The 287,574-nt window shown below is 49.3% G+C and overlaps 7 protein-coding genes and 1 long non-coding RNA gene across 16 annotated transcripts; 5 read left to right on the top strand and 3 right to left on the bottom strand.

Annotated features, from left to right (window-relative positions):
• The first annotated feature begins 53,988 nt into the window (after positions 1-53,988).
• On the top strand, positions 53,989-85,059 carry LOC145714176 (CD99 antigen-like). Of its 3 annotated transcripts, XR_014136800.1 has the most exons (11): positions 53,989-54,139; positions 71,490-71,522; positions 71,774-71,818; positions 72,390-72,437; positions 73,100-73,168; positions 74,757-74,801; positions 76,989-77,045; positions 78,044-78,157; positions 81,686-81,747; positions 83,646-83,702; positions 84,597-85,059. XR_014136800.1 is itself a non-coding variant. In XM_081793373.1 (10 exons), exons 1-10 carry the CDS (start codon positions 54,073-54,075, stop codon positions 84,620-84,622), a joined length of 561 nt encoding a protein of 186 aa, XP_081649499.1. In that variant the 5' UTR covers positions 53,990-54,072; the 3' UTR covers positions 84,623-85,059. The 3 variants fall into 3 exon arrangements, 2 of the variants coding, with proteins under 2 accessions (XP_081649500.1, XP_081649499.1); XM_081793373.1 differs by lacking the exon at positions 81,686-81,747 and having other exon boundaries at positions 53,990-54,139; XM_081793374.1 differs by lacking the exons at positions 83,646-83,702; positions 84,597-85,059 and having other exon boundaries at positions 81,686-83,304.
• A 445-nt stretch (positions 85,060-85,504) lies between these two features.
• Positions 85,505-86,118, bottom strand: LOC145714177 (uncharacterized). The gene is made up of 3 exons (XR_014136801.1): positions 85,947-86,118; positions 85,715-85,810; positions 85,505-85,546 (listed from the first exon to the last, which is right to left on the bottom strand). It is a non-coding gene; the product is annotated as an uncharacterized LOC145714177 (long non-coding RNA).
• Positions 86,119-90,476: 4,358 nt separating this feature from the next.
• On the top strand, positions 90,477-124,857 carry LOC145714202 (glycoprotein Xg-like). 2 transcript variants are annotated; one of them, XM_081793415.1, is made up of 12 exons: positions 90,481-90,954; positions 100,442-100,483; positions 100,708-100,731; positions 103,209-103,271; positions 104,806-104,868; positions 107,378-107,440; positions 110,907-110,969; positions 111,828-111,890; positions 117,120-117,170; positions 119,025-119,066; positions 120,693-120,728; positions 121,842-124,857. In XM_081793415.1, the coding sequence occupies exons 1-12, from the start codon at positions 90,894-90,896 to the stop codon at positions 122,045-122,047; spliced, it is 777 nt and encodes a 258-aa protein (XP_081649541.1). In that variant the 5' UTR covers positions 90,481-90,893; the 3' UTR covers positions 122,048-124,857. The 2 variants fall into 2 exon arrangements, with proteins under 2 accessions (XP_081649542.1, XP_081649541.1); XM_081793416.1 differs by lacking the exon at positions 104,806-104,868 and having other exon boundaries at positions 90,477-90,954.
• A 13,186-nt stretch (positions 124,858-138,043) lies between these two features.
• LOC145714235 (glycogenin-2-like) lies at positions 138,044-170,266 on the top strand. 4 transcript variants are annotated; one of them, XM_081793491.1, is made up of 11 exons: positions 138,044-138,339; positions 139,673-139,828; positions 144,622-144,763; positions 152,049-152,223; positions 153,214-153,376; positions 154,043-154,169; positions 156,261-156,483; positions 157,677-157,805; positions 164,562-164,666; positions 165,811-165,918; positions 168,437-170,266. In XM_081793491.1, exons 2-11 carry the CDS (start codon positions 139,822-139,824, stop codon positions 168,596-168,598), a joined length of 1,341 nt encoding a protein of 446 aa, XP_081649617.1. In that variant the 5' UTR covers positions 138,044-138,339; positions 139,673-139,821; the 3' UTR covers positions 168,599-170,266. The 4 variants fall into 4 exon arrangements, with proteins under 4 accessions (XP_081649617.1, XP_081649616.1, XP_081649615.1 ...); XM_081793490.1 differs by lacking the exon at positions 138,044-138,339 and adding an exon at positions 138,660-138,765; XM_081793489.1 differs by lacking the exon at positions 138,044-138,339 and adding an exon at positions 138,870-138,956.
• Positions 170,267-173,528: 3,262 nt separating this feature from the next.
• Positions 173,529-198,692, bottom strand: LOC145714267 (arylsulfatase D-like). 3 transcript variants are annotated; one of them, XM_081793572.1, is made up of 10 exons: positions 198,534-198,692; positions 196,694-196,843; positions 189,854-189,975; positions 186,254-186,376; positions 183,870-184,293; positions 183,109-183,245; positions 181,664-181,798; positions 179,309-179,471; positions 177,595-177,716; positions 173,529-174,798 (listed from the first exon to the last, which is right to left on the bottom strand). In XM_081793572.1, the coding sequence occupies exons 1-10, from the start codon at positions 198,575-198,577 to the stop codon at positions 174,434-174,436; spliced, it is 1,785 nt and encodes a 594-aa protein (XP_081649698.1). In that variant the 5' UTR covers positions 198,578-198,692; the 3' UTR covers positions 173,529-174,433. The 3 variants fall into 3 exon arrangements, with proteins under 3 accessions (XP_081649698.1, XP_081649699.1, XP_081649700.1); XM_081793573.1 differs by lacking the exons at positions 196,694-196,843; positions 198,534-198,692 and adding an exon at positions 191,063-191,235; XM_081793574.1 differs by lacking the exons at positions 189,854-189,975; positions 198,534-198,692 and having other exon boundaries at positions 196,694-196,806.
• Positions 198,693-199,817: 1,125 nt separating this feature from the next.
• LOC145714342 (arylsulfatase L-like) lies at positions 199,818-217,687 on the bottom strand. Its single transcript, XM_081793804.1, has 10 exons — positions 217,622-217,687; positions 216,117-216,266; positions 215,226-215,347; positions 213,898-214,020; positions 210,666-211,089; positions 209,108-209,244; positions 205,903-206,037; positions 205,028-205,190; positions 202,800-202,921; positions 199,818-200,262 (listed from the first exon to the last, which is right to left on the bottom strand). Exons 1-10 carry the CDS (start codon positions 217,642-217,644, stop codon positions 199,904-199,906), a joined length of 1,758 nt encoding a protein of 585 aa, XP_081649930.1. The 5' UTR covers positions 217,645-217,687; the 3' UTR covers positions 199,818-199,903.
• Positions 217,688-232,002: 14,315 nt separating this feature from the next.
• LOC145713837 (arylsulfatase H-like) lies at positions 232,003-234,596 on the top strand. Its single transcript, XM_081792628.1, has 3 exons — positions 232,003-232,018; positions 232,837-233,260; positions 234,449-234,596. The coding sequence occupies exons 1-3, from the start codon at positions 232,003-232,005 to the stop codon at positions 234,594-234,596; spliced, it is 588 nt and encodes a 195-aa protein (XP_081648754.1).
• A 4,577-nt stretch (positions 234,597-239,173) lies between these two features.
• Positions 239,174-287,274, top strand: LOC145713836 (arylsulfatase F-like). Its single transcript, XM_081792627.1, has 13 exons — positions 239,174-239,366; positions 241,893-242,055; positions 242,972-243,093; positions 245,450-245,813; positions 266,374-266,523; positions 267,966-268,087; positions 269,342-269,464; positions 272,123-272,546; positions 276,604-276,740; positions 280,447-280,581; positions 282,489-282,651; positions 286,229-286,350; positions 286,742-287,274. Exons 1-13 carry the CDS (start codon positions 239,174-239,176, stop codon positions 287,107-287,109), a joined length of 2,586 nt encoding a protein of 861 aa, XP_081648753.1. The 3' UTR covers positions 287,110-287,274.
• Positions 287,275-287,574: the final 300 nt, after the last annotated feature.

The raw sequence follows: 287,574 nt of genomic DNA, 5'->3' as shown, positions 1-287,574 counted from the left end.
TAGTCTCCTGTTTGTTCATTTTGGCCACTCTGACTGGCGTGAGGTGATATATGAATGTGGTTTTGATTTGAATTTCCCTGATGAGGAGCGACGTGGAGCATCTTTTCATGTGCCTGTTGGCCATCCGGATGTCTTCTTTAGAGAAGTGTCTATTCATGTCTTCTGCCCATTTCTTCACTGGATTATTTGTTTTTCGGGTGTGGAGTTTGGTGAGTTCATTATAGATTTTGGATACTAGTCCTTTGTCCGATATGTCATTTGCAAATATCTTTTCCCATCCCGTCGGTTGCCTTTTAGTTTCGTTGGTTGTTTCCTTTGCTGTGCAGAAGCTCTTTATCTTCATGAGGTCCTAGTAGTTCATTTTTGCTTTTAATTCGCTTGCCTTTGGGGATGTGTCAAGGAAGAAATTGCTGCGGCTGAGGTCAGAGAGGTTTTTTCCTGCCTTCTCCTCTAGGGTTTTGATGGTTTCCTGTCTCACATTCAGGTCCTTTATCCATTTTGAGTTTGTTTTTGTGGATGGTGTGAGAAAGTGAAACCACAGTATTTCTTAAAGGGATCCTGGTGATACTGAAAACACCCAGCACCTCCGTTCTTGGGAGACATTAAGTTGGGAATGTATGACAAGCTCAGAAAACTGCAGGCTTCAGCCAGGAAAACCTCCAGTGATTATTTTCAAATCGGTTTTGCTGGTCCGGGTATCTCTACAATTTCCATTAATAGGGAACAGGGGCACACTGTCTCATGATTAAATGGTCCAGGTAATTTGGGAAAACGGGGAGGGTTTTCCAGGAACTGGACAGACCTGCCGGTGTCTGTGAATGAGTTTAGAGTCTACCATCGACGTTCTCCTGACGTGCCAGCTCTGCGAAACCCTGGGGATCTGGGGACGTCTTTCGAAGGATAAACACCATGCTGAATAGCACCATTGCCTGGCACCTGGTTAGAAACACAGTATCTTGGCCCCATCGGGACCTGCTAAAGCTGATGCTGTGGGTACTAAGACCCCTGGGTGATTTGCTTGCACCTTGTGACCTGAAAAGGGGACCTCTACAATGATATGTGTTCTGAGCTGGTATAGTTTAAGAGAAGTGTATTAGTGTCCTTGGCTGCTGTAACAAATGATCACCAATTTTGTGGCTTTTGTCAAAAGTTTGAGATCAGTATCATAGGACCATCACACAGGGACTGGGGTGTGGACATCTTTGGGGACATCGTTCCTTCTACCGGATGGGGACTGGGATGTGCACTCCTTTGGAGACATTACTCTGTTGGCCATTAGGGAATCAGGGCTTGGATGTCTTTGGGGACATTGATCTGTCCACCACATGGGGACCAGGACATGAACATCTTTGGGGACTATCATTCTTCCCACTACATAAGGAAAGAACATTGGGTTAACAATGAAGGGACACAGGACATCCGGGCCCTCAGAATTTGGGCTAGGTATTCCGGAAATTCAGAAATGTGTCCTGTACTCACCATGGTGGAGAACTCCTCCTCGCTCAGTGACTCCCTGGTCTTATATGAGGTACAGACTGCGAGGCACAATGCTTTCAGCTGGGAATGAGGACACTTCCTTGCCTAGAAAATAAGATTAATTGGGTACTCAAATGAAGAGCCCCATGTGGGAAGCTGTGAAGCGTCAGGCCAACAAAGCGTGTCCCAACCTAGCAAAATAACAAAAACAAAATAACCGACAAGAAAAGAAAATAGTTTGTGATGCAGCATCTTGCTCAAAGCCACATGGCACTGAGCTGCGTTGCAACCTGGATCTTTGGACGATCGTCCCATATTCTTTGCCTAAAACATATTGCTTTCTGGAAGAACCATTGCTCAGTCACTAAACCTTGCCTCATGGCATCTATACACTTCAGCAACAAGGGCCAGCTATTTCCGACTGAGCTGGAAATTCAGGGACAGAAAAGTCTGATGCATTCTTCACTGGTTCCCTGAAGCAAACGCTTTATTTTGATCTTTTCCCGTGGCAAGTCACATAATTAACTGTCTTTCACGACCCTGTGTATGTTAGTGGTTTATCGTGGCATGGGAAGGCATGTGGCGTTAATAGGAAAGGGTTGAGCCAGTGCGTAGGGGAACCGACATGTGAACTTGATACGGTTCCAATATTCTTTTCCAAAACCAGATGAAGCTCTTAAGCACACACATACCTCTGGAATATGGGAGGCAAACTTTGGGCATGGCATGAAATGCCTTTGAGAATAAGACTGTTGGCCAAGCAAAGGAGAATTCCCAAAGCTCCAGATCATATAAGCAAGCTCCAACCCATCCCACCGAGAGCTGACACGACAGATACACTCATTCATTACACCAATTATTTCCAAATTAGATTTTTTTTCTTCTAGGGGTTCAGTGACTCTCTCACCTACTTTCCAACCACAAAGGTAAGTCGTCGATCTCACCTATTTCTGTAACAGGTGCAAACCTTATTACAGATACAAGATGGTGCAGATGCACACAGTCTGCAGTGGAGCACTCGGGCTGTGTGTGGCAGGGAGAAGGGTGCAGTTCACCTGAGTCCTGAGGACAAGTGGACACCTCCACTGCGCTCAGAGTGCGTAACGTGCATGCACTTTTAAGCTGAGCCCTTGCCTAGTGCAGTGAGTCAAGGGCAGCAGAGCACCAAGCATTGAACAGATACATCCGCTTTCTGCAAGAGAGGGATGGATGGATAAATGGGTGGGTGGATGGATGGATGGATGGATGGACGGACAGATGGATGGATGGATGGATGGATGAAAGGATGGATGGAGGGATGGAGGGGTGGATAGGATGGATGGATGGATGGATGGATGGATGGATGGACAGATGGATGGATGGATGGGTGGATGGATGGGTGAAAGGATGGATGGAGGGATGGAGGGATGGATAGAAGGATGGATGGAGGGATGGAAGGATGGATGGATGGATGGATGGACAGATGGATGGATGGATGGATGGATGGATGGATGGATGAAAGGATGGATGGAGGGATGGAGGGATGGATAGAAGGATGGATGGAGGGATGGAAGGATGGATGGATGGATGGATGGATGGATAGATGGGTAGATAGATGAGTGGATGGATAGATGGGTGAATGGATGGGTGTATGGATAGATAGTCGAGTAGGTCTTATGATATACACTACTCAAATTTCTCCTAAGTTGACCCGGAATGGACTTCCTGTGACAATTCTTAGTCTAGGTCCTTTCACAGCCTTCTTCAGAGGTGATATGATGCTAATACATGCTTAGTCCTAGTTCAAAAACAGCTGGGGAGTGCAACTGGGCCATGAGTGTCCAAGGCTCATGTCTTGATATTCCAATGATACATGTTCTTTATCCTCGTTTCTACCCTTGCCTCTCTTTTCCCAGCTCCCCAAGGTGGACTGGGGCAGAAGAGCAGCATGCAGGCCTAGCTTCATAAAGAAGTAACATGTTTTTTACAATTTTTTTTTCTGTTTCTGGAACAATTTTTTTTTTCCTGTTTCTGGGTTCACAGTGATTCTTATGTGTAAATCTCCAGGGGATCTGCTAAAAGGCAGATTCTGGCTCAGGAGGTCTGAGTGGAGCCTGACATTCTGTAAGCATAAGTAAATTCTGGACAATGCTGGTGCTGCCCTGTGGACCATCCATAGAGTCTCGGGGTAGTTATGTGTGTAAACACACTGCAGATAGATCACTCAAATGTATCACCGTGACCAGAACCAACCCAGAGTATTGCCTCCCAAAAGCATGCGGGTGCAAATTCATCACTTTCTTCTGTGTGCTTGTGTGTGGCATGACCCTGACATAGACCAAGCCAGGGAAAATGGTTACAACTGGGGCTTAGTAAATAATGGAGGGGAAAGGAACTTTGACGAAATCTAAACACAAATCAGGGTGAAGTAGTCTGTTGTGTAGACAGCAAACAAAGATACAAAGAGAGTTTTGAAAATGTCATTACACTGTAAAAATTGAGTCTTGCTAGGTTGATGGTTTCTAGAACTCGTTGTTGAAAGAGGCAGAGCCTGTGTGGGGAGCTCCCTGTGGAGTCCTGTGGATTTCCAGAGCTGGATTCTGCACAGAGCAAAGTGTATTTTCCCAGAGGGCTCGGGGCTCTGCTTTAAAAAACTGGAAGTCTGGAGATGGTGTGCAATAATTAATTTAATTAATTTAATCCAAGACAATTGGTTATTTTAACTTATACAGCAAGCTTTGGTCAAAGATGCATTAAGGTGGAGATTCGAAAAACAAAGATGCTTTAATAGGAGGACATCTTTTATTCCAGAAAAGAGAAAATAAAAGACATGAGATCTTCCAGGCATCACGAAATGAGTGACGTTTTGAATATAAAATATCCCAGACTCCTTCAAATGTTTGTCGACAGGGGAGTATGAACAGACTTCCTGTGCTTTCCAGATTTCTAGAGTAGGATGTGCTCAGGACTAAGAATGTTACTCACTGATGAGACAGTGAGTAACATTCAGTATTGCAACCCGCCGTTTCCAATTTCCTGAACCATCAGGAGAATAGAATCCCTCTCTTTAGTGTTATTTATGAACCATAACTTTTGAACCAATTACACGTGGCCAGAATTTAATCTCTTGTGTATAAAGTCATGGAAACTCTTTGGAATCTAATGGTTTCAGGAACAAATAGCTAAGCAGACAGAACTGTAAAGGGATCGACACATACTGTGCAGAATACGTTTTGTGATTTCTTTGCATCATGAGCTTGGTTCTCGCTCCAGTGGAATATGATTCCCTCAATGAAACTGGGAACACAGACTTCTTACGACCAACTTGTTCTCTTCCTTTGGATTTATTCCTTGGTAGAAATATGAGTACACTCACAAATAGTCTGCAGAATGATCTAGACTAAGCTAATCCATTCACTCATGGGTGTGTTTATTACTGAAGGAGTACTGATTGGTTCCAGGTATTGAAGTAGGTCTGAGTACACATGGATATAAACATTTGATTTCAGAACGGTATGGATGGATGGGTAGGTGGATGGAGGGGTGGGTGTGTGGGTGGATTGATGGATAGATAAATAGGTGGGTAGATGGATAAATGGATAGAAAGAAGGAAGGAAGGAAGGGAGGAGGGAGGAAGGATTCATGGGTGGATGGATGATGGATGGATGGATGGATGGATGGACAGATGGTTGGGTGGATGGATGGATGGATGGACAGATGGATGAATTGGTGGGTGGATGGATGGACGGACAGATGCATGGATGGATGGAGGGATGGATGGATGGATGGATGAATGGATAGATGGATGGATTGGTGGTTAGATGGATGAATGATTGGGTGGATGGATGAATGAATGAATGGATAGATGGGTAAGTAGATGAGTGGGCAGATGGATAGATGATTCTCAACTTCCTGGCTTGTGGCCGACCCTTTCCATCCTTCAGGCTATTTTCTGATGTCACACACAGGTTATGAATAGGTATGCCTTTGCAGGAGCCCCAGGTACCAGCTACCTTATCCCGGGCATATAATTCAACTGCTCTCCTCCTGTGTTGTTATATCCTTAAAGCAGAGAGATCCTCAGTGTCTGTCTCACAGGATCGCCCTGGAGATTTTGTAAGAAAACTGGGGTGCAGATGGCATAGCGAGAGATCAGTGCATGATACCACAATGGAGAGAGTGGTCGTTCAATGCGTCCCCTCAAATGTACTCGAGAACATGGCTCTTGAGTGGCTCAAATCCAACAACAGTCATTTCCTAACAGAAAACTCTGCAAATTCACTTATAGTTTTAAACTAAAGGATCCCAACTTTAAATGTACGTCTCATCTGCTAAGAGACACTGCAGCCCACGGTTACCAGGAACGGTAAGACATGCCACAGAAAAACGTGGGCATGTCCATCAACACGGGGGAGAGGAATAACCCTGTGCAAAACACAAGAACAGCGAGCCTTTCCCACTCAGACTGATGAACAGAACCACCTTAAAATGCAAGTGAGGGGCGTCTGGGTGGCTCAGTCCATTGAGTGGTGGACTCTTGACTTGGGGTCCGGTCATCATCTCATGGTTTGTGGGATCGAGCCTCACATGGGGTTCTGTGCTGAGTGTGGAGTCTGCTTAAGATTGTCTGTCTGTCTCCCCCTCTGCTCCTCTCCCTTCTCTGTCTTTCAAAAAAAAAAAAAAAAAAAAAAAGCAAGAGAGGCTGTTGTGGGGGTTAACACATGGGTTTTGCAGTTGGACACACAAGAGTTTGCATTACTCTTGTGCTAACTGGGGCCAAACAACCTGCATTCCTCAGCTCCCCAGTCTAGAAAAGATCAAGAACCTCCCTCCCTCCCTCGCAGGGGTGGGAAGGATTAGATAAGGTTATGACCGTGCCACCAACACTGACTATTACAGTGTGTTGATGATCTATTTTTTATTTATCTTTGTGTTATAACAGAGCCTGTGCTGAGTGGAAATGCTTCCATCAGATTAATGTCTTGCTTTACTCTCTTAGAATCGATTCCAGAACGTGGATCCTTTCACCTTGTCATTTATAAAGAGAGGAACGTGTTAGCGTGTTTTCTCTTAGCTTTCTGGCAGAACGCTAAGCTTTTACAAAAACGAAGAGAGAGAGAGAAAAAAAAAACCTACCTTGGCCATTCATATTTTTAGACAAGATCTAAGATCCTTTTTTTTTTTTATTTTTTTTAACATTTATTTATTTTTGAGAGAGTAAGAGAGAGACAGAGTGTGAGCAGGGGATGGGTAGAGAGAGAGAGAGGGAGACACAGAATCCAAAGCAGGCTCCAGGCTCCGAGCCGTCAGCACAGAGCCCAATGCAGGGCTCGCACTCATGGACCATGAGATCATGACCTGAGCCGAAGTCGGATGCTTCACTGAATAAACCACCAAGGCACCCTGAACCTTTCTTTAAAAAAAAAAAAAATAAGGGTGCAGAGAGGAGTGTAAATTCTTATCTTGTTAGGGAGCATTCCTGCATAAATGTGACTTAATTAGACAATCTTGCCCTCGTAATTCAACAAGGCTCTCACGTAAGGTCACAAATGTCTATTTGTTTCTAACTTTGTTCCTTGGTGACCTGAAAGTGTTCAGAACGATGGTAACTGGCGTGTGTGGGGAACGTACACAGTCGTTGAAGACATCCTCTGTCTACTAATGGATTTAGTCATGTACGGTAGGCATCATGTTACTACTATCTTTGTGTTTTTAAATCGGGCACCCCAGGCTGCCCCAGCAATGAGATGTCCAAAGCTGGGTTTAAACCAGTGAACCCTCGGGACTCCTGGGGGGGCTCAGTCAGTTGAGCATGGGACTGTTGATTTCGGCTCAGGTCATGATCTCACGGTTCGTGAGTTTGGGTCCCGCATTGGGCTCTGTGCTGACAGTGTGGAGCCTGCTTGGGACTCTGTCTCTCCCTTTCTCTCTGCCCCTCCCCTGTTCACGCACACCCTCTTGCCCTCTCAACATAAACTGAACTTTTAAAAATTCAATAATAAATAAAATTGGTTTTGTTTTGTGCACCTTTCCAGGTCCACACCTTGACCCCCTCCACCGTGTTCTGGGTTGAGTTGAGAGCCCAGGGTGCAACTTATGGTAGGTTTGTCCCCTGGAGGGGCTGCTCAGAAATCGGACACACGCCCAGTGAAAACTGAGGACACTTGCCCTGGGACAGTTGTCTACTGCAGGGCTGGGGGGGGGGGGGATGTCCTGAATCCTCCTGAGGGGTGGGGAAACCAGACCCCATTCAGGAAAGGGACCTCAGAATAGCTCTGGTGTTAAAATCTCGATCAAGTTTTTGCCATTGCGTTGTTGTGTTGGTGGTTGTGGTTGTTTTCCTGGAGCCACTAACTTTAGCACCTATCAAAAGCATCCGAGAGGTGCCTCCTTCTGCAAAACACAGAGCCTAGACTATGCCAACCTCAGGTGATACCCACCTTCCCGTCCTGGCCCGTGTGCAGGGGCCCTGAATCCCCTCTGTCTGTCAAGCGCTCCCGTGCTACCAGCCCGGTCGCCGGGGTTCTGTTACCACGACGGGACAAAGCTCGGCACGGACGCCATGAGGTTTCAAAAATATTTTATTTTCTGGAATAGCCATAATGTCTCAGCTTTGTCTTTATTGCCTCTCTCCACGTGGGGAGGCGGAAGCTATAACAAAACAGCACGGAGGCGCCATTCATCACACCTGCGGAAGAGAAGGGTGGTCGCGTTGAGGGAGAGCGTGTCTGCTCACCGGGGTGCACACGGACGGGACGGGGCGGGTGGCTGTTGCTGGCTTGCACGCGGCCGCGGACATTCATGGAGACCCACGCGCGTTTTCATTGAAACACAGCGGAGGAAAGACCGCTCAACGTCCTTCGCGGTGGCCGGACTGCACGATGCAACTTCCCCCTCCTGACGCCCTGGAGAAACCGCCTGATGCGTTGTGCCGCGTGTCCGCGTGACTAACGCTAGATGGGTGTCTACGAGTTTGCGGAACCGTCTGATGGCCCGTGCAAAGTCTCTGGTCTGTATCTTAGAGGGTCGTTCGATCCTCCCAGAACATGCTGTCTTCTCCTTGCAGCAGAGGGATGAACACATTCGGGGTAAGTTGGCAACAAGGAGGAAAGGCGTTCTTTGCGTCTCTTCCTCGGAGCGTTTGCTCTGCACACACGAGGAGACCGGGGAGGCCCTGGGTGTGGTTCCTGTGCGTTTTACAGCATGGACTGCCTCTGAGATTAAGTCGGTCAGGCCCCCGTTGCACCTACCTTAACGACGGTATAACCTGAAGCTGATAGTCCTCTGAACTTGCCTAGCCAGGAATGAGTGGGAGAACCCTTCCGACGGGCGCCGGGACCCCTGGGAGTTGGGACTATGCACACGCGAAAGGCTGACGGAAACTTCACGACAGACTGGGCCAGGCGGGCGGGCAGGGATGGCTGGATGGGACCACAAGGGTGTATGGAGGTTACGGATGCCAGCATGGCCCCGGAGGAGACACCGCCCACGAGTCCTGGCCACCTGGTCATGGCTTGGCAACATGAGTGACGGGGGGATGGCCGTAATCCTCATGGGCGGTCACCCCACCCTTCACCCCCACGGTGTGGCTGGGATGTGGCATGCTCCTCGGCTGTCTCCAGAAAAGAGCCGAGCGCTGAGCTGCAGGGATCCACCCTGTTATGTTGGAGTCCTGGGCTGCCCGTGGTGGCCCGCGATGGAGATGTTCTCGTCACCTCTGGAGAACAGGTGAACAGAGGCCGCACGGCCACCAGAACTCTCCGTCCCTCCAGGGGCCCTACATAGGTAGAAAGAGAAGGAAAGAAAACACAAGTGTAAGGGAAAGAAAACGGTGAGTGTAGGGGCGCCTGGGTGGCTCAGTCGGTTCAGCGTCCGACTTCAACTCAGGTCACGATCTCGCGGTCCGTGAGTTCGAGCCCCGCGTCGGGCTCTGGGCTGATGGCTCGGAGCCTGGAGCCTGCTTCCGATTCTGTGTCTCCCTCTCTCTCTGCCCCTCCCCCGTTCATGCTCTGTCTCTCTCTGTCTCAAAAATAAATAAACGTTAAAAAAAATTTAAAAAAAAAAAGAAAGAAAAGAAAACGGTGAGTGGACAAAATCCAAGTCTCTTCAATGCTGCCGAGAAGTCGCTTCACCTAAGCATCCATATCTCGGTTCCTAACATGAATCGGAGACACGGGGGCTGCCTAGCAAACGGCTACTTCTGGGACGAGGGCTTGGTGCACACAGAATGTGGCCTGGAGCATCTTGTCATCTTACAAAGTAATGAGACGCTCAAAGCCCAAAACGTGTGGGGGTCAGGCCAAAGGGAAGCCAGACCGAAAGAGGTCCCGATGGCCAACGTTGGAACAGCTGGAGAAGGAAGGTGAAAGGCCACTGGGTTGTAACCTAAGATACAAAATAAATGTCCCCACGAGTCCATACACATATAAATACATGACTGGACGTATGAATAAATGAGGGAGAAGAGACAAATGTCCCCATGCAAAGAAATTCCAAATAATTTATGTAGCGACTCTACCCACAAGAGGATACAAGCTAAATTCCTATTCCTGGGGCGCCTGGGTGGCTCAGTCGGTTGAGTGACCGACTTCGGCTCAGGTCATGATCTCACGGTTTATGGGTTCGAGCCCCGCGTCCGGCTCTGTGCTGACAGCTCAGACCCTGGAGCCTGCTTCTGATTCTGTGTCTCCCTCTCTTTCTCTCTCTCTCTCTGCCCCTCCCCTGCTCACACTCTGTCTCTCTCTCGCTCCCAAAAATAAATAAACCAATACGACTTCAGTCAGGTCACCAAGACCAATATCCATAGTGATAAGGTGCGCTGGTCACAGGTACCTTTGGTGAAATGGTCTGAGAGGAGGACTCATCTGTCTAGGCTTCCTCTCGAAAACCAACCACCCCGGTCTGTCCGTGGCCGAAACGTGAGGCAAGACATGCCTCACGTTTTGGCCACGGACAGGCAAGTTCCCACAGAAGGCGACGAAAGTAAAGAAATATGGCGCCCTGGATGGGACCGTGGGATGGAACAAGGACATTAGGGGAGAACTGATTGACCTCCAAATACAGTCTGAAATTTACCTTGAGGAACAAGGCAGGAGAGGGCTGGACACATGCCTTCAAAAGGAGAATTTTCCATTCGTGCGTTATTCCTATGCTGCGTGGGACTAACCCAAGTGGAACCAAGACCTGACCATCTGGGGTGTCTGAAGCTGGAGGGGACATTCGGTGTAGCATAGTGGCAAATCCAGCTCTCTGCTTTTTTCAGACCACATTCCCCCCCCCCCAAAAAAAAAAAAAAACCAAAAAAACACAACCATCCATCAAAGAAGCAGATCCTTCGGTCGCGTGTCAACACGCTCAGGTTGTATGTGCCTGTTCCCCAGCCAGAAACAGGTTTGGCCAATATGCTACATTTAGAGGATGAGATTCTCTGAGGGCACCTGGCCAGGCAAGCACCTGCCCCCAATCTCACCTCCACCGAGCACCAACCTCCCCCCGCAACCTTTGGCAGAAAGCTTTTCCCAGATAGGATGCTCTGAACATCGGGGGCCACGGCAGACCCACTGGCCGGGGACACCCTCAATCACGTCTCGACCTGACCCTGAGGGCTTTGGAGAGCAAATTATGCCACAGACCCTCCTGTCCTGGCACAGGGACGTATCTACCTGGAACGCACTCTGGAGCACTGTTCTCTGCCGTTCAGGGCTCAGCCAAGGGTTAGGACCCCTGAGACACCTCCCCACTCTTCCCGACCCGGTCCGACTTGGGTCCTGCCTCCGTGTCTCCATGGCACAGAGACTGAGTGGTATGCCCACCAGATGTTCCCTGGCACCCTGCCCAGACTTCTGTTCCAACACGGATCAAATTGATAATAGACTCCCAGCCTCAGCCCTGCCTGGATCTCAGACTCCCAGCCTCAGCCCCTCCTGGATCTTAGACCCCCAGGCTCAGACCTGCCTGGATATCAGACCTCCAGCCTTGGCCCCGCCTGGATCTCAAACTCCCAGCCTCCAGCCCTACCTGGATCTAAGACCCCAGCCTCAGCCCTGCCTGGATCTCAGCCTCCCAGCCTCAGCCCTGCCTGGATCTCAGACCCCCAGGGGATGTACACTCAGGGAGTGTGACCCACATCTGGCCAATACTGCAGCTCCTGGAATATGGAAGGAGCTCGGGAAAGGTGAGTCACCGAATGCTGTAGGCTGAATGGGATTCCCCTCAAAACTCCCAAAACCCCAGGACCTCAGAATGGGACTGTCTCAGGATATGGAGTCTTTAAGGAGGGGATTAAGGTAAAATGAGGATGTTTCAGACAGATGCTAATCCCATAGGACTCGGTTCTTTTAAAAAGGGGATAAGAACACAGACACGCACAGAGGGACGGCCACGTAAGGACACAGGGAGAAGATGGCATCTGTAAGCCAAGGAGAGAGGCCTCAGGACAAACCAGCTTCAGCCTTGCCTGGATCTCAGACCCCCAGCCTCAGGCCTGCCTGGACCTCAGACTCCGTGCCCCAGCCCTGCTTAGACTTCAGACCCCCAGCCTCTGCCCTGCCTGGATCTCAGACTCCCAGCCTTGTTCCACCCCCCAGACCTCAGACTCCCAGTCTCAGCCCTGCCTGGACCTCAAAGTCCCAGCCTGGGCCCCACCTGGATATCAGAATCCCAGCCTCAGCCCTGCCTGGATCTCAGACTCCCCACCTCTAGGTCTTGGAACAATAAATGTTGTTTAAACCACCTGGTTGGCCCCTGCCACTTGAATTATGGCAGCTCTAACTGACTCCTACAATGAGTGAATCAAACAGCACAAAAATCAAAACTATGGCCCCATTATCCAATATGAGAGACACGAGCCTTGTGACTCTTGGTGTTTAAATCCAGTAAAAATCAATTCCGTGAAAAACCCAGTCCCATGAGTTGGCCGAGTGGTCAACTGACTCCACCAATTTAAGTGTCCCACTCTTGATTCCTACTCAGGTCATGATCTCACGGGTTCTGAGTTCAAACGCTGCATTGGACTCTGTGCTGATGGAGTGAAGCCTTCTAGGGGCTCTCTCTCTCTGTGCCCCTCCCCCACTTGTGCTATCTCTCTCTCTCGAAGTAAAGTTAAGAAAGAAAGAAAGAAAGAAAGAAAGAAAGAAAGAAAGAAAGAAGGAAAAAAAGAAAGAAAGAAAGAAAGAAAGAGAGAGAGAGAGAAAGAAAGAAAGAAAGACAAAGAAAGAAGAAAGAAGAGAAAGGAAAGAGAAAGACAAAGAAAGAAAGAAGAAAGAAGAAAAGAGAAGAGAAGAGAAGAGAAGAGAAGAGAAGAGAAGAGGAAAGAAAAGGAAAGAAAGGAAAGGAAGGGAAAGGAAAGGAAAGAAAAAAGAGAAGAGAAGAGAAGAGAAGAGAAGAAAAAAGAGAAGAGAAGAGAAGAGAAGAGAAGAAAAGAAAAGAAAAGAAAAGAAAAGAAAAGAAAAGAAAAGAAAAAAGAAAAGAAAATCCCAGGCCTTCAGTGAACGTGGCCACATTCAAGGGCTCGGTAGCCACAAGTGGCTAGTGGCTCCCGTCTTGGACAGACCAGGTCTACACTTTTCCCCCTGCTCACCCATCCTGTTGTGCATTGGATTCCTCCTTTCTGTCTCTGAAGACATAGTGCTCATGTTCCCTGCCCTTGTGAACAAAGGTGCCGCCATCTTGGATGGTGCCGCCATCTTGAAATGATGTTTGTCTTGTTCTTGCTGGGGTTACATAAGTGGGAACACACAGTTCTCCGCAGGTGGGAGGAAGATCCCACCCGTGAAGTCCCATCCACGTGCAGGCCACTACTCATAGCTCACAGGCCACCACTCGGGCTCTGCGAGGGCGGGACAAACACAAAGGTATTTCTTGCAAAGCCCAAGGAATCCCAAGGAGACAGACGCCAGGGCTGGTCAGCACTTCACTGCTAGAAACTTCATTTCTAGCTGCTATTCTGTTCTTTTTTTTCCTCATTGTGTCCCCCTTTCAAGTGACTACCTAGTTCTCTAGAACTTTTTCTGGTCAAAGGCTGACTCTTATGACACACAACAATTCAGAATCTGCCACTTTGCTGGAAACATCATTGTTACAGGATTAATTAGATAGAAGTCCTCAGAACAAAATGCTATGAATAATCAGTGTGACGATGAGGGAGGGGAGCAGCAGGCCTGAGAGAGAGAGAGAGAGAGAGAGAGAGAGAGGCAGAGAGATACACAGACAGAGACAGAGAGAGGGCATTTCATGCCGGGGCTCATGGGCCAATGATTAGCTGTGTTGCTACGGGCAGGTTGCAAAACTTCTCTGGGTATCTCCTTCCCCATGAGAAAGCGAGGCTCTGGGTCTCACAAAGACGCGGTTGGGTGAAAAATGGCGGCCACAGATAGGAGATCCTAATTCCTAGAACGTGTAGATGTTGCCTCATGTGGCAGATGGGACGCTGCAGATGTAGTGACGAATTTGAGTCGGGGAGGTGATCCTGGGTCATCCAGACGGTCCCAACGTCTCCGCCAGACTCCCTATCAGAGGGAGGCAGGAGTCTCCAAGGAAGGAGAGACGTGTGGTCATGGAGGCAGAGCTCAGACTGACATGGCCAGCAGCCAAGTAACTCAGTCACCTTCAGAGGCCGGGAGAGGCCAGGAGGGACCGTCTTTTAGAACTTCCATCAGGAACCAGCACGGCTCACATCTTGGTGTTATTCCCACAAGACTGTCTTTGCAACTCTGCTCTCCAGAAGTGCAAGAGAATAAAATCCTGGTGTTTTAGGATGCTACGCCGGTCGCGAGAGGTCACAACCGCCACAGGAAGCGAATGCACGTGCCCTGACGTGAGACCCCACCCGGTCATTGCTGCCGGTTCGTGGTGGACAATGCGAATGACCAAATCTGGTTCGTGCCCCTGTTTGCTAAGTCAGCTGCATGCTGGCTTCTTTGTCTCAACGCCAGAGATGCAGAATCGCAGCGACCTTTCAAACTGGGGTGAGATCGTCCTCCTGGGAACATCCGCGTTGCATATGGGCAGGGGGTCCCCCTCTGTGCCCGTGTGGATTCCAGCGTGGAAGTCCCGGACCGCAGCAATAACATGGCTCGACTTCCCATTGCCCCACACCGTAGAGCAGGTGGCCCCGCCTCCTAATTTCTGGTTCTACCGTTTCCTCCAAAGGGGTAGCGATTCATTGATCGACTGATGTATTTATTTGGTAAGATATCCCAATGCCTTTGTGCATAGGGACCCACAGTTGTCGGATCGCTACCCAACACAACTGGATTAAGAATGTTTAGAACGTTTCACAGCATAGCGATCGCTTTGGCTTACGTGTCAGTTTCGTCTTGTCTTTGTCCAAATGCTGGGTCCACCCACCCCCACACCTAAGTGAAAACCATCCGTATTCTTGCAGAGAATGAAGCTTCGGTCAACAACCGTCTTACTCCGGGAGCCCTCTAAGTCGCCAGCCCAAAATATAACCCGGGAAATGTCCAATGGGATCCACAGAAGCCATCATTCTGGGATCCAAGTAATTGACTAAACAGGGCATCCCAGATGATTTCTAGGTTAGTATCTGGACCTCCCTCGATTTCTTTCTTTTTTTCTTTTTTTTTTTTTTTTCTTGCTTTGTTCCGGAACAGACACACGGTTGGCTAGAAAATAGCTTGAGTGAAGTTCTCTCCACTGGGGATGTCGCCAGGAGTGGGAAAATGTAGGCCCCGAAACAGGTCACCCGGCTCCAAGAGAAATCAGCTTCTCTTTATAGCACACTGGACTAAATAAAACCCTCAGTGCTGAAGATACGGCCTAGGGGACTTTTTTTCTTCCAGGAGAAGAATAATTATTTCCTAAATATAAGTCCTTTGGTATAAGACAGCCCCTCCTCATGGCTCTGCACCCTAGAAACACAGACAAATAACAAGCAACAGAACCCCCACTCCCCCCCGCCCAGACAGAGGAAACCCTGGTAATTTATCTTTTCCACAAGGAGAGTGTAGCTTCCCTGGAGTATTAGGATCTGGGGCCCTGGCCAACCGACCTGCAGGAAAAGCACAAAATCGAAAGACAATAAATAGAACACAAGGAAAGTGTCTAACGACGGCCAATTCCGCAATAAAGCCCTAAGAGTTTATAGGAACACAGGGGCGCCCGGGTGGCTCAGTCGGTGAAGCGTCCGACTTGGGCTCAGCTCATGATCTCGCGGTCTGTGAGTTCGAGCCCCGCGTCGGGATCTGTGCTGATGGCTCAGAGCCCGGAGCCTGCTTTGGATTCTGTGTCTCCCTCTCTCTCTGCCCCTCCCCAACTCGTGCTCTGTGTCTCTCTGTCTAAAAAATAAATAAACATTAAAAAAAATTAAAAAAAATTTTACAGGAACACAGCGTTAGCATCACAACACCCGAGAACCTTGTCACTGACTTATCGAGAAGGGGAATAGCGATGCCAGCAAGGAACAGCACAGATCGCCAAGCACTCAGTGCGTGAGAGACGCACAAACACTACGGTGAATGTGGCCGTGAACCCGGGTATGCCTGTCTGTGGGGTCGGACATCCTTCGCTTTTCAGCTTGAACCTGTGAAGGGAGAAGGCAGGTGGTCCGGAATCCGCAAAAGTTGCGGCAACAGGCGCGGTGTGCCTGTGTGTGGTCTGCTCCGGTCAGCTGGGGGGCAGCCGTCGGGGTTCGCGCACTGTTCTCGAAGATGAACCACAGACAACAGATACAGACCCTTCGCCGCGCTCACCAGCACGTCCCTGACTTCTTGGAGGCAAAGTTGTGCATTTGTTATAATCCTTCTCCCCACAAGAAGTCTACACCACACACCATGTTGGAGGCATCTGCTTTGGGAAGGATCCCTTCCCTGTCCTTCTCTCCCCTGCCTTCCCTTCCCTTCCCTTCCCTTCCCTTCCCTTCCCTTCCCTTCCCTCCCAGTCCCATATTTTCCCTTCCTTTCCCTTCCCTTCCCTCCCTTCCCTTCCCTTCGAGTCCCATATTTTCCCTTCCCTTCCCTTCCCTTCCCTCCCGTTCTCTCCCCTCCCCTCCACTTCTGTTCCCTCCCCTGCTCTCCCCTCCCCTCCCCTTCCCTTCCCATCACTTCCCTTCCCTTCCCTTCCTTTCTCTTCCCTTCCATTCCCTTCCCTCCCCTTCTCTCCCCTCCCCTTCCCTTCCCTTCCCTCCCCTTCCCATCCCTTCCCTTCCCTTCTCTTCCATTCCCTCCCCTTCTCTCCCCTCCCCTCCCCTTCCCTTCCCTCCCCTTCTCTCCCCTCCCCTTCCCTTCCCTACCCTTCCTCCCCTTCCCTTCTCTTCCATTCCCTCCCCTTCTCTCCCCTCCCCTCCCCTTCCCTCCCCTTCTCTCCCCTTCCCTTCCCTTCCCATCACTTCCCTCCCCTTCCCTTCTCTTCCATTCCCTCCTCTTCTCTTCCCTCCCCTCCCCTTCCCTTCCCTCCCCTTCCCTTCCCATCACTTCCCTCCCCTTCCCTTCTCTTCTCTTCCATTCCCTCCCCTTCTCTCCCCTCCCCTCCCCTTCCCTCCCCTTCTCTCCCCTCCCCTTCCCTACCCTTCCTCCCCTTCCCTTCTCTTCCATTCCCTCCCCTTCTCTCCCCTCCCCTCCCCTTGCCTTCCCTTCCCATCACTTCCCTTCCCTTCCCTTCTCTTCCATTCCCTCCCCTTCTCTCCCCTCCCCTCCCCTTCCCTCCCCTTCTCTCCCCTCCCCTTCCCTTCCCTTCCCTTCCCTACCCTTCCTCCCCTTCTCTTCTCTTCCATTCCCTCCCCTTCTCTCCCCTCCCCTCCCCTTCCCTCCCCTTCTCTCCCCTACCCTTCCCTTCCCTTCCTTCCCCTCCCCTCCCTTCCCTCCCCTTCCCTTCCCATCCCATCTCATCTTCTGCCATCTTATTCACTCGACCCACTTGCTTTTTCTTCTTGTTGTGTCGTCTTCAGGTCTTTGGTTGACAGCCGGTGACGTCTTCCTTCCCCGTGACACCATCCCCATGAGACTCGCTCTATGGGTGTCAACACGTTAAAGGATGAGATCACGGGGGACAAACCATGCATCTGTCCCGGCGCTCGTATTCACGGGTCCCAAACACGACGATAATGTAGCGGGTCAGGGAGAGCGACGTGCCAGCCTGCCGTGCGTGGACCGTGATGCCTCGGTAGACGCCAAGGGTGGGTTTCGCGTGGACCGATGGCGTCTGTCCACTGCGTCTGACGGCCCTCCGTGACCAACGGCGGCGACGGTCTACCTACGGCCTCCGTGACTGTGGTTGGAGTGGACGGACCTCCGCGGGTGCGTGTGCTGGCGTCACGGGCCCCACTCGGGCGAGCGCGGACGGGACGGATGCCTGAGTCTGGCCAGCGAATCGCAAACGGCCGCCGCGGATGCCCCCTCAGCCTGGTGTCCACGCCCCTGGTCTCAGGCTGGTCACACCCCTAGGGCACCGCTCCTAACCATCCGCTGGGACCGGTGGTTCTGCCCCGCGGAGGAAATCCTACCAGCGCATCCCAGGGGCTGTATGAGAATCACGCGAAGCCATGTTACGCACACAGCAGGTGCTCAATCGGTGCACGGTCCTGGCTGCCAGGCCCTAAACGTCCGGCTTGCAAGGGCCGCGTGAATGGAGAAACGGGGAGACTTGGCAAACAAGAGGCAGCGCGCACCAATGTGTTTGACCTTTCCCTCCGGGGCCGCCCGCGGATTCAAAGCACGGCTTCCCCGTCCTTTTTGCAACCTTTCTGGAAGGGCCTGCGAGCACTGTGCAGCCCTTCTGTGACGCTCACACTATTTTGAGCTCAAAAGCCGCATTGATTACATTGGCTTCCCAAGCCCTTCCCCTCCCCGACTTGGCTGCGAAGGAAGCTTAGGTCTTTCCAGAGCTCCTGGCCTCCGCCTGGAAGGCACCGCGGGCGCGTGGGGACTCCCAGCCGGGCTGGCTCGCCTTGAAAGACACCCCTGCTGGGCCCAGAAAGGGGAGTCGTAGGCCTGCCAGAGAGCCAGGCGGGGGCGAGTGCCCGCGGGGGACAGATGGCCAACGCTCCCCAAGAGGCGTGCACAGAGGGTCAGCCCCGCCGCCCCCCGATGACAGGAATGGGATCTTGTGCCCCCCGGGTGCTGGCCGGCTCTGGGGGCCACGGGCATGGCGCAGACGGCCCGCCCGCCTTCGCCACCCCACGGCCCCCTGCAGGCCGGGATCCATGAGCACATTCAGACCCATCCCAAGCCTGCAGCTTTGGCCAGCGACTCTCCGACCGGCTCTGGCCCTGGGCCAGCACCTCCGAGCTCCGCACGACCTTTCTGCCCGCCCGCAGTTTCTAGAGGCATCTGCAATGCAGCCCGCTTTCGAGAGGCACGTCTGAGGCGTGGGGCTCGCCCGGCCAAGAAACAACAGGATGTCGCCACGGCAGACAGGTGTCGGGAGCGAGTGCCCGGCAGGCAGTGTGTGTCTTTTTTCTCTTTATTTAACCGGAAAGTGGGTTCGGAAGGCATTCTGTCCCTCCCTACCCACCCCTGCCCCACCAGCGTCGCTCATTTCTCTTTAATGTTACAATGTTCACTCGTGCCAAAGCGTGCCGGTTATCAGGCAGGTGCCGTGGACACACAGGGTCTAGTGCATCGGGCATTAGGACCTGTCCCCGACCCCCTGCGTCCTTCCTCAGCAAAGCCAAGTGCCCTACAGGCAAGGACCCCACACCCACACCCCCGGCCACCTGTGGGGCCGTCTGTTCCTCTCCTGTGTAATTAGAACCTTCAGGGAGTTCACTCTTCTGGGATGCAGAACCAGCCTCTTTGCAGAGGCTCTGGGTCCTGGGAGTTCTGCTTCCCTATCGGATGTTTCCAAGCAGACCGAATTCACTTATTTCTACTAATTATTCTCAGGAAAAAAAAAAGCTGGGGAATCACAGGAGCCCCTCTTTGCCCCATTCGGAGACCCCCCAGTTTGGGGAGGATGCAGGGGAGATATGAAGGGGCTGCTGGGAACAGTTGTCCACCGATACAGGATGCGACGTCCAATCCACTCAGCATTGGACACATATTCTCAGTTTCCAGGACAGAGAGTATGTCGTATGAACACGTAGGGTATGGACTAGGTAAGGATAAAGTACGCAATATACATAATGCATAAACAATGTTACAACATTCTTCCCAAATCAGCAATTTCCTTGCACCAGGAGCACGACCGACAGCTTCCAAGATAGGGGCACGCTCTGGATTTCGGTCTTTCAATTTGCAGGCTGCTTATCCATATTAATGAACAAATAGAACCACAGTTGGGTTTTGTTGTGGTGGTGCTTTCCACCAAAACAACTGTGTGCACTACCGAGAAATATATCATAAGTAGACGGGGCGCCTGGGTGGCTCGGTCGGTGGAATGTCCGACTTCGGCTCAGGTCATGATCTCACAGTACATGAGTTCGAGCCCCGCGTCGGGCTCTGTGCTGACAGCTCAGAGCCTGGAGCCTGCTTCGGATTCTGTGTCTCCCTCTCTGTCTGCCCCTTCCCTGCTCACGCTCTGTGTCTCTCTATCTCTCAAATATAAATAAACATTAAAAAAATTAAAGAAATATATCATAAGTAGATGTTTGGCAATGCATAAAAAAAAACTTAAAAGGTCAATGATATGCCTCAACCCCAAGGAGCAGCTGGAAATACATATACAACTTAAAACTTCGGGGAATAGAAAAGCGATCCCTCTGAGATTTTATTTACACACACACACCACACACACACACCACACGTGCGTGTGTGCAAGTCAACAGCTTGGAGACAATTGCCGATCGATTTTTCCTGCCATCTTGGGGAAGTTAATGTCACCTTTCTCTTGTGGTCTCCCGTTTCCACTCTGCATAATTGGGAGAATAATTATATCCACATTGCTGTCACGAGGGCGAAATGCAGTATAAATAATAATCATGTTAGCCTCCCGTGTTGTTCTTACTACCCCACCGTAATTGTTATTTATGAGGAATTGTTATTTCTTTCGCAGTGCTACAATCCGCTCTGTGTGGTTGCCCGTAGAAAATTCAGAAGGTGACACATAGGAGAGATGTTTCTCTGTTGACACACTATTGCCAGCTTTTTGGACATCGTCCTTCTACCTCGGTATGTGGTTCATCTCCCTGGACCCAAGAGTGATTTCTGAGCGACGGTCGTGGTTGGATACGGCTGAACTTTCCCTGTTGTTTAGGTCTCAGATACCCGAATGGTCGCCACGCTGTAGAGCGTCATGCGGCTAGCCGACGGATCTAAACGTCCCCTGATGGACACGAAAGGGATCCGGGCATTCCCTTGACAGGAGCAGACAAAGGTCTCACAGGTCAAAGAAATGTGCCCCATTTCCAGCCACAAGCTCCCAGTGTGAATGTGTCATTCACCAGCTACGACGCTGCCCTTCCCCAGCTGTGTGACCTTGAGTTTGTGTACCTGACGTGGGGACGTTTGCGATGATGCCCCCACCTCTTCCTGGGACAGTGAGACAGATCCAGAAGAACACCACTGGGGAAGCTCTTTTGCAGATCACCCAGGGCTATGGGAATGTGACTTATTGTGATCCACTTTGCCCACGGGGTTCTGGCTCTAACTTGGGCTACTTGGGGTCTGTCTGTTGGCGTTACTGCTCCAGACCCACAGCATCCATCATCTGTCGACTTACACGTGCTGTGCAAGTTCGATTCTGGAACCCTGTGTTTGGTTCTCATGTTGCGATGAACCTGCCATGCCATGTGCTCGTGACGATTAAGCGGGGACCTTTAACTGAATCGAATCGTTCCCACAACCCATAGGCGTGCGGCTCGCCTCTAATTGATGGGGAAGCATTCTCTGGGAAATCGAATAAACATTGCTCTATTGCAGCTGAAATTGCGTGTGAGAAAAAGTAATCCGGGGGAGGGAGAGAGTGTGCCGAGCAAAGAAGTCGCCGGAGTTAAACAGACCGTGAATTGCAGGGCGTGGGGTTCGAATAATGAGCGGTGTGGACCGACCCCCGGCCCCATGGAAAAATCCCGGATGGCGTCCGTTATATAATTGCTCGCTGTTTTAATTGCAACTGTGTTCTCGTGTCCCTGGCAGACATGCCCCAGTGGTGACCATGTGCCCCCCCCCTCCTCACCACAACGTCCCCCTCCCCGGAGGCTCCCCCGAGGAGCACACAGCTCTCGTGTGGGTGTCTTCCTCCTCCCGACTGACTAGCCCACAGCGTGTGTGTGTGTTTGGTATAATTTTGGATCCCGATTCACGTGCCGTGTGTGGGATGCAGACGTGTGAGGCTCGGTGGCCTTTCCTCCTGGGGAGGGGGGCGGGGGGGGGGGGTCATCCGGGGACCCCCATTCTGGAATGTGGTCATCCCGCTGATTTCACCCGCTCCTGCCTGGGGCGTGGTGGTGCTTCAGCAATTTGTTGGCAACGTCTGCCCACTGCGTTACCAAGGGGGTTGGTCCGTGTGTGTTTGTGTGCGGGCTGTGTCCCACCGGGGACACATGGGGCTCAGCGCAGGGCCTTGCACACTGACACACAGCATCTCGCAAGACTGTCTAGGTGCCCAGCTGCACCGCATGCCTTCCGGATGCACCGCTGACAGGGTGTAAGGCAGGCTCTGCAAACCTTTCTTCATTGTCTCCAACAGGGTTCCTTATCTTGAAAACGGGCCTCCTATACTCTTCCTCCCCCCCCCCCCCCACACACACACTCCTCCTCCCCTCCCTCCCCCCCTCCTCCTCCCCCTGCATTGGATGCTGGAAACATGCCAGTCTGGGTGTTGCAAGATCACTCCCAGCCTCAACGCCAGTTTTAAGTACAGGAGAGGAAAAAAAAAAAAACCACCACACTCTGGGCAACCCTAATCCTCCCCCAACCGCCCCAGAACACAGCGCATCAGACAGTCTGGCCCCCCTCGGGCTTCCAGAGGTTCCTGGGGACAAGGAGTCTGCGTTTTCCGATGCCTTAACCCTGAACTGTCTGGACGGGGTTGACTAGCACAGGGACAGACGGGAATGCGTTTCCACAAAGCAGGGGTTGGGCAAGCCCTGGGGTGGGAGGGGGGCGCGCGGCTCCGCGAGGCCAGCGGGACCCACATCCCCCTGCCTGCCCTGATTCCCAAGCACACATCCCAGTGCCCGCAGACGCATAAATTGCCAGCCTGTTTAATCTGGGTGTTTTTCCTCACACGTTCTTTTTGCGGACCAGCGTTGAAAGGGAGGCATTTTTTTTTTTTTTTTTCGCTCTCTCTCGCTAACAAGCTATTTATTTAAGTCACAAAGTTGTTCGGCGGCACGCCTGCTGGAGGGCTGAGCGCCATGTCCGTCCCATCCGTCGCTGTCCTGTGGGGCAGGGGCGCGGGGACTTGAAGGCAAGCCCCCTTCCTGCGCTTCGGAAGCCCTGGGAAGGCTGGGGAGCCGGCGGCGGAGGGGGGGGGGGCGGGGTGCAGGCAGGGCGAACAGGGCGCACCAACCTTGCGACCTGCTTTCAATTGTTTGCAGTCGCTCGTCGGAGGGGTTCCTCGGCGGTCCGTGGGGACGGGCCCCCCAGCAAGGCGCTCGGCGCTGCGCTCAGCCGCGCGGGGCTGCCCGGGGTCGGGGGTCGGGGGACGGGGGTGCTGCGCCCTGCGAGCAGGGCCGGGAACGGGGCACCGCGCGGCACTCCCCGGGCCCCCGCCAGCTCGCTCCCACGCGGCGCAGGTGCGTCCCCCCAAGGCTGGAGCGCCCCGCGCCCTCGGACCCCGGGGCGCGGGCGGGACCTGCGGGCGCCCCGCGGGGAGTCTGGGCGCAGCGCCCACCTCGCGGTGGGGGTGGGGCACCGTCCCGCGCCCCGCGCCCCGCGCCCGGCGCCCCGCGCCCCGGGAAGTTGAGGCTCCGCGCCCGCCCGCCCGCGCGCACTCACCGGCTCTCCGCGCTCCGTCCCTGAAGGTCACGGCCCGGCGGCGGGCGCGCGGCCCCCATGCCCGGGGCGGGGCGCCCTGGGCGCCGCGGGGCTCAGATGCCGTGGTCGCAGTCCACATCGCGGCAGATGTACCAGAGTATCACGTACAGGATGAGCAGGATTGCGAAGATGAACAGGGCCACCAGGATCGCCTTGGTCACCGGCGAGATAAGCGACTGCATGGCCCCGGCGGGGCGCGCGGGCGGGCGGGGGGCGCGCGGGGGCGCGGGGCGCGGCGCTCACGACCCCCGAGCGCGCCCGGAGCCCCGCGCCGGCCCCGCGCCGCATCCGCAGTGCTCCGTGCCGGGGGACGGGCGCCCGCGCTCGGCCGCGCTGCTGGCTCACCGGGCCCGGCGGCCGCGGGGCTGGGCGGGCGGCGCGGGGGGCGCGGGCGGCGGGCGGGCGGGGGCGGCGGCCATGGGCGAGGACGCGGGCGCGGGCGGGGAGGCGGCAGGCGGCGCGCCCGCCAAGTCCCCGCGAACTTGGGCGGCGGCGGCGGCGGCGAGGCGGCGGGCGCGCGGTGACAGGTGTAAGCCCGGCCCCGCGGGGCGCAGCGCGCGGCCGAACGCGGGCGGCGGGGGGCGCGGGGGCGAGCGCGGGGCGGGGACCGGGAGGGGGAGGAGGGAGGCGAGGCTGCGGCGCGGGGCTCCTGCGCCCGACCCCTGCGCCCCCCGCGCTGGCCTGGGGGGCCCCGGCGCCATGCCGCGCTTTGCTGGCTCCCGCGTCCCTCTCCCCGCGCCGCCCCTGCTCGTGGGCGGGGGAGGGGGGCGGGGGTCCCCCGCCTTCGTCTTTCCGGAGCCCCCTCCCCGCGCGCCGCGGCTGGCGCGCTGCGCTGTCATTACAGAGGAAGGGCCGGGTTGGGGAGGGGGGGTGCGGGTGGGCCGGCGCACCCCTCCTTTCTTCTCTTTCTTGGGGAGGGGGCTGCGCTGTTGCGTCCAAGTGCCTGCTGACGCCGGGCAGGAGGGGGTGCGAGGGTCTCGGGGCCCAGGAGGAGGCGGACTGCAGACCCAGACAGACGCAGGGCTTACATAAGGGGAAGGGGGCTCCCTGTTGTAGCGTAAACAGACGAGGAGCCCAGCAGGTGCACCTCCTGGCGCAGGGGTCCCTCCCGGGTCCTGCGGCTTCCCAGCGAGCCCCCTCCCCCCACCGTAAACAGGTGTCCCCCACCTTGCTTCCTGGGTCGTGGGGACGTGGGGAGGGACCTCGCCCCCGCCTGTCTCTCTCGCGCGCTCTGTCTCTGTCTCTGTCTCTGTCTCTGTCTCTCTCTCTCTCACACACACACACACACACACACACACACACACACCTGTCCTGCCGCCTGGGCTGCATTTACGACTGATGCCTGGTGGGCACTTGCCCAGGACAGTCAGTAAACAGAGGAGACTCGGGGAGCCCCCCAAAGGCTGATGCAGAATTCCTGGCCAAAGCGGAGGTTCCCACCCAGCTGGGCATCCGGAAGGCTCAGGGTCCCCAGATGCAGCGACTTGGGCGCACCCCCTGCGGCCTGGTCGGGGGAACCCGTGCCAGGCCAGCAGCAGAAGAACCCCACAGCCTTACCACCCAGACAGGGGGCCCAGCGGCCATTCTTGTCTCCAGCGCACCGGGCCCCCCACACCGGTGACCAGGGGCTGGGCCACCGGCTTTGAGCCAACTTGTCCTGTGCAACCAGTGAGCTGTGGCAGAAAGGCAGGCATGGACCCTGTCCCCGATTCCCCTCTGAGACCCCCAGGGGCTCCAGCATCCGGTGCGTGAGCCCGGGACTCCCTCCAGGTCCGCAGGCATCATCCTTGACCTTCAGAGCCGAGCTCCAAGAAGGCACGAGGCCTGGAGACAGCAGCCCCGCAGACGGGGGCCAAGTGAGGCTACGCGTGTCCTGATGTAGGGGCTGCGGCCCAGAGACTGCTCTCCTCTCCCCCGCACCCAGCGTGACGGGAAGGGGGGGTCCACGTTCCCAATGGGGGCACCAGCAGCTCCCCGCAGCCAGAAGGGCACCTGCAGGGGGCTTTTCTTTGTCTCTGCAGTCTGCGACGGGGGTCGCGTGCAGAAACGGGGCTGAAGGCAGGTCCTTGCGAGTTCAAGGAGCCAGCCCAGCCGCACGCGGAGTCAGGGGGGTTGCTTTGCCATAAATACATACACACGCATCCGCAGGGAGGGGTTGGGCTCGGCCACGAGCCGTCTGCTTGGGCCGCGATGCTCTGCCTTCTCCCAGAGTCCCAGCTTCTGATTTTGAGGGGAACCTCGATTACCAGCCGTACGTGTCCGCTGGTGGAAGGAAGAAGAGAAAAAAGGTGCACACAGACCCACACGCACACGCAGAGACCCACACGCACGGTTTCTACATGTCACGGGTTCGCTCGCTAGGGAGGACAGCCAGAGTTTCTGAGCTTGTGCATTAAACTGGGTGCCTTGTGCGGGATCTGCGAGGGGCCCCCGATGGAGACCAAGAAGGTCCAGACCAAGAAGGAATACGTCGGGGGGGGGGGGGAGGAAACCTTTCCTCCCAGGCGTCCCAGGAAGTGCATCAGAGTCCCTTGCTGGCCCAGTGGGATTGGATCCCCGGTGTCAGGGGATGAAGTCCAGGCACGCCCCCCCCCCATTTTGCAGAGGTGAGTCAGTGTGCCTGTTCTGGTCCCTGTGCTTCCTGTAAGCCCATCCTCCTCCCCCACCCCCGAGCAGCCTTGCCAGGGAAGGAGAGCCGTGACCGACGACCCCTCCCCGCCTTGAAATGCACGACCTAGCCCTGGGTCTGCCAGCCTCGGACCCAGCCGGCCCCGGGCCACCTGCTTCCAATGCTTCCATGCTCCCAGGCTCCTGGGTCAGACGCCTGGCTTCGTCCGAAAGCCTCCGTCGCTTGGGGGCTCCTTGGGAGCCCCCACTTTTCATGCCATTTCTAACCCGGTGCCTGTTGTCCCCGTGCTATGCAATCCTGCGCCGGGATACACATTTGGTCTTGATGTGTGTGCATCAGGGACTCCCTGACCCCCGTCCTGCACTCAGGTGGGATCTCAGGGCCGTGGCTTTGTCCGGGGTGCGTGGTTGGTCCTTCAAGCAGAACTCAGGAGCCACCAGGGTTCTGCCTGTGGCTCAACACTGCTCTGTGTGCCCTCGCTCGAGGCCTCCGGACGGGCATGAGGGAGGGGGTCTGTGGATCCCCTGGTCCCCTCGTGAGCCCGTGCACCTGTGGCCGCAGCCTTTGTGTGCAAAGCAACCTGCGAGTCCGGCTCAGATGCTGCGGGGCGCCTCAAAGTTTACAAAGTAGATTTGACGTGCCTTCACGGAAACGTTACCGAGAGTACAGATCACCGGCCAGCCGAGGATGGGAGAGGCGATTCGGGAGACACAGCCTGCAGGGAGAACCCCAGAGTGCGGCTGAGGCGTCGGGGGGTGCAGACGGTCAGGGACAGGGGCACGGGGGGCCGGGAGCTGGCCCGTGCACTTTCCTTCGTGTTGCAAGGGAAGAAATGAATGTTCTTGATCAAGGAAAGTGAGCAAAGATGGTCTGTTTACGGGAGACAAGAAGGCGCATGAGGCTGTCGGGTCGGTTTTCACGTTAGGGCACAGTTTCATTTAGAAACGTTTGGACGAGGGGGCCCTGGGGTTTGGGCCAGGCATGCGGGGGCAGGGGGGGGGGCAGGGAAGGTCCCCTAGGGACCAAAGTCTCCTACGTGACCCGTGAGAAGAGTCCAACGATGTCTCCGCGACCGATCCTCTTGGCCGAGCGCCTATCAGCCACGGGCCGGCCAGACCTTGGTGTGGACCCCCGGCCAATGACCACCGGCACGTGGGCGAACTGAAGAGAGTGTGGTTTCCTGAATGTATTTCGCGTCTCCGGGCGAATCCTAGAGCGAGTTGGGACAGGTCCAGACTTTTAGACAGCAGCCTGCACATCTCTCTGAGTGTTTTTGGACCGTATTCTCCCTGGCTTGCCTCGATGGCCTAATGTAAGCCAACAGCTTGCCTTTGAACGCTAAAACCTGTATGTATAAATACATATTTGATCATCGGAGGAAGCGTGCCCAAATCCTACACAATGCAGTCGACTGCCTTTGGAGAGAATGGTTGGATCTTGCAGACCTGGACCCCCCCAGTAGTGGGACAAGACGCGAATGTGCAGACAGGATTTAGTCTTGGCTGTTCCCGGCCCACGCGGGTCCCTTCCCTGTCTGGGCTTGAAGACATGTGCCTTCTTGTTGCCTACTCAGATCAGTTCCAACGCGACACGGGGCAACCCAGTGGTGATACCCAAGGTTTCATGGAGATGCTTTTGTTAATTTAACTTCCTGTTCCTGGGGCGCCCGGGTGGCTCAGTAGGTTAAGCGTCCGAGTTCAGCTCAGGTCATGATCTCACGGTCCGTGAGTTCGAGCCCCGCGTCGGGCTCTGGGCTGACAGCTCAGGGCCTGGAGCCTGCTTGGGATTCTGCGTCTTCCTCTGTGTCTACCCCTGCCCTGCTCGTGCTCTCTCCCTCCCTCTCTCTCTCTCTCTCAAAAATAAACACTGTGATGGTGGCCCCAGGACCCTGGTTGTATAGTCTATATTGTCTCTGTTGGCATGTGTCTTTTTTCATTTTATTTTGTTGCTTCAGATTCTGCGTCTTCCTCTGTCTCTACCCCTGCCCTGCTCGTGCTCTCTCCCTCTCTCTCTCTCTCTCTCTCTGTCTCTCTCAGAAATAAACACCGTGATGGTGGCCCCAGGACCCTGGTTGTATAGTCTATATTGTCTCTGTTGGCATGTGTCTTTTTTTTCATTTTATTTTGTTAAGTTTAATTATTTATTTTGAGAGAGACAGAGACAGGGTGAGCCGCGGAGGGACAGACGGAGAGGGAGAGAATCCCAAGCAGGCTCCACACCGTCAGCACAGAGCCCGACGCAGGGCTCGAACTCCTGAACCTCGAGATCATGACCGGAGCCGAAACCAAGAGTCTGGCGCGTCACCAACTGAGCCAGCCAGGCGCCCCTGGGCTACGTCTCTTTGCGGCTTTGGGAACCCAGTGCAAAAAGGGGGCGGTGGGGAACACGCAGGCCTGGGGAAGCACGGGCTCAGGCAGAAAATGCTGCCTCGATGACCCTCCTGGGGTGTTTCCTGTGTGTGAAAATAGTTGATGTGAAGCCAGCGCGTTTGACGTGCAGCGTCTTTCTCCCCCTTGTCCAAACGGAGAGCTGGCGGGGGGCGGGGGGTCCACAGGAAAGACTCACCTCTGGGCTTTGAACCCTGGGGCACAGTTCTGGAACCCATCCGGAGCCCCTAGATAATCATGTTCTAGTTCTGCAAAGGTGTGCATGTGGGTCAGACGGAGGTGGTCGCCTTCCACAGGAAATCTAGACTGGGGGCGGGGGTGCAAGCCAGACTCGGGGGGTCCCTCGAGGGGTGCGTTAGAAAACGCATCCTGGCAAGTGTGTGGTGTTCTGCATCGTGTCCAGGGTGCATCGATGGGCTCTTGGCGGGTCGTTTGGGGCTTTTTCTGTTTGTTTGCTTTTCTACGATGGCTGCCCCCCGGAGGGAGTCCCCGTCCGGCCGGTTGGCAGTGTCCCCCGTCCCTGGGTTTCCCGCGGGGCAGGGAAGGATGCTGGGGAGGGGCGCCGCGGTCATCAGCGGGAGGGGTGGGCCGGGACGCAGACCCGGGATGAGGGCCTCCCTGGACGCCGAGGCCCGGGGAGCGCTGAGCGCTTTGCGCCTGTCGCGCGGCTCCACCTGGTGGCCGCGCGGAGGACGTGGCCGCCCGCCCCTCAGGCCCGGGCCCCCGGGGCTGTCGGAGGCCCCTTGGAAGACCGCGCCCGTCGCCCGCGCACCTGCTCCGGGTGGCTGCGCCCGGAGCGCACCTGCAGAGGCGGGAAGCCACGGTGACAACAACAATAGTGCACGTCCTGACATGGCCACGAGGGAACTCGCACCCATCGCCATGGCTACGTTTGCCTTCTGCCTCCTTCCCTCCCTCCTTCCCTCCTTCCTTCCATCTGTCCTTTCTTTCTTCCTCCCTCCCTCCTTCCTTCCTTCCTTCTTTCCTCCCCTCCCTCCCTCCTTCCACCCGCCCTCTCTCCTTCCCTCTTTCCTTCCTTCCTTCCTTCCGTCCTTCTTTTTTTCCTTCCTTCCTTCCATCCTTCCCTCCTTCCTTCCATCCGTCCTTCCTTCCTCCCTTCCTCCCTCCCTCCTTCCTTCCTTCTTTCCTTCCCTCCCTCCCTGCTTCCTTCCCTCCCCTTCCTCCCCTGCTTCCTTCCTTCCTTCCTTCTTTCCTTCTGTCCATCCTTCCTTCCTTCTCTCTCTCCCTCCTTCCTTCCCCCCTCTCTCCTTCCCTCCTTCTTTCCTTCTTTTTTTCCTTCCTTCCTTCCATCCTTCCTTCCTTCCTCCCTCCCTCCCTCCTTCCTTCCCCCCTCCTTCCCTCCTTCCTTCCTTCTTTCCTTCCACCTTCCTTCCTTCCTTCCTTCCTTCCTTCTTTCCTTCTTTCCTTCCTTCCGTCCTTTTTTCTTCTTCCCTCCCTCCCTCCTTCCTTCCCCCCTCCTTCCCTCCTTCCTTCCTTCTTTCTTTCCTTCCTCCTTCCTTCCTTCCTTCCTTCCTTCCTTCCTTCCTTCTTTCCTTCCTTCCGTCCTTTTTTCCTTCCTTCCTTCCATCCTTCCTTCCTTCCCCCCTCCTTCCCTCCTTCCTTCCTTCTTTCTTTCCTTCCACCTTCCTTCCTTCCTTCCTTCCTTCCTTCCTTCCTTCCTTCCTTCGTTCCTTCCTTCCCTCCCTTCCTCATTGGCCCTCAAAGGACGTGCACTCACCCTCAGGACATCTCCAAATGGCTTGCTCTCTCGGAGGCTACACCCGCATGCACCTGTCCACTCTCTGGAACTCAGCTCCTGCCCTTGCTGTCCACACACCTTCTGTTTTCTGACACTCAGCGGGAATTTACGTCTTAGGACACTCACTTCCCAGACAGATGGGGACCCCGTGATGGGAGGTTTCCTGAAGGCTCGTGCTGTGATCCTCACCCAGCTTTCCCGGCCCCATGGCATCCTTCCCCACCCTGTGCTTCTGCTGGAGTGCGGCCCCCGCCCCTTGGGGGGCGCGGTCCTTCCTCTTTGCGCAGTTAGCCGGGGTGGGGGCGTGCTGTGTCCCCGCAGCGTCCCGTGCCCTCAGAACCCCCACTTTGCATTCTGCCCCTCGCCGTGCAAAGTCGGGCCCTTGTCCCCCGCTGGCCAGTCTGCTGGGGTCGCCTGCAGCCCGAGATACAGGCGTGTGCACGACTTTTCCGTGCGCTGTGCACTTGGGGAGGTGCACAGGGAAGGCGACCCCCGAGACGTCGGGTTTGCAGCAAGGAAGGGGTCGGGACGGATCACACAGATATGATGTCGATGGCAGGGGAACATAGGCCCGTCCACGGACACCAGAATGGGGCAAAACCCAGCCCCTGAGTCGGGAGGTTGTCCTAGGGCAAGGCCACCGGGCTGTGGGCTCACTTCCACAGCGGCTAGACTGGCCGGGGGCCTGGCAGCCAGTGGCTTTGTCCGTGGGGCCTGGAAAGACACAGACGGGAGGGACGCGGCCACAAGCCCAGGGCCGCCTGGAGGCCCAGAAGCTGGAAGAGGCAGGAAGGACCCTCCCCTGGAGCCTCTGGAGGGAGCACAGGCCCTGCCCCGCCTGGATCTCAGCAGTCCTGCCCCTCCCGGATCTCAGTGTTCCTGCCTCTCCCGGATCTCAGTGTTCCTGCCCCTCCTGGGTCTCAGCAGCCCTGTCCCTCCTGGATCTCAGTGCTCCTGCCCTGCTGGCTTCGTTTTAAAAACACTGGAAGGACACCTGTCTCTTGCTCAGTGCACAGCAAATGCTACCTTGCTCACATGCGAGGAATATTGACCTGAGAAAGTGAGAGCTCTCCAAGGGGCCCAGACACCTCGGGAAGCCAGCGAGAAAGTGTTGTTGGAAAATAGAAACCTGTTGGGGCGCCAGGGTGGGCTCAGTCGGTTGGGTGTCCAACTTCGGCTCAGGTCGTGCTCTCACCGTTCATGGGTTCGAGCCCCGCGTGGGGCTCTGGGCTGACAGCTCGGAGCCTGGAGCCTGCTTCGGATTCTGTGTTTCCCTCTCTCTCTGCCCCTGCCCCACTCATTCTCTCTCTCCTTCTCTCTCTCTCTCAAAAATAAACATTAAAAAAAATTAAAACAAAAGAACAGACTATTTAAGAACTACGTTTAAAAGAGAAAAAAAAACAGAGGCGCCTGGGTGTCTCAGTCAGTTAAGCGTCCGACTTCAGCTCGGGTCATGATCTCGCGGTTCGTGGGTTCGAGCCTCACGTTGGGCTCTGTGCTGACAGCTCGGAGCCTGGAGCTGCTTCGGATTCTGTGTCTCCTCCTCTCTCTGCCCCTCCCCCACTCATGCTCTGTCTGTCTCTCTCTCTCTCAAAGTAAACAAACATTAAAAAAAAAAAGAAGAAGAAAGTATACACCTGTCCAGCTGTGTATCTCCTCGTGGATGTTACCCGTGCCCACAGAACCCGCCAGATCAACGTACCTCCGACCGGAGCCGACCCCCCTCCTCTCTGGACCTGTGCAATGTAGCAACCTACCTCCATTTTCCCCAGCTGATCTGCAACAATTTAGGAAGATAACTCTCTCCAGGACGCCTTCTTTAAATATTTAATTGGTTTTCTGAACAAACGGGACAATCTGCTACTTGGAAGGAAAATAAAAAGGACAAGCTGATTTTTCACGCACTTATGTCTCTCATAAATACTTTCCCAGGGGCAGGTAATGTTCCCTTTTATATTAAACATATAAAGAAACCCTCGGCTTCCCATTAGCTTCTGGAAATTCTGTAGTGGTTTCCATTATATTAAAAACACAGACTTTGAAGAGACATGTTCAGGGATCAAGACAGGGATCCATGGTTTAGTTTGCAGTGGCCAGACTACATTGATTGAATTTTATTTTTATTTTATTCTTCTTCTTCTTCTTTTTTTTTTTTTTAATTTTAGAGAGTGTGTGTGAGCAGGGGAGGGGTAGGGGAGGGGGTCTTAAGGAGGCTTCATGCTCAGTATGGAGCCCAGCTCAGGACTCGAACCCACAAACCGTGAGCTCATGACCTGAGCTGAAATCAAGAGTTGGTCAGTCAACTGACTGAGACACCCAGATGCCCCGAATTTTATTTTCTTTTATTTTTAGTTTTTTAAATTTTATTTAATGTTTATTTATTTTTGAGAGAGAGAGAGAGAGAGAGAGAGAGAGCGCCAATGGGGGAGGGGCAGAGAGAGAGGGAGACCCAGAATCTAAGGCAGGCTCCAGGCTCTGAGCTGTCAGCACAGAGCCCGACGCTGGGGCTCGAACCCACACCCGCACACTGTGAGACAACCACCTGAACTAAAGTCAGATGCTTAACAGACCGAGCCACCCAGAAGTCCTTCCATATTTAGCTTTTTAAAAAATATTTTTGATGTTTATTTTTGAGAGAGAAAGAGAGACAGAGCACGAGCGGGGAAGGGGCAGAGAGAGGGGGAGACACAGAATCTGAAACAAGCTCCAGGCTCCGAGCCATCAGCACAGAGCCCAACGTGAGGCTCGAACCCACGAACCGCGAGATCATGACTTGAGCCGAGGTCGGACGCCCAACTGACTGAGCTAGTCAAGTGCCCCATGAATTTGATCTTTAAGGTAGTTAAGTAACATATTAAGTAAGTAGTGAAATCCGTATTCAGCACTGGCTTTGGGCCCTCGAGGGTGTAGCCTGCTGGGAAGGGAACACAGTTAAACAGGGCACCTGTCCCAGGGGCGGCTCACACACGGGAGACTTTGCAGAAGGCCCACGTGCCATCCGTCGGGAACGAGGTTGTGGCTGTGACCCTTCCAGGATAAGCACGTATGGAGGACACTGGACAGCAAGGAGCACACACCCGGTTGGACGATTTAAGGATCCGCTTGAGCCAATGCTGTGGCTGCCTGCATCCCCCTTGACCACCACGAGGGTCTCCTGCCCTCGGGCGCTTGTTGGCTGAGACTCTGTGCCCCACAAGGCAGGCTCTGAAAGGGAAGGAGTGCTTTCTCCCTCACTTGGGTTTCGGAGCCTCATTCTTTCTCTGACAGCCGCGTGCATAGGAACAACTTCAGATTTGCTCTCAGACAATTAGTGAGTTAATCTCACCCCTGTTATTTGTGGTCCATAAATTAATAAATACTGATAGATGTTTGGATAGATAGATACATAAAATTGATAGGTGGATAGATAGATAGATAGATAGATAGATAGATAGATATGATGGATGGACGGATAGATGGATAGATAGATAGATAGATAGATAGATATGATGGATGGACGAATAGATAGATAGATAGATATGATGGATGGACGGATAGATAGATAGATAGATAGATAGATACAATGGATGGATGGATGGATGGATGTTTGAGTAGATAAGTCTGTGGGTGGGTAGACGGGTAGATGGATGGATGTTTGAGTTGCTACATGTTTGAGTGGATGGATGGATGGATGTTTGAGACTGGCTGGAGAGCTGGGTGGGTTGGTGAATACATGGAGAGATGGATAGATAGATAGATAGATAGATAGATGATAGATATGATGGATGGATAGATAGATATAGGGATGGATGGGTAGATACAGAAATGGGTGATGCATACAGAGATAGATGATAGATAAATAGATCGATAGATAGAAAGAAAGATAGAAACAGATATATAAGATGGATAGATAGATAACAGATAGATATGATGGATGGATGGATAGATAGATATAGGGATGGATGGATAAAATCATAGATATGATGGATGGATGGATAAATAGATAGAAAGATGGAGACAGATATATAGGATGGATAGATAGATATGATGGATGGATGGATAGATAGATAGATAGAGACAGATACATAGGACAGATAGATAGATCGATCGTTGTTGGACTGCCATGGTTTGGGTTTCCCCACCAGTATCTTGTTGGACTCTCATGGTTATCAACGTTCTCTGGGTGCAGTGTTGTTACCCCACTAGCCATGCCTGGCTCATGAACAGCGTGGACACAGGCACCTGGAGGCCTGGCCCTAAGAAGGAAAGTTTTGTCTGTAGCCTCTCGTTTCGCCAATATTTCACCGTTGCTGTCCTGCCTGGCAATTAAGCCCCAGCGACAGTCTCCTCAGGACAGTGGTTGTAAACTGAGTCTCATTCCCAAATTTCACACATCCCACCCCCGGGGACTTGCCGAAGAATCCTGTAGCTGAAATGAGCCCCCCCGCCCCCACTGTATTCATTTCTAAGCATTCATCTATTTTTTTTTTACGTTTATTTATTTATTCTTAAGAGAGAGACGGACAGAGAGAAAGGGAGATACAGAATCCCAAGCAGGTTCCACACTGTCAGAGCCTGGCGTGGGGCTCGATCTCAGGAACCGTGAGATCATGAACTGAGCCAAAATCAAGAGTGGACACTGAACCGACTGAGCCACCCAGGCGCCCGGTCCCTTGGAAGCCTTTGAAGCGAACAATCACATCTTTGAGTTGGTCAAACGTCTCAGCTTCTGGAAAGGTGGGAGAGCCCAGGGGAAACACTGTTGGAAGGACGCCCTGGGGTATCTCAGGATGAAGGACTTGGTGAACTGAAGGAGTGAAACCAGAAACGGCTTCCATGAGGAGGTGTCTCCTGGGCGTGACCGGAAGAGTCCCCTCAAATTCACCACGTGTGCCCCTCGGGTCCCGATGAGACCGTGAGCACGCCCAGACCTGGGGGAGGCAACCTCCCTCCTGGCTGCTTGCAGAGTCTGGAGGTCAGACTTGGGGGCTCAACAGATAGGACAGTCAACTCCTGACCAGACGGAACCCCTCACAGCCCAGCCTTGGGGACGCGGCTTAAAACGCGTAAAACGATGGGAATGTATGATCTCGAATTTCCAGAGGCCAGAAGGACGGGCCGGATTTTACGAGGTTAAAATCCGCGTGTTGATGGCGCCATTGCTGGTGAAGACAGGGTTCGATGCCTTGTGCAGGGTCCAGAAGCCACCCTCCTCCCTTGGCTGGCGGATTCTTCTGCCGTCTTCACAGTGCCCTGGAGAGACTGGGGTGAGGACTGGGGGCCTCCTGTGCAGCAAGGGCACCGTCCGCATAGGAAGGGAAAGGCTCGCTCAGTATCTACAGTAGGACCCCAATGGAGAGGCTCCCCTTAGGATGCTGGGTGCCAGCGGTATCACGGGATTCCTCCCACGGGCAAATCAGAGCGGCATCTTCTTTTTCCATCCACCATTTTACTTGTTTGGTTTTCCTGGTTGTCTGCAGTGAGCAGAGACCGCTTTCGTGATGGGAAAGCGAACTTTGCACTTGAAGGCTACAGGAAAGCGTGTTACCAATGAGGATGTGACCAATGGGCTGCATCACAGCCCAAGCCAGGGGCAGGGAGATGGAGAGACGGGCATCTGGGGGCAGGAGGGAGCTCCCGGGGACTGCCAGTGGCCTTGCTCTGCTCACCTTTGACCCCCCTACACGGCACACTCTGGGGCCGTCCCCCGCGAAGATGCCTTTCCTCCCACCCCCCTTAATTAGGTTGAACAAGTTCTTTGCATTAACCTTAGCAGTTGTGTTATTGTGATAAAGATTTCACTTATTCAGTCTACCACAGGTGTCTGAAACTCTGTCCATGGATTCCTGCAAATCATCTCTGCCACCTCCTTGATGAGCTCTGCTCTGAATCAGCGTTCAGGACCCCCAGAGCAGGACCCCCAAAGGCTGGGGGACCAAGTAGGCGTGACAGGTGCCGACGAAGGATGATGTGATCAGATGAGGTCCAGCGGTGACCCGGAGAAGTGGCCCAGGTGTATTCCTTGAGGAGGGGACAGGGTTTCAGCTTCAGCAAATGGAACAGAAGCGACCTGGGGCGTGGATAGAAGCCGAGAGTCATCTGTGTGTGTTTGTCCAGCTGCTTCTCCGCCATGAGGGCATGACAGCAGGACCTGTCCTTGGGAATGCCAGCAGCATTCATCTCAGACCAGGAAATCATTCAAGACCTCGAATCGCCTGACAGGGTGTTGCGGGTGAACTGCGGGAGCCAAGCCTACCGAGACTTTCGTCCTGATTACGACTGTTTGAGGGTGTTTATCAGACACAGACAAGGACAAAGTGGGTGTCCCTCTCCAGGCAAGACACTCGTGGCATCTCAAACTGCATGATTGTTTTGAAGGCAGAAGCAGGATTCAGAGGTTTCCTTGGCGATGTTTCCAAAGTCTGTGCTTGCAACCAGGATACCCTGGTGGTGAGCCTGCCTCAGTTTACCTTCCTGACCCCCCTGCATGAATTTCACAGCCTTCAAGCACCTGCACCAACCTTCCTTTCTTGGGGGACTGGTTTCTGCTTGGTGCAATCTAAAGACTTCCCAGCGCCTCCTTTCCTAGGTCTGAAATGAAGGAGGCAGGCTTCCTCAGCCTCTCTGCTGTGTTGGGAGACAGCCCATCCTGGGTGTGAGGTGAGTGACCCACCTGCAGGCACCATTTCTCCCGAGTCCAGCTGGTCTGCTTCGGACTGTTGTGCTTTCTAAGTGACAGGAAAGAATACACAGCAACAAGCACAGGGATGGGTGGCTGGGTGGATGGATGGATGTTTGACTGGATGGATGGGGGAGGATGGATGGATAGATAGATAGATAGATAGATATGATGGGTGGGTGGATGGGTGGATGGGTGGATGGATGGATGGATGGATGGAAAGATGGATGGATAGATAGATACATAGATACATAGATACATAGATATGATGGATGGATGGATAGATAGATAGATAGATAGATAGATAGATAGATAGATATGATGGGTGGGTGGATGGGTGGATGGGTGGATGGGTGGATGGGTGGATGGGTGGATGGATGGATGGATGGATGGAAAGATGGATGGATGGGTAGATGGATGGATAGATAGATATGATGGGTGGATGGATAGATAGATAGATAGATAGATAGATAGATAGATAGACATGATGGATGGATGGATGTTTGAGTAGATAAGTCTGTGGGTGGGTAGACGGGTAGATGGATGGATGTTTGAGTTGCTACATGTTTGAGTGGATGGATGGATGGATGGATGGATGGGTGTTTGAGACTGGCTGGAGAGCTGGGTGGGTTGGTGAATACATGGAGAGATGGATGGATGGATAGATAGATAAATAGATATGATGAACGGATGGATAGATAGAGAGAGAGAGAGAGAGAGAGAGAGATAGATAGATAGATAGATAGACAGACATGATGGATGGGTAGATGGATGGATGGATAGATAGATAGATAGATAGATAGATAGATAGATAGATAGATATAATGGATGGATGGATGGAAAGATGCATGGATGGATGGAAAAATAGATAGACAGATAGATAGATAGATAGATAGATAGATAGATACATAGATACATAGATACATAGATACATAGATACATAGATATGATGGATGGATAGATAGATAGATAGATAGATAGATAGATAGATAGATAGACATGATGGATGGATGGATGTTTGAGTAGATAAGTCTGTGGGTGGGTAGACGGGTAGATGGATGGATGTTTGAGTTGCTACATGTTTGAGTGGATGGATGGATGGATGGATGGGTGTTTGAGACTGGCTGGAGAGCTGGGTGGGTTGGTGAATACATGGAGAGATGGATGGATGGCTAGATAGATAAATAGATATGATGAACGGATGGATAGATAGAGAGAGAGATAGATAGAGAGATAGATAGATAGATGACAGACATGATGGATGGGTAGATGGATGGATGGATGGATAGATAGATAGATAGATAGATAGATAGATATAATGGATGGATGGATGGAAAGATGCATGGATGGATGGAAAAATAGATAGACAGATAGATAGATAGATAGATAGATAGATAGATAGATAGATACATAGATACATAGATATGATGGATGGATAGATAGATAGATAGATAGATAGATAGATAGATAGATAGACAGACATGATGGATGGATGGGTACATGGATGGACAGGTGAATGGGTGGGTGGATAGATGGATGGATGGATGTTTGAGTGGATGCATGGATAGACACATAGAGAAAGGTACCGTTATGAAAAACACAGCTAAGACTTCCTGTCTGGATCAGAAAGGGAGAATTACATCCCCAGCCCTCTGTCATTTGAGTCAGTGGGCCCTCCTCCCAGTGTCCTAGAGTCCAGAGAAAATCCCAATGCAGACAAAGAGTTGCCCTGGGCATTGAGTGCAGCTGCCTCTTCTGCACCATGACCTTTCCCAAATCCTCACGCGGCCCTGGGTCTCCCCTCCCTCCTTTATCAACCAGCATCTCCAAAGCTTCTCCTTCACTGTGATGTGTGGTTCTCCACACCCAGCACCCAGCACCAAGCTTGTCAGGGCCATGCTGGACACCCCAGAACTGGCTCTGCTTCCTCTGTTGGGGCTGTTTGTGGGAACCCCCACTCCACAAATTCCTTCCCTGGTCATTCTGTCTTCTCCCTCCTGCCCAGTGAGCCGCCTGGTCAGCAGCGGCCCTCCCTGACACAGGAGCCCTTGTCTGGGGCCTGCTGAGTACGCGCTGTCTCCTGAGTGGGAGCCCAGCTGGGCACAGATGACTGCAGGGCATTCTTTCAAAAGTCACTCGAATTCCTGGTCCTTTTCATCCTGTCTGCAAGCATATTCACACATTCCCTCTGCCCCATTGCACACACCCCTTCTTGCCCTTATGACGGCCCTGGTGGGAAGGCTCTCTATCTGCCCACGGGGTAGCAGGAGACACGCCCCCCTCGAAAGCTGAGGTTGACCCAAGTCAGGAAGGACAGGACAGTCGGGGACTGGATGCGATGGTCCTGCCCCAGTAGGTGGCATCTTCATGGCCTGGTTCTCCTGGAGCACTCTGGTTCTTCTCCCTTTCTTGGTGGGCAACGGGATGTATTTGCCCCCAGCCGATCTCCAGGGCATCACCCCACACCACACTGAGAAAGACACTACATGGGGGCACCCGGGTGGCTCAGTTGGTTAAGCATCCAACTCTTGATGTGCAGTCAGTTCTTGATCTCAGGGTTGTGAGTTCAAAGCCCATGTTGGGCTTTGTGCTGGGCATGAAACCTAGTTAAAAAGGGAGAGAAGGAGAGGGAGGGAGAGAGAGAGAGAGAGAGAGAGAGAGAGAGAGAGGGAGACGCTACGTGGACCAAGAAGGAGACTCAGGAATTTGGGGCCTACGTGTGTTCTTTTCCCCAATGGTGGCCAACGTTGAAAGAAACATAATAAGACCAGTAGGGTTAATGGGCAGGAAGGACTTCCCTGCACAGCTGGTTGTAGAAATCATGACCCCGTTATTGGATTTGTCTCCTTTTCTGCCTTATAGTGTCACCCGTGATGATGCCTCATCTGTTGACCTGATTGTAAAAGTGTGGTAACACGTAAATTGCTAACCATGGGGCCTTTCCCGTTATGGTTTCCCGTTAAAGAAACCAGCCTTTCTTCAGGCTAACTGCAAACCTGGGGTGCCTGTCTCCACCTGCCCGTCAAGTACTTTGGGTTTGCACATTAGCGAGATCTATAAATTCTTCAAGAAAAATACACTGTACCATCTGTTGATGGTCCGATGTTTTCAGTCCTCATAATACAAACAAAAAAAAGGAAAGAAAGAAAGACTGAAAGAAAGAATGAGAAAGAAAGAAAGAGAAAGAAAGAAAGAAAGAAAGAAAGAGAAAGAAAGGAAGAAAGAAGGAAAGAAGGAAGGAAGAAGGGAAGGAATGAAGGAAAGAAGAAAGAAAGAAAGAAAGAAAGAAAGAGAAAGAAAGAAAGAAAGAGAAAGAAAGAAAGAAGGAAGGAAGAAGGGAAGGAAGGAAGGAAATAGAAAGAAAGAAAGAAAGAAAAGTAGGAAGGAAGGAAGGAAAGAAAGAAATAGAAAGAAAGAAAGAAAGAAAGAAAGAAAGAAAGAAAAGTAGGAAGGAAAGAAGGAAGGAAATAGAAATAAATAAATAAAGAAAGAAAGAAAGAAAGAAAGAAGTAGGAAGGATGGAAGGAAGGAAGGAAGGATGGAAGGAAAGAAAGAAAGAAATAGAAAGAAAGAAAGAAAGAAAGAAAGAAAGAAAGAAAGAAGTAGGAAGGATGGAAGGAAGGAAGGATGGAAGGAAGGAAGGAAGGAAGGAAAGAAATAGAAAGAAAGAAAGAAAGAAAGAAAGAAAGAAAGAAAGAAAAGTAGGAAGGATGGATGGAAGGAAGGAAGGAAGGAAGGAAAGAAATAGAAAGAAAGAAAGAAAGAAAGAAAGAAAGAAAGAAAGAAAAGTAAGAAGGATGGAAGGATGGAAGGAAGGAAGGAAGGGAGGGAGGGAGGAAGGAAAGAAAGAAATAGAAAGAAAAAAGAAAGAAAGAAAGAAAGAAAGAAAGAAAGAAAGAAAGAAAGAAAGAAAAGTAGGAAGGATGGATGGAAGGAAGGAAAGAAAAAGAAAGAAAGAAAGAAAGAAAGAAAGAAAGAAAGAAAGAGAAAGAAAAGTAGGAAGGATGGAAGGATGGAAGGAAGGAAGGAAGGAAAGAAAAAGAAAGAAAGAAAGAAAGAAAGAAAGAAAGAAAGAAAGAGAAAAGTAGGAAGGAAGGAAGGAAGGGAGGGAGGAAGGAAGCCGTCCATGGCTAGTCTCTGCCTCAGCTGGGCTCTTGCTTTCCACCTGCTGGACATCAGTCCCCATCCGTCTGCCCGAGGGTTTATTGGGGAAGTCGCGGGAGGTAGGGGGGGGAGGTTCCAAACTTGACCGCCCTGACATTCGTCCTGACCAGCCGTGGCCTCCTGGACCGTGTTTAGGTCCTGACTTTCTGGAGGTTTCCAGACACAGGAGCCCGTGGGATTGGGGAGACTGCCCTGAGGAATTCGAATCACTTCTCTCCGGGGCCGAGGGGTAAAGACCCATCCCGTGGCATCCACCAGGGTGTGTGGGCTCCAGCTAGACGCGCAGACGGCTTTCCTTTGCCCCGCGACCCTTGTCTCCGCCTGTTTAAAAAAAGATACATTGCAAAGAAAGCGGAGTTCAGAGTGTACGTTTGCTGCCCCCTGTAGAACGTTTCTCTCCCGTTGCCTTTTTCTTTAGCGCATCTGTGCACTTTGTTCCTTTAATTTTCCTTTTCTTTTCTTTTTTTTTTTTTGCAAGACCTGCTCTCCGGGAGAACAGCACCTCCCTGTGTGTGGTTAACGAGGCCGAGCTCAGGGGGACAGCCCACAACATCTCCATGGGGAAGGAGAAAACAAAAACAGCGGAAGCCGGGGCGGAGAGCTGAGCCAGAGGGGGGCCCAGCGGGGACACATCTGGGGCGTGACTTGGGTCACTTTGCTGCCTGACCTGTGCGTGGAGCTCACAAGCCCAAGCCTGCACCGCCCGCCCGCCCGTGTGGCTCCGACCCCCTAGAGGAGGAAGCTGGTCCTATAGCAATACGTCTGGCCTCCTCGTCACCCCTCCCCCCCCCCCCGCTCCCTCCCCCCCCCCCCCCCCCCCCGGGGCTGCTGGAGAAAAAGGGAAGAACACGGGTTTTCTCGGAAAAAACTGCTCAGAGATGTTAGGATTCGCACAAGGACTTCTGTGCCCACAGGAGGTGCCCGAGGCCGTGGGCAGGTGGGCCCCCACGGGGAGGTGGGGGGCTCAGCCCGACGAGACTGCCCTCTGCGACCGCACACGCCAACCCCGGACCCACCTGAGACTCCGATCCACCGGCTACAGGTGGGAGCGACCCGGGACAGGTTTCTGCAAAACCATTCAGGACTCTGTTGTCGTGTTGGAGAAACGTTGACGGATGGGGTGGGGACTCCTCGGAATGAGCGAAAGTTACACGGGACTGCTCCCGCCCGCCTGCACACCGTCCCGCACAAAAGGATCCAACACGGGAAGGAAAATACATGGGCGTGGTTTTTCCCTTGTATCTGGTGTCTGTTTGCCAGGACCACAAACTGGAGGGTGCGGGGGCGGAGGGATGCGATCTCAAGACAACAGAAACGTATTCCCGCTGAGCGCGGGTGATCAGAAGCGTGAAACCGAGAGCGTCTGCAGGGCTGATGCGCTCTGGAGATTCTTGGGGAGGGTATGTCCTCACTGCAGGCCCTGCTGTATTCGTGTGGCCTCAGAAGCCACCTGTGTTTTCCGTCATTTTCCTGGAGCACCTATGACCTCCGCCCCCTAAGTCAAGGCCCTGCTGCAGAGAAAACAGCACCCACAGGCGACACAAATACATAGGAGAGGGCACTTATTATAGGAATCGGCTCACGTGACTATGGAGGGACACAGGTGCTCCCACCTGCGCCTGTAACATGGACAATGGAGAAAGCCAAGGTGTTATCTGGCCTGAGTCCAAAGGCCTCAGAACCAGGACCTTCGCGCCCAAATGTGGGACAGGACAGAGGTCTCTGCTGCAGCAGAGAGAGGAGAGAGAGAGTGCAAGCAAGTCCCGGGTCCTCCATCGTTCTTAGGTTCTATGCTGGCACGCAACTGATTAGGCGTGGCCCACCCACGCCAAGGAGGGCCATGTGGTTGAGTCAGTGCACCATCCAGCGATGAAGGGATCCCCAGACCCTGGCTGAGGGGCAGGCAGGGCTGCGGGAGGCTCCCCGCAATCCCGGGCCCCGCCCTGGCCCTCAGTCAACATGGGCCTCTTTCTTTTGTCTTCTGGTCTCTTGAAGCGCCACAGCAAACCACCTGATATTAAACCCAAAGTGCCTTTCGGGACCCATTTTCCCCAAAGGAACACTTACGACATCAGTTCCACAGCTGTTTTACATCCAAGGTGTGCATTTTTTCATGTTTATTTATCGTTTTTATTATTTTTTTTATTTTAAATGCCTTATTTATTTTTGACACAGAGAGAGAGCACAAGCAGGAGATGGACGGAGACAGAGGGAGAGAGAGTGGGAGAGGGGCAGAGGCAGGGAGAGATCCCGAGCAGAGAATCCCGAGCAGGCTCTGAGCTGTCAGTGCAGAGCCTGATGCAGGGATCAAACCCACGAACCGTGAGATCAACCTGAGCTGAATTCAAGAGTCAGACACTTAGCCGACTGAGACACCCAGGTGCCCCTGACATTTGCTATTATTATTATTATTTTATCATTATTATTATTAAGGAATGAATTATCCTTGTATGTTAGGGGAAAACAAGCCAGAAACGGAGCTGTTTGAATGGTTTGCTTTTGCTTATGAGACCAAGGCTGTTGACCTTGATAAGCTCACGTGCGGCTGAAAAAAAGCACAATCCACGGAAACCGCGGGCGCCGAGGACTTGAGGAAGCTTTCACAAGTAATGGTTTTAGTTTGACTTTTTGGGGGGAAAACAGCAGCATTGTACGAATCACGACAAGAAATAACTGCTTTTTTCGTAATCGTCTATTTCCAAGAGTGACGTTTTCGTGATGCAACCAAGCTGAAGGCTCAGCCCCAGGAGAAGGGGTTTGCCACTGCTGTCCTGAGACATGTGTAACTTCTTTGCTCAGTCTCCGCCCTGGGCCCCCAGACTTTCTTCCAGCCGTCCACACCCCGCTGTCTACACTGCGTGCTGATTTTTACGGCTTGTGTCCGGAGATCCGGGCTGTGCTGGCTTCTGGGCTGCGTTGACCAGCCTGAGGGAGTGAGTCAGGGCAGAAGACGCTGCTGTGGGTTATACACAGTCTCCCCTGCTTTGGTCTCCAGCCGAACTCATAACGGGACCTTGTCTGGAAACAGGGTCTTTGCAGATGTGGGAAAGTGAAGGATCGGAGATGAGCCGACCCTGGTTGAGGGTGGGTCTGAACCCCATGACAGGGGTCCTTCTAAGAGACACAAGAGGAGACACAGACACAGACACGGAGGAGAAGCCACGTGAAGACAGAGGCACAGACAGAAGAGACGTGGCCACAAGCCCAGGGACGCCTGGAGCCCCAGAAGCTGGAAGAGGCAGGAAGGACCCTCCCCTGCAGCCTCTGGAGGGAGCACAGCCCTGCCCGGGTCTCAGGGGTCCTGTCCCTCCAGGATCTGAGTGGCCCTGCCCCCCCCTGGATCTCAGTGGCTCTGCCCTCCCTGGACCTCCGGGGTCCTTTCCTGCCTGGATCTCAGGGGTCCTGCCCCTCCTGGATCTCAGGGGCCCTGCCCTGTCTGGATCTCAGTGGCCCTGCCCCTTCTGGATCTCAGTGGTCCTGCTCTGCCTGGATCTCAGCAGCCTTTCCCTGCCTGGATCTCAGAGGTCCTGCCCTGCCTGGATCTAATTCGTCCTGCCCTGCCTGGGTCTCAGTGGTCCTGCCCCTCAGTGGCCCTGCCCCTCCTGGATCTCAGATGTCTGGTGTCCACGGCTGGGGGAACTTGAATTCCTGTTGGTCTAAGCCCCCAGTTTGGTGATATTTTGTCACGGCTGCTCAAGGAAGTTCATACACAATCCTGCTCTCTTCCCCGGGTCCTCAGGCTGCTGCAAATGCAGCCCAGCGTTGGCCACAGTCCCTGACCCCACGTGCCGTCCCCTGCAGCCCCTCCGTCCCAGGCTTCCCCAGCTCCAGGAAGCAGCCGGCCCCTCCTGTCATCTGGTGCTCTTGGCTGAGTTCCCTCAATCTCCGTCCCCGCCCTGGGGTGACTGATAGAACCACACCCTTCCTGCCACCTGGCCTGGCCCCTTCTCTCTCCCAGGGACCTCTTCTGGTTGTTCACGCATTCTCCGGTGTGGGGTGGTTTCGATGGGGACCGTAGAAACAGGCCAGAGATGACTCAAAGCCACGGACGCTTGTCTCCTTGCTCGAGAATTCCTGGAACGATAACACGGTGAGACGTACCCCGAGATACGAAGACTGTGTTTTAAATTTTTTAGTGTTTATTCACTTTTGAGAGAGAGAAGGAGAGAGAGAGAGCAAGTCAGGGAGGGGCAGAGACAGAGGGAGACACAGAATCCGAAGCAGGCTCCAGGCTCCGAGCTGTCAGCACAGAGCCCGACGCAGGGCTCGAACTCGCAAACACACACGCACAGCCCACAAGTCAACGGTCGTGGGTCAGTTTTCCTTACAATAAACATGCGAATTTCCTCCAAAGACCCAAAAAGCATCGTCACCCAAGTTGACTTTGTCACTGCAATAAAAATCAGGCACACGTGCTTACGTGTGAGTTAAACGTTTACCGAATCCTGTTGGAGTTTTTTTTTTCTCTGCCCATCAATGGCCACCATGAGCCAACTTGGGGAACGCTGCTGAAATCTGGGAAGAACCTCTGCACCCCAGACCAGCTCACTTGACCTCGACCTCCTGCCAGAAGTAAGTATAAGTCACGTGTAGAAGCAGCTCCCATGCAGACGGTGATCATCTTGTCTTTCTCCCTTCCCCCCCCACAAAACCAAAGGGATTGCCAACCCCTTGGGGACGTTATTGGGCGCCCTAGAGGTGATAAGAACACTGCGGGGGTCTTGGCAAATACTTACGAAGGTCAGTGTTTTGGGGCACAGAGATGATGCCCGAGGAACTCCTGTGTGGGCACGAGTCACGGCCGATGTGTGGCTCAGCCAGGACAGCTCAGCTGGGCTCCACGAACCCGCCCAGACGTGAGCATGTGGAGGCCAGGCAGGATGGCACGACAGGGAGCTCAGACAGTGAGAAGGGTCGGGGTCACTTCGGCTGCATTGCACTGACTCACGCGAGGGACGGCATGACCGCAGACGGGACCGCTGGCCTCCCGGACCCCCCGTGTCCATGGCAGAAGCTGCATTTGCATTTGTTTGCAAAGCACAGTGCTCTTTGGCTTTGTTCGTGCTCTGTTCTCTGTGGCTTGCCGAGTCCACGGAGGGCGCGGGGTGGTCTTGATATGACACGGAGAGACAGGACAAAACAGGCAGAGTGTCTGAGCACAGCAAACGCGCCCCCCTCCCCGTCCCCCCTGCCCAGGCTTAAGGTTCGTCTTAAGAATGGAACAGAGGCGACCTACGTCCCCGCCAGGATGCCCTCAGGGATTTGACAAGACCGGAGTAAAAACAAGTAGGAGAGGGGCCCCTGGGTGGCTCAGTCCGACTTCAGCTCACGTGATGATCTCACGGTTCGCGGGTTCGAGCCCCGCGTCGGGCTCTGGGCTGACGGCTCGGAGCCTGGAGCCTGCTTTGGATTCTGTGTCTCCCTCTCTCTCTCTGCCCCTCCCCTGCTCGTGCTCTCTGTCTCTGTGCCTCGCAAGGATATATAAAGATTAAGAAACAAAATCTTTTTTGAAATAAAAACAACAAAAATCACTAGCAGGCCATAAAACGTTAAGACCCACGAGGACCAGCGTGGACACAGATCAGCCCTCATGCGCTGGAAATGAGTCGATCAGGAATGTGCAACCCAGCACCCAGACTTCTCCAGCCAATAAGGCAGATAAGGGGGGAGGGGGGCACCCAAAACCTTATAAACAAGGAAGTTGCGGGCCGTCCTCGGGCATTCACTTTTGAGTGCCTCCTCTCTGTTAAGACAGCTTTCACATTTTCTTCCTTCCGGATGTTTTCTTCTCATCGATTTTTGCGTCCTGCTCACTTTGCATCAATCTTTTCATTCTCCAGCGCGGGGAGACAACAGATCCCGGGCGTTGAGGTAAAAACATCCTGCCACAATGGGATCTCCTCACCAGGATCCCCCGAGAGGAGGACCGTCAGAAGGACACAGGGGTTGTTTCAACCCGTGGGCCAGTGTCAAACGCTTCCTGCCCACAAGACAGATCACGGGAAACCACCTGAGCTCGTCAGTGATCGACGGCCACGCTGTGGCCGACAACGGTCTCCCGACCAACAACCCTTGGCTCCCGTCAGCCGTCAGCCCCAACCGGATGCACGTTTATTCCAGGCAGATGGCCTGGTGGGTTTTCAGCGAAACTGGCAGTTCAGCAAAGGGGATTTTATTTTCTGGGACAGGAAGTAAATGTTCCCAAAAGTTGAACATACGAGTGAAAAGAACCCTTGTGTCTTTACGTCCTTACATTTTTTTGTTTGTTTGCTTTTTTACTTGGTGCATAAATGACTCTGATCTGGACCAGAAATCATAAATTGCCCCCTTCCCGCGGTCTCTGGAAAGGACCCCCTTGTCTCCACCCTGCCTCCCACACTGCCCGTTAAGGCTCTCAGACTCGCTCTCTGCAGAGACGTGGGGGCATCGGTTCTAGGCCACCTTCCCAGCCTGAGCTTCCCACCCTCTCAGTACCTAGAACACGATCCTCAATGCACCATATGCTAAATAACTGTGTGCCGAAGAAATGCGTCTATTTTCACGTGGTCTTGCGTGAGACCCCCCCCCCCCCACCCATGACAGAACATGCTTCGTCCAGCTGGGCTGCTGTGACCCACATCCCGTAGATCTTTCTGGCCCGTGTTTCCTTCCAGAATCTTGCCATCCCCCATGTCTTGAAACTGGCCATGTGTTTGTGGCTGCATAAGCACATGACCCGGTTTCATCCCTCTGTCCTCCCGGAAGCTCGTGATGTGGTGTCCGTGGGACAGCCTCACCCGACATCTCAGCCAGAGCTGATTTCAGGAATGTGTGCAGTTGCATCTGGGGTCACAAGGGGGCTCCACACTTGGTGTGACGGTCTCCTGCCGCCATCTTGAAATTCTTAATCATGTTTGCACAAGCAGCCAAAGTTGGCCAAGCCCTCCCACACTGTAGGGTTTTCGGTTGGTTGGTTTGTTCGTAGCCAAATGCATGTGTGGGTGTCTTCAACCGCTAAGTTTTGGGGTACGATCTTACACATAACTGGAACCGTTATACATCTTAGAATTAAGACGGATGCAATTTTTGCCATGGACCACGTTCATGTAGATGTAAAAAAGGACCAGGAGTTTCGTTATCTCAATGCACAGCCTGTAGGGGTGAGTTGACTTTTGCGTTGATGCATTCAGTGGGGGTAACTTCACGTCTAAAGTGCAGGGTGTGCACGTGTTGGGCTTTTAGCCACGTACTGAGGTAGAAACAATGGTTAACACTGCTCACAGCCTATCGGGAGACTCAGATACATGCACATAAACAGATGTCAATTCAAATGGGTCTTATGCCACTTTCCGCGTTTTGGGAAACTCTAGGACAACTCTTTCCGGCCCGTGACCGTGACCGTCATGGCCAACGCATGTAGCAGGGAAGACGCCACTCTGGGATGCTGGCCACCCACACGGTGCAAAGACACAGGGTTGTTTCCTTATTGAAACACACGTAGAGGGGCACCTGGGTGGCTCAGTCGGCTGAGCAGCCAACTTCAGCTCAGGTCATGATCTCACCATTTGTGAGTTCAAGCCCCACGTTGGGCTCTGTGCTGACAGCTCAGAGCCTGGATCCTGCTTGGGATCCTTTCTCCTGCTCTCTCTGCCCCTCCCCCACTCACACTCTGTCTCTCAATACTGAATAAAAGTTAAAAAATAAAAATAAAAAAAAAAAGAAACACACGTAGAGACAAACAGCGTTCGTGTTCCAAATGCAGTTCGGGAGTGTCCCCTTATCTGTAGTTTGGGACCCAGATAATCCTCCTGAGAGATTGCCAGAAGGTCAACAACAGTAGCCTAACTCTACGTGGCAATGCCTACATCATTCACCCCAGTTCATCTCATCATGTCACATCTTACCGTTTCACGTCATCACAAGAAGGAGAAGGGGGAGTGCAGAAATATGAGATGTTTGAGGGAGACAGAGAAAGACCACGTTCCCGTAACTTTACAGGACTGAGTGTTGTTCTAACTCTCCTATTTTATGATTCGTTATTGTTCGTCTCAGACTGCACCTGGTTGATAAATTAAACGTTGCCAAAGGCATGTGTGTGTGGGGGAAAATATAGCCCATGTAGGATCGGGTCCTATCTGAAGTTTTCAGACACACACTTGGAGCTTTGGAACGTGTCCCCCGGGATAAGGGGGAGACTCGCGGACTCTGGGAAATAGATTTGTTCTTGATTCTGACCCAGACAAGCCACAACTTAGCCCCTTCAACAAAGTGGTTGTTTTTATATTATGTAGCTTGACTACATCTTTTGACTTCTGCAGTGGACCCAACCTACGTGACGTTTAAGAGGAGGGAAGATACACACACCTAAGGCTCACACATGACCTTTTCTGCTAAATTAATTAAAGTACTGTTTTTAAAATAGATTGGACCACTGACAGGCACACACCGTGAACTTTCTAATATAAGAACTCTAGCATAAAACATACTCTTTCTCTTAGTTGCTGTGGACACTCTGACGAAAATGCCAGTGGTTTGGAGGCAATCCAAAGGCAGTAAGGTACAAACAGCCTAGACTCAGAACCAGAAAGACTTGGTTCTCATCCCAGTTTGCCACTCATGAGCTCCATGGGCCCAGGGAGTTTCCTCATGAGCTGAAATAGGCTAATCACTCCCTACCTCATAGTTTCTCCCATGTGGAAATAGACTATAAAATGATACAACATTGTCTAGTATAAGGTTCTCTTGTTTGTCCATCCATCCATCCATCTATCCATCTTGTATCCATCCATCCATCCTCTATCCACTCACCCAGTCATCCAGCCAGCCACCCATCCATCCATCTAGCCATCCATCCATCCATCCATCCATCCATCCATCCACACATCCATCCATCCATCATCCATCCCTCCATCCAACTGTCCATCCAACCATCCATTCATCCTTCCATCCATCCACCCATCCATCCATCCATCGACTCATCCATCCATCTATCATCCATCCATCCATCATCTATCCATCCTTCTATCTGTCCATCCATCCATCCATCTACCCATCCATCCATCCATCCATCCATCATCCATCCCTCCATCCAACTGTCCATCCAACCATCCATTCATCCTTCCATCGACCCATCCATCCATCTATCATTCATCCATCCATCATCTATCCATCCTTCTATCTGTCCATCCATCCACCCATCTAACCATCCATCCATCCATCCACACATGCATCCATCCATCCATCCATCCATCCATCTATCCATCCATCCATCCATCCATCCATCCATCCACACATGCATCCATCCATCCATCCATCCATCCATCCATCCATCTATCCACCATCCATCCATCCATCCATCGACCTATCCATCCATCTATCATCCATCCATCCATCCATCATCTATCCATCCTTCTATCTGTCCATCCATCCATCCATCCATCCATCTACCCATTCATCCATCCATCTATCCATCCATCCATCCATCCATCCATCCATCCATCCATCTATCCACACATGCATCCATCCGTCCATCCATGCATCCATCCATGCATTCACCCAGTCATCCATCCAGGCACCCATCCATCCATTCACATACCCATCCATGCATCCATCCATTGGCCAATCCAAGCCACCTATCTTTCATTCACCATCCATCTACCCACTCATCCATTCACCCACCCACCCATCTATCCCAGTCAGGCTCTGTGCTGACAGCTGGGAGCCTAGAGCCTGCTTTGGATTCTGTGTATCCCTCTCTCTCTGCTCCTCCCCTGATCTCTCTCTCTCTCTCTCTCTCTCTCTCTCTCTCTCTCAGAAACAAACATTAAAAAAATTAAGAAAAAACACAAACTAATACAGATGCAGTGCAGAGAGGTTAGCAAATACAGATAACAAAGACATCCCTCGCCTTATAAGAAATCGTCCCGACTACAGGTTTGGACAGCCCAGAGAGCGTTTCTAGGCAATGTGCACGGGTTTGGGGTGTTCTTGGTGTATTTATGTGTATCCTCCTTGGAAACCGAACTCCCCAAAACCATTCTTCAGAAGGAGAGAAGGACCGGGAGAGGTCGAGGGGTTGACAGTGTTAGGGGTCCCCACCCCGCTTCCGGGGAAAGAAAGATAAGACAGAGTCTTTCTTACAGAAGGCACGTCCGTTTAGGTGCCCCCCAACTATTTTGTGCCCCTTCACCCTTCATGCACCGCTTGGTTGCAGGTGTCAGAACGACACAGAATTACAAGAACCTCAGTGGTTAACGATTTTATGGGAACCAAGGAATGGAAAAACCAGCGTCTACCCGGGCAGGAGATAACCCAACTGACTCAGAGACCGGAAACCTGGCGTTCAGCCCCGCGTGCCGTTTCCACAGTCCAGACTCACCTGGCTCGCGTTCCCAAGGAATTTCTGCAGGATTTTTAAGCGTCTTTGGACTCCCCCGGCAGGACACCTGCTGACCTTTGTGAGCTCCATCAGTCAGGACCTGGACCCTGTCACCTTAAGGTGACTTCCGCCCCTTCGTGAATACGTGTGCGGCCGTCACCTTCACCACCCACCCCAGTTTTTCCAGATAAATACACAAAGCACTGTGGTCAACAAAGGATCGTCCCTAGAAAGTGGGAGAAGGGCTACTGTGTGTGTGTGTGTGTGTGTGTGTGTGTGTGTGTGTGTGTTACACGGACGCAAACAGGCTCACACTGTCCCCATCCTGTCCCCAGGCTGAACCAGTATAACGCATGCAGACCAAGAAGCCTGTTCTGAGTCGAGCTCCCTCCCTCGTCCATCTGTCTGTCTCAGCCTATGCCCTTCAAAGATGTGTTCCCTGGTGTTTGGATACAACTCCGGAAGCTTCTCCAATTCATTTAATTTTGATGCTGGAACTCAGGGCTTCCTGATGTCAGAGCGTCCGGAAAATGTGATGGAAATTTTTTAGTTTGAGCCAAGGGAGGGAGCGCTTGAAAAAAACAAAAGCCCACTTAACGAATTACAAACAAAAGTCTTCAAAATGCCTGTGGGGATGAACATAAATTGAAAATAAAAGAAAACAACAATCCTCAAAGCCTGGCACTCGGTGCAAGTGACAGATGATGGAGACCTAGCCCCTTGGGGATAAAATGTGCGCCCTGCCTGCAGAACGTTCTGGAACATTCAGGGTGGTGTCAACAGAGGAGTTTGAGTCCTCGCGCAGCCCGTGATGAGGTTAAGGACTGGCCAGGCTGAGGTTTTCTTTTGAAGATGACAGGGCTGGACTGGAAACTTCCCCAGGGTTGGGGAGGGGTCTCTGGGTTTTGACTTTGGTACAAAGCAGGCGGTTTCTTTCATGCACGCATTATTCTGAGGCTGACTTACCTCAAGGTGCCAAAAGGGCTGCACCAGCTCCAGCGTCCCTTTGCTCCACGGGAAGAGCCTACTGTTTGCCCCGGCCCAGGGTCCACACCCTCCTCTGGCCCCAAGGCTGTGGCCAGGGAGAGGGGAATGAGGAGAGACAGATGCCTTGAGCGGGTCAGTGGGGGCTGGGGGCACACGTGGTCTCCGCTGGGCAGTCCACCCAGATTGACTCCCAAGGCAGATGACTGTTGTTTTGATGAGAAAGGATTCCGTGAAATTCATGCGTCTGAATCAACAATCTGACGTTTGACTTTCTGCCGGCCTAGAAGCCAGAAAACTTCCCTGCTGCAGTTGTCTAAGGGGGGGCCCTGGGGTGCAACGCAATGCCTCTGCCGTGCGTCCCCTCTGTCTGAGTCACGGAGGTGACAGAAGGTGGCAGCAGCTAGGCGGGTGACCCTGGAGGGGAAGGGTGTGCCGAGTGGGAGCCTGGCCAGCCGGTAGGAGGGTTTGCAGGGCCAAGGGATTTTTCTGCGGACGAGATGTTCTGCATCCTGAATACACACGGACAGAATATTAAGCTAACATCTCAATTAAATATATATATATGTATATATGTATGTATATATATGTATGTATATGTATGTATATATATATACATACATATACATACATATATATACATACATATATACATATATATATATATATATATATATATATATATATATATATATATTGATAGTCTGGGCGGGGGTCCAGCCCCAGCACTGCTGGCCTGTGACCTGCACAGTGACCCATCAGGGCCCCAGCACCTCCTGAGGGGAAGGGGAGGGGTTTCCTGCCTCTCTCTCTCTCCCCCTCCCCCTCCCCACACTTTCTTGGGCAGAGGAAGCCTCTCCCCCCTCCACACCCCCTCTCCCCGCCACAGGCCCCTCCCCCCCTGGGGCCGGGGAAGCCTCTCCCCCCTCCCCCCTCGGGCTGGAAAAGCCTCTCCCCCCCCCCCTCCCGCGTGGGCTGGGGAGAGGCTTCCGGAGGCTCCTGCAGGGGGAGTCCCCATTGAGACTGGGGAGTGGGGCCTGCCCTGCGCCCCCAAAGCCTGCACCCCGAGCTCCGGGCTGTGTCAGTTCAGACTGGACTTCGGGATGGGAGTGGGGTCTTCGCGGGGGACAGGGACCCAGCTCTCGCGGGAAAGGAAAGGATTTCACTTTGTTCCCCCCCCCCCCCCCCAAGGTGGCCCCAGGGTCCCATTAGGGGCAGGGCGGGGGCTCCCGCTACTTGCAATGGTTTGCTTCCTGTTCGTCGGGGGGGAGGGGCCAGTGAGGGGCTGGAGGAGTCTGTGGACACACGGAGGGGTCCCCACTGTCCGGGCTCGGAGTTGTGTGTGGGGGGGGGGGTCCCTCGCTTCTCCTCAGCGCTGGGGGTGTTAGGAGCGGGTGGGGGTCCCCACCTTCTGAGCACGGCGCTGGGGGATTCCTCGCTTCTCTTCAGGGCTGCCCTGGGGGTGTTAGGGGCGGGCGGGGGCCCCAGTTTCGGAGCAGGGACGGCAGTCGCTGGCTCCTTTCGGGACCGCCCCAGGTAACCGCTCCTCCCCCGCTAGCCCCTCCCCTGCGCCCCGCCCGCCCCGGGTGCTCTCCGGAGGCCGCGGGAGGGGCGAGCCGAGACCGGGGCGGGGCCAGAGCGCGGGCCCTCCCCTCCCCGTGCTCCCTCCCCCCCACTCCTCCCTGTCCTCCCTCCCCCCCCTACTCCCTCCCTCCGCGCGCCCCGCCCCGGGGGCACTCTCGCCGCCGCCGCCCGCGCGTGCCACTCCCGGGACGGTTCCTGCGCGGCGCCCGCCGGCCGCACCATGGCTCCCCGGGCCGCCGTCGCGCTGCTGCTGGTCGGCCTGCTCGGCACGCTGGTGCCCGCTCGGGGTGAGCCATCTGTGGGGGCCTGGGGGTGGGGCGCGGTGCAGGGGGCGCGGGCCAGCCGGGGGACAGGCGTGGGGACGCGCGTCCGGGCACCCCCCACCACCCCGGGGAGGGCCTCGGGGGCGCACAGTGGGGGGCGGGTGCAGGGGCGCAGCGGGGACCCCGGAACCCTCCTCCCCGCGGGACGAACGGGACGCGCTGTGCCAGCGGGTAGCCAACGCCCCGGGAGGCGGCACCACTGTGCAACTTTCTTTCTGGGCGGGTGTGGACTTGTCCCAGAGGCCCAGGGCGCTGAGTGTTTCCAAAATCAGAAACTCGGGCAGTTGGAGGTTCCCCGGGGGAGCCGGGGGGCCCTGGATGCCCGCAGGCGGGTGACTTCTTAGGTCCCGGTCTCCCCCCCCCCCCCCCCCCCCGTAGCGGTCCTGGTCCCCCCGGCGCTCTCCCGGGCCCCAGTCTTTGTTCCTGCGCGGGGAGCCACGCCCTGCACTCCGGGCCTAAATTTGGACTGGGCTGTGCAGCCGGCCCCAGCCGGGGGAGCGGGGGTGGGGGGACTTAGGGCGAACTTGGAGCTCCGGGCGCGCTCACCAGCCCTGTGTGCGCACGCTGCCCTGGGGACCTGGGCGCTGTGCTGCGCGCCCGCTGGAAACAGACGTGTGGCCTCAGCAGATTTGCGTGCGCTCCAGGAAATAATTCGGAAAACGCGGGGAAAGTGTCAGGACACCAGGAGACGGAAAGGGGCCGTGACCCCACCACCCTCGCTTTGCGCGCCGGCCCGGCGTGTTTCTGCTCCTTTGCCTGTGTTTTCGGGGCGTTCGCCTTTGCAAGCGGCATCTGGGATCATGTTTCTCTCTGTCTCTCTCTCTCCTTTCCAAAGGAGAGCTGGATTTTGCTGGACGTGGCGTTTTTAAAGCCCCCCCCCCCCCCCCCCCCACCGCTGGACGATTATTATGATTTTTTTTTTTTTTTTCCTCCTGTTAATATGGCTAGATTTTTAGGACACAGCCAGGCGGGGCAGAGTCTTGTCAGCACAGGTCTGATGATGAGAGGAGGACACATTTTGGGAACAGGGATCGCGACACGAGGTCTGGATTGTGCTGGGAAGGTTCCTTGTGTTAGTGACGCCTGGCTCCGCGCGGGGGCGGGGGCGTGGGGTTATGTTTTGCGTCCTTGGCCTCCTGCTTGGTTCAGGAAAGATCTGCGACGTGGGGAACGTTTGCGCTTTTGAAACGGGCTTCATGCCCGCCCTGCGCTGGCTTTACGGAAGATGAATTCTGGTCTGTGGGGGATGTGTTGGAACACTTTACAGCCTGCTGGGGAGGGCCTGGCATGCGTTTCCAAGTTGTGCCTCCTTCTTCCTTAAAGAAATGCGTTTCTTCATCTGCCCCTGGCTGCTGCTTGTGTCTCCCCGGGTGGTTGTATTTCTGCTGTTCAATTGCATGGCTCCTGTTCCAAGGAACTTTCCGAACGGGGTTCCGGGGTGGGGGGGGGGGGGGTTGCTGACTGGCGTCTGGCCCACGGAGCTCTTCCTGTGTGCGGGAAATGGAGAAGTGCCTTTGGTGGCTCTAGGATGTGCCATCTGCTGGGGTTGGAGGAACATGAAAACAGGCCCACAGGACACAGGGCTGCAAGAAAAGGGGACGGTCCCAGAGTCCAAGACCTGCGTGGGGTGAGGGGGAAAGTCTGGAGTAGCCATGGTGTTTGCTCACCGCTCTGGGGTTCTGGGTCTGGGTGGGGGGCAGCCTTAGATTCTTGGGGCCCCAAACTAGTCATTTTGTGATTTTTTTTTTTTTTTTTTTTTTTTTTTTTTAAGAAAAAACCATAGCCTGGTTAGCCCGGAGTCACCTGGTTTCCGTAGATTGTGCTGGGAAACTCCAAGATTGGTGATGATTTTACTAAAATCTCTGGCACCTCAGTGGCTCAGGTCATGTCGCGGTTTGTGGGTTCGAGCCCGCGTGGGCCCCGTGCTCACAGCTCAGTACTTGGAACCTGCCTCGGATTCTGTGTCTCCCTCTCTGTCTGCCCCTCCCCCGCTCACACTGTTTCTCTCTGTCTCTGTCTCAAAAACAAATAAACGTTAAAAAAAATAAGAAAAGAAAATTACTGGTGACCCCGTGGTGGGGGAGGCGATGGGAGCCAGCCTTGCCCCAAAAGAGCAGAGAAAGAATGGGGCTGTAGTACGCGTCCCGTCCGTCCATCGTCTTACCCGGGTCCTTCCGGCCACCTCCTTACCGGTGGGGTTGAGGGTAGGGCTGTGCTGCTCCAAACACACCAATGGGTTTTGAACGCGGAAGCGCTTTGGAGTTGGTGAAGGTCAGAAGACACTTTGCTACAGAAATACGTGTCTGGCTTGGGCTCCACGCTGGCTGCAAAAGCCCCTTGAGCCTGGGGAGGGACCTTTGTTTTTAATAGTACAGGGCGGGTTTCAGAGGCCTTGGGACCCGGGATCCCGGGTTCCTGGGTTTCTTCTGAAATTCCCGCTGGAGTGGAGACCCTCGGAAGGAAACAAGAGGCAGTTTCGACTCTCCCAGAGCAGGGATTTCACCATGAGGGGGAGGGGGGCCCCTGGTGTGTGGTGGGTGGAGACCACAGACCATTGGCTTCACCTACAGTGCCCAGGAGGCCCCATCCCAGGGAGAGTGTCAAAAGCGAGCCGTCGGCTTTTTTTGTGCACCTTTCTGGTGGCTCTCGTCTCGTCTCTGCCTTTCTTGCCAGAAGACAGGGCCTTGACGATCCCGCCTGTTTGACCGCCTGCCCTTTGGGCTCTGATAAAACTTAACTGCCCTTCACTGACCTCTGCCCTGTGGCTTTTGTTTTTTTCAGTCTTCAGTCGATGCTGCTAACACTTTCTGTGTGTGTGTGTGTGTGTGTGTGTGTGTGTGTGTGTGCATCTCGAGATAGGAAAACAGTTTTTGTAGATTTTTTTTTTTTTATCTTCATCCGGATTCTCTGTTGGCTGCCTGCTCTCATTTAGTAAAGAATGTGGCTCACGCACTACGTTTTAACCAAGCCCGCATCCAGGAGTCCGGGCGGGATGTCGAGCGGGATCTGTGGGGGTGGGGGGGGGGGCCTCTGGTTCGCACCCACGTGGGGATCCTGGTGTTTCCTCCCGCTGAGAGTTTCCAGTTCACGTGGCTTCCTGTAGGGGGAAAAGAGTCCTAGGTGGTTTGTGACTTACGCGGACGGGCGTTTGGAGGCTCAAAATTCCTCAGCTTTTTGGGTCTGCGTGGAATCATCCCGATGCTCACGAAGCGGACGAGCGTTTTACAGGGGGCGTGGGTGGGGGGGTCGGACAGACACACGGGGCGCAGGCCGCCTCCCTGGGTCCTCCTGTGCTTTGTTCTGACATCTGGGCGCCTGTCCCACGTGAATCAGAGATCCTTCAGGGCCGTCCTGACCCAGTTCTGGGGTTGACAACAGAGTGTGTTTATGGGGCTCCAGAAGTCCTTTCGGGGGCGGCGGGGGCAGGGGGGGAGTGTGGGAAACACATTCCACATACAGAGGGGCTTTTGCGAAACCCCAGAATGACACAGGGTTAACAAGGGCCAGCAGGCATTTTAATCCCCAGGGAACCTGCGGAAACAAGTCTTTCCTGCTGGTGTTACTTGTCCGGAGAAATGCAAAGGGACAGGAAGGGTGTTGTTGTGGGGTTGTGAGCACACACAAGGTCTCCTCCCCTTCCAGACAGCGTTTCCAGGGAAGGAGAGGGGCCAGAGAGCTGTGTGGTTATGCAGCAAGCTTGTGACCAAAACACCGTGCCTGCGTGTGTGTGCGTGCGTGCGCGTATGCATGTATTGTGTGTGCATGTGTACATGTGTGCGCGCGTGTGTATGCATGCACTGTGTGTGCGTGTGCGTGCATGTATGCGCGTACTGTGTGTGCACGTGTACGTGTGTGCATGCGTGTATGTACTCTGTGTGCACGTGTGTGCGTGCATGTATGCATGTATTGTGTGTGCACGTGTGTGAGTGTGCGTGTGTGTATGCATGCATTATGTGCGTTGTGTACGTGTGTGTGCATGTGTGTATGCATGTATTGTGTGCATCTGTGCATGTGCACATGTTTGGGTGTGTGTGTATGCAGGCATGTGCACACCTGTGTGCACGCACACGTGTTTGTGTATGCACGAGTGTGTTGGTACGTGTGCACATGCTGCATGTGTGTTTGTACATATGTGCATGTGTGAGTGCTTGTGCGTGTGCACACACATTGTGTGGATGCACATCTGTGCGCATATGCATGAATGTGGAGAGTGCACACGTGTATGTGCACACTTGTGTGTGCGCAGGTGAGCGTGTGTGTGTAGGCGTGTGTCCAAGTGCGCGCGTGTGTATGTGCATGCTTGTGTGTGCATGCGTGCATACGTGTGTGTGCAGGCGGGTGTGTGAGTGCACGCGTGTGTATGTGCACGCTTGTGTGTGCACAGGTGAGCGTGTGTGTGCAGGCGTGTGTGTCTGAGTGCGCGCGTGTGTATGTGCATGCTTGTGTGTGCGTGTGTGCGTACATGTGTGTGCAGGAGTGTGTCCGAGTGCACGCATGTGTACGTGCACGCTTGTGTGTGCACGGGTGAGCGTGTGTGTGTGTGCAGGCGTGTGTCTGAGTGCACGCGTGTGTATGTGCACGCTTGTGTGTGGGCGCGGGTGAGCGTGTGTGGGTACGCATGTGTGTGCAGGCATGTGTGTCCGAGTGCGCGCGTGTGTACGTGCACGCTTGTGTGTGCACGGGTGAGCGTGTGTGTGTGTGTGTGCAGGCGTGTGTCCGAGTGCACGTGTGTGTACGTGCACGCTTGTGTGTGCGCGGGTGAGCGTGTGTGTGCGCACAGGCGTGTGTACGAGCGCACGCGTGTGTGTGCGCGTGTGCATGCATGTGTGCGCACGCATGTGTGCTCCACAAGCAATCCGCCCACGTGGCAGACACAGAAAACCACCACTTGCCCGTGGCTCCGCTGAGACCGCCCACTGTGCACGTGAGCGGCTCGTTTAGACCCGCATTTCCTTGCGCTTGAGAAAGAACCAGATTCTGGAGTCAAGGAGAACGGTTCCCTCATGTGGTTCCCCCGTTTCCACCGGGGGACTCGTTTCCATTGACATCAGCCCTGACCCACACACCAGCCCCCCCCCCCGTGCGGGCCGGGTCATAGCGCCCCCCGAGGGCCGCGCGCTGAAGGCGGGTCGACCGTTGGTGTCCCCGTGCCGCCATATGGCTTGGGCGCGTTGGCTGATGCACCAGCCCCTCTGGGTGTTTCCCGCGTGCGCGTCGCGGGTGAACGGAGACTGAGCCCGGTTCCCATTTGGATGCAGCGCGTTCACAGGATCTTCCACCGCTCTGGACACGGAGGACGTCCCTTACTTGAGTCTTTTGCTCTTAGCTTGCCCAGTCGTTAGACTAGATTTGGGAGATGGCGGCACGGGTGCGTTTCAGCCGCGCCTGGGCGCGACTCAGCCTTGCCACTCTCCCTAGTGTGGCCCCGCTAGACGTATTATTAAAATCCCCTAAACAGGAAACCACATGCTTCCTTTCCCCTCCCCCCGCTCCGCGAGTCAGACCTCAAACCAGTGTGTTTCTCGAACGGCAGCTCGGGACCCGCTGACGGGCTGTGAGTTTCCCGTGCGGCCGGCGGCCTTGGAAAAGAAGAAAGTTCGCCAGAGGATAAACCGTCCCTATGTTCTTCACGAGCCCCGCTAAGTGCATGCCTGAGGCTTCCGTATTCGTGACCCCGGGTGGCAGGCACAAGTGTTTAAATGCACTCGCATGATCCAGACGCCTCTCAGTCACGTTCCTTTCTGGCCTCGGAAGTTTGGGATCGGATCCCTTCGTTTCCGAGAAGCGCGTGTGCCAACGTGCTCGTGGATCCTTCAGAGTACTTTTCGAAAAACAATAATTGTAATTCCTTCAGTGAACTGCCCTCCCTGGGAAGTCAGCCCAAGAGGCAGAGCGGCTGCGTTCGGCCCCTCGGGAAGTCATTACTCATCCCGAGATGACGAGGCCCGAGATTCCTGGCTTCTTCTGTTTGGTCCCCATCCCTGTGGTGGGATGGCTGGTCCGTGGCAAGGGCAAGGGCTGTGTAGCAGAACATATGCACCGTGGACCCGCGATATTGGCTCACAGAGAATAAGTAGACTATGTTGTCTTTGGGACACGGGGCCTCGCGGGCAAGTTGATTTTGTAGATTCTACAAGAACCCCGAAACGGCCGGTCTCCTTCTGTGGCTGTCACCTGCCTTCTCTTAAAGAGAGGGGCTGTGTTCTGTTCTCAGTGTGAACACAAACCGTGGTGTTTGCCCCAAGCTCCCCTCACGCTGGGCCCCAGCGCACCCCAGCAAAAGAAGGGAGGAGGTAAGGGGAACGATCCAAGGCAGGAAAGGAAGGAGACCATGGGGTCTCAGTGAGTGGGGCTGCAAGAGAGTTGAGGCCCCAGCCCCTTCCTGCTGGGAACTTACTTAAGGACCCATGGGCCGGCTGGAGTAAGGTAGCACCTGAAGCTTGGGATTGATGATTGATGGCTTGATGATTGATTGTAGATGATAAATGGTACATTTCACATGAAGGATGGATAGATTCACAGATTGATAATTAGTGGACAGATAGATAGATAGATAGATAATGACAATGGGTGGATGGATGGATGGATAGATAGATACGATGATGGATGGACTCATGGATGATGGATGGATGGATAGACAGAATGCATGGATGGATGGATGGATGGATAAATAAATGAATGCAAATGGATATATGGATATATGCATACATAGATACATAGATAATGATGATGAATATATAGGTAGATAGATAATGAAGGATAGATGGATAGATGGATACATATTATGATGGATGAATGCATGGATGATGGATGGATGGGTAGATAGATACATAATGATGAATGGATAGATGATGATGATGGACAGATATGATGGTGGATGAATGCATGGATGATGGATGGATAGACAGAATAGATACATCATGACAATGGATGGTTGGATGGATGGATAGATGGGTAGATAGATAGATAGGTATAATGCATGGGTGAATGGATGGATGGATGGATAGATAGAATAGATAATGATGATGGTTGGATTGATGGAGAGATAGATATGATGTATGAATGCATGGATGATAGATGGATGGGTAGATACATAATGATGAATGGATAGATGATGATGATGATAGATGGATAGATATGATGATGGATGAATGCATGGATGATGGATGGATAGATAGATAGATAGATATGATGGATAGATAGATATGATGGATAGATAGATAGATAGATAGATAGATAGATAGATATAATGGATGAGTGAATGGATGGATAGATAGATAGATAGATAGATATGATGGATGGGTGAATGGATGGATGGATAGATAGATAGATAGATAGATAGATAGATAGATAGATATGGATGGATAGATAGATAGATATGGATGGATAGATAGATAGATAGATATGATGGATGGGTGAATGGATGGATAGATAGATAGATAGATAGATATGGATGGATGGATGGATAGATAGATAGATATAATGGATGGGTGAATGGATGCATGGATGGATAGATAGATAGATAGATAGATAGATAGATAGATAGATATGATGGATGGGTAAATGGATGGATGGATAGATAGATAGATATGGATGGATAGATAGATAGATATGGATGGATAGATAGATAGATAGATAGATATGGATGGATAGATAGATAGATAGATATGGATGGATAGATAGATAGATAGATAGATAGATAGATATGATGGATGGGTGAATGGATGGATAGATAGATAGATAGATAGATAGATAGATAGATATAATGGATGGGTGAATGGATGCATGGATGGATGGATAGATAGATAGATAGATAGATAGATAGATAGATAGATATGATGGATGGGTGAATGGATGGATGGATAGATAGATAGATAGATAGATAGATAGATAGATAGATAGATATGGATGGATAGATAGATAGATATGGATGGATGGATAGATAGATATGATGAATGGGTGAATGGATGGATGGATAGATAGATAGATAGATATGATGGATAGATAGATAGATAGATGGATATGGATGGATAGATAGATAGATATGATGGATGGGTGAATGGATAGATAGATAGATAGATAGATAGATAGATAGATGGATATGGATGGATAGATAGATAGATAGATAGATATGATGGATGGGTGAATGGATAGATAGATAGATAGATAGATAGATAGATATGGATGGATAGATGGATAGATAGATAGATAGATATGATGGATGGATAGATGGATGGATGGGAGGATATATGGATGGATGGATGTTGAGGTGGATAGATAGGTAGGTAGATAGAATAGATGGGTTGGATGGATGAACAGATGGATGACGGATGGATGGGTGGGTGGACACAATGTAGAATCCATGAGGAGTTGGAGAGGCCTCGGTGACTGGTCTTGGATAAGTTCCCAACAGGATTCAGGGGAGTTAAGTTTCTCTAAATATAGGACAATGTCCTGTTTTTCCCTGTGAAGCCACATTACTGAGAAAGGCATCTCCCTCTGTGGTCTATGCAGCCACACCTGGAGATCTCAGTGCAGCTTCCAACACCTGAGCCCAGGTGGCCCCAAGGCTCTGGTCTTGCCATCCAGCATAAACCAGATTACACAGATGGGGCTGGGCAAGAGTGATTCCTCCAGACTCTCAGGGGACCCCGCTGTGGGGCCAGGCTTGAGAACCTCGGAGGTTCTCTGAGAACCTCAGGGTCACTGAGCCGGTCTGCAGGTGCAACCTTCGCTCAGGCATCAGGACAGAGAACTGGCTTAATGCAACTGGCTTCCTCTGCGACCCTGCGTGTATTTTCTCCTGTGCATTAAAACGTGAAGTATTCTGAGAAGGAGTGTCCAGCCCTCCTAAAAGGGCCTCACGAGTCAGGGCAGAGAGTAGTTAAGGGCTCTTGCATTTCTCTGAGAAAAATGTTAGGGGGACGGGTATGAGTCTCAAACAAACAAAAACAAGGCAGAAATGGAGAAAGGAGCATGAATCGAGAAAGATTCAGAAGATGAAATCAACAGGATTTGGTGACGGATGCAATATTTGAGGAAGGAGCTGGCAGGAGTGAAGGGGGGCTCTTCCATCTGAGAGTCTGGGCAAATGGCCATATCACAAAAGGTAAGAGTGAAGGAGGACACGTACGGCGAGGAGAAAATAAGGAGAGGTTCCAGATACAGAGAGCACTGGAGATACCACGCGTGCAACCAGAGGGAGCTGGTTTGGAAGCTGTTGTCTACGTACGCCTGACTTGGAGACAGGCTCGGGCGTGGCACCTTAGGGAAGGTGGTGCTGGCATCCCAAGAGGTACACACAGGAGCTTCCTGTCCAGCAGCAGGGCACAGGGTGCTCAGCTAAGGCTCGTGTTCCTGTCTGTATTCCCTGTCCCCGATCCCTTCCCCAGCCCCAGGCCGGCTCCCTGTGTTGTGACCCTCCTTTCCTGGTGGCTGATATATGCTCACGATTTGCGGTGATGAGTCCAGCTGCTTTCAGAGCAAGGAGACGTGTACACCTCCACCTGGGAGCCCCTGGAGACAGGCTGCTCTATGTCTCTTGGCCATGTGTCTACCACCCAGATAGCTATTTGTCCATCCGTCCTGTCTTTCTATCCATTCTGTCTGTCAATCTGTCCACCCATCCATCTATGTATGTATGTATGTATGTATGTATGTATGTATGTATCTATCTATCGTCCATCCATCCATCCATCCATCCATCCATCCATCCATCCATCAGTTCATCCACTCACTCATCCACCCATCTAACCATCCATCCATCCATCTACCCATCCAACCATCCACCTATCCATTCACCCATCCACTTATCTGCCCATACACCTGTCCATCCATCATCCATCCACTTATCCACCCACCCACTCACCCATCCATCCATCCAACCACCCATCCATCCATCCATCCGTCCATCATTTCTTTCATCTACATATTCATGTATCCATCCATCTGTCCAGCAGCCCACCCATTTATCCATCCATCCATCCATCCATCCATCCATCCATCCATCCATCTGTCTAACTCTTCTCCCATCCATCCATCCACCTGTCCACCTGTCCATCCATCCATCCATCCATCCATCCATCCACCCACCCACCCACCCATCTTTCCATCCACCCAGCCACCCATCCCTCCCCTCCATCCATCCACCCATTCAACCAACCATCCATGCATCCATCCATCCTTCCCCTATATTCATCCCTCCCCTCCATCCATCCATCCATCCACCCACCCACGCACCCATCCTTCCATCCACCCAGCCACCCATCCATTCAACCATCCATCCATCCATCCATCCATCCATCCACCCACCCACCCACCCATCTTTCCATCCACCCAGCCACCCATCCATTCAACCATCCATCCATCCATCCATCCATCCATCCATCCATCCATCTATCCATCCATCCATCCATCCATCCATCCCTCCCCTCCATCCACCCACCCATTCAACCAACCATCCATGCATCCATCCATCCTTCCCCTATATTCATCCCTCCCCTCCATCCATCCATCCATCCATCCATCCATCCACCCACTTATCCATCCAGCCAGCCAGCCAGCCAGCCAGCCAGCCAGCCACCTACCTGTTTATCCACGCACCTACCCACATACCTATCCATCTGTGCATCCATCCATCCATCCATCCATCCATCCATCCATACACCCATCTGTCTGTCCAGCTATGTGCCTGGCCATCCATTCATCAAAATACCCACCCATCCACTCGTCTACCCATCCATCCACCTACCTTTATGTATTTGTCTGACACATCCATCCGCTCACCCATCTACCCAGAAGCCCACTCACCCATCCATGTGTCCGCTTACCCACACAGCCAGCCACTGGCTCTCCCGCTTGCCTTCTGTCAGCACAGATCGAATGTCCAGTGGCATCTGTATTCTCTCCACACTGTTGGCTCGGGCGCCTGCAGAAGAAATCCCTGGTCCCCATCGTCTGTTCTCTGCCTGGCGAGTGGCGGGGAAGGTACCCCTTCTGGTGCGGTGTCCTGAGGGGAGCAGGGACCAGTGTCCCCCAGAGAGGCCAGAGAGAGCTCCTGGCAGGTGGAGACCACCCTGGGCGCCCTGCATAGACCATCATAGCAACAGAAGCCTGAAGGGGGGAGAGGGCTTTTCAGGCTGGGGCAGTGGCTTGAAAACAGCAAACGAAGGTATGGGAGCCGGTGGGGCCGTGGGGAGGTCTCAGGTAGCTTGTGTGCGGGCTGGGGAGACAGAATGCTGCAGGGACACAGCTTATTTCTGGCTGTGGAACCCCAGGGGTACGTGACGGGCGGCCTCGGTTGCCAGGACGTGTGTGTGAAACTCACCTGGACGGTTGCAAGGAGACAGGTGCACATTCGCACTTGGCTCTGCAAGATCCCCTCGGTGACGGGCGGCGTGCAGACCCAGCTGGAGGGACACGGGCTGTTGGCAGAGTCTGGACCAAGGGATCAGAGGCGAGGGACAAGGCATCTCAAGGAATTAAAAGCCTGCGATGCCGGTGGGCTTTCAGACACCGGCGCCTGGGTCCCGGCTCACAGAGTCTCTGATCTGATTGGCCTGGAGCATGGCCTGAGCGTCCGTGCTTAGGAAATCACCCGCAGCCCGAGTTGAGAATTCGCGAGGAAATGCGTCAGTCTACACCCAGGGGGAGTGACAGAGGGCTTCCTGGAGGAGGCAGCATTTTCTCGGGGCTTTGAGGTACGAATAGGAGTTCTCACGGTAATGCACGACAGGGTCGTGGATGGATGCTCTGGTGGACACATGACCCAAGGCGGGAGAAGGTAACCGCGCAAATCCCCTAGGAGCAACGATGGGGCGAGTACCCACTCATTCAGCGTTCCCCACATTTCGTGCGGTGTAACCTGCATGAATCATGTAATTAATAGGCAGAAACGTCCAGTCTGTTTTGGGACCTCGGGCCAGTTTCTGGAGCCGCAGACGGCTCCGTGAGCTGATAATGTCTGCGCTCGTTTAAGGGGTCATTTGGGGCCAGTCCAGGTGGGGGGGGGGGTGCAGGGAGCAGTGGGAGGGAGCACCCTTGGGGGCTGGGAGTCAGACAGGAGCTCGCCCTGTGGGGAGCCATGCCTCCCCTGCCCCGGGGGGAGGGAGCGGTGGAGATGGTCTGGAAGCAGCCACAGCGGGGAGAGAGTGGAGGGTCCAGGCCAGCAGGGCCAGCAAGCCGCGTGTGATTTGCGTGTTTTTTTAATGCTTATTTATTTTGCAGAGAGAGAGAGTGTGTGTGCATGTGAGCAGGGGAGGGACAGAGAGAAAGGGGTGGGACAGAGGATGTGAGGCTTGCTTTCCCGACTTGCTTTCTGTTCTAATTCTATACTTTTGTGGGGCGCCTGGGTGGCTCACTCAGTGGAGCGCCCGACTTCGGCTCAGGTCACGATCTTAGGGTTGGTGGGTTCGAGCCCCGCGTCGGGCTCTGTGCTGACAGCTCGGAGCCTGGAGCCTGCTTCCCATTCTGTGTCTCCCTCTCTCTCTGACCCTCCCCCGTTCATTCTCTGTCTCTCCGTGTCTCAATAAATAAATGCTACAAAACATTTTTTTAATTAATCCTATATATTTGCTTATATGATTTATAACTTCTCTGTATAATTATAAATCAGATAATTTGCAGTTTCTATAATACATTATAAATATCTTTTGTTCCTATTGTAATTTTCTTTGTGTAAGTGACTTCTAGTTTAGATATAATTTGTCTATAGGATTTGTAAGGTCTGTGTATAACCTATATAATTTACAATTGTTGTCATTTATTATTGTAAGTATATTTATATATATTGCTTTATGTAAATATAAATGCAATTTATTCTAAATTAATATCTATAATTCATTACATATTGTATATGGAATTCTATATTCTATATAGAAATATATATGAATATAGAACAGATATATTTAGAATATGTATTACGTATATAGAATCGTTACATATTAGATATAGTTAGAATATAATAGGATATATGTATTTCCATGTAAATATACATATAAAATTTATTCCAAATTATGTCTATAATTTATTCCATATTCCATATATAATTCTGTATTTTATATATGTGAATATAGCGAATTTTTTCCAAATATGTATATTATTCCAGATTCTACGTGTAATTCCATATTTATATATACGTGAGCATATACAATTTATTCTAAATATGTCTATAATCTATTTTGCATTCCATATACAATCTTGTTTTCTATACATATAGGTGTATATTTACAAATATACGTCTATAATCTATGTTCTATATAGAACCCATGTTCTATATAGAATTTTATATTCTGTATACATGTGAATATACATAACTTATTTCTTTTTTTTTTTAATTTTTTATTAACATTTATTTATTTTTGAGACAGAGAGAGACAGAGCATGAACAGGGGAGGGGCAGAGAGAGAGAGAGACACAGAATGTGAAACGGGCTCCAGGCTCTGAGCTGTCAGCACAGAGCCTGACACGGGGCTCGAACTCACGGACTGTGAGATCATGACCTGAGCCGAAGTCGAACGCCCAACCGACTGAGCCACCCAGGCGCCCCAATAACTTATTTCAAATATATGTCTGTAAATCTATATGCTATATATAATTCTATATCGTATGCGTATGTAAATATGTATAACGTTTTCCACGTATATGTCTATAATTTAAGTTCTACATAGAATCCTATGTTCTACGTATATGTACGTATGTATAAAACTTATTCCAAACGTATGTGTATAACTTACTCCATATTCCACCTGCCCGGGGGCGGGGGGCGGCTCGGGGACTGCGTGTGGCTGGGCTTGTGTCCCCATGTGACACCGATGTGAGTCGGGAGGGGCTGCAGGAGGGAGGTGCCGTGGGGGTGACTCATGCATGTGTCCTGCCAGGCGTGGCCTCGCCCCGTGTGAGTCACCCTGGGTCCCCCGAACATCTGCAGCTGTGAGGGGTGTTGGGCGTCTGGGGAGGCACAGGCTTTGTTCACAGCAGCCGGCTTCCTCCTGGACGGGGGACTCTGTGCCCGAGTGCGGGCCCCGGGGCCCAGGCTCCCTTCCGCGTGGTCGGGCCTGGCGGCCCCACGTGCTGCTGTTTCCTCCGGCTCCGTCGGCCCCGGGAGGCAGTCTGGGGAGCAGGCAGCACGGCGGGGGCTGTGTAGACGGATAGATTAAGTCAGGCTGGAAATACACTGGGCGGTGTTCCTGGCCGTCGAGTGCTGGCTGTTGAATCATTGCATTTCTTGCCGGTTCCTGTGGGGGTTTCAGCGGATCTCGATGTGTGTGCGTGACTTTTGCAGACATCTGCACAATCGTGCAACAGCTGGCAGCCAAGCTCTTGCTCTGGGGTTCGAGGGGGTTCTGCGTGCACAAGGGGGGTGGGGAGCAGGGTGGAAAGGGGGCATCGCTCCTTTGCCCGTGCGCCGTGAGACCTGCCCTTGGCTGACCTTGGGGTCCTGGGAGCAGCGGGCTCCAGACTTTGTTTTGGCGACAGTATGGGGACCTTCTGTGTGGTGTGCATTGCAGAGGGTTCTGGGGGAGAACCACGGCAGAGAGGGCAGCCTGGGGCTGTGGGGGGCTGGAGGGTGCTGGCTGGCAGGGTGCCCCCACCCCTGCTTCGTCTGCTCTTACAGGGTTTGTGTGGAGGCCACGTGGGGTCAGCAGCAGGGGCACCAAGGGGACCCACGAGCTCAAGGAGCTGCCCCGGCAGGTTGTGCAGGGTGAGGAGGCAGCATTTTATTAGCGAGTTCTGAGTCGATGGTTACAGTCAGCCTGCATGCACACACAGACCATGCACATGTATATATGCACACATATGCACACAGAGCATGCACGCGCATGTACACATGCATACACACATGTGCATGCACACAGACCGTGCACACATCTGTATATATCCACACATGCGCACACAGACCATGCACACATGTGTATGTAGGCACACACACATGCATGCACACAGAGGCTGTGCACACGTGTATACATGCACACGCAGAGACCATGTGCACATGTGTATATATCCACACACACATGCACACACAGGCCATGCACATGTATATATCCACACGTATGCACACAGACCATGCACGCACATGTACACACACATACACACATTTGCACGCCCACAGATCGTGCACACGTCTGTATATATCCACACATGCGCACACAGACCATGCACACGTATATATCCACACATATGCACACAGAGCATGCACATGCATGTACACATGCATACACACATATGCACGCCCACAGACCGTGCACACGTGTGGATATATCCACACATGCACACACAGACCATGCAGACATATATATGCACACGCATGTACACATGTATACACACATATGCACACGTCTGTATATATCCACACATGCGCACACAGACCATGCACACATGTGTATATAGGCACACACATGCACGTACACAGAGGCCGTGCACACGTGTACACATGTACACACATGCACACGCAGAGACCATGTGCATGTGTATATATATCTACACATACATGCACACACAGACCATGCACACGTATATATCCACACATATGCACACAGACCATGCACGCACATGTACACACACATACACACATTTGCACGCCCACAGATCGTGCACACGTCTGTATATATCCACACATGCGCACACAGACCATGCACGCGTATATATCCACACATATGCACACAGAGCATGCACATGCATGTACACATGCATACACACATATGCACGCCCACAGACCGTGCACACGTGTGGATATATCCACACATGCACACACAGACCATGCAGATATATATATGCACACGCATGTACACATGTATACACACATATGCACACGTCTGTATATATCCACACATGCGCACACAGACCATGCACACATGTGTATATAGGCACACACATGCACGTACACAGAGGCCGTGCACACGTGTACACATGTACACACATGCACACGCAGAGACCATGTGCATGTGTATATATATCTACACATACATGCACACACAGACCATGCACACGTATATATCCACACATATGCACACAGACCATGCACGCACATGTGCACATGCATACACACGTATGCACTCACACAGACTATGCACACGTGTGTATATATCCACACACAAGTGCACAGACCACGTACACGTATATATCCACACATATGCACACAGACCATGCACGTGCATGTACACATGCACACACACAAACCACACCTACACACGCCTGCACATGTGCGCACACACACGCACACACACACGCACACACACGCACACACACACACGACAGAGGGGACAATCACAGACCCCAGCCTGGGTCACATGTCGCATAGAAGCGAACACCTCCCCACCCTGACCTGGCTCGCGGGGATGTTCGTGCGGCCTGAAATGTCTAGCACTTCCTGAGCTGGGGCTGGTGTCCCTTAACATTCTGACCTCACAGGTACCGTCACTGGCCTTACAGCTGACCGGACAGCCCGATCAGGCTTCTCCAAGGCTCGTCCCCTTTCCTCTCCTGCAGCCCATCAGAAACGGCTTCTGAACAACAGCACTAAAATGGTTTCAATAAACGCGGTAGCAACCGGATCAAAGAACAAGGCACATCAGGGCACTTTCCCCCCTTCTCGGGGACCCGGGAGCTTAAGCAATATTTTTGTGTGTGTTCTGTGGGTTGTCTGCTGATTCTGCAGGAAGCATAGTTCGGCTGTGTGGTCACAGACGTGGGTCACATGAGGCGCGAGTTTTCCCTCTGTGTGTTTTCCATCATGTGGGAACTCGTTACTCATTTAATGCAAGGGGTCTGCTGTTCATGAATCAGGCTCGGACCAAATCAGCACGTTTTCTGACTCTCGTAACTGCAGCTACGTTTTAAGATCATTGCCGTTTTGAACATCCCCCGACATCTTACTTTTCGGGATGTGAACGTGGACATGGGGGCCAGATGAGAAGCCCCAGCTCGTCCTACGTTCTAAAAAGCTGCCAGGGGCGCCTGGGTGGCTCAGTCGGTTAAGCGTCCGACTTGGGCTCAGGTCACGATCTCGCGGTCCGTGAGTTCGAGCCCCACGTCGGGCTCTGTGCTGACGGCTCGGAGCCTGGAACCTGCCTCGGATTCTGTGTCTCCCTCTCTCTGACCCTCCCCTGTTCATGCTCTGTCTCTCCCCGTCTCAAAAATAAATAAAACATTAAAAAAAAAAAAAAATAAGTAAACGTTAAAAAAAAATTTTAAAGCTGCCACACGCCGGCAACCTCACAAAACCCATCAGCCCCTTTCTGTGTATTTCGTTAATTTTCACGTTTGTACGTTTCTTATACGTAATCAGACTTTTTTTTTTTTCTTTTTTGCCTCGTAGGCCAGGATTTCGATTTGTCGGATGCCCTCGACGGTGAGTGCTCTTAAAATTTCGTAGCTGTGACAAGTGGGAGGTAATGTTAAAATTTAGGCTCACACAGGACAGTGAGTTTTACCCGCACGTAGTTAAGTATAACACAGCCTGTACGGGGGTCAATGCCTTCGTATACACCGTATACATGCTCTTGGTCTCAGTGAAAACCTTGCTCGGCACCTGTTAATGGCGGGTCCTCAGCGGGCTCAGTTCCCGAGCAGTCTCGCTCACAGACTGTCTTTTCTCTTTAGACAGTAACAAGAAACCCACAGCGCCCCCCAAGAAGCCCGGCACAGGTAAGAGGCGGACGTCCCTGGCGGGCACGGGACAGATCCCCGCCGTCCCCCCCGCCCCGTCGGCCCCCAGAGCTGCTGGTGAACCCCGTGGGCCCCGTGGTTTCTCTGCAGAAACCGGGGCTGACGTCCTTGTGGGTTACCAGCTGGCAAAGGGTGTGGGACCAGAGAGCGTTGCAACCCCTAGACGTAGCTGCAGCTCGGAAAGGGTTCGGAACACGCAGGCCACCTCGGTCATCAGGGAGGCTCCCGTCGGGTGGTCCCGCACATCTGGGCCCGGAGACGCCCATCGCAGGTGCACGGCCGCCCACACACGGTGTCACATGTCTGTCCCCAGCGCTCCGAGCCTTGCCTCCCCCGAGGCTGTGGCCACTCTTGGGGGACTTGGGTTCGCCCGTGGCTCTTTTCATGTGACAGTCAGGAATGCAGCTCTGACGTTCTGACCTTGGTGAGACTGGGGCCAGGAAAAGCGTTTAGGGAGCTGGGGAAGCAGGGTCTTCTCTGTTTAGGGGTCTGTTTAGGGGTCTGAATTCCTCCCCGGAGCCTCGGGGCTGATGACACATTTCCCTTGCAGACAGTTCGGACTTGAACTTGGAAGACGCCCTCGGCGGGGGAGGAAGCCGTAAGTATGGTTTTCGGAAGTCTCCCGTGTGGCTGACGGTCCTTCCGATCGCCGCATGAGTATCATTCCCACGAGCGTCGTCTCTCGGAAGCAAGCGATGGCTGTCACCCCCCAAAACGCAGGCGACGGCCTGTCCTTGTTGGCCATTGCTGTTGGGTGTGTGGTTTGCCCCTGTGTGGACCTGCGTTTATTCTTCAACGGGGCTCACCGTCTTTGGGGTGACGGTGTGAGCTCAGGCATGTGACCCGTGCACACACTCACCAAGAGCCCAGCCTGGCTTGTGGCCGCCATATTGAAATGCTCAGTCCAGTTTGAACCGTGGACCCCGCGTTTTCCTTTGGGCTGGGTCCTGCGAATTCCGCAGCCAGTCCAGACATCTGCTTCGGTTTCTGTCGGAAACTTACAGAAGCGTGGGAAGGGCCCAGTTCTCTTGAGGGTGAGTACTGACACTGGGAAAGAAATGGGCAGGGGACTGTGTCCCGGGGTCCCCACCCTGAGAAAGGGCACACTCCAATTCGTAGCTGTTTGGGAAACCAGGCGGAGGTGAACTGATGCCTTTTCCTTGGTTTTCTTTTTTTTCGTGTGTGTGTGTGTGTGTGTGTGTGTGTGTGTTTGCTGACTGCAAAGTGCTCATAAATGCAACGCTTATCTTTTACAAACAGACGACCCAGTACCGCCTAAACCACCCAAACCGAAGCCTAACCCAGACCCCAAGCAGCCTGGATCTTCCGGTAAGACTCCCTCCCCTTCAGGGCCGCTGGGCGTTTCTCAGAGGATAGTGGGCTCCCTTTCAGAGAGGCGCTCATTTCACGGTGGCCTGGGCACCACGTGGGCTCCACGGGGCAAAGTCCTGTGGGGTTTCCAGGAGTGGAAAGCAGCTTTCGAAAAGATGTTTGCTTTTTCTTAATGTTTATTTATTTTTGAGACAGACAGTGTGAGCAGGGGAGGGGCAGAGAGAGAGAGAGGGGAACACAGAATCCGAAGCTGGCTCCGGGCTCCGAGCGGTCAGCACAGAGCCCAATGCAGGGCTCGCACTCATGGACCATGAGATCATGACCTGAGCCCGAGTCACATGCTCAACCGACTGAGCCCCCCAGGTGCCCCTCTGTAGACACATTTAATCTCCGCTATTTTGGGGCTCATTTCTGTAACCCAGAAATGAATTTTGTACATCGCTCCTCACTAGCCACTTAATGAAGAATCCTATTACCTGTTAATAATTTTGCCTTTGTTTTTTAGCTTTTATGAAAAGACTATCATATTACTGGCAAATGGTTTCTTGATCGCGTGTATATATTTATGTTTTTATACTTATATTTTCTCTTTCCTTTCTCTTGTATTGGAATCATTTTGCCTTGGGTAGAAAGCCCAGGACATATTCAGTTTTATCAGGGCCATGTGCTTGTCAATGCATGTGGTCATATATATATTTTTTTCTTTTAACCCATGAGTCTCACGTCGTACGCTGAAGGATGTCCTCCTACAAAGTATGTGGCTTTGTGGAATGACCCGCATTTCATCATGATAGGTTTCGTGAAACTGATGCATTAAATTTGATGTGTATCAGCTAGCTATTGACCCTTAACAAAGGATCCCCAAACCCAATGTGGCCGAAAATTTTTTTAATCGTTCCGTCTCGTGAGTCTGGGCGGGGCTGGGCTGGGCGGGGCTTGAGTCTGGGCGGGGCTTGGCTGGGCGGGGCTTGAGTATGGGCGGGGCTTGGCTGATCCGGGCGTGGCTGTCCTGTGTCTGTGGTCAGTGGGTGGGTCCTCTGGGGTTGGCTTGTCTGGATGACTGAGGTCACTGTGCCACGAGCTTCGGTGAGCCCCTCTCAATGGGCAAGACCACCCGGCCCAACGGAGGCTACTTTAAACTACTGGCTTGGCTTCCATTTTGACAACTTAACCTCTGAGTCTCGTGGCCGAGTCCAGAGTCGAGACGTGAACAAAATGTGTCACCAGTAATGGGGGGAGTGAACAGGTAGGGCTATTACTGAGGTTCCTTTGGGATCATTTCATGTATATTCATCCAAAAGATTGCTATATGTTTTCCTTTTTCTTTTTTTTGTTTTTTTGGAGTCTTTTTCAGGCTCTGTAGCAGAGTTTTTGGTGAGGCTAACTTCAGGAGCTTAAAATAGAATTGGGAATTAAATTGTCATTGCATACTGGAGACATTTCTTCCAGAAAGTATACTCCCTGCTGGATTGCGCCTGTCCCCGCTCTGCTTTTGATCCTGATGGTGTTTTCTTTCGTTCCGAGACATCGAGACCCTCTTGACAGTCCCAGGATAGCAGATAACACTTGTGTTTTTCTCTCCTAGGTGGCTTCTCAGATTCCGATCTCCTCGATGGAGCCTCAGATGCAGGTAGAACGATGACTTCTTCTCTTTCCTCCCTGTCACCCACCTGTTGTGCAGAATCACGGCGGGGTCTAGGCTCTTAGCGCTCAGTGATGCAGATGCATCAAGGCTGTGGACCGTAAGACGTGCTCCACGGGGGCTGGTCCCCAGGAGCTGTGTTGACCGCAGGCAGCTACCCGCCTACAGCTACACGGGCTGGAAGCCGGCCAGACAGGCCCTTCTTGACGTTTCCTGGATGCACCAATCACCTGTTTTGTCGGTGACTATTTGGTGCTGCGGATGAAGTAAGGTCTGAGCCACCCAGGCGCCCCACTTTTTCTTCTTTTGAGAGAGACAGCGTGAGTGAGCGAGGGGCAGAGAGGCAGAGACACAGAGAATCTCACAGGGGGCAGAGAGTGAATCCCGAAGCCGGGCTCGCGCTCACCTGACGCGGGCCTCCGACTCACAAACCGTAAGATGGTGACCTGAGCCGAAGTCGGATGCTTAACCGACTGAGCCACCCAGGGGCCCCTCTACCTCTTGCTTTAAAATCTTAGGTTGGAATAGGGTCCAAAACAGTCCTTAAATATACTACATATTACATAAATGAGTAAAAATGGTAATATAAAGTAAGTATAGTAATATATGTGTTTATAGTAAGTAGAATATATTTATATGTGTTTGTTATCATTTACCTTACATTTATGTGTATTTACATGTTGGTTACATTTACGTTATATTTACGTATATTTACATATGAATTTACACGTACTTTGTCTTAACATATACTTATAGTTGACCGTTGAACAACACGGGTTTGTCTCCACGGGTCCACTTACACGTGCCCTTATTTCAGTAAATACGGCACGGTCCTGCAAATGCATTTTCTTTCTTACGACTTTCTTAATTACATTTTGTTTTCCCTTGCTCCCTTTATTCTAAGAATACCGTGTCGACTGTTTATGTGTTCGGTAAACCTTCCTGTCAACAGTAGGGTATTCGTAGTTAAGTTTTTGGGAAATCGAAAATTGTACACCAATTTTTTCTTTCCTTCTTTCTTTCTTCCTTTCTTTCTTTCTTTCTTTCCTTCTTTTTCTTTCTCTTTCTTTCGTCCTTTCTTTCTTTCTTTCCTTCTTCCTTCCTTCCTTCCTTTCTTTCCTTCTTTCTTCCTTTCTTTGTTTCTTTCTTTCTTTCCTTCTTTCTTTCTTTCTTTCCTTCTTTCTTTCTTTCTTTCTCCCTTTCTTTGTTTCTTTCTTTCTTTCCTTCTTTCTCTTTCTTCCTTTCTTCCTTTCTTTCCTTCTTTTTTCCTTCTTTCTTTCTTTCTTCCTCTTCCTTCCTTCCTTCCTTCCTTTCTTTCTTTCTTTCTTCCTTTCTTTCTTTCTTTCTTTCTTTCTTTCTTTCTTTCTTTCTCTTTCTTCCTTTCTTCCTTCCTTTCTTTCTTTCTTCCTTTCTTTCTTTCTTTCCTTCTTTCTTTCTTTCTTTCCTTCTTTCTCTTTCTTTCTTTCTTTCTTTCTTTCTTTCTTTCTTTCTTTCTTTAGTTTTCCACCCATTTTGAGACAGAGAGAGACGGGGGCAGGGGTTTGAACAGGGGAGGGGCAGAAAGAGAGGGAGAGAGAGAGAGAATCCCAAGCAGGCTCCATGCTGTCAGCACAGAGCCCAACTCAGGACTCAGTCTCATGAGATCATGACTTGAGCTGCCATCGAGAGTCAGATGCTTAACCGACTGAGCCCCCCAGGAGCCCCACGTACACGGATTTTCAACCACACAGGGAGCAGACGCTGCTAATCCCCTTTCGTTGTTCAAGGGTCCCCTGTACGTATCCGGGAGTCAACAGGGATGTGCCTTTGACCTCCTCGTAGCCAGGGGCTGGGTCTCAGGTGGGCTCTGAGGCCCTGGCTGGGATCCTTGCTGAGCCCAGCGAGAGGGGCCAGAGGCCTGAGGCAGCCAGGACTCACTAGGTCTCCTGGAGTCCACCATGGGAGCGGTGGTCTCAGTCAGGTGCATGGGGGCAAGCCCGAAGTTCCCTTTAGCCAAGCGGGGACGTCCCCGCTCAACAACGGGAAAGGACAGGTGTGCCCGGCCTTGTCTCTGCAAGGTCATTCCCAAGTTCCCTTCGCAGCTCGAGGTCCCGGGAGTTGATCCTCAGTGGGAGTTTGTCTTTACCAAAAATCTGCCTGATGCAACTCATCTGCCAGCCTGTTTCTCCGTTGCAGGGGGCGGTGGCGATGGCCCCGGCGGTGGAGGCCCGAGGCCTGATGGGGAGGAGCAGGGTAGGTATCCCTGGTTTCTGATGCCTGGAGTTTCTCACACACGCTGTTGAGAGACAGCAGAACGGGCTGCTCAAGACCACACCTGTCGTGCTGGCTGTGTCGTTCTAAAGATGCCGGCACACGGGGCACCGAAGCTGGTGGTTGGTCCGAGCCACACATGCCCCAAGCGCTCAGCTGAAAAGCTGGCTGACCGCCCTTCGGGGACACAGCCCAGGGGTGCCGACGTGACCTGCATTTTAAGTTCGTTTTCCCAGAGTGCCCTAAGAAGGAATGCCAGCGGTCTTGCCCCGGGTTCCTTAGAGGAACAGAACCGTTGGGATCCATCTATCTACAGATATGGGTACAGATACACAGGAAGAGATTGATTCTAAGGAATCGCCCCACATGACTGGGGAGGCTGCCTTCTGCAAGCCGGGGGCTCAGGAGAGGCGTTGGGGTGGTTCAGTCCCAGTGCAAAGGACTGACAACCAGCAGAGCCGAGGGGGACGAGTCCCCGCGGAGTCTGAAATCCCGAGAAGCAGGAACGCCCATGTGCAAGGGCAGCAGACGATGCATGTCCCATCGCCCACTCTGGGAATGAACGGGAACACCGTCCTAATAAATCAGACGGAACATACAGAGGGGTTCAGCGGCTTTGATTTCCAGAAAATGCGTGGAGACGGTGATGCCACATGACCTCGGACTGGTCCCAGAGGGGCACCACGCACGGTCGGCCGTGTTGCCCCCCACTGAGAGTTTCCACGTTGAACTGTTGGGACCCGAGCACTGGCCTTAGTTAGGGCAGGAGAGGAGTCAGGGTGTCCCATCCAAAATGGTGCCCGTAGTCAAACAGATTCCAATTCCAGATGGGAGTTTTGGGGAGCAGTGTGGCTGGCCCTTCGTGTCATGCACGTGGATTGGAGGTGGGAGTTGGGCAAGGCTCAGGAGTGGGGTTTCCTCCACGGTCACCCTGTGGTCACGGGGTCCCCAGTAACGGTGCCTTGTGCTTCTTCCCACAGCTGACTCCCCTGGGGTGGTCCCTGGCATCGTGGGGGCCGTGGTGGTGGCCGTGGCTGGGGCAATTTCTAGCTTTATCGCCTACCAGAAGAAAAAATTGTGCTTCAAAGAAAACGGTAAGGTTTTCGCAATAGCTTCCTTTCTTTTGTGCCTTACTAACTGGAAATCTGTGCTTTCTTAAAACTAAAACAAACCAGAAGTCTGGTTGGCATGAGACATGTGCAAGGCTGCTGATAGTTCAGGAAATCTCTGTAAATTTGGAAGTCACTAACCACCCCTGTCGTTTTGGGTTTTCCGTCTGTGAAATGGGGAGGTGGTCATCTGCGCGCCAAGGGCCTTTTGTAAGGATTCGTAAGGCTGTGTGTCAAAGTCTTGACGGGTTGGTTGAAGAAATGTTAGGGTTTAGAAACATTTGTTCGTCGTTACTTACGATCGCGGCCACCTCATCATCCTTTGGACAAGAGCGATGGCTGGGGGGCCGCCATATTGTTTTCTCCACCCAAGGGAATTAAAATCGAAACACAGGGCAACTGATTCCTTTTCTGGTACAATCCCGTACCAACAGGTAGAGAGGGTTCTTGGATGGGATATAAAATTTATAGGTGACTGTAGACAGTGCCTCACTTACTGACATAGGGATTGGAATTGCACTGTTGGGTGTTTTGGGACCATATATGCAAGAGTCCCTGAATTACATAGGATTTGCTGTGGCGTCAGTAACTTCTGTTTTGAACGTAGCTCACGTTCATGCATCTCTGGGTCACTCTGCCCAGGTCACTTGCTTTCCCTCTTGCAAGAATAATGACGGGTAGGCTCTGATGTGGTTTCAAGGGTCCCATGGACTGTGGATGCTACTCCTCCTTGGAGGAGCCTCATGATGTCTGAACTCCCGACCTACTGGTGGCTTCAATTACATATTCATTCTTAGCTGTCGCCTTCCATCTTCAAGGACCACTGCCTAAGGACTCTGGGGAACTTCACAAAAGATGTCATTAGATGGTGACACACAGTTAGACTATAGGGTGGGAGTCTACCCTTAATCTCCCATCATTCCAGATTTTTAGATTCACAAACTCCATTTCTATATAGCCTGAAATTGAAAGTCCCCAACAGCACCCTTACTGTCTTCTTGCAGTGAAGGCTAAGAGTGCCTGATTATGTCTATTTACCACATATGACTGGGTGACTTCCATCAGGGGTGCTCAGGTCACTGTGCCTGGTTGCCTGAATGTTGAATGTCCAGGATGCCCAAATGGACAGGTGACCAAGGTCAAAGATGTGCCCAAGTGAACTGCTGGTCAAGGTCAAGGACGTGGCCAAATGGACGGATGGCCAAGGTCAAGGACATGCCCAAGTGGACCGCTGGCCAAGGTCAAGGACGTGCCCAAGTGGACCGCTGGCCAAGGTTAAGGATGTGCCCAAATGGAAGGATGGCCAAGGTCAAGAAAATGCTCTTGGAAGACATGCAACGAGGAACGAGAGAGGGGAAACCAATGAAAACACCTGTTGCTTCTCCTAGAAATAGCAGAGAGGCTAAATAGTTGGGGATTCAGGAGAAGTGCATCTCTGTTTCTGTTTCAACTTCATTTCTGTCACACTGTATGAAGACGCTCAGCCAGGAGAGGAGGAAGGCACCCTGCTAGGGAAGAATGCACAGGAAGTGCAGGCACAACGATTTCCTGAAAATCTGTAGGTGATCTTCAAATCCAAACTGGGTTTCCAAATCCCGTCAGATTCTGATGTCACAAAGCATTCTGTCACCTTGTCTTAGCAAGGGACGTGTCCTCCCTTGGATGCTGTGGTGCTATTTGACATCCATATGCCAAAGCACAGGGACTTGGGCAAGTACTCAGAGGAGTCCTCATGGAGATGACGTTGTCCAATATTTGGAATGGGATCAGGACCTTGGAAAACTAACTGTTCTCCATTCTCTCCGCACCTCATTCCTGGGTCTTGGAACATTCTGGTCATTGCATGGCATGAAAATCAAAATCTCCCCAGGTAGGAATAGTTGAATTTACAATTTTCAAAAATAAAAGCTGCCTTTCCTGAAGAATGGGCTGAGGGCAGTCCGTGACTCAACGTATGGGAGCGAGGACCTAGCTAAATTCATTTCCCCAGAATGTCATCCAGTCTTCCACTCTGCACGAGCCAAATTAGATTGCGGGTGACTTTACAATCTTTATTTGTTTTGTGGTTTTTATGGGGTTCATGATCTTAGCTGATGTAGATGTACAAAGAAAAAGTAAAAAAAAAAAAAAAAGAGCAAAGGAAGAGGCAAAACATAACAAGGAAAGGAAGCTGGGGGTTCTGGTTTCAGTTGTTAGGCATTTTTGTCTGTGGCCATAAAATGTCCAGTGTTATGACAAAGAAAATTAGGTTCTATTTTTCTATAAACCGTAAGATGTTAATGCAGAAGAGTATTTTTTCTGAGTGTGTGAATAGACATTTTGGTGTTTCGACCTGTGTTATGGGATCAAGTTCTGTGTTGGTCTCACCATCGGGCACACAAGTCCCTAGACCCTCCAGGGGTCTGTGCGGGGCCATTTATAGGTTTTGTTGCCAGGATAGTTGTTTAAAGAAGCACATACCCAGATGTCACTGTGGGCTTGGACATTTTGCAAGGAGGATGTGGCCCCAGTGCGTCCCAGTGGTTGAAGAGATGCCATGGTTTGGGGCTGTTTCTAAAGAATGTGATTTTCCAGGACTCTGTTATTGCATTGGAGTTTGTCATGTCTCTTGAGTCTGCATGCAGGTCAGTGTCAAACAAGGGGGTGCCAACTGAAGTTTTCTCTCAGCGTGGAGGTGTGTCGATCACATGCTAGCTGTCTTGATACGAATTTATTAAAAAAAATTTTAATGTTTACTTTTGAGAGAGACACAGATGGAACATGAACAAGGGAGGGGCAGAGAGAGAGTGAGGGAGACACTAAATCAGAAGCAGACTCCAGGCTCTGAGCTGTCAGCACAGAGCCCAACATGGGGCTCCAACTCAGGAACTGTGAGATCATGACCTGAGCCGAAGTTGGACGCTTGACCGAATCAGCCCCCCAGGCGCCCCGATAGCAATTTATTTAAATGCTTTTTGGTATCACGTTCCGAGCTGACGCCCAGAAAAGTATCCACGGCTGACGAAATTTGGTAGATGTGTCCTTTGGTCCTAATGATTTGGACATGTTCCTAAGGGTTGAGTGTGTTTTTCTAACAAATGGTGCACACTGGGCTGTTGAGAGCCGTTTTGGACGTGGGCCCGTGGTCGGTCCCACTTCAGCATCTTAGTAGCCCATGCTTGAGGCGTTGCTGGAGTGCGCAGCTGGGGCGTCCCTCCCCTGTCTTTCCCTCCCTCCCTGCTTGTCTCCCCACTCCTGCCCCCCTCTCCTCCTTGATGTTGGTTTCGTTTCGGATTCGGCTTCCTGTTGCACTTTGGTGTCTAATCATTGCTGCGAAAAAGAAAAAAAAGTCTCGAAAGCCTGCTGTATACTTCTGAGCCCCAACAGTGTCTTTGTCCGAGCTGGCGGCTGCTTTCGGGGGCTTTGCTGGACCCGCCTCAGACCTCTGCAAAGTTTACCTTTGCTGTTTTTATTTTATTTTTTTTGTTTTTTGTTTTTTGTTTTTTTCTTTCCTTTCCCGACCTTTCGTTTCAGACCAGCCGAGGATGTAGGCACGCACAGAACGCCCCGTGCAGGCCCGAAGACGTTCCCGTGTGGTCAGTGTTTGTCCGCTAAGCCTCAGAGCCGAGCACTTGCCCCTGTCCGTATGCCTAGTCGGTCGCCGCGGTGAGGGGGTCGTCCCCGGCCGGGGTGTGTGTTTCCTGCCTTCCAGATGGCACGGAGGCTCATAATGTTGTCTTAGGTCCCACGCGTAGGTAGCCTCACGACGTGCGGAAGAAGGCGCAGGTTTTCTTTTAAGCTTGAATTCACTGCCAGGGAAGAGTGGCGAGGGGTTGAGGGGTCGGCCGTACAACATCACCACGTTCCTGACCGTCGAGTTCCTGTTTGCTAGCCAACCGGGCAGGAGGGCAGGGAGCTGTCCCTGCGGTCCCTGGAGGGTCCCCAGACACGGCCGGCCCGGGTCACCGGGTTTCTACGTCCCCGTGCAACTTGGCATCTCTGATTTTGCGGCTTGTGGGGTTTTCTGGCGCATTGCCCCCACTCTGTGTCCGAGGAAGCAGTTTCCAGCTGTCTCTCTCACCAGGCTTCGTAAAACGGGTGAATGTCCCCCCCTTCCCTAAAAACCCCAGGATGTTACAATCGCGGAGTCAGTCGGCCGACGGTCTGAGTGGAGGGTCTGTGTGGCCCCAAGAGCAAAGCCCTCAGTGGGACCTACAATCAGGCGCTGCTGGGCCGTGCTCCTGAGTGCTCCCCCAGAGCCTCGATCGGGGTTCTGAGTGCTCGGTGTGTGTGATAGAAATAGTCCTGGGGCTTGGGGACCCCCCCCCTCCAGCCTGCCCCAAAGCTGCAGTGTCTCTAACGGCTTACACGGGGACACGTGGTCCCTTAACGTCCTGGAGGTGATGATGAACAGTGCCTGTGTGCAATCCGGGGTCCCCTCAGGGGCCTGCAGCATGGGGGGCCCGGGGACAGGTGCCCCGTGTTTCCAGGGTAGGTATGCGTCCCCCTGGAGACGGGGAATGTGGCCGTGCGTCCCTGCCCACAAGGCCTGGGCCTCCCTGCCCGGGGTTGGCCTCACCTCGGGCCACACTGACCTCTGGGGGTTTTGCAAGAGGCTAGAGCTGGATCTGGGAGAACCGCCCCGGGGCTTTGGGGTTTTGTCCCGCGGCCCCGCCCACCCGGGTGTGACAAAGTCCCGGCTGAATCACAGCCAACACCACCCACCCACCCACCCACGGGGCCTGGCTTCCTGCTCCCCCCCGGCCCCCCCCCCTTGTGCGTGCGGATTCTGGGGGTCAGGACGCACCCCTGCTCCCAAGACCGCAGACCCCGCCCTGTGCCACATGGCGTCCAGCCCACGCACCCCCCGACCGCGAGGCCTTCGGAACGTCCTGCAAAGCTGGCATCCCGTGACCACACGCGCCCGAGCCTCAGACGCCCTGTTACGTGTCGCCGACAACATTCGCCCCATGTGGACGTTCCCGCTACTGTGCCTTGTGGGCGTTTTCCAGGCACGCCCCCCCCCCCCCCCCAGCGTGAGCGGTTCGTCTGCCACCTGCCGTGGGTGTTGAGGCCCCCCTGTCGCCGAAAACGTGCCCCTTGCGCTCCTGAGCGAGGCCACCGTCAGGAAATAAACGCTTTTTGCACGCGAAGCTGGGACTTGTCTTGAATTCTGTCGATTCGGGCTGCGTATCCGCGGTGGGGTTTTGGGGGGCGGGGTGTCTGGGGGCAGGTCGAGTCTGCTTTCGTGCCTAGCAACGGAAATTTGGAAAGTGACAGAAACATGTCAAGGAGACCCAAGCGCAAGCCGAGGGGACCCCGTTAGCCATGGATTCCCCCCACCCCACCCTGTGGATGGGGCTGTGTTTGCACCTTTCCTGCTCCCTGTGGTGCTGGGGGGCAGGCGGGACGCTGGGGGGCTGATTCAGCCTCACGGATACAAGGGGCCTTCTCTGGATTCACCCCCGGGGGCATCTTTTCTGCTTCCTTTCAGCCGACCAAGGTGACGTGAGCTCCAAAAACCAGCAGAGCACCAACTCGGACCAACCCGGTGAGCACAAGGCCTTTCTGTCTTCTGTCCCGTCCGCCCGGCCCCGGCCCCCTGCCTCCGCCGTGCGTCCCCCGGTTGTCCCGGGACAATGCAGGACGTGGGATGTGGACCTTTACGCCCCCATGCTTGCCAGGGCGTTGGTTCCGGGACGCGGGATAAACCGGGCTGGGATCCAGGCTTCAGAGGGCACCCACTTTGGCCTCAGACGCTCTTTCAATGCCCGTTAGGATGCTTTCCCCGCGGTGCATAAGGAGCCGGGAACTCAGCCCCCTGATGCGCAGCAAAGGGTTAAAGGTTCCTTTTCGGAGACGCGTGGTTTGTTCCAGTTCCTTCTAAACAGTTGTCTCCACCTGGTGCAGAATGAGGTCAAGGGGACGGGTTCTTTTAATTGTTCAAATACTTATTTATTTTTGAGACAGAGAGAGAGAGAGAGACAGCAAGGGAGGGGCAGAGAGAGAGGGGGACACGGAATCGGAAGCAGGCTCCAGGCTCTGAGCCATCAGCCCAGAGCCCGACGCGGGGCTCGAACTCACGGACCGTGAGATCAGGACCTGAGCCGAAGTCGGACGCTCAACCGACTGAGCCCCCCTGGCGCCCCAAATTTAAGATATTGAAGTGCTACTTTTCTGGAAGGCTTGTTGTGTGTTTTTTTATGGGTTTTTTTTTTTTTGTAGCTTTTTTTTTTTTTTTTTGCTACACTTGATTGTTCTGTGAAATTTCTTGAAATTTCTTTCCGAAGCAGATCAGGGTCAGACTTTGCCGTTGATGGTGCATTTGGAGGTCACGTGTAGCCTCTAGTCCCGGAGGCACCTGCTTCTGGGGGTTTTAGGAAGCCGAGAGTCACGGGCGACTGGGACTGGCTTGCAAAGTCTTTTCTTTTTGGTCTGTTTGCAGTTCAGTGGACCCTTCTGGAGAAATAAAAGCTATGCAGCCGTCGAACGCGGCCCCCGTGTTTCCAGCAGGATCCAGCCCCGACCTGCCCACGCCTGTGCTCACGTTCAGACTGTCATGTACCGCTTGACATGTGTTTTTGCCTGTTTGCACCATGCTGGGTAGAGGAACGTCACTGACACCCCGTGTTCATTCGGAGGGGACGCGTGGTCAGCTTATCCGTGGCCGCTAGGGGTTTCCCCCGGGGGGCTGTGAAAGGCCGACCACGCATCACAAAGTCGTTTGAATCCCGACCCCACTGAAGTCCCCCCCACCCCCGCCCCCATCCCGGGAGCTCTGGGCCATTGACCCTGGGAGACAGCGAGACAAGCCTTCAATTAGTGTCCTCAGAATTTCCTTCATTTGGGAGGAGTTTTGTTTTTTTGTTTTTTTTTCAGATCAGACTAATAAAGAAAGAAATAAGGAACCAAGTACTTTTTCCTTAAATGCAATGCCATGGGGTGACTCCTAAAGGCTGTGGGACACCGTGGTAGGGCTGGGGTCCCTTTTCTGGGGCTGTGACACAAATGACCGACCTAAGGGTAGCCTTTCAGTTTTGGGATTTTCTTTCTCTCCCTGTTTCCTTCCACTGGTCTTGGTACATGGGGGACAAGGCCTTCTCAGTGTTCAGATACTCCCCTGCAGGGGATACTTCTTTGCATTCAGATACTCCCCTGCATTCAGATACTCCCGTGCATCCAGATAACCCTCTGCATCCAAATACTCCCCTCCATCAGATACTCCCCCATAGCAGATGCTTCATATTCAGATACTCCCCTGCATTTAGATACTCCCCAGCATTAGATATTTCATATTCAGATACTCCCTTGCATTCAGATACTCCCCTGCATTAGATACTTCATATTCAGATACTCCCCTGCATTAGATACTTCATACTCAGATTACCCCCCTGCCTTCAGATATTCCCCTTTCAGATACTCCCGTGCATCCAGATAACCCTCTGCATCCAAATACTCCCCTCCATCAGATACTCCCCCATAGCAGATGCTTCATATTCAGATACTCCCCTGCATTCAGATAGTCCCCAGCATTACACACTTCATATTCAGATACTCCCCTACATTCATATACTCCCCCGCATACAGATACTCCCCTGCATTAGATACTTCATACTCAGATTACCCCCCTGCCTTCAGATACTCCCCTGCATCCAGATACTCCCCTCCATCAGATACTCCCCTATAGCAGATGGTTCATATTCAGATACTCCCCTGCATTCAGATAGTCCCCAGCATTACACACTTGATATTCACATACTCCCCTACATTCAGATACTCCCCTGCACCCAGATACTCCCCTGCATTAGATACTTCATATTCAGATACTCCCCTGCATTAGATACTTCATACTCAGATTACCCCCCCTGCCTTCAGATACTCCCCTGCATCCAGATACTCCCTTGATTAGATATTTCCCATACTCCCCTGAATTAGATACTTCATAGATACTCCCCTGCATTCAGATACTCCCCTACATCAGATAGTCTCCTCATTCTTCCATGTGGGTTTTTGTTGTCGTTGTTGTTGGGAATTTGTTACCTATAATGTCTTTACAAAATGTTTTAACTGCTTTGATGTGAAAGCTCCCTTTAACTTTGGGGTAAGACTGCCTTGTGGCAGGGCATCTCCTGACATGTTTCCTAACAGCTTGAAATGAAGGGAAAGCATACTCTTCCTCCTCGAAATAAACAAGGACTTTTGTACATTGAGAAACACTGCCCCCCACCCCCACCCCCACCCCGTGTAGGGCTCTGCACGCACCGGAAGGCTGCTGACTTGCATGCTTGTATATACTCTTGGGAAGGCTTCATCGAGATGAGTCGCATCAAGTGCAGAAGTTCTGATGTTCTGTTTGTCCGTGGCTCAGGTATGTGCGGAAGTGAACATGGCCGTGTGGAGTCCAGAGGACCTAACACACATCTCAAGTGTTGGGGTAGACCAGTTGTCAGGGGGCTGAGGGCTGGGTTATCCAACACGGCTGGGTCCCAGTGCTACCTAACACACAACACCTAGGTTTACAAACGCAGCACGCAGGTATCCACATTCTTCCCGAACGAGCCTTCAGCATCAGACTGGGCACATAGACTCGCTTTACAGTAAGAAAAAAGTGCATAAAATTGTTTTGTGACTCTGTGAATAACATTGATGTTTTACAAGCATTGCAGTCCTACTATAAGCATAAATGTCTCCTTACAGGAGAGTAGAGGGGAGCTGTGGGTGACTCATTCATAAATAAATGTATACGTGTAAGAGAGATGTCCACGAGGCTTATTTTTTCCTGGAAGGTGGGTGCACATCTTTCCAGATTCAAGCTCACACCAGGTGCGTTTCATCATAGGTTCACGTCAAGGTCGCACGGACATAAAAAGAAATGTCTGTGGTTGGCGTTGTTAGAAGGCTGTGCGTGTGAAATTGTTGACGAGAGGTGCCTGATTGTCCTCCATATAGGCTGTGCCAATCCATGATATTCCCAGTGATGTCTCAGATATCTTCCGAAAACCCTCCTGGCTTTATGGGTCCTTGCCACTGTTAGTTGAAAATACGGTACGAAATCAAGGCTTTTACTTTGCAGTTCTCTTAACACAGGTGAGGTTGGGAATGTGTGTATGGAAAATTCACTTCTACGGCCATTTCTGGGGGACCCGTTTGAAATGCCCGTTGCCCGTTTTTATATGCATTATTGGCGCTGCTATTATTGATTCGTGGGAACACTTTACATATTAAAGATAGTGCCGTTTTTTGTTGTGAAGCTTTTTAAAAACTTACTTAAAAATTTTTTTTTCTAATGTTTATTTTTGAGAGAGACATAGAGCATGAGTGGAGGAGGGGCAGAGAGAGAGGGAGACAAAGAATCCCAAGCAGGCTTCAGGCTGTGAGCTGTCGGCACAGAGCCCGACCTGGGGCTCAAGCCTCTCTCAAAAATAAATAGACATTAAAAAGAAAACATGCCTCCATACAGATTTGAGCAAAGAATTTCCTTATAATTTGTTCAACATTCTCCAGGTCTGTGGGGAACTCTACATCCCATGATTTTGTATCCTCTCTGTGTCTCCTGTTTCGGTTCTGAAATAATGGTTGGATGATGATTATCTTTGCCATTTCTGTGTTTTTAATTCGTGGCCCTTGTCATTGGCTTTCTCTGGGTTTCCAGGTTCTTGCACACGGACACCCCTTGAGTCGAACTCTTAATTTCCCTGATTCCCCATCCTTTCTTATTGAATATTGTAAATATCCCAGGTCTATCATTTCCTCCGGGCTCAACTGTGGACCCGGAATCTTCTTATTTCTATTTTCCAGAGCGTCACCATTTCCCGTTTTTTTCTTTTTTTTTTCTTTCTTTTTTTTTTTTTTTTTTTTTTTTTTTTGGTCAACTCAAGGGTTTTTGAAGTGTTTTGCTTTTTAATGTCCCCGTGATATTTCTGTGTTCTCAGCTTTCCTGGACTCGGTGACCAGTCTCCCGTTCTGTTGCCGTGTGTCACCAGGGTGGTGTCTGTATCATTTCTGCTTTTTTTTTTTTTTTTTTTTTTCCAGCGAGCGGAAGCTTTTCTTTCTGAAAAAGCTCCCTGAACGTGGAAATGCGTGTGGATTCTCGGTGTTTCGGGTGCAGAGGACAGGAACCTGCCTTGCCAGCTGCGTCTGTGCAGGTACCCGTGTGTGTGCCCTCTGATCTCCAGCAGGTGGGGTGGGAGCGTCGTCCTGGGAGTGGGGCCACATTATGTGGTCACTCTGCGCCTCCGAAAAAGGGGGTTCAGAAGAGCACGTGCCTCCCAGGGCGCCCCAGTGTGACCGTCACCAGCCTGCAGCCCGGCGTCCAAATCCCACCTGCCATCTGAGAATGGCTTTCATAACCGCAGGTGGTTTGAAAATCTCTGAGAAGTGTACTATTTTATGGCGCGTGAGAATTCTGCCACATTGGAGTTTTAGGCTCCATAAGTAACATTGGGCGGGTGCACACGCCTCCTGTTTTCCTGCCGGTGGCTGCCTCCCCTCCCCCCCCACAGTGGCCAAATCGAGGGGTTTCTGCAGCAGCTTGCAGAGAGGCTCCAGTGACCCCCCCCCCCCCCTTAAGCACACTCACCGGGTTGACATGGGGTCGCGCTGGGAGGTCATCTTCCGCGAAGGACCCGCGCCGGAAGCAAAGACGCTCGGGCCTGCCTTGCACACACTGTGCTCATGATACTGGGACTGCAGATGCCTCTGTCTGCTGCCAAGATATTTTTGTCACCCCCAAAGGAAACCATCACGTACGGGTTTCCTGGGGCGGCCGTAACACAGCCCCACAGACGGGGCGGCTTAAACCACAGGAGCGCGTTGTCTCTGGGTGCTGGAGACCACAAGTCCGACATCCAGGCGGGGCAGAGGGTGGTTCCTCCCGGAGGCTCCAGGGGACAGCCTGTTCTGTGTCTGTGTCCCAGCTTCTGGGGGCTGTGGGCGATCCTGGGCGTCCCTTGGCATGTCCCGCCCCTGCCTCTGTGTCTACACGGCCTTCTCCCTGTGTGCCTGTCTGTGTGCGAGTTTCTCCCTTTTTATAGGGACCACCGGGCATATGGGGGTCGTGTCTCAGCTGGGCCCAGGGTGACCTCACGGGAAGACACCTGATTACATAGGCACCAACCCTATTTGCAAAGACGGTCACACTCTGCAGAGTTACAAGTTACGACTCCACGAGATGATTTGGGGGCGGTGCTTTGGGGGGAACCACAATGCACCTCTGCACACTTCCCATCCCTCTGCCCTAAACCCCCAGAAACCACCAATCTCCTTTCTGCCTATGGATTTGCCTGGAGTCTGGCTTCTGTGACTGAACATACAGTTTTATTATTTTATTTTATTTTATTTTATTTTATTTTATTTTTATTTTATTTTATTTTATTTTTTATTTTTATATTTATTTTATTATTTTCTTAAAGCATCTCTGTGTCTCTGTCTCCATCTCCCTCCCTCTCTACACACACCTGTGTGCACCCCCAAACGCATCTGTTTTATAAGGATGTTCCGCGGACACAGAAAAGGCGTTCCCGACACATGCAGACATTGCTAGATGCCAGGAAAAAAAAAATGCAAAATAGATCGAGGTTCATTTCCCCTTTTCCATGTCTTTGGCCCAAATTCAGTTTTTTTTTTTTGGGGGGGGGGGAGGGAAATACAAACAGCTTTCACAGCCAGGCTTTATGATGATGATGATGATGAGTTTCTTTTCCCGTGCACTCACGCCATTTAGGAGACGGGTTCAGAGCGTTTGGGAAATTGTAACTTTGTGTTGTTCCCGCCGAGACGGGGGGCCTGCAGGGGGGTGTGGCTAAGCGACACAGAAGAATCACACAGCCTCAGGGGAAACACGCTATCGACTCTGGGAAAATAGGGGAAAAAAATCACAGGAAAATAGGAAAAGAAAAACAAACAAAAAAAAAGTAGGACCCATCAGGAGAGCCGGGTTCTGGGCCCGGAGAACTGCTTTGAAGCCTGAGATCCAGGCACAGGCTGGGTTCTCCCGAGGCCTCTCTCCCCGTGGAAAGAGGTCATTTGCAGCCTGCCGCCCCCTTGCGAAGGCTCTTCGGATGCCCCTCTGCGTTCAGACCCTGCCCGCTCCCCCAGCGGCCCGGTGGGTGTCCCCGTGGCCTGCAATGCCACACCTCCCTCCTCTGGTTTCATTTCCTGAGTCCCCTTCGCTCTGTCATCCTCAGCCAGCACCTGGCAGCTCACGGGTGCCCGGCTCAGAACCCGTGTGCGTGCACGGCATTTGTGGAACGAATGCGCGAGCTCCTGTGATGCACCCCCCTCCCCCTCCCCCTCCCCGGAAGCAGAAAAAGCCTGGAATCCAACCGTCCTTGTGTAGGGAGCGTCCTCCCAGTGCCCGGGGTGCAGGCCTTTGATGTAGCTGAACCTCCCAGGCCTGGCGATGCCTGTTTCCAGCCCTGACGGAGGGCGGGAGGCTGGCTCCGGGTGTGTCCTCGGCGTGCGAGCCCTTGCTGGTCTCTCGGGCCCCGGGCTGCACACGGGCTCCGGGCTGCGGGGTCTCACGGGCTCCGGGCTGCAGGGTTCGGCGTCTGAGCTCGCGGCCCATTAGCTTCTGGCCGCGGGACTGCCGTTGGGTTCATACTTTCCGCTTGAAACATCGCCTCTGTGCCTTCCAAGCCGGGAGACAGGAAGTCGACACATCGAGGGTGGGGTCCGGGAGGCCGGATCTCACGAGCCGCCGGGCTGCGGCCTCCGAGGGGGCTCCTTCCGACTGGCGACAGCCATGGAGAGGCGCGGGGGACTGTTCTGGGTCGCGGTGCTGGGCTTTGTGCTGTGCGTCCAAGGTGAGACCCGGTTTGCCCCGAGGGAGAGGCGGGTGGGCGCCGGGCTGGAGGTCAGCTTGGTTTCCAAATCTGCTTCCCCAGGAGCTTGCAGGGAGTTAAGTGGCTTTAAGTTGCCGGGCTGGAAGGGAACGCACGGGAGTGAGTTCTTAGGAGAAGGCACACGGGACAGAGGGCCGGTTCGGAGCCCCGGGCTGACGGGGTTCTCTGCCTGGTTCTGTGTCACATTTCAAACACAGCCCTGTTTTGCGGGATGATTCCAGCTGGAAGGGGGGGGGGGGGGATGCCTGCAGCAAATGCCTGGTTCCTGATGCAAAGCATTTGTTCTGACCGTTTGCCTTGGGGTAAAAAACAGAGTTGGAAAAAACGGCTTGTTGGTGGGGGCATGGCGTTTCCAGGGCTTGGTTCTGTTTGTGGAAAACGCTGTGTTCCAGCTTTTGGATAAACGCCATCCTTTCTTGTTGTGCACGAAAAGTCATGTGAGTTGTTTACGCCCAAGGTCCCGTGTCCCAGATGCCCGGGCGTCCGGGTGGGGCTGGGCTGGGGGCTGTAGGGGCCTGTCTTGAACGCATGAGACGGGGGAGTGAAACAGCCCCCTCGGTCATGTACATAGTGGCATTCCCAGGAGGCAAGTCTGGGTGGGACATAAGTCTGGGAAATGCCGTGGGTTTGCAGCCGTGACTCAGGTGTCCCTGTTCTGGGGCGGCCCGTGTATCCTGCTCAAGCTGCGTTCGGGGACCAGGACTCGGTTGTCTGGGGGCCGACGTGATGTGGAGGGAGACGCCAGGGCGCCCAGCCCGGGACGCTGGGCGAGACCCTTCCGTTATCAGCGGGACCGGGCACAAGTCATTTTGGGAGCTGTAGGTTCAGCACAGAGAAGCCTAGCTGCACACACAGCCCCCCTCGGAGAAGCACGTCCCAGACTTTATTCCTAGCGGACTCTCACGCAGCCCGATGATGGTGCCCATTCTTATCGCCGTGTTGCAGATGGGAGCACTGAGGCACGGAGGGGGAGGGGGGACGAGGCACGGAGGGGGAGCCCCCCAGTGATCAGTGCGTTGGCGCTCGTCCGAAGCAGAAGCAGAAACGAAACTTGCCAAGGTCGGCTCGGCGGTTTGGGTCTGTTGAGCGAAAAGGAAACATACGCCTACGTGCCCGATGTGCTTCTGTTCTCCCTACGGCTGTGGTCTATCACCTTCCGGTATATAGATCCCTACTTCTCCCGCAAAAAGATACACCGACTCTCACTCGGACCGTGTCACGGGCTGCGTTCGGGTGCACCCTGCATTTTCTCTTTGCTTCTGGAAACATGGCGTGTGCCAAAGAGGCAGGCCGGCCACGCTGGGCCACACCCCAGAACCCATCCAGAGTCTGTCTGCTTTCTGCGCGTCTTTCTCCGTGGCCCCCTACGTACCTTTGATCTAGCCAATCTCTGGGTGTGCGGGCCCAGCCAGAAGTGGGTCATTTATTCAGGCTGGCTGCGGTCACCGCGCCCATCGGTGGGGCCCAACCGGCCCGGCTGTGCAGGGGGGTGGGTCTCAATGCTTGGTGTGCGAGTGACCTGGGAGGGAACTGGATGAAAGGCAGGAGGCCAGTGCCCGCCCCTGGAGGTGCTCATTTGGTGTGTGGGTGGGGCTCGGGCCCTGCTGCCCTGAGTCAGCACCGGGCCATCTGGTTTACCCTTGGGTGGAGCCCCGTGGATCCGTGGCACAAGGGGGCGGCGGCTCTGGGGTCCCCATTCAGAGACGCATCATCACCCAGCATGGCCGGCCCAGAGGTGACATCCCCTACGTAGAGAGGCCACAGCTGGCCATTCTCAGCGGGGGGCGACATTGACTGCAGGGGACACACAGAATATTGTCTGTGTCTCTTTCCATCTACAATCTGCCTAGCCGTCCATCCGTCTCTATCTACCTATCTATCTACCTGTCTATCCATCCGTCCATCCATCCATCCATCCATCCATCATATCTATCCATCCATCATCTCTATCTATCTGTCTATTATATGTCTCATCTCTAGCCATCTACCCATCTCTCATCATCATCATCATCAATGTATACATTCAGATTCATTTTAAGGAACTGCCCCACAACATGGTGGGGCTGGCAAGCCCTAAATCCATAGGGAAGGGTAGAAACCCTGCCGTGCTGTCTCCGAATCCCGTCTTCTCTGGGAAACCTCGCCTTCGACTGATCAGAGGCGGCCCACCCACGTTACCAAGGGTGATGCGCTTCTCCCTGCAGGAGATTGTAGATGTTAATCCCATCGACAGAGCACCTTCCCGGTGGCATCGAGACTAGTGTTTGACCAAACATCCGGGCACCGTAGCCCAGGCACGTTGACATAGAAAAATGGCCCATCCGGGATATTTTCATCTTTCCACTTCCACGGTCTGAGATGCCAATTGTGTATATGTTGTTTATTCCTTGTGGGTTGCGAGAAACGGTGATCTGGACAGAATGCTGACACTCGGGTGGGTGGTTGGGAAAGTCTAATGGGCGGTGGGCATCAGCATTGCTGAGGGACGGGGTCAAAGTGCAGAGTCCCCGGCCGGCCGAACCTCCTGTTGTGTGATTGAGCCCCACCCTGGATGCTTTTCTGGTTTCCCAGGTGGTCCTTCTGTCTCAGCAATGTGGGGACCCCCTGCCTCTTATCCAGAGGACATCCCTGGGGCTGCTTTCCATGGTGGTTGAACTTTCGTGTGTTTCAGTGTGTTATGGGCTCACTGTGGGCTCCATAAAATATAGCCCCAACCCCAGGATGGCAGCACGCGACGATATTTGGAGGTGGGGTTTGTACAGAGTGGATTAAGGCGAAATGAGATAGTATGGAGGACCCTGATCCCATAAGACTGTTGTCCTTATAAGAAAAGGGGAACAGGACACAGGTAAGCGAGGAGAGGGGCCTCGGCAACAACCAGCCTCAGCCCTGCCTGGATCTCAGACCCCCGGCCTCAGCCCTGCCTGGATCTCAGACCCCGGTCTCAGCCCTGCGTGGATCTCAGACTCCAGGCCTCAGCCCTGGCTGGATCTCAGACCTCCAGGTTCAGCCCTGCCTGGATCTCAGACCCCGGCCTCAGCCCTACCTGGATCTCAGACATCTGGCCTCTGCCCTGCCTGGATCTCAGACCTCCGGCCTCAGCCCTGCCTGGATCTCAGACCCCTGGGCTCAGCCCTGCCTGGATCTCAGACCCCTGGGCTCAGCCCTACCTGGATCTCAGACATCTGGCCTCGGCCCTGCCTGGACCTCAGACCCCCGGCCTCAGTCCTGCCTGGATCTCAGACCCCTAGTCTCAGCCATGCCTGGATCTCAGCCTCAGCCCCATCTGGATCTCAGACCCCCAGCCTCGACCCTGCCTGGATCTCAGCCTCCCAGCTTTGGCCCTGCCTGGACCTGACTCTCAGCCTCAGCCCTGCCTGGATCTCAGAGTCCCGGCTTCGGCCCTATCTGAATGTCAGAACCCCAGCCTCGGCCCCACCTGGGTCTCAGCCCCCCAGCCTCAGCCCTGCCTAGGTCTTAGACTCCCAGCCTCAGCCCTGCCTTGACCTCAGACTCCCGGCCTCAGCCCTGCTTGGATCTCAGACTCCCAGCCTCAGCTCTGCCTGGATCCCAGACCCCCAACCTCGGCCCTGCCTGTATCTCAGACTCCTGGCCTCAGCCCTGCCTGGACCTCAGACTCCCAGCCTCAGCTCTGCCTGGATCCCAGACCCCCAACCTCGGCCCTGTCTGTATCTCAGACCCCCCAGCCTCAGCCCTGCCTGGATCTCAACCTCCCAGCTTTGACTCCTCCTGGATCTCAGACTCCCAGCCTCAGCCCTGCCTGGACCTCAGACTCCCGGCCTCAGCTCTGCCTGGATCTCAGAGTCCCAGCCTTGGCCCTGCCTGGATCTCAGACCCCCAGCCTCAGCCCTGACTGGATCTCAGACTCCTGGCTTCGGCCCTGACTGGATCTCAGACTCCCAACCTCAGCTCTGCCTGGATCTCAGACTCCCAGCTTCAGTTCCTGCTGGACCGCACACTCCCAGCCTCGGCCTTGCCTGGATCTCAGATTCTAAGCCTCGGCCCTACCTGGACCTCAGACCCCCAGCCTCGGCCCTGTCTGCATCTCGGACCCAGCCTGCAGCACCAGGAGGGGATACATGTGTGTTGTTCAAGCCACATGGTCTGTGGGATTTTCTTCCTGCATATTACTGGAAACTAATCAAAGCCATTGCTCTGCAAAATGAAGTCCACAGCCCTCCAGCCTCAGTTTCCCCTAGGAGGTGGCGAGAGACGCAGCCTCTCGGGCACAGTCAGACCTGCCTGGCCAGAGTGTGTGAGTCACCGGGTCCTGAGGGACCCGTGTGCACGTGTCCTGCCAGGAAGGCTGGCTTAGGCCACACCGGCCGACAGGGCCTGGTCGGGCACTCTGCATTTCATGGCAGATGTCTTCCTTGTGTGACAAACGCCCAGCCCTTGGTGGAGTGTGACCAGATGCTTCTCCTCCAGGGACTGTGCACGTGGGAGCAAATGACTTTGATCAAAAAGGGAGCTTGGGACGCTAGGAACCGGGACAACTGGTTGACCTTGCCGGGCGCGGTTCAGCTGCAGGGCAGGGAGGAAGGGGTGGGGCTGGAGGAACAGGGGTTCCCCAGGACCACCTGCAGGGCTCCAGGGAGGGTCTGTCCTTCCGTCCCTGCGCGTTCACGCTCAGCTGTGTGCCGCGCGACTGGCAGCCCCGCCTTCCATTCCGTTTGCTGGAATCCAGACCCTGAGGAGCGACCACAGCCTGTGACCGGTTGATTCGCAGCTGCTCCACGGGCAGAATGTGGAGCCCGCCCGGGACGTGTCCCCCTGGGCTCGCCGCCTCCTTCCCCTCCTCGCTGTCCTTGCAAACGCGAACTGCCAGCCTCCGCAGATTGCGAAACAGCCCGGTAGTATGCTTTCTGTCCATATACATTTCTTTTTATGTGTCTTTATTTTGAGAGAGAGAGACACACACAGAGTGCAAGGGGGGAGGGGCAGAGAGAGAGAGGGAGACACAGAATGCAAAGCAGGCTCCAGGCTCTGAGCTGTCGGCACAGAGCCCGACACGGGGCTCGAGCCCACGAACGACGAGACCATGACCTGAACCAAAGTCAGACGCTTAACCGATGAAACCACCCAGGCGCCACCCCCATATATATATATATATATATATTTTTTTTTTTTTTTTTTTTTTTTGAAAGAACGACTGTGCAGAGAGTCAAAGGGGGGGACCTTCCAGTGCTGCCTGGAGGGCACCAAGATTTATTCCCTGGGTGTCCTTGCTCCATCAACGTCCCCCATGTGGGGTTCCTGGATGACAAGATCGGACCTTATAGATTGAAGGCTCCCAGAGTGGGTCCCTCGAGGGCAGGTGACCCAGAAGACTTGGTTTCCATTAACCCCGGTCCAGGGGCCATCAGTAAAACCCCTGTGCGAGGAAATGACAGAGGATGTTTATATGGGGGCACAGCTACGGGGACGTTGCATGGGAACAGCCTGGGCGAGGTCACAAGTGGGGGACGGGACACGTGACGGCCGCGCGGACGGTAATTACATTCCAGGGCGTTGTGAATCTGTTGCTAATGCTGTAATGGGTGCCAAAGCCTCAGATGTTAACCGTGGTTGCTTTTTATTTTTTCTTTATTGTTTTGTGCTTTTAAGAGATCGCCTGAGGCTGATTTTCTCCTTTAGAAAGCAGTTGGGGCACGGGAGCTGGGGTGCAGTGTTTGGGGGAGGGGAGCTCGGGTGCAGCGTTGGGGGAGGGGAGCTCGGGTGCAGGGGCTGGGGGAGGGGAGCTCGGGCGCAGACCTCGCTCCTGGTCTGCGTGGACCCTGCGCTGCAAAGCCACACCCTCTTCAGGATCTGAGTTGTTACTATTGTTGCGACCACAACCGTGCCGTGCGTCCTGTTCACTTGAGGGTCTGGATAGAAACTTAGGGATTCCGGGCGTCAAAAGTCCATGAGGACCCAGGTTGGAGTCTCGTAGGGGTAGAGCGGCCGCCTCCCCACGTTTACTTACTGGACACAATTCCTCCAAGAGCTACTCAACACCCCGCCCCCCCGAACATTGTGGGGTTTGTGTGTGTGTGTGTGTGTGTGTGTGTGTTTGCGGGGAGGAGAGTGGGGGTCTTGTGGATAAGGCTAACCGCGAGCCTCCCGCTAGCAGGGACCATGGTGAACGCGCGCGTCCCCAGGACGTCAGCTGGATCACCAACGTCCCCATCCCAGAATACAGGAGGCTACTTCGTCCCCCGGGGTCGCGGATCCAAAAACATGTGGGTTTGATTAAAAGTCCCCGAGGCAGATCAGAAACAGATCTTGGGACACGAGCCCGATCTCATGCTCTGAGTGGAGAATCATGCTGATGGAAACAACTGCCTCGGGAGCACCCTGCCCCCCCCCCCAACCCCTCTCAGGTGTCCCCAGAGAGCAGCCTCAGGATCACCCATCCTCATACGAGTGAGCGACCTTGCAGGCTGCCCCGTTCGCAGGACTGGATGGTCCCCATACGGGCGCCTGATGGTAGCCAGGGTCACCAGCTTACGCAAGAGGTCCCGGGGAGACCCCCTCCCACTCCCGGCTGCGTGAGTCACGCTCACACATGTGGAGCCCGGGGAAGTTTCCAAAGCTGGGAAGGGCGCACCCAGGCCCTGGGGTCAGGCAGAGGCGGCTGTCAGGGTTCCCACACCCAGTGCATAGAGCCCCGGGTTGGGAACAGGCATTTGAGACACGCCAGGCGGGTGGGGCACATAACACCCCTCGGCTTATCTGGGACGAGGGGCGTGGCCGGAGCAGGTTGGCGGAGATTCCTGGGCGCTGGAGTAATTGCGGGGCGCTTGCAGCATCCGGGGCGGGGCGCACAGAGTGCGGCGATGGCTATTGGTGAGCCGTCAGGGCCTTCGGGGGGGCGGGGGGGTGCAGGGGCTGTGCACCTGCCACGGCCCCGCGGAGCCCTGGGAGGGGGTATCTGCGTCCCTCCCCCCGCCTGCACAAGGGTGGACAGAGCATTCAGCATTCCAGGCTGTTCCCTGCACGCACGAGGAGCTCGCAGAGCCTGGCCAGGCAGAGGGGTGTCCGGAGGGACGCGGCACCTCCCAGACTTAAAGCGGCTCTCTGTGCGATTTGCTCGCGTCTGGACCGTGGGCCTGCTGATGGGTGCACCCCGGCCTCAGTTTGCCTTCCCCTCGGAGGCCTGTGGCTTGTCCTGGCTCAGGAGGCACCTGCCTGGGGACGTGCCGGCCCCCAGGGTCCTGGCTCCCTCAGCAAAGAGAGTACAGCCCATCACGTGGTATCGCAGTCGGGCGCTGACCCCAGGCGGGACCTGCAAACGGGCTCCAGTGCGGGTGCAACCCAGGCCCATGCGAGGAGGCCACCTGGTGTCGGGGGGAGGGGGGCACCTTCTTCGCCCACGCTCAGGCTCCCTCCGGGCACAGGGTCAAGGCTGACGCTGCCAGGGGGTCCAGTGCAAATGCTGAGTCCGCCCTCAGGCTCCTGGTCTGCACCCTGCGCATGGTAACTGACCCACATGCTGCCGTGTGCGGAAGGCCTGCCTCGTGCAAATGCAGGATCGCCCAGAGTCACGTGGGCCGAGCTCAGACACATGTGATTCCCTTCATGGAGGCATCTAGTCTCGGCCAGTCTGCCGACGCAGGAGCAAGCCGAGTCCTGGTCCCTTGGGTCGGGGCTGGTCTGGGTGTGCTTTGCAAACACTGGAATCTTCTGGAAACAGATAGAGGCGGTGGCTGCAGAGGGGTTCTTCGTGTGTCTCCTTTGCAAACACTGGAATCTTCTGGAAACAGATAGACGTGGCGAGTGCAGAGGGGATGCTCCTGGGTGTGCTTTGCAAACACTGGAATCTTCTGGAAACAGGAGGTGGCCGCACAGGGGATGCTCCTGGGTCCCCTTTGCAAACGGTGGAATCTTCTGGAAACAGGAGATGGCTGCACAGGGGATGCACCTGGGTCCCCTTTGCAAACACTGGAATCCTCTGGAAACAGAGGCGGTAGCTGCAGAGGGATGTTCCTGGGCCTCCTTTGCAAACACTGGAATCTTCTGGAAACAGGAGGTGGCCGCACAGGGGATGTCCTGGGTCCCTTTTGCAAACGGTGGAATCTCCTGGAAGCGGAGGTGGTAGTTGCACAGGCTGCGAACGGGCTGTCCTAGTGTGCGCCTGAAATGCACGGGTGGCGTGATTGGCAAATGGTACCTCAGTGAAGCTGTTTTAGAAAAAGCTCTTCCCCCAAAGAGTCGATGGAAAGTGGCCGGAATCCAAAAGGCTCTGCGACGTTGTGATTAGGAAGCAGCAAAGGGACGGGGGCTGTGCAAGCAACGAACTCGGGGCAGCCTGGCCTCCCTCAGCTCATTGAAACGATTTTTTTGTGTTTACGTGAAATGCACGCGGGCACGGGAAGGAGGGGGGAAGGGGCTAGTTTGCGCGGTTTGGGAAAGGGTTTGGGGACAGTAGTGGAGAGCGACAGGACCGTGGTGGCCGGGCCGCATTCCGCTTCTGTCTGTCCCAGAGGGAAGGGAAATGCCCACCCTTCTGGACAGATATTTCCCCGGAGCGTTTCCTAAGCTAGAAAACAGGGGAGAGGCTGGCTTCTCGGGGGGGGGGGGGGGGGGGGGGGCGCCTCCCCAAATTCGTGCAATGCGAGGACGAGCCGGAGGCCCGGGAAAGCCTTGGGGCCGAGCCCAGTTTGCAAGCGTCTGGCCACAAAGTGAAAGTAAGGCTCCCTTGGGAGGGGGAGGTTGGGGCTCCGGGTTCAGGAGGAGGAAACGAGCGCGTTCTGTGTCTTCTGGGAGGCGCTGTCTCGCGGGAGCTCAGCCGGGGGCCAGGCTGTGGCTTCAGGGGCAGAGGGGCAAGCCGCGACTCCTTGGTGGCACCCTGGGGCCCCGGCAGCCGATGGAGCGGCTCACGAGTAAAGCGGCGCCTTCCAAACGGCTCGCGGGCCACCTCCTCCGGGAAGCCCTCCGGGAGTGCTCGCACAGGTGCCTGTTTTGGGTCCGTCCCTGCGGCAGCCTGTCCCTCCCTGCAGGGCCGGTCACATGCCTGTGCCCCGTTGAAGAACCGGGAAGCGGGGCGCACGGGGTTCGTTGTCACACCCCCGGCTCCCAGCAGCGTTCGCGGAACGTGTGAATTCTTCAGGGGTTTCCAGAACATCCGTGTGTTGGTTCTGCTCCGCAGCTGGAGGCAGCTGAGATCCCAGAAGGATTTCTTCCTCCGTTCACACAGCCACGGAACGATAATCTGCTTTAAGATGTGTGTTGAGTCGAGAGCCACCGGTGCCGGGAGAGGCCAGATTCTCATCTGACAAACACATTGGCCCTCCGCGGGGCTCACCGGGGGCTGCCCTTTGCACTGAGGCCCCTGCGTGGCTTAGTAAGTGGGAGGATGGGGCAGACCGGAGCAGCCGAGGGTCAGGAGCCAGCCCCCTCCCCATTTCTCCTGTCTGTGTGACTCACACCCTCTATGCCCCCACAGGTCAACGTGACTTTGATTTGGCCGATGCCCTCGATGACCCCGGTGAGTGGCCGTATTTCTTGGGGGCGTTGGTTTGGGGTCTGGGGGGCCTCCCTGCTGGCGGGTTCGCGGGCACCTCCACCGACAGGGCTGCTAGCTGTCCCGTGGGGAAGGGGCACGAGATGGTGCCTTGAGATCTTTCGCTTTCTCTGAGGATGCGAACGATTCTTTGAGCTGTGGATAAATCCGTGATGCTCATTCAACTTGTTTTCTCTCTTTGTTCACAGAACCCACCAAGAAGCCAAGCTCAGGTGAGTGGCCATGAGGGTGGCCAGGAGTGAGCCCGCGCCTGGGAGTCCGGGGTGTTTATGGGGGGCTGCTGAGTGTGCAAAAGGGGTGCAGATAGCTCCAAGCAGTCATTGGGGAAATGCAAATCAGAGTCCCCGGGAGACATCACCGCGTCCCTACCAGGACAGCTAGAATCAAAATGTGCAACGTAGCAAGCGTGGGTGAGGTGGGGAGAAATCAGAACCCACACCCTCCCGACCTCGTGCATGTGCTGGTAAGAATGGAAAACGGTGAGGCTGTGTGGAAAACACTGTGGCCTCAAACCAAATAGCTAAGAACAGAATTTCTACGGGACCCAGCAGTGCCACGCCTACGTATAGACCAGCGAGAGTTGAAAACAGGGACTCCAGCAAATGTGGACATCCACGTTCACAGCACCGTGATTCACAATAGCAAAAAGGTGGTAATGACTTAATGTCCATGGAGGGAGGGAAAGATAGATGGGCGGATGGATGGATGGATGGGTGGTTGGATGGGTGGGTGGATAAGTGGATGGACGATGGATGGATGGGTATATGGGCAGATAACTGGATGGGTGAATGGATGGATGGATGGATGGATGGGTAAGTCGGTGGGTGTATAAATGGGTAGGTTGTTAGACAGATGGATGGATACATGAATGTGTAGATGAAAGAAATGATGGACGGATGGATGGATGTATGGGGGGACGGATGCATGGGTGGATGGGTTCGTGGATGGGTGGTTGGATGGATGGATAGGTGAGTGGGTGGGTGGATAAGTGGATGGATGATGGATGGACAGGTGTATGGGCAGATAAGTGGATGGGTGAATGGATAAGTGGATGGTTGGATGGATGGATGGATGGAAGGATAGATGACTGTGGGTGGGTGTATAAGTGGGTAGGCTGTTGGACAGATGGATGGATACATGAATGTGTACATGAAAGAAATGATGGACAGATGGATGGATGCATGGGTGGATGGATGCATGGGTGAGTGGGTGGGTGGATAAGTGGATGGATAATGGATGGATGGGTATATGGGCAGATAAGTGCATGGGTGAATGGATAGGTGGATGGTTGGATGGGTGGATGGATGGATGGATGGATGGATGGATGGATGGATGGATTAATGGATGGATGGGTGGTTGGGTGGATGGATAGATGGGTGGATGACTGGATGGGTGCATGGGCAGATGAGTGGATAGGTGAATGGATAGGGGGATGGTTGGATGAGTCGGTGGGTGGATGGATGGCAGGATGGTTGGATGGGTGGATGGATGATGGATGGGCAGGTGTATGGGCAGATAAGTGGATGGGTGAATAGGTAGGTGGATGGTTGGATGGGTGGATGGATGGATGGTTGAATGGGTGGGTGGGTGGATGGATACAGGGATGGATGGATGGATGGATGGATGGATGGATGGATGGGTGGATGGATAGATAGAATGGATGGGTGAATGGATGGATGGTTGCATGGATGCATGCATGCATGGATGCATGGATGGATGGGTGTATGGGAAGATGAGTGGATGGGTGAATGGATAGGTGGATGGTTGGATGGGTGGATGGATGGATGGATGGATGGATGGATGGATGGATGGATTAATGGATGGATGGGTGGTTGGGTGGATGGATAGATGGGTGGATGACTGGATGGGTGCATGGGCAGATGAGTGGATAGGTGAATGGATAGGGGGATGGTTGGATGAGTCAGTGGGTGGATGGATGGCAGGATGGTTGGATGGGTGGATGGATGATGGATGGGCAGGTGTATGGGCAGATAAGTGGATGGGTGAATAGGTAGGTGGATGGTTGGATGGGTGGATGGATGGATGGTTGAATGGGTGGGTGGGTGGATGGATACAGGGATGGATGGATGGATGGATGGATGGATGGATGGATGGATGGGTGGATGGATAGATAGAATGGATGGGTGAATGGATGGATGGTTGCATGGATGCATGCATGCATGGATGCATGGATGGATGGGTGTATGGGAAGATGAGTGGATGGGTGAATGGATAGGTGGATGGTTGGATGGGTGGTTGGATGGGTGAATGGATGGGTGGGTGGGTAAATGGATGGATGGATGCATGGATGCATGGATGCCTGGGTGGTTCGATGGGTCAATGGATGGATGGGTGGTTGGGTGGATGGATAGATGAATGGATGATTGGATGGGTGGATGGGCAGATGAGTGGATGGGTGAATGGATAGGTGTATGGGTGGTTGGGTGTGTGTGTGTGTGTGTGTGTGTGTGTGCACCCATGTGGGGTTTTTCTTGAAGTTCTAGTTTTGACATTTTTACACCCAGAGGCTCAGGGACGTTCTGTGGTCCATGATCATCTGTGACACCGTGGGCAGTAGATGTGAGTGCAATATCGAGGCGTCTGTCGCGGTGTTGACGGTGTTCTATAACCTGCTGCGAACAGAAGGCTACTTTTCTCTGCTAAGAGGGCACTGTCATTTTCCCCGCAGATATCTACCCCAGACCGAAGCCCCCGTATCACCCACAGCCAGGCATGCCCGACAACAGCGGAGGTAAGTCTTGTCCCTCTTCAGACTCCTCTCCACCCTGCTTGGATGAAGCCTGCCGTGTCTCCCCTGCGGGTTTTCCTCCAGCCGCCTTTGAAGTAGGGAACGGCTTAAAAAACTCACGGACTGCGAGATCATGAGCTGAGCTGAAGTCGGACACTTAACCAACTGAGCCACCCAGGCGCCCCGCGATGCATTTTTAATTAGGCTGAGGACTTTTCCTTTTTCACTTGTTTGCACGGTTCCAAAGTCTGTCCCCCCAAAAAGTCCACATGCATTGTGCTGTGTACTGTACATCATTTATCCTCAGTGTGTGCTTGGGTTCAAAGGCTTGGCAGACACTGTTCCCGTAGATTTCTTTAAAAAAGATTAAGTAAAAGGAAATATTGATGGTGGATGGATGGGTGGGTGGATGGATGGAGAGATAGAGATATGGATGGATGGATGGGTAGATAGATAGATAGATAGATAGATAGATAGATGGATAGGTGGATAGGTGGGTGGACAGATGGGTGGATGGGTTGGTGGATGGATGGATAGATAGGTGGATGGATGGATGGATAGAGAGAGAGAGAGAGATGGATAGGTGGATGGATGGGTGGGTGGGCAGATGGGCGGATGGGTGGGTGGGTGGATGGATGGGTGGGTGGGTGGATGGATGGATGGATGGACAGGTGGGTGGGTGGATGGACAGGTGGATGGGTAGGTGGGTGGATAGATAGATGGATGGATGGATGGATGGATGGATGGATGGATAGGTGGATGGATGGATGGATACATACATACATACATATATACATACGATGGATGGATGGTTGGATAGATGGACAGATAGGTGGGTGGATAGATGGATGGATGGGTAGGTGGATGGATGGATGGATGGATAGATAGATAGATGGATAGGTGGATGGATGGGTGGGTGGGCAGATGGGTGGGTGGGTGGATGGATGGACAGGTGGGTGGGTAGATGGACAGGTGGATGGGTACGTGGGTGGATGGATAGATGGATGGACGGACGCATGGATGGATGGATGGATGGATGGATGGATAGGTGGATGGATGGATAGATACATACATACATACATACATACATACATACATATGATGCATGGATGGTTGGATGGATGGATGGATGGATGGATGGATGGATGGATAGATGGATGGACAGACGGGTGGGTGGATAGATGGATGGATGGGTAGGTGGATGAATGGATGTATGGATGGATAGATAGATAGATAGATGATAGATAGATGGATGGATAGGTGGATGGATGGATGGGTGGATGAGCGGTTAGAGTGTGTGTGTGTCTGTGTGTGTGTGTGTGTGTGTGTGCGCGTGCACCCTTGTGGGGTTTTTCTTTAAGTTCTAGTTTTGAGATTTTTACATCCAGAGATTCAGGGACGTTCCATGGTCCATGGTCATCTGTGACACCACGGGCAGCAGATGTGAGTGCAGTAGAGCCTCTATCGTGATCTACAGGATGCTGTGAACAGAAGGCTACTTTTCTCTGCTAAGAGGGCACTGTCATTTTCCCCGCAGGCATCTACCCCAGACCGAAGCCCCCGTATCACCCACAGCCAGGCATGCCTGACAACAATGGAGGTAAGTCTTGTTCCCCTCCAGACTCCTCTCTACCCTGCTTGGATGAAGCCTGCCGTGTCTCCCCTGCGGGTCTTCCTCCAGCCGCCTTTGAAGTAGGGAACGGCTTTCCCTGCAGGAAACCGAGTCTCACCCGTAAGCAGGGGGAGCTGGCAGGGTGAACCCACAGCATGCATTTTATTTCCTGTTGCTCTGACCGCTGCAAAGTAGGGTGTGCTTGGCGGATAGTGAACGTTATTGCGATGCATTTTTTAAAAATCTGTTTAATGTTTTTTTAATTTATTTTTGAGACAGAGAGAGACAGAGAATGAGCAGGGAAGGGGAAGAGAGAGAGGGAAACACAGAATCCAAAGCAGGCTCCAGGCTCTGTTTGAGCTATCAGCACAGAGCCTGATGCGGGGCTCAAACTCACGGACTTCGAGATCATGAGCTGAGCTGAAGTCGGACGCTTAACCAACTGAGCCACCCAGGCACCCTCCGATGCATTTTTAATTAGGCTGAGGACTTTTCCTTTTTTGCTTGTTTGCACAGTTCCAAATTCTGTCCCCCCAAAAAGTCCACATGCATTGTGCTGTGTACTGTACATCATTTATCCTCAGTGTGTGCTTGGGTTCAAAGGCTTGGCAGACACTGTTCCTGTAGATTTCTTTGAAAAGATTAAGTAAAAGGAAATATTGATGGTGGATGGATGGGTGGGTGGGTGGGTGGGTGGATGGATGCATGGATGGACAGGTGGACGGGTGGACGGGTGGATGGATAGATGGATAGATAGATAGATAGATAGATAGATAGATAGATAGATGGGCGGATGAGTGGATGGGTGGATGGATGGGTGGACTGACGGGTGGGTGGGTGGATGGATGGACAGGTGGGTGGATAGATGGACAGGTGGATGGGTGGGTGGGTGGGTGGATGTGTGGATGGATGGGTGGGTGGGCAGATGAGTGGTTGGGTGGATGGGTGGGTGGATGGATGGATGGATGGATGGGTAGATGGATGGACAGGTGAATGGGTGGGTGGGTGGATGGATGGATGGATGGATGGATGGGTGGATGGATATATGGATGGATAGATGGGTAGGTGGATGGATGGGTGGGTGGGCAGATGAGTGGATGGGGGATGGGTGGATGGGTAGATGGATGGACAGGCAAATGTGTGGGTGGGTAGATGGATGCATAGATAGATAGATAGATAGATAGATAGATAGATAGATATGACGGATGGATGGATGGATGGATGGATGGATGGACGGACTGACAGACAGACAGGATTCATAGATCAATGGATGGATGGATGGATAGATAGATAGATAGATAGGCAGGCAGATGAGTGGATGGGTGGATGGGTGGGTGGGTGGGTGGATGATGGATGGATGGATGGATGGATGGATGGGCGGGTGGGTGGATGGAAGGATGGATGGTCGGTGGGTAGATGGATGGATGGGTGGGTGGATGGATGGATGGATGGATGGTTGGACTGATGGGTGTGTGGGTGGATTAATGGACAAGTGGATTGGTGGGTGGGTGTATGGATAGATGGATAGATGGATAGATGGATAGATAGATAGATAGATAGATGATAGATGGATAACTGGATAAGTGGATGGATAGGGGGGTGGGCAGATGAGTGGATGGCTGGATGGGTGGGTGGATGGATGGACAGGTGGATGGGTGGGTGAGTGGATGGATAGATGGATGGATGGATGGATGGATGGATGGATGGATGGATAGATAGGTGGATAAGTAGATGGATAGGTGGGTGGGCAGATGAGTGGATGGGTGGGTGGGTGGGTGGGTGGATGGGTGGATGGATAGACGGGTGGGTGGATTGATGGACAAGTGGATTAGTTGGTGGGTGCATGGATAGATGCATGGATGGATGGGTGGATGGATGGATGGATAGATAGATAGATAGATAGATAGATAGATAGATGGATAGGTAGATAGGTGGATGGATGGGTGGGTGGGCAGATGAGTAGATGGATGGGTGGGTGGGCGGATGAGTAGATGGTTGGGTGGGTGGGTGGATGGGTGGACGGGTGGATGGATGGACAGGTGGGTGGATGGATGGATCGATGGGCAGATGAGAGAATGATGGATGGATGGATAGATGGATAGGTGGATTGACGGGTGCATGGATGGGTGGATGGACGAGTGGATGGAGGGTGGGTGGGTGGATGGGTGGTTGGATAGATGGATAGGTGGATGGACGGGTGGACGGATGGACGGATGGATGGGTGGGTGGATGAGTGGTTAGAGTGTGTGTGTGTCTGTGTGTGTGTGTGTGTGTGAGTGCACACCCACGTGGGGTTTTTCTTGAAGTTCTAGTTTTGACATTTTTACACCCAGAGGCTCAGGGACGTTCTGTGGTCCATGATCATCTGTGACACCGCGGGCAGTAGATGTGAGTGCAATATCGAGGCGTCTGTCGCGGTGTTGACGGTGTTCTATAACCTGCTGCGAACAGAAGGCTACTTTTCTCTGCTAAGAGGGCACTGTCATTTTCCCCGCAGATATCTACCCCAGACCGAAGCCCCCGTATCACCCACAGCCAGGCATGCCCGACAACAGCGGAGGTAAGTCTTGTCCCTCTTCAGACTCCTCTCCACCCTGCTTGGATGAAGCCTGCCGTGTCTCCCCTGCGGGTCTTCCTCCAGCCGCCTTTGAAGTAGGGAATGGCTCTCCCTGCAGGAAACCGAGTCTCACCCGTAAGCAGGGGGAGCTGGCAGGGTGAACCCACAGCACGCATTTTATTTCCCGTTGCTCTGACCACTGCATAGTAGGGTCTGCTTGGCGGATAGTGAACGTTATTGAAATGCATCTTTAATGAGGCTGAGGACGTTTCCTTTTTCGCTTGTTTCCACGGTTCCCAATTCTGTCCGGTAAAAAAGCCCACCTGGGGTGTCCTGTGTACTGTACATCATTTATCCTCAGTGTGTGCTTGGGTTCAAAGGCTTGGCAGACACTGTTCCCATAGATTTCTTAAAAAAAAAAAAGTTAAAAAAAATTAAAACAAAACAAAACAAAAACAAAAAAAAAGTTAACTGAAAGGAAACATTGACGGACAAAGTCAGTAAAGTCCTTAGCAATTCAAAAGCGCTGAAAACGTAAAACCAGACCGGGTTAGGGCCGCGTGAAGCAGGGCTAAGTCAAAGGCTTCCAGAAGCGGTCCTGGAATCCCGTTCTGGCGCTGCCATGCGTGAAAATTCATCTCCTCGAGGAGGGGCCGCCCAGCATCAGGACCAGGGTCCAAGGAAGCCGATACCTAATTGAAAATCCACAGTAGCATCCACGGCCGCGGTTAACGGTGCTTTTGTCACCATGCACCCTCACCTTTTAAAACTTTCTGTCCGGCATTAACACCTCCAAGTGCCTGAGCCTTTCCTCTTCCTGGAAGTCACTTTTTTTTAATTTTTAAAAATGTTTTTATTTAGTTTTGAGAGATAGAGACAGAGCGTGAGCGGGGGAAGGGCAGAGAGAGAGGGAGACACAGAATCCGAAGCAGGTCCCGGGCTCTGAGCGGTCAGCACCGAGCCCGACACGGGGCTTGAACCCACAAACGGTGAGGTCATGACCTGAGCCGAAGTTGGACGCTGAACCGACTGAGCCACGCGGGCGCCCCGGAAATTACTTTTAAAGTCTTGTTCCACGAGGAATCCACGGGAGTCCCTCACAGGAAGTGTTTCTTGCTCCCGGTGTGGGGGAAATGGGGGGTTAAATGTATATGATGAATCAGCGGAACGGGGTGACTCAGTCCCCGGGGAAGTGAGGGGCGAGGCCCAGCGTGGGAGGGGACCCTCTGTGACTCAGGGCGCCAGCTGCCGATGCCATCTGGGAGCTGTTTGCACGCTTTGCTTAAACTCAGCGCACACACGAAACCGAGAGGGCGGGGGAGGTTGGTGAGAAGGTGATTAGGGCAACCGGCCCCCCGAAGTCCCTCGCTTGGCCCCTGGCTCGCCCTGGGGCTCCTGGATGTGTCCCTTGAGAAGGAAGACGCATCGTTGACAGCGGCCCTGAAAAGTCCCTTGGGTGTGGGGCGTTCCGGAACGTTCTGTTCCAAAAGGCAGATGGTCACAGATGAGCCACGTTGAGAAAGGGCCTCCAGATGGAACGCTGTGGCGTTTTCTGCCAGGGGCCACCTGCTGTGACGTGTGGCTGCTGGGCGATTTATCGGGGGGCCCCGATGCAGCGAGAATGAGTTCTGGATCCTTTAGGACGAATACGGGCCCCCCTGAGCTCGGTGGTGGGGTCTCTGACACACGGACGTAGGAGAACCTCAGATTCTCCCCTGCACACGCCTGCTCCCTGAGGACACTCCTTCTGGGCGTCCCCCTGAGCTCCTGCTGTTTACACCTGCCCCTTCCAGAACCTCCGGGTTCGCTCTCTGATTCTCTCATCTGACGCCAGCAGCGGGGTCCCCACACTGGCTTCCAAGCAACCAGGAGGGGGCCACGGAGGGATGTGCCCCCACCCCGTCCCCCCATTTGTGCGTTGAATCCCTAACCTTCAGGACCTCCCGATGGGACTCTAGTTACATATGGGGTCTTTGGGGAGGTAAGTGGGTCCAGATGAGGTTGTTAGGGTGGGTCCTGGGAACATAACACCCGTGTCCTTCGAAGAAGAGATCAGGACACGGACATGCACGGAGAGAAGACCACGCGAGGACACGGGGAGAACACGGCGTCTACATGCCAAGCAGGGAGGCCTCAGGAGGAACCAGCCTCTGCCCTGCCTGGATCTCAGACCCCCAGCCTCCACCCCTCCTGGATCTCAGACCCCCAGCCTCCACCCCTCCTGGATCTCAGACCCCCAGCCTCCACCCCTCCTGGATCTCAGACCCCCAGCCTCCACCCCTCCTGGATCTCAGACTCCCAGCCTCCAGTCCTGCCTGGATCTCAACCTCCCAGCCTCAGCCCTGCCTGGATCTCAGACCCCCCAGCCTCTGCCCTGCCTGGATCTCAGACCCCCAGCCTCGGCCCTGCCTGGATCTCAGGTTCTAGGCCTCAGCCCTACCTGGACCTCAGACTCCCAGACTCGGCCCTGCCTGGATCTCAGACCCCCAGCCTCGGCCCCTCTTGGATTTCAGACCCCAAGCTTTACCACATCCTGGATCTCAACCTCCCCGCCTCAGACCTGCCTGGATCTCAGACTCCCAGCCTCAGCCCTGCCTTGATCTCAGCCCCCCAGCTTCGGCCCTGCCTGGATCGCAGATCCCCCAGTCTTGGCCCTGCCTGGATCTCAGCCCCCTAGCCTCAGCCCTGCTTGGATCTCATACTCCCAGCCTCAGCCATGCCTGGATCTGAGACCCCCCCCCAGCCTCAGCCCCTCCTGGATCTCAGACCCCCCAGCCTCAGCACTGCCTGGACCTCAGCCTCCCAGTTTCAGCCCTGCCTGGGCCTCAGACTCCTGGCCTCGGCCCTGCCTGGATCTTACCCTCTCAGCTTGCAGGACCAGGAGGGGATCCATGTGTCTTCAGCCTCGTTTGTGGTGTTTGTTGTGGCCACGGTATGAAGTCGATACGGAAGCTTTGCCTTCAGGGAAATTGCTTCCAACCCTAAACAAGGCCGTCTCTACAGTTTTGCATCTCGAAGTTCCCCTTTCGAAAAACCTTGTGCTTAGGCGATCGGTTTCCCTGGGAGGCTGGGGGTGAAGTTCCGCACCCCGCGGAGGTCTCAGGGTCGGATGCCCCCCGGGGGCAGACCTGCATGATGTGGGGGAAATACACCGAATGGGCCCCACCCTGGGAGGGCGCCCCATTTGCAAGGCGGCTCCCAGAAGCGTTTTGTGCAGGCTCGTTCCCCAGATACGCGGGGTGGGCGGTCCCCCAGGAGGCGATGCGGGTAGTCGAGCTGGCCGGGAGCGAGGGACAGGTCACCCCGAGGAGGGCACGCGTCCCTGCTGCGGCCACTGGCTCTCCGGAGAGACCACTGAGGTCTCGGTGGCAGGCTCAGCGTGTGGGGCTGTGCTTCGTCAGTTGTGCGGCTGGCCGATGGCCGAAAGGCCTCATTACTTTCCTGAAATCGCGGCGTTGTGTTCCGACAGGCATCTACCCCCGGCCGAGGCCACCCCCGCGCCCCCAGCCCGGCAGTTCCGACAGCGGTGGAGGTAAGTGCACGGAGACGCGTTTGAGAAGCCCTCGGGGTGCACGGGGTGTGGCCTTTTCTCACGCCTGGAATTGTCCCCTTGGTGGTGCGATGTTAGTAAGGGCTCATGATGGAGGCTGTTCTCTGCTCACACGTATTTCGGGAGATGCCCCTTTAAGCAAAATCAGTGAGATGTCATGAGCCGTCCAGAGCGGGAAAGCCCTTTCCTGGGGTCCCCAGTGCTCGGGGCAGCGTCGCTGAGGGAGAAGTTCTTGCAGAGAGAAATCAGAGAAGCCTCTACAGGCCTTTTCCATGTCATAGTTTTATCAAATTGAGCACTTACTATGTGCCTGCAGGGAGGAAATGCCGAGCGTTTAATTAAGCACTTACTATGTGCTTTCATGGAGGACTTTGAACGCGGTTAATTGAGCACTCTGTATGGGCCAAGCCTGCTGCTGGGCATGGGGGTTCGGTCATCATCGACGGCATGTGGCCCCCTGCAGAGTGCTAGGGGGCAGAAACAAATGGATGGATATGTGTGGGAGGCGTGGGGCAGGAAGCGCAGCCTGTGTTGAGAGCAGAGGGCATGTGCAAAGGTCCTGGGGTTGGGTGTCGTCTTCTCCGTTTTGCATCTCCCTTGATCAGACGGGGTCCGTCCCACCAACTGCCCTTCCCGGGATGCTGGGTCCCCCCCCCCCCGCCCCCCGCGCTCTCCCCGCAGGAATGATGGCATCCCACCCACAGTTTGGTTCCGGCGCCCTGGCGTCCTGGAAAGGGTCCGCCCGGCCCTCCGTAAGCTGCCCGCGTCCGGTCACACGGGCTGGGTTTACAGGGGGGTGTCTGCGGGGGTTTGAGGAGTGCTCTGTGCTGCACCCTGCAGGTTACTTTGGGAACAGGGACCAGGATGACGGCCGCTACCCGCCCAGGCCCAGGCCGCCCGCAGGTACGCCCATGGCTTCTCTCACTTGACTGGGGGGAGGCCGCGGGTCCCGCCTGGGTGCAAGGTGCACCCCGCGAACATGGGGTGCAGGGCGTCCCCTCCGATGCCGCAGCGCAGTGGGCCTCACACCCCTGACGCTCTGGAGGCGCAGGTTGCGGGCGAGACTGGAAACGGGGCAGATTCCCCTGGAAGGTGGTGGTGGCGTGTGTACGCACGTGTGCGCGGCGTGTGCCCGAATGGACCTGTGTGTGCGCATACCTTTACGGCCTCTGCACGGACGTGTGCATACGGGCCTTTATGCATACACTGCCATACGTCCACGTATCCACGTACCGCTTTGTGTGCAGGGCTTTATGTACGCACGTCTCTCCAAATCTGCATGTATGCACACGTCCCTTTATGTAAATACACACCTCTGGATACATAAATCCCTGTACCTTTCTTTACGTATCCATCCCTTTACATATACACCTCTGGATACATAAGTCCCTGTATCTTTCCTTACATATCTATCCCTTTATGTATATTTACATACACACCTGTGTATACATAAGTCCCTGTATCTTTCCTTACGTATCTATCCCTTTATGTATATTTACATACACACCTCTGGATACATAAATCCCTGTATCTTTCCTTACGTATCTATCCCTTTATGTATATTTACATACACACCTGTGTATACATAAGTCCCTGTATCTTTCCTTACATATCTATCCCTTTATGTACATTTACATATACACCTCTGGATACATAAATCCCTGTATCTTTCTTTACTATCTATCCCTTTATGTATATTTACATACACACCTGTGTATACATAGGTCCCTGTATCTTTCTTTACGTATCTATCCCTTTATGCATATTTACATATACACCTCTGGATACATAAGTCCCTGTATCTTTCCTTACGTATCTATCCCTTTATGCATATTTACATATACACCTCTGGATACATAAATCCCTGTATCTTTCTTTACGTATCCATCCCTTTATGTATATTTACATATACACCTCTGGATACATAAGTCCCTGTATCTTTCTTTACTATCTATCCCTTTATGTATATTTACATACACACCTGTGTATACATAGGTCCCTGTATCTTTCTTTACGTATCTATCCCTTTATGCATATTTACATATACACCTCTGGATACATAAGTCCCTGTATCTTTCTTTACTATCTATCCCTTTATGTATATTTACATACACACCTGTGTATACATAGGTCCCTGTATCTTTCTTTACGTATCTATCCCTTTATGCATATTTACATATACACCTGTGTATACATAAGTCCCTGTATCTTTCCTTACATATCTATCCCTTTATGTATATTTACATATACACCTCTGGATACATAAGTCCCTGTATCTTTCTTTACTATCTATCCCTTTATGTATATTTACATACACACCTGTGTATACATAGGTCCCTGTATCTTTCTTTACGTATCTATCCCTTTATGCATATTTACATATACACCTCTGGATACATAAATCCCTGTATCTTTCTTTACTATCTATCCCTTTATGTATATTTACATACACACCTGTGTATACATAGGTCCCTGTATCTTTCTTTACGTATCTATCCCTTTATGCATATTTACATATACACCTCTGGATACATAAGTCCCTGTATCTTTCCTTACATATCTATCCCTTTATGTATATTTACATACACACCTGTGTATACATAAGTCCCTGTATCTTTCCTTACGTATCTATCCCTTTATGTATATTTACATACACACCTCTGGATACATAAGTCCCTGTATCTTTCCTTACGTATCTATCCCTTTATGTATATTTACATACACACCTGTGTATACATAAGTCCCTGTATCTTTCCTTACGTATCTATCCCTTTATGTATATTTACATACACACCTGTGTATACATAAGTCCCTGTATCTTTCCTTACATATCTATCCCTTTATGTATATTTACATATACACCTCTGGATACATAAATCCCTGTATCTTTCTTTATGTATCTATCCCTTTATGTACATTTACATATACACCTCTGGATACATAAGTCCCTGTATCTTTCTTTACTATCTATCCCTTTATGTATATTTACATACACACCTGTGTATACATAGGTCCCTGTATCTTTCTTTACGTATCTATCCCTTTATGCATATTTACATATACACCTCTGGATACATAAATCCCTGTATTTTTCTTTACGTATCTATCCCTTTATGTACATTTACATATACACCTCTGGATACATAAGTCTCTGTATCTTTCTTTACATATATACCCATTTATGTATATTTACATATACACCTCTGGATACATAAGTCCCTGTATCTTTCCTTACATATCTATCCCTTTATGCATATTTACATATACACCTCTGGATACATAAATCCCTGTATCTTTCTTTACGTATCTATCCCTTTATGTACATTTACATATACACCTCTGGATACATAAGTCCCTGTATCTTTCTTTACTATCTATCCCTTTATGTATATTTACATACACACCTGTGTATACATAGGTCCCTGTATCTTTCTTTACGTATCTATCCCTTTATGCATATTTACATACACACCTCTGGATACAGAAGTCCCTGTATCTTTCCTTACATATCTATCCCTTTATGTATATTTACATATACACCTCTGGATACATAAGTCCCTGTATCTTTCTTTACGTATCTATCCCTTTATGTATATTTACATAGACACCTCTGGAAACATAAATCCCTGTGTCTTTCTTTACATATATATCCCTTTACACATATTTACATATACACCTCTGGATACATAAATTTCTGTAACTTTGTTTACGTATATATCCCTTCATGTATATTTACATATACACCTCTGGATACATAAGTCCCTGTATCTTTCTTTACATATATATCAATTTATGTATATTTACATACACACCTGTGTATACATAAGTCCCTGTATCTTTCTTTACATATCTATCCCTTTATACATATTTACATATGCACCTCTGGATACATAAGTCCCTGTATCTTTCCTTACATATATATCCATTTATGTACATTTACATATACACCTCTGGATACATAAGTCCCTGTATCTTTCTTTATGTATCTATCCCTTTATGTATATTTACATATACACCTCTGGATACATAAGTCCCTCTATCTTTCTTTACGTATCTATCCCTTTATGTATATTTACATATACACCTCTGGATACATAAATTCCTGTATCTTTCCTTACATATCTATCCATTTATGTATATTTACATATACACCTCTGGATACATAAGTCCCTGTATCTTTCTTTATGTATATATTCCTTTATATATATTTACATGTACTTCTTTATATACATAAGATGTATGTACATATGTACACACATAAGATGTATGTACATATTTTGATATATTTATACTTATGTATATATCGTGTTACATATGTTTACATAAACACGTTTATATATGAATATATCTTTATATATCTTTTTGTATATGTACCTTTATATACATATGCACATATTTGTATGTCTTTATATTTATCATATATCCGTTTTTATATATTTATATATACACATTTATATGTGTATGTACATATTTATACATCTCTGCATATACACCTTTTATAAATACATACATGTTTATATACAGTGTGTATACATACTTTTATGTATGTGTTTCCATATATCTTTATATTTATGTATATATATTTGTATGTGCATGATTATAGATAGACTTTATATCACTACTTTTGTACATATCTTTATACATGTGTATAGATGCATTTTTATATATGTGTATACATACCTTTATATATGGACATGTACACAGCTTTATATATCTGTGTATGTATTTTGAGTGTATATATACTGTTATATATAGGTATATTTTTATATATAGTTATTTGTATATCTATGTATACTTATATACCTTTATCCATACATATGTATACTTCTATGTGTGTGTATCATTATATATGTAGTTTTAGATAAATAATATCTTTATTTGTGTATATGTATATTTATCTGTAGGTATATTTTTATATATAGTTATTTGTATATCTCTATGTATACTTATATACCTTTATACATACATATGTATATTTTTATATGTGTGTCATTATATAAGTAGTTTCAGATAAATAATATCTATATCTGTGTATGTGTATATCTACTTTTACATATGTAGATATGTATATTTGTGTGTATATCTATGTGTGTGTATTTATCCACACACACACCCTCACACACACACACATACACACGTGCATAGAAAGCTTTCATGCAGTGTTTTCTGTGTGACTGGAAAGTGACCCCCTTCATAGGCATTTTCATATGTAAATAAAAGCACATGCCCCCCGTGAGACAGATGGGTGCTGTGTCCGCCAGGGGGTAATGTATGAGGCTCTGGTGCACGGCTGTGAGGTTTCTGCTGGGTCGAGTTCTGCGTGTCCAGAAGAGGTACGTGAGGACTTCTCCCCGATACCTTGCGGAGGGGCCTCTTTGTCATCTGGACGACCAGGATGCACACACGCATCTTTTCTGCAATGTTGGAACGCCACCAACAAATAACTTTGACTCGTTATTGCAGTAATGATCACACGATAATAATGCGTAGCCTTTGGTACAGAGCACTGATGGTGGGGACCGCCTTCCCAGCCTTCCTTCTCAGAATGGTGACCCTGTGTCTGGGTCTCTGGTCCTGCTCAGATGTCTCTGCAGGACAGGGATGGATGCACCTGCATTTATCTGGTGCCATCAGGATACATACGTGCCCTCTGAAGGCACAAACCTTTTTCTTTTTTGTTAATTTTTCAAATGTTTATTTTTGAGAGAGAGAGAGAGTGTGTGAGCAGGGTAGGGACAGAGAGACAGGGAGACACAAAATCTGAACCACGCTCCAGGCTCCAGGCTCCGAGCTGTCAGCCCAGAGCCCGACGTGGGGCTTGAACCCATAAACCGGGAGATCATGACCTGAGCCGAAGTCCGATATTTAACCGCCTGAGCCCCGTCAGGCACCCCGCACAGAGCTTTCTGTGGGGGTGCCTGCCTGGGCATGAATTTTCCTACAGAAAGTTGTGACTTTGGGGGCACCCTGGAATGTGCCCTCATGGCCCCTGCCCTTGGCTGCCGTATGGGGCTCCCTTTGGGGTGACTCCTGGGCATGGCTTGGTGCCGTCACCAGCGACCCAAGCAGACGCCTGCTGCAACCCTGTGCGTCCCAGCAGAGCGCAGCTGAAATCTGCCTTCTGTCCCACAGCTGGCGGTGGTGGCTACTATCCCAACAATGATGGCCACGGAAACGCCTATGGTACGTCCAGCACTTGGGCCCCTCGGAGGGCGAGGGCGGCGGGAGGGGGTGTCGTATTTCCAGGGCTCCTGTTTGCATCCCCACAACAATTTCTTCCTGCGGTCTTGGGTGTTGGCTCTGTGCTGGTGTGAGGGGTTTGGAGCCCTGTCTGCACTGACCCTCTGGCTGGCCTGCCTCCTGCCCTCCAGGGACCCAGGTGTGCACGCAGGTAGTGAGAAACAGAGCAGCTCACACTAGGGGAACAGCAGCCGGTGAATCGGTGTGTGCGGGGATCTTTGTTACGCGGCTCAGCGGCTGACCATTGCAAACAGAAAACACTCTGGGCGGGCAGATCCTGGCAGGAAGGGAAGGAAGTGTCCACAGCAGGAAGTAACGGGGGTCTCGTCTACACTGAGTGTATCTCAAAGTAAGCGGGCGATCTTGAAACTCTCAGCCGTTGTCTGCTTCTGTAAGGGAAGACTGACGACAAAATGTCATGCTGGGAAAAGAAAACGCTACGGATTGTTTTTTTCCTTTTTTTTATTGGAGACACAATGCACGTAAACATTGTATTCATTCTATGTATATAAAGTAACAGTTCCCTATTGGTGACATGTTGCAAAATTATTGGGACTGTAAGTCCGCCGGTCCCGCATCGCATTGGGATGCATAGTTACAAATTTTATTTATTTTTTTTATTCCGAAATGAAAACCTTTAAGATTTACTTCCTTAGCAACTTAAATAATTTAATGCTTACTTATTTTTGAGAGACAGCATGAGTGGGAGAGAGGCAGCAAGGGACAGAGACAGGGGAACGGAAGCAGGGTCCTCGACACCAGAGAGCTGGATGCGGGGCTCGAGCCCACGAACCGTGAGATCACGACCTGAGCCCAAGTCGGAGGCTGAACCGACTGAGCCACCCAGGCGCCCCCTTCCCTTAGCAATTTTGAGATGCGATACATTCGCATTATGATATGATACAAGGTCGTTAATCAGGGTCCCCGTTCTGCCCATGACGTCCTGGGGCTTATAAATGCAGACTTGTCCCTCTGATTTGGTTCACCCGTCAATTTACCAGTCAAAGGCAAAGCATGAATTTACTTTTCTCTTTGTCATTGGTTACGGGCTTTCAGCATCAGAACTGAATGGAGTCACGGTCTGGTGGGTTGCGACTGATATGGGTGCATTTGCAAGGCGTCGGGGTCCTCTTGGAGATGTGGTCCGTGAATCTCCGCAGCCTTGGGATGAGGAAATAATAGTTTACAGCCCGTTTTACAAAGTAAAGGTGACAGGGACAGACATCCGTCACCCCGTAGATGGCCCTGTCCCCATAACACAATGGGAAATTGTCGGCCAAAAGCAGATGCCATTTTTAAGAAATTGTTTTCAATGTTTGTTTATTTTTGAGACAAAGAGACAGAGCATGAGCGGGGGCAGGGGCAGAAAGAGAGGGAGGCACAGAATCTGAAGCGGGTTCCAGGCTCCGAGCTGTCAGCCCAGAGCCTGACGTGGGGCTTGAACTCGCGAGCTGTGAGATCATGACCTGAGCCGAAGTCGGACGTCCAACCGACTGAGCCATCCAAGTGCCCGGAAAAGAGATTTTTTTCTTTGAAACTTGGCAATCATCATCACATGGGGCCCCTGATCCTCTGGGGTGAGGGGTTCCGAGCCCCGTGAGCCAAAGGCCGTGCAGTGTGGCCTCAGCTTCCAGTCCCCTGCGGTCAGAGGCCACGCCGTGGCCTCGGTCGCACGGGGAGGGCGGCCTCGCCATCTCCCCAGCCTCACGCGGCATCTTGGGTCGGGTGTGCTGCTGTTCTCGGTGCCGCCCCAGAAATTTCCGGGGTTCCAGTTCACGTGCTCTTTCTGTCCCGCAGGAGGAGGGCGTTCTAGACCCAACTCTTACGGAAATAATTATGGTAAAGGGATTGTTTCGTTCGCGCCGTGCGAGGACGGGCTGTCCTCGGGGAGAACTAACACCGACTGCACGCTGGCGGGGGGCGGGTCGCATTGTGTCCTGTGTGGACACCAGGTCACCAGCTGGGTCTAACTCGTGTGCTTTTCTCGTCAGCGAAGTTGTTTCCCTTTCTTGGAAGGAAGTGAGCCCTGCTTACAGTTCGTAATGTGTCTGTGTGTGTACGTGCATGTGCGTCTGCGTTAGTGTGCAGTGCGCGTGTGCAAGTGTTTCTTGCACATGTGTGGTTGTGTGCGTGTGTGTGTGGAGGTGTGTGTGCATGTGTCTAGTGTTCGTGTGGGCTTGTGCATGTGTGGTGTGCGTGTGTACGTGTGGGTGGGTATGTGCCCATGTGTGGAGGTGTGCGTGCACACGCGTGTAGATGGGCGTGTACATGTGTGGAGGCGTGTGTGGGTGTGCGTGTGCACTTGTGTGGTGCGCGTGTACGTGTGTGGAGGTGTGAGTGCACATGTGTGTAGATGGGTGTGTACATGTGTGGAGGCTTGTGTGTGCACATGTGGGTGTGGGTGTGCACGTATGTGGAGGTCTGCGTGTGCCCGTGTGTGATGTGTGTGCACGTGTATAGGCATGTGTGTGGGTGTGTACATGCATGTAGGTGTGCATGTGTGTGCATGTACATGTGTAGAGGTGTGCGTTGCACTGTGTGTAGATGGGCGCGTACATGTGTGGGAGCATGCACATGTGTGTGTGTACATGTGTGGAGGTGTGCGTGTGTACATGTGGGTGTGCGTGTGCCCGTGTGGAGGTATGTGCACGTGTGTAGGCATCTGTGTGGGTGTGTACATGTATGTAGTCGTGCACATGTGTGTGTACATGTGTGGAGGTGTGCGTGTGCACGTGTGTGGTGGGCGTGTACACGTGTGTAGGCCTGTGTGTGGGCGTGTACATGTGCCGAGGCATGTACGCATGTGTGTGTACATGTGTAGAGGTGTGTGTGTGTATCTGTGTGGTGTGCGTGTGCACGTGTATGGAGGTGTGTGTGTGGGCGTGTACATATGCGGAAGCGTGCACGTGTGTGCATGTGTATGTGTGGAGGTGTGCGTGTGCACGTGTGTGGAGGTGTGTGCACATGTGTAGGTGTGTGTGGGGGTATGTACCTATGTGGAGGAGTTCACGTGTGTATACATGTGTGGATGTGTGCACGTGCACGTGTGTAGGCATGTGTGTGGGTGTGTACATGTGTGTAGGCGTCCACGTGTGTGTCCATGTGTGGAGGTGGGCGTGTGCACGTGTGTGTGCTTGTGCGTGCATACATCGGTTCGTGTGTGCACATGCATGAATGTGAGTGGAAGCTCACATCTGTTGCATATGTGTGCATGGGCACGTACCCCGACCCCTGACACGGAACCTGCACCCCCGTGTGTCTCCACCGCGGCCTGCCCCCCCTCACCATGTCGTGTGGCGTGCACACCTGCTCCCCCTGTGGCTGTCCCCGCCTCCCTGGGAGCGGGAGGCTCCCCGCGATGGGGGCCTGTCGTGCGCTGCGCTTGGACCCGCGAGCCCAGCGCCCGGGGCCGGACGCGCCTCGGAACACACTCATGACTGTGTGCCCTTCCCCTTCCCCTTCCAGGCGGAGACGGATACTCCACGTATGGCAACCAGCAAGGTAACGGGTCGGGGCCACGCCCCGCATCTTTAATAAAAACACGCTCTCACGGGGCGCGCGAGGCCCACGTGGTCGCCGCTTCTGGTCTTTGACGGAGCACCTGCCGTCTTCACCTTGGGAAGGAAGGTCCTGAACAGCCCTGTGTGCCTTCGGGGGGCGGTCAGCGCCCCGGGGGCTCAGGGAAGGAGAAAGGAGGGCGCGTGCCAGGCCGCCGGATGCCTGGTGGCCGCGAGGGCACGGTGGGGATCGTGGGCCTGTGTCGGTGCCACCGAGGGCTGTCCTTTGCTGAACGCACAGCTCGGGAGGCCGAGAAGGAGAACAGGAAGGAGGCCACGGGCGCTGTGCCCTCGTGAAGCCCCCAGAGCGCACGGCCGGCCCCAGGGCAGGGGTGCGGTCCAGGGGACCGACGAACATCCGGCCCAGACACACGGCTGCACGGAATGTATGGGGTCCCGCGGCAAGAGGGGGGGACGATGGCAGGCTGGGGTGGGGTCCGGGCCCGCGAGGCTTCCCTCCGGTGATGATATCCAAGCCAAGGTGCCATGGGGGCCAAGGATCCCTGCCTACAACCCGCCAGGGGGTCGACCCGGCCTGACACAAGACGCAGGGGGTCGGTGTCCACACAGGCAACGACTTCTCTTTCCAAGTGTTGACTTTTGTCACGCGAGGTCCTGCATGGGAGAAACCAAAGCTGTGCGGTAACCTTCCCTTGAAGGCGTCAGCCTGTGGGGTGTGAATGAGTCCAGACCTGTGGCTGTCAGGACACGTTTTGGTTAAAGAAAAAAAAAAAAAATTTTCTTTGGCCTGAGTAAACATTCTACTTCGAAAACGGTACAAACCCGTCAAATTCAACAGGCAGACGAAAAACCAATCAAATGCCTCTCACAGGCACCGTTCTATCTTGAACGTCCTGCATGGGGAAGGCGTGCTTACTGATCTCCACGCGGGGTAGGCGCAGAACCCTTTCCTCTAGCTCCTCGTTCGGATTTGCTGTGTCTATGTATTTTTTTTCTCTGGAGTTGAGGGCAGGACGTGAGAATGTGGAGGCATTTAACACGAACGGCTTTCTCGCGGGGTGTTTTCTCAGAACCTCTCGGTCTCTCCACCCGGCAGGTAACACGATAGCGAAAATCGTGTCCCCCATCGTGTCCGTGTTGGTGGTCATGCTGGTGGGTGCTGCCACGGGGTGGTTCCAACGAAACAGGAGGAGAAATTGTTTCAGGACAAGAGGCAAGTGTCTCGAGCTGGAAAGCTCCTTCCGGAGCCTGTCACTCAGCAGGGCTGTTTCTCGTGACGGCCAGCCTAGCACCCTGGCATGAGGACACGGTTTTCACTGGGGGGTTTTGCGAGGGACACATGGGGACTTGGGAGAAGCCAGCACACGTGGTTTTCTGGTCCCACTTTGGGTACAGGCTCCTGGGTTTGGAGAATTACGCGCCCGGCTGGTGGCGGTTCTTGGGGAGCAGAGGTGGTCAGTGAATGGCCCTGAGGACATCTCTGCGGGGAGGGTCCTGGGACAGACACGGGGGCCTCTGTTGTGGAAACAGCAGCTCCGAGTTTAAGCGACAGTGTCTTGAGTTTGGGTCCCGAGAGCCCCCTGCGTCTGACGGGGTCTGGGATTTGCAGGGAGTGTCTGCCCTCCCCTCCTTCCTGTCCCTAAGGTCGCTGTGAAAACCAGCCTTCCAGAAGGGATGTCAAAACCCCAAAGCCTGCCCGGGGCCTCCCCCTGCTGGCGGATGCGGGCTATTGACCAAACGCAGGCTGGGACCAGCCAGCCTGCGTCTCCGCTGTCCCCGGGTCCCCCCAGAAAGTCCGGCGGGGGTGGCGGCGGGAGAGGGGGACCGAGTCCATGAACAACGTGTGGGCGTTGGAGAAGCAGGACTGTAAAGCCGAACTGGGTTTTATTTTATTTTATTTTCATTTTTTTAAATGTTTATTTATTTTTGAGAGAGAGAAAGAGAGACAGAGACAGAGTGTAAGTGGCCGAGGGGCAGAGAGAGAGGGAGACACAGAATCCCAAGCAGGCTCCAGGCTCCGAGCCATCAGCACAGAGCCCGACGCGGGGCTGGAACCCACGAACCGTGAGATCGTGACCTGAGCCCAAGTCGGACGCGTAACCTTCTGTTCACACTAGGGACCTCAGACAAGCAAGGGTGCACACGATGTGGTGAACTGGCCCTTCTAGGTGGGATGCGGTGCAGTGCACAACCTCGTGGACTGTATGTGTGCCGCAGCCCCACAGTTGGCCTAGCACAGCTTGTGGGGACATGGTTATCGGGTCGGGCTGCCACTTACAGGGTGACAGACACCCGTGCCTTTACAGTGGGTTGTTTGAGCACGATTCACATTTATTTTGTAAACTGAAAGGAATGAAAGCACCCGCATCAGAGACTTTGAAGGTTAAGAAAACCACATCCCTAAAAAAATATTAGCTGTGACCAAAAAGATAGAGTGGCTTGTTCGTTGAGGGTGTTCAAAGCCCTCAAGAGCGGAAAGCATAAAAAGGGTGGTAATACTTGAAAATCAAGCCACAGAGGAGTTTTCTTGTCCTTGGCGGTGACACTGTGTTCCCCGTCTTCCCTCACAGAACCAGAACATGTGTGACGGCTTCAGGATCCTGCGGTTGCTTTGAGAGAAGCTCAGTGTAGACGAGGTCCCCGAGTATTGCTCCCGTGACAGCTCCTTCCATTGCGAACGTCATCGCCACCCTAAAGCATCTCTGTCTGGAGGGGACCGACCGCCTGACAAAGAATTTCTGATCCGCCGGATGGGGGAGGGGGGTGTTTATAAAGATAAGTTAGCCAAGCCTTGGGTCCTAAGAAGACGGTCTGATCTGCACGTTCGATGACTCCTTTGGCCAGACTGCGAGGCTGTGGTGGGTTCCCCAGAACTACCTCACGGTGCAGGATGCACACATTGTCCCAAAGTACAACGGGGGTGCAAAGGCATAAGGGGTCTCGGGCTGTGGGGTGCTGTCTCCTTCTGGGGGTTTCGGGGGACCCTCCGAGGGTTTCCAGCGGGCTCTGGGGAGAAACCTGATCCATGGGAAGTCTTCCTCAAGGAGCCAGCACCCCCCCTTCCAGCTGGAACAGCAGGATTCCCGCTGCTCAGTGCTGGCCGTGACCATGTAACCCTTATTTGCACACAGTAAGGCTGGCATTTCCACTTGTTGGTGCATACACTCCCCGATGTGCAAGACATCGTGGGCAATCTGTGCAGACTTTTTCTCTTTTTTTCCTGCGAAATCTTATGATTTCGGTATTTTGGGAAGGGAGAAAAATTGGGGCCGGCAGTCATGATTTGTGCCTGTTGAGTCTTCCCGTATTATTTTTCATGTGATAGTCTGTAGGCAACTGTGTTGAAGGCGATGGCATCCTTTTCCTTGGTTTCTACTTTTTTCCGCCCCTTTTTACTGGAGTAGAAAATTTTAAGTCCTCAAGCATCTAAAAAGCATACTAGGTATTTGCTTCTATTTTAGTGACATTTTAGGGGAAGCTGGGGAAAAGGAAGGATTTGGGCTCATTGAGAGTTTCATCCAACTAACGTAAATGCTTATAGGACTTTCGGAGTTTGCCCTAAATATCAGCACTGAACATAAAGACAGTTACTGCAATCTGGAACTCATCAGGAGGGCCCAGGAAAGTCCTAAATTGTTGTATGCACCATGCTCATGGTTATGGACTGGGAGGTAGGTCTCCAGGGAGGACTTGAATGCAGAAAGACCTAGAAATAATTCCCCAAATAGAAAAGGGAATTTACAGCTAACGCTCCTGATGTGATGTGATTCATATGTGATGGGAGCACTTTCAAGATGGCCGTGGTTCCCGTCTGGTTGCTATCGGGATGGGAATGTCCTCCGACGTTTCTCCAGTGTCCCCATCGAGGGACAAAGCCTCGTGGCCCCAACACTCTTTCTGTACTCTTTTCTGCGGGTTTCTGTAGGAGTTTATTTTGAGTCTTGATAAAAAGTATGCGTGTGTGTGGACAGACAGACACATGCACACCGTCACAGACACTCCTGGACGGAATGGAAGCATTCGTGACGACAGAACGTCCATCGGTTTCCTGTAACTGCCATAAGTACATTTTTATCGTGTAAAAGAAATGTAAAAAAAAAAAAATAAATAAAGTAAATGTAAAAGGAGAAAAGAATCAACCCCAGGTTGATGGCTGTCTTCTTTGTTTCCCACCGACGTTGATGAAACAGCACTGGAAAATAAAAATCGTAAGGCAAGTAAATCCCGTCCTGGGCCTGGTGATGTGTCCATTGGGTGTGTGTTCTGTCTGAGATGGTCTCCGCTCCATCCCGGGGGACCTGGCAGGTATCTGAGGACTGGGTGGCCTTCCTTCACCCCTCCCCCCAGAAATGTTGAGGTTGGCACCATTTGGAATAAGACGGATTATGGGGCGCCTGGGTGGCTCAGTCGGTTAAGCATCCAACTTCCGCTCAGGACGTGATCTCGCGGTCCGTGGGTTGGGCTCTGTGCTGACAGCTCGCGGAGCCTGGAGCCTGCTTTACATTCTGTGTCTCCCCTCTCTCCACCCCCTCCCCTGCTCACGCTCTGTGTCTCTCTGTCTCTTAATAATAATAAAATAAATTAAATAATTTAAAAAAAAATAGATTAAAAAAATAAAAAATATATAAATTAATTTAAAAAATTAAAAATAAATTTAAAAACTTAAAAAAAAAAAAAAGGAAAAGAGGGGAACCGGAAGCTGGGGAGTCTGCAACAGCCCCTCCCGTACAGTGTTCACAGGGAGCGCGGCCCTGCCCCGCCTGGATCTCCGACTTCTTGCCTCCAGAGCTGAGCGAGAGCATCAACGTGTGTTGTTGTTTCAGCTGCTGGGTGTGTGGGACTCTGTTGTGGCGGCCCTGAGAAACTCACGCACAGGTCACGACATGTTGCATCCACATGTGTGACTTCCTGTGCACCTTGCAGGCAGCCTGCACGACCTCTCTGGGCTGCAGGAGCTGCACCTGAAGGGTGGGTATAATAACGGGGCTGTGCCTCGCCCGGATGCTGGGGGTGTAGGAGCTGAGGTGTCACAAGCAGTCCCAGCCGTGCCCGGTAGGGAGTGAGGTCTGCAGGTGCAGATGTGTGAAAAAAAAAAAAATACAAATAACCTTTTTTTCTTATTATAAATAGAATGAGGTTCAATGAAATATATAGGATATTTCTTAGAGTCAGATTAGAAGATGAGACCGTGAAATCAAATCTGCGGACACTAATGAAACACACAGAGTGTTCGAGAATAGAGGCTGTCCCCACCAAACCTGCTTTGTGCCTCTTCTGAATCAACGGCGCCCTAGCCAGGCTCCAGGCTTCCCAGGCGAACTACAATTCCCAGAACCCTTTGCACGCTACGATAGTCATGTGACAGCTCTGGCCAATGGCGTGCCACCTCTATTTCTAAGGCTGCAGGAGAGTTCTATGTGCCTGCAGATGATCCCCTTCTGCAATGAAGAGATCTGGGGTGTATTTGGGGGCGCGGCTGCTGTGCCAGGACCGGGGTGTCTCCACGGAGGGACCCTTCTCCTGTGGTCCTGACCCTCAGACCCCACTAATAAAAGGGTACAAGCTTCCAGTTGTGGACCCCGCGCGTCTTCGGCGTCCTCGCCACAAAACAGACGCGGCAACGTGGGAGTGTGTCCCGTGCCACCGTGCACACCTTACACGGGCACCATGTGGTAGGACAATTGTACAACACACCCGGGCGAGCTCTGATCTCTCTCCACAAGCGTGTTCGCTTGGAGTCTGCAGGCGTCCACCACTGGACACGCACAGATGATGTTTTCAGGGACTCTGGAAGATTCCCCTCTTCTTTCCACATAAGTTCACTATAAATGTAATCATGGTGATAATTCAATACAAGTTTGTAATGACATATAGGCATTATATAATATATATACACAACATATTTGTGCATATAAATTTATGTATCATTATATATAACATATTATTTATAAAATATATATTTATATATGTATACATATATATGAATACACTTAAGTATATAAGTGCTATAAAATATAAATATAAAATATATTATTTTTAAAATATATTTTTCTATTCATGTATATAACTATATATTAATATACTTATGTATATAAATACTATAAAATATAAATATAAAACACATACTATATAAGATAAATATATATACAATGTATACTATATAAGATATAAAAAAATATGTATCTATAAATATGTATATATATTTGATGGATCGATAGGATGGATAGATAGATAGATGATGGATAGATAGATAGGTGATACATAGGTAGATAGATATGATGGATGGATAGACAGATAAATGGATATGATGCATATATCTATAGATAAGATGGGTGGATGGATAGATAGATAGATAGATATGATGGATGGATACAAAGATGGGTAGATAGGTAAATAGATAGATAGATACATATGATGGATGGTTGGATAGATAGGTGGATGGATGGATAAGTGGATGGATAGATAGATAGATAGATAGATAGATAGATAGATAGATAGATATGATGGATGGATAGATAGGTAAGTAGGTAGGTAGGTAGGTAGATAGATAGATAGATAGATAGACAGATAGATATAACGGATGGGGATGGATGCATGGATGGATGGATAGATAGATAAATAGATAGATATGATGGATGGGTGAATGGATGGATAGATAGATAGATAGATAGATAGATAGATAGATAGATAGATAGATATGATGGATGGATAAATAGATATGATGGATAGATAGGTAGATAGATAGATATGATGGATGGATAGAAAGATGGGTAGATAGGTAAATAGATATACAGATACATATGATGGATGGTTGGATAGGTAGATGGGTGGATGGATGGATAGATAGATAGATAGATGTGGTTCAGTAATAGCTTTATGATTGGGCTGACATTACAGAATCTGACTTTCAAATTGCCTTTTTTTTTTCTGGCTACATGAAGCTTGCTTGTTGTGGAGACTTGTAAACAGGATCTGCATGTGCACTGGTATTTTATCCTCCATCAGACTATTCACTGTACCTTGGGTTGCTTTTTGTTCCAGAGAATTTGAGCATTGATGAGAGCACATTAATCATTTTCTTAAAATTTCTTCCTCATGATGCATCACCAGGGCTCTGCCTGGACTCGTGCATTTGTCCCCAATCCCAGGGACACCCCTACCTCCCGTCCCTACCACCATGACCTCTATCTTGAGCAAGTGTTTATTGACATTGTGTTTGTTTGCTCATTGAGTTTACTTCCTTTTTCTTTGCATCCTTGGGTGTCTTATCAGATTTATGTGTCCCTGAAGATGGGGACTTGCACCCAGACTGTCTGTTCTTGCTGCCTTGTGTGAGACGGTTGTCCTTAAAGCTCACCGATCTTTCTTTTTGATGGCTGAGAAATGTCATGTTGGAATGTGATACGGAGGGTGGGTGGATTTCAGAGCCCGTCAAACTTGCTCCGATCCGGTATTGAAAAGCAGTGATGACACATGGTCCCCAACCTGCACCAAGGGGGCTCTGCTCATTGGGACAGTTCTTCAGGATCCTTATTCTGTCCTCGAGCCGTGTAACGTGGGACTCTGAAAGCTAATTCTTGCTCTGAACCCATCAACTTTTCCAGGACATGTTAATTCACTTTCACACGGGCCTTGAATTTTTTGTTTGTTTGTCAGAATGTCAGAAACATGGCCAAACAAATTACTTGAAACAAATAAGTAACCTGGCTTTAGCTTTGTTTCAAAAAAAATATTATTTACTTCTTTTTGTTCATAAACTAGTGATGGGACCCTCGATTTGGAAAGTTTTATTACTATATCTATCTATCTAGATATATGTATATCTGTGTATGTCTAGAGATATATATGTATACGTACAATGGAATATAATTCAGCCATAAAAAAAGATGAAATCTTGCCATTTGCAACCACGTGAATGGATCTAGAGTGTATTATGCTAAGAGAAATAAGTCAGAGAAAGAAAGAAATACCATATGATTTCACGCATATGTCAAATTTAAGAAACAAAACCTATTATTTAAATAGAAGTCAGTTAATTCATGGCCAGTGCAAGTTCACTCAGACCCTCATCTGTCCCCTTGAAAGCAAGAAACAAGTTTCCTGTATGAAAAATACCTTCCCTTACTAACAAGTAACAAGACACCCTTATCACCAGAAACTGGGGCTTTAAAGCTGAAAAAGCTGTGTATGCAAACCTTCCTTTTTCTGATCTGCCTCGGCCCAAATTCTGTCCAGAATTCCTTACTAGTACAGCCCCTGAAATCTGGGTGTGTGTGTTTGTTTGTTTTTTATCTTGTCCATCTCTCACAAATGTATCATCTTCACCTAAAACGTATAAAAACTGCCTGCGTTGGTCATTTCTTTGGGTATCAATTTCATTGGCCTCTGTGCACACGTAACAAAACTTCGAAGTTTTTTGGTTTTTGGTTTTTGGTTTTTTTCCTCCTCTGGTTAGTCTGTCTCACGTTGATTTAGTTCCTGAACCAGCTGGAACGCCTTGAAGGGTAGAGGAGGAATTTTTCCTTCCCGACACTTTGAAGGACTTCTCTTCTGGAATTCTGACGGGATGGTCCTTGCATACAGGTGCCTTGTTGTGCCTGCATCGGACTTCTGGACGTGCCCAAAATACACCTGCTAAGAGCACTGTGCAAAAGTAACATCTTCCTCATCTCCTTGGCCTCTCTGCTGCGAACCACGGTGCGGACAGCTTCCCTGCGGGCTGTGAGGCGAGAGATTCTGCAGCTGTGTCAGGCATTTGGGTGCAGGTGATAATTGCTTTTCGAGACACCAAATGCTGCTGTCCCCAGGCTCCCCAGAGGGTTATGTTTTACATTATGCACTTGCAGACTCCTTAGAGAGTTCAGGGCTTTGTTCAGAGTGGAAGGGACGTTGTGCAGTGCAGAGCCACTGACTTTATGCCATGCGATCAAGTTCCCTCGCAAATGAGACCTTGGGGCTGAGGACAAAAGTTGGGGTGCAGAATTCCACGTGGAGATAAGGTAGGTTAGCGGATGATGGCTCCTGTGTTGTCTTGTGATTCTAATGAGCTTTGGTGAAGAGAAAAAGATACATATTTTATGTATATATAATTATATATGCATTATACATATACATTATTATATTTGTTAATAAATTAGTATAGGAAAATATACGGTATATATAATCTATAGATTATAAACACATCATATAAACATATAATTATTACATAATAAACATAATATAGACAGATATATATGTGATTTATAGTATATATTATTGATACATATCATATATAATATGTAATCATATATATCATATATAATTATATGTATTATGTTTATATATGTTTATATTATAAACATATATAAACACATATTATATTATAATTATTACATAATAAACATAATATAGACAGATATATATGTGATTTATAATATATTATTGATACATATATATAATATGTAATCATATAAATAATATATAATATATAATTATATATTATGTTTATATATGTTTATGTTATAAACATATATTATAATTATTATGTATTAAACATATAATATAGACAGATATATAGGCGATTTATAATATATATTGATACATATCATATATAATATGTAATCATATATATCATATATAATATACAATTATCTATATTACAATATGTGATATATAGATTTTATATGACATTATATATATCTTACATATATAAGATATACACACATGGGATATATAAGATATAGATATCTCCTATTTATATAATATATATAATATAGTAATATAATATAGATATACAGATATGGGATATATAATATAATGTATAGAATATATTTTATATTTATATATTTTTAATATATATGTATATGGCTTGTAAAAATATATTTAAGGAGAGCTAGGTCTTAGAGCTTCAGAAATTTCATTTTTTTCTGTATATTCTTCCTAGGTCTACAGTCTTAAAAACCTTTTAAAACAACGTGCACAACCATGTCAGGAAATCATCAATAAAAGAGGACGTGTTGGTTATTTGTGTTTGCTAAATTTAACAATAAAAATTCAGAAGGAGTCACAAAAGAGAGACAATGGTATGTATGATTCATGCACCCCCCCGAGAATCTTTTTTTTAATTTTTTAAATATTTATTTATTTTTGAGAGAGAGGGAGAGAGAGAGACAGACAGACCATGAACGGGGGAGGGGCAGAGAGAGGGAGACACAGGATCAGAAGCAGGTTCCAGGCTCCGAGCTGTCAGCACAGAGCCCAACGCGGGGCTCAAACTCATGAACTGTGTGATCATGTCCTGAGCTGAAGTCAGACGCCCAACTGAATGAGCCACCGAGGCACCCCCGACCAAGATTCTTTTAAAATGACGTTTTTTGCCACCACAAAGGCCCATCATCGTTTCTTTTATTAATGAATTCAGTTAAGTCCTGCTCTGTTTTATGTATTTTTACACATACACATTTTCCATTTAGAAAATGGGCAATGATAGATTATTTCATCCAGCCAGTGGTGAATCCGTTGGTCAACGGGTAGCCATTTAGAATTCATAAAATAAATGACGTTGTGATGGGGAACAGTGAACGCCAGGACCTATGTGTATTCTATTTCAGTAGGAAAGCGGGCAATGACAGATTATTTCAAAATGTAAGAGTATCAAGGAGTCTTGTGACCAGAAGGCTTGAGAACTTCTGCTAGATTGTATGAATTTGGATGCTTTTCTGTGGAAGCCACACAAAGCCATCTCGAAATGGATAAAACCATAAAGATATTATCACATAAGAAGACCTAGTGAGGTTTGAGCCTCTGGGGTGGGATAACTTGAGGGTTCAATAATTTCCTCCCGTGGCCCAGTTGTCTGTTTGGTGACCTCAGCTTTTGCAGCCCATTAGCCAGTTTTACTCATGGCACAATATGGCTGCTGTAGCTCCAGTTGTCACAGCCTGCCTCCCACCAATCTCTGGAGCCCTAATTAAGACCCATTTCTTATCTGCATTCCAGTTTTATCTTTTATCCCTTTATGCTTTTGACTCGGGGCAGGGATGGAGGTTGAAAGTCAACCAGTAGATATAAGTCCTTTGATTATTATTTCTTTTTGTATCCACCGGCTTGCAATTATAGTTCTTTAGATATGACCGTGTCCTACAATACGGATATACAATTACAGTCGTTTAATTTGCAATTGCAATCATCGTGTAATAGGCATATTTTTTCTCATCCTTTTGCTTGTTTTTCAAGTTAATTCATTTGGCCTTTGTCTCAAAAGCGCGTTGCACAATCACACTGGTTGGCGGGTTTTTGTTTTTGTTTTTGTAGCTTCTGGGTTAGAAATCTATCCCGACACATAGTGATTAATACAAAAGGAAACCAGAAGAAGAAAAAAGTAAGGTCCTTCACGTCTGCAATACTTTTTCTGGTGTAGGACGAAAGTCACATTCTCGGGGCGCCTGGGTGGCTCGGTCAGTTAAGCGGTTAAGCTTCAGAGTCTTGACCTCAGCTCAGGTCAGGGTCTCCAGGTTGGGGATAGGAGCCCCGCCTGGATTGGGATCTGATGCCTGGGACTCTCTGTCCCTCTCTCTCTGCCCCTCCCCTGCTCACCGGCTCTGCTTCTCTCTCAAGATAGATAAATAAATTAACTTAAAAAAAAAAAAGTTCCATTTTCTCCCCAGGGCTCCGTTGGGGAGAATACAGACTCCCTTGTGCAGTCAGCAACCCGCAGCAACCGCCTTATCACAGGAAAGCAGAGGACACCACACCTTCCGCTGGGGGGTTAAAAATGGACCCACCCTCTGGCCAGGAGCCCGGCAGCTCCCCTGGGGTCACTGCCTTTTGTCCTGGTTTCCAGGCCCAAATTCAGGACTGCAAGGGTCCCACGGGGCAGGCAGGGGAGTGGGGCAGGGGGTACTGGGTCTCAGGATACAGGACGGCTGCTGGGGTTCCTGAACCTTCTCCTAAACCTCTCGGGTGATTGGCCATTTCCCGCTGCCTTTCATCCTGGCCCACCCTCTCCTGCCCCCAGGGTCCAGTGGCCCCCTCCCCACCTTCCCCAGGGGTCAGAACAGACCCTGTCCTGGAGCCCCCTCCCACCTCCCCCAGGGATCAGAACAGACCCCTTTCCGGAACCCCTCCCACCTCCCCCGGGGGTCAGAACAGACCCTGTCCCGGAGCCCCCTCCCCACCTCCCCCAGGGATCAGAGCTGACCCCCTCCTGGAGCCCCCTCTCACCTCCCCCAGGGATCAGAAAAGGCTCTGTCCCGGAGCCCCCTCCCACCTCCCCCAGGGGTCAGAACAGACCCCATCCTGGAGCCCCCTCCCCACCTCTCCCAGGGGTCAGAACAGACCCCGTCCCGGAGCCCCCTCCCACCTCCCCCAGGGGTCACAGCTGACCCCCTCCTGGAGCCCCCTCCCACTTCCCCCAGGGATCAGAACAGACCCCGTCCCGGAGCCCCCTCCCACCCCCCCCCCCCCCAAGGGATCAAAGCTGACTCCGTCCTGCAGCCCCCTCCCCCCTCCCCCACAGATCAGAGCTGACCCTGTCCTGGAGCCCCCCATCCGCCTTCCCCAGGGGTCAGAAAAGGCCCCGTCCTGGAGCCCCCTCCCCACCTCTCCCAAGGGTCAGAACAGACCCAGTCCCGTAGCCCCCTCCCACCTCCCACCTCCCCCAGGGATCAGGGTGACCCCCTCCTGGAGCCCCCTCCCAGCCTCTCCCTGCAAGCAGAGCAGACCCCCTCCTAGATGATGCATCTGGAGGGCTTGTGCGCACACAGCACCCCCTGGCCCCCAGACTCAGTTTTCTCTTCCTCAGGGTTCCGGGCCGGGGGAAGCGCTGAGGGTGTGCATTCCTGAGATTTTCCCTGGGTGGGGGTGGGGAGTGCCAGGGGGGAGGGGCTGCTCTTGCTGTCTGGTGGGGGCAGAGCCAGGGCTCCCGTTTGGTGGATGGCTTGGGGGCGGGGTGAAGCCCACCCAGCCCCTGGCCCCGTTTCTGGTCCTCTGAGAGCTGGCTGACACAGCAGAATTCCAGCTTCCCTTTGGGAGCGCTTATCTGCGACTCAGCACAGGGAAAGGTTGGCGCAGGGAGGACAAGAAGCCATCTGCGCGCTCCAGCCGGACCTCCCTGCCCCTCAGGCTCCCAGGGAGAGGGCCCCCCCGGGCCCCCCCTCCCCCGCCCTTAGCTCCTGCCTCTGGCTTGGGAGGCCGGTGGGCGGGTGCCCCTGGCCTGTGGGGGTGGAGGCCAGGACGCAGGGTGGACCCTGCTGTGCGCAAGACGCCCCACCCCAGCGCACGCTGGGCACGTGGAGAAGCCACAGAGGCCCCTGGTAAGTGGCCCGGAGGTCCGTGACGTGCGTGTGAATGGAAAGCTAGAGGCTTGTGCTCCGCTTGGACGGGGATGTGCCTGGGCCGCAGGGGGGGACACTCAGGATAGGCGCCAGGTCAGACTCCACTGCGCACGCAGACCCCCACGGTGCCCACTGAGCCTTCGTTCCGCGCGCACGCACCCCTGGGACTAACGCCCACATGATGTGGCCTGACGCGGGGGCGGGGACGCCCCGGTTTCAGGGCCTGGCAGCCGGCTCTGCTTGGTGCGGCCCCAAGCTGGCGTCCACCCAGAAGGCTCTCTTGCCGCAGGACGGACATTCTCAGCCAGGCGTGATTTCGTTCCCGGAGGCCTCGGGGCAAAGTCTGGAGACATTTTCAGTTCTTACAACTGGGTGAGGGGGCTCCTGGCAGATGGTGGGTGGAGACCAGGGAGGGACGCTGGGCAACACGGTGCCCAGGACGCCCCGTGTCAAAGAGTCATCCAGCCCCAGACGTCAGCAGTGCTGATGGCAAGAAACCCTGCCTCGGGACAAGAGACTCCATTCGTCTACCCATCTAAATATCCAACCATCCATCATATCTACCTATGTATCTATCCATCCATCATATGTATGTATGCATGTATGTATGTATCTATCCATTATTTATCGATCAATGCATCGATCCGTCCACCCATCCATCCATCTGTCATCTATCCAACTATTCTCTATCTATCCATCCAACGTACGTATGTATGTCTGTATGTATGTCTGTATGTATCTATCATCTATCGATCAATCCATTCATCCATGCATCCATCCATCCATCATATATATTATCTATCTATGTATCCATCCATCCATCCATGCATACATCCATCCATCTGTCCAATCATCCATGCATCATATCAATGAATGAATGAATCAATCAATCTTATCCATACATCCATCCATCCATTTATCCATCTCTTCTATGTATCTATGTATGTATCTATCTATCCATCCATCCATCATATGTATGTATGTACCTATCTATTATCTATTGATCAATCCATTCATCCATGCATCATCCGTCATCTATCTATACAACTGTTATCTATCTATCTATCCATCCATCATATGTATGTATGTATCCATCTATCTATTATCTATCAATCAATCCATTCATCCATGCATCCATCCACCCACCCACTCATCCATCCATCCATCCATCCATCCATCCATCATATGTATGTATGTACCTATCTATTATCTATTGATCAATCCATTCATCCATGCATCATCCGTCATCTATCTATACAACTGTTATCTATCTATCTATCCATCATATGTATGTATGTATCCATCTATCTATTATCTATCAATCAATCCATTCATCCATGCATCCATCCACCCACCCACTCATCCATCCATCCATCCATCCATCCATCCATCCATCCATCATATGTATGTATGTACCTATCTATTATCTATTGATCAATCCATTCATCCATGCATCATCCATCATCTATCTATACAACTGTTATCTATCTATCTATCTATCTATCTATCTATCTATCCATCCATCATATGTATGTATGTATCCATCTATCTATTATCTATCAATCAATCCATTCATCCATGCATCCATCCATCCATCCACCCACCCACCCACTCATCCATCCATCGATCCATCCGTCCATCCATCCATCCATCCATCCAATCAATGAATGAATGAATCAATCAATCTTATTCATCCATCTGTCAATCCATCAATCCATTTATCCATTCATCTCTTCTATGTATGTATCTATCCATCTATCCATCATATATATATATATGTATGTCTATCTATTGTCTATCTATCGATCGACCCATCCATCCATCATATGTATTATCTATCCATCCATGCATCCCTCCCTCCTCTCCTCCCTCCCTATGGCTAACTACCTAGTGCTGATTCTGCCCCTCAGGGGACTGTTGGCCATGTGTGCAGTTGTTTGTGGTGATCACAACTGAGGGAGGGGAGGGAAGTGCCACTGGCACTTATGGGTGGAGACCAGAGAAGCTTCTGCACACCCTACAGTGCCCAAGATGCCGCACATCAGAGCATGCCCTGCCCCACACGTCACCGGTGCCGGGGGGGAAACCCTGCTGGTAGACAGCTTCCAACCCACAGAAAGGGGACAATTTGGGAACCTCACTGCCCCATGTAGTAAAGGAGGCAGGACCCGTCTGGGACATTTGCAAATGGATCTCTTACTGTTGGAGTCCCGTCCCAGGACCCCATGCCTCATAGGAGGGCCTTTGCACACAGCACTCCACACTTTGCTCACTGACAGGCCAGAATGAGGCCCAACAGAATGACCCCGTGGCTCGGATGTGTGGGGACACTCGGGAAATAATGGAGCCAGAAGCAAGACCACCACAGAGGCCAGGGAGCGTCCCCCTGCCCCTGGAAGCGAGGGGGGTGTGGGGGGCCGAGCAGGCCTCACACGGGAACTCTTCCCCATGCTGTCCACCTTCCTGAGAACGTTTCTCCTCTTCCCACTGCTAGTCTGGAGGCTGCGGAGATTTCAGAGAACCTTCTAGAGGCTCAGTGAGCCCTGCAGATACCTTTCCAGACCCCAGAAGTGGTCAAGCAGGTGCACACAGCCCGTGGTGGGGGCAGGGAGCTCCATAAGCCCCTCTCCAGTGGCGTCAGACCCACGATACCTTCGTGGCTCACTAGGTGTGCGTTCTGGAGACCGTGAGCATGATGAGGCGTGGCGCTGCCCCCGAGTGTTCCAGATGGCGTTGCCCACTTCCCCTCACCGGCTTGCAAGGTCTTAACAGCTCTGGGCCCCTCTGGGCCCTGGGGTGAATAACCCCACCAGCACCTGTGCCCTGAGGCGGATGGTTACCCATCAAGCTGCTGCCTCTGTGGACACGGGCTGCTGGAACCTGGGTCCCTTCCCTTCTCCGTCTCTGCCATTATTACGCCCAAGGTCCTTCTTTTCCAAGCCCCCTGAGGCCTGCGGCTTTTAAGGATGCAAAGCCCCTGTTCCCCATGCAGTCACTAGTGGGCCACTTATCACAATGGGGAATCATGAAATCCACCAAAGTCCTGTTGTGGGGAGGTGACCTCCTCTGTGACTCTTCTGTCCTCCTCCCTTACCCCAGGTGACTTCGCAAAGCGGGAAGCCCAGTTCTGTCCCTGAACAACAGGCATGTCAACTGCCCCTGCAGATATATGCCCCCTGGACCCCAGAGCCAGAAGGACAATGACAGCTCATTGGATCCAGGAAGGCCACAGAGAATGAAGAGTTCCAGAAGGAACTGCCTGCTCTCTCTGACCACTGGTCCTTAACGCTCTCCCATGGCCCCAGTCACGAGCTGTCTGGTCTCAGGAGTTCTTGGCCCATCTGGCTGCCATTTCCCTCCCTCTGCGACTCTCCATGGCTCACGTGTCTCCTGTCCTAACGCTAACTCCTACCCTGCGTTCGTCTGCTGACCCTTCAAGTTGTGCGTCCAAGACGTTCGTCTCTTCAGGGCAGCATTTCTGGGTACCCATGTTCCCCTTTCCCCATCCACCCAGTGATGGTGCAGGAACTCACGCCTTCATGGATACGGGCACCCCTCCCCCAGCTATGGTGCAGGAGCTCACTCATGCGTGGATACGGGCACCCCTCCCCCAGCGACGGTGCAGGAACTCACTCATGCGTGGATACGGGCACCCCGCCCCCAGCCACGGTGCAGGAACTCACTCATGCGTGGATACGGGCACCCCGCCCCCAGCGACGGTGCAGGAACTCACTCATGCGTGGATATGGGCACCCCGCCCCCATGGATGGTGCAGGAACTCACTCATGCGTGGATACGGGCACCCCTCCCCCAGCGAGGGTGCAGGAACTCACTCATGCGTGGATATGGGTAGCCTTTTCCCCAGCGACGGCGCAGGAGCTCACTCATGCATGCACTGCACGCACTCCTATACTCATTCATGGATTCCCTCCTCCTTTGACTGAAGCGTGTGTTCAGTTATTCCCTTCGCTCACTCACTCACCGGCCGATAGGCTCGCTCACTGTTGCATCCATGCCTGAGGCCGGTCACTTACATATCCAAGTCTTAGACCCACCCTCTGGTGCTTTGCGGGGTCACAGGCACACCCCTGCGTGCGCACGCGCGCCCACTCGCGCGCACACTCACAGGTGCCCTGGCCCAGGCGCGCACGGATTCAAGCGCTGAGGCGCCAAGACTTCATTAATCTTGTGGTCCTCTCCCGCCTTCCTGCGCGCGCCCGCTTCGCTCTTCCCTGCGCTCGCCCCGAATTCGGTTAAGATCCAGCGTCGCGGTCCCTGCGGGTAGGTCTCCAGCGTGGCCTCCGCAGGGCAGCTCGCTGGCCTTGAGCCCAGGCCGGCCAGGCCACTGCAAACATTTACTTTGGGGCGGGCTGGTTGAAGGTTAAATGTGCAAACCTCCAAACCTGGGGCTCCAGGATTTGGCAAGGAGGGGGCTTGGGGGTGGGGTGGGGTGGGGTGGGGTGGGGGCAGGGGCGGGGACGGAGGGCTGTCGCGGCTCAGTCTGGCGCTGGCCCGGGGCGGGGGGGGGGGGGGGCGGGGGGGGGCGGGGTCTGCGGCGGAGGTGGGGACCTGTGCCCCTGCGGCCGAGCGGGGGTGGGGCCTGGCTTCCGGCTAGCGGCCAATCGCGGGGCGCGGGCCGCGGGGCCTCTCAGCGCCTGCCCGGCCAGAGGCTGCCGGAGCGCAGGAGGTGTGGGGGGCGCCCGGAAGGTATGGGGGGGCGGGACTGAGGGGGCTGGGCGGGATCTGGGGAGGGGGCGCTGGGCTGCCGGAGTGCGCAGGAGGTGTGGGGGGCGCGCAGAAGGTATTGGGGGGCGCGCGGCTGCGGGGGCTGGGCAGGGATCTGGGGAGGGGGCGCCGGGCTGCCGGAGTGCGCAGGAGGTGTGGGGGGCGCGCAGAAGGCATGGGGGGGCGGGACTGAGGGGGCTGGGCGGGATCTGGGGAGGGGGCGCTGGGCTGCCGGAGTGCGCAGGAGGTGTGGGGGGCGCGGGGTTGCTGGGTCCTGGGCAGGAGTCCGGGGAGGGTGTCTCCCGGTTGCTGGTGAGCTCGGGACGTGCGGGGGCGTGGAGGCTGCTGGGGCGTGGCGGGGACCGGGCGGGGGACGCTGCGGGGGAGCCGAGGGACGAGGGGCGGGGTGGCGCACGCTGTGGGGGGACCCGCAGGGAAGGAGGCGACAGGGGCGCGGGGCCAGGGTGGGGCCGAGGCCTCCGGGCGCTAGTAGGAGGGGCGGGGCGCGGCGGGGCCGCAGGTGACTCGGGAGCTTCGAGGGGTCTAGGGGCCCCCCGGAGGGAGCGGGGGGCACGGTGGAGGCTGGAGGGCGGAGGCTGGAGGGAGTGCCGGGCACGGCGGGGACGCTTCTGCCACCCGGGCGGACGGGCTAGGGCCAGAGCAAGCCTGAGGGTGCCCCGGGGCGCAGAGGGGTCGCAGGTGACTCCGGGTCGGGGAAACAGGGTCGAGGGGAGCTTGGCTGGAGGACAGAGGCTGCCCACGAGCACGGACGAGGACGTGCAGGGTACGGGGGTCGTGGAGGGGGCTCGGGTTCAGCAGGGCCCAGGGTCGGGGCGCGCCGGGCTGGGGCTGCAGCTGTGGGTATCTGGAGTGCAGCTGTCGCCTGCAGGCCTGGAGCTCCGCGCGGGTCCCCTGGAGACGACGACGACGACGCCGCCGCCTCTGCTAGGCCCTGCTCCAGCCGGCGGAGTCCACCCGCGCGCCCAGGAGAGCCCAGACGGTCAGCCCCACTGTGCGCCAGGCGACGAGCGCGGAACCATGCCGGGTGAGTCGGAGAAGGCTTTGCGTTCATCCTCCCTGTTCCTTCTGGCACCTGTGAGATCCATCTGATCCGCAGAGACCCCCGCTGTGCCCCCACAGTCTCCCCAAGCCCCTCGCCTCCCCAGTGCCACCCGAGTGTTTCCAAGCTTTCGCAGAGCCTGGGGCTGCCAGGTGGGCGGAGTTGGGGTGAGTCTCACCAGCGGGGAGGGGCCATTTATAGCATGGGCAGGGGGCGTTCTCAGCAACCGGGCGACAGATAGCAGGTTCCGGATCATCTCCTCGCACGGCAGCAAGCTTAGGGTGGGCGCACACCTGGGACTTAAGGCTGGCCCTGACCCGGAAGGCTCAGATCCAGCCCTTTGCATGTGGCCTTGGGTTTTGTGGATGTCAAACGTGGACACTTCAGGGAGCCACACAATTAGGTGATTAGCGTGTGACGTTCGCCCCCGAGAAAGATGCCTGTCCTCCTGCTGGCACAAAGCCACCTCCCGTCTTGCACCAGACCAGACGTGACCGTGCACGAGCCCATTAGAGAAAGAAAAAAAAAAAACACGTTACTTTTTATTCAGAGGTTGGTAAATCTGTGTTTTCCTCTTCTCTGGCCTTAGAAAGGAGACTTGTTGAGCGGGGACGCAGGACCATGGTTCCCTGTGGTTCCCGCTGTTAAGAGTCTGTTCCCAGGAGGAGGAAAACAGGTCCTGTGTTGCAGGGAGAGGCCTGCGTTCCTGCACAGGGGAAACCACCTTCCCGAAGCCGCTGGGGCCTGTGGATAATGGCAGCATTCAGCGAGAGGCGTTGGGACACATCCCGGTCAGCCCTGCAACGTGCTCCAAGACCCCAACTGTGGATTCCACATTTTCCTTGGGTGGGGGCGGGGGGAACAGAAACCAGCTTTGAGTAAAAGCGGACGGGGCGGAGGAGGGAGCCAGCCGGCTGTGTTATTTCGGAGGGGGGCGGATGGAAGACAGGTCAAGTGGAGGACAGGCCAGGAAGAGACACGGGTAAAAATAAACGGGTTTCTTCCAGACCCATTGGGAAACTCTCAGCTGCCACGTTTGTCTGGCTGAACTCGCTTTTGCAGGAATATCTGTTTTTTTTTTTTTTCTTAAACCCGCATTGGCTGATGCCTTATGGAAACTTGGTCGGTGCTTAAAAGCAGGACTGTGTGGGTGGGTGAATTCTCATCCTTGTCAAGGTGGAGACCCATTGGTCTGCGTTGCTTCCTCTGATGGGGGTCCTCCCTGTGAGTGATTTTGTGCACTCCCGTTAGTGGGATCACGAAGCCGTCCATCCTGAGCAGAATCAGGCCCGGGTCCTTGTGTCCAACCCGCTCAGTGGTTTCAGCCCCGGCTGTGACTTCTGTAGGAAATCAGCGAACGAACTACCTGTCCGCAGAGCGTCATTTGGGATTCCCGGAGACCCCGTGCCTCACGAGGAAGCCGCTGATGTGTCCAATCCCGGTCGTTCTGAAACGTGAGATAGTTGGAAATCTAATTAATTGTTCTGGGCCTGACGGTTGCCTTAGGTACAGGGCAGCCGGGCTCCTGATCATCGAAAAGATCAATGAGTAAGAGTAACCTAGTTGGGTCTTTGTCGGGTCGTGCTGTTACCTTCTGCTCGGCCAGAATTTGATGTTCTTTTTTGGGTGCTATCCGAGCAAGCTTCGTTGGGGATTTTCTTTTTCTGTGAGGAAGGGTCGCTGGGTGATTTCTCTGCTGCGTTTCCCCCGGGCTGGGTGTGCCATTACCGGACTCCTGTGACAAATACTCTCGATGACGTGTCTCAGATAACATACGTGTCTTTTCTCCTGGTCCTGGAGGCTGGGAGTCAGATCCGGGCGGGGCTGAGACTGGTTCTTCCTGTGGCCTCTCTTTTTCGTGTGTAGACCGTCTTGTCCCCGTGTCCTCATATGGTCGTCCCTCTGTGCCTTTCTGTATCCTAAACTCCTCTTATAAGGACCTCAGTCCTGTGGGATCACGCCCACCCTACTGAGCTCATTTTACCTTAATCTCCTCTTCAAAGACCCCATCTCCAGATATATCCATATTCTGAGGTCCCGGGGGGAAGATTTTGTGTGAATTTGGCGGGGTGACGTAATTCAGCTCATAACACCCATCGATTACATCAGGTACATTTATGTCCCTACAAAACGCTGCAAAACCAGTGTGTGCTGTTACCAGTTTTTGGACTCTTTCGTGTTCTGTTCCACCCAGGACCTTATCTCGGGCCAGTTGAGCAACACTTGCCTCTTGTCTGCATGGCCATCCTGTCACAGGGTCATCCGTTCTGGTCCGGGGCTCTCTCTTGTCACCGTGAGGTCTCTGGGGGACCCCAGTCTTTGTTCCCATGTCTCAGGCATCGCAGGGGTGTCTCCTCGGCCTTCCAGCACCTCGTGGCAAAACTACCCTCCTTGCTTTTCCCACGACATTGTTTTTTGTTGTCCATATTTCTGTGAGTACTATCCCTGTCCCTGCAGACTGAACAGCATTCAAAGCCAGTTGTGTAAAAAACAAAACAAAACAAAACCAAAACAAACTAGATTGATAGGAAAAGAGATAACTAGATGATGGATGGATGGATGGATGGATGGGCGGATAGATAACAGACAGACAAACAGATATGATGGATGGATGAATGGATAGATAGGTGATTGTAATAAATGGTTGACAGATGACAGGTGGTGCATAATATGTGGTAAGTAAATGATAGATGATGGATATATAGATAGATGGTAGCTGATTGATATGTTGGCGATATAGATAGATAGATGATAGATAGATAAATAGATAACAGATAGAACGGATTGATGGATAGATAGATATAGATGGATAGATAGATATGATGGATCGATGGATGGATAGATGGATGGATTTATTGATGGATGGATGGATGAATGGATGGATGGATAAATAGATGGATAGATAGATATGATGGATAGATAGATAGATATGATGGATGGATTACATAGATAGATAGATAGATAGATAGATAGATAGATAGATAGATGATAGTTGGATGGATAGATACATAGGTATGATGGATGGATAGATAGATAGATAGATATGATGGATGGATGGACAGATAGATAGACACAGAAATAGATGGATAGTTAGAGGGATGGATGGGTGGATAAATATAGATAGATGATAGATAGATAGATAGATAGATAGATAGATAGATAGATATGATGGGTGGATAGATGGATGGATTTATTGATGGATGGATGGATAGATAGATAGATAGATAGATAGATAGATATGATGGATGGATGGACAGATAGATAGATAGACAGACAGACACAGAAATAGATGGATGGTTAGAGGGATGGATGGGTGGATAGATATAGATAGATGATAGATAGATAGATAGATAGATAAGATAGATAGATAGATATGATGGATGGGTGGATAGATGGATGGATTTATGGATGGATGGATGGATGGATAGATAGATAGACAGATAGATAGATAATGATGGATGGACAGATAGATAACAGGTAGGTAGATGGGTATTTCGTGCCTAGAAAGTTGAGTTCTCAAATGTGGGGTAAGACTCAAGCCACAGAGGAGACCATTCGCCCACTCCTCTTAACGCAGCAGCAGCAGCCACGTGCAGACGGGATCCTGTTGTGACAAATGCACCTTGGAATGTAGCCCTATGGCATGTAAAGGTCAGGGAGGCGCCCCAAGAAACAGGCCTCGCTCAGAAGCTTGCCTTTGTCACATTATATTTACTGTGAATGTGAGTCCTTCAGGCCCTCCTTTGGGAGCCGCCAGCCCTGCTGGGAGGGGAGGGGAGGGGAGGGCTCCGCTCGGCTCTCTGGCCTTCGAGAACCGAGGTCTGTGTGTTCGGGCCCCACGCTGCGTGCTGCGAATTTTAATTTCTGCAGACAGCACGGAGCCTGCCCAGGATTTCTTTACGCTGTTGTGTCTCTCCTGGCAACGCGCTCTGGGCGGACCAGGAACTAAGTCTGGAAGTCCCAGGAGACACGAACACCGGGAGAGACTATGCACTTGGATTGCAAATGGCCCTCAACGGGATCTGCTGTTACCGTTTCCTCCTGTCCTGTCCACGCGGTGGGAAACCAGGCGTAGCTTTTTTGTGGCGAGTCTCACGGGCATCTAGAATGTAGCTCAGATCATCGGACGGTGGCTGACTCGTTTCCATATGCTTGGGCTCAGGATCAGATATTTGGAGCATCAGTACCTTGTAATCATATTCTGCTGGGCTGTGCTTCACGGGTGGGGTCTCCTTACACTCCATGGGTGTCTGTGTGATTTTTTTTTTTAGTTTTGTTTTTAATATTTACTTATTTTTCAGAAACAGAGAGTGTGTGTGAGCAGGAGAGGGGCAGAGAGAGAGAGAGAGAGAAACACAGAATGGGAAGCAGGCTCCAGGCTCTGAGCTGTCAGCACAGAGCCCCACGCGGGGCTCGAACTCACGAACCGTGAGATCGTGACCTGAGCTAAAGTCGGACGCTCAACGACTGAGCCCCCCAGACGCCCCTGTGTGTGTTTTGCAATGAAAAGGGACGTCAGGGAGCCCGACTGGGAAGCGTGTGACTCTTGATCTCGGGGGCGTGAGTTCAAGGGCCACGTGGGATGTACAGGCTATTAAAAAAAAATAAAGGAAAACATAAAAAAAAGGAAGGATGTAAGGAAAGTGTTCCCAGGGAACGTTTGAGAAATATCGAGCAGTTTGCGATGATTCAGAGGCAGAGACAGGGCTGACCTCGAACCCGGCCACCTGGGGAGACGCCTCGGGACGTCACTCTGGTGTTTTTGTCCACGTCCACAGTGTTGGACCAGGCGTTTGTGACGCTGGCCACCAATGACACGTACTGCCAGGGCGCTCTGGTGCTGGGACAGTCGCTGAGGACGCAGCGGGCGACCCGGAAGCTGGTGGTTCTCATCACCTCACAGGTGTCCAGCCTGCTCAGGTAAGACGGGGAGATTCTCACGCGCTCGGCCGCTTCCTGCTGCCGTGCAGGGACGCGAGGCCGCCGATGCTCAGGGAGGTGCGGGGGGTCCGGAGCACGGGCCGTCACGGGGGGCGTGTGACTCTGGTACGCGCCAGTTGTGATCCACGTAGGCAGGTCCCCCAAAGGAAGATAGAGATGTCAGTTCGGGAGTCGGGGGATCCTCAGGCGGTTCTGCAGGAGCCTTGGGAGGGCGGAACGGGGCTCTGCTTCCCGATGAGTGCGTACGTGTCCCCGTGTTGCACGCAGATTTCCGGGCGTCTGTCTGTCGTGGTGGTGAGTGCGTGTCTGGGTACGGAGGAGAGCTCTGGGTTTCTCGTGGTGACTCTGGGAGAGAGAGGCTGGGGAGGGTTGGCCAGCAGGCCCAGGGATGTCACAACCAGGCGAGCCACGCGAGGGACGGCTGATCGAGAAGCCTCACGGTGCCTGATGGGTTGGCTGCCGTCGGTGCCCCTCTCTGGCCCCCTGTTAGCAGCACCCCTCGGGCGGGCGTACCAAGCTGGGATCCCAGCCTGCACATCCACGCTGTGCCTGCCACCTGCTCCCCGGGACGAGACACTGGGAGCGGTCGGGAGGTCGGCGGTACGCGAGGGTGGGGTTGAGGGTCCCATGAAGGAGAGCGGGGGTGGTGGGGTGGGGGCATTGCGGGCACACAGCACCAGCCCAGTAGAAACAGGACCCCCACTTGGCCCATGGTCAGCGGGCACAGTGTGTGTACAGGCAGGGACAAGGAAGCAGGTGCAGGAGGCGGGGACAAGGAAGCAGGTGCAGGAGGCGGGGACAAGGAAGCAGGTGCAGGAGGAAGGGACAAGGAAGCAGGTGCAGGTTCCTGCCTCGACGGGCCTCTGACATGTGTCCTGGGAACAGGGGGCGCCCCTGCAGCGATCTGAATTGAGGCGTTCCATAGTCCGGGACCTTGAGATCGCCACGCAAGGTTTGCCACGGGAGGTCGAGGACGATTCCAAGCTCAGATTGATCACGACGCCTTCACGGCCATGGGCGCATGCTCGCGAATGCAGACACATGAGCTCCTCAGACATCCTGGTTCTGTAGAGCGGGTTGTGCATTCGCACCTGAGCGTGGGGAGGCTCCCGTCTGTGCAGACGCGCGTAGGGGTGTCACCACACGGTCACGGATGGTGCTCGTTTGCGTGGGCAACCCCGCGTTCCTTCTGGGTGCTTTCCGGGTGACCCCGGTCATGACTCCAGGAGCAGATCCCATGACTGCCCGTTTTTCCTTTTCTACATTTACTTCTAATAAAGAGAATTCTCTTTTTTCTTCATCTTCCTACTAAAGAGAATTGTCTTGAAGGTGACTGTTGTAAGAACAGACTTGTGTGAATTCAGGGCTCCCGGAGGCACGGTCTGGATGTCTGCAGTTTGGAGGAGATGGTCATTGCGACATGGCGTTAGCATCTTGCATTTTTATCCTTGGCTGTGGGGGCCGTGGGGTGAGGTCAGAGGACGCCTTCCTGGAGGCAGGGGCTGGAGACGGGAGTCAGGCTCTGAGTGACGTTTATTTATTATTGAGAGACAGAGAGAGACAGAGTATGAGCAGGGGAGGGGTGGAGAGAGAGGGAGACACAATCGGAAGCAGGCTTCAGGCTCTGAGCTGTCAGCACAGAGCCTGACGCGGGCCTCGAACCCGTGAACCGTGAGATCATGACCTGGGGCGATAAAGAGAGTCGGACACTTAACTGAGCCACCCAGGTGCCCCTAGTTATCAGGTTTTATTTAAACCCCTGGATAGTTCATGTGTACTCTTATTTAGTTTCAGGTGTCTAATATAGTTGTTAAACATGTCCATACAGGATCTGGGGCTCATCGCAACAGGTGCCCTCCTTCGTCCTTGTCACCTGTTCCCCAACCCCCACCCCTCCTCCTCTATCTGATATATTTATTTGATAAAGGATGGACAGATGGATTGGATCACACGTACAAGGAAGGAAAAGCAGAGGCGATCAGAGGGTTCTTCCGAGTGTCAGGATCCAGACAAGAGACGCTATCTAATCAAGTGGAGAATTCACACGTTACATAATACCGCTCAAGACCGTGCACCAACGATCCCTATACAAAGCACGTAAAAATAAAACCTATCTGATACACAGGCAAACGGAAAGAACCGTAGAGGGAGAGTCTTTTCATAGCGTTTTGCTGGTTTTTAACTCACAAAGCAGACATGTAAGTTGATCTAATGAATAAAGCATAAGGTATCTCTTAAACGTTACGCGTTCTATAAACAATGGCCCTTTTTCTCATCTGCCACGGACCACTTAGAAAAATTGATTTTATACTCACGGCACAAGGAGGCATTTAATGTGTTACTTGGCGCAGGAATTGGATGTTATGTCCTTTGACTGTAATGTGACAAACGTAGACATTAAGAGCAAAACACATTTAAAAAACAGCATTACCCTCAGACATTTTAAATCAGAAATTCTCTGCTTGGGATTCTGCTTCCTCTCTCTCTCTCTCTCTCTCTCTGCCCCTCCCTGGTTGGCGCTCTCTCTGTCTTTTTCAAAATAAATAAATAAACTTAAAAAAAAAAACGGAATCTTAAAAAAGAATGCTAGAAGGCATAGAAAACATTGCTACCCAGTACCTGGGGGTGGGGAACAGAGACTTATCAGTTAGAAGGTCCTGAGACTGGGCACTTGATCAAGGACGTTCTGTTACGTTGGCCACAAGAAATTCATTTCCATGTGATAGGAACTATCTCAGAACCTAGGGGGGAAAATGAACGTGTTCATTTATTTTAACAAACCGTCCTAAGCTTGAGACCCCAACTTGATTTACAGAGAAAGGCAGTGATCCAGTCCTTTTAATATAAAGTTAAACGTGTACCAGGATAAAATCCAGATGAGGAAGTGTAACATTTTTTAAAGTGTACACAAATCTTAGAAGTCGGTAGATCAGGGTGCCTTGGCTCGGGCACTACTGCCATTTGGGGCTGGATGTCTGTCTGTTGTGGGGTGTCTTGTGCATTGTTGGGTGCTGACCAGCATCTCTGGTCTCCATTCGGGATATGCCGGTAGAGTCACCACCCACGACCCTCCCTGCGGTTGTCAGAAAGACACGTGTCTCCAGACACTGATATGATGGATGGGCCATTCATCCGAAAGCTGGGAAAACCATTCTAAATTAAATCAGAGGCTGAGAGCCAGACCTCTGTTGGTCAGAAATACCATGTGTAAACGTGAAAGATCAAATAAATAAACTAAGGGGCACATTAAGGAGATCTGCGGTGGGGACGAGGCTTGTTGTCTGTATCATGTTCAAGGAAGTCTTACAAACAGGACGCACAGACGGACAGGTGGACGTAACAGGGGTGGAGGGTGGGAAGCATCACTATATCTTTGGAGGATATTTGTAACCAGAGAGGTAGTCTTGGTTGGGATTAAGATGGAAAACGTGGGGTACTTCCTGGTTGCCTACTGTCCCATCAGTTGCCCCGGTGATTGGGGACAGTCATATTTTTTTAGAGAGAACAGTCCTCCAAGAGCCCAAAGCATTCCCATGACTCCCATGTGATTCCCTCCTCAGTTCCCGTCTCCTCGGGGTCGGTACAAGCTGTCCACACTGACTTTCTGGCAGTCTCTGGTCCACCGAAGACGAGCTGTAAAATATTCAGAAATGTTCAGTAACCCTGGGAAGGTCCAGTGTTGGAGAATCATGACACGGTTTGCAGGCGTCGGGAGAGCTGAGGAACGGTGCCCTGTGGTCCAGTAGAAGACAGACAGTGACAGGTGACCGCAAGTGACCAAGGGTGTGAGCATGGGGACCACCACTCTGCTTTTGTCCGCTGTAGGGTCCAAGTGCAGAGTGGAGTCATCTTTCTGCACAGAAACAAACCCAGGAGCACATGCTCGGAGCTTCAAACTAATTGTATTCGTGACACTCAACTCCAAGACCAGGGATTTATTCTGAGAAAACAAGCAGAACTGAACAAAAGAATTCAAAGACGTGACACCACCATCTATTTGTAGCAACGCTGAGTGATGCTTTTTTTGCCCTCCACCCTCCTGGCTCCCAGATCTTTACACAACCCTGAGGATGCCATAAATTCCATAAATAACTGGGTTAAAAGCAAAGGGAACTTGGCGTTGAAATAGTACTCTTTCAGACACGTAGGTACTTTCAATACTGTTCAGTGAAGCACACAAAAAAACGTAAGGCACGAGCGTAAAAGCTGGTATGGGATACAACGGATCGACTGGGAAATGCCAACACCTGCCTAATAATGGAAATTTCAAAAAGAGAAAAAGAACGGATTGTAGGGAGGAACTCATCTCCTATTTCCGCTTTGAGAAAGGATTTTAGGTTGCGAATGCCCCGTGAGCGTTGAGCACATGAATGAACCCAACAAAGAGCGGAGAAAGGCGCTAAGTGCACTTGAGCATCCGTCAGGTTGAGACAGTGGATGTCTCACATTCTCTGGAGCACAAAGTACTTGTGGAATGGGATTTCTCAGTTCGGCCACATTAATGCAGTTCGAAAGCAAAATAAAGATGTTCCAAATACGTAAAAGCTTAATAATTCTACCGCTCAAAGACCTTTTGGGAACATAATGACTTCAGGATGTACTCAACCAGAATGAACTATGAATCCAGGCAGGAACTTGTAATATAAGAAGCATTGCTAAACAAATAACTAAGTAGAACTCGGATTAAATTGTAAATGCATTGTGCATAATTACGAAAATAGTCTGGGATTTACACTCCACAACAAGGTGATTGTGGAGTGCAGTGGGGAGGGACAGAAGTGAACATCAGGTGATGTTCTTGCCTCTTCTGGGGTGAACATACAGATGCCGACTATCTTCACGTTTGGTAGAAAATATATTTTTAAAAGAATTTTAAATGTTTTATTTTTGAGAGAGAGAGAGAGAGACCGTGCACGAGCTGGGGAGGGGCAGAGAGGGGGAGACGCAGAATCTGAAGCAGGCTCCAGGCTCTGAGCTGTCAGCATAGAGTCTAACGTGGGGCTCAAACTCATGAACCATGAGATCATGACCTGAGCTGAAGTTGGATGCTCAACCAACTGAGCCACCAGGGTGCCCCAGAAAATATAAGTTCAAATATGTGTGTTGACAGTCTGAGGAAGACTATAACCACCAGAAGACTATAAAGGGTATGTATGCTTCCCAAGCATTAATGGAAAAATGCATGGAATGGAAAAAAAATCTAATCCATGCAGTGGAAGGCGGGAAAGGATTACAAAGAAGAAAGTATGATAAATGTAAAAAAAAAGGGAAAGAATAAAACTGCAGGACTCAGTAAGAATATGTCAATGATGATACTAAAGGTGAATGGGTTAAAAACCCCTTTTAAGGGAGAGAGACTACCGCCAGGGGAAAATAAACATAAAATCCAGCCATATCCTGGATGTGTACAGGAGGCACCTTCAATAGCAACACAAAATGTGGAAAAGAAAGGATGTGCTTGATATTAGATGATTCTGTTCTCATCCAGGACCCTGCATTAATTATCACGTCTGCCCTTGTGACTTCCCATCTATCACATTTTCTTTTTCTTTCCTTACGTGTCATGATCTTGACATTTTCAAATAGTACTGGTCAGTTATGTTATAGAATTCCTTTCAGCTTGGGTTTGTCCAATATTTTCTCGTTAGTAGAGGTTATGCATTTTTGGCAAAAAAAAGAAGTCTGCAGGAGTGATGTACCTCTTTTAGGGCATCCTATCAAGGAGTATGTGATGTGGCTGTGTCCTGTTAGGGTGATATTAACCTTGGTCACATGGGTAAGGTTCTGTCTGTGGGGTTATGATTTTTGTCTTTGTAATTGATAAATATCTTGGGGAGATACATTCAGACTATGAAAACATGCTGCTGCTTCTCAAAACCTTCACACATTGATTTTAGCATCCATCGGAGAACCTTGTCAACAGCAATTATTACTGCAGTGTTAGCCTAATGGTGATTTTCTTTTCTTTTCTTGTTTACAAATGTTATTTTATTTATTGTGAGAGAGAGGGAGAGAGGGTATGCATACAAGTAAGGGAGAGGCCAGAAAGAGAGGGAGAGAGAGAGAGAGGCTGAAGCAGGTTCCACGCTGTCAGCACAGACCTTGATGCGGGGCTCGATCTCACCATCTGTGAGCCAACATCAAGAGTAGGATGGGGGCGCCTGGGTGGCTCACTCGGTTAAGCCGCCGACTTCGGCTCAGGTCATGATCTCGCGGTCTGTGGGTTCGAGCCCCGTGTCGGGCTCTGTGCTGACAGCTCTGAGCCTGGAGCCTGTTTCAGATTCTGTGTCTCCCTCTCTCTGACCCTCCCCCGTTCATGCTCTGTCTCTCTCTGTCTCAAAAATAAATAAACGTTAAAAAAAATTTTTTTAATAAAAAAAAAGAGTAGGATGCTTACCTGAACCACCCAGCCACCCCCAATGGTGATTTTCTGTTTCCCTCATTCCTAATACATTTATTATTTGGAATTCTTCTGCTAGTCCTTCTTTCCCATTTACTTATTTATTAATTAGCATATTAATACTAATATTATGATATTAATGTATTTTTGATACTAATATTAATACTAATATTGACCCATGAAGATTCATTTTATACTTTGGGTTTCTTATTTGTTTTCCTGTTCAAAGTGCTTCCAGCTTGGGCATGGGTAACTCTCCTGATTGGCTCCCTGTATCCTTTTGACCTTCCCCCATCCTTTTTCTAGCTCTTCCTTAATTCTTTGCATCCCCAAACATTCTGGTCTATGATGGAGTAGAACGTAAGCAAAAAAATAAGTTAATGGAATAGAGGGAAATTTCATTTTGACAAAATGTCTTTCAACATTTGAGTGTTGAACTTGTATGCAACTAACAATGTAGGTTTTGAATACATAAAATACAAGCAAAAAGTAAATACATAAAATGAAAAAAATAAAAAATGATCATAAAACAAAAACTGATAGAGATGGTCTGTATCTGCTCAGCATTCATTCCCACAGCACACACATTTTTCTAAGAGAATTGCCTTCTTAAGGGATGACCAGAATCACTCTAAGACAATTTTGTATAGTTGTCAAACTTTTTAAGTTTGCGTAAGGCTTAAGCATGAGTGGGAAGTGTACAAAACTCCATGGCAAAAATAAAGCCTGAACACAAAGATTGCTTGGGGTTTTGGATCCGTGCTCCATTTTGTGAGTAGCAAAGGGGTGTCATCTTGAAGGGATAGCATCTCCTGTGTTGAATATTCCCTTGCTCTCCTAGTATTTGGTGTGGCTCTTTTCCAGGGTTATCCTGTCGAAGGTGTTTGATGAGGTGATCGAGGTGAACCTGATGGACAGTGCAGACTACATCCACCTGGCCTTTCTGAAGAGGCCTGAGCTTGGGGTCACCCTCACCAAGCTTCACTGTTGGACCCTCACCCATTACAGCAAGTGTGTCTTCCTGGATGCAGATACTCTGGTGAGCACTGGGAGGACAGCGAGGAACCCCTCAAAGACCCCTTTTAAGTAGCCTGCTGGTTCTTACTGCTGGGTCCCCACCTCCATCTCTGTCACCAGCATTGACATTCAGCGCATCGGAACCAGGTATAACACAGCACTTGCACTGCCGTAGTCCCCGTTCGGGACACTAAGGGACTTGAAGCCACGCTCCTTCCCTAGGAGGGATTTCTAATCACATCGTTTCATCTACACGAAATCGAATAATTAGAAAAAAGTATTTTGCCTTGATTGTGTATTGAAATGCATAGTCCCAATGGGACTGGAACAGCTGGCTTCTGAGGCTGCGGCTCCCTCCCTTTGTCATTTAGGGTAGTGACCCGAAGGGTGGGAGCCTATGTTGGCTGCCTTCAAAACCAGCCATTGGAAAGCTAAAGCGTGAGAGGGAGTTGGGATGTCGCCAGTCCATTGTAGGTCGTCTTGGTGGGGCAAAAGCATCTCTATGGGAAGACGGGGAGGTGCCAAGGAAAATAAGACCCGTAGCAGCATGGGAGTAATGTTTTCTTTTTCCAAGCAGAGCACAATTTAGAAAGGCAATGGGTGTTGGAGGGATTAATCTGGAATTAATAGTTAAGCTCTGGAAGGCAACATCACGTTGACTTGGAAACCTCTCCGTTCACGGGTTTGCAGAGTTTCGTTGGCCACCTTTGCTGGATTAAAGAGGATATTCAGGTGGGCAAGCTCTACGCAGGATTTTAAAAACCTTGAGAAAATAATGTCGTCTCAGAGATGGTGTTACTTCAGGCGCCTGAAATGAGCCGGAGAGCAGTCTTACTCATAACGCTCTCCTGTGTCTGTTGTAAGCCTAACAGAAGAGTCGGTCAAAAAACATGCACGGCTTTCCAGTCGCTGGACATAGTCTGCCCGTCCTTAAGTGTCTGTGGCGTTTTCACCCGCATCCCAGAGGTAAGAGACGTGTGGCCACACGGTTTCCCATGCTGTGCTTTGCCAGGTGCTGTCCAATATCGATGAGCTGTTTGACAGGGCGGAGTTTTCCGCAGCCCCGGATCCCGGGTGGCCGGACTGCTTCAACAGCGGCGTCTTTGTCTTCCAACCGTCTCTCGAGACGCACGGCCTCTTGCTGCGACATGCCGTGGACCACGGCAGCTTTGACGGTAAGCGAGGGAAGCCGGACGTGGGTGGAAGAGAACGGGGCTCTTCCCAGGAGCCATATCCCTGCCTCATGCTCACCTTCCCCCAGATATGTGAATGGCAAATCGAAGTGAGTTAAAGACGGGTGTGGAAGAATAGGGCCAGGCAGCGTGTTAGGAATTAGTGAAGTCAGTCAGTAAATACGCAACGTAGAAAAGCATTGAAAACATCCGCAGTGAGTAGGAAGGATGGGTCCCCAATCCTGATCATACAGGAGGTAAGCCTTGGTTGGCCAGCCCCTGGAGTAGAATAAAGTGACCCAACGAGAAGCCGATATTTGGCTGGAACAGGCTTTAATAGAGGGGGAGCGTGCTACGACTGTTGTCACGTAAAAGAAAACACGAGACTGATGGAGAGTTGCTACCAGATGGGGTTCATTGTGGGCAAGATGGAGAATTCTGGAGACAACGTGTGAGTTTATTATCAATGGTCTAGGTTATGGGTGGAGAATTTTGGAGACAATATGCGGTGTTACGATTAACGGTGTGGGCGACCACTCCCTTTTGAGACGAACGGTCGTGTTGTAGTGGGCAGAGAGGAGACACGTAATGGGACCTCGCGGGTGGGTGTGTATATTAAGCCCTTCAAGCGAGTCTTGAATTCTCTCCGAGCGCTGTTCCGTCATCTAGGGGCAGATCAAGGCTTACTGAACAGTTTCTTCAGTAGCTGGTCCACGGCAGACATCCACAAGCACTTACCGTTCATCTACAACTTGAGCAGTAACACGGCATACACCTACAGCCCTGCCTTCAAACGGTAAGTTCTCTGTGTTCTAGATCCTTCTAGAGCAGCTGCTTTCTGGCAACCCTGTCTCTAGAATCTTTATCAGCTTTTGGCATTTGGGTTAAAAAAAATCGGATCCTGGGGCGCCTGGGTGGCTCAGTCAGTTGAGCGTCCGACTTTGGCTCAGGTCATGATCTCGCGGTCCGTGAGTTCGAGCCCCGCGTCGGGCTCTGTGCTGACAGCTGGGAGCCTGGAGCCTGCTTCGGCTTCTGTGTCTCCTTCTCTCTCTGCCCCTCCCCAATTCATGCTTTGCCTCTCTCTGTCTGTCAAAAATGAATAAACATTAAAAAAAAATTTAAAAATATTAGATTGTCCCTCCATTTGCCTTTTGTAATTATAAATTATAGGAAGTCAAGGCAGGGAGTTTTAATGGTAGTGGTTCTCAGAGTGTGGTCCGAGGAACCCCCAAGGGGTTCCCCACAGTTCTTTTTAATGTCTGCAAAGTCAAAATGACTCGAAAAATAATTCTAAGATACATAAAAATAAAATTAAAAAAAATAATTCTAAGATGTTATTTTTTTCTTTTCTTCTCACTTTTTCATGAGTGTATAAGAGTTTTACACTCTATGATGTAATAAAAAATGCACTGAAAAACAAAAAAACCAAAAACAGTGTCCTGAATGCACACAGATATAAGAAGCTGGCTGTTTCCTCTTGGGATGGTCCATGAAAATACAGTTATTTTTCATGAAAAAAGTACGAAATGAACATCAACATCTCAGGGGGTGATTGATTTCTAATGAATTGATTAAATCTGTTTTCAGATTCCTCAGTTTTAATTTCCATTGCAATAAATACGTACAGATAGAATCCACGTGAACAAATCTAGGCTTGTGGTCCTCCGTGCACTTTAAGAATTTCAAAAAGTCCTGGGACGAAAATGTTTGAGATTTGCTGCTCTGGGTGATGCTGTTATAAAGAAAAGTGGAAAATCTGAGCAGAATTGTAGGGACAGAATAATTCTAGAGTGTGCATTTTTAACAGGGGCCAGACTGCCTTCAAGGGGCAGAAATTGGTCCTTGGGGAGTGCAAACATCCTATTCTTTTTAATGTATAAACCAGAGATGTGCATACGGAACACGCATTACAGTGCAAATATAGTATTAAAATTTCATGGGAAGACGGATATGGAAAAAAATGTTTTAAAATGTTGAGAGGAGATGGGGCGCCTGGGTGGCTCAGTCCGTTAAGCGTCCAACTCCGACTCAGGTCATGATCTCACCGTTTCCGAGTTCGAGCCCCATGTCGGGCTCTGTGCTGACAGCTCAGAGCCTGGAGCCTGCTTCGGATTCTGTGTCTCCCTCTCTCTCTGCCCCTCCCCCACTCGTGCTCTGTGTCTCTCTCTCTCAAAAATAAATAGACGTCAAAAAATTTTTTTTTATGGGGCGCCTGGGTGGCTCGGTCGGTTAAGCGTCCGACTTCGGCTCGGGTCATGATCTCACGGTCCATGAGTTCAAGCCCCACGTCAGGCTCTGTGCTGACCGCTCAGAGCCTGGAGCCTGTTTCAGATTCTGTGTCTCCCTCTCTCTGACCCTCCCCCGTTCATGCTCTGTCTCTCTGTCTCAAAAATAAATAAACGTTAAAAAAAAATTAAAAAAAAATTTTTTTTTTAAATAAAAAAAAGGTTGAGAGGAGAAAATCCACAATCTTGAGAGGAGAGAAGTCACTTTTCTCATCTGGATCCTGTGCCATCCGTTATAAAAGTGATTTTGGTTTTGATCCCTACTGGTTTAAGGAGCTGATGCTTTGGGCTACATCCCCCAGTATCCATGTTTATAAGGTTCTCGACTGATTCTTCTGCTTTGGGGGGAATACCCCAGTGGGTTATGATTATGTTCCTTGGTATGTAGAAAACCAGATACTGCAAATGTGGAGTGTTGAAACCGTTATCTTTAAGGAAACCTGAGTGTGGGTCCAATTAGTAGGGTTGAGACAGGTGTTTACTTGCTGCTGTCTTTGACGTGTCTCATGGCCGCGTGATGCTTTCCGTGTGTGTGTGTGTGTGTGTGTGTGTGTGTGGTCACTTCCAAGTGGAAAGTGGAATGCTGTGTGTTTCCTCCTCAGATTCGGCTCGAGTGCAAAGGTCGTGCACTTTCTGGGGCCCACAAAGCCATGGAACTATAAGTACAATCCGCAGACGGGCTCGGTGCTGGAGGACGGCTCCGGGTTGGGGACCCAGCACCAGACGTCCTTCCTCAACCTGTGGTGGACAGTCTACCAGCACAGCGTCCTGCCTCTTTACGAGAGCTTCCGGGATGCGGGAGAGCACGTGGCTCCGGGACACGCCGTAAGCGGGTGACGCCCTCTGGAAACAGGCGTTGGGCACGGGTAGATGCTGTGCGTGACCCAAATGCCCGGTGTACTTTCTGGAAGCTCAGGCTTCTGTTCCCACATGCTGTATTTCATAAAGGATGCTGAACAGACAGACACCCTGTGTGGTTATTGTCCCCCCCACCCCGCCTTCGGCTCAGAATCGTGAATGTTTAATGAGCCAGAGTGTTGCTGAGATTTACAGGATTCGTGCATAAATCATTCCAATTAGCTGCCTGCGTCAGGGAAAGAGCCACTGGGGGATGAGTGGCCGCGGGGGATTGATTACCATGTCTTGCGAGGACACACTTTCCATTTTACATCATCACTTGAAGCACGTGTTGCGACGCGTGGGTGAAGAGTATTTCTGAAACTGTAGATTGGCGCTGATCTGTTTTTTTTTTAATGTCACGGTGACTCTTAACGCACTACGTAACGATGTGTGTGCAGTCCGCCGACTAGGGGAACGGCAGGTGCCTCGCAAAAGAGTTTTTGGAATTCGGTCTCAGAGAACTTTCTTACCTGATCGTTGCTTACCGGGTCGTTTATTGCGTTGATGGGAAATCACAAAGAACCCGTCGTTCAGTCTTTGCTGCGGGTTCTGTCTGGTGGAACCAAGTGGTTCTTCTCTTTCTGAGGACTCGGGGTCTCGGGTCGTGTCACATGAGCGCATACAAGTTTATCTGCGTTCAGGTTGCCACCGTGCTCCCGCCGGGCGGTGAGCCAGGCGTCAGGTTGTGGGGGAAGGAAAATAAGACGTGGAGTCAGGTGCTTGTGGGAAATACGGCATCCAGAACAGTGAGGACACAGGTGGTTTTCACGAGAATGGGACAGCTTGCTTGAGAACCACCTGTCACCTGTTTGATCACAGCTGACCTTTGCAGGTGTCTCGTGGCCAGCAGCCCCTATGGCCCGAGGGGCTCTCTGTCGGCCAGGGTGTGTGGGGGTGCTGGGGTTTGTTTCCAGAGCAGTTGGCTGTCTGCACAGCTGACTCAAAACATTGGGGTCCTGGTTTCCCAGGTCTGTGTGCATTCCTTGGGCAAGGCTATGTTTACCGAGTTGGGGAGCACTGGCCTCACAGGGCATGGTATGAGTCTTGGGGTCCCCAGGGCAGCTGCAGAGTTGGAAACATAGGAGGAGGACTTAGCTACTGTGTTCATCTTTCTGCAGACTGGCGTCGGGGAGCCGTGTGCAGAATCAGCAGGGTCCAGCCAGCCTTGGCCAGCTGAGGGCCCTTCGGAGGAGACTGTGGTCACAGAGGACATCCCGCCTTCCCCCAAGGGATGCCGTTCGGAGGACGTGAGTACTCGACGTCCACACGGCTGTGATGGGAGAGTCAGACGCTGGTTCCCCAAGGACACAGAGCTGAGAGCCTGCTTCCAAGGCTCTGGCTTTGGCGTGGGGGGCGGGAGCTCCTGCGTTCATGTAGATCATTGCACAATTATACGTGGATCATTGCACAGTTTTGTGGGGGGGGGGGGTTCCTGCGTTCACGTGCATCATTGCACAGTTTTACGTGGGAGGGGCTTTCTGCATTCACGTGGATCATTGCACAGTTTTGTGGGGGGGGGTTCCTGCGTTCACGTGCATCATTGCACAGTTTTACGTGGGAGGGGCTTTCTGCATTCACGTGGATCATTGCAGTTTTATGTGGGGGGGCTCCCGCGTTCACGTGCATCATTGCACCCGTGGGTACATCAAATGATTCTCCCCGACCAACACGGGCACGTCCTGACTCTGGGAACCTGAAAATGCTACCTTATCCGGATGAGGACCTCGTGATCAGATGATTCTGAGCAAGGCAGAGACAGAAGACGTGAGCTCCGCTGGCTTTGGAGGAGCGTGGCCACAAGCCAAGGCCTCCGGTGTCTCTGGAAGCAGGAGAAAGCCAGGAAACAGACTCTGTGTGGGAGCCGCTGGAAGGAGCTCCAGGCTGCCCACACCTCGATCAGCCCGGAGATACTTGTGGGGGACCTAATCCCAAAGGATTATGGGTAATCCCAAAGGACACCGGTGTTCCTAGACCCCGTATCTCCAAGTGAATACATTGCGATAATATCCGGTGTTGAAAGATTTCTGGATTTAAGTCTTCACGTTGGAAGGCACTTTTATTCCCCTTAAATTTTCTGTGCTGCACACGGCTTTGGGGGAGCTGTTTCTCAGTGTGAAGAAGCAATGTGTAATTTTTTTTAGTGTGTATTTATTTTTGAGAGAGAGAGAGACAGAGCATGAGTGGGGGAGGGGCACAGAGAGAGGGAGACACAGAATCCGAAGTGGGCTCCGGGCTCCGAGCCGTCAGCACAGAGCCCGATGAGGGGCTCGAACCCACGAACCATGAGATCGTGACCTGAGTTGAAGTTGGACGCCTCTCCGACCGAGCCACCCCCAGGCGCCTCGGCGAAAAAGCGATGTCTAAAGTTTAGCGGACATTTTTGTGGAAGGCACTCTACAGTTTGTTGCACCTCCATGCCTCTGCGCCCCAGGCTTCCCAGACATCTCCAAACGGCGGGTGCCTGCCATGAGTAACCAGTGTGTGCAGATTGCCGAGGAAGGAGTCTAGAACCATCCACCTGGAGGTAGAACTTGGGTTCGCATTCAAGTGCTCAGGCAGAAGGGAGCCTCCAGACGTGCAGAGGCAGGAAGGGAAGACATCCGACTTGTCTGCTGAAATGTGTCATTATGGCCAGGGAGGGGTCACCTCTGAGGATCCCAGTGGCTCGATTCTCTGATGATGACCTTGTGTCTCTACAAGCGATGAAGTCCTCACACGTTTTTTTTAAAAAATTTTTTAACGTTTTTATTTATTTTTGAGACAGGGAGAGACAGAGCATGAACGGGGGAGGGTCAGAGAGAGGGAGACATAGAATCTGAAACAGGCTCCAGGCTCTGAGCTGTCAGCACAGAGCCCGACGCGGGGCTCGAACTCACAGACTGCGAGATCGTGACCTGAGCTGAAGTCGGATGCTCAACCGACTGAGCCACCCAGGCGTCCCCAGTCCTCACACTTTTAAAAGGACGGGACGCATCGGTAACTTCCAGTCCTGAAACCAGTATTATGCTCTATGTTAACCAACTAGAACTTAAAAGAAGAACTTGAAAGAAAAAACACCAAAGGAACGCGTGCCTTCGCTGTATCCAAAGTGCTTTATTTTGGAATTCATTACACAGCATCACTGCCACCTACCGGCCATGTATTGAATTGTTGACTCTGGGTCTTTGATCTGGGGAGCTGGAACCCAGTCGAAAAACAAAAAACTATTTTCATAAATTCCTATAAATGTACAAGAGCTGGGTCCTGACCTTGGGATCCCGATGGAAGACAGGAGCCTTTGTAAATATGGCAACCAGTACTGACAACTCGGTATCCGTTTCCAAAAGTTACAGCCGAAGGTCTAATTTTCTTCCCATGTACATTGATGTATTAGGCAAATATACTTGCCATTTATTATTTTCTCAGTCATGGTTTTGTCCTCCAGTATCTTGGGTGGGGAAATGTAGTGAGTGAAAAGACAAGGAATGCCGTTTATTTTTTTGAAGTTATCAGTTGTTTTTATTGTTTGTAGAACATCCTCCTCCCTCCCACCCTCCCTCCCTCCCTCCCTCCCTTCAAGCTGAGGGATAACATATGTGTAAAAAATGACACGTGATAAGTATATACCTTGATGCATTTTCAGAGTGAAAAAAATTCTAAATAGCCACAATCCGGACCTGAAAATTCACCCCAAAAGACCCCTTTCACCCTCCCGGTCACTAGAAAATGCTACCCTGACCTTGGCCCACCATTACCACTTACTTGTGAGTGCTCTTGAGCTCCTTATAAATGGGATCCTACAGTATGTTCTTTCTAGTCTGGTCTCCTTCACGCGACATATTTATGAGATCCTTCCATCTTGCAGAGTGAGTCAGTAGTTCATTTATTCTGTGGGTTGCATGGTGTCAAATTGTAGGAGGACACGATATATTGATTCTAGCGTTGATGGATACTACCGTTTGGGGCGATACAGATAACGCTGCTGGGGACAACGTTGTGCGTGCCTGGCGTTGCCCTTGCACACGCTTTTTTGGTGAGGTGATACTTAGGGGCGGGGTCGTTAGATCAAAGGGTAGGCTTTTATGTACCCTTTTGCGTTAGTAGATTCTGCCAAGGATTTGGCAAGTGGCGGCACCCCTAGTGGGAGTCCTGGTGGCTTCACCTCGTCAGCAACCTTCCAGAGGGCCAGTGAGCACGTGGGGCGTCTCCTTGTGGTTTTAGTGTGCATGTGTCAGATGAGGCTGAATTAACATGAGCCAATTTTTAGATGCTTATCAAGCTGTGACGCTTTTGGCAATGCTTGTTCAAATATTTTGAACATTTTTTTTCCTCCAGGGTCTCCTGTTTTAAAGTTAGTCTTAACAATGTGTATATATTCCAGATACAAGCTCTTTTCCAGTAGTACGGTAAATACTTTCTCCTACTCTGTTACCTTTTCAGTCCCCAAATGGCATCCTTTGATGCCCAGAAATTCCTAGTTTACCCAGGTTTTAGTATTTCCTTTATGTAGAGTCTGTTTTATTCACCGTTCAGGAAAATCTGTCCCAAAACTAAGGTGATGAAGACGTTGCATGTCTTACAGAATTTGTATTGTGTCTTCTTTTTATATGTAAGTGTATAATCCACCTGCAATGGATGTTGGGTAAGGAATGGGCTTGGGGTCAGCATTCATTACTATTACACGTGGATCTAGAATGAACTCAGCACAGGTTAACAACAAAGCTGTTATTTCCCCACTGCTTTGTCATGTTGCCTTTGCCATCATTCCTGTGCCCATTTGTGGATGGATCGGTTTTCAGATTCTATATTCTTTTGTGTTATCTTTTCCTTCCTTGCACTAGTAATATACTGCTGTGATGACCATGGCTTTAATTTTTGTTTTAACGTTTATTTATTTTTGAGACAGAGACAGAGCATGAACAGGGGAGGGTCAGAGAGAGAGGGAGACACAGAATCTGAAACAGGCTCCAGGCTCTGAGCAGTCAGCACAGAGCCCGACATGATGCTGGAACTCACGGACCATGAGATCATGACCTGAGCCAAAGTCGGACGCTTAACCAACCAAGCCACCCAGGCGCCTCCATGGCTTTAAAATAAGTCTTATTACTGGTCATACAAGTACCTCAACTTTTTTCTTCTTTCCCTGCCTCTTCTAAATTTGCCTGTGAATATTAGGATCAGCTTTACAGTGTCTTGGAAAACAAACAAAAAAGTCTTCTGGAATTTCAGCTGTGATTGCACTGAACCTACAGATCAGTTTTAGAAGGACTGATATCTCCAAAATGTTGAGCCCTCCATTCTGTGGACATAGTATATTTCTAGGTAGATCTTCTTTATTTTATGTCAATATGTTAAATTGTTTGGTAGGGATCTTGGATACATTTTACTAGACTTATTCCTCGTTTTTGGTGTGTTTTGAGGCTACTATAAATGGTATCATTGTAAAAACTAATTTTCTTACTACTTGATGTGGGTGTATAGAAATATGTTTGAGTTTTGAAATCCAGCTACCTTGCTAAATTTTTACACACGAACAGATTCTGCCTCGATTCTTTTGGTCAGTCGACATGCAAAATCACATCATCTGCAAGTGAAAAACTGTATAATAATTTCTTAAATTGTCATTCATACATGTACTATGTACCTTCATTTTAGGCCGTATTTTACTGGATGTGGAATTCTCCCCTGGCAGGTAGTTTCACAAGGGCACCCTAAAAATGTTGTTTCTTAGTCTTCTGACCTCCGTGATCTCTTAGCAAGTCCGTCTTCCAGGATCCTGTTTCTGCACTTGAGGGCAATTTGTCTCTTTGCTCTGGCTGCTTGTAAGATTTGTCTCTTGGGCTTTGGTTATCTGTTTCCTCACGATGGCTCTGGGTTGTTTATTCTTTGTGTTTGTCCTCCTTGGAGTTTGTAGCACTCCTTGACCCTGTGTTCCTTCTGAGCATTCTGTCTTTCTCTGTTCTCCCTCTTTCTCTCCTTCCTTCTCCCCACTCACCTACTCTCTTGTTATTGTAATTAGATCTTTAGTATGACTTTTTATGATGTTTCTTGTATCTGTGACTCACTTCTCTACACTTCCCTCCCATCTGGCTTTCCATGCTTCACTCTACTGGCCTGTTCTCCAGTTAACCGATCTTTTCTTTAGCTGTGTTTAATCAGTTGTTAAACCCATATCCTGGACACCTAACTGCAGTTACTGTGAGCTTGTTTTAAGTTTACTTATTTTGAGAGCGGGGGGGGGCTGCAGAAAGAGAGGGGGAGAAAGAGAATCCCAAGCAGGCTCCACGCGGTCAGTGCACAGCCTGACGCGGGGCTTGAACCACGACCCATGAGATCATGACCTGAGCTGAAGCTGCATACTTAACAGACCGAGCCACCCAAGCGCCCCAGTTACTGTGTTTTTAATTCCAGTAAACAGAAAATATTTAATAGGACAGTTTCTGGACTCCTTTGAAATTCTCTAATTTCCCCCTTTATTTCATTTGAAGTATTTTTTAGACTTGATTATTGATTATAGTTTGTGTCTGATAAGTCATATATGTGGATTTCATGTTCTTGTGTTTTTTTTAAAATTTTTTTTAACGTTTATTTATTTTTGAGACAAAGAGAAACAGAGCATGAACGGGGGAGGGGCAGAGAGAGAGGGAGACACAGAATCAGAAGCAGGCTCCAGGCTCTGAGCCATCAGCCCAGAGCCCAACGTGGGGCTCGAACTCACGGACTGCGAGATCATGACCTGAGCTGAAGTCGGACGCTCAACCGACTGAGCCACCCAGGCGCCCCATGTTCTTGTGGTTTGATTTTGTTCCCTCTTGCTTTTCATTCATTTGATCTTGTTTTGCTCTATGCTAGTTGATTTTGAATAGCCTTCAAGACATTCATTGTACATGGAAAAATTGCTGGGGTCATTGGAAGCTCTGAATCATATTATCCTCATCCAGAGAGCATTGTGTTTTGTTCTGTTTCATCTTTCCTGGCAGGAAGTCTTCATACAGGTGGTGTGCCCACACCCTATGAGGGGTTGAGCTGGTGTGAAATCGGGCTTCTGTGTTTGTAAGAGTCGCTGTTTCTGGCCCTCCTTTTAGTGTGGTCCCATGTGAAAGCCTGTGGCGTTCAGAGGGTCCCTTTTGGATGCCTCATCACTTATGGGGTCCTCAGCCTCATGACACTGCTAAAATGTCTGCCCAGATTCTTCTCGACAGCGTCTTGGTTGCCTCAAGGGGAAATAAAGTAACAGGTGTATTTATAATATCCATCTTACAAGCTCAGCCCAGTCCACCTGCATGATTTTCGCAGTGTTTTTGCACAGAGAGTTGGGCACATACTCGGCGTTCTCTAGTCGCTGTGGCTGACTGATTAGCTTAGTCTTGCAGAAGACTTCAGAGCATTTATGGCCCCCAGCCTGTGGGTGCAAGCTTGCTTCCCGATTGTGAATTGGTCAGGCTTGCCGTGTAACAAACATCCCCAAATGAGGAAAAATCCGTGCCCATGTCCTAGTCAACTGTGGTGACAAAGATATGTGTGGCTCCATGCAGTCATCGAGGGGTCCAGGATCCTCCTCTTATTCCGGTCCAGCGTCTTCTAGGACATCCCTTCTCTGCCGTGACTCCCTGAGGGACAATTAGGATCTCCTGTCGTAGCCAGCCATTGAACACAATGCGTTATGCTGTCTCTCGTGCACCTGGAATGATCTTGGCTGCACACCATCCTTGGAAGAAGTGAGAAAATAGTCACTCAAATCACTTTCGGTCGGGGTTTGTTTTCTGGTGGAACCCCAGTTGAAGTAGGCTTCACCTGACCTGGGAGTGGAGAGGTGGCTCCATGTAGGGGCAAGGAGGCTGGGACGAGTGAGCCCGAGACTGAGGAGTAGACACAGGCATCGGTGAGCCCGGCAGCGTCTGTCCCACACGTCTTCCTTAACGGGCTGCCCTTGTATCATGGATGCAGAAAAAAAGAGATTGGGTGTTTCCAGATACCTGCAGGAGGGCTGACCTAATTTGCTTTTCTTTCTTTCTTTATAACAGACGATAGGGTGGCCTGAACTTGAGACTTCCGCTGGAGTGAGGTGTGACCCATTATCACCACCCTCCCCCCAATGTGCAGACTCCACAGAGACCCAGACCACCTCGGTACACCTCATTTATACTCCTTACGCACATCTGTGTCTCCTAGTGTTGTTTTCTCAATGTGTCTGTGTCTGTCGATACCAAAGATTCCCCATGCTTTTCTTCTTCGTCCCATGACCTTTCTGAATGGTTTACCGCACCTCAAATACGTTGTGTGGTGACTAGTCTATAAAGGACCTGGTCATCTGTTCAGATTTTTTTTTTTTCTCCTCCATCTTTCTGTTTCCTGTCGGCCATTTGGTCACTCCATTTTCCTTTAGGAAGCATTAGAAACGACAAAGGTGTAACATCACCATGACATATATTCTCCCATATATATACTTTTTTTAAATAAAAAAATTTGGTACGATTTTGGACCCATGTTTAATATCAGTATTGAAGGATGAGGAGTCCTACCCCTGTTTTTTTCTAAATTTGCCCTCGTGAATCTGGGCTGTCATTTGCTTGCATCATCAGAAGATTGAACCCAGAGGCTGCTGTGCTGCCCGAGAGGCGAGCTTAGTAAAATGCTCCTGTGGGCATTTGGTATAACCTGTCGTCAACCCTTGGATGACACGGGGTTGAACTGCGTAGGTCCACTTGTACACGGATTTTTTCAGTAAATGCAGTACGGTACCATAAATGTATTTTCTCTTCCTGGAGGATTGTCTTAATCACATTTGCTTTTCTCCAGCTTACATTTTGTAAGAATACAGTATATAATACATAGAACATGCAAAAAAAAAACAAACGTGTTACTCGACTTTTTATATTATTGGTAAGGTTTTCGGTCACTGGTTAACTAGTTGTAGTTACCTTTTGGGGGAGTCCACAGGTATACGTGGATTTTCGACTGTGTGCGGGTCAATGCCCCTAGCCCCGTGTTGCTCGGGGGTGAACTATAATTGAATCCCTGTGTGAAAAATTAGCTTTGGCACATCCCATAAGAACTTGCAGCATCTTGTGTTGTGCGAGAAACGGTGGGTGTCAGGGGAGAAGGTGGGAGTGGTGGAGCCCACGTTTCTAGACTTTGCAGAAGAGGCCATTTAGCACAACGTGTGCCTTTGATTTTATTTTCCCCTGGCAAAGAGTTCTCTGTCCTCGTGGTTAAGGCTGTAGTTGTCCTGAAGCCGTCCGCAGACTAACGATGGCCTGGTTGTGTTTCTAGCGGCCTGCGGATAAAGCAGAAAGTGGCCCGTCTGTGGAAGCCGTGGAACCGAGCCAGGAGCCCCCTGTGGATGTCACCGGGGACCCCAGTCCTCAGGATGCTCTGGAGGTGGTACCCTAATTGTCTTGTCCGGCACTCCTGGTGGATGCCGTCCACCATGTCTGAGGCCAGCCGTATTCACGCACCAACCGCTACATCAATTTCCAGCCTGACTTTCTTGCAATAAGACTCCCCCAGCCTCTTTGGTGCTTTTGATCCGCGTCCTTGTCCTTTGCAGCACTTGCCTGGGTTGCTTGTGGTCACTTTCTTTTCCGTCCTTAATCACGATGGCCTTTCTCTCTTTTAAACGCCGTTCTGCAAAAGTTCACTGACCCATCGGGGGCTTTGCTGTTTTTCTGTATGGCGAGCGTGGAAATGAATGCTGAGGGAGGCATTGTCTCGAAGGAAGCAGATAAAAGCAGAAAATTCTGGGGGTGAGCCTTCTGATCCAAATGGCCCATGTACTGCTTTCCTTCCTCTTCCAGAACGTTCTGTTCTTAAATTTTCTTCTTTCTGTGCGTATAGTGAAAGCAATTGCTAATTTTTTTTTTTTCTAACAGCCATTGAATGACACCTTTTGGTCTTTAAGGAGTAGTTAACACAGCGGAAGGGACGAGGGAGCCCTCTGGGGTCCCCTTTATAAGGACACTCGTCGCATTCATGGGGACTCCACCCTTATGACCTGACCACCTCCCAAAGGCCCCGCGTCTTCATACCCTCCTATTGGGGGTTGGTAGGAATTTGGGGGAACAAAGATATCTAGTTTATAGCAATATTTGGATTCTGGCTGACCATATAATACAGAGGACAGTTGGCACAAAGCCTGTACTAGCCGTTAGCGCTGGAGAAAACGTGAACGCCCTGTCTCGCTCTCTGTGAAGGTAGTAAATGCCAAATACACTACTTTCAACCGCATTCTAGAGTGGTTGTTGATGGCGTCTCTTCAGTTCTGCTGGGCAGGATGTGGAATGTGAGCCTATTCAGCTCCGGGAGTACGGCTTTGAAGCTCTGTGACTCAGACGAATAGTGTTTAGAGGGGAACGTGGTTCGGGAGCGCTGCTCGGAGGACCTTATGTAACAGCTCAGCCGGGTGGTGGGTTTGGGACCGTAGGTGAGTCCACTGCCTTCTCTGAGCAGGGAATGGGGGTGGAAATTAGACCTAGGAGTGTTCTGCAAGAGTCCGTGATTAGTGCCTGGCTTCACTGGGGCGCATTCACTTTCTCGGACGATGCTCAGTATCTTGTATCCTTCCGTGTGTCACAGAATCAGGGGACTTTCTGGTTTTCTCAGATACGCACCTTCTCTGGTTATCACGGGTGATGCAGTCAGCACACCGTTTTGTGCTGGCATAGTGTGACATGTGTGCTATGGGTCCTGTTATTTCCAGAAAGCTTTAGTTCCCAGAGATGCGCCGGGACCAAATCCAAGGGCTCACAGAGAAAAGAAGGTATTCTGGAAAAGACCTTTTTTTTTCTTTCCCACTCTTGCTGTTTCCTTGACCAGTAGGATGGCCTGAACACGACACACGGGGACAAGGGCAGAAAACAGAACGTTTTCCGTACAAACTCTTTAAAAACACGGTTGCAAATGGAGTACAGAGTACCATAGCCCACTGACATCGACATCCTCTTTTTTAATAAAATATTTATTTATTTTGAGAGAGACAGAGACAGTGCAAGCAGGAGAGGGGCGGGGAGAGAATCCCAAGCAGCCTCTGCGCTGTCAGCCTAGAGCCTGACTTGGGAGCTCAAACTCACGACCGATGAGATCATGACTTGAGCTGAGATCAACAGTTGGACACTTAACAGACCGAACCACCCAGGCCCCCCCAGTGGCATCTAAATTCTAACTTAGCCATCTGGCATCTAATATCATCCCGTTGACACATAGTGTCTGGTGAATACCCGAGTCACGTTTAGCGTCTGTGTGTGTGTGTGTGTGTGTGTGTGTGTGTGTGTGTGTGTATTATTACCACATGCATATTTGTAGACATCTTTTCTAATTCTTGGTAAGAAATTTTCAAAGCAAACATATTTGCTAGTTTTGTTGACCCATTTGAGTGCCACACAAAAGGGGTGTGTGCGTATGTGTTTGCACACGTGTGTATCTATATGTTGTCTCAGTTTTTTGCTTTAAGAAGGTAGAAACCCTACCGTTTGCGAGCAGAAAACCACTGGGATTATTATTTCGATGGCTTTGCCAGGCCGTCCAAACTACTATAGGCTTTATTCACATATGGTGAACATCCTCTTGATTTCACGTAGTTTGATTATATACAAGTGATTCAAAACATTGAGGTTTGGGGCGGGTAGAAGCCTTAAATCAGTACAGGTGTGTGTCTCAAAAGGTTCAGTGGCTAGAAATTGAAACACCTCTTACGAAAAAGTGAACCCAAGTACAGTGATACTTTATAAGACTTCACAAAACGTGGCCAGCAAAACCATCTTCTAAGAGTATGGTGTGAAACGCAGCACGTATTTGGTCCCAGAGAGCGGAGATTCATTCGTAGAACCCGTCGCTGAAGCGGATGGCATGTTGTGCCGCTGATGGCTCCAAAGACCGCCTCCTGTCTCTTTGTCTTCCCCAGGTTGACCTGGCCGTCTCCGTTTTCGAGATTTCCATCGAAGAGAAGGTCAAGGCCCCGAGTCCCGAGGAGGAAAGGAGACACTGGGAGGAGGGACGCATCGATTACATGGGGAAGGACGCGTTCGCCCGCATCCAGGAGAAGCTGGACCGGTTTCTGCAGTAACCTGACCGGTTGTGTTGCTCCTTGTGTGGTTATAGACGGTGCTGTTGCATGGTCCCGTTGCGTGGACGTCTCCTTCCGGCCCTTCAGAGGGAACAGGTGTTCAACTATGTGCCTCTGTTTAGGGCCGACCAGCCTGAGTGCCTCAAAAAAATAACGTAGACCATCCAAAACCCAGCTTGAAGCCCTCCCCGCCCTCCCCGCCACCCCCGCCGACCCAAGCTCTCCACGCCCTCTTGGCTGCCCCCCACTTTCAGCAGATGGGAGCAGCAAGAAACTTCTGGTAGACCCTTATCCGTGCTCCCTGGTCTTGCCCCGAGGAGCTCCGAGATGCCGCCTTGGGCAGGTGCTACCGTATCTATCCCACGTAGCGTTAGACGTCACTGCGCGTTGCCTTCTGCCCCGAAGCTAATGACACCGGTATACCCGTTCAGGAACCCTCGAGGGTGGAAAGTCCTTTCCTTGAGGATTAGGTAGACGTTCAGACATCTTGAGGGTGAGTCTCACGTAGACTTTGCAGAGCGCGTCTGAGAAACACTACAGCTGTTTCTCTTCTGCAAAACCCAACTGGACCGCCACGTGCCATTGACTGACGCCCAATTTGGGAGACGCTGGAGACGATGCGGAAGGAAGATTCTAGCTGGCTTGCGGCAGGGGAGCGTCGTCTCAGTTTGGAAGAACCAAGGGTTTAGTCCAGGTGGTTCTGGCGACACCTTGCTCACGCTAAGAGAATCTCCAGAGGTTCTTTTCCTTGTTTAGAGGCAGATCCATTTGTGGTGTGTCCCGCGTGACTGCTCGTTGCCGGATATCACTACCTCAGCCTGAATAACGGGTCAGGTCAGCACGTTCCCAAACCATTTGAACACCGCTGTTTTGGGGACAGTTGTCAGTTTTTTTGAGACTGGAAGTTTCTTCCAGGAGAAATCCTCATCTTCAGAAGTGTCCTAATTTTGTGAATTCATGCCGCGTGTTGGAACAGCTCACAGGGTCGCTGCTTGTGGCCGCCACGATCATAATGAACGACGGGCATCGCTGAGCTAAAGAGAGGTAAATGTGACGTTTTAAAAGTTAGAATGGTTTGTCTTGCACGTACTGTGGAGCATCGAAGGGTCTGGTAGACCAGTTTGAACCACGTGGTGATGGTTAGTTATGTCATAACCCGGTGGGTGTGTTTGACCAGAGTTTCCATCCTGTCAAGCAGGTGAGCCCTTGGCTAGGGGAATCTGGGCACGTCCGTGACATCAGTTGTGGTGACAGCTTTTGCACGATGTGAGTGACGGAGGGTTTGCTTCCTTCAGCTCTGGGAGGCAGTCTTGGCCGACATCACACACAGGATGCCCCCGGGTCTAATTGAAGATAGCCATTGGGATATAGCCTTAGAGGGACTGGGTTGGGACGGTACTCAGCCGTCAGAGTAACACGGGACAGTTATTCTGGGGAAAGACTGGTGCTCTGTGCTGTGGTGTTGGGTTACAGAGAACAGGAGCCCAAGTCTGACACACTTCAGGAGGAGCCCAGGTGATGAATATTTGAGTCTGGCGTAGCCTCTGTGGGGAAGAGAACTCCTGTTTCTGGACAGTGGTGCATTGGCTTAAGACACACGCTCGACGAAGACTTCTGTTACGCATTCTGGTCTGCTCACGCATTTCAATTAAAAATTTAAAACAGCAATATGGTGTCCCTTCTGGTGTGTGTGTGCGCGTGTTGTGAGCAGCAGAATCATATTTTATATGTAACAGCGGGAAGGGATGTGGTTGCCTTTGTGTTGTACCAATTTAAATCACCAATTTTGGTTTTTTTTTTTTTTTTTTTTTTTTTTCAGAATTGCTAGTAGCGGTAAAATGCATATAACTATTTACTTCTCAGTGTGTGAAATTCCCTAAGGTCTCTCTATGGAAGCTGCCCATTTTCCTAGCATTGCTTCTCAATGTCACATATTCATTAATTTATTCAATTTATCCATCCGTCCATCCACAGACCCATGCATCCACCCACCCATTCACCTACCAATCCATCCATCCATCCATCCATCCATCCATCCATCCATCCACTCATCTGCCCATCGATCCATCCACCCATCCATCCATCCATCCACCCACCCATCCATCCATCTACCCACCTATCCATCCATCCATCCATCCATCTGCCCATCGATCCATCCATCCATCCATCCATCTGCCCATCGATCCATCCACCCACCCATCCATCCATCCATCCATCTATCCATCCATCCATCCATCCACCCACCCATCCATCCATCTACCCACCTACCCATCCATCCATCCATCCATCCATCCATCCATCCACCCACCCATCCATCCATCTACCCACCTACCCATCCATCCATCCATCCATCCATCCCCTTATCCACCCACCCACCTACCCATTCATCCTTCCTTCCTTCCTTCCTTCCTTCCTTCCTTCCTCCCTCCCCCCCTCCCTCCCTCCCTCCCTCCCTCCCTCCCTCCCTCCCTCCCCCCCTCCCTCCCTTCCTTCCTTCCTGGTTATTGAGTTCTCTGTATGGCAGGCACTGTGACATGTGCTTATTCAATAAATGAGAAGTTCAAAAACATTCGGAGACTTCTACAAAACATCCACGTAAGAGGTATAATACAATGTATACCTGAATAAAGCCAGTGCCCGAATCTGTGCTATGTAATGCCGGGACTACACAATTGTATACGCTGAGACCCCAAGAGATGTGATGTGACCTATACCATCACAAGTATTTTGGTACTTAGAAGGAGGGTTGGCTGTGTGTGTGTGTGTGTGTGTGTGTGTGTGTGTGTGTGTTTACATTTTATGGTTCTATTATTACGGAGTTGTATTCATTTGGAAATGCTTCCCTCCCACCAGTGGCTTATCTCTTCTTTTGTTCATCTCTTTGAAGCACACGGGCTTTGAATTCTGCTAAACGCTCAGGCTTTAGGTGTCTTATCTAAAACGTCTCTTCTAAGGGAAGATGATAAAGATCTTCCCTTGAGTTTTTTGGGTTTTTTTTGTTTTTTTTTTTTTTCCTGAAGGTTTGGCAGATTTCTCTTTCACATGTGGGTCTCTGGCGGATTTGTGAGTCCATTGAGAGATAAAGTGTCTAAATGTGTGGACGCCCCATTGGCTGTTTTTTACAGGCAGAGCTTGCATAAAGGTGAGGGGGAGGGACGGCCAGCCCTGGGGGTTCAGCAACAGCCTGTGCAAAGAGCCTCATTTGCTGTGTCTGCAGACTGAGCAGCTGGGCGTGTGGGAGCAAACATTCGAGGGAGAGGTGTGTCTGGCCTCCGGGGCACTGACTTAATCCACAGCCGGTCTAACCGGTTAGGCCAGTGGCCAAGGTTTCACTGTAAGTCAACAGACAGGAACCTTGGAGATTAAGACGGGGCCTGTTCTGTCTCTCCAGGGCCCCAACCCCCACCGGAGGGCATCCCGCGGATCTCCGTCCTGGGGCTGAGGGTCGGTGGGCGGCTCCCTTCCCCAGGGGTTCTTTCCCGCGTCCCTCCCGCCCCCCTCCCTGCTGCACTGACTTGACTTCTCTTATCTGACTTGGTTTTGCATCCAGTAAGATAACGCAGATCTGCAGTGACTGATGTTTTGTGCTCTGACTCACTAGAAGCCGACGAGAAAGTCATAAAGGATGGAAAAGAAAAGAAAAGAAAAGAAAAGCCCGGGGCGGGGGGTGGGGTGGGGGGTTCTTGCAGAAATTTCAGATGTTCAGAAGCCACCTGGAAACTCTACATTTGCTGAATCAGTAATTGGGCAATGAAATGATGTTTCGAACACCCTGGTCACATCCGTAAAGATGGGCCACCCGATAGGCTGACGAGATTAACCCTGAATTTCCCCGGGGCAAGTAAGCGCCCACTTGAAAGCCCAATTTCTCAGTTCCCAGAGTTGTTCCTTCTTTTTAAGCTACTTTTTAAGTTTATTTGAGACAGAGAGGGAGAGACAGAGAGAGCAGGGTAGGGGCAGAGAGAGAGGGAGACAAGAAGCAGAGTATCCCAAGCAGGCTCCACAGTCAGCACAGAGCCCAACACGGGGCTCGAACTCACCACGTGTGAGCTCATGACCTGAGCCGAAATCCAGATTCCCAACCACTGAGCCGCACAAGCACCCCTTCTGTGGATGGGGAGGTGGAAGCTGGGGTTAGGAATTCTGCAGAATCTCCTTCACAAGGGCTGACTCAGCTGCAGGAGGAATACCCTTCCTCCTGCAGCTGAGAATGTCGATGTGCTGCCCGGAGCTGCGGCAGCTATATTGAGGCCCTGAGGTAGAGGCTAGGACGGTTAGAGACTAGGTGTGAGCCTGCCGGCCCTGGGTTGCTCCCCTCTCTCGTTTATGACATTTATTCCCAGGGTGTGTTACTAGCAGCCCCAAAATAATCTCTGAGAAGAGTAGGCAACATACTTTTATCTCCCATATTGAAAGGCTGTCCCCGGAGGCAACGCAATCCCAAATAGGCTGTACGATTAATGGCTACAGAAATCGGACACTGGTGCTTTGATAACCCCCGAGCTTTGGAAAACGATTAGGACTGGGGTGGGGGGGGGGCATGATTGGGTGTCCACTGGGATTGTCTTGTTTCGCAGATGAGAAAGTGGACACGCACTCCCTGCCCACGACATCCTCCTCGAGAAAGGGAAACCGAGCTCTGCTTTTCGCTGTGCCCCTTCTGGGTCCCCCGGCCAAGTGCTGGCCTTTTGGGGAGGTTGTGAACATTTATCGTCCAAGGGCGCCTGGGGGGGCTCAGCCGGTTGAGCGTCTGACTTCGGCTCAGGTCATGATCTCACAGTTTGTGAGTTCAACCCCCGTGTCGGGCTCTGTACTAACAGCTCAGAGCCGGGAGCCTGCTTCCGATTCTGTGTCTCCCCCTCTCTCTGCCCCTCCCCTGCTCATGCTCGGTCTCTCTCTCTCTCTCTCTCACAAATAAATAAACATTAAAAAAAATTGAAGCATTTATTTCCCAGCTTTCTTGGGGTAGAAGTGACACATCAAATTGCATGTATTGACGGAGGACAGCGTGACGATTCAATGCACGTGTCCATCGTGAAATGAGCGCCCCAGTCTCGTTCATGAGCCCGGCTGCCACCCGCAGTCGTGATCGCCCCCTGTGTGCGCGGTGAGGACACCAGACATCTGCTCTCTGCAGAGTTCAAGTATATACCACTGTATTAGGAGCTATAATCTACGTGGACCGTGAGGCGGGCACAACGTAGACCTCTTACAACTGGAAGCTCATGCCCTCCGACCACCCCCCTCCCCGCCTCCCCCAGACCCTGGGAGCCAGTCTTACGCTCTTTTGTAAATCATACTTCATACTCTTGTGAATCAGGCTTTACCAATGAAGGAAACAAAAGCTCAAAAAAAGAGCATCAGAGACAAGGTCAAGGAGATCCGCTGGTTGCAACTTAGCGGCAGAAAGTCTAAAATAATCACCTCATTCGATAACTGTTTCTGACTCATCTGGGAACCGTTTCTCTGTTCTGTTCCCAGATAGTGATAAAACGATGTGATCGGCTTTAAAAACTCTGCACCCCGGCTGTTCGGGGCTGCACTCTTATCAAGAGCATTGGTCCCGATCGGGTCAGCCTTGCCTCTCATTGTAATAAACTTTGTTGTGACTGTCACTGGTGCCCGTAGCGTTCTGTTTCAGGAGTCGTGTGGCTGCAACACCGCGATCACTAGACTGTAGGGCATGTATGCTTTTAACTCTTTGAAGAACCGCCTTCCTGTTGTCCAGGGTGGCTGCACCGGTCTGCATTCCCAGCAACGGTGCACGAGCGCTCCTTTCTCTGCACCCCGTCGCCAACCTGTGTTGGATGACGGGCACCGTGGCCGAGGGTGAGGTCACGCCTCGCTGGGGTCTCCGTCCTGCGTGCACGCGCATAAGGGGAAGGTTCCGCAGCATGGCTGCAGCCAGGGCTTCCAGACGATGTTGCCCAGGGAAAACTGGGGGGGCACAGGACTCAGGGTCCTCCTGTGCTGTTCCAACGCCTCCTGCACCCGCGCCAGCACCGCGTGGTACCGGGGCTCCGAGCCAGGGGGCAGGGGCCGCGTCTCCGAAGGGTCCCTGGACAGGTCGAAGAGCAGAGGCGGGCTGTGCTGGGTCACGCCGTCCCCGGAGCAGGGGCACACGCCTTGGCCGTGGCAGGCCCCCGCCCCCTTGGGGTGGAATCGCGGTGTCATATAGTGAGCCTTCCAGAGTCTTCCGCCTAAAGGCAAACAGGGAGGCGGTCAGGGCAGGACGAGCCAGCAGAGCCAAGAGCCAGCCCTGGGGACGTCTTCCACGTCCCGTTCAAATGGAGAGGAGAGAATAAGCAGCGGGTGCTCTTGCAAGTTTGAAAAGACGTCACGTCCTCGTGTGTGTGTGCGCGTGTGTGTGGGTGCACACGTGTGTGCATGGTGTGCTCCAGGCACACCCAGGCCAAGGGACTCATCCCAGAGTGCTCAGCGACACACTGAGAGAACCGTGACAACAACATGGCAGAACAGTCAGGGGTGAGGCGCAACTAACCACAGCACCTGGGGTGAATTTCACGTGTCATCGCGGCCAGCCTACGGCACCCAGACACGTGGTCAAACACTAGCCTACGTGTCAGTGCGGCGGGGACTTTCTTGGGTTGTTTTTTTTTAGAGGAGATGAACAGTTCCATTAGTACACTACCCTCCATACTGTGGGTGGGCCTCACCCAATCAGTTGAAGGACATAGGAGCGAGCAGACAAAGGGCCCCTAAAGAGGAAGGAATTCTGCCTCCAGAGCAGAAATTCTGCCTCAATTTCCAGCCTCTGGGGTCAAGATGGCAGCATGCATGCTCTCCAGGCTGCTGGCCGCCCCTGAAGATTTCAGACCTGCCGCTCCCCATGGCTGCATGAGACAATTCTTTAAAATCTCTCCCTGTTTCCATCCATTCATCCATCCATCCATCCACCCTCCATCCATCCATCCATCTACTACCTATCATATCTATGTCACTAGCTCTTAATCAATCTATCCTGTCATCCGTCCACAATCTGTCATCTAATCATGCATCCATCCTCTATCATTTGTCTACAAATCCATCCATCCATATCTCCATCCATGCACCTGTCTGTCCACCCATACATCCATCCACCCATCCATGTATCCATCTGTCCACCCATCCATCCATCCCTCCGTCCATCCACTCATCCATCTGTGCATCCATCCATCCATCCATCTATCCATCCATCCATCTGTCCATTCATCCATCCATCCATCCATCTGTGCATCCATCTACCATCCATCCGTCAATCCACCCATCCACCCTCCATCCATCCATCCATCTCTCCATCCATCCACTCATCTGTCTGTCAATCCTTCTACCACCCATCCATATCTGTCTTTATCTTCTGTTTCTATCATCCATCTATCATTTATCTGTCATCTATCCATCTATCCATCATCCGTCTATCACCTGTCTACCCTTCCATCCATCTGTCCACCCACCCATCCACCATCCATCCATCCATCCATCCATCCATCCATCTGTTCATCCATCCACCGAACCATCCATCCATCCATCCATCCATCCATCCATCCATCCATCCATCTATCCATTCATCCATCTGTCCATCCATCCATCCATCCATCCATCATATCTATCTGTCCGTCCATCCATCCATCCATCCACCCATCCATCCATCCATCCATCCACCCACCTATCTGTCCATCCATCCATCCATACATCGATCCATCCACCTATCTACCCATCCATCCATCATCCATCCACCCATCCATCCATCCATCTACCTCCCTATCCATCCACCCATCCATCCATCATCCATCCCTCCATCCATCATTCCCCTATATTCATCCATCCATCCATCCATCCATCTAACCATCCACCCACCCACCCACCTACCATCCATCCATTCATCCATCCACCCACCTATCTATCTGTCCATCCATCCATCGATCCATCCACCCACCCCCCTACCCACCTTTTCATTCATCCAACCTTCACCCATCAATCTTTCCATCCATCCTTCTATCCATCTACCTACCTACCTACCCATCCATCCATGCATCCACCCACCCACCCATCCATCCACTCATCTGTCTGTCAATCCATCTACCATCCATCCATATCTGTCTTTATCTTCTGTTTCTATCATCCATCTATCATTTATCTGTCATCTATCCATCTATCCATCATCCGTCTATCACCTGTCTACCCTTCCATCCATCTGTCCACCCACCCATCCACCATCTATCCATCCATCCATCCATCCATCTATCCATCTGTTCATCCACCATCCATCCATCCATCCATCCATCCATCCATCCATCTGTTCATCCATCCACCGAACCATCCATCCATCCATCCATCCATCCATCTATCCATTCATCCATCTGTCCATCCATTCATCCATCTACTCTATATCCACCCACGTATCCGTCCATCCATCTGTCCGTCCATCTGTCCATTCATCTATCTGTCCATCCATCTGTCTGTGCATCCATCTACCATCCATCCATCTGTCCATCCACCCATCCACCCTCCATCCATCCATCCATCCATCTGTCCATCCATCTACAATCCATCCATATCTGTCTTTATCTTCTATTTCTATCATCCACCCATCATTTATCTGTCATCTATCCATCTATCCATCATCTGTCTATCACCTGTCTACCCTTCCACCCATCTGTCCACCCTCCATCCACCCTCCTCCCATCCATCCATCCATCCATCCACATCTGTCTTTATCTTCTATTTCTATCATCCATCCATCTATCTACCTATCATCCATCTATCTCATTAGCTATTAGTCAATGTGTCCTATCATCCATCCATCACTTATCTGTCATCTACCCATCTACCCATCATCTGTCTATCACCTGTCTACCCTTCCATCCATCCATCCATCCATCCATCCACAGTCCATCCGTCTGTCCATTCATCCCACACACTCTTGGTTCTGTCTCTCAGGGGAACCCTGACTAATGCAAGCCCCCTCCTGCCACAGGAGAAGGGTGTGTACTCACTGTCTTTCTCGTGCCAGCGTGCTGCGTGCAGATACTTCCCGCAGTAATGAAACAGGAATTCGTGTGCTGAGTGCTCGGCAGTCCCTTGCAACAAGGGCACCAGGCTACGGCCATCGATCACCCTGATTCAGTGAAGAGACACAGGAAGGAATCAGACCAAGGTTGTTCGTGCAGTGTTGCACCTGCAAATGAAACGCCAAGCTTGGAGGGGGCCCCCGCTGAGGGCAAGGGAGACGAGCCATCTCCCCAGTATCGTGCAGATGGCAGGTTGCTGAGCGGGATGCATACTGTTTTTAGACACAAAGTCACTAAGTCGTGGGGTCACTTCTTCCACACAAAGTCATCTTAAATTCTGGCTAGACTGCCCAGGCCCCTGATTTGAGTGTTAATGCAGCAGAATCATAACATAACATATTATGTTATGATTTAAAATCATAACAGATTCCAAGACATGTTGTCACATGTCTATAGGAGCTGGGTAGGGAAGCCAGTAACGGCCACGTGACCTGAAGTGTCTTCCTTACAAACAACTTATATTTTTAAAAAGTCCTTAATCTGGGAGCACCTGGGTGGCTCAGCCAGTTAAGCGACTGACTTCGGCTCAGGTCATGATCTTGCGGTTCATGAGTTCGAGATCCGCGTCAGGCTCTGTGCTGACAGCTCAGAGCCTGGAGCCTGCTTCAGATTCTTTGTCTCCCTCTCTTTCTGCCCCTCCTGCACTCACACTCTGTCTCTGTCTCTCTCTCTCAAAAATAAATATTAACAACAAAAAAAAGTCCTTAATCTGAACTGAATGTAAAAATGGAGTTATTTTCCCTTTTATTTTAATTGTACCCTAGTTGTGATGGTTCCATCTTCTGTGTCTACTTGGCTGGGTTATGGCGCCCAGGGATTTGGTGAGACACCAGCCTAAGGGTTACCATGAAAGCGTTTTTTTAGATACGGTTAACATCCACAGTCAGTGGACTTAGAGCAATGCAGAGCATCCTTGATAATGAGGGTGGGCCCCACCCAATCAGTTGAAGGAGAGTTTCAAGAAGGGAAGGATGCGTTCAGAATCTTGCCAAGAGCAAAGCCTGAGGTTTCCCAGAGAAGATGAAATTCCGCCTCAAGACTATGACACGGAAAATCTGGCTGCACTTCCAGCCTGCTGGCCCGACATGAGGATTTCAGTTGAACAGCCTCCACAGTTGCCTGAGCCAATTCCTTAAAATCAAGGTCTTACTTGATAAACCCACAGACACATACCTGCACATATTGTATTGGTTTTGCCCTTTTATTCAGAAGTATTTATTTGTCGTCTTAAAATCAAATCATTGTGAAAAGATTTACTTTTTTGTTTTTACCCTGTATTAGCGTGAGCCTTTGGTAATGTGCAGATATCGAGGTCACAGCCTCATCCGCCTATGGGCAAGACTGCCTAAACCATAGGGGGATGTTTTCCAACGGACTGACTTCTACTGCTTTAATCTCCCGATTGTTACAGTTATCAAATTCTACCCACTCGGCAAAACCGGTCAATGGACCCAATAGTGTATTTAATCATGTTTTCGCGAGTATGGTTATTTTGTGTTGTTAGGCTGACCCCTACCTTTGAGGACGTGAGAACCTTTTAAATGTTCTCACGTTGTGGTCGTTTTTCTCCCCCACGTGTGAAATAGTGCAAGGGTAGCTGTCAGGAACTGGGGAACAGAGGGTCTCATTGTACGTGTACCTGTCCTGGGGCACGTGGCCGCCCCCCAGCTCGACCACGGTGGGGAAGACATCCATCAGACTGGTGGGCTCGTGGATCACTCGGCCAGCTGGCAGCACCCCAGGCCACCGGAAGATCCCCGGGACGCGGATGCCGCCTTCCCAGCCCCCCATCCCTTTGCCACCTGTAAGGAAGTGCCATTAGGGTGGTCCAGGAGACGGTCTCATCCACACACACACCTGGGCACACCTAGTGTTTCCCTGGACACCTACGCCCATCAACGCACTCCGCGGCAGGCTGCGTTCCCCATAAATGGTTGTGGCAATAATTCCAGAACCTCGTCACTCCCCCACAGGCACGTGGAGTCTGTGCACTCTCTCCTTTTGATTCAGGGTGTCTTTGTGACCGCCAGAAAAAACGGGGTGTGCGATGCATGGCATCAGGGGCATAATGGCCCTGGAGTTTCACACCGTGTACGGCTGGTGACCCCTATCTTATTCCATCCTTTTTCCTTCCGGAAGGACTGGGAACTGGGTCTGGGACCACCGTCCCTCCCCCACCTCTCCTCCTTTCCCACCTGCTCACCACACCATCCACCTGTTCCTTTACCCCTTGCCTGGTTCTTCCTCATTTCTGGCGTGCCTGGCAATGAGCTGGGACCCAGCTTGGCTCTTGGGGAAACACGCGCAACTACGGAGCATTAGAGAACATGCTTACGTTGCCTAGGAACTCTGCATAGGGGAGTTAAAGCAATCTTATGTTACAGAAGGAGAGTTTTACGAAGGGAAGGATGCGTTCAGAATCTCACTAAATGAAGGCTTCTTTGCCACAGTTCAGATTATAATGTGTTTCCTTTCATTTTCTGTCGCTGTGTGACGAGTGACTGAAAATCAGCGGCTTCACTCCTGTGTATCTGGTCCCGGTTCTGTATGCTGGGTTGGCGGGTATTCTGTTCCCGGTCCCACAGTCGGAATTCAAGGTTTCGGCGGTTTGTAGAACATACTACCGGGAACAGTGAGAATCTACTGTAAATGAACCTGCTACATCTTGGACATGTATACGGTCGATCAGAAGAAAAATCCACTTCCAAGGGATAGGAACCTATAAAGTCAACCCTCATTATCCCCCGGAGTGGTGTTCTACAGAGACGTCAAAAACACCCCATGAGCAAATACGAAACCCCAGCTCCCAGGAGTAATACAGGGCTCGGTTCCAGGGAGACTCTGGTCTCTATATTTTCATCAGTCAGTTGGTATATTTCTGTGCGTTTGGCTTAAACACACCTTACTGAATAGATACTGTGATTCATTGACATTGATGTCACAGCCAACAGCATTAGAACGCATGTCTCGACCAAGCGGATCTAACACACTGATTTTCTCCATGAGGCACATCACAGGCTTCTTGCCCTCGGACACAGGGCACAGCCTTCAGCGCTATGGTTGGGAGCCATTTGAAGCAGCAAAGTCGCCAACAAAAAGCAAACAAAACCGCAAAAACGTGGCCACGAAAGAGACCTGTGTTCATAGTCTGAGAGACGAAATATAGGCACACGGTCGCCTCATCCAACCTTAACTGGGAATGTGTGTGCCAGGTGACCAGTATTTTCATTGCTCTTTCAATGACCACAAATTCATCATAAGTATTGATTTGGGGGCTACAGATAAATTTTAGCAAGCAGGAGAATTCATAAATATGGAATCCATGAATCACGTGGAGCGATTGTGTCAGACTTTAAAAAAAGTTATGATGGGCTAAGTATCGCATAATATAGTCAAATACAAGGATGCATATAATTAGGGTTATAGTTACTGTACTGTCTTTTATTTAGGATGGCATTTGTTTTGCCTTAATCATTTATTTGTATATCTCGCACTTCTACTAAAATGTAAACTCTTCATGGGAAGGTCAGGTGTCTTTTTCTCTCTCTCTTGGCGTCTGGTAAAATTTGGTGAATAGCTGCTACTCAAGAAATCCCCCTTTGAAAGCACACACTCTTGGGGTGCCCGGGGGGCTCAGTTGGTTGAGCATCTGAATCTTGACTTTGGCTCAGGTCATGATCCCAGGGTTGTGGGATTGAGCCCTGTGTTGGGCTCTGTGCATTGAGAGTGGAGCCTGCTTAGGATTCTCTCTCCCTCTGCCCCTCCCCTACTCACACTCTTTCTCTCACTTTCTCTAAAATAAAAAAATAAAAAAATAAAAATACAATGAAAGAGAGAGAAAGAAAGAAAGAAAGAAAGAAAGAAAGAAAGAAGGAAAGAAAGAAAGTGAGTACACACTCTTTCCCCCTTCTGCTTGTTCTCCAGTCTCCACCGCTGGGAGTCATTTGGTGGACCACGTATCTGCCTTTTCAGCCCCGATCTCCACTGGTCTCACCTCTGAATATTCCATTCCATCCCCCCAGCTGGCCGCGTTCATCTCTTGCCTCCAAATGTCCTCCGTGATCAGAGGTAAAATACGCGAATGTCGTGTTTTTCAGACCGTTTTCTTCAATGGCCTGAAGGATTTCACCTTTAGGAAAAATGGAACATTTCAGGACAGAGCCAGTAATCCATCATCAGTGAATTCAACCCAAATTTCCCCATTCTTGCTAGAAAGCCCCCCAAAGTGGATTCTGCAGTCACCATAGACCATCATAATGCACGTTGTCAGAAAGGGTCAATGCCTATGAGATTATTCTGATGCCACAGGATTCAGAATCTTGCTTACAAAGGTATCACCAATGCAGAGAACATAATAAACACCCAAAGTCATAGAGTGTTCTGAACACGCATGGTTGGCACGCATACACGTGTCCATGATGAGTGCATGGGGGTGGCAACGTGGTGAGAAAAGGTTTGATGGGAGTCCCCTGTTGGGACACAAGGAAGCCAGACCTGTGAGCATCTATCTGTGGGTGTTGACACAGGGAGCCCAAGGCTCAGGAGTGCAGAGCCACGTACAAGCCGTGTGCACATTTTATCCATGGAGACCGAACGCGCATCTAAAGCACTGAAAATGAAGATTTTAGAGAACATTGGCATGCGTAACAGTGGAAATGCAGAGTTTTAAAACATTATGTAATCCACCCTCCCATTTTGGGGTTGTTTGCCTCTTAACTTGGTGTACCACATCACTGTGTTTCTCCCAGGACATCCCTTAGAGCCTGCAAGGATTTAGATGTCTACGTCTTTCTGAGAATCTCTATACAGTTGACACTAAGTGTGATACACCGTGTATCGGCTACACTCCAAGGTGAAAACAAATAGAATCTACAGTCTCACTGGATCTGTCCGGACTTTCTCGAGGCCACAGGAGGAAAGCTGTGTTGGTCTGTTGTCCTGAACAACAGTGTTCTTGCTTCACTTTCGGTAATGTCTCACGATGGCTTTAAATAACACACTTCATGGAAGGATGATTTTGTGCAGAAGCAGACTGAGGAATCAGAAGTGCTGAAGGAGCACGTGAATGATATGGGGACGTTTCTCTCTCTTCTTTGCCTTTTTCATTATTCTTTTTACAAATTCTTTTTTGATGTTCATTCATTTTTGAGAGATGGAGAGAGACAGAGTGTGAGTGGGGGAGGGGCAGAGGGAGAGGGAGACACAGAATCCGAAGCGGGCTCCAGGCTCTGAGCTATCAGCACAGAGCCCAATGCAGAGCTTGAACTCACAAACCATGAGATCATGACCTGAGATGAAGTCAGATGCTTAACTACTGAGCCACCCAGGTGCCCCGTTATTCTTTATTGCAACCGGGTTAACAGTGAGATGGCCCATGTGTTTTCCAAACTTGAGCAGTGACTCCAAGAGTGAATGAGGCTCAGGTGTGCGTTGACTTACCTACCAGCCAATCCATCTCCTCAACGTTGTCGCCATATAAGCCGTGCTGGCTTTTCCCGAGAAACTGTTTTGTGGTGACCAGGGGGATGTGCACATGTAGCAAGGACACAAAGAGGAGAAATGGCCCGTGCTTATTTCTGAAAGCAGAGAAACACCCTTCAGACACGATGGCACCTATTTCGACATTATTCGATCCACCTGAGCCCCTGAAAACCATCTCCCCATTGAGGCTGGTTGAGGAAATCCCAAAGATGATAAAAAGACTCAGGTGCTCTGAGAAGTCACCTCTTCTTTCAAATGTGGTGTTTTTGGTGCTCCTGGGTGGCTCAGTCGGTTAAGCGTCTGACTCTTTTTTTTTTTTAATTATTTTTTTTTTCAACGTTTTTTATTTATTTTTGGGACAGAGAGAGACAGAGCATGAACGGGGGAGGGGCAGAGAGAGGGAGACACAGAATCGGAAACAGGCTCCAGGCTCCGAGCCATCAGCCCAGAGCCCGACGCGGGGCTCGAACTCACGGACCGCGAGATCGTGACCTGGCTGAAGTCGGACGCTTAACCGACTGCGCCACCCAGGCTCCCCAAGCGTCTGACTCTTGATTTCAGCTCGGGTCATGATCTCATGGTTAATGGGTTCGAGCCCCACGTCGGACTCTGGGCTGACAGTGCGGACCCTGCTTGGTATTCTCTCTTTCTCTCCCTCCTTCTCTCAAAATAAATAAATAAACGTAAAACAATAAAATCAAAGGTGATGGTTTTATTACCTTTCAATATAGGAAACTGCCTCCTGTAGCATGAGATGCGCAGTTCTTTCCAAAACCATGGGCTGCTCTGTGACGTCATGGTTTCTCATCAGGATACAGTTCCAACGACGCACAAACCCGAAGCTGGCATACCAGGAGACAAAAAAGAGGAAGACGAGGCTGGCCGCACCCAGGACGGCTTTCCAGGGCACGGAGATTAACCCGCAAATCTTGCCAAGAGCAACGGTCAGCACTCCCAATGCCGCCACCTGGGTGTAAAACCACAGCCTCGCTCTCGTGCTGGCGTCCACTTCCGGGGGCCTGCCTGGGTCACAGTCATTCACAAGCGTGAAAGGCATGCCATAGAAATAGTCAAATCCGTGGTTCAGTGGGTGGTGGCAGTGGTCAGTACGGGATTCACAATTTACACCCTGGTGCCATTTCCCTGAAAATGAGAGCAGGGCCTTAGAGAAGAACATACAAATAAGGTGCTCTGTCTGATACGAATCACCTTCTCAATAATTTGGATGTTCTGATGAAAAAAGATGGTATGCAACCAGCAAAACTTGAACGAGAAAAGCAACAAAATAGGAGCGCCTGGGTGGCTCAGTCGGTTAAGTGTCCGACTTTGGCTCAGGTCACGATCTCATGGTTCATGGGTTTGAGCCCCACGTTGGGCTCTGTGCTGACAGCTCGGAGCCCGGAACCAGCTTCGGATTCTACGTCTCCCTCTCTCTCTGACCCTCCCCTACTCGTGCTCTGTCTCTGTCTCTCTCTCTTTCTCAAAAATAAACATTAAAAAAAATTTTTTTTAAAGAAAGGCACACAATAGAAATTCAAAATAGAAAGGGAAGAAATGAACTCATTCGATATTGGGGTATTTTTAAATGGGTGCGTTACACTTTGCAAACAGTAATGAACATTACAAATACTCATGACGGTTATCAAGAGATTAAAGGTTTAAGATTTTCCGGACTGTGTGGAAGTATAAGTTTGTCACCCTGGACTATCCTATTAAATAACTCACATAATATCATTTACTGCTATTTCTTACTTAGAAGACAGCCGCTTGATAACAGGAGTTGGTTCTTGCAAAATCTCGAGACCGAGTGGAAGTAACCATCTCACTCCACCAACTAGTAAGCAAGAAATGCTTATAATAGATTTTTTCCCAAAGGCAAGAACTTTTGACAACAATATCATTGAGATGGAACGTGAGTAAGCCCGTATATCAAATTCCAGCAGGATATGCAAGAATTGGGTTCTCTATGGGCACTTTAAAAAAAAAAAAGTTTAACATTTATTCATTTTGAGAGACAGAGGGAAACAGAGCATGAGCGGGGGAGGGGCAGAGAGAGAGGGAGACAATCCAAAGTAGGCTCCAGGCTCTGAGCTGTCAGCACAGAGCCTGACGTGGGGCTCAAACTCACGAACCGCGAGATCATGACCTAAGCTGAAGTCAGACGCTTAGCCGACTGAGCCACCCAAGCGCCCGTCTATAGGCACTTTCTATTTCATTTACTCCAGACCTTCAACCACCTTAAATTTAGCTACAAAACAGGATAGAAAAGGCTCCAAAGTACTATTTGCCATAATTTCCAAGTGCACAGGGTACACCGGGTCCTTGCCCTGTTGCTCCCTCCCGCGACTCACAAAGTGTCTTCAGAACCTATAGGAATGGGTTCTAACTCCAAGCCCGGGTATCTTCCTTTATTCCCCTGCTTTCATTTAAGGCAGCAAAAAAGTTCGAACAGGGTGAGGGTGGTGGAGACGAAGAGTGTCCAGGAGGGTCTCCACCTCTCATGCTGTCAAGAACAGCCTTCTCTAAATATAGATGGCACGTGTGCACCAGAAGAGGCACAGAAGGAACCGGTACACAGGTCTGCAATTCTAGTCAACACAAAATAAATCTACTTTTCCAGTTCTGGGGTCAGGGACACTGATCCAATGGTGGTGAGTTGCTAATGGAAAGTTCTAGTCAATTTGGGTCGCTAAGAAGTTTTGCTCCATTTCTTGGGAGTGAAAAGAGAAAGGTGATAGTGTGGATGTGCAACGAGTCCTTGAAAATGTCCCCGAAGATGTGATATGCTATGTTCTGAATGTCTGTGTCGCCCCCAGATTGCTACATGGAGACCAGAAAAGTCATGGGTGCCGGGAAGCAGGTGCCTATGAGAACAGCCCCGAATGTAGAAGCTGGGGATGGAGGAAAGAGGGCCACCTCCCAAGAGATTGAGTGAAAAACTGCCTGTCAATAACAGAAGTTCCAACAGTGTGACAAACCCAAGAGAGATCAGAAGGGTCCAGCCCCCCATTTTGGTTCTGACACACAACTTTTTTTTTTCCGCCTTGTAGGGAAACAGGTTCTCTTGATGGTTGGTCTTCCTGTTCACTAACGATATGAGTACCTATAAGGCCGGTCGCATAACCTTGTTGCTGCAGGATTCTTGCAAACGTGGTTTCATTCTCGGGGAGTCCACCCGATCCCCCATTCCACTGGAGGGCGCGGTACCCATCATGGGCTTCCATGCCTGTGGAACAGAGCAGACAGCAAGTGCTCACTCTCCCTTGACTACAGCAGGGCTTCTCACCTGGGGAGAAGCCTGGCCCACACCAGTGGACTCGTCGCCGTTCCTGGCCTTGGCCTGGGTGTCACAATTGTGGGAGGGGTGATACTGGCATCTGGTGGGTGGAATACCCTACGGTGCCCAGGACGCCCCCACCACAGAGAATTATCTTGCCCCAAAGTCAGCAGTCCTGAGATTGAGAAACCCTGCCTTACCATGAGAGATTCAGTTTATCTATCTATCCATCTATCATCTATCTGTGTATCTATCCACCATTTATTGATCCATCTATCCATCCATCATATCTATCTATCTATCTATCTATCTATCTATCTATCTATCTATTATCTATCATCCATCCATCATGTCTCTCTATCCATCCATCATATCTATCTATCTATCTATCTATCTATCTATCTATCTATCCATCCATCATATCTATCTATCCATCCATCCATCATATCTCTCTATCCATCCATCATATATATCTATCTATCTATCTATCCATCCATCCATCATATCTATCTATCCATCTATCTATTATCTATCATCCATCCATCATATCTCTCTATCCATCCATCATATCTATCTATCTCTCTATCCATCCATCATATCTATCTATCTATCTATCTATCTATCTATCTATCTATCTATTATCTATCATCCATCCATCATATCTATCCATCCATCATATCTATCTATCTATCTATCTATCTATCTATCTACCTACCTATCCATCCATCTATCATCTGTGTATCTATCCATCACTTATCCATCCATCCATATCCATCACTTATCCATCCATCCATCCATCCATCCATCCATCCATCCATCCATCTATCATCTATCTGTGTATCTATCCATCACTTATCCATCCATCATATCTATCTATCTATCTATCTATCTATCATCTATTCACCCATCCTTCCATCCATCCATTCATCTGTTTCTGTTTCTGTCATCTATCAATCCATCTATCTACTCATCCATCCATTTGTCCATCTGTCTGTCTATCTGTATCATCTATCTACCTTACTCTCCATCTATCAATCTATTATCTATCTATCTATCTATCTATCTATCTATCTATCATCTGTCCATTCATCATATCTATTTACCCATCATACTTATCTATCTATCTATCTATCCATCCATCATCTATCTATCAATGTATGTATCTATTATCTATCATCCATCCATCCATCCTATCTTACGTATCTACCTATCATATCTATCTATCCATCTTATCTATCTATCCATCCATCCCTATTTCTATCTATCTATCTATCTATCTATCCATCACACTTATCTATCTATCTATCTATCTATCTATCTATCTATCTAGTATCTATCATCCATCCATCATATCTATCTATCTATCCATCCATCATATCTATCTATCTATCTATCTATCTATCTATCTATCTATCTAGTATCTATCATCCATCCATCATATCTATCTATCTATCCATCCATCATATCTATCTATCTATCTATCTATCTATCTATCTATCTATCATCTGTCCATTCATCATATCTATCTATCCATCCTATCTATCTATCTATCTATCCATCCATCACACTTATCTATCTATCTATCTATCTATCTATCTATCTATCTATCTATCCATCCATCACACTTATCTATCTATCTATCTATCTATCTATCTATCTATCTATTATCTATCATCCATCCATCATATCTCTCTATCCATCCATCCATCATATCTATCTATCTATCTATCATCCATCCATCCTATCTATCCATCTATCTTGCCTATCTACCTATCCTATCTATCCATCTTATCTGTCTATCCATCCATCCATCCATCCTTATTTCACTCTCTCTATCTATCTATCTATCCATCTATCCATTCATCATATCTATCTATCTATCTATCTATCTATCTATCTATCCATTCATTATATCTATCCATTCATCATATCTATCTATCTATCTATCTATCTATCCATCATATCTATGTTTCTATTTTTCTATCTATCCATCATATCTATCTGTCTATATCTATCTGTCTATCTATCCATCCATCCATCATATTTATCTATCTATCCATCACCCAACATATATTCTATCTATCCATCCATCCATCCATCCATCCATCCACCCATCCATACATCATATCTATCTATCTATCTATCTATCTATCTATCTATCTATCTATCATCTTTCCATGATCTATGTCAGTGTTTCCAACCAAAGACAATTCTGCCCCCCAGAGAATACTTGGCAATGCCTGAAGGTATTTTTGGTTGTCACAATTTGGTGGGGAAAGTGGGTGCTACTAGCTTCTAGCATGTGGAGACCCGACCCCTAATCACACAGAATGTGACTATGTTTGAAGATAAGGTTTTAAAGAGGTAAAATGAAGTCAGTAGAGTGGGCCCTGATCCCATAGGACTGGTGTCCTTTTAAGAAAAGAAGATGAGAACACAGACACGCACAGAGGGACGACCACATGAGGACACAGGGAGAACATGGTGTCTGCACGCTGAGAAGAGAGGCCTCAGGAGGAACCAGCCTCAGCCCCACCTGCTTTTTGGACTCCCAGCCTCCAGGACTGGAGAGAAAATTCATCTCTTTTGTTTAGGCTGCCACACCTGTGGCGTTCCATGTGGCATCTCAAACAGCCCAATACAACAATATTCCAATACGTGAATATACCAGGTTATTAACCCACTCTTCTGCTGATGAACTGTCTCCGTGTTTGCATCTTACAAACAGTGCTGCTGTGAACGTTCTCATTCCATCTTTTGTAGAACATGCCTGTGTGTCCATATTGGGCACATACTCAGGAACTGCTGGGTCACAGGGTACGCATGCATTTAGCTTAAGCAGACACTGAGAATCAAATCAGGGCCCCTTCCTACATCCTTGAAGTTCATCACACCAACCTCTTCCTTGTCCTTTTCTGACCCTGACCCTCTTGCATCCCCCTTATAAGGACCTTTGTCATGACACTGGACACCTGGATAATCTAAGATAGCTTTCCCATCTCAAGATCCTTGATTTAATCCTATCTCCAAAGTCCCCTTTGCCATATAAAGGAACATTCATCACTTCTGGGAATTACGATGTGGGATCTTTGGGGACCCTCATTCAGCCTCCTATACACTCACCCAGAGCCTGTCTGAAATCATGACTGCACGTCAAGATTGACTCAAATATTTAGACAACTAAACACAATGTCAAACATAGTCAACTACCCTTGGAGAGTTTCAGCCTTTGAATTCCCAGTCGACCCAATCATTGCATGACTATATAAAACACAGTATTCTTCATGTAATTACAAGGTGATGCCTCTGCAGATTATATTTGCACCATTTCCCCTGGATCTCAAGCATCGCTAATAATATTGAAGATGAGAAATGAGTGGCGGTAGGTAGACATACCCCTTTCTCGATTGTCCCAACAACACCGACCTGATCTGAAGGAGTGTCTCCCCGTGAGGAAGGAAGATCTGCTCGGGGTGCACAGGGGGGCGGCTGCCAAGTGCTGGGTGAGCCTCACGCCTTCCTCTGCAAGCCGGTCAATATTGGGTGTCCTGAGCAAACCACACAGACAATCACTGTCAGGACGGGGGCATGCATTCAGCTTATGGGGATCCATGCACTGGAAGGTACTGGCAGAGTGCATTTCTATAGGTTTTAGAAGTAGTTGCATATGGTGTCTTGCAGAGGCAGATGGACCCACCCCCAAAACAACCAGCATGAGCACATGCACTGAGTACTGCTTGCTATAAAAGATGCGGGGCCCTTGTCCTGGGGTCCTCAGCTGGAGCCCAACCCACTGCCTGTATATCCAACATCTGAGCCCACTGTGTCACCAGAGGGTCTTGGGGGTCAGGAACAAGCTTCCCCTGATACCCATTGCTGCTCTGTGAGCATGCTCTGTTCCACATACAGGAAATGGTCTTCCCAATCGAATGGGGACAAAGTGCCCCTTTCCTGCCTAGACCACCAAGTTTTTGCGCAGATGGGTTATAAATAGCAGAGAGCAAGTGGATTAGAGAGAGAGAGGACGACATGAAGACCAAGGTCCACTGGCTGGAACAGAATCTGCAAAAGCCAATACCTAAAACTTCCTTATGGGCAAGTGGTCCAAAAGCCAATGACCTCAAGGTGAAAGGGACCTTTGGACAGTATTGGAGGCATGGGTGGAGGACTTCCTAGCTGAGATGAAGATTATTGGTGGAGGATTCTGGGAGTCGAGTGTGGTCCACAACCATTATCTACAGGGGAGAAGAGCCTCTAAAGTTCCCTGTTCACCCAACGCTACAGGAGGATCAGGCTGAAGTGACTGTGGCTTTGTTGAGGGGGAATGGGCAGCCCCGGGCTGAGTCATGGCACTAATGGGCGCTATTTTCTTGTACATAAGGCACACCCCAAGCCCTGTGACACTGACTGCTTGCTAGTGGGGGGTTCCAGGTGTCCCAGAGGGTCTGTGTCCATAGGTTGTATGGACAGAGGATAGAAACAAGATGAGCTGTGAAGGAACAAGAGGTCAACTGAAGGACCTCTCTGAGTTGGTGGGCATCCCAAAGTCCTAGTGTGGGTTTTCAGCTTCAAGAACATGAGACGAATCAAGACCACCACCGTGACCATTCTCTGAATGCTGCACTAACTAAATACCTTTCTTTCTAACTCGAATGGTGTTTCACCTTTTGAAGAACACATTTTTAGTTTTACTTTTGCTTTTGTTTCGGTCCCTTTGATTGAACATGGTACATGTTGTCTGAAAAAAAAAACATGAAAAATTAAATGTATTCGTCAAAACCCTCAAAGCCAGTGAAACATAAAGGTAAGGGCAGGAGGATCGTTTTCAAAAGATGTTCGTTGTTAAGGTGTAAACTTCTGAGCTGGTATAGTAATATAATCACATGATGATTTTGGGGGTCATTACAGTGAAAAGCTGCATTTTTGGACACCCTGTGTTATCTTTAGCCCTGGCGATTTCTCGGCCAATGGAGCGATCTCCCCGTTTGCGTGGAGACAAGCAAAGTTTGCAGGTTGAACCCCTCACCCTTGGTCATGGAGCTAGAAAGTGCCAAAGGAGGGCTTAATGCCAAATCTGTTTGACTTAAAAAAAAAAATCCAGAGTGTGCCGTACGGGGCATTGTGACTCAAGCATCTTAGATATCGGGGGTCACATCTTGTATGAGTCACGGATTATCTGATCGTTTACAACCACCCATCCACTTTGTGACCGTGGCAGCCTTTTTCCTGATGGCTTTGTTCCTGTTCGAAGGCAAGGAGTGCCCCTCACCCTCTTGTGTGTAAGCTGATACCTGAGCTCCATCAGCTGTGACTTCCAGGCCCTCCCTGCCTTCCCAGAAACCACAGGGGAAGCTCAGACACCTGCTCCTCAGGGCAACTGCTGGGGCCCTGCCAAGCCTCTGTTTCCAAAGAACAGCTGTGTCAATGTCATTCAAGATAGTTCTGGCTGCTTTTGACTCATATTTTAATTGCAACCAACTGAGATATAACTGTTGTTGTTAAAAAGCACCCATTCTGTACTCATGCTGGTTGTTTTCAATAACCCAATTCTAGAAATTTACTTTTCTTTCTTTTTTTTTTTTTTTTTTTTTGGCTCAGCTATGAACATGATTTGCAAAGGGCTTATAGGATTCTACCAATTAAATATAATTTTGTTAGCATTGACCTATTTTTCACAGTTGGCAAAAAGTTCTCTCCAGTTTGATATCCCAAAGTCCAACTATGTATCTATTATCTACAAATTTATGTATCATTTATCTATCCATCCTTCATCCATCTTTCCATCCATCTATCCATCCATCCACCAATTTTCCATCCATCCATCCATCCATCCATCCATCCATTCATCCTTCTATCCACCTGATGAGGGAGCATAAGGCGAACTGAGACTCGGCACACAGCTCCCTGCCCGGGTGGGACATGTGTGACGTTCCTCAGACACCCCTTGATGCTCAAAAACAAAGTAACGGAAAGAAAACAAATGGTTAACTGATCGAGATCACAGTCATGCAAGACAGGAGTCTTGATCAGTTTAAAAATGTCTTAGTACATTACAAGAAAAAGGCAACCCTATCAATAGCCTCATCTCCAGAACCCTATAGACTGTTTCCTGGAGTCCCAATATCACCCTCCCCTCCATCATGATGTAGGGAACAAAGGCAAGAAGGAAATGGTAGATATGACATTTCCTTATAACCTACAGCCCATTGACAGATACTTGAGGTAAGTACAGAGTAGAACATTTCTCCAGGAAACCCCTACCTCCCAATGTTAACGCCTTACTAGAGGAAAAACCACCTTAACTTGACATAGCAAGGTCTCAGCTATCTTAGGAGTCCTCTTTAGCATATCAAAGTCCTTCTGGAGGCCTCCCTTTGCTTTTACCTCCCCCAACTCCATAGTATATAACCAGTCACTCTTCACAACCCCAGTACAGCTCTTTCTGTGGGTCCTGTCCTGTGCTTTAATAAAATCACATTTTTGCACCAAAGATGTCTCAAGAATTCTTTGTTAGCCATTGGCTCTGGACCCCACCATCACTCCAGAATCCCATAACATCTCTCCCTCCCTCCATCCACCTTTCCTTCCTTCCATCCATCCATCCATCCATCCATCCATGTATCCACCCACCCATCCATCCCTCCATCCATCCAGCCAGCCGTCCATCCATCCATCTATCCATCCATCTATCCATCACATCCAGCCAGCCAGCCAGCCAGCCATTCAGTCCATCCATCCATCCATCCATCCATCCCATCCAGCCAGCCAGCTATTCAGTCTCTCCATCCATCCATCCATCCAACCTTCCTTCCATCCATCAATCATTTGTCTGTCTATCTCTTTTCTATCAAGTATTTATCTCTTACACATGTCTTTATGTTGTGGAACAGAATGTAAAACACTACGGGTTTCAACCTCAGCATGGAAATCTCCTGCAGAATGTCATTCCTTCACTTGTTAAAAGATAACCTTAAAACAGGAAAAATGCTTATATATATGTGTGTGTATATATGTATATAAAAGTTGATTGCCAAATACAGTCTTACAGTATTACTCTCAAACGCCTTTCATTTTTTACACATCCTTTTTCTTTTAACTAGGTATTCCGAAGCCGGGTTAGGGTCACAGAGCCAGTCCTGGGACTCCCTTTTCTGTCCTGACCTCCTGTGCCCCCTCAGTGCCTACACACTCATTACACACCTCGTGGGTTCTCAACGTCCCTTTCTCACGAGGCCAAGTGTCTGGGATATTGCGCTGCCACCATTGAGTGTCCTGTACGCAGTGAGGGAGAACCGGTGTTTCGAACAGGCAGAAGTGAGTCTGGACGCACCTCTCTACGGGGTCCTCAAGGTCTGCTCCGTTATTCAGAGATACTTCGGAGTTTCATGGTTTGGAACAAAGGTCAGCCCACTATGGCCAAATCTGGCCCTAGCTCTGTTCTTAGGGGTCCCCGTGGAGCTAAGAACTTTTTAAGATGTGTCACAAGTTGGAAAAAATGAAAAGGGAAGAAGGGAGGGTGTGAAACACAGATCCGGTGTGGCCCACACAAGGTACCGGAGCGCTGTGTGGCTGACCCCTGATTTAGAACGCGAGCATCTTCTAGGTATTTAGACACGCGCACCGAATGCCGAGGCGGCTGGAAAGAATGATATGGGGCTGATTTACTACCGGAGGGAGAATGGCCTTGTGCCAGATGGGTTGGAGGGATTTCATCGCAAATCACTGAACGATGTAGTGAAGGAATGGAACCACGTCGCCGTGAACCCAATGACAGTTTCTCTACATCGTGTGGTTCTTACACAAAAGTTAAGTCTTCTAGGGGCGCCGGGGTGGCTCCATCGGTTCAGCCACCCCGGCGCCCCTAGAAGACTTAACTTTTGTGTAAGAGGTTGGAGGCCCAACTCTTGATGTCAGCTCAGGTCATGATCTCACAGTCCGTGAGTTCGAGCCCACATTTCGTACAGACGGACCTGGAGGGGCACGGCCCCCATGTCTGCAAGAGAACATCTTTGTGGGCGAATCCCAGGGTCTGGGTACTTTTGTTAATTAGTTTCTTTTTTTTTAAATATATTTTTAAGTTTATTCATTTTGAGAGAGAGAGAGTGCGTAAGCAATGGAGGAGCCCAACGCAAGACTCGAACTCACCAACTGGGAGATGACCACCTGAGCCACAATCAAGAGTCGGATGCTTAACGGACTGAACCGACCAATTTCTTCATGGCGGTTTTCTGAGCCCCAAACCCGCAGGCCACAGAAGGTCCCGAGGGGTAGGGATGCATCGTATGAATCCCGGGGGCCACGATTCAGTCCATCACGGGAGGGGGGGGGCGATGGTTAAGAGAAAGCAAAGGGTTCCCTGGGGACATGAAACTGTCCTAAACTGGTTCGTGCCAATGGATGCCCATCTCTGAAGATCCGGAAGCCAATGAATTGTCCACGTTCGGTGGCTGAATCGTCCGCCCTGCGCGGGCTCCGCGTGGGAAAGAAGAAGCATGAACACAGGGTTTTCTCCTGGTGCTGGACAGGCGGCTCGGAAAGAGGGTGGCCCCGGTCTGTGTAGGTCAGCCCTAAGGTGGGCACCTACTGCAAGGCGGACGTGTGTGAATCTGCGGGTGGCGGTCGTCCTCAAGGAAATGCTCACGGAAGGAGTAAGATGCTTTCTTCCCTTTTGTCCTTCTGCACGGAGCCAAGCAGGCAAACGTGCCCCTGGGAGCACGCACACCCTGAATACGCACTAAGCTCCCTGCGGTGGATGAACCACAGCCCCGGGGCAGATCGGCCCAGTCTTAATCCCCAGTGTTTATTTGTGAATAGGAATTTACCCTGGAGTGGGGACTTGAGAGATGTAACTAGTTAAGGATCTGAGATGAGCTCATCCTGGATGAGGGTGGGCCCTGAATCCAATGACAGGTGTCCTTGTAAGAGTCAGAAGAGAGACACAGACACAGAGGAGAAGCCACGTGAAGGTGGAGGCAGAGACGGGAGGGACGCGGCCACGAGCCCAGGGATGCCTGGAGCCCCAGAAGCTGGAAGAGGCAGGAAGGACCCTCCCCTGAAGCCTTGAGAGAGAGTGTGGTCCTGCCCCCCTGGATCTCAGGGGCCCTGCCCTGCCTGGATCTCAGTGGCCCTTCCCTGCCTGGATCTCAGTGGCCCTTCCCTGCCTGGATCTCAGTGGCTCTTCCCTGCCTGGATCTCAGCGGCCCTGCCCCCCCTGGATCTCAGCGGCCCTGCCCCTCCTGGATCTCAGGGGCCCTGCCCTGCCTGGATCTCAGTGGCCCTTCCCTGCCTGGATCTCAGTGGCCCTTCCCTGCCTGGATCTCAGTGGCTCTTCCCTGCCTGGATCTCAGCGGCCCTGCCCCCCCTGGATCTCAGCAGCCCTGCCCCTCCTGGATCTCAGCGGCCCTGCCCTGCCTGGATCTCAGCGACCCTTCCCTGGGTGGATCTCAGTGGTCCTGACCCTCCTGGGTCTCAGTGGTCCTGCCCTTCCTGGATGTCAGCAGCCCTGCCCTGCCTGGATCTCAGTGTCCCTGCCCTGCCTGGATCTCAGTGGCCCTGCCCTACCTGGATCTCAGTGGCCCTTCCCCTCCTGGATCTCAGCGGCCCTGCCCTGCCTGGATCTCAGCGACCCTTCCCTGCCTGGATCTCAGTGGCCCTTCCCTGCCTGGATCTCAGCGGCCCTGCCCCTCCTGGATCTCAGTGGCCCTGCCCTGCCTGGGTCTCAGTGGCCCTGCCCTGCCTGGGTCTTAGTGCCCTGCCCCTCCTGGATCTCAGCGGCCCTGCCCTGCCTGGATCTCAGCAGCCCTGCCCTGCCTGGATCTCAGTGGCCCTGCCCTGCCTGGGTCTCAGTGCCCTGCCCCTCCTGGATCTCAGCAGCCCTGCCCTGCCTGGGTCTCAGTGCCCTGCCCCTCCTGGATCTCAGCAGCCCTGCCCTGCCTGGATCTCAGCGGTCCTGCCTTGCCTGGGTCTCCACAGCCCTGTCCTGCCTGGATCTCAGCAGTCTGGTCTCCTGGATGGAGAGAGAATACAGTCCTGTTGTCTAAAGTTCCTCCTTTAGGAAGGAGGCAGCCCTAGGACAGGAATACACCCACTCACCCGAGTGCTGTGTTGTTTGAAAAGTTTGGGATCCTGCTTCCCTGTGTAAAAGCAATTTTTCAGTGTTCAGATCTGATGCTCTAAGGAATCACCACTATAGGCAGATGTTGAATGCATCATTTGGCCAAATACACCCCCCACCACACAGGCAAACACAACAGCTGGACTGGGTACCTCAGGGTATTGTTTCCATAGCAACCAAGATCCCCAATGCCAAGATCATCTGCCATTATCAGTAGAATGTTGGGTTTAGAGGCATTTGCTGCTTGGAACCCCGAAGTCCTCAGAAGCAAACTGAGACGGAGTAGAACCCACCAAGAGTCCCTGGAGACAGAAACAAAAGGGGAAAATTAGGGGTTGGGACTGGGAGGGTTAGGGGAGTCACATTTCAAAGCAGGCTGCTGGGGAGGCTCGAGCATCTCCACCAAATTAGGATTCATCCCAAGGGCCTGCATCTGGGCCCTGGGTTCCTTTCGTCCTTGCTTTGTAACTCCCCCCCCAGAACACTTGAACTCGCTGGGGTCTGGTTGTGAAAGTTAGGGTCTGCCCGAGTGAGGTTTCTTCCCGTGAATTAACCCAGGCCCGTCCTGCCCACCCCTTGGTAATGAGGCCACTTCTGTGAGGTTCTTTCTAAAGGACTTGCGTTCAGGGCCTCGCCTTCCAGCCTTTCAGGGTGCCAAGCGGGCCCGGGTGCGCCAGGCGTCCCACAAACGACCCCGCAGGAGGGAGAGGGTCTAGGCAGCCGGGGCAACTTACATTTCAAAAGGCAGAATGTGGGATTACAAGCACCCCAGGAGCGACAGGGAGATGATGGGACCCAGTAGTTACAACACGGACTTGAAACGCATGGCGCCGGGGAGGCCGGGGCGCACCGCTGACCCCGCGTGGAAGGGACCTGGAGCGTCCCCGACGCGGATCCCGGACCCTGCCGGCCCCAGAACCGAGGGGGGCGCCTGGGGGCCGGGGGCGCCCTGATCCCCATTCCTGGCTCCTGGCTGGCAGCTGGAGCGTGCGCCGGGTCCCCGGCAGGGCCCCCAGGGCTGTCTGGTCCCTTCATTGCGCTCCGGTGCGCCCGCAGTCCGGGGAGGGAACAAGGGGGCAGAGGGAGCGCGACCGGTCGCAGGCGGAGCAGGGAAGGGGCGGGCCCGGCGCGTCTTAGAGGGCGGCGTGGGGGGGGGGGGGGGACACACGGTAGCGCGCGGGCTGGGGACCAGCGAGGACTGGGCCTGTGTCGCGTTGGGGGTGGGGACAGACGCCTGCGCGAGGGCTGGGGACGGGGCGGGACCGAGCAGGAGGGAGGAAGCGGCGCCCTGAGCGGGGCGGGGACTGGGGTTTGGACCGGACGTGTGTCCGAGGGGGGAGGGTGCCGCCGTGCTGGGGCGGGGGGCGGGAACGGAACAGGGTGGGGGATGGGCCGTGGCCTGGGGTGCCAAGGGGCTGTGCTCTGTGGGGACGCCGTCCGGCTGTTGGGGGGGTAAGAGACCCAAGGGGGGTGGGTGGGACCTGTCTCTGCCGTTTGGGGACATGGCCGCGCTCCGGGGGTAGGGGAGGGCTTTGGGGGAGAAGGGGGGTACTCGGGGCCCAGGGGGGTGTCCCAGGCAGTGGGGCTGGGGGACACGGCCGCGCTCCGGGGTTAGAAGAGGGCTTTGGGGGGGAAGGGGGGTACTCGGGGCCCAGGGGGGTGTCCCAGGCAGTGGGGGTGGGGGCACGGCCGGCCGCGCTCTGTCGGGGCGTGGCCTGTGAGGACCCTCTGGGTGTTCCCTAGCCTCTCGAGGCCCCTCCCTCCCCTCCCCTCCCCTCCCGGCGTCTTGTGGCCTCCCCCCGACCCCCCAATAAGGCTGGCTCTCGGGTCCAGCAGCCGACAGCCGGCGGGAGGGGCCTCCAGCTGCGTTTTGGAGGCGCACCCCCGTCCGGCCCGCCCGCCCGGCCCCGGACTCGCGCTCGCCCAGGTGCACCCCCTCCCCCAGCGCCCCCATCTCCGCCCCGAGTGGCCGCGTCCCCGGGCCCCGCGCACCTGGCAGCGGGCGCGGCGCGTCCCCTCCGAGCCCCGGGTCCCATGGCCGCGCGCGGGCCGGGCGCGCAGGACCTTGTCCCCAGCCTGCCCCTGCGGGGACCCGCCCCGGCAGCTGAGCCCTCCGGGGAGCAGGGCCGCGCCCCGCCCCAACCCGCTTGATCCGCAGGCGCCCGGGGGCCTCCGGGAATTGATCTCGGAAACCCGGCCGCCTCTGGGCGGACACTCCCCGGAGACTGGGGTGCAGGAGGGGAGGGGATGGTTCCTCCTGGCTGGGCCTGGGCACGGGGAGCCTCCGGCAGGCCTCGGCCAGCGACCCCCGCTTTCCAGCGAGTTCCGGAAAGGTCTGGGGACTGACGGCGTGCGGGCAGGCAGGCAGGCAGGATGTGAATGCCAGGGTCCTGGACGCAGACTCCTACTCTGTGTCCAAGTTTGGGGGGGGGGGGTGTGGAGAATGTGAGCGGGGCTACTTAGTTCCCGTGTTATCCTTCCAGCTCAGTTCTGCATTTGGGGCCGATAGGAATTGGGAATGAACGTTCCCCGCTAGCTTGGGAGTGGGCCTAGTTTGCCCTACTGCCCGCGCCTTGCTGGGGGGCTTCCGGCCTGCAGAGCTTTGAAAGAATACATTTCTGTGGTTTAAGCTGCGTCCTCCGTGGTTCCTCGCAGATGCTGGGCTCAGGGGAGGGTCACAGGCGGGGACTAGGTGTCTGTGTGTGTGCACCGACAGGTAGTTGCGCACGGAGTCTGGAGTAAAGGCCCCGTCCTGCCGGTGTCCCGTCCTGGGCAGGTGCGGTGCAAAGCCAGCCAGCAAGGGAGGTTGCTCATCGCGCAGTGACCTTCCGACACGGAGCCGAACGACGTGCAATTCTCAGCACAGCCCCCAAACTCTGGGTGTCCCTAAATCACTGGGGCATTTGTTCACCAAGAATAATGATCCGCCTGTGCCCTTTGAACTGGCCCGACTCCCACGTTTTCGGGGTCGTTGATTATATTGGGTGCGCACCTGCTCTTTGCCTGAAAATCTGTTTGGCACGGACCTCCCTTCCGCTGGGATCCGGAGCTCTTGATGGGGCCAGAGTGGCCTCCTCTGGGTGACACTGAGGTCTGTGGGTGAAAGTCCCTGGGGTGGGGGTGGGGGGCTCTGCTCCTCCCCACTTCGTTGTGGGTGGTCTGAACACCCCCCCAACCCCCCATGGCTCCTTCTACCTACTGGTGACTGCACCCGGCTGCCTCTTCCTTATAACTTCCTGTTTTGAGACGCAAAACTAGTCTGCCCTCACAAATGGATAACTTAACCCGCTAGGGGAGGTTTAATTCCACCAGCAAAGACCTGCAGGGATCTGGAAGGGGGACCTGGTTCTCCCTGGAGGCGCTTATGCTTGGCCGTTTTCCCGATCACACCAGCAGAGGGGAAACGGGCCACAGCACGGCTGCAGCCAGGGTTTCCAGATGTTTCCCAGCGCGTCCAGCTGCATTGGGACTGGCCTGAGCGTCCGGCGATGCTCCTCCACGGCGCGTGAGATCGTGTCCATCACCTGGTAAAAGGCGGGCTCCGTGTCCGGCGTGAGGGCGTGCGCCTCGGAGGGGTCTCTGGACAGGTCGAAGAGCAGAGGTGGGTCGTGATGGGCCACTTGGTCCCCGAAGCACGGGCAGACCCCTCTCCCGTAGCAGGCGCCAGCTCCATGTGGGTGGAACACTGGGGTCATGTAGTGGACTTTCCACAGTCTTCCTCCTGAGGGAAGGACACGAATCTCAGAGGGTTGACCTGGAGAAGGAGGATGAGTTGAGGTGGAGACAGAGGACGGGTGTTGGGAGAAGCCCAAGTGTCTGATGCAATGAATGGAGGGGCAGACTGGGCAACTCAATAAAGCTACAAAGGAGTGAGTTCCTTGTGTGGTAGGTAGTTCCAGGCAGGATGCTCAGAGGCTTACAAGGGCACTAGCTGCTCTCATGAAGCTTGCTCCAGGGTGCTGGGCAGCTAGGGAAAGGAAAGGAGGGAGGGAGGGAGGGAGGAAGAAAGGAGGGGGCAAGCTATAGCAACCAACCTTCCTCTCTGGGAGGGCACCCATCCTAGTTCTGCCTCAGGAAGGGATTTTGAAAGAATAGAAGGAGGGACCGGGGAGGTCGCTGCACTGGCCTCCTGCCCAGAGTTGGGTTGTGCCAGCTGCACAGCCTGTCCTCCCGGCTTCCTGCTGCTCTGGGAGGGAGGCCCCCATGCGTGTATCCCGACAGCGAGTCTGGAGAAGCCATGTATAACCCAGGGCGGGGGCAGTAGACAGGGGGCGTATTCCCAACGTTCAAGCCTCTTCAACAGCACCCTCCCTCACTGGCTTCCCAGAATCACCCACTGTCTACTGACCTTGAAAAAACATTGAGATATTCGCCCAGTTACTGTGAGATGAGAGGTCATTAACGGGCAGCCACAATGTAAAAGAACAAACTTGAGCCTGGACGTAGATTACAATAATATGGAAAATAATGGATGAAAAGGGAGGGACGTTTAAAGAAAACAGTCTAGGGGCACCTGGGTGGTTTAATCAGTTAAGTGTCTGACTTCAGCACTCATGATCTCACGGTCATGGATTTGAACCCGTCATTGGGTTTGCTGCTGTCACTGCAGAGCCCTCTTCAGATCCTGCCCCCCTCTCTCTCTGCCCTACTCCTGCTCACTCTCTCTCTCTCTCTCAAAAATAAATAAATATTTGAAAACTGTGTATGTTATAGGGGGCACCTGGGTGGCTCAGTCAGTTAGGCGTCCAACTTTGGCTCAGGTCACAAACTCACAGTTCACGAGTTGGAGCCCCGTGTCGGGCTCTGGACTGACAGCTTGGAGCCTAGAGCCTGTTTCAGATTATGTTTCTTCTTGTCTCTCTGTCCCTCCTCCGCTCACACTCTGTCTCTCTCTCCAAAAAATGCTAAACACTAAAACACTAAACACTAAAAAAAAAAAAAAAAAAAAAAAAAAAAAAAAAAAAAATCTATGGTAACTTCCTCAAATAAGGGAGACCCCAAGAGGTATTCCTTCACCCTTGATTCCAATGGCTGGAGACTTCTAGAGGATGGTTTTGAGGAATGGAAAGATAACAGTTAAATCACAAGAAGGATACAGTCCTTCCCAAACAGTGGAGGAAGAAAAGAAACACAAAACCTATGCAATCATAAAGTCACAAATCCAATCAATCCATAGGGCAAATCCAAAAGAGAGGAGAAAATGTCAAGGCACAGAAGAGTAATAGAAGGGAAATAGAAATGAAGAAAAGTAACTCAAATAAATGAAACCCTGTTACCAGAAGACAAAGGTGGCAGCAGAAATCAATTGTGTGTAAAATTCAAAACTAACAGTTCTACAGTAAATGCAAGAGCTGAATTAAACAAAAAATTTCTAACAATGGAAAACCTTTAGCAATGCCACTTAAGTGATGATGGAGATCAGATGCATAGAAATATGGAGGCAATTAAAATACAATGAAATTAGTAGGGATGGGAACAATGTGCTTGATGAAATCAATATTTTTTAAACAAAAAGACTAAGTAGAGGGGCATAATGTGACTCAGTCAGGAAAATCTGATATTGTAAAATAACCAACCTTCTCTCAGAGTCAGTTTATACATGGGATGCAGAGCCAAATCATAGTCCCATCGGATTAAAAAAAAAAATCTTGCAGTGGATCCTGAGTGGCTCAGCTGGTTGAGCATCCAACTTCAGCTCAGGTCATGATCTCATGGTTCGTGAGTTCGAGCCCCACACCGGGTTTGCTGCTGTTAATGCAGAGCCCACTTTGGATCCTCTGTCCGCTTCCCCGCTTGCACTCTTTCTCAAAAATAAATATTTGTAAAAAAAATAAACAGTAAAAAAAAGCCCTTGCAAATGATTTTAGACTTCTTTTAAAAGGCCAGTTGGGCCAAAATAGCCCAGGAAGTTTTGAAATGCAAAAATTATTTGGTATGCATGTTGCTGCTTATATCATAAACTTGTGATTCTTACGAGGATGAAATCATGTCGTTGAGATAAGGTGGTTGGGACAGGTGGAGACCAATGTAGGTTAAGAGCACAGGTTTCAAAGATGAGAGGCAGACTAGAACACCTGTGTTCTGGAAGGCCAAATGAAATCCCCTAAACAATGGTACTATGGTGATAAGGTGACTGACCGCTTGCATCCGGAAGCTGTGAGGGGAAAACACTGTCAAGAGAGGGATAATAAGGGCTCGTGTGAAGCAGAGCCATGGGAGTACAAGCCAAGACATGACTCCGTGTTCCAGAGAACTCACCGTCACGTTGGTGCCAGCGGGCTGCGTGCAGAAAATTCTCGCAGTAATGCAGCAGGAATTCGTGATCCGAGTGCTGTGCTGTCCCCAGCAGCAAGGGCAGCATGTCCCGGCCATCAATCACCCTGCAGACGAGGAGCACAGGGACTCAGGGGTGCAGCAAGGATGCACGGAAGGCATGCTCGAGCCTTAGCAAGTTTAGGGAAGCACTGGGACAGGTGCCTCCATTCTTTGTCTGCCAACATCACCTTTGGCTAAAGTATCCCCAAGGATCCAGCTATTACCAGACCGACCTTGTTAGGAATGCAAACGTAAGCCGAAGGTTCTGTGACCTGTCTCTTTGGTTTTATACTGTGCTGGGTTCTAAGCCATTGCGGCCTACGGTGCATTCATCAAGACTGAGTACCATTTCCTTGCCTGCCGCTTGTCCTGCTTTTGTGTTCCCTCCCCTAGCCCCACCTGTTGGGTTTTCCTCCCTCTTCCCTTCCTTGTCTTCTCTGGTTTCCAAGGTGTGACTCCATCCCACTCAGGACTGAGGTCTTCTAGGGACTCTGGTTCCATTTTCTCCACACTTTGTAGGAGACAGCTGAAACCCACTACTTGTGATTTGCAGGGATGGCCCTGAGCATTTGATGTCCTAGTGACGGGGTCCACTGCTTCAGGGTGGGAAACCGGTCTGTGTTTCTTTGGGACTTGCCCACCACTCCTAAAGCGGTAAAGTTGAGTGGATGTATCGGGCCATTAACTTTCCCCATACTTGAAGGTAATCAAATGACTTTATGGACAACTGCAGCGATCCTTCTTGATTTTTCTTAATTGTCTTGATTACTTTTCAGAATCTTGAGGGTCATATGTAAATCACCGATACTGAGGATAGGTTTTGACAGATGCCCATGGAAAGGGGATCTTTTTCTCTAGTTTCATTAATGTTCTTCATCGTGTTTATATACACATAAACATATATATATCTTTATATATATTCTTATATACATACACACATATATATAATATATAGTATTGGTTTTGTACATGTGTGTATCCTTATATATATCCATATATACACACACATATAATATATAACATTGGTTTTGTGTGTATATATACACACACATATATACACATAAATACATGTCAAATTTTTATTTTTAAAGCAAATGATAAATTAGAAATTAATTTAAAGATTAGCACCCAGTTAGAAAAAAAAAAAAAAACCAACCAGAGATATGATATTCAATGCAAGAAAAAACAGAAGAATGTTGACTAAAGGTATGAAATACTCAACCTCTCCAGGGATAAAATGGTGGAAATTATAATACACACATATATGTATATTTGTATACACACATATGAGTAATTTTATATAAATTACCTGTACAAAATTTACATTTATCTTAGCTCTGTTATGTTTTAAAGTAGACATCTTGCATATGTCTGGTTGTGGTTCCTAAGGAAAATTTTGACAAAATACACGAAGAGATTTATCTGTAAACGGCCATACGCTTTGACTCAGGAATTCACCTTCTAGGGGATTCTTAATAAGGAGGTAATCATGACAGACAATAACATGATAAGACAGTATTTTTTTTAAAGCGAGGCTAAAAATTATAAGGGGATGGTTGAAAGAAAATACCATGAAGGCATTAAATTTTTTGTCTGTTCAGAAAAATGTCTAAATATACATGTATTTACATGAATATGCATAAAATATGGAAAATGTATCTAAATCATATCTAAATCTACATATCAATAGATCTACATATAGATAGATCGACATGATATATATCAATTTATAATTGTATGAGAATCATATATTTCTTATATTTTTGCATCATTATGATTATATACATAATTAATTAGATTATGAAATAATATTATTTTCTATTTCCCCAAAAAGTCTCTATAATTTTTAAGACAAAACAATTGGAATCTGTACAAAATCTCTACCACACTACATGAAAAGTAATTTCCCACGATGAATTGTTAGATTTTTTCAATGGCCACCATAATAACATGGCTCCACTTATGAATCAGGAGAAGGGAAATAAACATTCTGTGTATCAAATGAAGCGGACAGCTGATCCTAATAGCTCATAACGGGGGGCCTGGAGTGTTTTCCCAGAAACTGATATCACGGGCATGTCACGCAATGCAGAAGTGACAATGACATTTCACATACACGTTTGTCTGCATGCAAAACTGAGCTGCTTGAGTTTCCTTGGGCTGTTAGGTACCTGTCCTGGGGCACCTCACCGCCCCCCAGCTGGACCACGGTGGGGAAAACATCCATCAGGCTGGTGGGCTCGTGAATCACTCGGCCGACCGGCAGCACCCCAGGCCACCGGAAGATCCCCGGGACGCGGATGCCGCCTTCCCAGCCCCCCATCCCTTTGCCACCTGTGTGTAAACACGAACAGAAAAGAATGTGATCGGGCCGTATTTTTTTGGCAGTGTGTTTTACAATCCTTGGGGTACATCTGATAATGATATGTCTGTGGTTGATAGCATTCTAGTTTGCATATGATGTGGCCACCACGGGTACCCGCCCTCCTTGGATGCATTGCCTAATTCCTGAGTCCCTCCCTCAATCAATGGGTAATCAAACTGTGGCCCCTCCACACAGTGGAAGCTTAGCCATAAAAAGGAACACGGCACTGACACGTGCCCCGATGTGGGCGGACCTGGGAGAGGCATCGTGCTCGCTGAAAGAAGCCAGTTGTCAAGGACCACGTACTGCACGATTCATTTACATGAACTGGTTAGAAGAGGCAAACAGAGAAAGAGTTGGTGGTTGCCAGGGGCTGGGCACAGGGAGGACCCGGGAATGACTGCACATGGGTACTGAGTTTCTTTCTGAGGAATTGACTGTGTTTTGCGATTGAGCGGTGGTGATGTTTTCATAATTCTGTGATTCTACCGAAACCACAGCGTTGTGCAAAAGAAAAAAAAAAAATCAAGTTTCAGTATGACAAATTATACTTTCTACCCTGAATAGAAAGGCAGAGTCTCTGGTGACTCTCTTGACATGCATGGCCCCATTCCAAGGGAAGGGTGGGGAACTGTAGGGTGGAGATAAAGACCAGACACAAGGATCTGGGACTCTCCCTACCTTTATAGATTCCATTCGAGCCGCCATACTGGTTGTTTCGGAGTCGAGACTCTAAAGATCCCCCATGATCCGACGTAAAATAAACCAGGGTGCTGTTGGTCAAGCCTTCCGTGTCCAAAGTATCAAGGATCTTCCCTGCAAAGAATAGACGGCATGTGAGCCAGTCAAACGGGAAGGCCGTCTTAAACCAAAGTCTTCCGTGCGTGGTGGAGTATTTTGGAGCTCTCCATGAGAATAAGCCTTTAGTGTTAGCACATGAATGGGAGCGAACGCCAGTGTAGTCATGCTATCCTGAGCATCACCGACCCAAGGTTCATATACACCCTCGGATGCACCCCATTCTGTTTCCAACATGCTTCAGGCAAGCTACACAGAATATATTGCATAGGAAGAAAAATAGCAAAAATTTAAAAAGGAGGCAAAAGAAGATTATGGAGTCAACCATGCTTCCATTAAACAAAAACGAAAAATGAAAAACAGGGGACACCTGGGTGGCTCAGTCGCTTAAGCATCCAACTTCAGCTCAGGTCATGTTCTCACGGTTCATGGGTTCGAGCCCTACGTCCGGCTCTGTGCTGACAGCTTGGAACCTGGAGCCTGCTTCGGATTCTGTGTCTCCCTCTATTTCTCCGCCCCTCCCCCGCTCAAGCTCTGTGTCTCTGTCTCTCAAAAAATGAATAAACTTTAAAAAAAAACTAAACACACACACACACACACACACACACACACACACACACACACGGGAGAGAAGGAAAAAAGGAAAGAGACCAAGAGGGTCTAAGAAGCAGGCTGACAATGGCATTGGAGATATATGTCCATTAATGGAGAATAGTTTACCAGTGTGGCTCAAAGTTTCTCACAGTTACCTCAACAGGAAATCTTATTTCTTCCTAACAATAGACAGAACTTCCAACTTGCTTTGTCATGAGCACGGGGTGTCATGGAGGTTGACTATGGTCCCAAAGAGATCCCATTATTGGCTTTTCTACCTTATCATCTGTTTCTTTATATTTAACCAGTATCTCTTTTGGGTTGAGTCTTGCTTTTTCATACAGTCTGATGATCTCTGCATTTTAATTGGTTGGAGGGAGTGTAATCACGTAGCTTTAAATGAACCATGTCGCTATTTTTGTTTCTTTTTTTCTTTTTTTCACTCATTGTTCAGCCGTCTCTTTGTGTTCAGTTGCTTTGTTTTGGACAAAGATATTTAAATTTGTGGCTCTATTGAACCCCCCTCCTTTGATGGATAGATTTTATTTTTAGAATGGCTTTGGGTTTTATAGAGAAGTTGAGTCATATCAATGAGGGATACTGATAAACTGTTTTGTTTTTTTAAGTTTATTTATTTTGGGAGAGAGAGAAAGAGTGCCTGATTGACCACGTGCAGGGGAGGGGCAGAGAGAGGGAGAGAGAGAGAATCCCAAGCAGGCTCCACGCTATCAGCACAGAGCCCGACAAGGGGCTCAGACTCAACCAAATGTGAGATGATGGTGTGAACTGAGATCAAGAGTCAGATGCTTAACTGACTGGGCCATCCAGGCTCCCCTGATAAACGATTATTAACTGAAGTCTCCAGTTTAAACCATGGTTCACTCTTGGTGTTGTACATTCTAAAGCTTTTGATAAAGTGCATAATGCCATGTATGTGGCATTATAGTAACTGACAAAATAGTTTCTCTGTCCTAAAAATCCCTTGTCCTCCGCCTCTCTACGTGAGGACAATTATTTTCACTTAAAAAATGATCTTACCGGGGTGCCTGGGTGGCTCAGTCAGTTAAGTGGCCGACTTCGGCTCAGGTCATGATCTCGCGGTCCGTGAGTTCGAGCCCCACATCGGGCTCTGTGCTGATGGTTCAGAGCCTGGAACCTGTTTCAGATTCTGTGTCTCCCTCTCTCTCTGCCCCTCCCCTGCTTGTGCGCTCTCTCTCTCTCTCTCTCTCTCTCTCTCTCTCTCTCTCTCTCTCAAAAATAAATAAACGTTAAAAAAAATTTTTTAGGGGCGCCTGGGTGGCTCAGTCCATTGAGTGACCAACTTCGGCTCAGGTCATGATCTCATGGTTTGTGAGTTTGAGCCCCTCATCGGGCTCTGTGCTGACAGCTTGGAGCCTGGAGACTGCTTCAGATTCTGTGTCTCCCTCTATTTCTCTGGCCCTCCCCCCGTTCATGCTCTGTCTCTCTCCATCTCAAAAATAAATAAATGTTTAAATTTTTTTTTTTAAATGATCATACTGTGGTTTGGTTGTGTTTGAAATTGGAACACAGAGGCACTAAGGCTATAGAAAAGATTCCTTAAATGTACCTTGGGTTCCTTATCTTGATGGACTTAGGGGGTTCTTAGCTCTGTACTGTAGAATTTCAGATTCTATCACTCAGTAAGTGTTCGAGTACATACACCTGCACATGCATTCATTTAGCAGATTTTCCCCCAACCGTGACATGGTGAATTCCATTTTCAACACTCAATATCCAGGGTGCTTGGGTGGCTCAGTTGGTTGGCCATCCGACTCTGGATTTTCCAGTCATTTTTCATCTTTTCCACACAAGGACCATAGTGGTAATGGTGAATGAGTTCGCCCTGAAGAAAATGGCATCACAAAGTCCCACGGGGGGACGCGATGTGACATCAATCTTTGCCTACAGGTCTCACAACCGTCACTATTTTCTCCAACAGTTCATTCAAGTCATACATTTTCCTCCAAGGTGATGTTTTCGGCGAATTGCTTAAAGTACGTTTTCTCCTAAAATCTGATTCCCATCATTCTGCATCTCTTGGCCCTCTCCGTCCACCGGCGCGTCAGCCCGAGGGGACCCGAATCCTCGTGTGAGGAGCAGGGAAGTGTGTGTGTGTGTGTGTGTGTGTCCATGTACTCATGGGACAAATGTGCCCTTTCTGTCATTCCGGGCATCATTCCAAACGCAGGGGATGCACTGGGAGAACAGGGCAAGACAATCCTACCCCATGGGGATTTTAAGCTCTGTTCTCCTGGGGGAAAATCCAACATCAACCCACCTAAGACAGTGTGACGAGAAGAAACAAAGCCATCAGAGAGATGAAAAGGCTACAATCGCTCGCAGCCTTCTTGTGCAATGAGATCGCACTGTTCACACTGCCTCTTCCGTCTGTAGTCTGCATTCATCTCCTTTCCTGCTGCTGTTTCCGGAGAAGCAACCATCCAGTCTGCACGGGGAAAAGGCACTTACTTACCCAGCATCCAGTCCATCTCTTCCGTGTTATCCCCGTACAGCCCGTGGACACTCTTCCCGCGGAACTTCTCGGTGGTGATCAGAGGGGTGTGCACGTGTAGAAAGGACACAAAGAGGAGGAAAGGTGTTTGCTTGTTTCTGAGAATAAATAACACGACTGGGTTTACTTTTATGTAAAGCAGAGACCGAGGCCCTAGAAGACGCAAAATAGGGATCTAGATCATCAAATCCTTAAAGAAGTCTACCTGCTAGTGTTTAATGTGATGGCGTCACCCTTCTAAAGTCTGTTGAGGGGCGCCTGGCGGGCTCAGTTGGTTGAGCGTCTGACTCTGGCTCAGGTCATGATCTCACGGTTTCTGACTTCGAGTCCCACATCGGGCTCTGTGCTGACAGCTCAGAGCCCACTTTGGATCCTCTCTCTTGCTTTCTCTCTTCCCCTCCCTTGCTGGTTCTCTCTCTCTCAAAAAGAAATGAAGAAACTTAAAAAATGGCACAGATATGACACGTATTTTTTTTCCTGGTTTTTAGCAGTTTATAGGTGTATGTGCCTCTGGATCTGAAGGTAAGACAATTCCAGGTGGCTGGAGTTTACTTAATTCAGTTATTTATTTCATTCAATTATGTCGGTATAGGTTCCCACCTCAATCCTTAGTGTATAGGATAAAGTGATATTGCATATGTGGCTTTCTTTTTTTTTAAGTTTTATTGTTAAGTAATCTCTATATACAACGTGGGGCTCAAACTCACAACCCCATGATCAAGAGTCCCATGCTCTACAGACAGAGCCACCTGGGCTTCCCTAGCTCACTTTATTGTAAGAACACAGCATAGAATACATACAGCACACAAACAATGTGTTGATCGACTCTTCATGTGATCAGTAAAACTTCCAGTCAACAATAGGCTATTAACAGTTACGTTTTGGGAGAGTCAAAGTTATTCGTGATTTTCCTCAGCACATGGTGTGGGGGTCTCAAAACCCCCACATTGTTCAAGGTCAACTGTACTGTCAACATCATTTCAGACTCACGTTAGGCACTTCCATGAAAAGAATGTTCTGGAACATGATCACAACCTCATCACCACCAAGTGAACTGGGGTTCACCAGGGGTCCCCCTGCCCCCACTTTACTGGAACACCCTTGGGGAGCATAGAAACCACCTCTGTTTGGCATAGCTTTTCATCAAGTCCCTCTGGGCTCTGACATAGTAAGTTCCTTGTTACTCAAACTCACATTTAGCATAGAGTTACCAAGAGGACAATGTAGTTCTGATGATAGAGCTTTAAAAATATTTAGAATTTATTGTAAATCTACGGGTGTTTCAGTTTGTTTTGTTAGTTAAATACGGCCGGTGGTGATCAGCGGGTGCTTACGCAATGGGACTGACTCAAGTGGGGCTCAACTGAACATCATCTATGACACAGTTTACCAAAAACGTCTTTCTGGGCTACGGTGATTTCACTGGTCTTATCCTCATTATAGAAAAAGACTTTTCAAAATGCATTTTCACCATGGACCAGAGCCCTAGGATGAAGCCAACCCTTCCTTGGATGCTCACCTTTGGATGAAGGACGAGACCTCTTTGAGAATAAGAGACGTCGTCCTTGGAAAGTGCATGGGTTGCTCAGTGATGGTGTGGTTTCTCATCAGAAAGCAGTCTGCGTGAACAATCAGGGCTCCCAGGAAATACGAGGTCGTGAAGAGTAACATGGCAGCCATGGTTGACCAGATGACTGGAGTCCATGAGCCTGACGTCAGGTGGGTGAGTTTCCCAGCGGTGAGCGTGAGGGCAGCCAAGGCCATGATTTGGAAGCAGACGTTGAGTTTCCGCTCCATACCTGCACGCTTCTCTGACAGCTCCCAGCGGATGCAGTCTCCCATCATGGAAAACGGCATTCCATAGAAATGGTCGAATCCGTGGTTGAGAGGGTGGTGGCAGTGATCGTTGGAAGATTCACAGTTGAGACCCAGGTGCCATTTCCCTGAAAGGCAAAATAGTTGGGTCATTGGTTAGTGGGTATCGTGTGCTCGCCACATTCCAGGCACTCTGCTGGGAGCGGAAAAAGGGCAGGACAGCAGACGGGTGTGAGTAGTGCTCACTGTGATTTGAAGCACAACCTGGACCCGGACCTCATGTGGCAGCGTTAGGGGCCGTATTGTTCCCTAGGCTGCTGTGACGAATTACCATAAACGTGGTTGCTTGAAACAACGGGAATTTGTGCCGTCGTAGTTCTGAGGCCAGAAGCCCGAAATCAAGGGGTGACAGGGTTGTGCTCCACCTGTAGGCTCCACAGGAGCATCTTTCCTGCCTCTATGTCTTCTGGAGGCTCCAAGTGTTCCTTGACTTGTGGTCATATCCCTTCCATCTCTGCCTCTGGCCATACTGCCTTCTCCCCTTCTGTGTCATATATCTCTCTACATCTCTCTCTAAAGGACCCTTGTCCTTGCACATAAGACCCACGTGGGTCATCTAGAACAATCTTGTCTTCTCAAGATCCTTATTTTATTTTATTTTATTTTATTTTATTATTTATTTTATTTTTTCATTTGTGAACATAACTGTGATGTTTATTTCATTTATTTTTTAAATTTACATCCAAGTTAGTTAGCATATGGCACAACAGTGATTTCAGGAGTAGATTCCTTAGTGCCCCTTCCCCATTTTTAGCCCATCCCCCCTCCCACACCCCCTTCAGTAACCCTCTGTTTGTTCTCCATATTTAAGAGCCTCTTCTGTTTTGTCCCCCTCCCTGTTTTTATATTATTTTTGTTTCCCTTCCTTTATGTTCATCTATTTTGTCTCTTAAAGTCCTCATATGAGTGAAGTCATATGATATTTCTTTCTCTGACTAATTTCGCTTTAGTTCTATCCAGGTAGTTGCAAATGGCAAGATTTCATTCTTTCTGATTGCTGAGTAATACTCTATTGTATAAATATACTACATATCTTTCTCCATTCATCCATCGATGGCCATTTGGGCTCTTTCCATACTTTGGCTATTGTTGACAGCGCTGCTATAAGCATGGGGATGCCTGTGCCCCTTCGAAACTAGGATACACCTGTATCCCTTGGATAAATGCCTAGTGGTGCAATTGCTGGGTCGTAGGGTGGTTCTATTTTTAGTTTTTTGAGGAACCTCCATACTGTTTTCCAGAGGGGCTGCACCAGCTGCATTCCCACCAACAATGCAAGAGATCCTCTCTCTCCGCATCCTCGCCAACACCTGTTGTCGCCTGAGTTGTTAATGTTAGCCGTTCTGACAGGTGTGAGGTGATATCAAGATCCTCAACTTAATCACATCTGCAAAGACCCTTTTTCCATAGAAAGTAATATTTTCAGCCTCCAGCATGTAGGACATGATCTCTGGTGAGCATTATTCAATCTACTGTGGCTGAATTTGCAAAGGTCTCTGGTAGGTCAATAAGGAAGGCACAGGATGCTCAGATTGCTCTAGAAAATGCAATCTGGGGGCGCCTGGTTGGCTCAGTCGGTTAAGCATTCGACTTCGGCTCAGGTCACGATCTCGCGGTCCGGGAGTTCGAGCCCCGCGTCGGGCTCTGTGCTGACAGCTCAGAGCCTGGAGCCTGTTTCAGATTCTGTGTCTCCCTCTCTCTGACCCTCCCCCGTTCATGCTCTGTCTCTCTCTGTCTCAAAAATAAATAAACGTTAAAAAAAAAAAAAAAGAAAATGCAATCTGCTGTAGTCAGTGGGGAAAAGATTTCTTGACTTTGGGGTTGTCCCTCTCTTTGTTAAAGCACTGAAATGATGGTCAGGGTCATGGTGGACATTAGCTTCTACAGAACACAACTGTCAAGTTCAACCAATGACAGGTGTTTAGATTCTCTACTGTCACTACTAGGGTATTGACAAAGAGGCCTGTGTATCTTCCCACCACCCCAAGTGGTGCCTCCCATCCAGGAAACCTCATCAATTTTCCAAGGAATGTTCCATGTGGGTAGACTTCTGTCCCCAAAACAACAAAGAGCCTATCAGATTTGATGGTCAGCGTATCAGGTGGTCTTGCTTTTTTTTGATCAATAAATGGCACTGTTAATAAAAATTATCAGTATAAGATGATAACGATAGTGACAGCTTGGTCCCCTCTCAAGAAACTGCTGTCCCTGGGGCGCCTGGGTGGCGCAGTCGGTTAAGCGTCCGACTTCAGCCAGGTCACGATCTCGCGGTCTGTGAGTTCGAGCCCCGCGTCAGGCTCTGGGCTGATGGCTCGGAGCCTGGAGCCTGTTTCCGATTCTGTGTCTCCCTCTCTCTCTGCCCCTCCCCCGTTCATGCTCTGTCTCTCTCTGTCCCAAAAATAAATAAAAAAAAAAAAAAAAACAAAAAACAAAAAACCAAAAAAAAACGTTGAAAAAAAGAAACTGCTGTCCCTGATTGTACTTACACATGACATGGTTTGTTGACATACAGAAAAGTAAGCATGGTATTTATGGAAGCAGAGAGGGAATGTACTAAGAGGCACATTTCTAAGCGGAATTTAGGGGGAAATTGTTGGTCATTTGGTGACATTAGAAAAGAGTTTTCTAATTTTTTTGTGACAGTGCATCAGCAAATAGTATGACATGCTAGATGTTTCATTAAGCGGACATTTCTTGAGCATGTACTTTGCACGAAGCAACCTGCAGGTATTAAGGTCATTCCTGCATGCACGGAGGGAGCTTTCTGTCCGGTGGACGATCCCAGTGTGTCATGACCACGTAATTTGCAAGCTTTATGGTTGAATATCCTCTTCATATAAAAGTAATGTGATTAATACTTTAAAAACTGCACATACCTATTAGCCCAGTGGCATAGCCTCTGTCCTTTAATATTTTTGCAAACGTTGTCTCATTGGTCGGGAGCCCTCCAGATACTCCCGTCCACTGAAGAACACGATAACCATTACTGGAAACCATACCTTTGAGGAATCATTTTCAAAGAAGTGTTACCATCACACATCGACATTTGCCATTATGGTTAATTTTGCATGTAAAACAGGCAGTGAAAAATTAATTGAACAATTAGCGAAAACACTTAACTGTGCTGCTGTGTGCAGGTTATACACACAAAGAGGATGAAAGGACACAGAAAGGGGAGTTAAAATTGGTTTTGTAATTTCACCAAACTCTTGATATAACCCAGGGGTTCTCAAACTTGTCTACACTTTGGAATCATCTGAGCAGCTTCAAACTATTCTGAAACCTGGTCGTCAATCCAGAGAGCTTGATTTCAGTTGGTTGGGGGTAGAATTTGGGGTGGGTTGCAAGACGCCCTAGATGATTCAAATGTGCCAGCAAGGTAGGGAGCCACGGCTATAATTCCTACCAGCCCTGACATACCCAAGGCATGGACACGAGTGTTCCAAAAGGTAGGTTAAACATTTTTCTGAAATTCTGAAGTATACAGTTGAAAACCACTGACTTAGAAGGTGCTCTATGCCCCCTAGACCATTTTCACCAATGCAGCTCAGTCTTACTAGGGAAGATCCACCTGGTTCAAAGAGTGAACATAGTTCCCACTGATCACCTTTTGGGGACCTGGAGAATTCTGTCTGAGATTTTCCAAACCTTTGAGAATGCATCTGACTCCGCAGGAGACTAGGGGAACATACGTAGTTCTCGGCCATAACAAAGACAGGTGGGGTGTTTCAGCTTAAGTTGGCCAGGATTCCTTCTTCCCTGGGACATGAGAGGGTGCCAGAGACCCATATACAGGAGGGTCTGTGACAGTTCATTTGATATGTCACATGGCCAGGCCAGTGTCGTTATTCAAACACCAGCCCGTTACTTCAGATGGTGCTGCGAAGGCCTTTCAAGATACGGTTGACGTGTACAATCAGTTGGCTTTAACCAAAGGGGAAAACCCTTGATATGGACCTTCTTCGTCCTTAGCGTCCAAGAACATCACACAGACTTCCAACTTTTTGTCTATTCCCTACCGAAACACCCCATCTGAGTCACGTCATTATCAGTGGGGCTCTATATCTGATGGTAAAACTATGGCGATATCAGATTATTCTCTCCCCACGATACCAGTGGACCCATGCTTTAATACCTGCGTTAGAGGAGTTACAGGGAACACGCTCTTCTCCAGAGCCATGGTGAGACATGAGGGAGAACAGACCTGATCGGAGAGGGTATCTGCCCGTTAAGAAAGCAGCCCTGCTTGGGGTACACACTGACGCGGCCGCGAGGTGCTGGGTGAGCATCACACCATCTCGTGCGAGGCGGTCAATATTTGGAGTCCTGCAGAAGAAACACGAACAGTTTTGTTGCTGAACAAAGACACACACGAGTTTTTTGTCTACAAGAACTGCTACATATTTCACAGAAAAATCAGCCCGTCACCATTTAGCACAGCAAGATGTTCTTGGGAGTGGCCAAAAGGCAGTGGCCAGAACTTTGGACGTCACGTGAACCATGAGAGGACCTGAAAATTCGACCTCATGGCAGCCGCACGCTGTCGTTGGGACTCGAGGGTGGGATTCAGATGACACTTCCTGGTGTTGGCTGAGTTCAGTGCCCAAGGGCAGTTAGAATGTGACCCAGGTGATGGAGTGAGGTCATTCTACGTGAGACGGGCTAGCGATGACAGGTGAGTGTGGTGAGGTATGTTGGGGTGACGGGGGCATGGATTTGTGTGACCGAAGCAGGGCTTTCCAGAGGGGAGCACGGGGAAAAGTCATGCATGGTTGGGTAGGCTTGACTTGATGGACGGAAGTGGAGGGTGAGGAAGCCCTGGTGTTTGACTTAGACGCAACACCAATGAATCTTTGGACACTGTCCCTCATGGGCTGTGCTGATAGAAACCACGTTTCAAAGTGAAATGAGGAGTCACACGTAGGAGGCATCTGAGCTGGGGTTAGCGCTGGTGAGGGCAGAACGAGGGGCGAGGGGGCGTGGCACGGACGTGTGCGGAATCCGGTCAAGGTCCGGACTGCACACGTCAAAGGTTTGACCCCCTGTCAGTGGGGTTTTCATCGAGACGCCAGAGGACCCGTTCTCAGATCCTTGCCTGATGGTGTCGTTGCCATAGCAGCCCATGTCGCCAATGCCGAAATCGTCTGCCATCAGAAGAAGGATGTTTGGACGCGAACCAGATAGATCCCTGCTGGCGGAGGGCGTCACACCCAGAAGTGCGCCGACTGTCACAGCTAGCCAGGTCCTGCAAGACAAGGCACCAACGAAAGCTTAACGCTGCTTTCCAGTTAAATAGTGACGTTTGTAGGGGCGTCACTAGGGGACTTGGATATTGCATCGTGCTGTGGAAGGGTTTGACTACATTTCTCAGGTATTTGAGTTTTGTTTTAAAGTTGAAAACAATTCACCTTCTGGATGGTTTTTTTATTTTTTTTTAAATTTATATATTTATTTTGATAGAGCATTATGGAGAGGAAGAGAGAGAGAGGGATGGTTTTTTATTTTTTATTTTTTTACATTTGTATATTTATTTTGATAGAGAGAGCATTATGGAGAGGAAGAGAGAGAGAGGGATGGTTTTTTATTTTTTATTTTTTTACATTTGTATATTTATTTTGATAGAGAGAGCATTATGGAGAGGAAGAGAGAGAGAGGGATGGTTTTTTATTTTTTATTTTTTTACATTTGTATATTTATTTTGATAGAGAGAGCATTATGGAGAGGAAGAGAGAGAGAGGGAGAGACGGAATCCCAAGCAGGTTCTGCACTGTCCACACACAGCCTGAGGTGGGGCTTGAACTCCTGAACGGTGAGATCAAGACCTGAGCTGAGATCGAGAGTCGGACGCTCAACTGACTGAGCCACCCAGGTGGCCCTTGATGATTTTATCTGAAGTGTAAACATTTTGTCTTTGGAAGCCCTGGGGTCTGTTATTAGGACTCATACCATGACTGAGGAAAGTCCTTTTTTGTGGCTTGGATCAGGTCCCCAGAACAGCTACAACTCTCTGCCTTTGCCTCTTCCTCGTTTTTCTTTAAACAAGTAAACTGTGTTGAACTTGGGTCTCTGCGGCCCGTTGGTGGGAACTGGGCCACTGAGTCAGGGCCCAAGTCAGGGCAAAAGCTCACCAATGCCATCTGGTGATTCTGAGTCTATGAAAAGTCGCAGTATATTCTAGCATGAATGTGGAACTACCAAAGACTGGCACGAGGCAGGGGGGGTGGTGCCTTTCCTACCACTATCGCTACCATAACCGGGGCCTCTGTGGGGGCCCTCCTGTTTCTGGAAGTCTCTGTGGGTAGGTGCATATACAGAGGGACAAGCGTGTGCCAATCCCCGGGGCCATGAAATCAACATGGGATCTGAGTCTCCAAAGAAGATTTGCGGTGTGGGCATCCCGGAAAACCAGACGACGCGGTTTGGGAAAAGTGGAATAGAATTCCTTCGAGTGGCCCCCAGATTGCAGACTGTGGGACAGCGATATAAACCCCAATTACTAGGTGTGCCAGAGCGCTCCATCAGTGCGTCCTGAGCGAGGGGGCGTCAAGAAAGGTAGAGACGCAAACAGAAGACTGGCGACTGCACGTGTTTCTACCTTACCAAGCGTGCTCCAGACGTAACATGTTCTCTTTCCGCTCGTATTTCCTGTAAGAAACAAGGACGTATGTAATAACGATGTTCAACACGTAAGATAGTACCTACCTATCGAACGGGAAACTTTGATTCGCTCGGATCGTGTCCAGAAAACCTTAAAACAGCTACCGAAAACTCGTAAGAATGGTCTTCTCTGTCAGAAAGGCTTTAAGGAAGCTGAACGCTGTGTTAAGAATGTGCACCGTGCATCTGTCATGGGCAGGACGATAAATACTTGGGGCTTTTCTGCCCACGTGGCTGCTACCCCCACTCTGCCTTTGGAACGTGACTGGGTGTCACGGACTTCCACTGAAACAACGTTTACAGATCCGGTCAGCTTTGTTCGCCCCACGAACCGTAGATGCCCGGTCTTTTCATTTATTCGTTTGTTTTTAATGTTTATTTGTTTTTGAAAGAGAGAAGGACACAGAGTGTGAGTGGGGGAGGGGCCGAGAGGGAGACACAGGATCGGAAGCAGGCTCCAGGCTCCGAGGTGTCATCACAGAGCCCAACATGGGGCTCGAACTCGGAGATGGTGAGATCATGACCTGAGCCAAAGTCGGACGCTCAACCGACTGAGCCACCTAAGAGCCCCTCTCAATTTTTTTTTTTAAAAGATAAGGACACAGAGAAAGAAAAACCCTTCAATGCAGTGTCTTCCCCGGGTGGGAAGAAATTGCACGCAGCTTCCCGGCTGTCCTCCAGACCCCAGACAGCAAGCCTGCCTTCCCGGCTCTGCCTGGACCTGCTCCCGAAACCAGCTCGCTTTCCGGTCTCCGGGATCCCAGCCACGTCGAGTCCACAGGCTCTGAGACCCGTTCACAATCCCGTCTCCATGCTTCCCCACCTCTGCATGATTTTTCTGGTTCCTTTCAATCTGGTTCCTTTTTGCAATCACCCCAGCGGTGTGTGTGTGTGTGTGTCTGAGAGAGAGAGAGAGAGAGAGAGAGAGAGAGATGGGGTGGGGGGGACCAGTCAGTGATACTTTCACGCTTCTGTGGGCTTCCCAGTTACCTGGCTGGCTGTGCTCCGTTGGGGGCCGGGCCGCCTGGACCTCAGGGATCGGCTGGCGGTGCAGCAGGGGGCACGGCTGGTCCTGCGGGACTGTCCTGAGGTGGCCGCCAGTGCCCAGGCCTCCTCGGACGGCCGGCCGGCCGCACGCATGTGCACAGCGTCTCAGTCCGTTCAAAGCCACAGCAAGGACGTGGAGGAGAAGCAAGTTCGGTTGTGCAGAGAGTGGCCGGGCCGTGGCCAGCGGCCTGTTGGTACAGGAGACCTTCTGTTACTCATTAGAACACGCCAGGCGCCAGGGGGGCAGCGCACAAGGCTCCCGCGGGGGCCGGTGACTCATTCGTTCCCCAGCGGGTGGCAACCTCCTGACCTCTGTCCACAGCTCAGGGCTCTGTGCTGGGTCTCCCTCCAAAGCGGCCAACCGGTTGCCTTGAAAATGCCTCTCCCCAGCTGCTCACAGCCCGCGCCCCTTCCCCTGCAGCCTGCGTCTGCCTCCGCAAGGAAAAGGGGGAACAGAAAATAGGTGTGCCTTGCGGGCCAGCAGCATCACAGGCCAGGAACCTCGCAGCCGCCGAGGCGGATGCCCGCGCCGGGGAGCTGCTCTGGGGTTTGAGGCCATTGCTCTTGTTTGTGTCTGTTCTTTTCTACTCACCGGGGAGCCGGCTTCCTCCTGCCGGAGGCACAGCCGTCACACCAAAGACTTCCTTTCAAAGGCTTTCCTGAACCAGACCTTGCTGCGCATTCCCAGGCGTGCCGTCCCATCAACACGTCCCCCCTCAAAGCCCCTTGTGTGTGTTCACCCCCACCCCCACCCCACCCGGGGGCCTGAGCCTTGCAGACTTTCCACTGGGGGCTCCCGCCTGGCAGATAACAGCAGTCTTAATGGCTCCAGGCGTCCAACATTCTTTGTGAACTTAACAAAGGACAGGAACAAGGTTCCGCCCCCCGGGGATGCGGGTGATGGAGGAGGGCAGCGGGACTCCTTGTGTTTTGTGGACTGTTTGCTTTACTTTAGTTTTTTTAACCCGACTAAGAGGAGACACATCTTGGAATTTCCACGTGACCTGTGGTGCACCCCACCTCGCTCCCCGTTGAGGGGTAAGACCAGAGGCCAGTAACACCTCCCGCTGCCCAGGTTGTGACCGCCCCAAACGCCTGCAGACGTTGCTGAATGTGGCCTGGGACCAAGATGGCTCTTGCTGAGGACCCCCCAGGGATCCAGCACTTTGCAGAAGGCTTCCTGGCGCTACTGACCTTCCGCTGCCCTGTCACAGTCCTGCTGGGCAGGTCGCACACTGAAGCTGTCAACCCGGACTTACAGCCTCTCCCCGTTTCTCCCCTTGGCTACTTTTTCCAGTGCACGCCCCGGAACGGGATCCTTGCGTGTTTTTGGTCTGGAGTCTTTTGGGGCTCTGAGGTGACGTGTCACTGTGTGGTCACAGAGTGTTCCCAAATTCCTACCAGGATCCCTTCTGATGGGGACTGTACCCCCTGCCCTCCGGGCCCTCGGGCTTCCTCCGTTGTATTTGCATTGATGCTGCAGGGAACTGGAGTGAGCTGTATTGTGTTCTCTTCCCCAACAGCCCAGGCGTCGGTTACAGGCGAGACGCGCTGCCCTGGGAGAAGGTCTGTGGGCAGAGAGGGCGCTGCGGGGGAGAGGGGGAGGGGACGGCGTGCAGGATCCCAGGACTGGAATGTCTTTGAAGTATGACCTCCTTGCAACGCTGGCTCCTTGGTTGTGTCTCCAGAAATTAAGGAGCTCTGGCTGAAGATCCCTTCCCAGGGATGATGTGCCTGTCTTGCCCACGGTAATGCTCGCGTGAACATCACTGCTTGTCTGGCTCCCGTACCCCGTTTTCACAGACATAATAAGACTGTAAAACAGGGTACAATCAAATGAGAAAAAAAATCTTGCGATAGAAGCAATTGTACCTATCTATCTATCCATCCATCATCTATCTATCTGTCCATCAATCATCTATATATCCATCCATCCATCTATTATCTATCTATCTATCTATCTATCTATCTATCTATGTGTCTATCTACTTTCTATCTATGTAATCTCTATCTATCCATCTATCATTTATCTATCCATCAATCATTATCTATGTATCCATCCATCCATATATCCTGCCATCCATACATCTATCCATCTATCCTTCCATCATATCTATCTATCTATCTCCATTCATCCATCCATCCATTCATCCATCCATCCATCATATCTATATCCGTGTATCTATGTGTCTATGTATCTATCTATCTATCTATCTATCATCTATTAATCATCCATCCATCCATCATCTATATCTATCTATTATCTGTCTATCTATGTATCTATCCATCCATCTATCCATCCATCATCTATATCTATCTATTATGTCTGTTTCTGTCCCTATCTATCTATCTATCTATCATGCATCCATCCAGTGTATGTATCTATCTATGTATCTACTTGTGTATCTATCTATGCATGTATCTATCCATCTATTATCTATCCCCTATCCATCCACCTATAAATCCATCTAATATCTATCTATCTATCTATCTATCTATCTATCTATCTATCTATCATCTGTCCCATCTATGTATCTATCTATCCATGTATCTCTTCATCTATTATCTATCACCTACCTATCCATGCATCTATTATCTATCATCTATCTATCTATCTATCCATCCATCCATCTGTATATCTATGTATCTATTCATCCCTGTATCTACCTATCTCTATCTTCCCTCGAAGCATTTCTTCTATCATCTATTGTTCTTGGAGTGTCTAACTGAATATTGCATGCTGTCTCAGTGCCATTATGTCTCCAGGTATCAACACAGCTAATGACCCTCACCTTCCTCAGAGGTGCGAGTTGCGGCCACACATGATGCAGTGTTTGTAAGACACATGTAGACCACAAGACAGAAGCTACTCTTGAAAGTTGGCGTCAGAACTGAAGATGGTGAAATTCTTGTACATCTACCCTCTCGTCGCTATTTTGAAAGTCTAACTGGAATCCTTGGTGGAGATTTTGGTTTTTTAAATTATCCTGGCAGAAAACGTATTCTACTTAATTAAGTCTCCTTAATTATACATGAGTATTTGGTGGCAGTTGAAAGCTGAGATGAAATATTCCTTTGGTAAATAAGTATGTAACAGCTGCCAGGTAGGTTATATTTAAATATAAAGATAATTGACAGACTTGAGCAGGGCACAACCTTGGTACTTAATAAACGTTTGATTATAATAACGAGCGCAGTCTCTTGGAACCGTGGCAGGAGGCTGGATGCACAGGACCTGTGTCCACAAATGTAGGAATTGGAGAAACCCCTTGTTTCAAGTAAGTAAAATATGTTAAGTTCATATAATTAATGTAAAAGATGTTAAGTTAAACTAATTCCAGTTTGGTGTGCTGAAATTTTTAACGGTCAACAAGGTTGAGCATGAAGGGTTGAGTGTTAGTTGTATTAAATCATCTCTCTCTGTCTCTCTCTCTCTGTTTTTTATGTTTTCTAGGATTTTATATAACCGGGAGTGTGAAATATTATATATTCTTTTTTGTGGCTTTTTTTTTTACTCAGCCTAATCACTTGGAGATCCCTCCCTGGTGTTGCCTGTGTTATTGACAGTTTGCTCCTTATGGTGGCCGGATGGTATTCTATAGGATTCTAGATATCCCAGAATTGATTTACCCACTCACCTGTGAGGGGATATCTGTATAAAATTGTATTTTCTGGAGTGGATGTTAAGTGTTTAAGAGTATTTATGGTGTTTCCAGGAAGACAAGTAGGGAGTGTAATCAGAGGTCTTGGAGGTGGGTGACCTTTGCTTGGTAGTAAAATGGTAAAATCTCTACGAGTAAGTTTGTAAACTTTAAATTTTGCTCTTTCTTTCTTTCTTTCTTTCTTTCTTTCCTTTTGTTTCTTACCCCCTCCCCCCTCCTTCCCAATCTCTTCCTTCCTTCCTTCCTTCCTTCCTTCCTCCCTTTTCTTTCTTTCTTTCTTTCTTTCTTTCTTTCTTTCTCCTTCCTTCCTTCACTCCTTCCCTCCTTCACTCTCTCCCTTCCTTCCTCCTTCCCTCTTTTTTCTTTCTCTTTCTTTCTTTCTTTCTTTTTTTCTTTCTTTCTTTCTCTTCTTTCCTTGTTTCTTTCTTTCCTTGTTTCTTTCTTTCTCTCTTTCAACTATCTGTTATCCTCCTTGAATGGGATAATGTACCATTGCAGTGAATGAACAAACACTAAAATATTGAAAACCACAGGTGGACCCATACCATAAGAGTTTTGCCAATTTAGAAACCAGGCTTCTGGTCTCTGAATTTACTTCATAATGGTGTCATTGAATGTTTTATTAGTGGAATTTTTCTTAGCTGAAAGCAAGTAATGAGTTTTTCTCATCCTGTGAAAAACATGGTTTTTTTGTATGAATTGTTAGTGGGGAAAAAATAACAGACATATTTAAATTTTTTTCTTACTGTTGCGTATTCCTTGTTATATTTTATCATAATGACGTTGCCAGAGTCACTGAAGATCAGGCAGGTTGGAGGAAGTTTGGGGATTGATGCGAATGTTTTTAGAAGTCTCTCGGATGCGTGAGGAGACCCAAGGTGATAAAGCCATACTCCACGTGTTCAATTCTTTCCAGAAGGACTCAGTAAAACAAAGCCCTCACAAAACCGTCGACTTCAGTTTTCAGTCTCATATATAAACTAGGGAAAACATAGAAGAGAATCACAGATGGTCTAGTCTCAATCCACAGCTCTGGATGAGAAAATTGGCCTCTTGCAGGATGAATCAATAGCTTTCGATACCATCCGAGAATGATCTCCGATCAGGCTGCTTCAGTGCAGCCTGCCACGGAGACAGGACCGAGTCATGCCCCTGGGGGACACTGGGCGATGTCTGGGAGTAACTTCAGTCGTCATGTGTGGAGTGGGGGTTCTCATAGCAGGTGGCCAGTGGAGACCAGAGACACCGCTCCTCCCCTCCACGCGAGAGCCACCCAGCCCCCGATGATGCTCTCAGTGCTGACACTGAGAGATCGTGATCCGTGGGGACTTCTTTATGCATCTCTGCGTCGCCTGCCTCGACTCTCTCCGCTGCAGGGGCAGGGCAAAGAAAGGACTGGCTCCGATGCCTGGAAGGTCTTGGCTAGTGGGTCTTAATTAGAGAGAGTGTTTTAATTAGGCTGCAGTTGACTTTATTGGTTGACCCTAAGCTACAGCCCCACTCCTGGAGCCCACTGTATCCGCGGAAGAGTGGCACAAATCATATGATTATCCCCGTCCTCCAAAGCGTGAGGCCATGACACCCAGGTGGCATCTGTGTGCCCCTGGATGAAAGGTCCCGTCAAAGTAATTAGTGTTTTGATGTCAGCTGGGGTTGACGAATGCCTCGCAGGATGCTCCAGCTTTACCATCAAAAAACCCTAAAGGATCGACGCGTACATCCTCTCTATTTTAAGGAAAAGAGCACAGAATTCCGCACTAAGAGTGTATGGCGGGTTGATTAGCGATGTCACCGCAGCACGATTTCAGCCGGCTTCAGCATGGCATATTTGAAAGCAGTGTGATGGGGCGCTTGGGTGGCTCAGGTTAAGCGTCCGACTTCCGCTCAGGTCACGATCTCACGTGATCTCGCGTGATCTCGCGTGATCTCGCGTGATCTCGCGTGAGTTCGAGCCCCCCGTGGGGCTCTGGGCTGACAGCTCAGAGCCTGGAGCCTGTTTCGGATTCTGTGTCTCGCTCTCCCTCTCTCTCTGCCCCTCCCCTGCTCGTGCTCGGTCTCTGTTTCCCTCAAAAACAAATACACATTAAAATAAAATCTTAGGGGGCGCCTGGGTGGCTCAGTCGGTTGAGCGTCTGACTTCGGCTAAGGTCACGATCTCGCGTGATCTCGCGTGATCTCGCGTGAGTTCGAGCCCTGCGTCAGGCTCTGTGCTGATGGCTCAGAGCCTGGAGCCTGCTTCCGATTCTGTGTCTCCTCTCTCTCTCTCTGCCCCTCCCCCATTCATGCTCTGTCTCTCTCTGTCTCAAAAATAAACAAACGTTAAAAAAATTAAAAATAAATAAATAAATAAATAAAAGCAGTGTTGCCCTGAACACCCTCACTCCTGCGTGTTGCGCGCTGGCCGAGCATTTGTCCAGAGTTAGAAATCACAATATTTTTTTAATCTACTATTTAATGGCCACGTACCCCCACAGAAGCTTCCACTGGCAGCACAAGTGCCCGCTGTTGACCCTGGAGAAATTACTGGAGGTTTGATAGCTATACGGCCTGGTGATGCTTAAAACGTACCTGTTCCGGTCGCCAAAGAGGCTAAGCCTACAGCGATGTGCTCGTTAATCGTGTCTGTGTGCTGTGAGTTGCCTGTGGACAACCTATGTCTGATTTTTACGGTACCTTTATCCCTTGTCTGATCTATTTATAGAAAATATTGCAAGTGTTTTCTCCTTCTCTGAACATGCCAGTTTTGCTTTGCTGATGGTGTCTCTTGGCACAGGGAAGTTTTCTGGTCCCCCCCCCCCCCCCCACTCCCCTACAATTACTTCTATTTCTCTCCTCGGGCTGGTGTAACAAATGGTCACAAACTAAGGGCAGGGCTGCTGAGACCCAGGCAGGGAAGGATCACTGAGATCCAGGCAGGGCTGTGCTTCCTCCAGAGGCTCCAGGGGAGGGTCCTTCCTGCCTCTTCCAGCTTCTGGGGCTCCAGGCGTCCCTGGACTTGTGGCCGCCTCCCTCCCGTCTCTGCCTCAGCCTTCACATGGCTTCTCTTCTGTGTCTGTCTCCTCTTGTCTCTTACAAGGACACCTGCCCTTGGATTTAGGACCACCCTGCTCCAGGATGAGCTCATCTCAGATCCTTCCCTTACTCCCATCTGCAAAGACCCTATTCCCATATAAAGCCCCACCCGAAGGTTCATCCTTATCAGTACCTGATAACCTCTCTCTCAGTAAGGTATTGATTGGGTACCATGGGTCACAGAAAACGGGCCACGGCTGAAAGGTGGGGTGTGAGCCTCACCAAATGCCCCAGGAGAGTCAGCTTCTAGAACTGTGTCACTTGAGATCGCCACTGGAGGTCTAAGATGAGAAGGTGAGAACTGCACACACACACACACACACACACACACACACACACACACACACGCGCGCGCGCGATGGAGAGGCAGAGACCATCCAAATGGGACCTCTCCAATTCACTGGCCTTCGTGAAAGTGTTCAAAACTCTCTCACCGCAGCTCCTTCTCCCATAAAACAAAAGTGTCATTAACCCTTCAAGGCAAGCAGGGTGAAATATTTTAAGGAGCCAATGGGAACATGTGTGTGGAAATGCCTTGGGGATGAGGAAACCCTGTAAACTCTATGGTGGGGTCATTAACCATGATTATATATCATTTTCCTTGGGGGTGGCCCATCAGCCTACAAAACCTCACCCACCTGGAGCCATCTGAGGGTCTTTGGCGGGGGGGGGGGGGACACAGGACTCTTCCAGTCTTTGGACTCTTATAAAATCATCATAATTACAGCGGCTAAACGTGCCTTCTTGACCTCAATGAGTTTGGCCAATGCGGCCACGGGTTCACGGTGTTGATCACTGTGCTTTTTAAGGTAGGCATTGATTAGGCACCTTGGGCAGAAAAATGTTCTTTCCTTTTTTTTAAAAAAAATGTGTATTTATTTTTGAGAGAGTGCGAGTGGGGAGAGGGGCAAAGAGAGAGGGAGACAGAGGATCGGAAGCAGGCTCTGTGCTAACCGCAGTGAACCCTACACGGGGCTCAAACTCACAAATGGTGAGATCACGAGCTGAGCTGAAGCTGGACACTCAACCGACTGAGCCCCTGAGGTGCCCTGAAAAATGTCAGTCAGTGGGTTGATGACTTATTTGTTCTACTGACTCTGGAATGAAGGGTTTTTGTGGCCAGATCATCGTTTGTCGGGAGTCTGCCATGACAAGTGTCCAGGAATGACTGGGTCACGCATGGTGTTTCTCACATTCTCTCTGGTCAAACGCGACTTGTTTGCAATTAGGTATAAAGAATCGAGGGGGTGATCGCGTTCACGGGTGGACTCGTCTGCCCATGAGAGAGATATCGCTGTTGCAGCCATGATGTGGCCATTCCATAAGTGGTAAGTATGCGACCTCGCCAACTGTCACTGTCCTTTGTATCCAGACAGAAGGGTTCGATGTCCCAGTGTTGTTCACCCTGGCTGATGTTAGCTCTGCTTCATCTGCTTGACACGTGATGAGGGTCATGAGGGGTGTGCCAGGGGCTATGGGTTGACGGCATCCTACAGGGTGGCTTTTCTGAGGAATGCCTACCTTAAGGATGACAGCACGGAGCTGGGGGTTGTAGAAGGGCCAAAGTCACAGATTGTTGTAGGGATTTTAAGGACGTCCATGGAGGAGTGAGGGGTGGGGGGTGGGCAGAGAGAGGAAGCCATGACAGAGTAGCAGAGCACCATTTGCTGAGGCTTGTCAATCATGGCGCAATGGGAGGCCGTTGGAATTCTCTAGGGAGCATAGCAACCAGCTTTGTATATTGATAGGGTCGCTGTGCTTGGCTGCATTTTGGTGCAGCCCAAGTGGCAAAACCGGGAAGGGCCAGGCAGGCCATTCAGGAGAGTCTTCGGATATCTGAGTGAGAGACACCATGATTGGCGTGCCATGATTGCTCTGAAAATGGATGGAGGCCAGTGGATTTAAGATATTCTTTTTTGAGGTGGAACTAACAGAAGGTAAAATGGGTCAGATGGAAACTCCGGGGTTGGGGAACCAGCTTCTTGCACCGGAGAATGGTCCTCATCTCAGCTTGTGGGGATTTTGGTCAAAGGCTGTTTGTGCTTTTCTGCCCATAGGGTACCATTCAGCAGTGACAAATGGGTGATTCTACAGCCTAACGCTCAGTAGGATATAGAAGTAGGCTACATTTCCCCTTTCGGGTATCAAAAGGATTCCCGATGCTATTTTAAATATATATTTTAATATTTTAAAAAGGACAGGTCAACGTTGAGAAAAAAAAGCAAAAGGCTTGACTAGCTGGTGGCTAGCCTCTGATTTTCCATTTTGAGTTTTTATTTAAATCAATCAAACTATTAGGCCTTGCACTCATGGTTAATCGCTATTAAGTCTTTTTTTTTTAAGTTTTGTTTATTTATTTTGAGAGAGAGAGAGAGAGCATGAGTGAGTGTGGGGGAGAGGGGCAGAGAGAGAATCTGAAGCAGGCTCCATACTGTCAGCACTGAGCACAACGTGGGGCTCGATCCTGTGACCCTGGGATCGTGACCCTGGGATCCCAACAGACGGAGCCACCCCCCTGCCCCTGCACTGTTGGTCTTCTTTGAGGGTTTCCTATCACAAAACCCTGTGTAACATGATAAGAATTTAAATATCACCAGACATATAAAACTAATTTGAACGTGGGAGTATGTTAACACAAAACATGAGTCTTAGGATGCTTGGGTGGCTCTGTAGTTGAGCGTCCGACTTCGGCCCAGGTCACGATCTCGCGGTTCGTGAGTTCGAGCCCCGCGTGGGGCTCTGTGCTGACTGCTCGGAGCCTGGAGCCTGCTTCGGATTCTGTGTCTCCCTCTCTCTCTGTCCCTCCCCCACTCACCCTGTGTCTCTCTCTCTGTCTCAAAAATAAATTAATGTTTAAAAAAAAACCCACATGACTTTAAAACACAAAACTTGTGGCCTCTGAGCAAGCCCACTCAGGTCCTTGATGTAGTTGGAATGGGTGAGGAATCACGGTGTTTCATAGTTTCAGTTGCCCGATGGGCAGACGTGGTTGACAGTCCTCTGTTTGTCACGTCCCCAAACGCCTCCAGGACCTGCTGGCTGTCCGTTCACCTCTGGTGCCTGTTTGGGGGCCTGAGCTCAGCGTTGATGACGAGGAATTCGAGGCCCAATATTGTGCTCCTGATGGCGGATGACCTTGGGGTGGGAGATGTCTGTTGCTACGGCAATAACACAGTGAGGTAAGGAGGCCGCCCGTCCCCAGATGGTGACGCCCTGGTCCCTCGACTGCTAGTTGCCCATCTGCTTTCTGTCTCTCAGGATTGGTTTCTTCCGGAAAGTTCACATCCGTGGAGTCCTATCACCCATGACTGTCCTTACCACATATGACCGCGGTATAACGGATACCGCATCCCGTCCCAGGGCCACCATAACAGACAGCACATCCCGTGTGGCCGTCAACAGCACGCGTTGATATTATTTGTCCTTGCAACGTGGGTCATGGACCAGTCCTGTATTTTAAGCATGGTTTTGGTCTTCTTAAGGGCAGTTTGGGGCCACACGAGCACTGTTCTCTAGTCACCTCCTCCAGTCGTGGTTACGACGGCAGATACTGTCCGGGATTCTTGTGACTGTCAACCAGGCGATGACTCTCTCCACACAAAGTACTGGGAGGTACACACAGACCATCCCCAACACCGACGCTGAGGCTCTTTGGGCGTATCTGAGACCCTCCCCGATCACACCGCTGTGCGGTTGTGTCAGTAGTACGTCATCAAGACTGGGGACGTGCTTTCGTCATGGGAGAGCCTATAGTCTACTGTTCTCCCGAAAGATTTTGGAGACCTTAAAACATCAGACGACCAAAGCGGGCAACAAGGGACCATCCAAAATGTCACAATTCGGTTATTTTTTTTAAGTCACCTTTTCCTAGAAGAATTACAGTAAAATTTAATGTGATCCAAGTTACCCCTTCATTTTGGGAATATAATATAACCAAACGGGCTAAGTTTTGCATGGACAGGCCAATGCGCCCTGGGAGGTAATAGTTAAATTGTACGCGCACTTGTGCCTGGAGACATATTCTTGTAAACTCTGTTTTCGTGTCCCTTCTGGGCATCGATGCGTCCCAGCAGGTGGATGGATAGAAGGTTAAAGAGCGTGTGTTTTATAAGTTTTGGTGGGAACAGAGTCAGTGGGACTCACGCCAGAGTGGATGGCTTCGAATGTCCCGTGCTTTGCTGAGAATGCGAAACACAGGTGCTGAATCATCCGTCTGTCTGTCTGCCCGCAGCACACCGAATATCGACCGCCTGGCGAGTGAGGGCGTGCGGCTCACCCAGCACCTGGCGGCTGCGTCCGTGTGCACCCCGAGTAGGACTGCCTTCCTGACCGGCCGGTACCCCGTCAGATCAGGTGCAGGAACTCAACAGTCTTGTCTTTCTCTCGTGCTTCCTTCTTATTTATTGTTCGTTCCTCCTCGTAAGGATTCTCGAGATCGGTCATTTATGGGATTAAGAATCTCAGTGCAAATGGGGGTCATGTTTTTATACCTGCAGAGTTTACACAGCCGAGTGTCTTGACAAGTGCCTCCCAGGCTGCCCCACTGTGCGCATCCAGTGGCCGGGTTTGGCGAGCAGTGTCCCAGCTCCTTGTCCAAGTTTTGGACTCAGCAAGAACATAGCCCACCTTTTATGATGGAGAAGTTCCCAATGTTTCTTACCCCTAACTTTCAGCAAAATAGTTTAGGGAAGGTGCCAGGCTGAAAATAAAGCCAAGACCGAGATTTTGAACAAAGGGATGTAGTGTCCACCCGTCTTCATAAGAGTAATAGTGGGGACCTTCATGAGATGTTTTCACCACTCAGATTGGCAGAAATCAAGGCTCTCGTTTTTTTTTAAAGCCTTTTTTTTAAAGTTTATTTATTGATTTTGAAAGAGAGAGAGAGCAGGAGGGTCAGAGAGAGACGTCACCAGAGTCACGTGCACAGTTACATTTGAACCTCGAACAATCAGTGAATAAATTTTCAGCACAGATACGCCCCGTGCAATGTTCGGGGCACGTGTCTGTACTGAACAGTCCTGCACGGTTAATATGAGATTCCATTGTGACCGGGCATGCTTTCTGGAGCTGGGGATCCTGATGACAAGAGAGCAGGTGCATGTGAGGAAATGTGAGGGTTAGCTAAGTAGACGCAAAGAAAGCACGTACACTTGGGGAAAGAACAGCGTTGGGGAGACGCTTGAAGGAAAGGACTACGAGCCCTGGGGTTTCTCGTGTCACCATGCGGCCTGTGTACGTCAGCTGCTCTCTGCTTGTGTGAGTTTAGGGATGGCGTCTCCCTTCAACCTGAACCGCGTCCTTACCTGGCTTGGAGGCTCGGGCGGTCTGCCCACCAACGAAACCACGTTCGCCAAGCTGCTACAACATCGGGGCTATCGCACGGGACTAATAGGTACGGGCTGTGGACACGTGGGGACGCACGTCCCCTGGCAGTGGGGCTCAGCCCTCCCGGGGGACGTCCTCTGGGTGCACGCCAGCTGCCTTCTGGGTGGCAGGAGACACGCGGGGAAGGAGTCGGATGCACGATTACTCAGGACCTTTCCCGAGTCCAGAGCAGGGGATTGGGGGAGTCAGCGGCAGGAACGACAGCTTGTAGATTCCTATCCCTAAGATGGGATATTCTGTGTGTGTGTTGGGGGGGAGATGCTAGTTTTATGACATCATTAGTAGCCGGGAAGTGAGTGCACTCTTATTTATTTTTTTATTTGAAAGGTTATTTATTTATTTTGAGAGAGAGAGAGAGTTGCGGGGGGGGGGGGAGGAACACACAAAGAGAGAGAGATTCCCAAGCAGGTTCCACGCTGTCCGCACCGGGTGCAACACAGGGCTCGAACTCACAAACTGTGAGATCATGACCTGAGCCGAAGGCAGGGGTCCGATGCTTAGCCCACTGGGCCACCCAGGCGCCCGAGTGAGTGCATTTTTAAATATGTCCTGTTCAACCAAAAGCACGAATGTTGACCAAGTTACTACGTTTGACCTTTGAACGATGAGGCTCTTACGGGCACCAACCCCCCTCACAGCTGATAATCCACATACAGCTTCTAACTACCCCCCCGCCAACCCCCCGCACCAAACTTAACTACTAATAGGTTGCTATTGACCGGAAGCCTTACCGATAACACAAGCAATTGATGAACACATATTTGTAAGTTATATATAGTATATATTGTGTTCTTACAACAGAGTAAGCTAAAGAGAAGATATTTGCAAGTTGTAGATAATGTATATTGTACTCTTACAACAAAGTGTATATTGTACTCTTACAACAAAGTATATACTGTACTCTTACAACAAAGTGTATATTGTACTCTTACAACAAAGTGTATACTGTACTCTTACAACAAAGTATATACTGTACTCTTACAACAAAGTAAGGTAAAGACAAGAAATTGGGGCTAGGAAATGTGTTTATACGGGTTGTTTGATATCTTACGCCCTTTTGGGGAGACCCATGACGCTGTGAGAGCATCCCACCTAGTTTTTTTTCCGTGGAATTTCCATCCAGTGCATTTTTCCCCCACCAAGAGATGAGCCAACAAGATGCCGCCTGCTCCCTGTACCCAGTCTCTTCAGGCTTCTTCGAGGATCTCGGCTGCCCTCACTTGAAGCAGTCAAATAAAAAAAAAAGAATGACCCTGGTTCCCCCGTATGTGACCTGTAGCGCAACCATCCCTCAATGAACCCCAATGGGCACCATGTGGATGGAGATCTTGTACGCGATCTTTCAGGAATATTCTAGGGCACGGCCAAACCTGAGTTCCCATTCAGCTCTGTCGTTTTTAATTAACATGACCTGAGGCCTGTTAATACGAGGGTGAATGTCTCCCTGGCAGTAAGGGGTCTGGAGTGGGTTAAGTATAATCACGTGCGTAAATGAATGAGCATATGTGAGCCAGGTAGTAGGTGCTCAATAAAAGGAACGGGGACCATCACCTGAGTCCTTTTCCTCGTGGCTCCCTTATGATCCTTACTCAGGGCTCTTGGACCAGATCTTTGTGTAGAATTCTGGTTCCCTTTCGGGGGCATGGAACAAAGGAGTCAGATAACAGCATCTGGGGGCAACCCTACAACGAGCAGCTCGGAGGAGGGCAGAAAACACCCAGCACATGCGATCTGGCTTTCCAGCTCCTTCCAGACCCCTGGGAAGGGTCTGATGGAGAAGGTGGCTGTGCTCTGCCCACTAATTATTGCCTCTGCCCCCAGCAGGGACTCCCGTCCCTGCAGCACGGGGACGGTTTTCTGTGGCCCTGTTTTCGTGCGCAAGGGGCGGGTGGTAGGGACCGCTGCGGAGTTGGTGAGAAATACGGGAACCCATGCGTTCTGCAGACGGACGGGTGTTCCTGGCGCCCCGGTGACGCGGTGTGTCCCCTGCAGGCAAATGGCACCAGGGCCTGAGCTGCGCCTCTCGGAACGACCACTGTTACCACCCGCTCAACCACGGCTTCGACTACTTCTACGGGCTGCCCTTTGGGTTGCTCAGCGACTGCCAGGCGTCCAGGACCCCCGAGCTGCACCGCTGGCTGCGTATAAAGCTGTGGATGTCCACGGCGGTCCTCGGCCTCGTGCCCGTCCTGCTGCTCGTCCCCAAATACGCCCGCTGGTTCCCCGTGCCCTGGAAGGTCCTCCTGGCCCTGGGCCTGCTGGCCTTCCTCTTCTTCCTGGCCTGGTACTCCAGCTACGGGTTCACGAGACGGTGGAACTGTATCCTGATGAGAAATCATGACATCGTCCAGCAGCCCTTGCGCGAGGGGCGGGTAACCTCCCTCCTGCTCAAGGAGGCCCTCGCCTTTATCGACAGGTACGGGGCCCCTGCCGGCCGGACTTCCTGCTTGGGGCTCTGGTTTGCACGGCAGAGACGTTGGCTTTGTCTTGGGGACGCGGGCCTGTGCGTGTGCGCACGTGTGTCTGTGACGTTTGCAACGGACCAGACTCTCTCCTTAGAATAAGATTGAGGGGCGCCCGGGCGGCTCAGTCGCGGGAGCCCCCCCGCCTTTGGCTCAGGTCATGATCTCACAGTCGATGGGTTTGTGCCCCACATCTGGTTCTGTACTGAGAGCACAGAGCCTGCTTGGGATTCTCTCTCTCTCTCTCTCTCTCTCTCTCTCTGCTCCTCCCCTGCTCTCTCTCTCTCTCTCTGAAACTAAACTTTAAAAATTAAAAAAATAATAATAATAAAATTGAGAGTTAAATTTCCTGCCAAGTTCAAACACCGAAATGGCCAAGAGCTATATTTCGCTCACTCTTGTTCATGCAAAACTGCTTCGATACGGATTGGTGTCTAAATGGATTCGAGCTTTGGGACGGCTTCTGAATTTGCTTCTTCTCAGAAACAGCCTGGAAATGCCTCCCTGTCCGTGAAAGATGGGGCCGTGATTCAATTTCTAGATACGTCGTCTCAGGTTTTATATGTTCAGTACAAGCTCCCTCCTAGATGGGGAATGGGGGTCTAGATGGGAGACGAGATTAACCCCTGACAACGGAGCCTCCTTCACTCCTATGCCTGCATGACCCCCACGTTCGTTCTTTGCCGTAACACAGCGGTCAGAACGTAGTCACTCAGCCCAGCTTTCACTCAGCCCCAGGGCTGTACTGGGGAGAACGCACCCCGTGTCTATGCACTTCACCCTGTATAATGCCCGCTTGTAAGAGTATGTGAAGGGGCAATTTGAAATGGCTACATGTGACGTTAAAATGCAGAACACAATAAACAACATGGACTGGCATCCTCTCTTGCGACCTGTGATTCTGTGCCAGCAGCCTCATGGCTCAAAGTTAATGCCAAAGCTCCAGCCATCACGCCTATGTTCCAGACAGCAACTGGGGAGAAAGAGGAGGAGGACGAGGAGGGAGTGAAGAACTGTCAGAATACTCACTCGCACAACCTGTATCCACTGTTGCAAGACCTTTCCACCTGTGCAGCGTCATAGCCAAGTGAAGCAAACGCCTTTGTCCGTGCCGATAACTCAGTTAATGTTCCACCCGTTAGGTATAAACGCGGCCCCTTCCTCCTCTTCATGTCCTTTCTGCACGTGCACACCCCACTGATCACCAAAGAGAAGTTTGTGGGGCACAGTAAATACGGGCTCTATGGAGACAACGTCGAAGAAATGGACTGGATGGTGGGTGAGTATTGACGAAGACGGGGTTTCTGGGAACGGGCGGGCCCTTGCATGTCTTGGGGCCGCCGAGAAGTGTTTGCTCCCGTGAACCGAATTCAAATCTGGCCGTAGGTGCAGCAGAATCAGTGAGTATTCCCCCAAGAAAGCGGTCACGATGACGAATATGAGGTTTTCTGTCTTGAAAACAGAGACGAAATTAGTAAAGTTACTAAAGGATACTGTCCTTCCCCGTTATTTATAACCTGTTATTCTTATTAGTTATAAACTAATTCTTACTGGTTCGTTTTACGAGAAGTGCTTAGAAATGTAGGAGGGAATTCGAAACCCAAGCCATTCCATTCAAAGCTATACGATCAATACACAGAATAAGACAAATGGAATGAATGACAAGGAGGGTATTTTGATTTTTTTTTTGCATTTATTTATGTATTTATTTTATTTTTGAGACACAGAGAGAGACAGGGTGTGAGCAGGGGAAGGGCGGAGAGAGAGAGGGAGAGCCAGAATCGGAAGCAGGCTCCAGGCTCTGAGCTGTCAGCACAGAGCCTGACACGGGGCCCGAACTCATGAACCTTGAGATCATGATCTGAGCCAAAGTTGGATGCTTAACCACCTGAGCCACGCTGGCGCCCCTAGGGTATTGTACTTTTGAAACACAGTACAATTTTCTCCCCCTCTCCTTGAAGCTTGAAATCTATTCTGTGCAGACTGCCTACACTGATATTCACAGAGTTTGAAATGTGTTTTAAAATATATTCAAAGTTCCTTAAATACAAAAATGTTAGTCTTACATATAGAATATGTATATATTCATTTAATATCTATTAACATTTAATATTAATTTCTATTTAATATTTATTCCATATCTATTTATATTTAATACCTATTTCATATCTATTTAACTTAATATTGATTTAACTTAGTATTCATTAATTTAGTATCTATTCAATTTATATTTAATATCTATTAATTTTATACTTAATGTATTTAATATCTATTTCATATCTATTAATATTAAATTATATATTTAATATCTATTAAATATATAATATATATCTATTAATATATAATATATCCATTAATATTTATTTAATATCTATTAATATCTGTTACTCTTTAATAGCTGTTAAGATTAATATCTATTTAATATCTATTGATTTAATATCTATTAATATTTATTAATATTAATTTCTATCGATATTTATTAATATTAATATCTATTAATTTATTAATATCTATTAATATCTATTTATTTAGTACCTATGAATATTAAATCAACTATGCAATTAACTTAAGTGTTCAATATCTAATATCTATTTAATAGTCATTATTTATGAATATCTATTTATTTAATATCTATTTAATATCTATCAATATTAATACATTTGATGTATTTAATATCTATGAATCAACAGTGTATCATTATGTTAATATAAATCTATCCATGCAAGTCAAATATTAATGTGCATATATGTATGGATACATGATTTATATATGTCTCTGTGCATAATACAATATATATATATTTTAAATTTCCTGGCAGATGTACACAAACACTGAAACTTATTGAAAGTTGCTACAAGTAAAGCCAAGCTGTAGGCTGATAACTTAGTGTCATTGCAACATTGTGATTTATTTCCTTGAAGTGTTTTATCCTTCAGGATAATCTCCTTTGCAAACAAGGCACTTCTATCTTAAGTCCAAGACCAGTTTTACCCGAAGGGGCAGAGTTTGCCACTAACAGATAATTAAGTTTCTTCTGCTGTCTATGTTAACTCCGCGTTACAGGTTCCTTGTAAACGTTATTAATTGCATTTAGTTCCGGGGCTCATCCGATGTATGTGGGAGAAATGCCGAGTAAGCATTTCCCTGCAGGACACCTGCCAAATACATTGCTGTATTTTTCCCTTCAGGGATTAAAACAGATTTTTTTTTTTAATGTTTATTTTTGAGAGAGACGGAGGGAGTGTGAGCGGGGGAGGGGCCGAGAGAGAGGGAGACACAGAATGGGAAGCAGGCTCCAGGCTCTGAGCTGTCAGACCCCTATGTGGGGCTCAAACCCATGCACGGTGAGATCATGACCTGAGCCGAAGTTGGATGCTTCACCGAGGGAGCCACCCAAGCACCCCTCCCTTCAAAGCTTTTGAAAAGCGCACCAAAAACAGAGGCAGGTCAAAAACCAGAGAGGCGTCTTGTGTGTGTGTGTGTGTGTGTGTGTGTGTGTGTGTCTAGTTGGCAATATGATGATACAACTTAAGATCATTTCGTAAGTTATTAACTTTCTCAAGAAGCCATAACAATGTTACAGAGTGACATAGAGAGTGAATGTCCGAAAATGTCCAGGGTTCGGGAACATTTTAGACTCTGTGTTCAAGCAAACTTGACCTTAAAAAAATATTTCAGACAGTGTATTTTTGCAGTCTTTCCTCATATCTTCTCTTATATTTATGATTATGCTGTTGCCATTTGCACATACATATGGACACAGACATCTCTACGTTTTACACCTTGCATACACATAGGCTTACATGGATACAGTTCCAAAAAAATAGCAGCATTCGCATCGGTGTCATTTACTTTGATGCTAAACACGAGAGCCAGCTGCAGGGCTTTCAGGGTTGCCTGGGTGGCTCAGTCGGTTAAGCGTCCGACTTCGGCTCAGGTCACGATCTCGCGGTCCGTGAGTTCAAGCCCCGCGTCGGGCTCTGTGCTGACAGCTCAGAGCCCGGAGCCTGTTTCAGATTCTGTGTCTCCCTCTCTGTGACCCTCCCCCGTTCATGCTCTGTCTCTCTCTGTCTCAAAAATAAATAAACGTTAAAAAAAAATTAAAAACAATAAACAAAATCAGGGCTTTCAAATATATTGATTTCTAGCTACAAGGTTTCTATAAAAAAAAAGGCCCATGTGGCTTCAGAAACAAACCGCTTTTCAACAACGAAACAGAAAGTTTAACGAGTTTATGCTTCAAGGAGTTTTCTTTGCAGTTAGCCACGTTGTCTTTACATGTTTGAGTAGAACAGGAGTGTGGCCGGGGAAGGGGCTCCTGCTGGACGGCAGGACCGCGGTGTGACCTACAGAAGCCCAGGGCTGATGTCCAGCTGGGATCACAAATTAAGTCAACATCGTGTGGAGTGTGGCTTTCCATCTGTTTGTTTCAAACACTCGTTTGTCTTCTTAAGAGAGTGTCCACACTTAACACACAATGTTTGCTGAGTCTGGGAAGATGTTAATTATTGTCGGAGGCTTAGGACCTGCGGGTCGGGTGCCACCTTCAGAGAGCGGTGGGGACAGTACATCCCGGTGGGGGGTGGGGGGACAGTGCTGCTCTCTGGCACAAGGGTACGACTTTGCTTATTTATTCCTGCAAATGTCAGTGTTTCATCTGTTATCTCTTTTGTATTAGTGATTGTAAGGCTCTTCTAACTGCCAGACTTCATATTTACTGCCTATTAAAACTTTTGTCTTGGCTGTTTGATCCTTGAGCGATGATAGTATTCATATGTTCTCATACACTCTATGTGTATACGTAACGTATTTATAGAATATAATGTGTGTGCATATCATTACATAATTTCTAAAATAAATATATTTTCCTGTATATTATATATTACATATATTTCTTAAGGTATTATATAGCATACTTCTTATATTACATGTTTTATTTGATATATCATATATTATACTTAATATATGTTATATAAAATCATTTATTGTGTACTAAATGATATATTAAATGTATATAAAATTGCACAGTACAGAAAACATTATCCATCAATATTACATAAATAACTAATATATAATACTATCATATAATATATAGTTATAAAACATTATACAATATTTTAATATATATGTTATGTACATTATATATTATATACATTGTATATGTTACTAATATACTATATCATTATATAAAATATTATATGCTTAATATAACATTTTAATATATTTTAAATCATAACTTTTATAGTTATACATATTTCCTCATATTTACATATATATTATATACCATTGTATGAACTTTATAATATAAAAAGCATATAGGATTATAATAGATAAATTGTATTTTCATATATTTACATACAGATAATATGTTTATCGTATAGTATATATTGTGGATTACAATTTATTATAATTTAAAATATTATGATATTTGAAGCATCTTTTATATTTATTAAATATATTTATTATTATATTATAAGTTATTATATAATATATATATTATAATATATATAATACATATAATAAGTTATTATTATATAATAACTTATTCCTATTATAAATTTACTATTTATTATATATTTATATGGAATATATATTTATATACATATATAACATATTACATATAATGTCAAGTATATGTAATAAGTAATTATAAATATATAAAGCCCAATTTTGTGTTATATGCTACTTAGCATATATATTCTATGCTATATAGCATATATTTATGTATCCACTCTTAGTATCCTTACATATACTACCCATGTACTAGAGTATATAACAGTGATTTATTATATATTATTACAACCTATACAATAAAATAACCCTTAGTTACACTGTTACGCTAACAAGTGCCTGATAATAAGCACCTCATGGAGATGACCGTGGTCACACTGAAAGTTGAGAGCTTCCTGTCCGCACCTGCACCAGGTAGGATCCTGGAGGCCCTGGACCGGGAGCGCCTGTCCAATCACACCCTGGTGTACTTCACGTCGGACAACGGGGGTCGCCTGGAGGTGCAGGAAGGCGGGGCCCAGCTGGGCGGCTCCAACGGCGTCTACAAAGGTGATGTGCGGAGAATCCGCATGTTTTAGTTTAATGCCCGAGTAGCGTCTACTTAACTTTGCATGCATGCGTGTTCATTTGCGAACTCGGTTTGGAGATCTTTGTGTGAGTTACACTCTCATGTGAAACTAGATGGGAAAAGGTGCAAGTTTGGGGGCTATTTCTGGGAATTTAAGACAGAAGTGCCTGAAGTAACGAAAGCCTCTTGAGTGGAAATGCACAGGGCCTCTGTGACCATCGAAAGCTGGTCTCTCAGGCTTGCGGTCTAGGCATTTGGAGCTTGATGACTGTGGATGGGGCGTCCTGGACCCTGTAGGGCATTCAATAGTGTCTCTAGTTCCCACCCAGCACATGCCAGGGACCCTTAACACTCATCTCCCCAGCAAAATAGTGACAACCAAACACGTCTCCAGACATTACCCAGTGTCCCCCAGGGCCAAAGTCCTCTCTAGCTGAGAATGACTTACTCTAGAATAATACTCACTTGAGTACCTAAATTCAGGTCTTAATGAGATAAAATTGATCATGTTATCAGTAGGCTTCAAACACTGTGAAACAAAGAGGAAAGGAATTAATGATCTAGCACGGGGGCCTTCCTCCTCATTGAGGGAGTTCTTTTGCCTGTCTTTGATGTGTGCCATGCTGGGTTATTCAGTAGCTCTCCTGAGCCTGCCCTTACAGATCTGCAAAGCGGGGCCAACAAAAAGAAGAGTCTTGGTGTTTGCTACTCCTCTCCTACCACTCCGAACCCCAATCAAAACAAAGTGAAAGCGTGTCCAAGTTGTCATCATTACAAAAATCATAGCTTTAGGATTTCCTTGTACTTTATGAAACAATTTAGGATAGGTAGGTAGATGATTGATAGATAGATATATGGAGAGATACATGGATGGATGGATGGATGGATGGATGGATAGATAGATGTTGGATTGATGGATGGATGGATGGATACATAGATGTTGGATCGATGGATGGATGGATAGATGGATGGATGGATAGATGGATGGATGAATGGATGGATAGACAGACAGACAGATATGATGGATGGATGGATGGATGGATGGATGAATGGATGGTTGGATGGATTGATGGTTGGATAGATAGATAGATAGATAGATAGATAGATAGTTGGTTGGATGGATGGTTGTATGCATGGATAGATAGATGTTGGATGGATGGATGGATGGATGGATGGATGGATAGATGGATGGATGAATGGATGGATAGACAGACAGACAGATATGATGGATGGATGGATGGATGGATGGATGGATGGATGGATGATTGGATGCATGGGTAGATAGATAGATAGATATATAGATGTTGGATGGATGGATGGATGGTTGGATGGATTGATGGTTGGATGCATGGATAGATAGATAGATAGATAGATAGACAAGATATATGGGTAGATGATACATTGACAGATCAATAGATTGATCAGTCGGTTGATTGATAGATATTAGATAGAAGATAGATAGGACAGATACATTATACATTGTAACTGACAACAAGTGACCTCCTAAAAGTATCCACCTTTTCTGGCAGGTCATGTTAACTTGCTGTAGGCATACTGTTAATTAGCATAGACTAAATTGGTGACAATCCTAGGGAAAAAGTTATGTAGTAAAAGTAAGTCACTCTATATGTGCCATCAAGTGAGATGTCACTATTAAATTATATTCACATTGCTTGTGTGTGTGTGTGGGGGGGGGGGGTTGTGTGTGCACAAGACCATCACTCTGAAAAGTACCTTCTGATACCTCTGAAAGAGACATGGCTGAATTGTTGTCGAGCAGTTTTACCTTCGGAACCAGTGTCCGGCTCACCAGGAGGGGCTGAGTCCATTTGGCACACAAATTTGGGTGTCTTGGGCAGACAATTAATTTTGTTGTAGCTGCCTTACACAGTTGCCGGCCATTAAATACGACCACGTATGTGTCAAGGTGGGTTTATGTTTGCTTTTTTTGTTCATTGTTTATCCATATATAAAACAAACATAAATTCAGTTCAGAGAGCTGGTTAAGTTTTCCATAAAGAATGGTGCTGTAGACTGGGGGTGGGGGTGGGGGCTTTGAACACTGACAAGACCAGTATCTTGGACCCTAAATGTTTTCCCATTTAATGTTTTCCCCACTTCTACATAGAGAGACACTGTCTTGTGTTTTCTTTGTAATTTGTACCATCAGAGTAACATACATGGAAAAGGTGTTCCATGAATGTTTCATGTTTGTTCTACTTTGGAAGAATTTCCTTTCACCCAGCCCAGAGAACCTCATTTTTTTTTCTCTTAAAGCTTACAGAATGTTCTCTTTTCTCATCGTATTGAAACTCCATGGCAATCATTGTCATCACAAAATAATAGCACTGTATTAGGACAGCACTTGCTTCACAAGTGGAGTTTCAACTGCTTGGAAACAAGAACTTGGCAAGTGACAGAAAACATTCCATCTAGACGTAATTTCCAACTGAGTGGAGAAATATGATTGACTTGAATTCACCCTTGGCTTTCATCTTTGGTTTTAGGTGGCAAAGGAATGGGCGGATGGGAGGGGGGCATTCGTGTCCCAGGAATATTCCGGTGGCCGACGGTCCTGGAGGCTGGGAAAGTGATTGACGAACCAACAAGCCTAATGGACATTTATCCGACACTGTCTTATGTAGGTGGAGGGATATTGCCCCAGGACAGGTATGGAAACGGTATTTGCGCCTAACCTTGGCAGATATATTTGACAGGCACTTGGATGTGTTAGAAAATGTTCTATGTGTATGTGTGGTATATCACTTAATTTTCAATATTCCGTTAAGATGGGCAGACATCTTTCTCCCCTTAGTGGGTGGTGGGTGGATGGATGTTTCCCGATTAGGACACGTTCTACTTTGTCTCTCCTACACGTATGCAGACACAGGCTTGGCTGTCCTCATGGGTGGGGTGGACTCTCATTCACTTTTATATCCACCACATCGTCCAGACCATTAAGCAGATATTTATTAGGTGAATGACTGAATACAAGTGCATTTGTGTCAACGTATGAATGAAGCTGTACTTATCTATGGGCTTTAAGATGAAGAGACGTGGTCCATGCTCTAGTGGTTTAATTCCGTGTGTGGGGACTGGTATCTGCTCATCTGAGGGGGGGATGCTCTTGAATCAAATGAGTGTCAGGAGCTCAATTTTCTGATCCATGATGCTCATTCCTACTGTCTCCCAAGTATAAGAATAGTATCTCCAGCCACTCACCTCTCCCACTGTCTTGGAAACTGTGTGACATTTCCTCCTTTTTCTTTTGTGGTTGTTGTTGTTACTGGTATATAATGGGTGAAGATGTGTAGTGAAGCTTAAAGTCCTTTCTTCTTCTTCTTCTTCTTCTTCTTCTTCTTCTTCTTCTTCTTCTCCATCTCCTTCTTCTCCTCCTCCACCTTCTCCTTCTTCTTCTTCGTCTTTCTCTTCATCTTTGTCCTCCCCCTCCTCCTTCCCTTCCTCTCCTTCTCCTTCTTCTCCTTGTCCTCCCCCTTCCCCTTCCCCTTCTCTTCCTCTTGTCTTAAGATGTGTGATGAAACCGTGCCCCTCTCACCGCATTCTGCATTTCTCCTTCTCTCCAAAGAGTGATTGATGGCCGGAATCTAATGCCCTTGCTGGAAGGCAGGGTATCCCACTCGGACCATGAGTTCCTCTTCCACTACTGTGGGGTCTACCTGCACACAGCCAGGTGGCATCAGAAGGACTGTAAGTATGGAGATGGCAGGAGTGTGGGGACACAATAAGAACACAGCCCCGTTTCCTTTCCCTCTTGGGGGAAGTTGTACCATGTACAAACAGCACCCAGCTGTTTGAGGTTCTTTTTCCTTGGGGAAGTTAATTATAAGCGGCCATTGTACTGCGGTAGGATTTTACAGGTGTATGTAAACTCATGTGCACGAATATGCCAGAGACAGAGAGAGAATATGAATGCTCACAACTAAGGACAGTGAAGTAATTAGCAACAAGGAGTAAGCTCTGCAGTGTAAGCCACACGACTGTCCTGTCCCCCTCCAATGAACTGTCTCTGCCTTACATTCATGCTAGATGATTCATGAAAACAAATGTAAATTAACAAAAGATACTCATTTCCTTACATCTGTAGGAAAAGCTCTATCAAAGGCAGTTGGATAAAGTTCCAGAATCCTTACGTGATGGGAATTAACTTAATCTGCAGAAAAGATAAAAATTTTCTCCCACGAGACCCATCACTTGTGGTGTGATCCATTCTTCATGTCAGTGTGGACTAATCGCACACATAAAACAAGAACAAACTGACAAAAACCTCTCTCTTCTAGCTTCTCTATACTTAGGGACACGTTCAATGGTGAGTAACGAAAGAAAAACAGCCCCTCCCCGCCAACAGCAAAACTTCCTAAACTTAATGATGGAGGGTTAAACAAATAGAATTTTACTTATATTTTCATAATCAAGATTTCAGAAGTTGGAAACACAGAGGTGGTACAATGTTCAACACCATCTGGGGGAAGGGTAAAGTCAGGTGATTGATTAGGAAAGCATATCTTTTCTGTAAAACCTCACTCACAGACTTCTATGAAAGTTTCATTGACCGGACGCTGAGAAATGCTTATGATGTTTTCTGTCTAAAATCGATCTCTGGAAATAGAACTGCCAACCACTGATACAGGAAGAAAGAAAGGAAAGAATGAAAGATAAAAGAAAGAAAGACAGACAGATGGAGAAGGAATAGAACAAGGAATGATTGACTTTGCCAGATGACCTTTGTCAATTTCAGAACAGTTGGTTGAGAGTCCAGCTCTTGATTTTGGCACAGGTCATGATCTCTGGGTTGTGGGATCGAGCCCCACATCAGGCTCTGCACTGAGCATGGAGCCTGTTTGAGATTTCCTCTCTCCCTCTACCCCTCCCCCCACTCATGTTCTCGCTCTTTCTCAAATAAAAAGAGGAGAAAGAAAAGAAAAGAAAAGAAAAGGAAAGAAAAGAGAAAAGAAAAGAAAAGAGAAAAGAAAAGAAAAGAGAAAAGAAAAGAAAAGAGAAGAGAAGAGAAAAGAAAAGATAAGAAAAGAGAAAAGAAAAGAAAAGAAAAGAAAAGAAAAGAAAAGAAAAGAAAAGAAAAGAGAGGTACCTGGGTTGTTCAGTCAATTAAGCATCCAACTTCCTCTCAGGTCATGATCTTGTGGTCCATGAGTTCAAGCCCCGCATCAGGCTCTGTGCTGATAGCTCAGATACTGGATCCTGCTTCGGATTCTGTGTCTCCCTCTCTCTCTGCTCCTCCCCTGCTCACGCTCTGTCTCTCTCACTCTCAAAACTGAATAAATGTTAAACAAATTTTTTAAATAAAAAAAGACAAGAATAAAAGAAAAGAAAAGACAAGACAAGAGGAAAGACAAGACCAGACAACACAAGACAAGACAAGACAAGACAAGACAAGACAAGACAAGACAAGACAAGACAAGAGAGGTACCTGGGTTGTTCAGTCAATTAAGCATCCAACTTCTGCTCAGGTCATGATCTCGTGGTCCATGATTTCAAGCCCTGCATCAGGCTCTGTGCTGATAGCTCAGATACTGGATCCTGCTTCAGATTCTGTGTCTCCCTCTCTCTCTGCTCCTCCCCTGCTCACGCTCTGTCTCTCTCACTCTCAAAACTGAATAAATGTTAAACAAATTTTTTAAGTAAAAAAAGACAAGAATAAAAGAAAAGAAAAGAAAAGAAAAGACAAGACAAGAGGAAAGGAAAGACAAGACAAGACAAGACAAGACAAGACAAAAGAAAAGGAAACTCCATTTTGCCTATGGCAAGTCAGAGCAAAGTAGTGATCAGACTCACAACTTCTGGAATTATAGCAGCCATCCAGGTAATAACTGTTATTTCCACATGCCCTTGTGATAAGGTAAAAAGTTTTCAAACTTGCAGCAAAGTTATGTGTTGTTCTCACAGTTGAGGAAATGCTACAATTGCTAAGTAACTCTGTGCACAGGATGATTGATTGTTGGCGAAAGCATTTGAGAAATAGGTTTCCATGGAACGAGTCCTAAAATGATAACAACTATGGCACTTTCAACGGAACTCTGTTTTCCAGGTGCAACGGTGTGGAAGGTCCATTACGTGACTCCCAAATTCTCCCCGGACGGAGCTGATGCCTGCTATGGAAGTGGAATATGTTCATGTTCTGGAGAGGTCACCTACCATGATCCTCCACTGCTCTTTGACATCTCAAGAGACCCTTCTGAGGCCCGGCCTCTTAGCCCTGACAATGAAGCCTTATTTGGCTCAGTGGTCAAGAAAATCGAGGCGGCCATAAAAGAGCATCGCCGGACTCTCACACCTGTCCCACAGCAGTTCTCTGTGTTCAACACCATTTGGAAACCGTGGCTGCAGCCCTGCTGTGGGACTTTCCCTTTTTGTGGCTGTGACAAAGAAGATGACATCCTCTCTACGGCTTGGTGAGCAGCAAGGGGCCACTTGTTACCAACCACCAACACACTGTTACAGACTTCATGGAAGCAGCTCTCAGCTGATTCCTCCCTTCCTTGTGGGATGAATAATTATGCCCTCCGCCATTTTTTTTAACCCTCAGACTTCAGTTCTTTCTTCAAGTCACATCCGGGAGCTCGACGAAGCAAAAATGGATCTGGACACCAGCGCCCCCGGAGTAGAGAACTTGTGTCATATCTTTATATAATTGTGTCATTGTTCAAGCAGAAAGGTAGAGCTAGGAAACCTTCTGCAGATTCTTATGGATCCGTGGCGCTTAGGAGATGGTGAGAAATGGTAGGACGGATGGCATCCTTTTTACGTAGTTGTGGTAGAAACTTCTACTTGGGGATCTTAAGTCCAGATGACTTATTTTTGCAATCAGTCATTTCGTTTCAGCCTGAAGCAGATGGTGTTCATGATAGTGGAAGTGGTCCCACACTACTTTTCAATTCTTGACTTCCGGTCTTTTCTTCTTCTCTTCCCGCTTACAAAATAAATGCCCGCCTACAGGTGTTGGTTCTGATTCCTGGCAACTTTTGATTACAGAGGATGTGTTGTGTCTTGGTGTGTTCCTGTGTGAATTGGGGGGAAACCAGTGTCTATCGCATGGAGTGGCTGTGAACATCACATGCATTAATTCACCTGAAATCACCTTCTGTACAGTGAGCACTAAATCGGTGTTATTGTTATGAATGTTGTAATTGTTGTCAATTGCAATTCATCATGTTCCCTAAAGTACAGAATAGGAAGAGTAGAGAAGAGGCCATATGTAAAATGGAAAAAAAAAATGGATGGAAAAGTTTTTAATTGATGAAAGGTATTCAGGCATCACATGCAGAGAACAATTCTAAACAGGATAAACAAAAATAAATTCACACCTTGAAGAATCATGAGAAAACTGCAGATTACAAAGGACCAAGAAAAGATCTGTAAATCAATCAGATTTCCTGTAAAATACAAAGTATTCAAACAAAACTAGATTTGCTAATGGCCCCAAGGGAAGCTATAAGAGAACAGAATAATCTCCTCAAACTATTATTTGAAAATGATGCTGAAAGTTTTAAAACACCAACAGCCAATATTTTGGATTTTTTTATCCCTTTATTTAACTCGGTTTTCCTGTATTTTGAAGCTCTCTGGTACTAGAAGCCTTTAAAAACAATTGTTTTCCTGATTAATCAAATCTTTGATCAATAGGCAAATTACCTCCTCACATCTGGTAATGCTCTGTATCTTGAAGTCCAGTTAAGCTGAAATAAACATAGCTTTAATGTTAAAACTTAATTACATTAAAAATTGTTTAGTATTTAAGTGATGTACTTTTCCTCATCAGTTTAACCAATGTGTGGCTTTATATTTAAAGTGCTTCTCGGGGCGCCTGGGTGCCTCAGTCAGTTAGGTGTCTTACTTCAGCTCAGGTCATGATCTCACGGTGTGTGAGTTTGAGCACCATGTCGGGCTCTGTGCTGACAGCTCGGAGCCCGGAGCCTGCTTCAGATTCTGTGTCTCCCTCTCTCTCTGCCCCTCCCCTGCTCATGCTCTGTCTCTGTCTCTCTCTCTCTCTCTCTCTCTCTCTCTCTCAAAAAATAAAATAAACATTAAAAAAATTAAAAACTAAAAATAAAGTGCTTCTCATTGTGTGTCAACTAATCCCAAATAAAAAAAATTAATTAAGAAAATAAAGTGCCTCTCTTTTAGACATCATATAATTGGGTCTTGCTTTTTTTTTAAATCCATTTTGATAATCTCTGGTATTAATTGGAATGTTTTGTCCATTAACATTTAGTGTAATTATTGATATGCTTGGGTTTGCATCTTCCAATTCTGTTTGTGCCATCTGTTGCTACACTTCTGTCTTTTTTGGGTTACTCGATTATTTTATTTTCTTTTAGAATATTCTTTTGAGGTGCCTGGGTGGCTCAGTTGGTTGAGCATCCAACTTTGGCTCAGGTCATGATCTCACAGTTCGTGAGTTTGAGCTCGGTGAGCTGTGCTGACAGCTCAAAGCCTGGAGCCTGCTTCGGAATCTGTGTCTTCCTCTCTCTCTGCCCCTCCCCTGCTCTCTCTCTCTCTCTCTCAAAAATAAAGAAACATTAAAAAATTAGAATATTCTTTTATCTTTGGTCTTTCTTATATTCCTCTTTTGCATTTTTTAGTGAAGGATCTAGAAATTCTAATATATGTGTTGAGCTTATGGTCTAATGAGAGTTAATCTCATCACTTCCCATAAAATGGAGAAACTTTGCTACTCCATATATCTATTTGCCAGCACTCCATCATTCTTTATGCTCTGGGTGTTGTATTACAACTATGTGTATGATGTAGCCCCCAGTAGTGTAATTATTTGCTTTAAACCCAACGTATATTTTAAAGAAATCAAGAGAAAAAAGTAGTCTTCTTTGCTTAGCTCAATATTGACTATTTCTCATGTTCTTTGTCTCTTTCTGGGGACTTGTGTTTTCATTAGGCATCATTACCCTTCAGACTAAAGATATTTTTTTAGTATTTTTTTTTTTGTAGTGTAGGTCTTTAGATGTTGGGTTCTCTTAGCTTTAACTTTTTCCTTAAGGTCCATCTAAAACTGTTATTTCATTTTGATTTTTGACAGGTATTTTCACAGGTTCCAGATTTATCTGTTGATTTTTATTTTATTTTAGCCCTTTAAATACATCAATCCCCATGTCTCCTTTTTTTCACAAGCATGTGACAGTCATTTGAATTGATGTTCCTTTGGATCTCATGTATCATTTTTCTCAGGCTGCTTTCAAGATTTTCCTTCTACATTTGGCTTTTAGCATTTTGTTTATGATGTGCCTAGACATGTTTTTCTTCATATTTATCCTATGTCAGTTCTCCTGAGCTTCCTGAATCTGTAAATTGTTTGTCTTTCAAAACATTTTGAGTATTTTCTAATTTATTCAAATAATGCTTCCACCTTTTTCTCTCTCCTTCTCTCTGGTGACTCCAAATTAGACTTTTTTGAGATTGTTCTGTAAGACTTCCTTTACAGTTTTTTCTTTCTGATCTGAAAATTGGATAATTTCTGCTGATATGTTTTCAAATTATTGACTGTCTCCCCCTTGTGCTCTATTTAGTTTTTAGGCATTTTCAGTATAGAAGTTGTATAGCTTGATTCTAGAGTTTACATTTAGTTCATTACATTTAGACTTACCAACCTTGTTTTTGTTATGAACGTATTTTTCGTTACGTCATTAGGCATAAAGATAACAGTTGCTTTAAGGCCTTTAAAACCAAGGACTTTAAAACCAAGATGGATGGTTTTAAACCAACCATCTTTAAACCATCCATCTTTAAAACCAAGATGGTTTTGGGGCACCTGGGTGGCTCAGTCGGTTGAACGTCTGACTTCGGCTCAGGTCATGATCTCGCAGTTTGTGAGTTCGAGCCCCGCGTTGGGCTCTGTGCTGACAGCCCAGAGCCTAGAACCTGCTTCAGATTCTGTGTCTCCCTCTCTCTCTGCCCCTCCCCTGCTCACGCTCTGTCTCTCTCTGTCTCAAAAATGAATAAAAAACATTAAAAAAAAATTAAAAAAAAAAAACAAAAAACCAAGATGGTTTTAACCAACTTGGGGTTGATTTCTGTTGATATTTTTGTTTCTTTTATTCTTGGGAGTGGCTCACGTCCTCCTGACTGTAGGTAGACTGAGTGATTCGGGATTCTATCTTGGACATTGTGAGTGGTAAAGTGAGGATTCTGGTGTCTCTTATATTCATCGAAAGAGTGTTGATGTTTTTGTTTTCTCAGGGAATTAACGTGTTTGGACTCAAATCAAGAGCTCGGGCTACTAGGTAACGGCTCAGCTGCCAGTCTTTTCCCCATGTTTTCTCTTTAACTGGGCATTTTGTGTTTGCTCTGGATGTGTGTGGTTCTGACATCAGACACAGATCTGGGCAGCACTCATATGCAGTGTTTACGGAGATCCCATTCAAGCCCTTTCTTTTCTTTCTGTCATGTTCACCTTCCTTTACATGCATTTTGGATATTTTGGGCTCTACCCTCCAATCCTACCCGAGCTTTAGCTGCCCCTGGTACTCTCAGATTAGAAGTTTTGAAACCTGGGAAACCTCACCTTTTGATGGTCCCTCCTTCCACATGTTGACTCTCATCCTGAACCTGCCTTGTTGTGTTCACTCTCCAGATCCTTCACTACTTAATGTGTTGGGTTTTGGTGTGTTTTTTTTTTTTGCATTTAGAATAGAGATTATAGCTGTGATCTCTGGGAAGACAGGTCTGTCAGGAGCTAGTTCATGCGTTCTTGACGTAGAAGTCAGAGCAATGGTTTTGAGTCAATGGTTTTGGGGATCAGACATTGCAATAATTCAGTTCAACCATCTTCAGGGACACGATTATGCTTTTGTGACTCAGTTTCATGGGTGAATCCTGGATATTTTAAGTGTCTATGAGCTAATAAGAGTACATAGGTTCTTTCTCCTAAGGATATTTGCACAAGTGGAACAAGAGTATTATTTCTTGCTTAAGAGAAGTGAGTTCACAAACCTTACTGAGTAAACTGAGCCCCAAGGCCAAACTCATCCCATCTCTGAGGACAGTCACCTGCTGGCATCCTTGTAATCTCACCAAAAAATTTAGGTAATCATCCCTCCTCACTAAAGGTTAATAATAGGCATCATGAATTGATTTATGATGTAAATCTCACACAACTACTATTACCATTAAAGTGACCACAGGAATTTCGCATTCATCGAGTATGGGATTTTACCTCTTGGACTCACAGAGTTACTTAGAATCATCACTGTGTTTTAGGGAAGAATACATAATTGTTTCTTTATCATAGAATTATCTCCATGTCCCCAGTAATTAGGAAGGTATCTTTTTCTTCTGTAGCCCCGTGGTGATTTTCTGGGGCCAGACACACATTCAGTGGTTAAATACAGGGTAGATTCAAAGGCTGCAATGTTCCGCCTCCATGAGGCATCTAAATTAGTCAGACTTGTAGAAACACGGAAGTATAATGGAAGTTGCCAGAGGCTTGGGGAGAAACGCATAGGGAGGTGCTGTTCAACACGTATAAACATTCAGGTTTTCAAGATAAATAAATTCTGTAACATCGTGTCTGTAGTTAACAGTATTATTTAGTGCAGGTAAAAACTCAACAGGATAGATCTACATGATGTGCTCTTACGACCGTAGGAAAATCCTAAATGAAATAATTTTCAAAACGAAAAATAAAGATGAATCAACGACTACGTTGTCTGAACTTTCTTGTAAACACAACCACTCATGTATAAAATGGGTATCATGCTTGCACATCACGGTCACATCAGTGACAGTGAGGCTTGTCTGACATCTAAGGAACAGCATAGAGTTGTAAACTCTATGTCCCAAAGTTTCCAAATTACTGGATTCCTCACAGCTTGTGTGTGTGATAGTCTAGAGCGGGAGACAGTTTAACACATGGGTTGGGATCCTCAACATGCGTGGGGCAACACTTTTAACTAGCCAGATGGGAACAGATTGTGGTGAAAGACAGGAGTAGAATTACACATCTTCTGACCCAAGCTTTGTTGGATGCTGTGTTCATGTCGTCAGCATCGATTTGTTTGTCTTCTTATGGAACTGAGTCCTTTCCATATTTTTATCAGAGTTTTTTTTTCTATCTTCTGAACTTTGGTCATTAGGCTTTCTGGTAAACATTGTATTTGTAACAGCCATTAACTACTTCCATTCCATTGAGAGAGTAACAGAAATCCTATCTTTCATTGATAGAAGAACAGATAAACAAATTGCCTAGGATGGAATAGTACTCAACAGTGAACAAGAAGAGAACACAGATGTATAACTCCCATAGATGAATTTCAAGCGCAGTATCCTCGAATTAAGGAATAAAGCACCAAAAGAGTATGTACAGTAGTATAGTATCTTCTATTTATGTGAAACTGTAGAAAACGGCAATGTAATGTAACGTTGCAGAAAGCAAAATCCATTAACATTAACATTAACAACATTTTTTTCCTTGTCACATGTCATTGGTCTTGACATTTAATTAACCTGCATCCATTTTATATTGTGTAAATTATTACACAATAATGTTGATAATTTAAAACTGTTCCTTCTAAAATATTTATGAATTGACCCATAACTTTTTTAAAATTTTTTTTATTTTTTTTTTTTTAATATTTCTGAGACAGAGACAGAGCATGAGCAGGGGAGGGACAGAGAGAGACGGAGACACAGAATCCAAAGCAGGCTTCAGGCTGTGACCTGTCAGCACAGAGCCCAACGCGGGGCTCAAGCTCACAAACAGTGAGATCGTGACCTGAGCCGAAGTCAGTCGCTCAACAAACTGAGCCACCCAGGCGCCCTTGACCCATAAGTTTTAAAAATAAAACCTGTGTAGGGGCACCTGGGTGGCTGAGTCAGTTAAGCGTCTCACTCTTGATTTCGGCTCAGGTCATCATTTCATGGTTCCTGGGTTTGAGACCCTGAACAGGCTGTGTACTGACAGTGTGGAGCCTGCTTGGGATTCCCTCTTTCCCTCTCTCTCTGCCGCTCTCCCGCTTATGTGCCCCCCCCAATAAATCAATTAGAAAAAAAATAAAACCGATGCATCTTTAACGTGCATTTAATTCAGTCTAAATACCTTAGGTTTTGCCACTCATCCTTGACCATGTAACAAATGCCTCTGAACAAGCTCCTCTTTACGACACTGAAATGCACATAGTTCTTTGTTTTCCTCGGATCTATTTCTGTCCTCGTTTTCACCACAGAGTGGTGTTTGTCCCTCTGAGAAACACATTTCATCTTGAAACTCCTAAGTAGATTGCCCACCAAGAGACAGAGACAGAAAGGAGGTCAAAGAGGATCCTCCAATATGAGGGTCAAAGAAGAAGCGAAACTCGAAATCCTACAAATATTGGAAGAGAAATGGAAAAGCCAATATGATATATTTCACAATTTAGATGCCCTGGAGGGTGGTGTCACTGTTCCTTTCACCTAGCAGAAACGCCATCAAGCCACACTTGGAAGTTGTGCTTTTTCTTGAGCGTATTTTTCCATGACAAAATGACACAAAAAGAGCCTTTTTTGGGAGGAGGGGGGCAGTGTTCTGTTCTTGTAGGTTCATATGCGCATATGCAAAGCAAGTGACGGAACACTAATTCTCAAGGACTAGAAAGAACTTTGGGGCTGTAAATGGGAGCTTTGAGGGCTTTGGCCAGCTTTCTGGTTTCTGGGAACAGAGGAGACTGGGTTCCCCAAATCTGGAGGGAAGTGGTCCACCATGACGGCTCAGCTCGTGTAGCACAGATTAGGGTGTTTTTGAATGCGCCACGTGACCTCCATTTCCACCCGGGGACAATGAGTTTCACGGCGTGTAAGGATTTCCCTGAACCGACACGGATGTTCTAAAGCCACAGGGGCAAAGCCAGTGTGGGTCTTCCCAGGTCTTTTGTCGGCTTTATCCCTGTGCCCGCGGGAGAGGTCAGTGGCCATCCTAGTGCTCTATGAATACTGATGTTTAAAGATAACACTGTTATACTCACGTTTTAATCCTTTCCTCCGCAACCAGTCACTGTTCATTCGAGATCCAATCTTGCCCGTGTTTTCTTAAAAAAAGGTACAAATAGGAAAAAGCTTCTATTCACTAGTCAGAAAGTCTAAACGGCTTCTTCTCTGTGAAATCTTTTTTTCCGTTTACCAGTATAGCACCTCCACACCATTTTACTGTTTTTAGCTTGAAATTCTTCTGGTGGTTATTATATCATACTTCTCTACCAGACAAAAGAGTTACAAATGATTTCTATTTTATGAAAAAGTTTTTTTTTTAATTAGTTTATTTATTTTGAGGGAAACAGAGACAGCGCAAGCAGGGGAGGGGTGGAGAGGGGGAGAGAGAGACAATCCCAAGGGGCTCCTTGCTGTCAGTGCAGAGCCCATGTGGGGCTCAAACTCATGAAACCCGGAGACCATGACCTGAGCTGAAGCTGGACGCTTAACCGGCTGAGCCACCCAGGCGCCCTTAAAATTAAATTTCTAACACTGCTGACTGCTTCCTAAGGTTTTTCAAGAAGCAAAGTCTCTGCTCGAAGCGGGCTCGGGGGTATGGGCTGGGTCCTTGGAGGATCTGTGATTTGGTTCAGCATCTTGCCAGCACAGATCAGTTCATACTCGCTTACGATTAAGCAATAACATCGGGCACCTGGGTGACTCAATGTGCTAAGGAGATTGGCACTTGATCTCAGCTCAGGTCGTGACCCTTGATCTCAGCTCAGATTGTGACCCTTGATCTCAGCTCAGATTGTGATCAGGGTCATGAGGTTGAGCTCTGTGTCAGGTCCCATACTTAAGAGAAATTTTTTTTCATTAAAAAAAAAAAACAAATTATGGGGCGCCTGGTGGCTCAGTCGGTTAAGCATCCAACTTCAGCTCAGGTCATGATCTCCGGGTTTGTGAGTTCGAGCCCCGGGTCGGGCTCTGTGCTGGCAGCTCGGAGCCCGGAGCCTGCTTCGAATTCTGTGTCTCCCTCTCTCTCTGCCCCTCCACCACTCACACTATCTCTCTCAAAAATAAAATAAACATTAAAAAATTAAAAAAAAATTGAATGATGATTTAAGTTACATGTTTTTGTCATGAAAATCCATTTTGCCCCCAAAGACAACGTTTCATGTTTCAGACATCTAATTCGTAGGAAAATAAAAATGTGAACCCGATGCTTAGGCTTTTCAAAGTCCATGTATTTTGAGGTCCGGTTGTGACATCCACTTTTGAGAACACATAGAATAAATAAATAATAAGTAATAAATAAATATAATACAGTAATAATAAATGTTTACAAAATAATATATTATATAATATCTACAAAATAATATAATATATTATATTATATTTTATATATAAATATGTATAAGTTCATATATAAAATGTAAACATTTATTGTAGATATTATACATAATATGTATAATTTATTTTAAATAATAATTTATATATAAATATATAAATTTTATATATGCAAGTGTATAAATGTTATAAACATGTATTTTATAATTACATATAATTTATATATAAGATATTGTAATATTACTATATATAAAACATATAATTTACATTACATTTATTATGTTATAATAAAATATTATATAATAGTGTAGTATAATATACAATACAATATACTATAATATAGTATAGTATAATATAACATTGTATAGTATAGTATAACATAATATAGTATAACATAACGGAGTATAATATAATATAATATAGTATAATATAATACAATACAATTCAATATAGTATAGTATAATATAACAGTATAATATAATATAGTACAATGCAATATAGAATAGTATAATATAATACAATGTGTTATATTTCAAATAGTATATATAGTATAACATAATATAGTATAATATCACAGAGTATAGAATAGTATAATATAGTTTAGTATAGTACAGTATAGCATAGTATAACATAATATAGTATAACATAACAGAGTATAATATAATATAATATAGTATAATATAATACAATACAATTCAATATAGTATAGTATAATATAACAGTATAATATAATATAGTACAATGCAATATAGAATAGTATAATATAATACAATGTGTTATATTTCAAATAGTATATATAGTATAACATAATATAGTATAATATCACAGAGTATAGAATAGTATAATATAGTTTAGTATAGTACAGTATAGCATAGTATAACATAATATAGTATAACATAACGGAGTATAATATAATATAATATAGTATAATATAATACAATACAATTCAATATAGTATAGTATAATATAACAGTATAATATAATATAGTACAATGCAATATAGAATAGTATAATATAATACAATGTGTTATATTTCAAATAGTATATATAGTATAACATAATATAGTATAATATCACAGAGTATAGAATAGTATAATATAGTTTAGTATAGTACAGTATAGCATAGTATAACATAATATAGTATAATATAATGGAGTATACTATACTATAATACATACTATATTATATATATTATTATATATGATAATATATAGTATTATATAATACATATATACTATATAGTATAATATATTATAGTATAATATAACCTAGGGTTTCAAAAAAAGTTAAAGAGAAAGAAAGAAACTTTGGACTGAATGAGTGATTTGACTAATCCAAATATAATATAATATAATATAATATAATATAATATAATATAATGGAATATACTATACTATACTATATTATACTATACTATGGTATAGTATAATATAACATAGTATAGTATAGTGTAAGATAATATAGTATAATATAGCATATATAAAGAATATATGTATATCTTCGTTAAATATAGCCCTAAATGTCCCACTTAAGACTCCAGTGTAATTTTCCTCATTTGTCGACACATATTTATGGAGCTTTGCCATTCAAAGAAAACAGGTCAGAATCACAACCTACTGTAGAAAAACGCTCTAAGGAGTAAAAACAAAACAAAAGCACACATTCTTAGAAACAGACCAAGCCAGGGAGCCCAGGTCCTGAATGAGAGCTGTGTTTGTGTTGTGTATACCTGTGTTTCCTTCCCATCCCCGCCTCATTCTAAAGATAATTTAGAATGATTTTTTTTTTTTTAACGCATAGGAAGAACTCCAAGAATATTTTCAGGGATCCCTGTCTCTGGGGCTCATCCCACTAGCCTCACTTTGCTATCATCACTGCAAATTATGACTCACGGACAAGTGATAAAGTAAACTCAGTTGTTGATTTATTTTATTTTTTTAACGTTTATTTATTTGTGAGACAGAGAGAGACGGAGCATGAACGGGGGAGGGTCAGAGAGAGAGGGAGACACAGAATCCGAAGCAGGCTCCAGGCTCCGAGCTGTCAGCACAGAGCCTGATGCAGGGGTTGAACTCACGAACGCTGAGGTCATGACCTGAGCCGAAGTCAGATGCTTAACCGACGGAGCCACCCAGGCGCCCCTAAATCGGTTGTTGATTTAAAGCGAAAAACACAAAAGGACGACCATCTGTGAGAAAGGCTTGAAGGCGAGCTGCCCTAGTTAAGACGAGCTTGCCTGAAACTCGGCAAATCCTTGCCCAAGGGTGAGGCAGCTGCCAGAACTTGCTCTCCCCGAAATGGTGTGGGGCTATGTGGTGTCAGGAGATCAGCTGTGACTTAGATCCCAGGGGAGGGTGCATGGGTGAGGCCCCCTTGGGTGGCTCTTTCAGGAGAACTTCTGAGCTGTCAGCTGATGAGCACGAGAGTGTACGTCCTTACCAGCAGGACAGCGAAAGGTCATTTCCGCAGCAAAAACGGACGTTCAGCGGTTCCAGAAACGACCGTGAGCCCTCAGCCACGGATTTGGGTGCCTCTAATGAGCCGTGGACTGCCTTACTGCCCAAACTGCCTTACGTGTCAGACTATCTCCTACCCGAGTCCTGACCCTGACGCACGTGAGTACCTGTGCCCTGGCTGTAGGAATTCTGACTTCCTCAACTAAGACCAGAGAAACCTTCCTGGGCGACTGAGGGCGGTCCCCACCTGCCTTTCGTGCTCTGCGAAGCACATGCCGGCAATCGATGGCCCTTTGGCCACCTCTCACGCCATTTTAGTCTCTGCGAACGCTTTCCGTCTTCTGTCTGGCTAAGTGTTTCTCCACGGGCATAAGTCTGAATCTTGCAGCACCCTTGGGGTCGGTGGTGATTCGTGCTGAGCCTATGGTACCTGTCTTGTGCATCATATGTATTGCCCCTCTCTGTCATCGTAAAAACAAAATAAGAAAGACGCAGGAAGGAGAATGGAGTGGGAAGCTGGTTAAATTCGAGATTTGTATGTATTCTCTGCTGGCTCTCCCAGAAACGACACGCCCTGCCCCCCTCACTTCACAGTTGTGGGATCTTTGAGCCTAAGGGAGCAAAGTGTTCGTCAGTGTCCCCGTCACACTCCCTCCATAGTCGGTGTAATTTAATATCCTGGTGGATCCACAGAGAAGAAGCTCGAGTCACAGCTGCAGGTAATGGTAGGTACAACCTCTACGTGGCATTGACCGCGTCCCGATTTCGCCTTTGCATCTGCCTGCACAGGTACGGCTGGGTCAGCACGATGCCGGCCGCCCAGCGTGTCCCAGTGATTGTCCTTCTCCGAGTCTGTGACTCGCCTAGGTGTCCGCAGGGGCAGGGGGCTGAGCCTGCTGGGTTGAACCACATGATATTGTCACGGCGTGGCAGCTTATGACCTACACGCACAGTGGTTTGATAGGATTCAACCCGGTGTTGATTCAGGGCTCGAGAGACATGCCGGGAGGAAGAAAGGTTGAGACCAGATCCCGACCGTGTTGTCAGGATAGCTGAGCAACCGGGACGGGTGAGACAGACACCTGTCGTAAGAAAAGGAACTACGGAGGAACCCACTGCAGTCCAAAACGAGAAATTGCACGCATAACCTCGCACCCCGCCCCGTGGTTTACATGCAAAAATCTTCTTCCAGAAAATTCCGGAAACCCCTCGGGACTCAGCGCCTCTGACACGCGTGCCTTGAACCCACCCGTGGCTTTCAGCAAATGGGAAGGTTATTGACAGTGGCTGGACAGGACTCTGGACACGTCAGAGTGTCTCTGGGGCCACAGAGAAGCCCGGTCAGGCTTTCAGGGAGCAGCGATGTTTTGCACTAGGAAGCTCTGAGGTCCTGGTCTGATTTGCCTGCATACCTGGTCTTAGCAGGCTGGTGGCTGGTCTGAAAATAAAAAAAAAAACAAAAAACAAAGTTCGAACATGTGGCATGAGAAAAGAGACGCGTGGTGTGCGGGTCGGGCTCTGGAGCCCGCTTCGCATTCTGTGGCTCCCTCTCTCTCTGCCCCTCCCCTGCTCACTCTGTCTCTCTTTCAAAAATAAATAAACATTAAAAAAAAACTGCCTTGAAATAAGGTGGGTCTGATGGCATAACAGTGTGCAGACCAAACCGTAACCTGCGAATGCTTCTGTACCAGGCGACACGAAATTTGAGAAGAACCAACAACGATGAGCCAGCCGACTATGTTTCCCCAAATGCCGTAGAGGGGATCAGATAACCTCCTAGCTGCATCTGCTGGATAAAAGCGTTTCCCGAGCTCCTGTCCCTGCAGCACTCAGGACCACGTTAGGTTTGGTGATCCCTGCTGGACAGCCTTGTTTGCTCGCGTGAACTGCAACATTTTAATGGGACTCTGTTTTCTTGCAAATACACAGGGGAGTCAACTGAGTCAAGGCATAAAACAGGACCTGGCTTCATGCTTCCGTCTTGAAGTGATGAGCTGGGAACCTGGGCTTGGTGAAGCTCCTCCGGGTGCTATGACTGCAGAAGGCAGGTGGCAAAGCCTTTCCTGGCTGTCACGCACCTGACATTCGAATGGGGCACAACGGGTCATCGGAAGTGGCTTCCCAGAGTAGGGTTTGCCAGGCAGGGGTGCGTGCAATGAGCCAATGAGAGAAGAGAGCTTCTGGAGGGTGACAGGACAGTGGAGCACTGCCTGTGCATGGACAGGAGGGACGTCCCGGGGTGGCCATCAGAGAGGAGCTAGGTGAACAGGGTGCGTGCGTGTGTGTGTGTGTGTGTGTGTTGAGGTTGAGGGTTGAGGGCGTCTTGTGGGTTGAATGGCGTCCCTCGTGCCTGAATCACATGCTGAAGCCCTAATTCCCCAGTACCTCAGATAAGAATGTGACCTTCTTTGGAACAAATGTTGGTGCAGGTATCATCATCAGCTCTGTTAAGGTGAGGTCATCCTGGACCCAGCTGGGACATGACCCCCATATGCCTGGTGCCCCTATAAAAACGGAGGAATTCAGACATAGACAGACACGTGGGAAGAAGGCCGTGTAGACACAGAGGCAGAGGCGGGACATGCCAAGGGACGCCCAGGATCGCCCGCAGCCCCCAGAGGCTGGGACACAGACACAGAACAGCCTGTCCCCTGGAGTCTCCGGGGGGAGCCAGCCCTCTGCCCCACCTGGATTTCAGACTTCTGGTCTCCAGAACGGGAACAGAATGAATGTGTGTTGTTCTCAGCCACCAAGTTTGTGGTTAGTTGTTGCAGGAGCCCCAGGCAAGTTGCACACTGCCTGTGTCTATATCTGTGAGCTTCCAGACTTGTGGGTCCACTGCTCCCGAATAAGACCAACGCGTATCTCAATTAAATGTCCCCTCGATTTGGTTTTCTTTCCCGATCTCGACAGCACTGGGTTTATTCTTTACCCTTGAAGCTGAGAACAAGCAGACAAATGACCAGGATGTGTCCCTTCTGATCATTTTGTTGGATTCTGATGCAACAGTAGTTTGAATCTGTCTTTGGGACTCATGGAGACAGTCTTCTGGCTTTCCTTGGATTATCTTGTGCGCACGCACACACGCGTGTGTGTGTGTGTGTGTTCCTTCTTGTCTTTCTGGAGTTGCTTTCATCACAGAGCTTGTCCGTCTTGCAACCTTTGTCTGCCCACACACTTTGCTGTTCCCACTGGCCTCTCATGAATTTCATCCCACGTCCTGTGGGTTTTCATCATGTTATGACAACCATTGCCGGGTTGAATGCAGGAACGATTTCTCATCGCGAGGTGTCGTTACTGCTTCTGCACAGTACCTGCCCCCCCCTTTCTCCAGTCCCAAAGGTCTACTGATGACATCCATTAGTGGCTTGAGCACAGCTTCTCTGCTTTACGCAGAAATTCTGTGCCCTGGCGTATTCCGAATTTTTAGAAGGACATCTGTGTTTTGGAATCTTTTCCAGGGTCAAGTTACTTTCCTTGTATCTAAGCTTTGGGTGTCTCTTTTTTGGTGGGATTACTGGGTGCGGGCAAGGGGAACGGTTGATGTGTCTTTGGGGTGTGTTGGACCGGATCGGGTCTGCCTTGTTAGAGGTGTGGAGAGGGGTTGGATTCTTGGAAAGTGAGGACCCTGTTGGGCTGTTCCCCAGAGGGGTTTGGATGCCTCCTGAGCGTGTGGACCCTCCCGCTGTCCTGCCTCACAGCCTCCTCCCCGCGGGACGTACACGTGTCCCATTGGAGGGGACGGCAGCTGTGAGGGAATTCGCCATCCAAACCGTTGACTGTGCCATCCACGTGTTGTTTCTTGTATAAACAACAGCAAGACCTCATCCTTTCCTTCTTGTGGTTCTTATGTTCATTGGGCAGAACTCCCAACACCAGAGTGTGGTATCACAGGCACACAGAGACACAGCGTTCATGTGCACCACCAAGGGACACACGAAAACACATCCATGCACAAACACATACGCACACACATATGCACTCACACACCCAGGTATACGGACGCATGGATACATCCTTATACGCACACACATGGTCCCTTTTCAAAAAAAAGAAAAAGAAATCCTGTCATCTCAGTTTGCTGAGACATTTTTTCAAGAAGGCTCCACGCTGGTCACGGACCTTGAAGTCATGACTCTGAGGTCAAGATCTGCGCTGAGACCAAGAGTCGGATGCTTAACCGACTGAGCCATCCAGGTGCCCCAAGGGATTTGTTTTTTTTTTTAGTGGTGGATGTTTATGAGTTGTGTCAAGTGGTCTGATGATGACTTTGACCGCTGAGGTCAGGTATTACATTAACCAGTTTCATACTGGTGATCTGCGAAGACTTCAAACTGATCTGCTCTCTCTGCGAAGCCTTCAAACCGATCTGCTCTCAGAGCCGTAGCTCACTGTCTATGGGGTTGCTTGGCATGACACCAGATGCCCCAGTTAGATTCGGATTCCGGATAAGCAACACGTCCTTCTCCCCGTGTGAGCTTACCCACGCAGTGTCTGGGACACGTTGCACGAAAATGAACATGGCTCGTTTCGTTGACATTCACAGTGAGCTGGGCATCTACTTGCTAAATCTGCAATCCTATGAGCTGGGATTTCACCCCGTGTGTTATAGAGCAATCCGTTTAGTGTCTCCCCCCGAGAGCCTGCGTGGACGGGGCTGACGTCAAGGTAGTGGCTGCGGGACGCACGCCTCTGTGTGCCTTGCTAACACGGGCGTGTTGTTCTCCAAGTCTATCCTGGTCTGCGAGCCTGGGTGCAGATTGTGGCAGCATCGGCATGGCCAGTGTTTCCTGGGAGGAGACTTCTTTGCCCCGGCTGGCTGTCGGGTCCCGAAGCCAGGACTCAGCCTCACAAATATCACTGCCGTGGCCCACGGTGCTTCAGCCTGTCCGCGGGGTCCCTTGTGCCATTGGGGAGGAATCGAACACACTTCTCCAGGACCACTAGAGACGCAAATGGTTTCCTACAGTGGCTTTGAGGGAGCCAGCCGATGTATCTGCATTGTCACATTTCCTTTATGATTGATGTTGGCCGCTTTTCAAACGTGTTTGTTCCAAACACAGCAAGCTGCTTCTTTATCTGGGGCGTAAATCACGGAGCATGTGTCCTTTGGGGCGTGCCAGGACCCAAGTGCTGGGTGGCGATGGCTAAGTTCCCAGCGTTTTTACGATTTCTAATTTATGATTTTCTCCTGTCCTGTGTGGATTTCTCCGAGCAACCCCGCACCCTCTCACCTTCCTGAAAGGCACCTTCAGTCCAAGACTTACCTTTCCAAGATCCCTCCAACTCCTCAGCATCCCGGGTAGAATTCCTTCCATGTTCTCATCTGTGTCCTCATTTCAACCGAGGATGCATTCAGCTGTTCCTGTGTGATCTTTTATCCCACCTTGTCACTTCTACATTTCCCTCCTGTTCTGGAATTCAAGTGTCTCTGTTGAGCAACAAGGCATGCCACTCAGCTTTATAATGCCCATGTGTACCATAGATATCAAATGCTTCGCTGGCATCTGCTAAAATTTCATTGCACGAATGTAGTTTTGCTCAAAGATGCAACCACTAGGTCTCCAACATCTGTGGGGGGAGTCTCGCTACTTTCCGTACAGGGTTATTCTGAGTGTGTTGTTTATTGCGAACATGATGTGCGTGTTAAGGCTTCCCTGACACTGGATATTGATAGGCAACGTTGTTATGTCAGAAAGACAGAGGAGGGTTTGTGCTTGTTTGCTTGGTTTGGCCCAGACTATGGTCCACATCAGAGAGGAGCGGAACTCTTGTGTTCTCATGGACTTTGCTCGCCTCACTAATTAATCATCGGTTATCTGGCTGACGCATGTTTCTTGTCTAGATCTGGTTATGCGTCACTTGGGATGGTTTGTGGAAACTTCACCACCTGATCGTCTTGAAGCATGATGATGCTGACCCCTTTTTAGGGGGACACCCCAAATTATCAAGGGACGTGGGCAGGGACACTACGCCCAACAGGATCATGAATGGTTGCCTCTACTCAACATCATGTTCAAGTGTCCTGTGAGGGCTTATATCTTAAGATTCATGTATGTCTCAAGAGGGACTCGGGAGGCTCAGTCAGTTAAGTATCTCAGTTGCGCTCAGGTCATGATCTTGCGGTCCAGGAGTTCGAGCCCCACATCGGGCTTTGTGCTGACAGCTCAGAGCCTGGAGCTGCCTCTCCCCTGCTCATGTTCTGTCTCTCTTTATCTTTCAAAATTGAATAAACATTAAGAAAAGATTCATGTGTTTCAAGGATAGTAGCCAAGTGCCTCATGGTATCTGTGGTACGCATCCTGGAGAATGGGTTCAGAACTTCTTAACACATGATTTTTGGTCTTTTTAGACAATTCCAATGCAGAGTCCCCCAGGGAACAAAGGCGCCCTGGGGATAATCTGTATGTTGGGTCTGACGGTCCAGGATCTGGTATCTACAGTTGATGGAGTCACGCAGTAGCACCTTGAATAAAATATCCCATCTCAAACACACACACACACACACACACACACACACACACACACACACACACACTATGTTCTGGTGAAACAGGGCTCCGTGATGACAATCTGTGTAGCTAATCCCCAGGCAAACTGCTCTGGTTTGTTTAACTGGGTGTTCATGATATTTTCTTCAGGGGTAGGATGACAATGCCTTGGTTCTTATACACCCAGATCTGTCCATCATGCGGAAGACTGGCTGTTTCACTCTGCTTCACTTAGTGCGTAATGGCGATGTTGACAAATAGTAGGTCCACGAGCCCCCAGATTACTCCCCAAACTTTACCTTGCCAAACAGAATTCAGAAATAAGCCTGGGGGTCAGGGAGACGTATTTTCTCTCCGTTAGTTGGGTTCACAGATCGCCCCGAGGCAATGCCAGAGTTCCTGAAGTCATCAGAATCCAACGGACAGGATCAAACAATGACTCTTCCGGAGGAGGGCTGGCCTTTTTCGTCTTGATGAATCATTTTGGTGCTAGTCACAGATAAGAACACTCAGCTACTGCAAGGAAGGTTGCAAGTGTTTCGCTGACTGTAATTCCCCCCCTCCCTTCCCTGGGCTTGTATCAGGAGATGCAAATCAGGGAGGCAAATCAGGTTGCCTCATTTGTGTCTCACAAATCTGAACCATCTGGGTGGGCAGAGCGTGGACCGGCCTCCCCATCGCAGAGACAGGTGGTAAGAGGTAAGAGGTAAGACGTTCAGCTAAAGACTCCAGGCGGCTGCTGAGGAGAACCAAGTGTTCTTCAAGACCTCCTTCTTGTTTTGTCCCGGACATCAGGGAGACCACACTGTGGACCGGTGAGTCAAGGAAGCTTTGTGAGGCTGCACGTGTGGGACACTTCTCACTTCTCGCTTAGTTTCTGTCATCATGGGCAGAGGTGGGATTTTGGACACCCCTTTGGCTGACTCTTTTCTAGAACCCAATGGACCAGCTTAGGCATTGAAAGGTTGATTCCAAACCAGTGTTTGTTTGAGTCACCTTCTCTCCGTTCTCCCTGCTTCCTTTCCATTTCTTAGCCAACGGCTCGTTCTCTGTGGTCTCTGGTGGCATCTCGTTAGGGGCAAGACAGATTGATAAAGGAGGTGTTCTTATTATGTTCTCCATATTATTTTAAGTACAAATTGGAGTGACAGCTTGCATGTGGGAGATGGGTATCTGTTTTCTTTCACTGCAATATATTTCGCTGTTGTAATCATGTGCTTATCATAGTTCCCACCCTCTTTATATGCAAGGATTAGCTATCCATAGGTTACCATAGAGTCGTATGAATTTGCGCTGACACAAAACCAAATTAGTAGCTTCATTGAAGTAATTACCTCTCTTCAGGGGACCCAAATTCATCCCACCTAGATGTTCTGAGCATAAGCCCTTGTGTTCAGCTGCTCCTCAAGACTATACTGCCATCCAGACGTGTTTTAATAAAGCTTTAGAGACTAAGCCAATTGTCTCAAGAGGCAGAAAGAAGCAGGTGGACCCAGGACCTGGCACCTAAGGATGAGCTCCTTAAAAATAAACTATGAGCAGTAGGTCATTAACGATGGAAAGGTCATATCTTGATAGATTTGGAAAACCAGTCTGAAATGTTGGAAGTAGCAATAATGGCTTTGTAATCTCATGAGGGTTTCATAATGGGGACTCATGTAATGAGTGTGGCAATAACACATGTTTATGTTTTTCAGCACATTTTTCCTCTGGCCAAAGAAAATAATAGGAAGCCACTCGGCACTGTATCATGAAGCTCAGGTGAGGGAAGTTGCTGTTGTGCAAGTGTGTTGAATCTAATGGACACTCTGGGGACATCTGTGAATTCCCCAGGTTTATAGATTCTGTTATTTATAGGTGACAGCCATTCCTGGGTAGGGTTGGCCATAGATGTCTACACTGATGTTCTGGATTCAGTAAGTCTAAGACAAAATAGGTGAAATGACGTCAAACCAGGATGCGAGAAAAGCAACTCAATGTGGCTGGTGTTGTTTCCAAATGTTTATACAAAGGTTCTGGGAGCAGAGGAAGGTTAGTGACCATTTGCTTCCTCCCTCCCAGAGGAAATCTTTGAGGTGGGTCTTCAGACATGAATAAAAACCAGACGGAAATAATACAATTAATAGTTCAAGCACCCAATATTCATTACCTGCTAATTGAGTAGGGACCCGGTGGGAAGGGTATTATATATTTCTCCGGGAAAATGGGGATTTTGTTGGGGGCTGAGCAGAATCGTGAAGCAGACTAAACTAGTCTTCAGATTCCAGGGTGCTCCTTTTCCACCATTCAGGTCTTCAACCATGTTCTCCCTTCTCCTTTGCCCTGGGGTTGGTTTCTCTTTGTTTGGCTTGCTGTTTTCCTTCCCTCCAACCAAATGTCCCTTCAGCAAAACTCTGTGCCCACCCGCGTTTGAATTCCAGTGCAAAGGAAAGTCGGCGGGCCCCTTCTTCCAGGGATGTGACCTCAGGAGTTTTACTGCCCCTGACGTAAGAAATGCTTTGTCTTCAAGTAAATGATTTCAGACTTCATGTCCTGGAGGAGCATTTTGTGTGTGTGAGCAGGAAACCCAGGGGAGCCTCTCTTTGCGCGTTGTGGGCCCCATTCGACAGTGGCAGTCAATGCTTGGGAAGAGACACACTCGAGGCTCGCCTGTTCCTGGGGAGATTGCCTGGTCTCCCGTGAGCCCTGCTGCATTCATGGGGACACGGTAATGGGAAGTAGCTCTTGAAGCCATCCTTGTAAAATCCATTGTCCCTTCTCAGGATCCTCGCCATCGCTCTGTCTTGGACGTGTTTACTCCTAAGCCCACGTGGGGCCCAGGAGGTGCATGAGGACAAGCCGAATATTGTCCTGATGATAGTGGACGATCTTGGGATCGGTGACTTGGGCTGCTTTGGCAATGACACGATGAGGTATGGCTTCGAGTTGAGCTGTGCTATTTCACTTGTTGTCTAGGCTTGGGAGGTTGATAACGTTTTATGACTACATCATGTGGAAAACCAAACTCATGGGATGGAATTTGCCTTTAAAAGAAGCCCATAATATTAAGATCAGGACCGTCTGGACTTGAATCTTGATTCTGCACTTACTGGTTCTGAAATCTGGCACAAGTTACTTGACTTCTGTGTGTCTTTCTTATCTTTCTTATCGGTCAAGCGTGCAGGTGAGCAGTGTACAGGTGTGGGCTCACAGATGCAAGGCATTTAGAGTAGTTACCTACCATGTCCTGAGCCCTCTGCGATATGCACTTTTATGATGAGCGACGATTTTTACGCATACTTTTTCTCGGCGGGACTGGACATTGCACCCTTCCTAATTCTGGAAGCCAACAGACCTTTTACGGGGAGGTGCTTGTATTGTAAGAATGGGCATTCTGAAGGAAAAAAATGTACATGAAATAGACTCAGAGCTTTGTGGTAGGCAACAAAACGAACCATGGCAGGCCACGTACATGAGTAATGCCTACGCCAAGGCTTAGGAGTGCATCAGGGCTAGACGTGTGAAGTCTATACGTGGAAATCAACAATTCCATATTGTCCCATCTTCTCTCTTATGAAGAAAGCCAGGTCTCATTACATTTTACTGGGTTCCAGCCAGGGGGCTGTCTCTCTTCTGTACAGTCTGTCTGATTTTCTCCAACGTCCACACACCTTTCTAGGGAATCATGAGGCAGAGGTTGCAAACTTTGTCTGGAGCAAAGACGTCTGTCTATAGAGCCTGTGCATTGAACTTGTCGTTGGGTCTATTACTTGCTAGGCATAACTAAAGTGTGTAAGTCATTAGCCTTAATTCATCAGCCCATAAACACAGAAGTATTTTTACATATATTTTATTTTAAAGAAATTTTAATGTTTATTTATTTTTGAGAGAGAGAGACAGAGAGAGAGAGAGAGAGTGAGTGGGGGAGGGGCAGAAAGAGACACAGAATCCAAAGCCAGCTCCAGGCTCTGAGCTGTCAGCAGAGGCTCCGATGCAGGGCTTGAACCCATGAACCTGTGAGATCATGACCTGAGCTGAAGTCAGATGCTCAACTGGCTGAGCCACCCGGGCGCCCCAATTTTACATATATCTTAAAAGGCAGTGCCATTAAATGTACTCATTGAATATATGCAGTAGATACCACATTGCAGAACCAAATTATATCGACTGTGCAATACACAGCCACTGCCTAAAACCTCAGCTGTATTTTCTCCACGATGCGGGCAGAAACCAGGCAATTAGGCGATGTGTGCAGTTACTTTTTCTCTGATTCTGAGCTCAGGGAATCACAGCAAACAGAGCTGTTGGTTTCTGTCTCTCTCTCTATCTGTCCCCTCTTGTCCCCTCTGCAATTCCCCTCTGTCTCTCTTTCCAGGACTCCTAACATCGACCGCTTAGCAAGGGAAGGCGTACAACTGAAACACCACATCTCCGCCGCGTCAATGTGCACCCCAAGCCGGGCCGCCTTCCTCACGGGAAGATACCCCATCCGATCAGGTGTGTAGATGGACGCACCTCTGCTACTCTCTGTGAACATGTTAAGCCACGAGGAAGTGAGTAGGTGACTAGGTCATTTCGAAAAGTTTGCCCCAAAAAGGGCAGACACACGTCCATGCACACACAGCTGCGGACGTCTGTGTGGAAAGCACTGCTCTCCTAGTCAACCCAAGCCCACCCTGCGTGGCTGAGTTATGTCTATTCACCTAGAGTTGAATGTTTCTCCTCGGTGGCCTGCAATCAGGCGTAGGCAGGACTTTCCATCCCAGGGCAAGAACGAGAAGCTGTCTCAGAAGGACGTAACGTATAGAACACGCCTACGCTAATCCGGGCTGTCATGAGGATGTCCTAGCACAATGTCTCAAACGTTCATCACCCATTTCAACCATTGTATGGATGCAACAGGCTTTGCTTATCTGTCCCTTGATTGACTAACCATTGGATTGTTTCTGGCTTTAGGCTCTTACGAAAAGTTCTGTTGTGTACTTGCCCAGACACATGTTTGACTCATTTTCAGATCTTTTGAGGTTGATGATATCTGGCTTAGCGGGTGCTAGAACGCATCAGGTCCAGTGAACGTTAACTCTTTATTCTTTTTTTCTTCTTGTAGTACACTTCTATGTGATTTGACTCTCTTTTTTTTTCTGTGCTGCTCACTTTATGTAAATTCGGAGAAGTTCAAAACCTAGATGTCCACTTGTCCCGGATGCCCCAGTGTCAGGTTTTTCACAGACATTTGGCTTATCCATCTTTTCTGCAAATACTAAAACTTATTATCAGAAACACACACACACACACACACACACACACACACACACACACACACATTGTAGGATTTCAGGTTTTCATGATTTCATTTTTTGGCTCTTTTACCGACACAATGATTCCCCTGCCAAGAGTAGGCCTGTGTTAGTGGTTCAGTCACGCGTGTCTACTGAAATGACACCCAGTCCTGTTGTAAATTTGCAAGAGGCTACATGTAGAGTGTTATTTGAGTGGTGTGCTTGTGCGTATCTGGTAGTGTCGTGCGTGTGTGTGCAAGTGGGTAAGGGGTGCGTCATGGGGCCCGGTGTGAGTTCTGTCTGCAGGACGTGATTTTCCTCGCCCACGTGATGGTTTTGTTGATCCTCTCTCGTCATGTCTGCGTCTTCCAACTCCTGAACTCCCCGTGACTCCCTCTCCTCTCCATCTCACGGGAACCTACTCACTGCGCGTGCCTTCTGCTTTTTGCTTTTCTTTTCCCATCCCGTCTAGGAATGGTTTCTAACAGAGTGAGCCGTGTGATCTCCACGCTCGGAGCTCCTGCTGGACTCCCTCGCAATGAGACAACATTTGCAGCCTTACTGAAGAGGCAAGGGTATAGTACGGCATTGATAGGTAAGAAGCGACCACGGGCATGCCTCGTTTACTACAAAGGAATAATCTGCGTCGTTCTATGCTCGATGTGGTTTTCTTGGAAACCCTTTGTCTCCAAAGAAGCATGCATCTTGGCTGTGGCAGAGAAGGCCCTCCGTGTGATATCGACTCTATATCCACCACTCTGTGGGCTACCTGTGAGCTTTCTCTTTACTTTCCAAAATTAACCCTGCTTAATCTATCATACGGTCTTTCCCAAGGAAACGTGTTCCCTGTGTCCTCCAGAATTCTTCATCATGCTTTGTTCACCTGGGACCATCTGCCCTAATGCCCCCTGACCAACACACACACATTTCTTCCTAAACGACGCCCGTTCACTCTTTTCAGACAGAATTCAGGCATGACGGAAGACCGCTTCCCACCAGACCCCCAGTTCTTGCCAGATGGCCACCCCACGTGCTTCTGTATAATCCTGTGTTCTTTGTCTTTGCATAGAACTCTGTATGATACTGTGATTTCTACATTATTCTCTGCAGACTCTGGAATACATCAACCCATTCACCACACAACACTTGTGAAGTGTGACAAGCTCTCTCAAGAACACACAAATAGCTTTATGCATCAACTAATGACTCCGTAAACTAATGACTCCGTAAAAAAGTCTATGCCCTATAACCATCACCCAAATAGAAAAAAAAAATATTTAAAAACTAACTTTTGAGAAATGTCAACACCCTGTATCTGTCACCCCAATCAAGTGCAGCTACACCTACTGTCTTTGTTTGAGAGCCTGGGTTTCAATTGGCTTGAGAATAACATCCTAGTTTAAAGTTTATTTATCTATTATGAGAGAGAGAGAGAGAGAGAGAGAGAGAGAGAGCAGGGGAGGGGGGCAGAGAAAGAGGGAGAGAGAGAATCCCAAGTAGGCTCTGTGCTGTCAGTGACAGTAAGATCATGACTTAAGCCAAGAGTTGGACGCTTAACTGACTGAACCACCTGGGTATCTCCAGAATAACATGCTATTTTCTTTTCTTTTCTCTTCTTCTTATTTATTATTGAGACACAGAGAGAGACAGAGCATGAACAGGGGAGGGGCAGAGAGAGGAGGAGACACAGAATCGGAAGCAGGCTCCAGGCTCTGAGGTGTCAGCACAGAGCCCGATGTGGGGCTCGAACCCACAAACTGTGAGATCATGACCTGATCCGAAGTCAGATGCTTAACTGACTGAGCCACCCAGGTGCCCCTAACATGCTATTTTAAATTGACTTTTGTAACCAATTTGACATTGATCAGAGGAGACAGTCTTCATGGAGGTGCAGGACAGGAAAGCCTGGGCCAGTAGTCCTGGTTCTCATGTGCTTAGTCCCTCAGGTGCTCTGAGATGTGAATCTGCATCCTTCATGTGGCCCTAACTCCATGGGGGGAACCATTAATGGTTTAGTGGATACACATGATCAGATTCTGTTACAGTCCTCATGTTAACAGGACAAACATGGATCTTTCTGTTACCATTCAAAACGTGTGGCAAGTTTTATCAAATAAAGTTCAGTGAAGTTTAGTGGGAGACTCTGGGATTTCCAGCCAGCCATCTATCCAACCATCTACTCATGCATGCCTGGTCCATTCTCCATCATTTATCTACATCTACTAACTATCTATCTGTCATCTATCTATCTATCTATCTATCCATCTATTCTCTATATCTATCTGTTACCTATGTGTCCGTCCATCCATCCACCCACACATCCACTCATCTATCATATATCTATCTGTCCACCTATGTATGCATATATACATTACCCATCTGTTTGCCATGATTTTATTTGTATTTATCATTATATATCTATGTACTATCTCTACCCACCCACCATCTATTCGTCATGTATCATTTATCTTATCTCTATCATTTATTTTTATGGCTATAATTTACATCTATCTATCTATCTATCTATCTATCTATCTAATCTATCCATCGTGCAACCATGCATCCATCTATCCATCCATCATATCCATCCATCCATCCATCCATCCATCCTTCATATCTATCCATCTATAATATCTATCTATCTATCCATCATATCTATCTATCTATCTATCTATCTATCTATCTATCTAATCTATCCATTGTCCATCCATCCATCCATCCATTCATCCAACCATCCATCCATCTATCCATCCATCCATCCATCATATCTATCATCTATCTATCTATCCATCATATCTATCATCTATCTATATACGTATCCATCCATCCATCCATCATATCTATCTATCTATCTATCTATCCATCGTCTGTCCATCCATCCATCCACTCATACATCTATCCATTCATCTGCCACTCATGTATCCATCTATCCATCTTATATCATATGTATCTCATCATCTAATATCTATTTATCTACTTAGCTACTCACCTGTCTATCCATCATCTATAGTCTACACTGACTCTCTCATGTCTTCATCTTTGTGGCTATGACTTTTTTTCTTCCTGTGAATGAGAAACTGCCCAGTTCACATCCTTGCTGCAAACTCACAAGTGTGTTTTCCTCCCTTTAATTTTCATCCTATTTGGTCACTCACAACCAGGTCTTGACACAGATTTTTGTGCAGTAAAGAAGTCACACAGTGTTGGTGGTGTGTGTGCATATTATGCATTATTTGTCTGTTTGTCATTTCAGGCAAATGGCACGAAGGCTTAAACTGTGATTCCCGACATGACCACTGCCATCACCCATATAATTATGGGTTTGATTACTTCTATGGCATGCCATTCACTCTGTTTGAACCTTGCTGGCCGGATCCCTCGCGTGACACGGAATTAGCCATCGGGGGCAAAGTCTGGCTCTGCATTCAGCTGGTCGCCGTTGCTGCACTCACGGCTGCCTTGGGGAAGCTGAGTCGCTTGATCTGTCTTCCCTGGTCTTTCATATTCTCCATGATTCTTTTTATTTTTCTGCTGGGCTACTTTTGGTTCTCCAGTTACAAATCCCCTCTGTACTGGGATTGCCTCCTCATGCGCGAGCACGAGATCACTGAACAACCGATGAAGGCAGAGCGTGCTGGCTCCATCATGGTGAGGGAGGCGACTTCATTTATGGAAAGGTAAAAGTCATTTTCTTTCAAAATCCATGTATTTTAATGGATTTAACAATGAGTATTTTAAAGACAGGAGTCTTTTTAAAACATATATATATATATATATATATATATATATATTTTTTTTTTTTTTTTTTAACATGAAATTTATTGTCAAATTGGTTTCCTTACAACACCCAGTGCCTATCCCAACAGGTGCACTCCTCAATGCCCATCACCCACTTTCCCTCTCCCCCACCCCCCCATCAACCCTCAGTTTGTTCTCAGTCTCTTATGGTTTGGCCCCTTCCCTCTCTAACTTTTTTTTTTCTCCTTCCCCTCCCCCATGGTCTTCTGTTAAGTTTCTCAGGATCCACATAAGAGTGAACACATATGGTATCTGTCTTTCTCTGTATGGCTTATTGCACTTTGCATCACACTCTCCAGTTGCATCCATGTTGCTACAAAGGGCCATATTTCATTCTTTCTCATTGCCACGTAGTATTCCATTGTGTATATAAACCACAATTTCTTTATCCATTCATCAGTTGATGGACATTTAAGCTCTTTCCATAATTTGGCTATTGTTGAGAGTGCTGCTATAAACATTGGGCTACAAGTGCCCCTATGCATCAGTACTCCTGTATCCCTTGGGTGAATTCCTAGCAGTGCTATTGCTGGGTCATAGGGTAGATCTATTGTTAATTTTTTGAGGAACCTGCACAGTTTTCCAGAGTGGCTGCACCCGTTTGCATTCCCACCAGCAGTGCAAGAGGGTTCCTGTTTCTCCACATCCTCGCCAGCATCTATAGTCTCCTGATTTGCTCATTTGAGCCCCTGTGACTGGCATGAGGTGATATCTCAGTGTGGTTTTGATTTGTATTTCCCTGATGAGGATTGATGCTGAGCATCTTTTCATGTGCCTGTTGGCCATTTGGATAAGACAGGAGTCTTTTAAAAACCATAAGAGAATGAGTGTTTTTTAAAAATAAAAGGTGATGGTTTGAACAATGTTGACTTAAGAAATGGAATATTGCTAGTTAGGGCTAGACAATACAATAGTGCGTGTTTTGGAGTTCACATGGACTCTTCAGGAAGTGCCTGAGGAGGTGGTATCTCATTTGAGTTCCTCTTATTAAAATCACAATATCTCTGTTGGCCTCGAAATTCAGATTTGGTCAGACCAAGCAGGTAGACTCACACTAGACTGAGACTTACAAAACTGGCTTATTAATTTGCAATGCATATTGTTTGTATATTAATGTACAATGGGAAATGTATTTGCCAGGAAACAGATAGTAGAGTAAGTTGGCCATTGCATTTTTTTTCCTGTTAGGGAAAAAACTTTTTGAGAAGTTAAAATCAGAGGGCTTATCACTGAGCATGTGATACATAAGGGATTTTATTCCGCCTAGGGCAGTGGTGATCGTTAGAGAGTCCTATGCATCCCAAACATAATCACTGGAAAGTTTTCAAGGGAGCCACATTTAGAAACATCTAGCTGATGGATCTTTTTTCAGAAAAAGGCTGTGAACACATTTTTTTGCTCACCTTTTGTCTTTACTGACCACCATCCTGGGGTCTGGGCTTCGAGGACAAGTACACATTTAGTGATGACATTAGATGTACAAGCCCATGATAAGAAATAGGGTAATGGGCATTAGTTCAGGGTGCTATCAGTCCAAACTGTAGGAACCTTCCAAGATATCAGGGAACCATACTTGAGAAGACATGTTAACTAAATCCTGAAAGGTAAGCAAGAACAAGACGAACAAGGGGCCAGGCATTCCCAAATAAAGCTGAAGCAGAAGGAAGATAGGTCCTCGGCTAAGCAGGGACACACAGAACGCAAATGCCACTCTAAGAAACTTCGGCTGCAATGAAATATGGAAACGCAAAGAAAGGGAAAAAAATGAATTAAAAAGGAAGTTGTGCCATGGTGAGTTGGATTAGGGTAGTGTGAAATGGAATTCCCTAGAAACTTCACATCCATCTGGAAGCCCAGAATCTGATGTTACTTTGGAATTGGGTCTTTGGAGATATGATTTGTGAAGATGAGGTCATCACAGGGTAGGGATCTGTAAGCTAGTGTGTTTGACTGCCCTGTAGAGTTGATTGCTGATATAAAGTATCTTGGGCCATGTGTGGCTAGCTTTGTCCTTACCCCATAGGCCACGAGGGCACAAAACAAATTTGTACTCTCAGACAGAGAGAGAGATCAAACCGTCTTTGCCTTGTAGATGCAATGCAATGGCTGGTTTCATCAGGGCAAACGCCTTATTCCCTGGTAACTTCCACATGTGCAGAGGCATAGGTGTTTTGCACAGGGACACACTGGCAGGTTGCAAGGTGGGTCCGTCACACTGAAAGCTCAAGACGAGTGATTCTGTTCCACTCGTGCTGTCGCTTACCATTTACATTAGTACATCAGGAGCAAATGCTGGGGTGTGGAAATGGACTCCCGTCACCAAAACCTGTGCTGAGTTTCAGAAGGTCTATACGATCTATCATGGCACCATGTTGAAGGGGAATGGGGACCCGAAGATTCGGAAGGCATTCTGTTGACTAGCGATGTGGCCGTGAACAGGTGGCATAGATTCGAGATTGCTAGAGATCCCTTTTATCTGGATTCTCAGTGTGTGAGTTTCCTCTGGCTGCTGGAACACATTTCCGCAAGTGGGGGTGGCTCAGAGCGTCACAGATTTGTTATTTGATGGTTCTGGAGGTCAGGAACCCCAAACTCATGGCACTGGAATCAAGGCTTTGGGTGGACGGGCTCATTCTGGGAGGTTTTAGGGAAGAGTGTTCTTTGTTCCACGTTGGAGAGACTGCAGACTTTCCTTGGCTTGTAGCTCTCTCCCTGCATCTCAGCTTCCATTACCTCCTACCCACATCATGTTTGTCTGATTGTGTCCTTATTGCTTCCCTCTCGTAAGGAACCTTGTAATTGCATTGGGTCCACACCCAGATAATCCAGGATTATCCACCCACTGTCTCAGGATCCTGAACCTGATTGTATCTACAGATTCCCTTTGGCCATGCAAGGTGGCATCTGTATAATCTCATTCTTCACTAGCACATATAGCAGCTTCCTTGGGCTCCAAGGACAAAGTACCAGAAACGGAGGGGCTTGAAACAGCAGAAACGTACTCTCTGTGAGCTGTGGACACTGGAAAAGTCCCAAAGGAAGGTGTCAGCTGGGCTGTGCTCCCTGAGAATGTTGTGAGGGGAGCATCGTTCCTGGCGTCCTCTAGCTTCTGGTGGCTGCTGTCGGTGCTGGGTGTTCCTTGGCGTGTCCGTACATGACCCCGACCTCTGCCTCTGATTTCCCAAAGCCTCCTTCCCCTGTGTGCGTTTCCATATCTGCGAACCATCCGTTTCTTTGAAGGACACCTGTTCTTGCATTCTGGCCCCACCTTACCCCGGGATGACCTCACCTCCACTAATTACATCCCCAAAGACTCCATTGGCAAATGCCATGACATTCCAAGCTTCCAGATGGGCTTCAATTTTGGAGGGACACCAGCCATTCTGCCCAGCTCACCCTGGTGCAACTTCATTACGATGATGATGATGATTTCATTACTTCCCCTCATGACATGTCATCAGAGGAGAAATTTCCCAAAGACTCGCATTTGAGTCGTGCACTGTTTAGCTGAGGACCTGCCTTCCCGGAGGATCGTCAGGGCTCGAAGTAGGTCAGCCTTGTCTTCCGTGTCCTCACAGGAAGGGCCAAAGGTGTGGGGACGGCTTGCCAAGATGTCTCTGTCCGTGCTTGCTCGTGGGTTGTGAAAGAGTTGGCATCCCTTGGGTCTGTTGGATGTGACTCTGGCCTGCAGATTTCGTCAGCCCTGGGAAAGCGTGGGGCTGTGTCAGGCGGGGTCACTGAGACTGCAGCCGTCCTGCATGTGTCCCCGGCGGCGGTCCGGACGCTGGGGGATGCTGGAGTCCAGAGCAGCCACAATGCCGCCTGGTGCATGCATCGCCTCTCTTAGGGTAGGCAGAGGAGGGACGGTCTCGCTAACTGTGGTTCCCTTTCCCGGACTTTGCAAACTCACGAGCCATGTGACTGATGTGTCCTCAGGCACCGTGAGGGACCGTTCCTTCTTGTGTTCTCCTTTCTGCACGTCCACGTGCCGCTTCCCACGACCACCGAGTTCATCGGCACCAGCAAGCACGGCTTGTATGGGGACAACGTTCAGGAGATGGACTTCATGGTGGGTAAGTGGCACAGGATGTAGGGACACGGGAAGCCCGGGCTTTGATAGTCGAGGACAGCCTCATGCGGCCCCCCGCCAGCCTCAACGATGCCACAGGTGCCAGCCCTCGACAAACTTCCCACAAAAGCACGCTCAGTGCTTCCCTGTCAGTGTGAGTCCCGGTGTTTCTGTCACACGTGTATTAGTTGGCACATTGGGTTCAGGGTTTCCTCCGGGGAAACACAGAAACGCACGCGAGGCTGGCCTCCCTGGTGGGCAGCACGAAATGGATTTCGGGGAACAGAGAGAGACGCCTTGGAAATCAAGCTTGTCAATTCACAGTCTTCAAAATACAGAAATGATTGAAACATTATTAGAAATAGAAATAGTATTGAACGAAATACAGGCACACAGGTCTGTGTTTATGCAGGCATAGGTATGCACGTGAGTGTGTGTGTGTGTGTGTGTGTGTGTCTGAAACTAACTCCAACTGAGGATGGGGTCAGTAGAAACAAAAAAAAGAACAAAAACAAATCCGATTTGCTTTAATATTGTAAATCAATAGAAAGTGTTCGAAATATCTAAGCGTGGGTACTCACGGGCCGTGTATATGCTGTCTGTCCAGGCAGACGTGAGCCTTCAGGATAAATAATCACGTTTCCATATGTCATTTCAGAAATAGTAAAAAAAAAAAAAAAAAGTTTGTTTTTCTTCAACATACCCATCCTGGAAACTATATCAAAACCCAAAATCCCAAAAATCTCTGATCTCCGTGTTACAATGTTTTATTTGTTAGGTTTTCTTGGTTACCGCCTGTAGGAGTCTGAGGGCTTACAGGATGCATTAGAAGAACCTAACCATGTTTCCTCATCTCCCTCCATTTAACTTCCTGCCCTACAGCACCTGCCACTTCACAGGTGTTTGGAAAGCTCCAGAAACTCCCCACCCCCACCCCATCTGGCTTCCTGCTTCCTCAAACCTGCCTAGAGGCTTTCAATGCAAATAACATTCCCTACTCGACCCAGGGGAAATCCTCTGGTTGGTACCTAGTTAGTAAGGCATCCAAAATGAGTCCCAGAGAATTCAGTAGCTCAGAGCAGGTTCATGGAGAATGGGAGGGGACGGTGAGAGTCCGAGGTGAGGCGGACAGATGGGACAGGCGAGCAGGAGGAGAGGCTTGGCTGGCCCTGCGTGCAGAGCAGTGGTGATGGCTGGGAGTGGGTTATGGGTTGGGTGTGTTGGGCAGGTCCCCTGGGCAGGGCGGCAGGAGCCCAGGAGAGGACACAATTGTCTGAGAAAGTCATACGCACACACACATCTCAGGACAAGTCACAACATGCTCATTTAAAGTGTAAATGGCGTCTGGGTGGTTCAGTCAGTTATGAGTCCGACTCTTGGTTTCGGCTCTGGTCATGATCTCATGGTTCGTGAGTTCTCTGCTGTCTGCACAGAGCCCATCTGGGATCCTCCGTCTCCCTCTCTCTGCCCCTGCCCTACTTGTGCTCGCTTTCTCAAAAATATAACAAAAAAAATTATGAATTAGGGAGTAACCATGAAAATACATGATTTCCAACATCAACTTAAATATATACTTCACATATATAATATATAACATAAAATATAAAGATATAACATGTACATAGATCATTAGTAATTGTATATCCTGTACTATATAATAGAAGAAATACGTGGGTCATCAATATATTATATTATTAATAGCATGCTAAATTAATAAGTACTATAGCAATAATATATAATAATATAGACATTAAGATAATATATAAGATATTGAGGGGCGCCTGGGTGGCTCAGTCGGTTAACGCCCGACTTCGGCTCAGGTCGTGGTCTTACGTTTCATGAGTTCGAGTCCCTCGTTGGGCTCTGTGCTGACAGCTCAGAGCCTGGAACCTGCTTCGGATTCTGTGCTCTGCCCCTCCCCTGCTCACACTCTGTCTCTCTCTGTCTCACAAATAAAGATTAAAAAAAGATATTGAGATCATTATATAGTATACTCCTAGTATAGAATTAGTGTAATAGTATATTTAGTTTATTATGCTTTATATATATATGTATATACTCTAATATACATGTACATACATAAATACGTAATTCTTTCTCTTTCTGTTAAAAATAACCCATTTCAAGATACAGTGGGTGATAGGCTACGATTCATAGTAGCTCCAATACCCATTATCAATATATAGAAATATGTTCAGAAAGTAGGTGACCACATTGCAGACACCTGACTCATACAAGAAGACTTTCATGAATGGAAATATACCAGGTTCTGGGTGGGCACAGTGACTCTTATAAAATATTAGTGATTCCAAAATTAATATCGAGGCCCAAGTCGAGTCTAATGAAAGTCTTAATTACTCTTACATGGTAAGCCCTCCTTACCAAGTGCCTGAGGGACGTCTGACAGGACGCCAGTTGAAGGAAAGTGTCAAATCTCACTTTTATGGTTGCAAAGAAAGCACTATTGAAAATAAACCTTAAAACACTAAATCACATGCAGAAGATTTGACTTTCAGATCAGGGATGCCGAAACAGGTAGCCGAGAAGACGGTCCAACGAGGAGGAGAATGTAGCAGGGAGGTCACTAACGCACATTGGCAGGGATGGGATACGTCGGGCAAAATTGGTGTTGGGGTTGCATTGAGCTCCCCCCCACCCAAAAAAAGGTCCACATTGTAAGTGCTGGAATCTGTTACATGCGACAGTGTTTGGAAATAGAGGCTTTGCAGATGGAATCAAGGTATGGTGACGTCATAAGAGTGGGTGGTTGCAAGAAGGGACAGGTGACCTTGCAAGAAGATAAGAGGTGGGGACACAGAGACCCACAGAGGATGTGTGTGCCGTGTGAAGGCCCAGACACGTGCACATGTGTGCACACACACACAGGCACACACACACACGGATCACAATAGCACATGAGCACAGAGCTAGTAAAACACAGGGAAGTCACGACACAGGCAAAGAGCGCTAAGCCTCACGAAATGCCAAAAATGTACCCAAAAGTAGCATGCCTCAGGCTCCTTGCAAACAGAGGAACAATTAGCATCAATGTAATGTTTCATTCCTGAATAAAGGAGTCCACGGAAATCAAGAATAGAAATAAGGACGCCCCCAAAAGAAAAATCAGCAAAAGCAAAACATGACTTAGGGGTCACCAATATAAATGTTGGCATCTGCATCACAAAGTCTTTAAAAAATAAATACGATTAAGCAATAATATAGCGATGGGTAATAGTAATGATAATAAAAAATAAATCGATTTTTATTAGTAATGTAACATAATCGTCCGTCCAACACGAGATGTGGAGGAGGAATTGAGAAGAAGTTCACAACCACACACTGTTCTGGAGCTCACACTATCACCCACCGTAAGCAGGGTGCATTGTGAATGAGAAACATTTTTGCAATGACTCCCGCAGAAGCAACACAGACTAACATTATAGCCCAAGGCTCATCATGACATTCATTACACGTGTCCCTTTTCTTTTCTTTTCTTTTCTTTTCTTTTCTTTTCTTTTCTTTTCTTTTCTTTTCTTTTTCTCTTCTCTTCTCTTCTCTTCTCTTCTCTTCTCTTCTCTTCTCTTCTCCTTTCTTTCTTTCTTTCTTTCTTTCTTTCTTTCTTTCTTTTTCTTTCTTCTTTTCCTTCCTTCCTTCCTTCCTTCCTTCCTTCCTTCCTTCCTTCTTTCCTTCTTTCTTTTTTACTATTTCAGGCAAGCTTCTTGATGCCATTGATGATTTCGGTGTGAGGAACCACACACTCGTCTACTTTACATCAGACCACGGCGGACATTTGGAGGCACGGGTGGGCCACGCCCAGGTCGGGGGATGGAACGGAATATACAAAGGTGAGGAGGGGGATGGTGAGCCGGGTCTGGTTGTAAGTAAGCTCTCTCGTGCTCATGATAATGGAAATCTGTGAACTGAACCGACTGATGCATGAAAAAGTGAACAAGTTCATTTTGTTTGGCTCTGGGTAAAATAACGTGCTAACCAAGGAAATTGACCTTAAGTTTGCCACGATTTCTGGGGAAATTAGCCCCCAGGGTTGGTACTCTGCTGAAGGGACATCTAGAAATCTACCTGCCTGGAAACACTATGAGGTTATAAAGTATTACCATAACCATGTGCCTTTGCACATCTCTGCCAATGAACTGAATATCTATCTACTCATTGATTACATTTATAAGGCTGTAGAAAGAAGACTCGATATGGAAAAATCTGGTAGCCAGGGTATGGAGGACAAAAAGCAGAGGCTCCTGGGTTGTTAAGGAAGATTCGGTGCTGTCTTGTAAGGATATGGCTTAGCACACACAGAAGCAAGCATGTCTCTGGTTGTGTCATTAAATGCACAGGTAACGACTCCTTGTCCTGATGCAACATTTAGTGCATGAAAACACGTTCCATTAGGCCATGTTGTCCTGGTCTGTATAATACTTACCCTGCTGTGAAGAGAAAATTGTCTGGAAAATTGTCTGGAAATGTGTTAGCATGGGTATTTAAAGGCAGTTCAAAGTGTTTTCTAGAGGAAAATATTAATGATATTCATGCTTTCCTATTGAATGCAGAACGACTGAATCTATAATTGTATGAACGATAATAATACAGATTCAGTAGGAAATAATGTTTTTGTGTGAATAGGGTCGTCCCTGTCTCAGTCTGGCTGTGGGGCATCAGTGCACAAGTGAAGTGCACGCTTAGGAAATCAAATAAATCCCATGAGGAAATTGGGATTTCAATTTCGATTTCAAATTCTTGAAATTCTATTTTTGCCTATCAGGATATTTTTTAAAAATCTCCATTTCTGAACATGCTGTGATTGAGTAATTCAATGAAATAATAAGAATCCATGAACACCGTAGGATGGCCATTCTTCCTGGTTTGCTCAAGAGAATCCTGGTTTATGCCTGTTGTCGCGGGGTCATTGCTGACTCCTACGCGCATTCTCTAGAATGCCCTGGGTTGGGTAATAAATTTGCATAAATCCATACTATTCCATTCAACGTGTGTTCATGCATTCTGGATTCAGCAGTGACCAAAAGCAGTGAATCCCTGCCTTCAGGGAATTTACGTTGTCGTGAACGGTGGCATACCAGGAAAAAGAAAAGAATGAGTAAATTCTAGGATATGTTAGTAAATCTGCAAACAAAAAAAAAAGCCTGAAAAAATTCTAGGATGGGGCTGTCATTTGATCAGAAGTGTGCCTGCAGAAATGACAGAGAGAGTACCTCTGGAGCAAAGGTGTGAAGGAGGCTGGGGCCGAGGCAGGTGTATATGTGGGGTAACAGCCGTACGGGCGAAGGCAATAGCCAGTGCTAATACACCATATTGAATACAATCAGTTATTCAATTGAACACCTATCAGCAGCCCAAGGAAAAGGAATTGCATGGACACGTACCCGTGACCCGTTCAGAGTTCTGCACAGTGCTGGCTCCGAGCACATCGTCCGTACTATTAATTTTTAAATTCATTTGAGCACATTTTAAATACATCTGAATACATTTAAGTATATTTTAAATAGTAGAAATACATTTCAAATACATTTTTATTTTTTTTTATTTTTTTATTTTTATTTTTTTTCAATGTATGAAATTTATTGTCAAATTGGTTTCCATACAACACCCAGTGCCCATCCCAAAAGGTGCCCTCCTCAATACCCATCACCCACCCTCCCCTGCCTCCCATCAAATACATTTTTAAACACTTTTGCCCCCACGACTGTTTTACCTGGACGTCTGTCGCCTCACCCTGTAGGTGGGAAAGGCATGGCCGGCTGGGAAGGTGGAATCCGCGTCCCGGGACTGGTCCGCTGGCCGGGAAGGTTACCAGCTGGGAAAGTGATCGAGGAACCCACGAGTATGATGGACGTTTTCCCCACGCTGGCGGCCGTGTCAGGAAGCACGGTCCCTCAGGACAGGTGATGTCATACCGTCTGTTCACGCCATTGTGGTTCTCAGAGCGTTCGGGACACAGGCAGCATACTGTCTCAACACGTACCTAAAAGATTTGGGTTCGTGCGTGGCTGTGCCTCTTGAACATCATGGGTGCACGAGGCACCGGTCTCAGACACTGTGCGGTTTTCACTGGGGAGGTTTGGGGATGAGCACGTGGTAAAACACTCCCCCATGCAAGAGACACAACAGTCCCCTGGATTCTGCTGCGCAAGATCCGGAGGCTGATGTGAAGGTAAGACGTTGCATGGAGACTCGAATGCCTATCGTGATTTTCAATCCCACCAGGAGGAGACCCTTCCTACTGAATCCTAACACTCCCTGGAGACAACGGACCAAGGCAACCTTGCAGGCGCCTTTTGGATAGTTTATTCTAGCGGCTCCAACCCACTGACACGTCTTCGTCATAAGCCCAAAGACTGATTGTAATGTTTCCATATTCACCTAGTTCTAAAGGAAAGTAAAATAAATCCCAAAGCAAATTAGAAACAGCAGCAAAGAAAGACCAACTTATTTTTTTTTTAACCTTCATTTTAGGGGATAATAGGACTTATTGAGAATTTATATAAAATAGTAACAGAATACAATTCTGGTCTCCTAAGAAATACATTTATTGATTTGAGCTAAATGATCCATTATTTTTAGAGAGAGAGAGAGGGGGGGAGACACAGAATTCAAAGCAGGCTTCAGGGGCTCTGAGCTGTCAGCACAGAGCCTGATGTGGGGCTTGAACTCACGAACCATGAGATCATGACCTGAGCCGAAGTTGGGTGCTTAACCAACTGAGCCATCCAGGCTCCCCTAAATGATCCATTTTTTTAAAACCATAGTAATATTAGTGAAGAAGTAGTGTTTTTCTTTAAAGTAGGCTTCATGACCAGTGAGGAGTCCAACACGGGGTTTGAACTCAAAAACCAGGAGATCAAGACCTGAGCTCCTGAGCTGAGATCAAGAGTCGGGCACGTAACTGACTGAGCCACCCAGGTGCCCCTGTACCTTTTTACTTAATTGAGCTGATCACAGTCATAAAAATAATTTTCTAAGACATCAGTGGGGTGCACTGACTTTGGGACATTGGTATAATCTATATATTGGACTCAAAGTGTTCTGCAGAATTACAACCCCAAGAAATATTGTCCTCTGATCCCTGATTAGGATTTCCTTCCTAGAATTGATTTGCTTTTTATTTTTTGCAGAATTAGTTCTAAAAACATCTTATCTTTATTCCCAGTACTTTTTTTACTCTTCAGTGGAAAACTGAGCTGAGAGGCTCCATGAGATTCTGAAAGGCATGTGTGCTTTGAAGAAAGAAACTTGGCTTTTATGATGAAAGTTGCATTGGATGTTTGCACAGAGGTCTTTGGGTAGACATCAATTTTTATTTCTTTGGAGTAAATGACCAAGAGCAGGAAATCTGGGTCATAGTATCAATAAATGTTTTTGAGAAACTCTCAGATGGACTTTCAAAATGGCAGCCCCATTTGGCATTCCCACCAGCGATATGTATGATTTCCAGTGGCTCCACATTCTTGGCCACACTTGCTATGGCCATTCTTTTCCATCTTATATAATAACGATGCAGTTGAATCTGATCATGCTGTTAATTTGTGTTTCCCTAAGGACTAATGCTGTTGGACACATCTCCATGTGCTTATTGGTCCACCCGTGTCCATTCTTTGCCAAGTGTCTGTTCCAACCATTTGTCCATTTTTGTTTTGTTAAACTGGGCATTTTATTTTCTTCTTGTTGAATTGTGAGAGTTCTTTATATATTCTGAACACAAGTTTTTCATCAGATCTGCATTTTGCCAGTCCTATCTTCCATTCTGTGGCTTCTGTTCATTCTCTTAGCTTGTTATTTTAAAAGCAGTTTTCAATTTTGATAAGGGTCAATTTACTTTTTTAAAAATTTTTAAAATTTTTAAAAATTTTTTGTAAATGTTTGTTTTTTTTTTCTTTTTGAGAGATATTTCATGCACTCAAGCAGGGGAAGGGCAGAGAAGAGAGAGAGAATCCCAAGCAGGCTCCATGCTCAGCACGGAGCCTGATGCTGGGCTTGATCCCCCCAATTGTGAGATCGTGACCTGAGCCGAAACCAAGAGTTGTGTGCTTAACCATCTGGCCATGCAGGCACCTCTTTTGTTCTTTTATAGATTGTAATTTTTGTAATATATCTAAATTGCATTTTTCTATTCAAAGGTCACAAAGACTTCCTGTTATGATTTCTTCTTGTGTTTTTTTTTTTTTTTTCAGTTTCAGGTTTTACATTTAGGCTTATGGTCCATATTGAGATGATTTTTTATATAGTGTGAGGTATGGGTTGAGATTTATTTTTCTTGCATTTAGATATTTAATCGTTCTAGTGACATTTATGGAAAGACAGTTCTTCCTTGACTAGATAACCTTGGACATTTGTTGAGAATCAATTGACCGACATATGTATTGGTCTGTTTCTTGGATTGTCTCCTGTTTCACTGATTCATATGCCCACCCTTATGACCTTACTAGTCATAAGGCTTGATTAGTCTTTCTTTGTACTAAATTTTGGAATGATTTAGTATGAATCCTCAAACTAGTTCCTTCTTTTTAACAATTATTTGTTCGTTCTCCCATGTAAATTTTAGAACATGTTGCTCACTTTGTGCAAAAGACCCTTTAGGGATTTTGGTTGAGTTTGCATTAAATCTATAGATCAGCTTGTTGAAAATTGACATCTTAACAATTTTGCGTCTTCCAGTCTATGGACATTGTACATCTCTTGGACATTCAGTTCTCTTATCAGATGTTTTGTGGCTTTGGGACACAAAATTTTAACATTGGAAACCGTGTTTTGTGATGCTGTAGTGAATGCTAGTTTAAAAAAATGGATTTCCTAGGTGTTCATTGCTAAGATATAGAGATAAAATTCTATACTTGTGACCTTGCTAAACTGAATTAGTGCACAGAACTCTTAAGGGATTATCAACACAGGCAATCATTGTATCTGAGAATAAAGAGAGTGTTCATTCTTTCATGATCATTTTTAGGATTATCTGACACTTATTATTGTATTTCTTATGACAAGGTAGGTTTTATTATTACTGTTTTCTAACATGAGGTAGAAGATCCTTTTTTCTAATATAAGAGAAAAAGTATAAGATTTTTTTAGAGGTTCTATAAGATTTCCTGTAAAAGTAGAAAGGCAATTGCTCATGAAATTGTGATTTGGTTGTATTTTGTTTGTTTGTTTGTTTGCTTCCTTGAATGTTTATTTTTGAGAGAGAGAGAGACAGCAGGGCAGGGGCAGAGAGCTAGAGAAAGAGAGAAAGGGCAGGAGAGAGTTAGAGAGAGAGAGAGAGAGAGAGAGAGAGAGGGAATCCCAAACAGGCTATTGCAGAACCTGATGTAGGGCTCGAACTCATGAACTGCGAGATCATGACCGGAGTCGAAATCAAGAGTCAGACGCTTAACTGATGGAGCCATCCAGGCGTCCCATGAATGTCATCCTTCAAACAGCCCAGTGGTCATCTTCCCCTTGCCTGATGCCCTTTGCGTGTGTTTGCAGGGTGATCGATGGCCAGGACCTCATGCCTTTGCTTCAGGGAGATGTCGAGCGCTCAGAGCATGAGTTCTTGTTCCACTACTGTGGTGCCTTTCTCCACGCAGCACGCTGGCATCCAAAGGACAGTGAGTACATGAGCCCCTGCTTGCTATGGACGCCAAGATTATAGCCACTCAAGTCCATTCTCAACACTTTGTTGAGACAAGTCCATTTATTCTAGGGTGGCCACTGAAAACACCTTCTTTGAAATCATTCTAAGAATCACTGTCTTTAGAAAGGTAGGGGGTCATCTATAAGAAATAATACGTTTTGAGATGCAAAACATGTGACAGATTCCAAGGATATATAAAATTATACCAGGGGAGTCTGATTTCTTAGTGTTGTTCTAAGGATGGAATGACATTTAGCCTTAACCTGTGGGCAAGGAGGAAGAACAGGGAAAATGCCTGAGAAGGTAGAACACAAGATGGGTTGGCACATGGGTTGGATGTTGCTGACGTGTCTTTTCTTGTCCAGGTGAGGCAGTGTGGAAGGTTCATTACGTGACACCTGTGTTCCAGCCGCCAGGAGCTCAAGGCTGCTATGAGACCCAATATTGCCGATGTTCGGGAAAACTGGTCACCTACCATGACCCTCCTCTGCTCTTTGACCTCACAAGGGACCCCTCTGAGTCCACACCTCTGACGCCAGACACGGAGCCCTCTTACGATGTGGTGATCCAGACGGTGGCCAATGCTGTGAAGGAACACAAGAAAAGCATCATTCCTGTCCGGCACCAGATTTCCGAATTGAATCAGGGCAACATATGGCTAAAGCCTTGCTGTGGGGTGTTCCCATTTTGTCTGTGCGACACAGAAGGGAACACATCTGCCGTGGGGGCATGAGGAAAAGATTGGGCACAGGCAGACAAAGTCAACCGATCGTGGCACCTGCAAAATTTCAAGGAAGGAATTGGAGAGCCCATGCGTTCATCTTCTGTTCCAGATTATTAAATGCCCATTGGTGGTGATGCTATCTGTCAACTTCTTCTCTGTTCTTGGGGATAAATGTGTATCTAGGTCCTGTGTGCACCGTTGATGGGGAAACAAAAAAAATCAACCATTAAAGAATAATCATTGAAATTATGATTGAATTTGTATTGAGTCATTGAAATAATTGAGTAGTTGAAAAATAATATGGATTAAATAATAATGCATTGAAAGGAACTAGTCTAAAATACCGGTAGGCTGCTGAGCCAACAGATTTATCTTCATCCACAGAAACTGAATGGGGAGTAGTCCATCCAAGGCTTGGGAGGGGCAGGTGCATGGATTTCCCCCTGAGGATGTGCCAGAGATTTGATGGAGTCT

Source organism: Panthera onca, chromosome X (genome assembly GCF_046562875.1).
Source record: "Panthera onca isolate mPanOnc1 chromosome X, mPanOnc1 haplotype 2, whole genome shotgun sequence".
NCBI classification, from domain to species: Eukaryota; Metazoa; Chordata; class Mammalia; order Carnivora; family Felidae; genus Panthera; species Panthera onca.
This window is presented reverse-complemented; position numbering and strand designations above follow the sequence as displayed.

Bases quoted from the DNA above. Each gene is read 5' to 3' on its own strand.
- LOC145714176 (XM_081793373.1), top strand. From the start codon at position 54,073: ATGGCTCCCCGGGCCGCCGTCGCGCTGCTGCTGGTCGGCCTGCTCGGC. The intron at 54,140-71,489 runs GTGAGCCATCTG...TTTGCCTCGTAG, and splicing joins CACGCTGGTGCCCGCTCGGG to GCCAGGATTTCGATTTGTCG. The intron at 74,802-76,988 runs GTAGAACGATGA...TCTCCGTTGCAG, and splicing joins CGATGGAGCCTCAGATGCAG to GGGGCGGTGGCGATGGCCCC.
- LOC145714202 (XM_081793415.1), top strand. From the start codon at position 90,894: ATGGAGAGGCGCGGGGGACTGTTCTGGGTCGCGGTGCTGGGCTTTGTG. The intron at 103,272-104,805 runs GTAAGTCTTGTC...TTTTCCCCGCAG, and splicing joins CATGCCCGACAACAGCGGAG to GCATCTACCCCAGACCGAAG. The intron at 107,441-110,906 runs GTAAGTCTTGTC...GTGTTCCGACAG, and splicing joins CATGCCCGACAACAGCGGAG to GCATCTACCCCCGGCCGAGG.
- LOC145714235 (XM_081793491.1), top strand. The intron at 154,170-156,260 runs GTAAGTTCTCTG...TTTCCTCCTCAG, and splicing joins TACAGCCCTGCCTTCAAACG to ATTCGGCTCGAGTGCAAAGG. The intron at 156,484-157,676 runs GTAAGCGGGTGA...ATCTTTCTGCAG, and splicing joins ACGTGGCTCCGGGACACGCC to ACTGGCGTCGGGGAGCCGTG.
- LOC145714267 (XM_081793572.1), bottom strand. From the start codon at position 198,577: ATGGGACCCGGGGCTCGGAGGGGACGCGCCGCGCCCGCTGCCAG. The intron at 183,246-183,869 runs GTAATAAAACCA...CTCTGCTTTCAG, and splicing joins GCAGTTTCCTATATTGAAAG to AAATAAGCACGGGCCATTTC. The intron at 177,717-179,308 runs GTACACGTACAA...TCACTGAATCAG, and splicing joins GGCCACGTGCCCCAGGACAG to GGTGATCGATGGCCGTAGCC.
- LOC145714342 (XM_081793804.1), bottom strand. From the start codon at position 217,644: ATGTTACGTCTGGAGCACGCTTG. The intron at 209,245-210,665 runs GTGAGCATCCAA...ATTTATTCTCAG, and splicing joins GTCTCGTCCTTCATCCAAAG to AAACAAGCAAACACCTTTCC. The intron at 200,263-202,799 runs GTGAGTTCTCTG...TCCTTCCCTCAG, and splicing joins CCGCTGGCACCAACGTGACG to GAGGAAGACTGTGGAAAGTC.
- LOC145713837 (XM_081792628.1), top strand. The intron at 233,261-234,448 runs GTACGGGGCCCC...TCCACCCGTTAG, and splicing joins GCCCTCGCCTTTATCGACAG to GTATAAACGCGGCCCCTTCC.
- LOC145713836 (XM_081792627.1), top strand. From the start codon at position 239,174: ATGGAGATGACCGTGGTCACACTGAAAGTTGAGAGCTTCCTGTCCGCA. The intron at 239,367-241,892 runs GTGATGTGCGGA...CTTTGGTTTTAG, and splicing joins CTCCAACGGCGTCTACAAAG to GTGGCAAAGGAATGGGCGGA. The intron at 276,741-280,446 runs GTAAGTGGCACA...TTACTATTTCAG, and splicing joins GGAGATGGACTTCATGGTGG to GCAAGCTTCTTGATGCCATT.